Source organism: Electrona antarctica (genome assembly GCF_951216825.1).
Source record: "Electrona antarctica genome assembly, chromosome: 19".
Taxonomy (NCBI): Eukaryota; Metazoa; Chordata; class Actinopteri; order Myctophiformes; family Myctophidae; genus Electrona; species Electrona antarctica.
In genome coordinates, this window is record NC_136800.1 from 30,284,607 (window position 1) to 30,572,964 (window position 288,358).

The following is a 288,358-nucleotide window of genomic DNA, read 5'->3' on the forward strand; positions in this document are numbered from 1 at the left end:
ACTAGCCTACTTCAATCATGTGGTAATACAAATAAAATGAGAAATGCCATGTGGCATCGGCTTTTTTATCTGAGAATTATTTATGAATTATGATAGGTTGGGTTTTTAATAATGTTTTTTTTAATGTTATATAACATGCATTTGGTTGTCTTTTAACAGTAGTCTGCATTATTCAACCATTGCCAGTCAGAATTATTAAACAAAAAAATATATAACCATACACTTGTAATATAATGTAATGAATGTAATAACGAACTTTCTTACAGTTGGTGATGTTTGGAAATAATAAATACAGTAGTGTTACAAGTTACATGCAGGCAATGAAGGCAGCTCATTTCCGCAGTGCGGGTCACTCAGTGCTGTGTGGATGGAACGTCCGTTGCTGTAGCTTCTCCGCCGCCTGTTCTGCTCTAGCTCTGCTTGCTCTGTGTGTGTTCAACATACAACAAGCCTTTTAATTATGAGCGTTCATTTGATCAACCCTGCGATCGATACGTATAGATAGCATGGTCTGATCGAACACCGTCACAACAACCGCAGAACAGAGACACCGTCAGGTTTTCGATCACAGGGGGGCTAAAATAAGACAAGCAGGTACGGGATTACTTCTTCTTGTCTTTAGCTTAGCCTCGGCTAACGAGCTAGCGCGCTGTGCTAACCGCTAGCTCGTTCGCTAAAGGCTTTGAAACCGTAGCTCGCTGGTGATCGGCGGCACTTAGGATGTGTTATTGCTTGTTTTTAAACTATCCCGATGGTCCTCTTCAACTTTGTGAGGTTTAAATGGTCCATCTTTGTCTAATAACGGTGTTATAAGCGTTATTTGACAGTGGTGTGAGGCTAGCTAACACCCACTGACCCTGCAGCAAGTGGGACACTTTTAAACCGCCTTGCTTTGCCGGCGTTCAGCATGTGATCTGACGGTGAAGCTAACAGCTAGCACACGGGAGCTACCAGTAGTTCGTTTTCACCCTGGATTCACTCTGTGATTTATCCTTATTATATTCTTTCCTTTGGGTGCCGTTGATACATATTTTTTGTTACACACATAACTATTCGTGATATATATACGGTAGATATATTTTTGTAATGGTGATCTTTGCTTTTATTTTGAAACCCCAAAAAGTCAATTTCCGGTGGAACTGTATCTCATTTCAGTTAGTAGAAGCTGTGGACGTAGTTTTAACCCCGTTTGCGTCGTACGATGACGGCGTTGCTTGCACAAAATAATCACACATACCAGCGCTACAGGTTAGATTGTAGTACAGATGTTCTTATATTTGTGGATTGCGTTGATTGGAGTAAAAGCTTCAGGATGCTGCCTAGATGAAAAGGATTCGTCAGTGACGTCACTAGCTGCGTCGTACGACGGTGTTGTGCGCCGAAATACAAGCTCACAACGTTGTTGTGAGGTTGACAGCCAGGTTGACGTTGTGGATAATACATTTTCATAAATGAATATCACTAAGCAAGTTTATGTACAGTACTTGGCTCTGGTACATAGCCTTAAGGAGTCCTTAAGTTAAGGCTAAGGAGTCCTTAAGGCGACTGTGGCTCAAGAGGTAGAGCAGGTCGTCCAATGATCCATGGGTCGGCGGTTCGAATCCCGGCTCCTCCTGTCTACATGTCGAAGTGTCCTTGGGCAAGACACTGAACCCCAAATTGCTCCCGATGTGCTGGTTGGTACCTTGCATGGCTTCCGCTGCAATCGGTGTATGAATGTGTGTGAATGGGTGAATGTAATGCACAATCTATGTAAAGCGCCTTGGATAAAGGCGCTATATAAATGCACCATTTACCATTTACCATTTAAGGCTATAGACCGAAGTCCTGACGTCACTGTCAGTAGAGGGCGTCAGTCCCCAGGTTCGTGTACTTTTTATTTGCATTGTAATCTCCATACAATTTAATTACGTTTATTTTAATTTTATTGATACTTAATGTTTCGTGGTTAGTACGAGTCGAGTCACCACCAGCTGAGCTTACGTCAACGAGGAATCTCAGGAACGCAATGTGTTGACAGCTGGACGTGACGTATATTAGCGATATTGCCTTCATATGTAGTTTCAAGGCTTTTGCGGCCACATTAATTCCATTTTCTCCAGAAACTGGCTGTATCAAATATGAATGGACATCATTAACACAGCCACTCCCCTGACAGAAAGGCCGGGGTGCTCGGTTTATTTTTCAAACACAGTTCTTATATGAAGCGACCTAAAATCCCCCTATGGAGATTACAATGCAAATAAAAAAATACATGAACCTGTGTATTGACGCCCTCTACTGAAAGTGACGTCAGACTTCGGTGCTCTATGGACGTGACTCGAAGGCCAAATTAAGGTACTAGTGTTTCCCAAACACTGGGTCAGGACCCATGTTTGAGTCACGGACTCATTTTTATATGGGTCCTAAGTAAAATATCCTTTTTTGTTTAGGCTTATACCGTGATGCAATAAGCCAAATAGCCGTTTCAGACGTGAGTGACTAATTCTCGTACCAGTTGCCGTGCAATCCCCCCCTTGCCCACCCGCCTCCCCGTTCTCGACAGGATGACAGCGCGAGCAGAGAGAGAAGAAAATGAATCTGCAGCATGATAGGCAACGCTGAAGAGGCACAACAAGCGCTAAATAATTTAGATGATGATGATAATAATAATATAGATATAGGTCCAGTGCTGGTTGATGTGTTTGTAAATCGTTATACTATTACTAGTATAGTGCCAAAGTCCTGATGCAATCGCTGATCCCCTGGTTCACGGAAGTTTTTCTCTAGACTATGGAGAATAACATGGGGATGGGGTCATCTTAAATCATCTAATATAAGAATTGTGGTCTGTCAGTCAGTCATATTTGATACAGTCTGTCGCGTGGTCACGGCCAGAGGAGCGGGGAGGCGGGGGGAGCCCACGGCAACTGGCACGGGAATAGTCACTCGAGTTTCAGATAGGCATCGATTAACACTCCGAACGCCCAGGACGAAGTTCTTTGTCCTTTCTATTAGTAACGCCCGTCGCCCAGGACGAAGTATTGTCCAAAAGACGAAGTTTATTGATACGAGAACAGATCGCATGGCTGTATAGCCCAGGCGCGCCTCCTGGGCTCTCCTCGGTGACGCGCAAGAGTGAGACGTCATCGAAAAACTCCCTCCTCTGTTTAGCTGATGAAAACGAAAATCTTAAAACGTTCATAACTCGCGATCTAAATCATCCCGTCTTTTTCTGAAAAAAGATCCTGTGTTAGACGGCGCTCCGCGGTCCAGTCGCTAGTCTCGATAGATTTATTCTTGTCTCCCGTTGTCGATCGATTCTAGAGTGGTGTGGCTATTGTTAGCTGCTACACAACATCATGAACTTCCGGCCGGTCCGTCCGGAAAAGGCGTCCGTGTTTATAAATCGACTGGGCGCATGAATGTAATGGATTAAATACTTCCGGGCAATTAAAGTGTTAACACAGACGACGTCGCCTGGATCGACAGGTCTGCTCCAGCTCTGCTCATGAGGGGCGCGACGACGCAAGCGTAGAAAAAAAGCTAAACAGAATCCAGGTCTGGTCAGTCGCGGGTGTGTGCACGAAACGAGCACGACAATTTCACGGGGCCGTGCTCACGTAAATGCGCTTGCGACTTGCGTTGTCGCCCCTCAACTTCTCCGCGCGTACAGAAAAAAAAGGTCTCATTGAAAATGAATTACTAGGCGCGTTAAGGACGTTTAAGGACCTTTACAGTTTTCTCACTCGACAGTAAACGAACAAACCAACATACAGTACATTACGCAAATATGTACAAGAGGCAAATATTGAGAACCACTACTCTTCTGTACAGTGTTCTGTACGCACTTCCGATAGTGAAGTCATTGTCTTATTTGTGGCGGTTTGCTGAGCCCATTAATGGTGTAGAAGGGGTGGGAGGGCACGTAGTGGCAACTTAAGCCTTGCTGGTTGTTTATTATAGACACCATGGTGACATAACAGACATGTACTACAATCTGCCTGCAGCAAATCTATAGCTGTGAGTCACACATGCGTCTGGCCTACACAACAACCAGAAACCAGAACAAAGAACAAAATTACACTGTACCGCCTTCATCATCACAATTATTAGAAATGATAATGTATGTGTATGTAAACTTAATTAACCACTGTAGTCCTTGACCTCAATTGTTGATCCAGCCGCAGCAACAAGTTAGGTAACTGAAATGAAACTAGGTAACTGAAAATGCTTTTATTTGCAAACCGCTTTGGTACCGTTAATTGATTTTTTTAAAGGCATAGCATACTGCCCTGTGTCTTAGCATACTGCCCTGTGTCTTAGCATACTGCCCTGTGTTTATCTCCTTTCCGTCTATACCAGCAGTTATGAGCCACTGGAGTGGTGTGGTTGTATTTGTATGTTTTGGAAGACGGAGATGTTTTTGGGCAACCAAAACAAACAGCGAAAACACCAAAAATACAGCGAGAGTGCAGTGTGTTACTGCAGGTGAACAGTAAACACCAGCACTAGAGTTGTTCCGATACCGATACTGGTATTGGTTACTCGGGCCGATACCACCCTCAAGTACTCGTACTCGGTACTTGGAACCGGCCCCGATACTTTGACCCGAGTACCAAACATCCAATTGACACTAGGCTGAACGAATGCAACGGGAGCAAGTCTAACCCAATACTACAGCAAAAGGCCAAAAACAGCCGATCTACAAGCATAAATGACAACTGACAAGTGTAGATCGGAGATAATCTGCATCTAAGGCGGTAAAATAAGTGGTTACTCAACAAAAGTGGTTACTCGTATCGGTACTCCGTATTGGCGAGTATTAAAAATTAAGTACTTGTATTCATACTCTGTCTGAAAAAAATGATATCGGGACAACTCTAACCAGCACACTAGCTAAGTTCTGGGGAAATTATGGGTATAACAATTAACAAAGTGTATATATCGTTTTGTTATATAAATAGAATGGCAAAGTTACATACTAGGCCTTTAAAAACCATGTCATCTTCCTCTTTGGTTTGTCAGCCACGTAGCATCAAGCTGACTGACCTGTTGGTACACAAGTGGCCACTGTTTTGGCTTCTCCACCCCTGACCCAGTTTCTTAGACAGCAGTGACAGACAGACAGACACACCCCTTTGTTCATTCATTGTTCTCTTCTGCTTTCTGACCGTGACAACAGTTCTTTTTTAGACCTTCCGTGCAAACAAACACTACTTAACTAATACTACAGTAATACGATGCACAGTAGCCTTACTAGCCTATGTAAACAGGACAATTTATACATTTATATTATGGGGTGCAACAGTCACCAACTAGAACTAATCGATTTAGTCAATGATAATAAATCACAATATAAGATACAATATTTGCTTTATAATCAATACCTATCTTTGACATAGGCTCAATGTTTCCAAAGCATTCTTAAAAAGTTCAAATGGTAAATAGTTGTGCAAAAAGAAGTATAGAATAATTGTCCATTATCCTCTTCTGAGACACAGACGGATTAGACAAAAATGGTACCATATTATGAGTACTAGTGAGGACCAATTTATATGATAAGGTTGAAAATGGGTGAAGCTTAACACATTCCCTCCTGTTATAGTCAGAGGATATTAATAAATCTGGGAATACATTTCTTACCAAGAATGTTCTTCACCAATTTGTTGGTAAGGGTGTCTACTAACATATCCCACATTGGTTTCTATTCAACCACCCTAGGGGAATTTGACAGCTGCTGAAAGTAACCAATATATGGAATTTTTTTCTAAATTTCATTATACTTTAAGTAGCATGTGAGGTGTCAAACTAGGGGTTTTCCATGATTCTGAACCCATTCCAAGCATTAGTTTTGCACGAAAAACTCCTTGGGCTAAATTCAGCCATAGCCATGTGTCCAATTGTGCTGACCTCATCACATTTGTGATGACGGCTATGGCCGTTTTTAACCCAAGGAGTGTTTTTCATGCAAAACTATTGCTTGGAATGGATTCAGAATCATGAAAACCCTCTAGTTTGTCACGTCACATGCTACTTAAAGCATAATGAAATTTAGAACATTTTGCCTTATATTGGTTGTTATATTGGTCGGTACCCCGACTTTCAGCAGCTGTCAAAAATTCCCCTAGGGTGGTTGAATAGAAACCAATGTGGGATATGTTAGTAGACACCTTTACAAACACATTGGTGAAGAAATATCTTGTTAAGAAATGTATTCCCAGATTTGACATTATTCTGATAACATTCCCTTCCCTGACTATTACCATGGGCGGGATCGTGAGGCCAGTGCCAGTGAAATGCGCGAAAAAGCAAAGAAGAGCCCTCATCCGTCCGACCCGGAAGTGTAGTCTAGCTTCACTCCAGGCTGTGGATGATTGGAGTCGCTGGAGTGTGGTCAGCACTGGTTTGCTGCACCTGGCCGGTCAGGTGCAGCCCTTCCCTGTTGGCCAGGTGTGGCCCTCTCCGCGGTGCTGGTTTGATGTATTTACAAACTGAAAAGGAGTATGTGGCCCATGAGGGATGGGCCACAAGGTGGCATGACTCTTGACTAAATCAAATCATTCATTCATTCATTCACATTCATACACGATGGCGGAGGAAACCATGCATGGCACCAACCTGCTCATCGGGGGCAATTAGGGGTTCAGCGTCTTGTTCAAGGACACTTCGACACCAACTCTGGGGGAGCCCGGGACCGAACTTGGAACCTCACGGTTTTCCCATCTGGCCATTCTACGGGACACTCTACCCCTGAGCCACTGCCGCCCCACTTTTACTTTGGAGTTACTTACAGTTGTAATTTTGACTGAAATTATTATATATTCTTTTCTTTTTCTTTTAGAGGCACCAAGTTTATCTGCTCAAGACAACAGAGCAATGATGAGCATTTGAAGACACCTTGATCACATGGTCAGTATCTGATGTATATCACTTCACATGATGCCCATTTAGAGACACTGCAACCATTTTAGATTTGTTTTGAAAAAATATCGAAACTGTTTGGAAGATTTTGAAATGGTTTTGAATATTTTGAACATGAATATTCTCTTCTGGGTGTCCCTGGCACAAAACATTTTCAAACGAGGGTGGTCCGTGACCAAATATCAATCTGACTTGAATAGAACCACTGATTTAGGGGACACCTTTCAGAAGCTGACTCATTTAAGACTTAAATTTATTCATACTCAGTGGTATGAGTTTTGTCTCTCGGATGTTAGTTACACTTGTAACGCCATCGTTTGAGTTTCATATCTAATGCAATGGAGACTGGCCTGAACGGCATGCAGCTTCCAACTTCCACCCCGGCTGTCCATATGTTATGTCCTTTTTCTGGTTTTGAGTAGGGATGGGACCATATGAAGATTAACGATATATTTGTAATAATCAAAATATGCTTAAAACTTAAAATGCCACTTGAACCCCCAGCATCCCTACTCTAGGGGCAACTTTTGCCAAAAATAGCAGATCTACAAGCTCACGCGTTGCAACGCACTGCTTTGTGAGCTTGTAGATCTGCAATTTCTGGCATCAAATGGGGAGAGTGCAATAAGAACGTACCAAATGTGCTATTTACAGATCCCAGGGACGCTGACGATTTGGTGGCCCTACTCGCATATTATTTGCATATTATTGCCGTTAATTACGGACAAAACCACACAAATACGTTAGAATTTGGAGACGAGAGGTTTGTGCCAGACATCAACGGAATTCAAAACCACTAGTTAGTATGCCTAGTGGTCGGGGCTGGGTGAAGTTTTTGTGCTAGATCCCAGGGTCCATGATTTGATTATAGTTGTGGATCTAAGCTCTTGGTAAGGCGGGGGGGGGGGGGGGTGGTCATGTTGACTCTGCAGTGGGCTGGCAGGGCAGACCTCCTTCCCTCTCGTTTATTTCCACAGGCCCACGGTTCAAAACACTGCGGCTTCTGCTCGAAGAAATACGACACAGTGGATGCAAACTATGCAGCGAGTTTCTGTTATTGCAGGAGTTTCAAAAAGCCCCGTCTTCCTTCAGAGGATTTTTTTTCTCTCGGTCCACGAGAGCCGAGCCGATCCGCCTGGCGAGGAAGGGTCTGCTAATCATTACCAGTTTTGGGTTAATGTAGGGGTTCTCAAAGTGGGGCCCGGGACCCCCACCAGGAGTCATTGAGGTGGTTCCAGGAGGTCCCTCCAGTTAAATGATTGATGGTGGCCCCAAAATGTCCTTATTTTAGGCATGTCATTAAATTGTAAAAAAAATAGCCTCATGTTCAAAACGTTTACTTTTCAGGATTCAAATTCAAAAATGTCAAAAGTAGATCTACAAGCTCAAAATGTGTCGCTTCGTGCTTGCAGATCTGCTACTTTTGATGATTTTGTGTGATGCCATAGTAATGTAGTATGGCGAAAAAAGAAACACACAATTTTAATATGGAGATGAGATGTTTCCGCCCGACAGCCACGATATAGTGGTAGATCTGTAATTTTTGCTTTTGTCCTAGAAGTATATAGTGCGTGCTTGGCGTGTGACTGTGTGTGTGTGTGTGTGTGTGTGTGTGTGTGTGCCACTGGGGGGTGGGGGGAGGGGGCACAGGGCACTTTTATTAGTAAGAAAAGAAGGGGGTCCTCCGAGGACAAAAGGATTGGGAAACACGGGTTGTTAGAATCTAACACCCGTTGTGAAAGTGCCAGATCTAGGTCAAGCAAGGTGACGTCCCTCTCTCTCTGGCAGTGTGGTTATATCATCGTGCTCGTGGTGTGTGCGACAGCTCTGCTTACATCTAGCCACGTACCATGGTCTATTGACCGCTAGTCAATGTAATGCATTTTGTATCTGCGCAACAAATTAATGTGCGATATATTATCTCTCTCTGTCTGTCTCCTAGGCTCGTATCCTGCGCTGACCAGATGGTTTAACCACCAGGAGTGAAAATGAGCATAAGCAGCGATGAGGTCAATTTCCTGGTGTACAGATACCTGCAAGAGTCAGGTAGGGTGACTCTGGTGTAAGGCCTGTTTTTGTGCGTGCTGTGCTTGGCCAACAGCAGAGATGAGTGTACCCACACACTTTTCTAGTGCATGCTCATCATTCTTCACGTTGTTCAAGCAGGATAGTGACGCTTAAACCCTGGTAAACCATCCCGGCCGTGTGTATTCACATTATCGGCAGACTGGTCTGGCTCCCAACCCTGGTTTGCAGAAACCAAAAAGTGGAAGAGCCAATCAGCGTCTGTCAATCACAGGGCACTGAGATGATCTTGTACTAAAATGTGTTAGCCAATACGGCTGCTGTGTTAAGTGGTCAAATGGGTGGGCCACGGTTGGCCCTGATCAAAAAGAGGTTGAGAAGAACCACTGGCCAAAATAAAAAATCAGACCCGTCTGAAGTGAGGGGCGCTCTTATCATCTTACAACATCGAGGAGGGAATTCAGTATAGCTTGGTGATGTAATGATGTGTCAAAACAAACATTAAATTCTCTTTATTGTTAATGGGATTTAATGTTTGTGTTAGTGACTAAACAAACATTAATTTCTCTTCATTGTCAATGGCATTTTTAAAACAAACATTGACCTAAAAACAAACATTAAACCTGTATATAAGAGGGGGCTAGCGCCCCTCAAAAATCAGACCTGTCTGAAGTTAGTGGTACTGTACTGTACTGTACTGTACTGTACTGTACTGTACTGTACTGTACTGTACTGTACTGTACTGTACTGTACTGTACTGTACTGTACAAGCTCTCATCCCTGGCCTCTGTGTGTTAGGCTGCACAACAGTTACACTTGGTGGTGTGTTAGGCTGCACAACAGTGACACTTGGTGGTGACAATATGCTATTTCCGTGCTCGGACCCAGGGACACAGCCAGGGACCCTATTCAGTATTTTAGCTGTGACGTGAGCGCCCCCTCCTGAGATACTTCCGGGTCCTACTTTTGTGTCGCTTTTGTGTCCCCCTAGAGTTGTACTGTCTGTGACGCTCCATCGGACTAAATCTGAGACGAAAACAACCACGAAAGTCTAATTTTACCGCTTTCCTCGCAACAACAAAGCTGCGCTGCTCTCCCAAATCTGGCTGTGACAGGCCGTCTGCCCCACACGGAATACTATCGCCATTTTATTTCATTGTGTCAACTAAATCCTCATTAATGCAAACTAGATTCAACATACTCAAGCCTGCAAACATTCTAAATATGCCCCCGAAATATTTTACTGAGCAAATGGACTGTTACCACCTTATAATAATGATAATAATAGTCTTTATTGTCTCCACATCATATTATTTTTTTGTCATGGACACTTGTACAAAACATTAATAATTCTACTCGAGTTGGAAGCATTAAAAAGATTCACGTGTTTAGATATTCTATTTACAATGAGATGCGGACGGGAGCTTGTGCCACTTGGACTCGGACTTAAATACTGAATAGGAGTGGTTGTACCACTCAGAAAATATGATACAAACAAAAAACCCTGTATTTTGGTTACTTAGTCCTTACACTGCCCTTGATCTCTCCCTCCAGGCTTCTCCCACTCAGCGTTCACCTTTGGCATAGAGAGCCACATCAGCCAGTCCAACATCAACGGAGCGCTGGTCCCCCCCGCTGCCCTCATCTCCATCATCCAGAAGGGTCTGCAGTATGTGGAGGCTGAAGTCAGCATCAACGAGGTCAGTCCCCCCCCCCCCCCCGAACAACCATACGCAGCATATTGGCATTGAGTTTACTGAATGATACTTTCTTTTTAACCCATTTTAAAAATAATCACACTCGTGTGAAGTGAGGAGAGCGCCTTTGGGGTGCACCCACGACGTCATAGTAAAAGGCCATAGACTTGGCTGCCACATGACGTCACGGGGGGCACACACAAAGCCAGGCGTTTGAGGGCCTATTTTCATTATGGGTACCAGTCATTGGCAGTCGTTTTCTGTGTATATTTAAGTTATTTGTCATTTCTGCACTGTGCAATCTGTGTTTACAAGGCCTAAAAGAACATAAATGTAATTTCCATTTATATCGTTCAAAGCCAAATAAACAATTAAATCGTTAATCGGAATTATTTCCGTGACAATTAATCTGCAAGTAACATATAATGATCGTGACATCCCTACCCGTGTCATATTGTACAGCAATGTTAATCTTTTTAGAGATATTTTTGGGGTTTTTTCAGGCCTAATGGCAGATTACTTGAATGCTGAAAATAGCCGATCTACAAGCTCACAACGCGTCAAAGCGACACGTTGTGAGATTGTAGATCTGCTATTTTCACCCAAGCGCAAACAAAGCAAACAAAAATTGACTTGTCTTTTAGTTGTACTGGATCTCTTCTCAACTAGTCCCTCCCTAACATTTTAGTCAATTTTTGGGGTTTAGCTTTTATTTAGTTTTTAATTTAAGGCCAGTCGAGGGACATTTTTGGTCCTAGTTTTTCGAGGACAAAATGAACAGTGTAATAATAATATGCAGGACGGGACGCTGTTTGACGGGCGGCCCATCGAGTCGCTGTCCCTGATCGACGCGGTGATGCCAGACGTGGTCCAGACCCGGCAGCAGGCCTACAGAGACAAGCTGGCACAGCAGCAGCAGAGGCAGTTGGACGCGGCGGGCTGCAGCGCCAGCGGTAATGTAGCCCCGCCCCAGGGAGCAGGAGGAGGAGCCAAGAATGGCGAGGGAGGGGCCGCCAACGGCGAGGAGAACGGAGCCCACGCCTTAGCCAGTAAGGACGGCAGCCCATTCTCTAAACCTTTTCATGTCAATAATGATAAACTTAATTTTAAGTTTTTAAGTTTACGCTTTTTAAGTTTATGTTGATGCTGTCGGGCATAAAACTTAAATAAATGAATTCCCTGGCCTACTTGATCATACTACAGCATCACACAAAAGTAGGAGATGTACACGCTCAAAGGTTCAAACGTTTTGAGTTTGAATCCTGAAAAGTAACAGTTTTGGACATACTGTATGAGGTTTCCGCCCGACAGAGATGACCAAACCCAAATACAAGATTTATTAGAAGGTTTCAAATCCGAAACGATTTTGCCAGGGACCAAAACTTCAAAACAATTAATGAAATAATAAAATGGCAGGTCGAAAAGCTGCCACGTGACATGTTGTGAGCTTGTAGATTCATTGGCTAGTTTTGAAATGCCGACGTATAAAATGAGGGTAAAGTGGTAAACTGATTTCGATGCTCCAATTTTGCTGGAACCTCCCCAAGGACCCCTGGCGGTCGCTGGACCCCACTTTGAGAACCAGTGCAGTAAGGACTCCTTGAGTCAGCACTTAAGCAAAAACAGGACTTTTTTTCTTTTTTCTTTTTTTTTGAGGAGGAAGAAAAGTTGACCTCATTGTGGAAAATGTTCTGTCCAAGGCCTCCCCACCCCACACCCCGCACTTGCATAAGGTTGATTTATACTTAGTTGGCGCACAGTGCAGCGTATAGTCGCCCATCTACAGCTTGTAGATACGTGGTTCCCAAACATTATAGCTTATTTGCCCGGGACCCAAACTAGTGAAAATATCTACAAGCTCACGACACGTTGTGAGCTTGTAGATATTTTCACTACTTCTTGAACGTTGTTTTAATTTATTTATGGAAATTAGCAGATTCATTTTATTCATGAAATTCTTTTGAAAAATATTGGAATTGTTTTTCAATAATGAAAAGTTGTGATTTCTGTGCCATGCTAGGCGGCTATTTTTGGTGATCCTCATTTCCAGTTTGCGGGTACAAATATGTACGTAGATGGCAAAGAAAGAAGAATAGGCCTAAGAAGAGAATATATATATATATATAATATATATATATATATATATATATAGGAATAGATTTTTGGCAGACGTCACTGGTCGTACTTTAAGGAGCCGTAAATCAGGCTTAACCTACGCAGTAGGAAAAGCAGAAGAAGACATAATTATTACCACCCTGCTGTCTGTGCAGGCAAAATGAAAACATTTCCAGAAAGGCTTGTGCTGTGTCATAGAAAATGATTTCTGGGAATGTGACATTATCTTTTTTTTTCATCTCTGCCGGGTGGAAACCTCATCAGCTATATCTTGCGCCACCCCTTACCCCTATCGCTAAACTTATTTGTCATTATTTACTATTGTAAAACATTTTAAAATAGTTCAAATAGCTGATCTACAAACTCACAACGTGTCAAACAGCACACATCTCAGCCTCGGTGCAACTCGAGCTACAGCAGGCTGATTTTTAAACCCGCCTTGCATGTCCAAAACTGCTACTTTTCAAAAACGTCAAAAGTAGCAGATCTAAAACATGTTGCTTTGCTACTTTTGATGCTTTTGCGTGACACTGTACTGTAGTATGGTCAAGTTGGGCATTCATTTAATTTAACATATGGAGATAAGAGGTTTCTTCCCTACAGCAACAATATATTGAACCTATAAGAGTGTGCAACTAAATAATGACCACGTCCACCATTGGAACACAGGTTAATTTTCTTCCATTTCCTGAACGAAAACCGTTTTGGACATAACAAGGTTTCCACCTGACAGCAACGATATTTGAATAGCTTGTCTAACGACAGAATGACGGACTAAAGCATTGCCACCTTACACAATGCTTACTCAGTCAAATTTCCTGTCAACATGCAGCTTGGCTAGGAGAATTGCCTGGGGGGCTGTTCCCCGGAGAAACCTGTGTTTAGACGTCAAATTAGTTTCAGCTGTTTACCATTCTCAACGTGGCGTGCTGACCTCAATTGTAGTTTCCCTTACCCTTTCCTCTAAATTGGTTTCTGTTAACCCATTAACCCATTTGACCTGAGATCAGATTCTAAAAATGTCTTCTACATCCTGACAGTCAGTCGTTCTTCGATTTTTCAAAAATAGCAGACCTACAAGCTCGTAGCGCGCCACTCGGTGGCCCACTATGAGCTTGTAGATCTGCTATTTTTCAATAGCTAAAGCATAACATAATGCTAACACCAAAAGGGGTTCCCGCCCAAAATGGGTTAAGACCTGTATTATACAAATGTCTTCTAAATCCTAACAGTTTTCTGAAAAACACATGTTACTACTCTATATCAGTGGTTCATAAAGCTCTTCATGTCAAGGACCAAGTTTAAAATGTTCACTTTAAAAATGTATATATTCAAAGAATTGTCACAAATGTTTGCGATTTAAAAAAAATAGCAGATCTAAAAGCTTACGTATAAAATAATAGTTAAAGTTCATAAATTCTAAAATGACAGACGGATGCTTTCCTGTTGTAACCTATATGTCTTCTCTTCATACATTTCAACCCGGGAAAGCATCTCTGTCATAAAGCATCCGTGTCATTTCAACATTGCCATCCTCTACAGAGGCTGAGAAATAATAAGTGAACAATGGCAATTTTAGTCAGTAAGTTTTTTTCTGGAAAACTGTATTTAGAAAGCGTTCGGCCTCTGGTGTAAATGCTTTGTGCCTAATTGAATCTCTTTGTGGTAAATGCGCCAACAGTGCTGTGTGACCACGGATGCTATTGAATCTCCTCTGGCTCTTTGACACCGTTGGTAATGACAACGCGGGTTACACGGGTGCCATCGTTATGACCCTGTTAACCAAGTCACAACCTCTTGAGGTGACGGTGACATTTGCAGAGGGAGGCCTCCCTCCTCACGGTTTCATTTCCTGAGAAGAACACAGTCTCCACGCACACACCCTCTGCAGAGCTCTGCACTTGTTACACACACACACACCGTCGTCTTATATCGTTGCTGTCGGGCAGAAACCTCTTATCTGCATATTTTAACGTTTTGAGTTTGTTCATAAATGAAAGCCCTACTTGATCATACTACAGCGTTTTTTGGACATATGAGGTTTCCACCCAACAGGTGATATCTTATTACTACTTTTCAGGAAATAGATAAAAGAAAAACATTTTTTTAACACAGGCACACTTAACCACTTTAGCCTGTCAACATCAATTAGAAAAAATATTATCATGCAAATGCAGATACAAATTAGCCGCACTCATTTTTTAGTCCTGTCTCCGCTTCCTCCCATGGTTTCAAAGGCCTATCTTAATCAACCTAGAGAGAGAGAGACAGACAAACAGACAGACAGCTAGATAGACATAGTATAAAAGCAGAGTCGTATCCAGCAATGTCTTTTCCTCATGAACAGACTTTGTGTGATTCTTTCAAGTGAAGTTTCTTTCAAGTGAAGCAACGGTTTGCTACGCCACATAGAGTTGTACCACTGCCAGGTTTAAGTACGGCATACACACGCACCCTGTTGCACATGAATGAGCACCAGAGCGCACAGGAGATTAAGTTATGACTAGAAACCCAGAATAAGTGGACAGGTGCGTAGGAGAGGAAGTTGGCAGATGATGATGGTCAGTTGACCGAAACGTGCTTTAATTGTACGACCGTTGTTATAACTCTTTGCGTTGTCCATCACGACTGTCAACTCATGTTACTCCACAGTCCCTAGCCTGGAAACTAGACTAATCTGCCACTCTGCCACAGGAACAAAATCTACGCAGTGATATTAGTCTTGCCATGCCAGGCGAGGATATCCAGTCCCCACTATGTGGACTACAAAACATTTGGCCACTAGATGGCACTATTTTGCCTTACAAGAAATATTTAGGGTGAAAGGTAACAGCTTACAGAGGTAAACAAATAATTCTAGGGTTTTGATGTCCCAACAAAATTATTAAAATGCGGGAAAAGCAATACATTTATAATTACACACGTTTTAAAAAGCTCTGTGGTTGTATTTTAATAATAATAATAAAAACAAAATCTTCCATTAATTTAATTCCAACCTTTATTTGATTCTCGGAAAACACACTGAGGGCTCAAACCCATCTTTTCCAGTTGTGCCGAGATTACTAAGATTATTAAGTTTGCTTCCTGCCCTCTCTAGACCACCATGCAGAGATGATGGATGTGGACAACGACGTGGAAATCCCCCAGAACAAAGCCATGGTGCTCCGGGGACACGAGTCCGAAGTCTTTATCTGCGCCTGGAACCCAGTGAATGACCTGCTCGCATCCGGGTCAGTGTCTCTGCCTGTCCTGCTCTTCTGTCTGACTCTGTCTCTCCCCCTGTACACATGGCTGCGTTGATTTAAAGGCATATTTCAATTTCAAACATTTTTGGGGTCAGTTTAACGTCTGTACATGTTTTTCTGTTTTACCCCAGACATTTTAAGTTGTTTGATTCAGTATTTATTTAAATATTTGATATAATTTTTTTATCAGACCCTTCTTATACAAACCCCTTGTAAGACCCAAACCGCACCAATGATTCGCTATGCAACTCCTTGCAACCAAACGGTTGCGAGTAGTTTAATGTAGTTGCATGAAACCATATCCCCAATGGCAGTTTCAACTTGCAAGGAGTTGCATTGGTGTGACATGTCCTTAAAACTGTTTGGGCATAACTCCAAACTCCCATTTTAGCCATGTTAGATTCATTGAAAACACCTGGTCTTGGTTCTGGTGACTGGTGACTTGTCCTTCTAAATGCATGAGGGGGCCGTGGTTCTTTTTATTTATTTTTCTTCATTTTCCCCCAAATTATAAAACCTGCCCTCACAAGTATAGTAATAGAAGTTTGTGTGTGTGTGTGTGTGTGTGTGTGTGTGTGTGTGCAGATCCGGGGATTCGACGGCACGCATATGGAACCTGAGTGAGAACACCAGCACGGGAGGCTCCACCCAGCTAGTGCTGAGACACTGCATACGAGAAGGGGGGCAGGACGTCCCCAGCAACAAAGACGTCACCTCCTTGGACTGGAATGTGAGTGTGTGAGTGTGTGTGTGTGTGTGTGTGTGTGTGTGTGTGTGTGTGTGTAACTGTGAGGACCAAATGTCCCCACGAGTATAGTAGAATATGAGAAATACATGCTTTGAGGAGGACCATTTTCCTGGCCCTTGTGAGAAAAATGCTTGTTTCATGGTTGGAAAAAAGATTTTTATAGGTACGTTTGCAATTAAAAAAAGATTCAGGTTCGGATTTAAGGGTTAGAAGTTTTCCATATTTTATATTACCGGTAGTTATTTTCAGGCTGTTTTCAACATTGTTCTATACCATCATACATGTTGATGAGGCTTGATGATGTCCTCTCAAGTATAGGAATACAAACGTACGTGTGTGTGTGTATGGAGGAAATGGAATGCGTTTGTGTCAGTGTTGCAGTGACTGCAATTTCTCGTGTGTGTGTGTGTGTGTGTGTGTGTGTGTGTGTGTGTGTGTGTGTGTGTGTGTGTGTGTGTGTGTGTGTGTGTGTGTGTGTGTGTGTGTGTGTGTGTGTGTGTGTGTGTGTGTGTGTGTGTGTGTGTGTGTGTGTGTGTGTGTGTGTGTGTGTGTGTGTGTGTGTGTGTGTGTGTGTGTGTGTGTGTGTGTGTGTGTGTGCTTGTATTGCCGGTACTATACGTGTGAGGGTTCAAATGTCCCCACAAGTATAGTAGAATTTGAGAGGAGTGAGGACTTTTTTTCTGGTTGTGTTTTCTGGTTTAGGATCATAGGCATTTGGAGGTTTTGTTTTAGAGTTTGGGAGTTGAAGAGAGTTATACCTACAAAAAAATAACTGATCTACAAGCTGCACGACGTGAGCTTGTAAGTGGGGTTGTTTTCGGCTTCAGTGTTATGGGTTTAAAAATGGCACCAAAAAGCATTTAGGCATTCCTAAAATCACCGCCCTAACATGTTGATGTCCTCACAAGTGTGTGTGTGTGTGGGTGTGTTGATGCATGTGACTACCGCGGCTGCCAAAGGCATTCCTTGGCTGTCCTTGTGAACCGGATACGTGTGGTGGAGTCACTCCCATCTTAGAGAAAATACAAACCCCAGATCCTTCTGTCGTGTTCTGGTCTCTTCCCTTCATGCTGGAAATCCACATTAACCTTCTAAACTGTGCCATTCAGGCTTTTATGTTCATAAATAGTAAGCATCTAAAATTTCATTAGAAATTTCTTTCCAATACAAAATGTAAATTGCGGGCAGAAACCTCATCTCCATATTTTAACTGTTAATGCCCTACTTGATCATTTTACAGTGTCACACTTTCGTGTGCCATAGAAAGTAGCAGATCTATAAGCTTGAACAATATATGCTACTTTTGTTATTTTTTAAATGTAATTCCTGAAAAGTAACTGTTTTGGACAAATGAGGTTTCCACCCGACAGAGACGATACAGCATATGGTTATCATGTTTCAGGCATTGTTATCACAAAAATCATGCAATTAATTATGTGAACCAATCATAAAACAAGATGGGAACAGCGTGATATGTCCAGATCTTTTTTTTTTACACACACACACACACTTCTAGACGGCCACGCTGTAAATATCCATGTGTTGTCCCACCCAAACAGGTGCATTAATACCTCTCGGCTTTCACTCAGTCTGCCTCTCCTTGGCTGTCTCTCTGTCAGTATAGCTGAATTAGGATTTTCTTTTCTGAACACAGTTCCATAGTTAGAAGAGAAAGTTAACATATATGGTTGGTTAAACTTTATGGTTGTCTGTGCTACAGTTAGAATATATAGACCACAGGTGTTGAGTACTACAACCTACCTACAATAACAGCCTGTTTCTCTTTCAGAGTGAAGGCACTCTGCTGGCAACAGGCTCCTATGACGGCTTCGCCAGAATATGGACGAAAGACGGTAAAATCTGTGTTTCTGTCACAGTGCATTCGATTGATTCCCAACATGTGGGCTGTGACGGTATGGCATGATCCCAGCTGGAACACAATCAATCAAATGTCCTTGTTGTAGGGCCTCTTATTTCCATATTCTTCGGTTTGTGTTCTTTGGAAAATTAACGGCCAACTTTACCATACTGCAGCGTCACACAAAAGCATAAAAGTATCACATCTGCAAGCTTGAGCTTGTAGATCTGATACATTTGCTATTTCAAAAAATATATGAATCCTGAAAAGTAACAGTTTTGGACATACAGTATGAGGTTTCCACCCGACAGAGACGATAAACAAGTGGGCTCTCTCATCCAATTAAAGGTTGCAAACCACTGCCACAACCCAAATAAAACATTTAGCTAACTCCTATGAGCTGTCTTACTAAATAAATCCCTCTGTAATGCTTGTGACCTTTCCAGGTAATTTGGCCAGTACCTTGGGGCAGCATAAGGGTCCTATATTTGCGCTCAAGTGGAACAAGAAAGGAAACTTCATCCTCAGTGCCGGCGTAGACAAGGTTGGACAAATGAGATCACTGCAGTTTCATTACATGCATTGTGGTTGCTGATGTTTGGCTCGATTTATTTCCAATGACACAAAAAAAATGTTTCTCCCTCTCCCCAGACAACTATCATTTGGGATGCACATACAGGCGAGGCCAAGCAACAGTTTCCCTTCCACTCAGGTGAGCACGGATTCGTCAGTCGCCACCATGACATTCATTCATTTGGATTCAATAGTCTAGCATGACTTATCTAAAAATACTGCTGACCTGAACCACTATGTGGCTGGTAAAGTCAGAAGCATCTTCCATAAAACCCTGCTGCTGCTGCTGCTGCTTTCCACAATAAAAAAAGGTTCAGTTTGATATATGATACATGGATTAAAGTTCTCAGTCGCCATGACTGATTTCAGTCATTTGGATTCCATAGAAGGCAGCATAGGAGCCATGTTGTGTATCGGAAACACGACGTGTTGTGAGCTTGTAGATCGAATATTTTCTGTCATTAGTTATTTTAAGATTAAAGGGTATTTGAAGTGGTCAAACTAGCAATATAGAACAGATGTTTAGAAGCGTGTTATTCTTCCATAAACAAAAGGTTAAAGGCTCGAAACTGATTTCTTCAACCGGTTGGCTCTATGTAGAACAGCAGCAACATAGGTTTAGATGATAATTCCTAAACATCATTAAACTTTCAGTCATGAGATTTTATTTAGCCTTAATCCACTGTACATGCATTAGGCCACTTTCACACAACAAAGACGGCATGATATAAAAGCTATAGTGTTAGCAGCCGGTCCAGACATCCAGGCTTACCTCACGCCTCGGTCCTCTGTCTGTCCCACACACAGCACCAGCACTGGACGTGGACTGGCAGAGCAACAACACATTTGCGTCCTGCAGCACAGACATGTGTATCCACGTGTGTAAACTAGGCCAGGACCGGCCCGTCAAGACCTTCCAGGGACACACGGTAAAGGCTTCAGTTTAACCCCATTAAAGCCCTAACTACACCAAAGGGTCACCACCATGCAACTCCTTGGGTCCAAACGGTTGCAAGGAGTTAAAGCTAAAACCGTCTTGACCCTTTGGCTATATCAGTGGTTTTCAAACTTTTCCATGTCAAGAACCACCCACAGAAGCAAAGATTTGAGTTAAAAATGTTCGCCTTAAAAATGTACAGTATAATCACTAGTTGGTTCTCATAGTGGGGATTTAATTGCAGACGTGAGGCTGATACATTTCCATGCTGTGTCTGTCACTGTTGCTACCTATAATGTTGGTCTCTTGTGTTTGTGTGCGTTCAGAATGAGGTAAATGCCATCAAGTGGGATCCAACCGGGAGCCTATTGGCCTCCTGCTCCGACGACATGACACTGAAGGTCAGTAGCCTTTATTCTAGTTTTTATTTACTGATCAAATTGCCAGTATAGTTAGTCACAGTTTTAGTCGACGACATTAAGACTAATAGAGTAATGTGATGAAGTGTAAAACAATGTTAAGTGTTTTAACATTGCTGTGTGCTCTCTCATCATGGGACAGATCTGGAGTATGAAGCAAGACCAGTGTGTCCATGACCTGCAGGCCCACAGCAAGGAGATCTACACCATCAAGTGGAGTCCCACAGGGCCCGGAACCAACAACCCCAGCGCTAACCTCATGCTGGCCAGGTACAGACAACACTAGCACTTAATGCTCGAAAGGAATAGGTGGTGCTGCTGGACTGCTGGTGGTTATACAATATTTCACTCGTTCTGGAGTGTCGGTCAGAAAGGATGAGGCAAGATGGTAGTAGACAACTCACCACTGTTCAAGGACACACAGGGAAAATGTAAACAGAATGTCCGTTGTGGTGAGAGAAGACAAACTGTCGCTCAAACACACACTCCTCACAGTCACGTTGATAATTGTGTGCGGCCACGCTACCGCTACGTGCCTGCGAGGTGTGCTCATGCACGTGCGTTGGGAGCACACGGCACGCTCCGTGGCTATCACAGTCATGCTGTTTGGGGATTTTTTGTTGAAGGACAGGCCAGCACAGCAACACAACAATCCGGTAGGCTGCGCAAATTTCTTCCCGGGACTTGTGGCAAAAACAATCATTTGTAAAAATCAGTATACATTATTTAACCCGACAAGTTCGACAACACACATTTGTAACATCTTCAAAATAAGGGTAAAAATCCTGGCGCGAATTACAGCGAATGTATTAATTAATCCTGGAGGGTTATGGGTTAAGTAGAATATGACCTTTTGACACCTTTAGTGTCGTCCCGAGCGCGGCACGGCTGCGGCTCACCGCTCCAAGAGATGGGTCAAATGCGGAGAACAAATTTCGTATACAGCAATGTATGTTGACAAATAGTAGGACTTTAACCCATGAATATGTAAACTGTCAGTAACAGGTGTCTCCAGCATACAGTACATACAATAATTAGGTTTCCTTTTCTCCGTGGTAAGGTACAAATCGCTTACTTTTCACTTCCTCTTGTAATATTTTGCATCCTTGGCGGGGAGTGTTCACCATTGTGACTCGCTTTACATAATGTCCCTCTTCCTCTTCCTGCCCCCGACGTGCTACGCAGCGCGTCGTTTGACTCGACGGTGCGTCTCTGGGACGTGGAGCGAGGCGTGTGCATCCACACACTCACCCGACACCAGGAGCCCGTCTACAGCGTGGCCTTCAGCCCCGACGGGCGACACCTGGCCAGCGGATCCTTCGACAAGTGTGTCCACATCTGGAACACTCAGGTATACAATCCATGGCACCACACACTCCAGCTGTAAGATATTGTGATCATGATTACCAATTACACTGCTCCCCCCCCCAGTGATTATCTCGCTTATTACATGGCTAGTTAATAAAGAAATTAATACATTTACCCAAAAGTAACAACCAAACGAAGGATTTCATTGCTTACAGTACTGAAAGTAGTCCATAATTGTATGCCAGGTGCGTCCAATGCAACGGTCGCCTCGGAAAGCAACTGGAAGTGTTTACTGCATTGCATTTCTCGCTTAAACATTCTTGAGAGCAATGTTTAGCAGCTGTAAATGACATTGTGTGTTTGTTTACATGGCTGCCATGTTGGACACGGCACAAAATCAAGCAGTGCAGATTGATATGAGCCAGGTGCTCTGAGCCTTTGATTTGACAGCGGTCTGTTATTGACTTGAGCGGTCATTGTTCAAAAATAGCAGACCGATGAATTTAGTGAGTGTGTGTGTGTGTGTGTGTGTGTGTGTGTGTGTGTGTGTGTGTGTGTGTGTGTGTGTGTGTGTGTGTGTGTGTGTGTGTGTGTGTGTGTGTGTGTGTGTGTGTGTGTGTGTGTGTGTGTGTGTGTGTGTGTGTGTGTGTGTGTGTGTGTGTGTGTGTGTGTGTGTGTGTGTGTGTGTGTGTGTGTGTGTGTGTGTGTGTGTGTGTGTGTCTGTCTTCAGACGGGAGCTTTAGTCCACAGCTACCGGGGGACAGGGGGAATCTTCGAGGTATGCTGGAACGCTACGGGAGACAAAGTGGGAGCCAGTGCATCAGATGGATCGGTGAGTTCTGCCACCCCTACCTGTGTGTTCATTCCAAGGGTGCAAAAGTTAAAGATGGAGTGCCGTGACGAGAAATTTCGTCTTGACACATGTTTTCTTCTTAGCACCACCCACCTGAACTCCCCCACAGCTGTGTGTTGTATGATAATGGGGTGGGGTGGGTGTGGTTAGGGTTATGATGTCACAAAAATGGTGTATTTTCGATTGGGTCTTTTGACTCAAAGGCTTTCAGTTTTCAGGAACAAACCAAAAATACACAGGGAAGACATATTTGAATATTCTACTAGTGTAATGTTAACTCCATAGACACACACAAAACAGAAAGTGCAAAAAAAAAGTGCACAGCATTCCATTTCTTTAATAGAACTAATTGATTAGTATTATAGACATAGTATTATAAAGATAAAAAATAATACGATCTAATTGATTTTTAGGACCCCAGTTTGATATCGTCTCCGTCGAGTGGAAACCTCATATGTCCAAAATGGTTACTTTTCAGGGATAAATTCATATAATAGCTATATGGTAGCAGATATACAAACTCTCAAAACATGTCGCTTATTTGTCTCCCGAGGAACAAATTTGTCTTAGACAAAGGGCCCGCATGCAAGCGTAGCCCTTATGCCCATGTCGCCGCAGAGCAGCGCCAATAGTATGATCAAGTAGGGCGTTCATTTAATACAAAACGCTAAAAGTAAAAAATATGTAGATCAGAGGTTTCTGCCCGACAGCAACGATGTCTTACATACTGTAGATAGTAACTGTGATGGTGATAAAACAAAAAAGTTTCCATCTCAATTGTATTAGAATTGGGCATAATTTCTTGCAGTGGAGTTTTGGCAAGCTGCCCTATATAATATAATATGGTGGCCGTGTTGACATGCGGTCCATTGGCCAATGAGGCCTCATACGTATTTACAGGTATGTCTTATGTTATCAGCTTCCTGTTTTGTGTAACATTAAGTAATCACACGACTGTAATTGGAACATGATAACAACTCTATACGCAGACCATAATGCCTTGATTCACTTTACCTAGGACTGAAAATTGCATTTCTGTTCTATTTGGCCTGAGGATGTCTCGTCTTGTCTTCCTGCAGGTTTGTGTATTAGACCTGAGGAAATGACACTCGCCTGCTGGGGAACACGTGGACCGACTACGAATGTGTACATAGCAGCCAAAACGACTGACTGACTGTCCCCTGTCCCTCTGCCTGTCTGTCCCCCACACTGCTGTTGTCTCGTCACCACGCCATGGCCTGTCAATACAGCCAAAACCCAGCGCTCTGCCCCCAAACACACACGCACACACACACACACACACACCTTTGTATTACTATACTTCTGAGGACATCATCATTTTAGGATGGTGAGTTTATGAACGCCAATTCTTTTCTTTCTTTTTTTGACAATTGACATTTTTTTATCCTAACGACAGCTCACAGTGAGCGGTGAACCAATATTCTCTAGGGCTTGTTCCATGTGCACCCACCCCTCTAGACCAGAAAGCACGCTGGCTGGGCCAGGTTAATAATTGCCTAATCCAAACTCCAACTTGAATGTTTTCCTAATTGCAAGCTTATGTTTTTTTTTGTGTGTAACCATACAAAAAACAATATTTATCATGAGGACCAGGAAAATGGTCGACAAGCTTTTCGAGCTTGCGGATCTGATACTGCTGGTTGCATTTTGTGTGACGCTGTAGTATGATCAAGTAGGGCCTTAATTTACGAGACAAAAAACTCACCCAAAGTTAGTATATGGAGATGAGAGGTTTCTACCGCAACCTACTGTAATTCTAGTAGTAGAGTATAGTAATACAAGTACGCACTTACGCACGCACACACACTCACACACACACACACACACACACACGTCTCGTGGGCACTTGTCAGACCCATGGGAACAGCGTGGCTCCATTGTGGATCTGGGACTTTATGTTGGCCAGGCTGTGACGTCAGGCATCTATGACTCTGGGCTTGTGTTTCAGCCCCTACCAGAGCCCCCATTGACTTCCATTATAAAATTTACAGTTTTAATATTTCAAAACATCTAAAACATTATGTTGGGGAAAGACATGCATGGCGGTACAAGAAATCTGGCGCTGATCGGTCCAGTGGTTTGTGAGATTGGCTCTGGACACACACAGACCAACCCTCTTCTAGACCATTGGTTCTCATTGCGGGTACATTTTGGACCCCTGGTGGTCCCTGAGCCGCATGTTGAGAACCAGTGTTGCAGATGGTTCGCCTTCCTACAGACCCACGCCCCCAAAAGCTCTTCAAGACGTAAAAAAAAAAGGACCCATGACACGCGTACCAAAATGTCAGCTTTTGTTTTTTTGACTTTTTGCTCTTTTTAACCCTTTGTACCAGAACTGTAAAGGATTTCTTTTGGTCTTTGTCGGTGTGCGTGCATATTGCACGCTTCAGCATATTTTGTCCTGTGGCCATTGTTATGTTGACTTAGCATTTTACTGATTTCCATAGGTTTTTTATATATTATTATTACTACACGGTGGGAGGCAGAGACAACTGGCTTCAAAGCTGTCACTGGGAGAGAGAGAAAAAAATCCCTTCATTTCTTTTTGGCACTGTACAATATTTTTTTGTAGGTTAAAGAAAATGAATTATATTTCAAATGTTTGAAATGTTTTTTTTATATATATAATTTGTTTCAGTTCTCATTTTGTCCCCGCATCCGTTTTCTTTTCATTTTGACCATAGTTTCTTTCTTTTTAGCAGTTTATAAAGCAGTTTGTGTGGGTGGGTTAGCTGTGGCACAGCTAACAATCTTTTTGCAAGCAACAATCTTTTTTCTTTTTTCTCAATAATGCTTTTTTCAGGTGTTATAGCTTTCAGGTTAACGCATAGAATCTCAAATGTTTTCCTCAGCCTTTTGGCAGACAGAGAAGCTGTATACTTGCCATGCACCCCATCATTGTTGTGCTCAGGTCGAAAGGAATGTTCCTCTGGCTTACTGTGAAGGTCGGCTAGGGTTGGGCGATTTTGACTTCAAATCAATATCCTGAATATTTCTAACTTTAACCCCCGATTGCAATTTAAAAATATTTGTAATTTATTGTGAAAATAGCCAGTCTACAAGCTCACAACACGTCAACACATTGTACTTGTAGATCGGCTATTTTCACATGCCACCTTTGTACAACGAAAGATTATGCAAGCTTTAAGTGGTTAATCAGGCTAATTGATTTAGTTGATTATTAAAAAAAATATATTTTTTTTGTCAATCCGTTGATATAGGATTTCTTTTTAAATTAACCCTTCTCTTATATTCAATTAACCTACATAGCACGTCTGTCGGGTGGAATTCTCACATGTCCAAAATTGTTACTTTTCAGGATTCAAATTCAAAAATAGTAACAGACCTACAAGCTCAAAACTGTTAAGAGCTTGTGGATCTGCTACTTTTGATGATTTTGTGTGACGCTGTAGTAGACAAAAAAAATTAAATAAAAGATCTGTAGATAAGAGGTTCTGCCTGACAGCAACCATAAGCAACATTAACACAATCCATGCTAACCTCGAGATATCCCGTGGAAAGCTATTAAACCCATCTTGGCTGAACACGAGTTTTGATAAAAGGGCATTAATCCCGAATTAATATTTTTAGCTTCTGTCGCTAGCCACCGCTTGCTTCCATGGTAGAAACGGCCTAAATCCCAAATCCTCCGAGCGTGTGGTCTTTAGTGGTTTTAGGGCTCAGAATGGGATAAAGTACGATGTTGGGTGCTTAATAAAACATTAATTCGAGGTCCCGCTCACCATATCAATGGTTCTATCGCTAGAAAACAGCCGCGACCATGGCACGAAAATGTACGATTATTACTTGCGGCTTATGTGGCCAGTAAACGGCTCTTCTCTGGATTGTTTGTGTATTTTGCTGGTACTGGCCACTGGTCGCCGCCTATGGTAACGGGACGCAACGTGTTAAGTGGGCTATTGGTTCTAAATGTCTGTCTGGATATATTTTCAGTTAACTGCTCAGCCCTACAGTGTAGATGGTGCTTGATGGTAGTGTTGTATGTATTTATGTTCTAGGTGTACCAGCTGTACTTGGTCTGTTGGAATAGTTTGCTCTCCGTTGGTAGCTCTACTGCAGGCCCACAATAACTACTAACTACTAGCTGTATGACCTGAATCTTTTTTCATAGTACAGTACGTTTTTAATTTTATTAGTCCATGCCGGAACCCCATAACTCTTGAGGAATGCACAGTGGTTACTTTCGTATATCATTATGCTGCTGTCGGACAAAAACCTTCTCTCCATATTCTGACTTTGTGTTTTTTCATACTACAGTGTCAGTAAAAGTAACAGATTTGGACATTTCCCCCCAACAGTTGGATTTGTTACAGACCTGTAAAGGTCTATTTGGTTCCTATACTAGATTTAGCCCTGTCGAATCCCCTTCAAGGACCCCTGGGGATCCCCGGACCCCACTTTGAGAACCACATAGTACATCACTAGAGTGCTTGTTCCCTTGATTCGTGGCTTGTTTGCTAACATGCAAAATGATAATCAAAACGATAATTTGAATGAAGACCTGTCCTCTTTAAACGGTTTTTCTTTCGCCGTCCTCACTGGCTTAGGTCATTAACAACATTAACCTCGGCTTCCCTTATTTAGTGCATGTCATGATGGGTGAAAACGTTCAAGGTCCCATCATGCACAGTGGGACTCCACTTGATGGTGTCGATCTCACTACCCTTGCTGGCGGGCCTGCAGATCATGGACACGGTCTTGCTTAATACTCCTAATTTTGAGAGACCTAAAATGAGAGACCGCATTCCGCATATTTAGCTAAAATAGCGTATGTGCAAGCCTCGTGACACCGTCGTACAAAAAATATAACGTCTGTCGGGTAAAAACCAGAATATGTCCAGACTCAAACGGTTACTTTTCAAATTCAAAAATGGCAAAAGTAGCAGATTAACAAGCTCTGTGTTTTTCGAGCCCGTAAATGTGCTGCTTTATAGTTTTGTGACGCTGTAGTATGATCAAGCATTAAGTTATGAAAAAACTCAAAGTTTAAATGTAGATATAAGAGGTTTCTACCTAACAGCAACGGTAAGATGGGGCCTGAGTGGTTACATCAAATCAGGACATTGTCAGGAGTATCATTTTGTATTTGTGCCTGTGTGTATGTGTAAGGGCCTCCACCTTGACAGACGATACTGTACTGTACTTCATTTCACAGTCCTGTTGTGTCGAGCAGCTCGTCTGTGGCGTTCGCAGAGCTTGCCTTCGATGTCTGTTAAATCTGAGAAACCTCTGTTGGTGTGTGTGCAGCTCTCATGTCCAGTTGTTTAGTTCGGTAACACCATATAGCTTTGGCTGTCCATTGTGTGGTGGTTGCCCGGGTGCTACACAGCATCGGTGGCATTACGATTCTTTGACTCTGTTTTCGATAACAAGCAGCCACTGGGGATGTCAACCACCACACAGTTGCATCATCCCTGGTTTAATTCGGGCTGGAGACATGTGTTGCATGTCCTTCTCGATGCTTTTTGTTTCTATATTTAAATACAAACAAATCAAAACTGGCACTATACCCATCAAGATATCGTCGCTGTCGGGCAGAAACCTCATCTCTATATTTTATGTTTTGCATTTTTTCTTAAATTAAATCCCTACTTGATCATACTACACTTTACTACAGTGTCACACAAGAGCATAGTTTCGCATTTTGAGCATGTAGATCTGCTACTTTTGCAATTTTTGGATTTCAATCCTGAAGAGTAACAGTTTAGGAGATGTAAGGTTTCCACCCGACAGAGACGATATGTGACAATAACTTCAAATGTCAAACCTTTCAGGTCAACCTGCCTGCCATTCCCTCTCCTTTGTGCAACAGTAAAAATCATGGATTTGCCTAAATGTACAAAACTGGGACCACAGAAGTTGTCACAGAATTCCATATATCACCCATTTTAGTGTAGCACCTGTATTAAACTCTTTGAGAGACGGGCTACATTGAAGCCTATGCAGGGGGGTTAGTCTGCGCTTCTATTTGTAGTGTGCTTAGAGGTGACGTTATGACGCAGCTCTGTGGTTTTGAGTTTTCGTTACCTTTCAATTTTCTTTTTGTGAGGGTGGTGAGGATAAAGCAGAAATATGACTTGATGTAACATTGTAACTACATATAATATATATCTGTGTTATCACAGGGGATTCTTTTTATATTCCACTCGTGCTAAAGGGTGGATTTTAAAACCTTTTCAAGGACAACTTGGAAATGTGATTTATTCTTATGCATCCGGTGGGGTGTTGGATCAATGAGGAATGGCTTTCTTTTTTCGTCGCTGTCAGGTGGAAACCGCAATATGTCCATAAACGTTACTTTTCAGGATATGGCTAAAGTAGCAGATCCACAAGCTCAAAAGGCGCAGCGCTTTGTGCTACGCTTTGAGCTTCTGCATCAGCTACTTTTGGGGGTTTTTACTTAACACTCTTGTATGACGAAGTAGGGCATTAAAGTGATGGAAAGAAATCATAAAAAGTTTCAATATGGTTTCTGCCTGACAGGGATGCTTTATAAAATACCATTAAACAGTCATAGCAGAATGAAGAGAGCAGCTCATAAAGATTTTCTTTCTGCACTTTAGATTTAAAAAGTGTTAAAGGTTTTAAGCACTTAAACCCGTGTGGTTGAGCGGAGTCCCTCAGGGCTCTATATTGGTGTATTTTCTGTTATCGTAGGGAAAGCTTTTGCTGAAAATAGCTGAACGACAAGCTTCTCGATCTGCTGTTTTGTGCGAAAGCTTTCTCCACCATAAGGATGCTGGGGTTTAAGGGGTTAAGTATATTGGAATCAAGCTAACTTTGGCATTCCAAATCTCATCCGATAGCCATGACACAAAAAAACGAAACAAAACAATGTTCATACATTTCTTCTCGGAACCATTTTTGTAATTTCTTTTTTATTTAGATTACCTTTTTTTTTTTTTAAGAGAAACATAATAAATAATGTTGTACTGTTGGATCAACAGTTAATACTTCAAATATTGCCTATGACGGTGAAATGGTATTTTATAATGTTGAAGGGTTTTAGACGACGACGCTTTTTACACTGCTTTCAAGTGTGTTTGCTACTTTTCTTTTTGTTCTATACCTAAAGTAACTAATTCTATCTTTGCTATGGTCTGAAAGCCCTCGAAAGGTTTTTGTACTCTTTGAAAAAAAGAAAAAGGAAAAAAAAAACTTTTTGTAATTCTGATTATTTGTGTAGCTATGAACTCAAAATGTAAAAAAAGAAGAAAAAAAAGAAAACATCATTATTGATGTATCATAACACCCAGACCATGTAAATACCAATTTACAGATTTCTTTTCTGTTTGTTGATGTTGTGTTGTCTTCACCTATGTTGTATTCTCTTTCTCTCTCACTCACATGGCTGCTCAGTCTGCAGCCCTGCGGTGCGGTCTGACTGTTGGCATATCACTCAGATCTCAAAAGTCTAGAATAAAATCTATTTTGATAATATTAAGGTGTGCTTTTTTTATTCACTGATCATCTCACATTAACTCGTTCTCTCTTTTTTTGTGTCTTATATGTGAATGAATGAGTGCTTATGATTCAGTGGCTCTCAAACTTGTGAATATCAACGACCCTCATAACACAGAGTTAGAGACGCTCTCTAACTCTAATGGTCTCTGATCCTTATTACAGGTCTCAAGAGATTTGTAATAAGGATCCATTTAGAACCCCCTCAAGGAACCTTAAGGGTCCCTGGACGGTCCGCACTGGTTATAATGCACAGCACAACCAGACACGATAAAGCGTAATTTTAACTTCCCAGTTTTCTCAAATGAAACGGTCTGTGCTGGGTTGGTGGTACCTACATCAGTATACAAATTGATTGATTGAACATTTTATTTCACAGTATGTAGAATGTATACATTTCAAACGAAAGCACAAGTCAATACAAAAACTGTTACTTTGTGGACGAACCATGATAAAGCACTAACACTTCTTTACAACAGGGTCCACCATTTTCAATTCATAACATTTAGAGACGTACAAATATACACTAATATAAAATAAAATCACACCCATGTGAAGTGAGGGGCGCTAATATATTAAAGTCTAACTCATGTTGATTAGGTGATGTAAAACAAACTGTGCCAACAAAACATTAAATGCCATTAACAATAAAGAGACAATATGACGTACATTTTCCCTTCATTGTCAATGGTGTTTTTTAAACAAACATTGAACTAAAAACAAACATTAAACCTGTATATAGGAGGGGCTAGCGCCCCTCAAAAAAACAGGAGATCATCTTAAAGGGTAAATCACACCCGTGTGACGTAAGGGGGCGCTCTTATTATCGTACATCACCATGACATAAAATGGAAGAGACACTATATGCCTATTTGCTCAGACACTGACGTAAAATTCTCCATTCATTGTCAATGAGAATTTAACCTTTGTAGGACAAAAATGGACACTAAGCCGATTTGCTCAGACGTAAGTATGACGTAAATTCATTCATTGCGACCAAAGGTCGCAGTTACTATGGAATCGTGCATTGTGTGTGTTGGTCGGGGTGAGAGAGCACGTGACATCATCAGGGATGGAGCAGTAGCATGTGACATCATCAGGGATGGAGCACGTGACAACATCAGGGATGGAGATCCCATATTAAGCCCATATATATGGAGATCCCTGATATCATCAATATTGGCCAGCAACTACAGATGTAAATTAGCTTATGGCTAACTCTGGCACATTTACATGGAAGTGAAAACTGAAATGTTGATTAATGAGCATTGTCCCTGTCAAAAAAATAAAAAAATAACTCCATCTGACCTCAAATCTCAAACCCTTAGATCTCCATATATGGAGCTGACCTGTTCTGACATTCCATATGTTGATACTTCCCCATACATCCTTCCTCTTCGATGTCTCCCTTTTGACCACCTGTCCATTTATTTTAAACTCTAGACGGGCCTGCCCCAAAGTTATTAGTGCAGTCGCATCCGGTAGCCGTCAAAAACTAGAGTTCTTAACAGGCCCGAAAATTAAGATCTTACTCCCCATGCCAAAGCGCCAGCGCTCGCCAAGCAGTCTGCTGTCACCCAGGCAGATATGTTGATCTGACCCCCCATTCCAAAGCGCCAGCGCTCACCCAGCAGTCTGCTGTCACCCAGGCGGATGCGGCACGTGACCTCGCGTCGATTCTTGCCCTCAGGCGTCTTACTGGTTGTCAATGGGAATTTAATCTTTAACTTAATCTTTGTGTAGGACAAAAAATCACACCTGTGTGAAGTGAGGGGCGCTAATATATTAAAGTCTAACTGTTGCTATGATTAGGTGATGTAATGATGATATAAAACAAACGGTGTCAAAACAAACATTAAATTCTCTTTATTGTTAATGGGATTTTATGTTTGTGTTAGGGACAAGATGACGTAAATTTTCCGTTCATTGTCAATGGCGTTTTTAAAACAAACATTGAACTAAAAACAAACATTAATTTATCTTCATTGTCAATGGCGTTTTTAAAACAAACATTGAACCAAAAACAAACATTAAACCTGTATATAGGAGGGGCTAGGACTGTTATTCAAAGGTTAGATTTAGGGATCGCCTGAGTGGTGTCCGATTAGAACTTAAACCGGGATGTTTAACAGGTGTAATTGGAATGGTGGTCTTGGTGAAGCTATGCAAGGTATCTGGGTTGTAAAGCCAGATACCTCGGAGCGTAGGAGTTGTTTACGGTACGAAGGGGTCTGGGTTGTCTAGCACCCCTCAAAAATACAGATTTGCTCAGACACATATGACTCTTTGGGCCCTATTATGCGTGTCTTAAGTACCAGGTCTTATGACTTAACTTAAGACCTGGAGGCGTGGTCAATGCTGTTTGGCCACTCAGAATAGCCAAATGGCATTGATCACGCCTCCAGGTCTTAAGTTAAGTAATAAGACCTGGTACTTAAGACATGCATAATAGAGCCCTTTATGTAGGACAAAAATACCGATTTGATCAGACACATAGGCTATGACCTAAATTCTCCATTCATTGTCAATGGGAATTTAATGTTTGTGTAAGACGAAAATCTACACTAATAGCTGAATATATGGGGGCTAGCACCCCTCAAAAAAGGGAAAAACATGTACAGTATGGGGAAAAAGGGGTGGGGGGACTCTAGACTTTATCTACGGGGACTTGTTTCGAATTGCAGCAAGTCAAGAGTTTCACATGTCTTAATGGCTGTTGGTAGGGCATTCCACATTTTAGTGGCATATAGCCTATAGGAGCAAAATTAATTTAATCCCTTGTTTGAATCTGGGTTGCACGTGGTTTGTTGAACTCCCTCTGGTGTTCTGAGTGTGGACGTCGTTGACATTAAGGAAGTATTTAGACAGGTAAATGGGTATCTTGGTGGTGTATCGAATCTTGATGACCATGCAGACCCATTGCAAGGTCCTGTACTCTGCCGTCAACTCTAAGCCATTCCAATCAGAACGGGCCCAGCATTAACCCCCGGTGTGTTCCAAAGCACCGTCTCGTACCTGGCAGCGCGTCACAGCACCACCTAGCCCCCTGGCATGCACACTACAGTGGGGTCCGGGTGGGGTCCAAAGTGTGGAGGTGGGGTCCAAAGTGGGTCCTTGAGGGACTTCCAGGGGGTCCCCAGCTAAATGATAGTTTGTAACCAAATGGACCCTAATGGGACTCTCTTTGTTACACTCTCAGAGTTAAATTAACATTGATTTTACAATATAAATTGGGGGTCCCTCCCAGAGACAGAAATGCCATTAAATGGGGGTCCGTAGACTAATGCATGTCAAACCGGGGGTCCTTGAAATTAAACAGGTTGAGAATCACTGCTAGAGCCGTACAAATCTTCTCTTATCCCTGGCATATATTTTCTAACGGGGGTCCGTGGAATTAGTGTTTGTTTTGAGAAGTCTGACTCTGGAGGCTTGTTTAAAGGGCCTTTGAGGTGCTGTGAAACTGGTTTTGTATGTGAGGCTATAGATAGAAAGTGTTATTCATTAAATAATATAAGTTGGCACAATACAACACTTTGAAAAAAAGAGAGACAATTATTAAAGGTATCAATGAGATATTTGTTATCTCATTGATATATTGATATTTGCTATATGTTCCGTTATATTTGCAGAAATGGATGAAAACACTACTATGGCCCCTTTTCCACCGGTTGTTCCCCAATGGGAACCGGTTAAGTTCTTTTTGGTTCTTAGTCCATGAGCCAGAGCTCCAAAATTGTAACGTTCATTTTGAATTGAGTGGGCAAAACCATACCTATATTAGATTGTTATCACCATGAAACGTCCCCAATTGAGTACTTACACGAAGACAGTGATTTATTGTATTACACATTTACATTTTTAAATATGTAAATGAGCATTATGTAGGAAAATGTGCAAAAATAATCGAAAATATGGAAAAGCTACTACTGTGGAAGGGTTATCATGTATTCATTTACTTGTATTGATCCTATAAACGATTTAATATAGGTATAGTTTTCCCCACCAATTTTGGAGCTCTGGCTCATGGTCTAAGAACCAAAAAGAACTGAACATTGGGAACCAACCGGTGGAAAGGGGGTCTATGAGCAATCACAGTCTTTTTAAACAGACTCGCTTCAACGTTATGAAAGCTAGGGAATGAGTGCCATCTAGTGGTTACGTCAATAAATGTGCCACAGCCCATTTGAATTTGTAGCCTCGGTCCCAGCCTTATCTGCGAAGAGAAAATCATGATGGGGCTGGAATCTGGGAACCCAACCCATCGCCAGCGCCCTTATGAATTCAAATAGATGGATTTTAAGTGTTTAACAATCATACAGTCGTGCTAGCTCAATAGCTATGGACCAGAGCTACAGTCGTGTAATTCATTGATTCCCAATAATAATAAAGACAACACTGATGACAAAAGAGCTAAACAACCTATTTCATGGACTTTGTGCCCAATTAATTAATTAAAATGTGTGCCCCAACAGGCCCCCGCAAGGCCCCCAATTAATTTATTAAAGTAAACTTTTTTTTTTCCTTTCTCTCTTTTTCTTTACTTAATTGTGTTTATTTATTTTTCGACGTCATGTGGCACATGGCATGACACGCCTCTACAATTTCATTAATTCATTCATTTATTTATCGACACGCCTTGTTTTTATTTGGGGGTGTAGAGTGGGTGTGGGTGTGTGTGAGCAGCAGTTGGAACTTGGAAGTCTGCCAGCTCGCTCTCATCAATCCTGTGACTCCTGTCAGCTCCAACAGTTTTCTCTTCTGACTTCTGGTAAATCAGATTGAGTGTGACAGTGAAGGCATCGACCCATTACGAAACCCACCACACAAAAATTAATAATATAATAATACCATACCGCTTGTTAAAATCACCATGAAGAGGAACCACCCCACCTGCAGCCTCTTGTTTCCTTGAACTTGTGCCTGAATATGGAGGACGTGTATTGAGGGTATAGTAGACTATTTAATATTATGATTCGTGGTACTGGTTATGCAAGTCTTTTGGTTTGAAGAATGTGTTGCTGGATTATGCTTGCAAGGTGGACGCCTGCACCGCCGCCACCAACAATCATTCGTTCATTCTGTTGTGCACGCACCAAAGTCCAAACTTTAAGAATACTGTTTTCTGTTGTTATTATTACAGATGCATACTCAAGATAAATTATAGACAGTGTCGGCATAGAATATAGGTATAGTCTACGATCCAGACCAGATTTGAGCACAAGAGTAGCCTACGGCTAACTAAGTTGAATCTATTCATCAAGATAATTATTGCTTTAACAAAGTGGATTAGCCTATCTATATTGTGTAAGAAATAAGATGATAGCTCTACTGAAGGAAAGCCCCTGAGTACTGTGTGTGTGTGTGTGTGTGTGTGTGTATGTGTGTGTGTGTGTGTGTGTGTGTGTGTGTGTGCGCGTGCGTGTGCGTGCACGCGCGCGTGCGCGAGAGAGAGATAGAAACCAAATTAGAACAGGCTGATTGCTGCCATTGAGGTACAAATTAGATTGTAAACGTTTTTGTCCCTTGAGTGGCCTCTCTCTGTCTCTGCCTCTCTCTCTCTCTCTTTCTCTCTCTCTCACACACACACACACACACACACACACACACACACACACACACACACAGCAAGTGGTTTCTTTAGAGAAAGATTCTGTAGCAGGGTGTGTGTGTCGGACAAAATGAAAATATGGTACCCATTTGTGCACAGCCAACCATACCCATACTGTATAATCGGCACTGAATCTGAACTGTACTTTGTTTGAATGGACTCATGGGAATTCATTGTCATAAGATCTTGCACAGAAATGCCATTCAATGCTTTCCATATAGACTAATGCATGTCAAACTGGGGGTCCTTGAAATTAAATGGGTTGAGAATCACCGTTAGAGCTGTAAAAATCTTCTCTTATTGGGGGTCCCTGGCATATATTTTCAAATGGGGGTCCGCAGGCTAATTAGTGTCAATTTGGGGTTGAAAAGGTTTGGGAACCACTGCATTATAGGCACATGAGGAGGTGCATGACAGTGATCCCACAGGGGTCAGTTTGTTATGCATTAGGCCATTTGTAGTTGTACCCCTCTTTGAGAACCACTGTTATACTAGGTCCACTTCTGTTTTCCCTCTACACCAGTGGTACCCAAACGGGGACGGCCCATAAGTCTGCCATCCCGTTAGTCCGACCTACCTGGCCGGTTAAGACTGAGGTTAGGGTTAGCGACCTACCTGGCCGGTTAAGACTGAGGTTAGGGTTAGCGACCTACGTGGCCGGTTAAGACTGAAGCATGGCCGGTTAAGACTAAGGTTAGGGTTAGCGACCTACGTGGCCGGTTAAGACTGAGGTTAGGGTTTGGGATATATTGTTAGTAATCAGGGTGGCTACAGATGATTAAGCTGTATGAAATACTTGCCATTAATATAGTGGTTGCAACTGTATTAATTGATTGCCCGAGTCGCGTGGTGGGAGTTCTGCTCTGGTTTTGGTCAATATTAAGTAGTTCCGGTCATTTTGTGGGGGGCACCATGCAGTAAAAGTAAATTAATTCACAAAACTAACATCATTTGTATTGTTGACCTATTTCTAAAATATATGCGCAACTTTCGTTCAACTTTGACCCAAGAGGGCAACCACCAATGCCATGCCTCTAAATGCCCAGACTACCTTCCCACGGAAAACAACCTTCATCCGGGAAGGGGAGAAACGGCGGACCAAGCCATTGCCTCCAGACTCAGGCCCACTGAGCGAAGCCCGGGATTGGGAAATGCGGACAGACCTCAGCCAGAGGCTCACCTTCCCACCCGAAATTGCAGCAACCAACCTGCGTACAGACCTGGTCCTCTGGTCCAAATCCTGTCGGCGTGTCTTCATCGTTGAGCTAACAGTCCCATTGGAGGATGCCATCGATGAGGCATTCGAGCCGAAAAAGCCAACTTAGCAGCTGAAGCAGAGGGGCGGAGCTGGAACGTGAAGGTGTGGCCCGTGGAGGTGGGCTGCAGAGGCTTTGTAGCCAGTTCCACCACAAGGCTCCTGCAGGAAGTGGGGATCAGAGGTCAGGCCCAACGGAAGGCAATCAAATAACTTTCCAGTGCGTCAGAACGGAGCAGTCACTGGCTGTGGCTGAAACGTAGGGACGCAACATGGGCTTCTAGATGACCACGTGGTGCCACCATGCGACACACACCCATGTCTGATCAGCCTGTGGTGGGCCAACCTCGGCAGAGGGTGTCTTGTGATAAGTGGCCGAAACATCCAATGAGGTCGGGGCACACAACTGAAGATGTGTCGTACTGGTGGCACCACGGGATCATTGACAATTCCACCCCACCCAAGAGGTCATCTTCAATCCATTAAATTGTTGTGCTGAATATTTAGGGATATTTAACAACCAATCCTATTAAGAATCCTCTATCACATGGAACTATTTTTTGGGTGTAGTGATGGACACAAAAAACATAGTTCCGTGTGATAGAGGGGTCAAAAATGAACGAAAGTTACACTAATATTTTTTAAATAGGTCAACAATACAAATGACGTTAGTTTTTTGGATTAATTTACTTTTAATGCGTGGCCCCCTGTGCCCCCCACAAAATGACCGGAACTACTTAATATTGACCAAAATCAGAGCAGAACTCCCACCATGGGACTTGGGCAATCAATTAATACAGTTGCAACCATTATATTAATGGCAAGTATTTCAACAGTAAACAAACCAACATACAGTATAAGTGTATATGGGTATCTGCACATTTCTAAAGTGACAATTTAATGACTTTTCACAAATTGGCCACATTGTCAAATATTACTTAAAGTGGCAAACATTGTTTATTTTTATTTTTATTTAACCTTTATTTAACCAGTAAAAACCACATTGAGACTGAAGTCTCTTTTACAAGTGTGAACTGGCCAAGAGAAGAGGCAAAATAAGTGACACAGCTCTGCCAGTAACAATAAATACACGACAAAAAAAACAGGACAAACATACAATGCTCATAAATACAGTACTGATGCGTCATGGTTGTTCGGGAGTTATCAGAGAGTCCAATAAACAGGCTGTATTAAAGTCATGGAATCATATATTTAATGATTTCCCGGGATACTTATCCCAAAATGAATGGTCATGTGATTTGCATATGAACAGCAAAGGCATAGATTATAGCAAATACGACCTGTTACATCACAAATCAGATTTGCTCATATCAGTCCGTTGATAGGGGGCGCCCCTGGAAGCAGGACAGAAGGCTCGTCTATCCTGGAGAATTCTGACGTGTCTCTACTTTTTCAGACACTATATAGAAATCTTTCTGTCGCTCTGTGACCTTGCTTGAGCACAGCTAGGGTGCACACTCTCATAATTAATGGTTACTGCTTAAAGGTCTACTTTATCCCAACAGCCCTCCTTGGTCATAATTTACTTAATGACCAGACAAAAACTAAGTAGACATTTAACCTAGTAATATCATACGTTCGAGGGGCGCACCACTTAGGGACTATAAATCACTGAATTAAATTGTAAGCATGATAATACAGCTGAAACATAATTTGAGGTGTTAGTCAAACATTGAATTCCAAAAGATAAAAATGAAAATTATGACAAACATCAATTAGGTCAATCATATGAATACAAGTACATCGAGTCACTTATGAAAATCAAATCAATCATAAATCAATGCACTCACGTCAAGGTATCCTGTGGATAATTTATTATGGTTATATTTTGCTTAATTCTTCGTCACACCCTCCTTGGTGTTCTATTATTGTATCAATGTTGTATTCTCTCTCCCTCCTTCATGGCAGTGACAGCTGGCATGACACATTACAAACATATTATTGACACTTAAATCTTTCAGGTCTCCCTCCTTGTCCGTGGACACCTCCCGTGGGGCTAAAATTGTTACTTTTGATTATACATTTATACGTTATCACACTTGCAGCTTGTCACACTTGACTGTAAATGAAATAAAATGAATCAATCTGTTAGGGAAAAATGGTCACTTGATTCAACGAGACAAACACTGCGGAGCAATTATTCAAAGACGTGAGCTTCCCTCATGATCTCAGTCCCTTCTTGACACCGTACAGGCCAGCGTGGCCCTCCTAGGGAACTCACTCAAGTTCAACCCCAAACTTTCGTGGGGAGATAATATTAAAAGAAATGACTATTTTCAGTATTTGATTTTGTTCACTATTTTATTGTGTTATTTTGTTGTTTCAGTTGGTATTTGTGGTTTGTATTGATATACCCTCTTATTGGTCATTTTGTAACTGTATTAGTTTATATGACAGCTTTATATTGATCCCGTGTTTTGTGCTTTGTTTTTATTTTAGTTTCACCTTGATTTTATAATGAACCTTCACATATCAATCGGCTTGAACCTCATTACCCAGCACTTTTGTAAGGCCACTTAAAATGAAACATATTTAGATTTTACATATGTATGTAGCTCCATAGAGGGAACATTTTCCGAAAATAGCAGCTCTACAAGCTGCCGCGTTAACATGGCATTATAAGTGATCAACAGTTCACTTAAATCCTCAATTGGTTATTAAGGTTTTGACTCAAGCACTCACGCAGACACTCGTATGACAGTCCATGGTGTTCTTTCCATGTTCTTTCCGTGTTCTTTTCACGTAGATAACGTTTGGTTACGATGCAACCTTTGTTCTCTGAGTGAAGAGACTATCTCTCCACCCGACACACCCCACATGCATGGGGAACAACCCCACCCCACTCGCGACGTGGACACCTCCCCAAGACACACCAGCTGCACTGGCACGCACGGGCACACAAGGCCCAGGTGTGCGCGACCACACTGGTTTACTTGATCGACACCGCTTCTGAGCGACATCAAGGTGGAGAGATAGTCTCTTCACTCAGAGAACAAAGGTTACATCGTAACCAAACGTTCTCTATCGTATCGAGACTATCTCTCCACCCAACATATTTCATATGTATGGGGAACTCTGTAAGACACCTCGTGAGGAAGCGAAGCAGTCCCAGAACCCCGAAGACAACACCAGTGGGCTCCGACCCAGCACATACTGAATTTTGAATTATTTATCATGTATGTTAAATGTAATGTATTTACAACCCCTGGAACGGCCGGACAGCCAGACGCCATCCGCCGCCAAATGCTCAGGCGCTAGACGCCACCCAGAGCCCGGCCCCGCAAGACACTAAGGCCAGAGACCACTGGGGTGAAGGGCCGCCCAAGCCAGCCCACCAGACGCAAGGCTGGCTTGACTGGTGAAGGTGACAATGACACCCACCGCTGAGTAGCATGCGAGGAGACCACGTCTTGGACTGCTCGGTGGAGATCAAAAAATCTGTGCAATCACGCACACCTGGGCCCCACACACCCGTGTGTGCCAGCACAACTGGCGTGTCCCAAAGAGACATCCACGCCACGAGCGAGGCGGGGTCACTCCCCACACACACGAAACATGTTGGGTGGAGAGACAGTCTCGATACGATAGAGAGGCCAAGAGAAGAGGCAAAATAAGTGACACAGCTCTGCCAGTAACAATAAATACACGACAAAAAAAACAGGACAAACATACAATGCTCATAAATACAGTACCCACTACCGAAGAAGCTCAAAGGGAGAACAGGAACGTCTAGTAGCGCAACCAATAAAGACTAATAAATAAAAACTAAGCAACACAATTTGCTAGTAAACTAAAAAGCAAGAGAACATTTGCTATAGGTCAAAGCAGATGCAGTGTTAGGGAAGTGTGCCCATGGCAATCCTTTTAAAGCTCACTAGGTAGGGGAATCACAGCAGCCAGTTTGAGCCTGGTCTGTAGGTCATTCCAAGATCAGGGTCCGAAATAAGCAAGGCTTTTTTTTCCAGCCACAGATTGTTGGGGGCACGACGTAGCGCAGCCAAGCATTTGATCTGAGGTTGAGAGAGTTTTGGACAAGATCAAATTTAGAACAAATGTCAAGTGGGAGATTACCAAGAATGGCTTTATAAGTAAGAATATAATGTAGCAACCTGCGAGACGTTAAGGAGTACCAACCCACTAGGGCGTACAGAGTACAGTGATGAGTCCTAATAGGGGGAGTTGGTTATGAACCTCAATGCAGCATGAAACAAGGGGTCGAGTTGAGGAACTAGCAAAGCGGTAGACAGTATCGCCATAATCGAGCTGAGACAGGAAGAGGCCTGTAACCAGCTTTTTGGGAGAAGCATTAGAAAAGCAGGACTGCATTCTGTAGAAAAAAACTCAGCGTGAACTTAAGCTTTTTTGCCAAGGCGTCTTATTGTGCAAATAGCCGATCTACAAGCTCACAATGCCTCGCAGTGTGAGACATTGTGAGCTTGTAGATCAGCTATTTTCACAACATTTATCTGTGGAACTGAGTTGAACAAAATGTACTACAATTCCAAGTGCTTGTCAGGGCGTGGCGGTCTGTAATTCTTCATGACGGCGTACCAAATTTGAAAACCCTTGATCTACACACCAAATCTCTTTGTTGAAAATAGCAGATCCAGCTTGTAGAATATTTTTGCAGAAAAGGGACGCTAGGGTTCGTGTGGTTAATAGTGACTGACCGCAATAAAGCTTATCATTAGACTGTGATGAACTAAGCATTGTCTAAAAAAAAAGGAGCAAATTACAGTGTTTTGTTTTTAATTTACATGGAATTGAAACTGCAGTGTTTTGTTTTTTAAAGTTTTCTTCAGTCTAGCTATTGATTAACATGGAGGAACTGGGAACAACACTTAAAATTCTTCAACTCCTGGCTGACCTTTTTGGGAAGCCTATAGGTAGTAGTATGTACACACACAGGCTTCACACTATAGAATAGATCCCACAGTTGGCAGTTAGCACTGCGCATGTACAGTATACAAACACACATCATGTAACACTCTCTCTCACACACACACACACACACACACACACACACACACACACACACACACACACACACACACACACACACACACACGTTTGTATTACTATACTTGTGAGGACATCAGCATTTTAAGCCACAATTTTAGGCAACTCTCCTACCGGATCAAGTCCGTCAGGAGAAGGCACGATCAACTCAAGTGGAGGCTTGGTGTCTCTTACAATTAATTAATTAAACTGGCTGCAGATTCTTGAATTTATACAATGAAACGATTATCTGCACTCCCTTGAGTAGTTTATGTAAGGTGCACAGCAGCAGCAGTCTACCAAGAGAAACGGACACGTTTTGACACGTCGGCCTTCCTCAGCATTTCAAACAGACACAAAATCCAACTGGTTATATCAGAGTGGTGATTGAGGCTCAAACCATTAGAAATAAATGGTTTGAGCAAATAAAATGCATGTTATTTCTGCTTTAAACTGTCAATATCTACCTAACAGTAACCCCTGGGCCCCAAAATAACAGATCTGCAAATATACGTGTCCTGCTGCATTGCCTTGTGCTTGGAAGGCTCGCCAGTACCGGGCCGCCCCCCTGGGTGCGTTCATGGGGGGCCGGATGTTCGAGGGACCCCCCGGGGACCCCCACATGATAACTCTGTCATTTCTCGAAGATTCATCCAAAAATAATCAAAGTACACTACAGAGAACAATACAGTACAATGCAGTTCAGAGCACAGTACAGTACAGTAACTATAACAATGTATAGTTGCATCGCTCAGTTCACACAGGTGTGATTTTTCAGGCCGGGGCGGTGACCCCTTGTGTAAAATTGTGTTGCAGATTCAACTTTTTCATATATTTCATTGATAGTTTCATAGACTTGTTTCACAGCATAAGTGTTGTCATGTTGATGTGTATATTCAGACATTTAACTACTTAAACCCTGGATTCTCTTTAAACTTGACCTTTGGCTCTGTACTTGGTCTGCTCTGGGGGGTATCTTACCACACAGGAGCGGCAGTGGCTCAGGAGGTAGAGCGGCCACCTTGGAATCCAGAGGTTCCATGTTCGATTCCCGGCTCCTGGCAAAGTGTCAAAGTGTCCTTGAGCAAAACACTGAACCCCTAACTGCTCCCGATGAACAGGTTGGTGCCTTGCATGGTTTCCTCTGCCATCAATGTGAAGTACATCAAACCCTGTGAACCCTGTGTCTTCTTGAGGGATGGTTACAGTGGAGATAAGGGGCTGGCCTAAGGTCGTCTTTAGTGGAACAACATGCGTTCTGTAGTCATGCTGTCTGTCACCACCGCCAGCATCATCATACCCACAACAACACCACTTCAACTTGAGCTTCCTGTATGTTGACCTGTTTAGGGAGAGAACTCCACCCCGCACACCACTGCTGTCTCAACACTGTGATCCACTCGTATCACTCAGCAAAGGCGGGAGTTTACAGCCAGTGTGAGGTGTGTATAATATTTCTGTTCCCTACTTTGTTTTCTGTGAATCATTTGTGTGTGTGCGGAGTCAACATGCTTCCTTTGTTTAAAGTGGGAAATTTGTATATAATCTTTTTTTTATTGGCCTAAAATATTGTCTATATATACATTCATGAATATATTTGCTGACCGGCTGTCGGCATTGAGCACTTTTTTATAGGGGTTTATATGTGACCATACCATTCACATCCTATATATGGCAAAAATGTCTGAATTTAATTATGCTAGCATGTGACAAACTATGGGGTTTTCATGATTCTGAATCCATTCCAAGCATTACTTTTGCACAAAAAATGTGTGTGTGTGTGTGTGTGTGTGTGTGTGTGTGTGTGTGTGTGTGTGTGTGTGTGTGTGTGTGTGTGTGTGTGTGTGTGTGTGTGTGTGTGTGTGTGTGTGTGTGTGTGTGTGTGTGTGTGTGTGTGTGTGTGTGTGTGTGTGTGTGTGTGTGTGTGTGTGTGTGTGTGTGTGTGTGTGTGTGCTATTTCCGTGCTCAGACGGATACATATACACGTATCACATAATTTTTGTTTTTCAGAAAACGTAGGTCAGGATTTATAAGGCGTTTTAAAGCTAATGGTTGCAAGTAGTTGGACATAGTGACATGTTGCAAGGACTTGCATGGCAACTTATTGGTGTGGTTTGGGTTTAGAATCAGCCTTGGGTCTAAATGGGTTAAGAGTAAGACCTATATTATACTTTGGCTATTCCAAAATAGCCGATCTACAAGCTCACAATGCATCATGATGCAATATGTTGTGGGAATATTTGTATTTTTCTTTGGTGGTCCTTCATGTTTTGATACTAATGCTTTTGTACTTTTACTCAACTGTGTTAAAATAAACTGTGTTAAAATAACTTCTTCCACCACTGACTAGTAGTGGTGTGGATGTCTTTCCTAGTATACAGCTATCGGCTATTGTCAAAAAATCGTGAAAACATTTTTGACACCTTTTCAGATGGGGGGTCCACAGGCATATATTCATTTGGGGGTCCTTGACATGAAAACTTTTGAGAACCACTGCTCTAATAGATATCCGGGGGAATAACCCAAAATCCTCATCCAGCTGTATAAGTCATCATTACAACATCACAAGCAGGAAGCCATCTTAATTGTACCTGCGGAAATCCGCAGGTACAAAAAAATCCCCCCTCTCTCTTTCTCTCTTCCTGAGCGAGCTCAGCTAACCTGATATCCTTCCTCCTATCGTCGTTGTCGGGCAGAAACCTCTGATCTCCATATTATAACTTTTTGTTGGTTTTCATGATTTAAGGCCCTACTTGATCATATGACAGCATCACACAAAAGTAGCAGATCCATCATCGACAAGTTCAAAATGCGGCGCGAAGCCATGTGTTTTGAGCTTGTAGATCTGCTACTTTTGAATTTTAATCCTGAAAAGTAACAGTTTTGGACATATGGGTTTTCCACCCGACAGATACGTTATAATAATTGGTATTAAAGTCCCAGCGAGGTTGAGTGAAAACCTTAGTGTTATTTTGGCCCGTGATGACCATTGTTGCCCGCCACTCCACCTTTTGTTAGTCACTGCCTGAGGGAATTGCTGAGACAAAGGCAAGAAGGCCAGATATCTCCCAGACTCCCAGTCATAGCTCATCTGTCCTTTGCTTCCTTCTCCCAGTGCGGGAACGAAGTACTCAAAGTTATATTATTGGGGTACAAATAGTGATACCGGAGGTAGAAATACTCTGTTACAAGGGAAAAGCCCTGTATTCAAAATTTGACGAGTAACCAAACTTGTCAAATAATTGCAGTGGAGTAGAAAGTAAAACATTTGAGTAGAATAATTAAAATATCGTCTCCGTCGGGTGTCCAAAACTGTTAACCTTTCAGCTACTCAACTTCAAAAGTATCAAAAGTACCAGATCGATACCAGCTCGAAATGTATCGCGCTGTGTTTTGAACTTGCAGATCTGCTACCTTTGTTGCATTTGTGTCACACTCATATATGATCAAGCAGGACATTCATAAAAAACCCCACAAAAAGTTAGAATATGGAGATAAGAGTTTATTCCTGACAGCAACGATCTAAACATTTTTAAGTACTCAAGTAAAGTAAACGTCCCTCAAAATTGTACTTGAGTACAGTAATTGAATGAATCTACTTGGTTACGTTCCGTCACTGGCTAACTCCCCTCCCCTTCCACCTACACGCCGAGCGACCGCTTGCCCACCCCCACACTGATAGTAAAGGGAGGGGAGAGGGAGAGCCAGTAGGACCTAGGCAACCAGAATGCATTATAATAAGCAGAGGACTTTTAACACTCCACCCTCGCAGGGACGCTCAGCTCAGTGCGAAAGGTTTGCAATGGAAAACCACAAATGCACACTGTGACACACACACACACATGCACCCATGCCTGCGCGCGCTGCATGCACAGAACAAACGCTCACACCCTCTCTCCACACACACAGACGTCTCAACTGCCAATTTGACGCCTGGCTTCTTTGATAAAGAGAGTGATCGTCACTCCCAGAGATCTGTCATCCTCAGAGGAAAAGTCAACGTGAAAGTTCCGGGCTAAAGGAGAGAGAGAGAGAGGGAGAGATACAGGGAGTGGATCTGTACAGGAGAGAACAGGAGTCTGGATGGGAGAAGCGCTGGTTGTGGATACACATCAAACAACAGGCTGATATCATCTCGTTACCGGTGAGTGAGTGAGTGAGTGGTGGCACCCTTGTATTTTATTATGTCTTTTGTCTGTTTCTTGACCGTTTGAACCCCAGCATCCATATACAGTACCAATAGCAGAAGATCTACAAGCTAGTAGAACGACTATTTATTTAATTACTAAAGTCTAGTAATCCCTCCCTCCCCCGTTACAAATCTATTTATACAAGCTGTGACTTGGGAGCTATGCTTGGCGGGATGGCTCACTTTCACAGGGCTTGTTATTAGATCCGGGCGGGCGGGGTGGATGGGGGACAAGGCTATCACAGCATGGGTGGGTGGGTGTGGGGGTGCAGGGGGCGGGGTGCGGTGGTGGGGTGCGGGGGGGTTGGGGGGCATTTACTTTCACATTGCCTCAGGTTTAAGCGTGAATGACGAGTAGAGCGTAAAACCTCATGGAAGTGTCGGTTCTCAGGATATGTTAACATAACCATTAGACAACACCCTCAAATAGACAACACCCTTCTAGGTTAAACAACGAGCCCCCAGGGCAACAGTAGACAAACACTGTGACTTGTGACAATGATCAGTGCCCTGACACCATCCATTATATCACTGGTTTCTTTCAAAATTACACTTCTTTTGACATTCACTGCCACCGTTGTTTCCCTTTCTCCTTTGTAATGTTTTGTATTGATGACAACTATTATTGTGTTAATAATGTTGTTAGCCTTAATGTCTTACTGTACCATGTGCTGTTAACATTTCTATTCACTAATAGTAAGTATTCAATCAATCAATCCGACCATAAAAGCATGAGGAATATGATGTATCCTTCGTTATTTTAGCATGATTATGTGTACTTTATAGAGAGATAGGGGGGGTGGAGATCGCAGCAAAGGTTGTCGAGATCGGGACTCGAACCTGTGACACGCTGTATTACCAGCCTAGGTGCCTGGAACGGTAGGCCGGCCCGGGCCATATCTGTACATTTTTAACCATAAAAGCATAAACAAACTTTACATGTATGCTAGAATAAATATGGATACATTGTTTCTTTCTGAAACAAGACTGCAAGGACGTTTTTCGGTGATATCTCTTTAGACTACCGGTAAGTGTTTGACTGTACTCTGTACTGTTTACACTTCTGCCTAATAAAGTATTAAATCAATAAAAGCCAATCAATCATGCATAGAAATGTCAATATGTAACGGCAAGCCTGATGGCCCGTATGAAGAGACATGAATATGAAGAAATTGAAGATCCGTAATTAGTATTACATGTACATCTAGATATATAACTTCTCAATATACAGTAGTTTAGATGTATTCCTCTATGTGACAACTACTATTGCAAAATTGTTTGCACTATAGCAACCAATTATACCTATACCTAGCTATTGTCTAAGACCGGGGTCCACCAAGGGCCTGTACTTCTCCTACTTTTCTTTTCTTTTTTGCAAGGTGGTTGAAAAGCGCCTGGATTACATTTGCTACTTCTCTATTAGTGCTGCAAAGATGATCTTTGTAGACACTTTTTCATGATTAGAGGCAGCCGCCTCTAAGCCAATGGGAAAATTACCCATAAAACCCATAGTCCTTCCCATTCCAGATGGACCATTCACCATGGATGAGTACCAGAAGGCCAAGGCTACGATCAAGTTGTTATTTTCTTAGTTTACTGTCTGACAGTTTTGTCAGCTTTATTATCATTATTATTATTATTTCTTTTTTATTTGGTTCTGTAAACCAATAGGGTAGGCAATTATAAGCTTTTAGCTTCAGCCTACACCTTTTCGGGCCACTCAAGTGTATAATGTATTATGTATTGTTATACATGTGAAAGGTTCGAACTAAACTAAACTAAAACTAAGTGCGGCAAGAGCTGTGGGGAGGATGGATTGACACCAGAGGTTCTGAAATACGTGCCCATAGACGAGGTGGTGCTAGATTTCATCAACAAAGCACACATGTCTGGAGAGCAGCCGGAGCTATGGCGCACAATGAACATCGTTCCAGTACCAAGACGGACAACTACCGTGGCATCAGCCTGAGCTCACAAGTTGCCAAGACCGCTAACGGGATGATCCTCAATCGTCTTAGACCAATCTTACACCCTCTACTGAGAAACTCACAGAACGGCTTCCGCCCGGAACAACAGTCGGGCAGATACTGGCACTGAGGAGGATATTGGAAGGGGTAAGGGAGCGCAACCTGTCAGCGGTGATCACATTCATTGACTTCCAAAAGGCTTTCGACACCATCCACCGGGGGAAACTCATGAGTATTCTACGTGCCTACACCCCATCATGGTCACTGACCTGACCATGCAGACGACATCGCCCTAATCTCGGATACAGTCGAGAAAGGAAGGGAGCTACTACTGGCAGTAGAAAAGGAGTGCAGGAACATCGGCCTCAAGCTCAATGCCAAGAAAACAAAGGTAATGACAGTCAACACCGAGGACAAAACCATTGCCACTGCAGACGGGACGGTGCTTGAGCAAGTCGAGGACTTCAAGTACCTAAGGGCCTGGACTGCCTCAACTGAACAGGATCTGATGGTTCGGCGAGCACTTGCCTGGAAAGCCTTGCACGGGATGAGGAGAGTGTGGAAATCAGACATGGGAGAAGACCTTCTGTTCATAGCTACTGTGGAGTCAGTACTGCTGTATGGGGCCGAGACATGGACCCTCACAGTACAACAGGAAAAAGCCCTGGATGGAGTCTACACAAGAATGCTACGAATGGCACTAGGTGTCACATGGACGGACCGCATCAGAAATGTGGACCTCTATGGGGACCTACCACGCGTCACGGACAAAGTCAGAGAGAGAAGGATAAGGCTGGCAGGGCACTGCGTCAGGCACCCAGAACTTGAGGCAAGTAAATTGACCCTATCGGAGCCAACCCAGGGCAAAGCCAGGAGGGGAAAGAAGCGTACCACCTGTAGACGTGCTGTGGCGCGACACCTTGGCTAACAACACTGCAGAGCTCAAGAACCTGATGTTGGATAGGAATTTGTGGAGGGCAGCTATTCAGGAATTCCGAGTTGGTTTTGGCTAGACTTCACTCTCGCAGCAACTAACTAACATAGTCTGAACGGCTGCTGTTGTGTAAGGGGTTTGTATGAGAATCCAAGTGAGAAGTGGAACATGAGTGGCAACAGAAGCTAATGTTATGAGCTGCACCTTTTTCACTTCTACACAAAATTGCGTTGCCTAAAATAACAGATCTGCAAGCTCATAACAAGTCATATTGAGATTTGAGACATATTGTGAGCTTGTAGATCTGTGAGCTTGTAGATCTGTCCAGAATGTGCCTATTTTTACCAATTATTCATCTATTAAGACATGCCCAGAATATGGATGCTATGTTTAATATCTATTATGGCATTCCCAGAAAATGGATGCTATGTTTATCTATTATGGCATTCCCAGAAAATGGATGCTAGCGTTCATGGGTTAAGGCAGTAATTCCCAACCTGTGGGTCGGGACCCAACGGTGGGCCATGAGGATATTGCAAGTGGGCCACCAAATAATTGTAAAATAAAATAAATAAATAAATAACAATAATATAACATTAATATAAAAAGTGTCAATTATTTATTTACTTTTTAAACCTTAAAAAAAAAATCTTTTTTCAGTGTGATACCGATAAATAAGAACTTAAAGCATACTATGTTACCTCCATTGATCCAAGCCAGAACACAGTCGTTTGATAGGTCATTAAAATAAACAATGCAAGCAGCCCACCCATCTGACCACTTGTCAGATGGGTGACATCTTGACAAGAGGTCAAGTTTTATCAAGTGGGCCCTGGTCCAGAAAGGAGTTAACCACTGGATCCCCCCCCATTCTGGGGGGAACATGCACAACATAGACTATCTACAAGACTGTATTCAAATTGCTTGTTTCGACTTTCGAGCTTGTGGATCTGCTGCTTTTGTGTGACGCTGTTGTATGATCAAGTAGAGCATTAATTTATTAAAAAGAAAGTTCTATGGTGATAAGAGGGTTCTGCCCGACAGCAATGATATTTATTGTGTTTACTTGTATATTTGTTTTACACACACACACACACACACACACACACACACACACACACACACACACACACACACACACACACACACACACACACACACAGAGCTCCAGCCTCCAGGTGTGTTTTTGTTCTGTGGTTATACAAGGCAGTGTAAGATGAGGAAGCTCACATTGTTGGCAGTTCACACTGAGCACCTGTCAGACTGTGTGATGAGGTCTAGTGTCCGCTGGGCCACAGTGACACAGTTCACTGTACCATATAACACTCTCTCTCTCTCTTCTCTCTCTCTTCTCTCTCTCTCTCTTGACTTGAACAGATTAATGGCCCAATGCCGCAGGGCGGGCCTGCGCAGCGCCAATCCAGTTCAGACTAGATGAGCTTGAAATGATCCATAAGAATAAAACAACTTGAACCATTTTAGTGTCGAGGAACGCCCAATTCATATATTCTGCAGACCCCCCATCTACAAATATTTTATGCCAGAGACCCCCATATGATTTGTGGTGTTCACATTTTTCAAGATTGTTCAAAATGTTTTGAAGATTCTTCTCAATTATTTTAAAAAGAACTGCTCGCCAAGTTCACAACGCGCCGTGATGTAGATTGATTATTTACGAATAGCCAACATAAAATATGGTTGAACTGATTTTGATGCTATATTAACCTATTTTGCTAGAGACCCCATGGAATCCCCTCAAGGGCCCCTCGGTCTCGCTCTGAGAACCAATGCCCCAGTGCCCCTATTCTGGGCTTGTTATAACAGGCGAAAATTGCTTAACATTTAGCTACAAGCTTGCAATGCGGTACCTTTCGTTTTTAGATCGGCTACCTTTTGGCGCAGATGAGAGGGGGGGGGAAAGGAGGGGTACTAGTATAGAACCTTGGGGGACTCCTGTCAACTAAGTAAAATGCTTAAAAATAACAACAACCTATAGCATATCGTTAGACTAAAAACACAGTTCACAGTATTTTACTTTTGAATAGCTATGGCATTTAGAGGCAAATCTGATTGAATCTAATTGTCTACAGCCTAGTTATTGATTAACAAGGTGGTCACAGGGAAAACCCTAGGATCCATGTTCTGGGGGCAAACGTTTGTAATAATTAGTAACACATCTTTAGTCACTTGCTGTAGGTCATTTTACAGCTTTTGCATGCACACATATGTTTACCTCAGGTGTTTATAACGTCAGAGTAAGAACCTTGTGCACATAACCTTGAAAACCACTCAAACTACACTGTTGACCGGCATCCCCCAGGGCTCTATACTAGATCCGCTCAGTTTTTACCATCGAAACCCAAATCTTTACACTGTAAATACAGCACAACACCACGACACGTCGCACAACACGACACGTTGCACATGCAACGCTTTGTGAGCTTGTAGATCAGCCATTTGTGCAGAATGTTTGTGCCAGAACAACAACACAACAATGGTCAAACTCTTCTCTTTCTGCATTATAGCTTTTTTCCCCGCTCCTTGTTGTTAATTATTAATGCTGCTACAAGGTGTGAGGAGCCAGAACAGAGGCACTTAACTGTAGTGTAGTGTATCTGTACACATGACGTAACAGTGAAGAACACCTTGACACTTTGACCTTTGGATGACTCATTGGTCAATTCCAGTCTTCCTGGAGGCACCACTATGCAGGGGTGGCCAATGGGCATGAGTCTCTCTCGCTCTCTCTCTCTCTCTCTCTCTCTGTCTCAAAACACTGATCACCAGTAAGACGCCTGAGTGTGAGAAGCGACCTCGACCTAAAGGGCGAGTTTGCGTGCACTGGCCATATATGGAGCGTGTCTTGAGTGTACAGGGTTTGAGCTCAGATCAACACAGATCAGGAGGAGGAATTGGACATGGATAGGACACGCATTGCGAAGACACAATAGATCAACCACAAAACATGCATTACCATGGAACCCGCAAGGCAAGAGGAAGGCCTAGAGCCACCTGGAGAAGAACCACAGAGCAGGAGATGAAGGCACAAGGGCTGTCATTGCAACAACTGACCAAAGGGGATGGAGGAGCCTCATCAATGGCCTATGTTCCTCAGGGAATTTAAAGGCCTGAGTAAGTAAGATAGATCAACATATGGAATGTCAGAACGGGTCAGCTCCATATGGAGATCTAAGGTTGGCAGCGCTGGCAGTGTCTTGAGTGTACAGGGTTAGATGAGGGCCCAGGTAGGGTCGGCCCTTAATTTTCGGGCCTGTTGAGAACTCTCAAAAGGGAGACATCAAAGAGGAAGGATGGATGTGGAAGGATCAACATATGGAATGTCAGAACAGGTTCTGACATATATCCATATACTAATATATGGACATCAGGGATCTCCATATGGGCTTATTTGCGGTCGCATTTACTATGATATGATCCCTGATTTACTACCTTCGGTCGCAACAACAGATATATCGTCTCTGTCGGGTGTAAACCTACATGTCCAAAACCGTTAACTCACAACGCCAGTAGTATCCAGTTTCATGCAGAGTATATACTGTGTATGGTTAAAGTCTCGTCAGTCTAGTTTGTCAGGTTCCCCTGCCAGAAGCGCATTTTCCATGTGATACTCTGTTCCCAGTCAGTCTCATTATAGTCCTCATTATAACCACTCCTATAACTGGCTTTGTTATTGAGTGGTGTAAACCACTCCTACAACTGGCTTTGTTAGTGCAGAAAAAATGAGCATGGTTGCTATGTTCACCCTGTTCACCCGGGTGTGATTTCCTACAACTGGCTTTGTTAGTGCAGAAAAAATGAGCATGGTTGCTATGTTCACCCTGTTCACCCGGGTGTGATTTCATTACGTCAGACATGATTTCATTACGTCAGACAGGCTATATTACACCACTCGGTTCACACGGGTGTGATTTTTTTTTGTTCAAAGTGGTTTGGTATAATGTCTATATTCATGAATCCTATTTTCGAAATGCTAACCTGTTTCTTATATTGACGATTTGGCCAATGTTTGTATAGTGTAGTTTGTTGATTACTTTTGATGCAGTTTTTTAAATTTATTTATTTTCTTTATTCTTTATTTACCCAGGGAAGTAGCTGAGCACAGGTGCTCATTTTCAGAAACGCCCTGCACATAGAACACACACACACACACACACACACACACACACACACACACACACACACACATTAATACCTGGGAGCTGACCAGTACAACCACAGTCTTATACTGTTGGCCACTAAGCAGCTCCAGGGGGAGCAGTAATGGTATGTATTTTCCGAGGTATTAAAAATGTCTTAAATGTCCTTGAATTGTCACTTCACTGTCATCTGGGGCCGCCCCCCAAATCATGTGAGGGCCACGATCCATAGGTTGAGAAAACACTGCTTTCTAGAATCATTAAAATAAGGTCTGAAAAGCTATGGTTCTAATTTGGCATCACTCTGTTCCATTTGGCTCCGTATTGTCTGTGTGAATGCTTTCCTCTAATGATGATGTTTAAAAAGCAGTAATAACTTTCATATCGTTTCCGTCGGGTGGAAATCTCATATGTCCAAAACTGTTACTTTTCAGGATTCAAATACAAAAATGGCAGATCTACAAGCTAATGTGTCGTTTCTCTCCGTGTATCGAGCTTCGAGTGGGTCTGCTAGTGCTACTTTTGATGCTTTTGTGTGACGCTGCTGTAGTATGATCAAGTAGGCCATTCTTTAAGATTTGGCACCTTTATTTTCTCTGTGTGCATGCATGAGGACCTGGGCTGATGGTGAACCTTGAGGTTAGGTGATGTTTCCACTCTCATTATCCGGCAGACAGAAAAGAGAGAGCCACTCTAAGCCAATGACCCCATTAGGCAGCGGGGCCCTCTAATGATGTTTAAAAAGGCTCTCGGCCCCCGCGATGGGAGTCACAGGGCCCAGGGGCCATGGTGATCCCACCCTGGATAGCCCAGGGCCCGGGCGGAAGGGCTATTCTCATCCCAGCATTGTGCCTCCGGAGCTATTCTGATGCTCTCCATTGTGTCGGAGTGCTTTCCACGGCTCTCAGCGATTTCACTGGGTCCACACCTTAAACCCTTCCATTATAGCGCGGCCTGCAGCATCACATTTGCTGTGTTGGCTTTTGCATTCAGTCAGACTCGGTGTACCAAACCCCCCCCCCCCCCCCCCCCCACTGACTTCATTTTTGACTCCTCAGCTACTGTTGCTGCTCTACTAGCAGAACTGGTTGTTGTCATCGTGAAATGTTTAGTTTACGATTAATTGTTGTGCCCATAATTGCAATCGACAATCTAATTGAGTTTTTTCATTGGACATACTATACTGCAATGATAACTTGCATATCGTCTCTGTTTCAGGATTCAGGTTCAAATGTGGCAAAAATAGTAGATTGAAGAGCTCAAAACGCGTCGCTTCACACCGTGTGTCGAGCTTGTGGATGTGCTACTTTTGATGCATTTCTGCAATGATATGCAAAGAAATCAGCACCAGTGCATACTGCATACACGTCTGTGTGGTCTGACCAAGACTAAATTCAGATGCATGCGATGCATTGAGACCTTGGAGATGGCCTATTTTGGGTTTTGTTAACTGCTAGTTTGATTCTGACTAAGATGAGGGCGTATCAGATCCATCTTTGTCATTACTTCCGTCGCGTTTTGACAAATTCTTACTTTCCACTACTGAATTTAGCATTGCCTAATGCTGTAATCAGTAGATGTTAAGTGACTTGGAAGTTTGATAATTGATGCACTCTTGTTGCATGCTGTAACCGGTAGAAGTTAAGTGATTGGAAGTTTGATAATTGATGCACTCTTGTTTCCTTTTTGAGTAGAGTGTTTCATTGCACGTCATCTGGTTTCATCCGAACAGTAAACATAATCGTCTCTGTCGGGTGGAAACCTTGTTTGTCCAAAACTGTTACTTTCAGGGTTCAAATTTAAAAACAGCAGATTTGACAAGATCAAACTGTCGCTTCTCGCCGCGTTTCAAGCTTGTGGATCTGCTGCTTTTGAAGCTTATAGTGTGACACCGTAATATGATCAAGTAGGCTGTTGATTTACGAAAACGAAAACGAAAACAAAAAGTTAAAATATGGAGATTAGAGGTTTTCTGGCCCCGACAGCAACGATATCATCCTGTGTTCCATTTCAGAAGCATGGCGCCACGGCTCCGACAGGACAAGATGAGTCCCCTGCCGCTATGATGCTGGTGACGACGATGATGAAGAAAGAGTGATAACTGCCACCACGATGAACACGGTTTCCCGTCGGACCCCGTGAGCCTCCCCCTTACACCTACCGTTCCCCTCCCCATCGCCTCTTCCTAGCTGCATGTGCAAAAAGAACCTATAGGATGGAACGCCCAGCGAGCCCGAAGTCTCACAGTCACCCGAACACCGTTGTCCACCTCCGCCACCACCCCCTCCCCCTCCTCGTCCCCACACGTGCACACAGGTAGGCCTGGCGCAATAATCGTATTAATCATTTCCATGTTTAAAGATGTTCATAACTGGTTGGAATAACGTGTTCCTTCCACACGCTACGTCCAACCAGGGAAACTCCCCCCTGCCAGGTGTAAAGGAGCAACTTGGACACTCAGGCATGAAGGCAGCATGAGTTCAAGTCCGTTGCTCTCCCCATGTCCCCCATATATGGGGACTAGGTTGGCGGAGGGTGTGTAGAGCCCAGGATCACATTAGATGACACAGGGGTGAAAAATGGGTTACAAAATCGTGGGATAAAAATTATTAAAAAAAAATAAAGAAAGATGTTCATATATTATTTAAAAGAATAAATAGTGGAAACTGCAGATCTACAAGCTCAAAACGCGTCACCATGTGACTCATTTGTAGATTGTCTATTTCCACTATTCGTGTTTATTTATTTTTTGCAGTTATTCAATTATGTAAGTTATTTGTCATATCTGCCCTGCGCACCCTTTGTGAATCCAATGCCTGAAAGCAACCAGAAATGGTTTTTTGTCTCCACCAGGCCGAAGGCATGGGGAGAGAGTATGTTTTGCACTCCGTCCGTGTGTGTGTGTGTGTGTGTGTGTGTCCGTCCTTCCTTCCGTCCTTCCGTCCGTCCGTTATCAGCTAATCTCCGGCACCGCTGGCCCGATCCATGCCAAACTTTGCACACACACTCCCTGGATGCCAACAACGAACCTCTGCCCCAAATATTCTTCAATGGCCTGTTATAGCGCCACCATGAGGCCGATTTAGGCAAAACACATTTCTGTAGATTACTCGTACACATTTTATCCATACATCGCACAATTCGGTATACACTATCTTCATAGTCATGTGATCAACACGGATCTGCACCATTTCCCATCTTCCATCCTGATTGGCTAAGATTGGCTTCCAAAGCTCACATGATTGGTCCGTTTCGAACAAAATGTCACAAATCACAAACAGTGTGCAGTTTCCGTGAAATTATACACGCACATTTCCACTAGGCCGAGGACGACTCATTCTTTTCCAAATCAGCCTCATGGTGGCGCTATAACAGGCCAATTCCTGTTTTTAGCTATAACTGCATCGATCTGTATACAACATATGTATGCGCACTCCCTAGAGGCCATGGAAAAACATTGTCTCTGCATCCCTCCACATCTACCGGTTATAGCGCCACCATGAGGCCGATTTCTGCAAAACACATTGCTTATGTTAGTCCCACAGATTTCATCCAAATCTCACGCAAATCGGTACACATGATCTCTGTAGTCATGTGAACAAGACAGTCTGTTGGATTTCTCAGATTCTACACTGATTGGCTAACATTGCCTTCCAAAGTTTTCAGAAGTGGCCCGTTTTGTTCAAAATGCTGCACATGTCCTGCTCATCCAGAATTCTATCCTCAGAGATGCTATGAGTGATCTGGCTCTGCATTTCCTCAACAAAAGAACATTGTTGCAAAAAACAAACAAACAAACATGTTTATATTACTCCTAAACATTTTGCCAAACATCTCACACAGTCCTATCCTCCTGGTGGAGACTTGTGCCCAGAAGGGCACTTTTTCTAGTTTCCATTATTATTGTTATTATTCATAACGACAGAAACACAATTGAATCGTTTCATCGCTCGTTACTTGAGCGCCGATTAATCGTCAAGTAAAATGTTCATAATCGTGACGACGGCCCTACTACACACAGCAGGACCTGACGGAACCGCTTCCAGGATGTTTGTGAACTTCCGGCGCATACGCAAGTGCCAGTGCGTGCAGCTGATGACCACGTGTCTGGTGCTGTCAGTGCTGATGGTGTGCTGGGAGCAGCTGGACAGCAGTGTGGTGAGTGGTTACTTCAATAGGGGGTCCTCAGAGTAACTACAGGGGGGTGCACCAAGGCGCCAACTGTTTGTGTAATGGGGAACATTGGCTTAAAATAGCAGATCTACGAGCTCACAACCCCCTATTTTCCTATAATTAGTGTAGAGGGGAGGCAGACAGAAGTACAGAGCCCATGATCAAGTAAATATTGAGGGTTTAAAACTGTCTCAAAATACAAATCTATGAAAAGGTTTAATCTGCAACACTTTTATACAATGTAGTGATGGGTGGGTCCCTGCTCTCTCTCTCAGCTAAGGGGTCCTCGGCCTGAAAAATGTTGAAGACCCCCCTGTTTTAGATCATCGCAATCGTTTGCTTTAGTCGGTGTTTGTACCAGCTCTGTGCCAAGAGACACCAAGCTAAAGTGGCACAAAGCCTCAAACGAGCAGAGTGCATCTCATTAATAATCACATGATCCATAACCTCTCTATTCCGAGCATGTCATTTTTAATATCACGATAAATATGGACTTGTTGTTGTTGTCTCCACCAGGCCGAAGGCATGGGGAGAGAGTATGTTTTGCACTCCGTCCGTGTGTCCGTGTGTGTGTCCGTCCGTCCGTCCGTCCGTCTGTGTACAGCTAATCTCCTGCACCATTAACCCGGTCGATGCCAAATTTTGTACACACACTCCCTGGATGCCAATGATGAACCTCTGCCCCACATTTTCCAGAACAGCCTGTTATAGCGCCACCAGGAGGCCGACTTTTGTAAAACACATTTGTTGATATTACACTGACTTTCTTACGGCTGAGGAATATATCCCACCCTTTTCACATTGGCCTGTTATAGCGCCACCAACAGTTGAATTTTTGCAAAACACATTTTTGGAACAAAATGCCTCAAATCATCCAATTTCCATCCAAGACAAGAAGAAATGGCACCCTTTTTACATTGGCCTATTATAGCGCCATCAGGAGGCCACAACCTGACCTGCCCTGGTGGAGACCTGTGCCCCGAGGGGCACTTTATCTAGTTATATTATCGTATTGAGTTTTTCACTACATCCCTAATAATGTTTGTATTTTTGCCATGTGCAAAAAGCTTAAAAGGCGATTCTGAATCATATGTATTTACGTATATATTGTCTCTGTCGTGTCGGTGGAAACCTCATATATCCAAAACAGTTACTTGCCAGGATTCAAATTCTCAATTAAAAGGAGCCTCCGCACACTCAAAGTTTTTACATTTTGTGCACGCTTTTGGTCATACTGTAGTCGCTTCTCGCTGCCTTTGGAGCTTACAGTAGATCTGCTACTTTTCATGTTTTTGTGTGACACTGTAATATGATCAAGTAGGGCATTTATTTAGAAACAAATAGATGTTTATGCCCAAAACACAACTAAATCATTCGTTGCAAATATTCGTATATCAATGAATTGTTTACTAACATTTCATTACGGCGACACCCCTATAGGTGAGTCACGTGAAGTCCTACTCCTACCGCTACCTGGTGAACCGATTCACCTTCATCAACAAGAGCTTCACCATCGCCCGCCAGGAGGCGCAGAGCTTCAGCAACTTCCGCTTCCTGCTGGACCACCCCGACAAGTGCTCGGGACAGGATGTCCTCCTCCTGCTCTTCGTCAAGACGTCCCCGGAGAACACGGCCCGCCGGAGAGCCATCCGGTCCACCTGGGGCAACGAGACCTACATTCAGCGGTCCCTGGGTGTCACGGTCAAGGTGGTGTTCGTCCTGGGGGTGCCACACGTCGAGCCCCAGGAGCCCCCGTGGAGCAAGAGGAGCGGCGTCGGCCTCCAGGAGGCGCTCAACCGCGAGGACCGCCTGCACGGCGACCTGATCCAGCAGGTAGAAGACCTTATGTCTAACCTCATGTACTAGCCCCGTTTGGAATCTCAGAGAAGAGGTTCCGTGTCAGGATATACCTGCATAAGTCGAAATGGGTCGAGCCCTCCAAAAGCATTTGTGAGAACCCTTTGCGCAGTATCGTATCCAAAAAGTAAAGGTATTTCTGGTATTTCTACAGAGCTAGAGATGATAAAATGTATAAAAAGAAATTAGAGCAGGGTGAAACAAACCCCTTACAAAGCTTATGACGTCACTCAGACAGTACCATGTTTTCCCCAATGCAATCTTACGGAAGCAGTACTGCGCATGTGAACGGGGGTTGACTGCGTGGCCACAGGCTGACGAAATAAGCAATTTAAGCCTGGGATTTCCACTCCTAATTTTATCATCTGTAGCTCTGTAGAAATACCTTTACTTTTAGCATAAAATACTGCGAAAAGAGTTTTCGCCACTGCTTTTGGAGGTCTCGACCCATTTCGACTTATGATCCTGACACGGAACCTCTTCTCAGAGCCAACAGAGGAGGGTGAGGTTCCAAACGGGGCTACTCATTTACATGCCTGCTACTCTTTCTACCTTATGTCTAACCTCAAATATATACCTGCTACTTTCTTCACCTTATGCCTAACCTCCTAACCTGAGTAACCGTATGCTTACTTTTTTGCTATCCTGTATTAAAATTGCCTAATGTGTGAATGGCAGACATCACTTGTGCAACATGCAGACTTGCAAGGCACACCGTTGATCAAATCCGCACTACACTTGGCACAACGCTGATCAGAGGTCTGCCATCAGAATAGAGGGTATGCGCGTATCATCATCATCCTACCCGGAAGTTATGCAGGAAGTGGCAGCCCATACATCCAAACAGATATGCATGTGCATGCGCATACACTCTATAGTCACACCATATGCAAAAACATTGCATATGGGGCACCACATAGCAGTGATACAGCAGTGTCTAACACTTCAAACTACATAGCGGCCTGAAAATCTAGTAAATGTACATATTTCAGCTTTTTCTTTTGACCTGTTTCTTTCCTATGGTTCTCCTTGCTCTGCCTCTCTCTGCACAGCCACACTCCCCTTTCCTGAAAACTAAGAATTATGGAGCTTCCCCAAAATAAAAAAATCACCCACATCCTTAACGGATGTAAACCTGCGATAACGTTGATTTTTGTTAATTCTTGTTTATTCTGGAGGACTTCATGGATTCCTTCCACAACCTGACCCTGAAGCTGATCATGCAGTTCCGCTGGGCGCACGACCGTTGTGCGCACGCACGCTTTCTCATGACGGCCGACGACGACATCTTCGTCCACATGCCCAACCTTGTGGGCTACCTGCAGGTAGGCCTGGATACAATCATTTGAGATAATGTTCATCTGTTGAAGAAAAAAGCGTAAATAGCCGATCTACAAGCTCACAAGAACGCCTTGTTGTGAGTGTACGATTATAAAATGCATTGCCTTTTATGGTTGTAGTACATTTTTCATTTTGATTATTTGGAACCGGTCATTTCTTTGTGTATTTCGGCTATTTGTCATATCTGTCCTGTGCAATTGTGTGTTCCAAAAAGGTAAACAGAAATGTAATTTTCATTCATATGTTCCAACGTTCCATACCAAAAACAATAAAATCGTTATTATACAATAATCAATCGTCAACTAAAACCTAAACGCCTCCTACCCTGTGGCAGGACGAGGCCGCCAAGGGCGCCTCTGACTTCTGGATCGGCCGCGTGCACCGCGGCGCGCCGCCCATCCGCCGGCGCGACAGCAAGTACTTCGTGCCCTTCGAGATGTACCAGTGGTCGGCGTACCCGGACTACACGGCGGGCGCTGGCTACGTGGTGTCCCGCGATGTGGCGGAGAAGATCCGTCGCGCCACGCTCACGCTCAACGCCTCCATCTACATCGACGACGTCTTCATGGGCATCTGCGCCAACGCCATGGGCGTGTCGCCGCGCGACCATGTCTACTTCTCGGGCGAGGGCAAGGCGCCGTACCACCCGTGCATCTACGAGCGCATGATGACGTCGCACGGCCACGTGGAGGACATCCACGACCTGTGGCGGGCGGCGACGGACCCGCGCGTCAAGCAGAGGACCTCGGGCTTCTTCGGGAGGCTGTACTGCACGGCGGTCAAAGTGACGCTCCTGTGTAAACCCTATTACTTTAACACCTACCCCTGTAAGGCAGCCTTTGTATAGGATTCAAGTGACGCTCCTGTGTAAACCCTATTACTTTAACACCTACCCCTGTAAGGCAGCCTTTGTATAGGATTCTAGTTTGGGCTTTTTTTTCCCAATGTTGTGGGATCAGTTGGTTCTCAGTGGACGTCGGGGACCACCAGTAACAGGGTCCAAATGGACCCTTAATGGGGGTCTGTAACTCTTTGAGCATTTTATAAGCTTATTGTAAGATGGGGGGGTCCCCAGAGGTTAAAACTAATTGTCTCAAATGGAGGGTCTGTGGTCTAATGCATATCAAACGGGGCGGGGGGGTTCCTTAAAATTAAAAAAGTTGAGAATCGATGCTGTACTAGGTGTGTGCGTGTGTGCTCTCGCAAGAGGGAGAGAGAGAATGGACGACGTCTGTCGGTGGGGCGGGGGGGGGGGGGAAGTCATTACAGAATCTATTACCTCACTGCTTTTCACTCAGACTGAATCAATTGAAAGGGGAGGGGTGGGGCGGGGAGGGGGTGATCAGTGTTTACAAGTGGGAAAGAGGGACTCGGGATGATGAGAAATGGCGGAAATGGCGTTGTTACAGTAAATGTGAAATTACCCTGTGTGCCAGCACAGCACCGTGCCCACAACCCACACCACACAGCCAGAGGTGGTCCAGCCTTGATGATAGCTCTGGAAAAGACCAGAAGGATTGCAACAAGAGACTAAAATGTGAAGGATATAAAACGGATGCTTCCTAAAGAGATGATGTTGATGCTCTCCAGATGTCGTCTTCGTTGTTATTATTATTTATGAATGGGGATCATAATCGGATTTTCCATGCTTCCAACCCACCTCTATCTCGCTCTCGCCTTCAATTAAAGCGATTGGAGGGGGAGGGGGGTGGGGTAGGTCTGTTCCTTCTCCTCCTGGCTTGAATTTCTTTGCTCTCCTCTCTAATTGCTGCCGATAAGCAGAAAGCCTTGTCCGTCTGTCTAGCTTGTAGTGCACTCCTTTTGACAAGATGCAAGGTTCTTTTCTAATCACAAAGTGTGGTACTGTTCTCTTGAGAGTGTACAAATGGAACCAACCACTATTAGAGGAACCTACTGAACCCTGGCATTCCTATTTTTGGGGGTGTGAGTCATTTTAGTTACAAATGTTCAAAGACTTCATGGCGGATCTACAACCTCACAGTGCGTGTGTATATCGCCCATTTTCGGAAACGTGTCAGAAACGACTGACGATAAGGACGTGCAGTTGTGTCAGGAGTTGCAGTACATGTGTATGTGCCTTAATGTGTGAAGCATTATCTGTGATGTCGTCGCTCACGAAACCCTGTATGTGCAAAACTGATACTTTTGAAGAAATGTGTTCAATGGATCCAAAATGTAGTTATTATTTAGTCACAGGCTCTTAGTACTTTTCATTGGTTCAGTATTGATAAAAACACATATTGACATACAAGGTTTTTCCTCGACAGCGAAGATATGTGGACTGGTTCACTGTCAGTACCGACGCTGTCTGCATGTCACGAAGCCTCACAGTACTTTCTTATTGTCTACAAAGAAATGTGTTTTCTGAAAACTGAAGCGGAACAGTTTATATGTGTGGATTTATTAATTAAATTAATTTTTATTATAATGTGCGGTTAAACTTTTTTTCTTTCTTTTTGTAACTCTTAATTCCAAAGAAGGAAGAAGGGAAACAAAGTTTTATGAAACAACTTTTTCTGCTGTATAAAAAAATGTATCTAAAACAGTGTTGTGCTACGGCACAGAAGAACCACTTTATGTAACTTGTGTTCGCTGTTGACCAAAAGCTTGATGTTTGCATTAGTGACAGGAACTATCTTTAAACGTGGAGAAACTTTAACCACCTAAACCCTGTAGGGTGTAGAGATTGTAGAGAAACACATTTGATTCTGTGTCAAAAAATATTTCAAAACGGCAAAAAAGGTTAATTTATTAAATAGTAGATGGGCTATAATAAAATATTCAAATATTGTTTTGACACAGAATCAAATGTTTTATGGTCCTTGATTCACCAGGAGCCTGCATGGCGTCTGTGGCACCACAAATCTTCCACCACTGCTATTCCCTATATGCATACAAATGCCCTTTCTGTTATTGTGGGGTTATTCTGCTATTTTACTGATGCTGGGGTTTAAAGTGGTCAACCTGGCCCAGTGTTGGGAACTGCTCCAGCTGGTGACCAATATCGGCTAAAAGGAACGTCAGAGGTTTGGAAATGTGTGTTTGCTAGATTATATGTCTGTTGTTGTAATGATGCTTCTTGGCAATACCTTGGCTTTTTATACGGTTGGAAAGCATTTGTGGGATGAGCAGCACAGCTGAATAGTGTTGCTGTCGAGCAGAAATCTCTTAAATTAACTCCATGATTAACGCCCGACTTGATCATGCTACAGTGTCACACAAAAGCATAAAAATGAGCAGCTATACAATGCAAGCTTGTAGATCTGAACATATGGGGTTTCCACCCAACAGAGACGATAAGATGTTTGCCATTGGCAGAAAAGATTTGGTAGGCTAAATGTGTCATGGGTGCAACCGACAAACTGAGTAGTGCTACTCATCCCACAGATGTACAGTATATTATTTTCTACCGGTACCATTTAAAAGGGAAAACCAGTTAAAGGTTACTGCTGAGAAGCAGTACAGGGAAATGATCTTACCAAACCCAAATGTCTGGACATTTGGTTTGATGTTGTTTTAGTGGTAGGAACTATCTTTATTACATGAAGAAATATTAAGCAAATGATGACCATTCAGTATTGTACTTTCCAAGAGTTTAATGCCTCCACTCTCAAACATACCGTTCTAAGTGAAGCCTAGTGTTGGTTGTATATTGTCTCTGTCGGGTGGAATTTTGTGGAAACCTCATATGTCCAAAACTGTTATTTTTCAGGATTCAAAAGAAGCAGATTTACAAACTTGTGATGCGACATGCTTTGAGCTTGTAGATCTGCTACTTTTGATGCTTTTGTGTGACGCCGTTCATTTATGCAACAATATGTTGTAGGATGATGAGCGAACCATTCGTACAACGGAAGTATAATGTAGGCTTGTAGACTTTGTTCAGAGGGCAGGCAAATCACACTTGTGCATCAGATCTGATCTTTACAACCGACTGTCCACCCTGTTATTCAGCAAGTGATCAGATCGCATGTTGTGCATTGATTCTTCGTCAACTTACCAGTATCTGCACTGGTTGCTGTGGTAACGACATAGGAGTGAGTAATGCTCTGTTATTGTCGCTCACTGAAAAATGGCAGATCTACAAGCTCAAAAGGTGTGAGCTTGTAGATCAGCTATTTTCAGTGACTTGTCAGTGTCCAGAATGAGACTTTATCTTTAGAAATCAGATTTTATCACATTTCAAACCACCTAGGAGTGTGTTTCAAATCTGATCTAACAAAAATCCCATGTTTATTTTTTATTATTTTTTTGTAGGCATACAGGATACATGGATAGTGCAAAAAACTTTTTTTGCTGCCAGTCTGAACAGAACTCTTAAAGGACCACTTATCAACCTATCTTCATATAATTGGTCCTCACTATTCATGTTCAAGATAAAATACCACGTTTTTTTCCTCATAGAAGGGCTGTGGGCAGGTCAGAAACCTGTCCCTATCGATGGGGAATCCAAGCTAATAGATTAATAGTGAGGATCAATTATATGAAGGTAGGTCGAAAAGTGGTGAAGTGGTCCTTTAACCTTAATCAGTACATCTCAAAACATGTGGGAATCCAGTGTTGTGAAACCCACAACGACAAAACAACAAAATGTGCGGTGTCAACTTAATGCCCTGTGGTTGGAACTATTGTCCTGTGAATTAAAGAAGAGTGACCCTTATTAGTGTTGGCAGCATTGTCTGTGAAGTTATTTTCAAAACATGCCATGCAAGATTTTTTTCCTAAATTGTAGTGCTAGTGTTAAACCTTGTTAAGTTAAAAATGACTTAAGGTTTTGACCTTGTGTTTTCAACTGTATCCGACACGATACATGCAATATAATGATGTCGGGTGGAAACCTCATATGTCCAAAACTGTTCCGTTTCAGGATTCTAAAGTAGCAAGCTCAAAACACGTGTGATGCTGTAGTGTGATCATGTAGTAGGGCATTCATTTACAAAAAATCAGACCAGTCTGAAGTGAGTGGTGCAACAGTGCCCCCTGTTGGTACTCATACATACATAGGGACATTGCTGTTCCCTGGAGTAGTTGCACCACTCAAAAACACAAATAATATGGAGATAAGAGGTTTCTGCCCGACAGCAACAATGTATAAATGTAGTAGTACTGTGCTCAGTTTGTATATAGCATACAAAGCAGACTGCATGCCATACATAGCAACAACAAGGCTTGGGTCCTTTCATCTGTTTTCACTCCCTCTCCATAGCAACCGCTTATTAAGCAGTGTCCGAGTGGGTGAGAGTGATACGCAAGCCTCATTAGTGCTGCTTTGGACGGACAGATGGACGGACGGACGGGTCTCTGGATTTACCACAAGCATCACAGGTCTTTGTCATGATATGATCCATATGATTAAATTCAGAAATATTATAAATCAGTATCACGCTTTTGTTTGCCTCGATTACGATTAATACCGGTAAATGCAGGGGAAAAAAGTATGAAATAAAATGGTGAAAATAGCAGATCTACGAGCATACGAAAATGCGTATTTTCTATCAATTACACAACCCATGAAGCCTTGAATTCACATTCCATTCGTGGTTGCACCACAGTCGATTCTAACCTACAACTTTGGTTGGGACTTTACCACTGCACCACTCAAGCGCAGAGTCCGCCGACCACGTTTTGTTTTGGGTCAAGACCTTGTTTGTATGGGTGGCAAGTTAATTTGAACGTATTTCAAATGTAAAAAAGGCTATATAGTCCATGAGCCAGACCCCCCCTAATTTGCGCGTTAATTACGAAATGGGTGGGCAAATTCTTGTTTGAATTTTTGACTAGCTGTACATCTCTACTTCACATTTTTGTATGATAACAATCACAGACTAGCAGCTTAGTGGTAGTTATCATGCATTGAGTACATGCACCCCTATATTGCCACATGCAAATTGTGACAACACATATATGATCAACTTTTGAACCTTACTTTGTGCAGAGACCAATCAAACCACTTTTCTGCATAATTCAAATATGGGGAATTGATTGGAATGGTTATTTTACTTCCACAAAACTTCCATATATGCTTAAATGGGCTTTTAATGCAGTATTTTGCACACACATTACACACAAATTTAAAATATCCCCATTTTGGAAGTGTGTGCTAAGAACCAACATGTTCCTAATGGCTATAGAAAACTGCTCACCATTCTAAGCTTTAATATGAGTGGTAACATGTGTTTGTACGTTTTGTAACTCTAGAGATACAATCAGAAACACTATTATAGTGTGATAACACGAGCCAGGGCCATAGCTATAGAATCAAATCGGTGGGCAAAGCTGGTGTGATTTTTTTGACTTGTTGTGCATCTCTACTTCACAGTTTGGCATGATAACCATTGCATACACATAGCTTAGTGGTCGTTATCATGCATTGAATATGTGGCCCCCTATATTACCTGCACACACATTCTTACAAAAATATATGATAAACGTTTGAGCCATTATTGTGTAGAGACCTATAATCACACCTTTCTGCATAATTCAAGTATGGGTAATTGATTGGAATAGTCATTTTACTTATTCAATACTTTCATATATGCTTAATCGTTTACCCGCCAGGAACATAGGAATTTTAAAACGTAGAATCTTGTAGCCTGCCACAAACGGAAAAGCCGTTTTAACAGCGATGTATTCATTAATGCATGTTTTAATACGATCGTATCGAAATCTACCGTCAGTTAGCTTTGTTATGCTTCTGACACAATGGGCGCGGCCATTTTGAAAATGCGCGCGCATCCACTAACATTGCTGGCTCTGTTTTCAGACGGCTTTATCTCACAGAAGCGACATTGCAGAGGACGCTTTGTCCCAGACAAGCGTTTTCAACGGCCTGTAGCAGGCGCTGTGATACTCGCGGTCCACTTTTTCCACCACCGACCGAGAGAACGAGCACCAGCTTCGTCAACACACACGGAATGGTTTCATAGTAAAATGCGATTACGGATATTTGGCTCTTCAAAGTAAGTGTCACGCGTGATTAAACCATGGCAATACGCAATCGAGGGATTAATTAATGGCGGCAGGCTAAGTTAAATTAAATGGCTTTTTAATGCAAAATTCTGCACACAAATGATCCATGCAATAACCAACCCCAAGAAGAGGACCTGATTATCACAGAGGCAGCCTTGACTGACTCGGAAATAAAGGACTGAATTTACCAGTGCTCCCACGGGCCAGTGCCCGTGGGATCACTGGGCAGGGGCCCTGCCTAGAGCCCGGGCAGAGGACTTTTGTGGCGGTTCTGGACAACCGTGGGTCTGACCGACTCGACACCGGGCTGGCTGAAGAAGTTCCTCATGCAGAAGACCCCAACTCGGTGTAGTGTCTGGCCCTGAGACTTATTGACAGTCATGCCGAAGCAGGGTCTCACTGGAAACTGTTGGACCAGCGGATTCGACCGTTATCTCTCTGTGCACATTGTTGTGCGTCACGCACATCCGGCATGTAAAAAAGGTGATCTGTAACTGCCATCTATTAGCCAATTCATCGGCTGGCTGAAGAAGTTCCTCATGCAGAAGACCCCAACACGGTGTAGTGTCTGGCCCTGAGACTTATTGACAGTCATGCCGAAGCAGGGTCTCACTGGAAACTGTTGGTGGGGCAGAGTGAATGGATAGATGATGTTGGTTGGACACAGGGTGATGCGTGGCCGTGGAATGAGAGTGCATCCTGCAGTGACACCAACCACAGATCTTGCAGCTTTAGGCGTGCATCTCGTGCTTTGTCTGACCAGCGGATTCGACCGTTATCTCTCTGTGCACGTTGTTGTGCGTCACGCACATCCGGCATGTAAAAAAGGTGATCTGTAACTGCCATCTATTAGCCAATTCATCGTTCTGTTGAGCTGGTCAAGTCATGGTGATGTCAGAAGTGATGTCAGCAGTATCACCTTTTATGCCCATCTTTGTCAGGCATGGCCAAATATGGGGTCTATGCAGATGTCAGAAGTCGGTGGGACGAACCCGTATTTAGGCATGCCCAAATATGGAGTTGCAGAGGCAGAGGCCTTGTGATGTCAGCTGTGGCCCGGGCAGAGGCCTTTTGTGGCGGTTCTGGACAACCATGGGTCCGACCAACTCGACACCGGGCACTGCACTCCCTGTGGGGGTGTAGAACGCGTGTGTCGAATTTGAAGTAGGTGGGGCGAACGGTTTTCGTGTGACATGTATTACAGACGTACAGCTGTACAGACACAGAGACTTTGCATTTATAGTTAGATGATACATTGGCTACTATATGGACATTGAATATTCCCTCATTTAAAACCTTTGACTTTGACATGTTAACAAAATGAAATAAGAATGTTGACTCTGTCAATACAATATTCAATTGACAGAGTCAGGCAAAATCAGGCATATTTTCCTATATAATGCCTAATTTGCATATTTAAATATACAATTTCAGAAAACTTGTAATACAATAAATCATTGTTTTCATGTAATTAATCAACTAGGGAAGTTTCATGGTGATCACTAGTTCTTAATCTTTTTCATCCTATTCACCCATCATGTATATAGGTGAAAATAACAATGTGTGATAAATATGAAAAAGCTGCTCCTGTGGAAGTGTTATCATATATTAATTTACTTATATTGACCTTCTAAACAATTTAATATAGGTATGGTTTTGCCCACTCATTTCGTAATGAAAACTTGTCTGGCTCATGGACTAATAGTCCTAGAAACAATCTCCATATGTGTTCTCCTTTTTTTTATTCACCCCCTCTCAGAACTATTCAAAGCTAAAATAGCTGGCCATGCAGGCCGGCGGTATGCACAGCAACAGTTTCTCTAGCCACAGTTGACACTGGGCAGGCTGGGCCGCCATGTGTGTCATCAGAACGTGTGAGAGGATCATAGTAGAGAGAAAGGCATGTGGCACATTGCTATGACATGACGACACGCATGCCTCACACACTGACACACAGTCACATGCTGAGACCCCATGACAACAACTGTGCCCTGTTCACCAACAGCTGGCCATGTAGTTCACTTTTCATTATACCAGTACTTATCAGTACAGAAATACTATGGTCAGTACACCTATTACTAGTAGTTTTGGCACTGTGGGCAGGTGCCAAGGAAAATCAGCATCTCCATAAAGCTTGTCAATGTACTGAAGCACAGTGTTTTAAAGTGCTGTAAAATATCACAATACTTGGTTGTGTTGTACTGGACTTGATAAAACACAGTGATGATTTGGGGCCATGTTATCTGCATGATGTTGGTCCACTGACAGTGAAAGCTTCACACTGGAATCAACACAGCCATCTACCAGGAGATTTTAGTGCTTTTCAAGTTACTTGATTCTTTTCAGAGGGTTGACTCTTACAGCCAGGTCTGTAACACTGAGCGTTATGGGGGTCTTTGAATTATAAAGGTTTGAGAACCACCTCTTTAGTCATTTGATCTGTTGTGAGTATTGTGTTGTATATATCAGTGGTCCTCAAACTGTGGGTCGGGACCCCCAGGGCGGTCCCCACATTATTATTAATTTGTTTTGGGGGGGTCCCCAGATGATTATTAGTTTGTTTACTGTTTCTCACTCAACAGTAAACAAACCAACATACTGTAGGCCTATACGTCAGTGTGTAAAGAGTATGTGCACATTTTTAAGTGACAAAGGAATTTTAAAACCTCTTTAATACCTCCTTAAATGAAAAATAAATACATATAAATAAGTAGCCTAGTATAGTCCAACACACATCAAACTGATATCTGACCACAGGGCTACTGTTAAGGATTAGCTGTTCTCTAAATAGCTGCTGTTTCTAAGGCAAACTGAATAATTCACAGGACATTATTTACAATGTTGGCAAATGGGGACACGGTGCCACTGCCCACGTCTGGAGTACATATATAGCCTAGTTTGAAACTCTGATGTGTAAGATGCAAAAATCTATCTGCTTAGATGTGGTAGGCCTGTTGCTGTTGTTCAGTACAGTAGTATGTGTCACATGTTGAACTACGTGTAGACAGTCGTGTACAACTTAGTGAAATACTTGGCAATTACTCCAGTTACAATATACCCAAAGAGATACAGAATGCTTTGTGTACTATACAGCATTGGTTCTCAGGGTGGGGTCCAAAGATCCCTGGGGGACCTTGGAGGGTGTTCCAGGTGGTCCTCAGCAAAGTTAGCATAGTTAACATAGCATCACAGTAATTATAACCACTATCCATTTATATGGGGCGACTGTGGCTCAAGAGGTAGAGCAGGTCTTCCAATGATCCATGGGTCGGCGGTTCGAATCCCGGCTCCTCCTGTCTACATGTCGAAGTGTCCTTGGGCAAGACACTGAACCCCAAATTGCTCCCGATGTGCTGGTTGGTACCTCGCATGGCTTCCGCCGCAATCGGTGTATGAATGTGTGTGTGTGAATGGGTGAATGTAATGCACAATCTATGTAAAGCGCTTTGGATAAAGGCGCTATATAAATGCACCATTTACCATTTACCATTTATATGTTGCCTATTCAAAAACAGCAGATGCTACAGGCTAATGCTATTTTTGAAATAATTTGAAAGATATTTGGAGATTTTTTTGTAACAATTTCGATTTTTTTTTAACACAAATCGTATCTTCTGGCAAAAAAAAATTCAGATGGGGGCCCACGACTAAAATACATTATGCCACTCTACCCCTGAGCCACTGCCGCCCCTGAGAACCACTACCCTAAATAACCCCTGGGCTTCCCCAGACCCCACTTTGAGAACTAGTTCTCTATATATTTGGAATTGGGCCTATGTGAAGGAGAGCACACAGAAACACATCTGATTTCACAGTTTCAGAGTGAAGTGTAGTTATTAATAGATTATGTACAGATATAGAGATGTGGGTCAAGCATCATGCACATCGTTGCCTACTTATTATTACTTACTATTTTGTACTTTCAAATACTTAAGTATTTTTTTAAACTATAGTACTATACTGGAATACAAATTTGATGGAGCAATTTCACTTACACACACACACACACACACACACACACACACACACACACACACACACACACACACACACACACACACACACACATACATACATACATACATACATACATACATACATACATACATACATATTGTAGATATATTCTATGTATGCAAATTGTTTTTCATAAGTGGATGAGGCTACTGTCGGGTGGTCCAAATTCCACAACTGTTCTGCAAAGTAGCAGATCTACAAGCTTAAGAGGCGTGTAGATCTGCTATTTGATGCTAACCCTAACCCTGTAACAATATACAAAAACATAATCTAAAAATACTGTAGTGTGTTAAACTTGTCCCTTTTCCTGCTGCACATGGAGACTATGTTTTCTTAAATGTAGCTTTTGGATGATGAGTCTTTGTGAGGGAGAGTTCCAGGGAGAATCATCAAATCATCCCAACTATCCAATGAGTTAATTGATTTTTGCTCCTCTGTTAGCTCCCCAGACGTGGCCTGCTGGGATAATTGCATTGACTTCTATGAACGTGGGAGTCGGGGAACAGATCTGGTCTGCTAAATATAATTCCACATTCTATACCATGGTCCAATGACACATCAACCTAGCACTTGTGCCCACGAGGCAGGCTATTATTGTAACTTAACTCAAAGGCGAGGCACGTTTATTTGTATAGCACATTTCACACAAACAGGCAAAGTAGTACTTTACACAAAGCGTTAAGAGCGTTAAAGGACCACTTCACCACTTTTCAACCTATCTTCATATAATAGGTCCTCACTAATAATCATGAAAAAATGGTGCAATTTTGTTCTACTCGGTCTGTGTCTCATAGGAGGGATGTGGGCAGTTCAGAAACCGTCTTCCAGTGACATCATCGATGGGGAATACAAGCTAATAGAAACGGCAGGCTTTCTAGTCCTGAAAAGTTGCAATGCGAAAATGGAAGCCATTGTTCTCACGATAATGAAAATCTAAATATTTAAAAAAAAAAATCTTGTTTAAAAAAAGATCTGCCTAATGATGATGTCACTGGAAGACGGTTTCTAAACTGCCCTCAACCCTCCTATGAGACACAGACTGAGTAGAAAAAAATCGTTTCATTTTTTCATGATTATTAGTGAGGACCTATTATATGAAGATAGGTTGAAAAGTGGTGAAGTGGTCCTTTAAGAACAAGTGCGAGAGAAACACACTATAAAAGGGCATTTGAATCTATGGAGTCAAGCCGATAAGGTCATAAATCATGACAGCTGGAAGAATGCACTCTTACACAAGTACATCAAAGTCAAGGTAAATGCAACTTTCTGCACCGAGTCCTAAACACCCCTTGCAGCCATACAAGTCTGAACAAACTTTAACCTGAAGTAGCCAAGCGGCTTGAGTTTCTGTATAAGGACCACGATTCATTTTTGAAATATATACTTCAGATACTAGGTCTACACCAGGATTAGAGCCACATGCTAATACATCTGAGATTCCCCACGGGAATCATGTCTGTCAGTCTTTATATCTATTAATATTAGGGCTGGGAATTGAGGCTTTGTAATTAATTCATTAAAATCTATATTTATATATATTTTTTTATTAATCAGTTAAAAGTCCCAGCCCTAATACTTGCATGATATTAGCATGATATACTGACAAGATACTGAAATGATACTGACCATGATACTGACATAATAGTGACCATGACACTGACCATGGTACTGACATGACACTGACATGATACTGACTATAATCTTGGTATTATTAAGGACTAAAACAAAAGTGTTCTGAATCAATGTCATGCTGTCTGGTCAATATTCTAGGTGTTTAAGTAGTGGTTCTCAAAGTGGGGTCCGGGAACCATATATCATTGCTGTCGGGCAGAAAACTCTTATCTACATTTTGTAACTGTGTTTTTTTCTATACTTGATCATGATACTACGAGTCTGGCAGTGTGCTGTTCCGACGGCCTTTACTGCATATCACTCCCCCATCTCTCTCCCCCATTTCCTGTCAGCCTACTGTCTGACATGAATGCATGTAGCCTATATACATTACATACAGTACAGTACTGGTTCAACCTGCTTTCCAACCGACTCTAGTCTACAGTACACTATGCAGGCACAAACCGACACCACACACGCTTCTGAAGAAACTAAAGCCTAGAGTCAAGGTGGAAAAATACACTGGAACTTTAGTTTCAACCATTCCAGTCACGTAAATCAGTGGTTCTCAAACCTTTTCAAGGACCCCTTCATTAAAGATTTGCAACACTTTGAGAGCTTTTCCGATCTGCTATTTTCAGCGAAAGCTTTACCCATAAAAACAGAGAATACACTAGTATAATAAAGGCCTGAGGGACTCCACTCAACCATAAGCTGGGTTTAAGTCGTTAATGATAATTGTTCATATAACAATAACACCATGTTTGAATTTAGAATAATACAAACACTGCCATTGGCAAACTCATGAGGTACAGTACACTAGCCTCATCCACTTATGAAAAACAATTTGCATACATATACCAAATATATCGTGTGTGTGTGTGTGTGTGTGTAGTGTGTGTGTGTGTAGTGTGTAGTACCAATAAGACACCCTAAAGGGCGAGGTCGCATGCACGCATCTGCCTGGGTGGCGGCAGACGGCCGACTGCTGGGCGAGTGCTGGCGCTTTGGCATGGGGGTTCAGATCAACATATGGCATGAATTCTGTACTGGGATACTGGCCATATATGTGTCGACTTGATGAGGTCAGATCAACAAGAGTTGCCGGTCGGCTCCATATAGATCTAGGATTATCCAGTCTTCTCCATGTATGGTTATCCAGGGTTAGAGATCAGTGTTGTGATCTTCATATATGGTGGCGTGATGTCATGAGGCGTGACCATATATGGAGGTGTTAAGGATCTCCATGATGTCATGTGATGTCACAAGGTCAGATCCATATATGGAGATCTAAGGGTCACCATGACATGTGATGTCACAAGGCGTGATGGATTGGCAACCATATATGGTGGTGTGACGGACGCGAGACGCATGATTTCATAGTAAATGCAAACTTTGGCCCTGGCACCAAATTATTTTGAGATGGGAATCTGCAGCCAAAAGATGAAAAAGCTAATGTGCCTGCTTGTGAGAAGAACCAATCCTGAGTCACGACTCCTTTTTTTAATATAGGCTAGTAACCAAACCGCTGACCTATAAAAACAAATTAAAAAAGGGAAACTCCCCAGGTACACTGAAACAATGTTTGTTTGCAACTGACTTAGTGAACAAACTGACTGTTTGGAGAACTGTCACCTTCCACCACATCCTGCAAATAACACAAGAACATGTGCATCACTAGTAATATGTATACTAACTACGCCGGCACCCTTCAGGCACCGGATTACTGGGGTCATAACAATGCAACATGCCTTCTCAGGTCGGGATACCAATTTTATCTAATCAGGAGAGTGAACTTAAGGATAAACAAGTGAAGTTTGAAGTGATGACAAGAAAGGAGCAGACACAATTGGAAATGAAACAAAACATGAATTGGAAGCAGTGTGCAAATCTGTTTTGGGCATGCAACTCTGTGAATGGAGCAAACATTAAGCAGTCTCTCTAGGAGCCACTAGGGGGTGATGTGTACCCAGGTAAAGCCTTTCCACCAAAATGATACAGAAGGGTTTACCAAACCATAACCCCATTATAAAATTAAGCAATACGCCAGAGGTCTCAGGTTATCGGGTATTTTACAATGGTTGGGAGGTGTAGGCAGACCCGACGTCGGGTCTGCGTCTCAGTTTTAGAAATGTATTTAATATAACCAACTTTGCTTTCCATGGAATTAAGGTATGAGCTTACAAGGCCTAACATTAACCAAAGACAAGATATGCGAGAACAGCAGTTCACCACTGCAATTAGAATGAAACAAGATAGCAGACTTCAAACAGCAATTTTGGTTTTTATTAAGACATTCATACAATTCTGGGAGGAGTAAATCTGAAAAGGGGAGATAATATACTCCGATAGGGGGTGGGGTGGTAAAACCACATCAGCAAAACAAGGGTCAAACAGCAAGTGGGTAAAAACCAAAAGTACATTTAAATTAACACATTAATATAACAAAAAGCAAAGTGAATCTACAGTTATTACAAGTGAAGTGCCTCTAGCAGAATCACAACACAATCGCACATATGTTAGCATAACATAATTTGCAGACTTTAGACAGCATTTATACTTTCTAGTCCACAAGTAAATGACCAAACGGTGAAGAACATCGAATACACGCATCACAACAGAACACTGAAAGAAATGCCTGAGGACCATATGAATGTCTACAGACCCCATGGCTTTGTAGCTCCAACCAAGACGATTTGTCACAAGGTTAGAATCTACAACTGTCCCCGAGGGACCAGCATTTGAGTGACCTCAATTTTTTTTAACACATACCGGACTATTCTGATCCAACGTTTTACTATTTGAGAAGAGACTTTTTTCCTCCTCTCCCTCATAATAAGCACAATGCAAAGTGGACGATCGCTATCAAAAAAATATACATCTCGAAATATCTCTCAAATCAGGTCAGCCACATTCATGGGCATCTCCTCCACGGTCGTATTGTAAAATGTCTCGATGTCCCGAAGGATCCTCTTGTCCTCCTCGGTGACGAAGTTGATAGCAACTCCTTTTCTGCCAAAACGGCCACCACGGCCGATTCTGGAAAATAAATTAAAGAAAATGACTTACTCCAACAGCAGCTGGTGAAATAAGGTTATCATGAGGTGCCAGCCAACAGGATAAAAACTAATAACTAGTAGATCTACATGCTCACAACATGTCACGATGCGTTGAGAGCTTGTAGATTCACTAGATTATAAATTAGGCTCTCTGGAACCCTGGGGGTCCCTGGACCTGTGGTCCTCCCCAACTAAATACAAGAACACATCCCTATCACGTGAGTAAACATGTGATCAGCAAAAAGTTTATCAGCACTGCAAAATCAGTCCCGAAAGATGAAAGACATCATTTCACATGTTCCTCAAACATAGCCGATGGCTATAGAAAACCACAGCATCCGGTGCTTCAAATTTGAAAAATAGCAGATCCACTACTTTTGAGTGCTGTAGTATGATCAAGTGGAGCATCAATTGTTCCATAGAAATAGAGATAAAGTTTGTCTCCCCATTATTCTATTGAGACATTTTGATACTATGGTCAGGTAGCACCACTACTGGTTGACAAGTTGTATTGCATGAAGGTCAAATGATTCAAATTATCCACTGCTGAAATGGCCTCCATTATAGCTCAACAGTAGAAATGAAGATTGTACATAAATATCGTTGCTGTCGGACAGAAACTGTGTCCATACTACGTTTTCATAAAGTAGGGACTTGATCATACTACAACATAAAAGAAGCAGATCCACAAGCTCGAAACGCAATGCATTTTGAGCTCATAGATCTGCTACTTCTGCCATTTTTTCCTTTGAGGTGTTCAAATGTAAAGTGCATTATAAATAAAATCCATATGCATATGCATGCATATCCAATAGTCACAGCTAACTCACCTATGAATATAATTCTCTCGGTTTGTAGGCAAGTCATAGTTTATGACCAGAGAAACCTGCTGCACATCAATCCCACGAGCCTGGATGAGGGCGGGGGGGGGGGGGGGGGGGGGGGGGAGAAAGACAAGTTTAATACAGAGCACTGACTGAAAGTGTCCTTTTTATGTCACCCGAGAATACAAAACCAGATTTCTAGAACCCCAAAAATGTGCTGTGCTTCTCCATCAACACAGCTTTAACTTAACCTACACGCTCACAATGAGATCGGCCATTTTCGACCTGCGAGTCATGCAAAGGTGGAAACCTCATGTCCAAAACTTACTTTAAGATTCAAATTGAAAAATAGCAAAAGTTGTAAACTCAAAACGAGTCACATTTCAAGCTTGAGGATCTGCTACTTTTGAGTTACACTGTCGTAGGATCAAGTTGTATTAAACTAAATAGAATATATTATGATATGGGCAGCTTTATAGAGCGTCGCAGTCCCGCCTCCTACCCTGGACCAGGAAATGAAACCCAATGCATTTTTCCCATAGACATTTCCTGGTCCAGGGTAGGAGGCGGGACTGCGACGCTCTATACAGCCATTTGATAGGGGAACATCCCACCAAATACTAACCAGAAGGTCGGTGGTGATCAACACTCTGCTAGAACCAGATCGGAACTCTCTCATAATCACATCACGTTCTTTCTGCTCCATATCACCGTGCTGGGGGGGGGGGGGGGGGGAGAGAACAAAACAACTTCAGTGTAGGAATAATGTGTGGCATTTGCCAAAAATGATCTACAAACTGGCGACAGAACGAGCTGCAAGCTTTAAGAATAGCCGTTTCAGGAGAAGCGATACAGTGTAGAAATTATACATTCATGATGAATAATGGACAGCCAGTCAAGTGATTCCACGCGTCAAGAGCAGAAGATGTGATCAGTCATAATTAAGCTGTCAGCATTGCTATAGCTCAGCCGAAAGATGGTATATGAAACATCACGTCACACGCTTCCTTGACAAGTTATGTGTAACTCTCTATTCCCACAATCCATATAGGCTTAATCTATTAGGTTGTAGGTCAAGTGGTACCAGAGCAGAGACTGTGAAGTCCCTGGCGTGCATCTTCTCAGTCAACCAGTCTACTTTTCTCCTGGTGTTGAGGAAGATCACAGCCTGGGTGATGGTCAGGGTCTCATACAGGTCACACAGTGTGTCCAGTTTCCACTCCTGGAGTAAAAAAAAACAAACAAAAACACAATTTAAGGACATTCTGTTATGTCTCTGGGGTGAACTTAAAGCATGATATACATATATATATATAGAAGCAATTCTCTTGTATATCGTTTGACATGTTGCCCTATGATGTTCTGGTCATTAAACAGTCATCAGTACAAATCAGGTTTTTTGGCCATTATTTAGAGTAGGCAATTATGTTTTCTCTCACAATTTACTCTTCCCCACCTTTCAACTTGGCTACAGAGAAACAGTAAAATAAAATTTAACACAGGATCTTGAGACGAAGGCCACAGGACATTAAGAAAGAGGTCCCTCCCGGTCTCGTTTCCGACACCGTCTCTTCTGATCTCCCTTCTTATGGTGGACCCATGCTTACATGGCCGCACGAGCTGAGCCCTTAAGGCTCGGCTCATGCCGTTTCAACAGGCTTCTTTAGAAAGGGGACATCTGAGTTTTGCAGTCTAATAGAAAGAGCAGTTTGTTGTGCTGCACCCACCTCACGCTCCACGTTAATGTAAAACTGCTTGATACCCTCCAGGGTAAGCTCCTCCTTCTTCACTAGGATGCGAATGGGTTCTCGCATGAACTTTTTGGTCACCTCCAGCACGTCTGCCGGCATGGTGGCAGAGAGCAGAACCACCTGAGGGGTGGAAGAGAGGAAACCATGAGACCGTTGAGAAGTGGTTATGACATATCATTGCTGTCGGGCATAAATGTCTCCATATTTTAACTTATTTTTTGTAAATGAATGCCCCACATCATACTAGAGTGCCACACACAATAGATATAAAAGCTTGAAAGGCAAACGGCAAATTTCCAGCTTTTATATCTGCTACTTTTGCCTTTTTTGGAGAAATAAAAATCTGAATCCTGAAAAGGAACTGACAGTCCACACACACGGTATAATAAGAACTTTTCAACTGTAGCAATGGGCCTCGAGACGGAGGCCACCGAACATTAAGAAAGAGGTTCGACCACATCTCATTTGCGGCACATTGCCCGATAATCTCCTTCTTCTTACATACTCTGCTAGCATTATTGTATGAAACAAGAAAACCTGGATCAAACAATTTTAGCATCGTTCTTTTAAAGCAGAAGTGGATTTAGGAACCATCCCATCGTGGAAAGGTAGGGGAAGAAAAAGCTTACTTGAATGTTTGTGCTCAACTTCTGGAAGATTTCATAGATCTGATCTTTGAATCCTCGGCTCAACATCTCGTCCGCTTCATCCAGAACAAACATCTTGATAAACTTCGGGGCTAAAATTAAAGTCAAATTATATGCCATTAGTGTAACAGACCACCACACACACACACACACACACAAGATAACAAAAACCCACAAAAGTCTTGCTCACAAGGGCTATAAGTAACTATCAATTATTTTCTTGGTAGATGATGTGATCAGCAATAATAAAGCTGTCAGCATTGCTAGCTCAGCCGAAAGATGGTATATAGGACATCATGTCACATCACGTGCTTCCTTGACAAGTTCGTGTCACTTTCCGTTATGCAATCCATTTAGGCTCAATCTGATGAATCTTGGCAGCTTTTTATAAATCAATCACTTGAACTTATTTTACACAATGATCCATCCATCGATAATTTCATTAATTAAATAGATCAGTTCAATTAAGTGTCGTAGCCCTACTACATCCAGTACTTACACAGGTATCTCCTGTTGAGCATGTCAAACACACGTCCTGGGGTGCCCACCACTATGTGAGGCGCCTCCGCTTGGAGCTTCTGCATCTCGTTGCGGACGTTGGTCCCCCCGATACAGGCATGGCAGGCCGCCCCCATGTAGTCACCCAGAGCCAGGATCACTTTCTGGATCTAAGAGGAGGAAACGACAAAAACCACAACGTGTCATGAAGACATGGCAGAGGTCAAGACTAACAAAAACAACCCCAACATTCAGGCATAGCAGATAAATCAGTGGTTCTCAAACTTTCATGTCAAGGACCACCCCCATTTGAAAATGTTTCTGCCCAGAGACCAGATGTGTTTTTAAAAAAAATATCAGACCCGTCTGAAGTGAGTGGTGCTGTACTGTACTGTACAAGCCCTCCTCCCTGGCCTGTGTGTGAGGCTGTGCAACAGTGACACTTAGTGGTGAACAAACGCTATAACGCTATTTTCGTGCTCGGACACAGCCAGGGACAGACCCAGGGACACAGCCTCATTTCGGTATATGATCCGGGGCGGGAGCGAATGATATCGTTACGTCATGTTGCAGTATTGTTTTGTAGTCGACAGGCAGGAACAACAAACTCGAACGTCCTTTTTCCTCAAACCGATTTCTCAATAAAAGCTGCAGGCTACGAGAGCTTTTATTGTTATTCTTCCGGTTTGAGGGAAAAGGAAGTTCGTGTTTTGTTGTTCCTGCCTGTCGACTACAAAATGACGTAACGATATCATCCATTCCCGAGCGGATCATATACCGATATGAAACAGAGACCAGGCTTTCCTCCGAGGTGGTGGAAAGCCTGGTGGGCGATGTTACAGCCACACACACATGCTGTCTATAGGAGTGGTTGCACCACTCAAAGCAGTGTGCAGTAAGTGAAGTTACGTACTGCGGGCTTGGATGTCTGCCATTTTTTATAGCCAACATAAAATATGGAAAAAGGGTTTGAAATTGTGATGCTGCATTAACACATTTTGCTGGGGGACCCCATTTTAAGAACCACTGAGATAAATAACAGGTTTGATAGTGAATTCAAAGCATTAAAAAAAAACAGAATAAAGCCAGTTCACCTTTCAGACCAATGCAGTCATGGACAGGGACTACACCAATCCTACGAGGGTCAATCACTGTTCTTTAGACTTACAGATAGAAGTAGAAATAGTACCTTTTCGTATTTGAGCCACTGTCCCAATATGCCGCCTTGGTCTGAGACACAGTTAAGTTTAAGGTTGACCACAGGAACAGCATACCTGCTGAGCCAGTTCTCTGGTGGGGGCCAGAACCAGAGCTTGCGTCTCCTTCTGCTCTATATCCAGCTGCTGCAGGATAGAGACGGCAAAAGTGGCCGTCTTACCAGTGCCAGACTGGGCCTGGGCAATGACATCATAACCTGGTGGAGAGTAGAGACTGGGATCAATACAAGACTGAAGAGCTCTTCCAACTTTGAAGACCCCTGACATGTTACCACACTACAGATCTCATCACACCAGAACAATTAGATTTCAGTTGACATTTGGTTACATTTCCCTTTAACACAGTTACCGTTCGTGTGCCGAAGGTGATACCCATCATGTGAGCAAACATGTGATCAGCAAAAAGAAAAGTTTATCAGCACTGTAAAATCAGTCCCGAAAGATGGTATGCCATCATTTCACATGTGCTCCGTCTAAACCCCAAGCACGCGCAGGCTATGCCTGAGAATGAAACCACCCCACATAGTTAATATCAATCGATATTTTCCATCCCTACCCTGCATGCATACTTTCCTCACCTTTGATGCAAGGAACGATTGCCCTCTGCTGAATGGCGGATGGCTTTTCAAAACCATATGCGTAGATTCCCCTCAGAAGGGTTTCTTTTAGGGCCATATCATCAAAGTTATCTGTAATCTCAGTCCAGTTGCTCTGCAAGAGAGACAGACACTAGTGTGAGTAACCAGGTGTGTACCTCAGTGGTTCTCAAACATTTTCAACTCAAGGACACCTACATTTATACACATTCCACCACAGACCCAACATTTGAAAATAATGTGGCAGGGACCCCCATAACCAACCAATATATTGGTTGTCCATTAGCTTTAGTATCATCCCAATCCAGCTGGTGAATTAAACATTTTCAACTTGGCGTCCCTATTTTTTATTTTACACATCCTAAGCAAATGTTTAAAAATATATAGTTGAACTACAAGCTCAACACAACACATTACAAGCTTAAAGATTAACTATATTAGAAATTAGAATTGGGCTCAACCATTTCCCATTTCTCTGAAACTCCCCCTCAAGGACCCCTGGATCTGTGGTTGCCCCCAACTAAATACAAGAACACATCCTTATTGATTAGCGAACATGTGATCAGCAAAAAGAAAGTTTATCAGCACTGCAAAATCAGTCCCGAAAGATGGTAGAACATCATTTCACATGTCTAAAGTGCACAACTGCAGAAAACCAGTGGTGTGCACACTACAGCATTTGTATTCCTGTGATCATAATAATGGGCAAAACAATTCAAATGTACTACTAATCTTAACATGATTATCACCTCGATGACACCATCAGGTTCCATTCCCTCTGGCCCCCCATGGTCTCTATCTCTTGAGCTAGGAAAGAAAGAAAGCTTGTCAACAGGAAAACTATGCCTTTCAACATAAATACATATACAAATGCATTGCCTTTTAACAAAAAAGAAAAAAATCCATGTGTCAAGAAGGCAGACGATGTGATCAGTAACAGTAAAGCTATCAGCATTGCTATAGCTCAGCCGAAAGATGGTATGTTAAACATCACGTCACATCACGTGCTTCCTTGACGATTTTAAAACCTAGACTCCTCCGCTGCTCCGCAATGGCCGCATTAATTTATAGTTTGCGGCCGATCCGTTCTTGTTAGCAAGGGACACCTAGTACGGGAGTAAAGTAAATACTTTTTTTGCTACGCCCCAGACATGATTTTAATGGGGCGCCACACGTGTCAAATTCCACACAGCCACGCTTTAGCGAATCATGTTATGTAACCAAGACATGGACCTTAATTAAACCCTACTTTTTTATTCGACCATTCAGATAATTAGCCGTAATTAAAACGGCATCATCTTTCCGGGACTAGAGTGATCTCATCAACATGGAGCTCTGCATTCTGCAGCAGCAAGGCAGCCAACATGTCCGACAAGAAACCAGGCCGCAAGATGCTGGACCTGGAGGGCCTTGGACGTGTAGTATGTATAATGTTTCCCTTTTAACTGACATAGAAACACCCATCAGCGGATAAAATGGTGTTTAAAGGGTAATACGAAAGTGCCATATGATAAAATTGTCTGTTAAAGCGATAACGGTTCCTTTGGATCAGTTTTAATCACATCCACCGTTCCCGGGGTATGCTAGCTAGCGCTGGTAATGGCGAAGAGCAGATCTACAAGATCACCACGCGACTCGGACGTTACGCGTGGTGATGTTGTAGGTCTGCTCTTCTCACTAGCCTACCCCAGCGGCCAGCCGGCCACGATTTGGGATTATTTAAACACACCCAAACCGATCAAATAACGTGACACGAGTCCATAAATACACACCGGAACGTTTTTAAATGTCATAACGTTTTAATTATATTGATTGAGCTGACTGTATAATAGTGTATATCCATGTTTACCTGTTGTAATCAGCAGAATCGCTAGACATGATCCGTTCCCACCTTCGGCATGCGACTGGAAAGATCGTTGATGACGAGCAGAGTGCCTTTATGATGACTACTGGGACTACTTTCACACACGGGATCAATACGCTCTGATTGATGTATCGATTATATAGATAATAGATTGACGGTGTCGGCCGGGGGAAAAAAGCTGCCGGCTGTTAGTTCGTCGTTATTTAAAAACGTATATTTAACAACGGTGAAAATGAGATAATAATCGATGACGGTGTGGCCAATGCATGTGGACTACTTTCTTCAGCGGAAGGATATTGCAGCATGCCCAGTGGGTGATTAGGTCCCTACGGAGACTCGGACGGGTCAGACCCATGACCACTGACCAGAAGAACTACATTTACCACATTTACCTATACAAACTTAACTGAGCCTGCACTGGAGGTAGATGTAGTTAAACTCCTCAAATTCCAGCAAGGGGCAACCGAATTAGAAGTAAAATTATTATTGTAATTATTGTAATGTCAATAGATGCAATTAATTCACAACGAATGCAGTACCATTATCTGTTTATTGAACAGATCATTTAGTATCTCCCTCCCTCGGCTGCTGAAATCTGAAATTATCTTGTACAGATTTATTTGATTGTATAGTAGTCGATCTCTGTACTCTTTTGATTGATTGATTGAAATATTTATTAACAGTTTGCAGAATTACAGTACATTTCAAGCACAAACTCAATACAAAGGCTGTTAAAGGAGCATTCAGTGATTTGGGTGATTTGGAAAACCACCCAGTCCGCCCCGGTAACAAAATGTGCACATGCACGCTCTACAGTGGGGGGAAGTGCAACAGGCCAACAGCACGTGCACCCACTCGATCATGATTGGAGGAAGGCCCCACTCATCCTGATTGGATGAAGGTTTTGCCACCCGCCACCAACACTGAAACTAGGGTTTTTTGACCCCAGGGGCTCACTGGGGACAGGGAGGAACTCCTTATATGGTCAGCACACTCTATAGTAGGGAGGATTATCCAGAAAAAATGAAAAAATAAGTGATATTTGAATTAAGTCAAATCACTGAATATACCTTTAACTGTGAGTGGACGACCCAATTAAGCATTACACTTGTTTACAAGAGGGTCCACCATGTTCAATTCATCAAAACATTTAGAGACGTACAAATAGACACTTCTATATAGACAAAGAACAGAACAGGAATTCATCATAATGGAGGTAAAAAGGGAAAAGAAAAGCAAGACAGAATAACATGAGACAGAGAAGGTGACTGCTGTGTAAACAATCCACTTAGTTTTATTAAACACATTTCCTCCATGTAAGTTCCAAACATTGGAACTATAGCCAAACATTGGAACTATCCCATTGAGACAAAGCGGGGTGCTATGGGCTATAGTTCCAAACATTGCTCCTATGGCTGGAACTATCCCATTGAGATAGAATGAGCACTTCCGCATTCCATTGTTACAACTCAACTCAACTCTCTTTCTAGTGGTCACAGCTCCTTTACAGTATAAGGTGAGGCAGTCAGCAGGTCAGTACTGTAGGGCTTCGAACCCTATATCAAGGCAGAAGCTTGGATAGTACTCTACCAGCGCTTTCTTTTGCTTTGCAACACCATGTCTGTACTTGCATGCTCAGTATGGCACAACTCTCACATCCTAATAATTAACCCTATAACTTTAATTTGGAAAATAGCAGATCTACAAGCTCCCAACATGAATAGGTATATAGGGTTTAAAGTGGCTAGCAATTTTTTATGCTATATTACAAAAAACAAAACAAACATCTGTTGCTATTGGACCCAATCTGAGAATAACTGTGCTATTGTACATTGTCATTACAGATCAATCAGTAAACAATGAAGGAAAACTGTGTTGGTGCTTAATCAAGGCAGGCTATTCTTATCATATTTTATACCTTTTCACCCACAGCGCATGGAGCGTCCACTTGGACACAAGCCGAATTTACGGGGGCCAGTTTCGAATTGCACCCGTCCGTATGGTGCCCTTTGAAAGCGGTTTTGAAGGAGTCAAGGGATTCACATGTCTTAATGACTGTTGGTAGGGCGTTCCACATTTTGGTGGCATAGGAGCGAAAATAATTTAGTCCATTGTTTGTGCCGAATCTGGGTTGTACATGGTTTGTTGCACTCTCTGGTGTTGTGGGTGTGGACGACAAAAACAAGGCTCCAGACCTCCCAAAACAAACTGGTCAGGCTCCTACTTGGCCTCACCCCCCGAACCCACCTCACCCCTTCCCACTTTGACAGGCTGGAATGGCTTAGGGTCGACGACAGAGTACATCATCTTGCAATGGGTCTGGTCCCCAAGATTCGATACACCACCAAGATACCCATGTACCTGTCTAAATACTTCCTTAATGTTAACAAAGTCCACACCCACAACACCAGAGGAAGTGCAACAAACCATGTACAACCCAGATTCGGCACAAACAAGGGACTAAATTATTGTCTCCACCAGGCCGAAGGCATGGGGAGAGAGTATGTTTTGCACTCCGTCCGTCCGTCCGTGTGTCCGTGTGTCCGTCCGTCCGTGTGTCCGTCCGTGTGTCCGTCCGTCCGTCTGTGAACAGCTAATCTCTGGCACCGTTGGCTTGATCGCAGCCATACTCTGCACACACACTCCCTGGATGCCAGAGCTGAACCTCTGCTCCAAAGTTTTCACATTGGCCTGTTATAGCGCCATCAGGAGGCCGCTTTGTGCAAAACAAATGTTTTGACGGTACACCCACAGATTTTGTCCAAACATTACGCAAATTGGTACACAGTCTCTCTAGAGCCATTCAACGAAACGGGTCTTTCAGATTTCTCAGACTCCCTCCTGATTGGCTACGATTGGCTTCCAAAGTTCGCAGGAGTGCTCCGTTTCAAACAAAATGCTGCAAATCATGAACACATCGTGTGATTTCCGTGAAGTTTTGCACGCACATTCCCACTAGGCCGAGGAAGAAATGCCACTTGAATATTTTCAACTCAGCCTCATGGTGGCGCTATAACTGGCCGATTTGTGTTTTTACCTATAACTGCACCGATCTGTGTAAAACCATGTATGCACACTCCCTAGAGGCCAAGGAAAAACCTTTGCCTGGAATTTTTCACATCTGCTCTTTATAGCGCCACCAGGAGGCCGACATATGTAAAACACATTTTCTAATATTACTCCTTCAGATTTTATCCAAATTGCATGCAAATCGGTACGCATGCTCTCCATAGTCATGTGATCATGTGATTTGTTTGATTTCTCATAATTATCCATCCTGATTGGCTACGATTGGCTTCGAAAGTTTTCAGGAGTAGCCCGTTTTGTACAAATCGCCATAACTCCTCAACGCAGCGTCCGATTGCGGTGAAACTGTGCATGCCTATTCCCACTACTAGGCTGAGGAAGAAATGCCACTTGACAGTTTTCAAATCAGCCTCATGGTGGCGCTACAACAGGACAAGTCGTGTCACACACACACACACACACACACACACACACACACACACACACACACACACACACACACACACACACACACACACACACACACACACACACACACACACAAAACCCAAATAAACATGTTTATATTACTCCTAAACAATTTTTTCCAAACATCACACACACTGTTATCCTCCTGGTGGAGACCTGTGCCCAGAAGGGCACTTTTTCTAGTTTTCTCTCCTATGCCACCACAATGTGGAACGCCCTACCAACAGTCATTAAGACATGTGAATCCCTTGACTCCTTCAAAACCGCTCTCAAAGGGCACCTACGGACGGCTGCAATTCGAAACTGGCCCCCGTAAAATCTGAATCCCCCCCCCCCCCCCTTTTTTCCCCATATGTTTATTTTCCCTTTTTACCTCCTTTTATGATGAATTCCTGTTCTGTTCTATGACTATATAGAAGTGTCTATTTGTACGTCTCTAAATGCTAAATGTTTTGATGAATTGAACATGGTGGACCCTCTTGTAAACAAGTGTAATGCTTAATTGGGTCGTCTACTCACAGTTAACAGTCTTTGTATTGAGTTTGTGCTTGAAATGTACTGTAATTCTGCAAACTGTTAATAAATATTTCAATCAATCAATCAATCAAACGTTAACATTAAGGAAGTATTTAGACAGGTACAACATGGGTATCTTGGTGGTGTATCGAATATTGTGGACCAGACCCATTGCAAGATGCTAACTTTGGCTTCACCAAAATTGGCAAAATATCAGTATATATCACACAAACTAGCCAACGTTTATTTTGAAGGTCCTCCGCCACGTCCGGAATGTGAATGAAATGAAACTGTCACACTTGACTTTCAGTGCAGATGGAAAATGGAACTACAGACCACAGGTTCAGTGTTCTGTTTCCTTGATTCAGATGGATAATGGAACAACGGAACACAGCTTCAATGTTAGGATATTAAAATTGTAGGATGGCACTCTACAGGATTTGTGAGCTCAGCTGAGCTGTATCGGCTGACATCGTTGCACAAGTATAAAAATAGCGAAATAGACTCCAATCCATCCACTCGACTAAAGTATTTTAAAAAAAAGGTCCCAGGCATGCCTTCATTGAATTTTATTTTGAAGGGAAAAACACTGATACCGGAAATGTTCGTGTTCCTCAATCTGACACTTGACACACAGGTTAACCAGCTGGATGGGAAAAAGGGAGTCGAGCATTTACAAACATGGTGAGAAACATCTCAATGTAGTGTTATACAGGCTCCACGAATACACACGGTGTACAATTTACTGATCAAACACTCACACATACTCACTATAGCCAAAAACTGGCGTTGATGGCCTTTTAAACCCGCTAAAGAATACAAAAACAAATGTAGCTGTCCTACCAACATTAGCCAACAAGCTAACCGTAAAAAATAGCCAGCTAGCCTTGCCAGTCAGACGTTGGAAATCAGTTGAAATCAGTTTACTAGTTACATTTTTACCTGTAACATTCTATTTAAAGTGCCGATCAACACAAAGTCGAGTGCTTAATGTGGGATGTTTAATGTAAGCTTCTCTCACAACACCCATGTGTTCTCCTAGAAGGAGAGTAGGAGACAAGACATAAGCACATTATTTTTGAACTATTTGTTAGGCTAATAGTTCACTGATGCCAACTGTTAATGGATGCAGTCTAAATGGTTTTAGACTGCTAGACAGTGCTTTTGGTTGAGAGAGAAACAGGGAGAGAAAGACATGGGTGACAGTCGATGATGATAATTGATTTATAATAATTTAAATGTTCAAAAATAGCGAAAATAGATAAATAATATTGTGTGCGACTATTGTCCAATAGTTGTATGACAAGGTATAATTTAATTTTGTGTGGATTTCTATAAAACATAAAAACACTTCTCGATGATTAGGTTAATTGAAAAAGTTCTCTGCTCATCGGCCTTGTGGAGATGCCAAAGAAATCTAACCTTGTTCAAATGTCAATATAAGCGATAGTTGCAGTCCTAGATAGATCTTTACATGTTTCAATAAAAGAGATGTAAAGCATACAGTACAGAAAGCAGATCAACCCACCATCCTCTTCAGGACCACTACATCTTAGCAACTGATTTACAGTATGGCACTTCTCGGCTCCTGTATTCACTGTAGACCTGGACCCACTTTGATTTGATTAACGCATAACAATGAATGCCATACTATATATGGTTGCTGTCAGGCAGAAACCTCCCATCTCCATGTTTTAACTGTGTGTGCGTGTGTGTGTGTTTTCTGTAAATGAATGCCCTACTTGATCACACTACTGGCGTCACACAAAAATCAGAAAGGTAGATGTACTGTACAAGCTCGAAATGCAGCACGAAGTTCGATCTGCTATTTTTGCTATTTAATCCTGGAAAGTAACAGTTTTGGACAAATAAACTTCGACCACGACAACAAATATGATCATTAATACATACTTAAATCATGTATAAAAAGGAGTAGGAAGATGTAAAGACTTTGCATACCACACATATTATAACCTGAAAGTAAACACGGTAATAAAATTGTGCCACACTTGTTGCCTTTTGTTGCAGAACAAGCTGAAATCCTCACAGAAGGATAAGGTTCGTCAGTTCATGATCTTCACACAATCCAACGAGAAGACCGCGTTAGCCTGCTTATCACAGAATGACTGGAAGCTAGACGTGGCCACAGACAACTTCTTCCAAAACCCAGAGCTCTACGTGTCCAACCTAAAGGGGTCGTTTGACAAGAAGAAGCTCGAGCAGCTCTACAACAGATACAGAGGTAGCTTTCAGCCTCCTTCACGTGCACAAGGGAACATCAGAAAATACACTAGAGATGCTCTGATCGGGCTTTTTGGGACGATCCCGATTGTTTTTCTCACGATCGGCCGATACCGATCTTGTGCGCAAGGAGAAAATTTGAATATTTCCAAAATGATATGTCAAAACCCACGTCAAAACTGTTCCTGTGTGTGTGTGTCGAGGAAGGGGAGAATGTTTAGGCCTGTCACAAAGATGCAAAATGATGATATACTATATATCTGATTTACTTTATAGTACTTAAATGGTATATATTAGAGAACAGCGGATGAGCTTTTTTGTCACCCGAATCCGCATGTGCATAATTATAATCCGCCCGTTATCCGACCGCAATTTATTAATTAATCCAATTTATTAATCCGCACCACCCGCAATCCGCTGCGCAGGGAAGCGCCCAGTGTATACAGTATAGCCAATCTACAAGCTCACAATGCGACGCTGCGACGCGTTGTGAGCTTGTAGATCGGCTATTTATACTACTTGTACAAACAATGTCACTCGCCACTCTCTCGACAGTTCACCAATGTTACGTAGTGGTTGTATATATCCATTTCCATGGTAACACGCCGTCCACGTTTTCGCGACGTATTTTCATACAGCATATCCAGCGGTCATCGGCGGCAGGGTAAAGAACTTAATCACTCCCAGTCCCACGCCGAACGTATATTCCTCCCTTCTGTTTTACTTAGTTTTAAGTTTCTCTCAGACTCACTAGCTGCCTGTTAGCAACTTTAGCGTAGCTGCCTGTAGGAGACCACTGTGTTGTTGTGCAACAGGACCCAACTTCATAGGCGGCTAATTTGTGCCAGATCATGGAAAATGATTAAATTAAAATACTACTACCAACGCACGCACGCCGAGATTGTTTGCGTTTTAAAAGCTATAATAAGCATATTTATATACTTTATTATGCCATTACTTTATTTCCCGCATTATTTCACCCGCGGTTTATCCTATATTAATTTATAATAATATGAATTGACCCTAATCCACCCTAAACTGCGGTTCACCCGCGGCAACCGCGGCTAAATCCGCCACCCGCTGGTCTCTAGTATATATAGTCTGTGTCCTCCGTGAGGAGGAAGCCCAACAAACCTCGGTGAGGCCTTTAGGAGGGCCATTATAATCCACCACTCCTGAATTAAGTCCCTGGTGCTGGGAGTCTGGTGCAACGCACAGGTCCTGGGCCTGGTGAGAGCGCGTGAATTCTGTTTGTGTCCGAGCAAAGGCATGGTAACGCCCCGCCTGCCTGTGATTGGCCTACCGACACTGCCCGTCTTGACTGTCCTCCGAGCTCTGTCCGAGGTGGATATGCTGGATGCCTGGAATCCTGCATAGTCTGATGCGAGGTTACTCCGTGGTGGGAAATAATGATACAAGAGAACACTAACTTGTACGTTTTACTTTTGTAGAAGAGGCAAACTAATATTGTTTATGCCCTTTGCTTTGAAGGAATAATTGATTGAACATGCACGCCATAATATGATTTGGGTGTGTTCTAAAATAAAGTGTTTGTGTTGAAACATTATTGTACTATAAAAAAAGGTGTATTTTCCCATATTTATCCTTTTTAGTGTAATAGTATTAGTTTACTATCATTAGATTAATACACGATAATCAACACTAACACTTTATTTACCCAAATCAAATCATAGTACAACATACGTATTCAATCAAAGCAAAAGGCATTTAAACAATAAGTTTGCCTCTTCTACAAAAATTAAACTTACAAGTTAGTTACAAGGCTGCATTCTGTCGCGCGTGCCAAGCTGTCATTCTCTTGTCGTATTATTTATTTCTCAATCTCACCACGGAGTAACCTCGCATCTCGGAGGACAGTCAAGACGGGCAGTGTCAGTAGACCAATCACAGGCAGGCACGGCATTACCATGCCTATGCTCGGACACAAACGGAATTCACGTGGTGAGAGCAGGAGGGACCTGGTGAGACGTAGGAGCGGGAGGGGCCCGGACACTCGGACAGTAGTCAACCCACAGAGCCTAGTCCTTCCACACGCCAGAATCTTGTTCTCCCAGTCCCGGCAGAGTAGTTCCGGAGCAACGGATTGTGTGGCCTTTCTCATTCCCTGATGGACTGATTGAGGGTAGCTACTGGGACGTAAGTCTGGATTTGATCAACCCCGGCTGGGTCGCCTGAGTGAGGGGTATGATGTTGGTAGACCCGAAACCCCGTTGACCTCAGGATACATCACTGAGGATACGTCCCAGGTGCATCCATTTTTTGTTATAATTATTCTATTTATAGTGACTCATAGGAATAGACTATGTGACAACCGGGTATAGTCTGGTGACCACCGGAGAGACGGGTGACAGCCGGAATGTAGACGGCACCCCGGGAGCAGTATGGGTTGGCGCCCCAGTCTGTGTCCTCCGTGAGGAGGAAGCCCAACAAACCTCGGTGAGGCCTTTAGGAGGGCCATTATAATCCACCACTCCTGAATGAAATGCCTGGTGCTGGGAGTCTGGTGCAACGCACAGGTCCTGGGCCTGGTGAGAGCAGGAGTGGACCTGGTGAGACATAGGAGGGGCCCGGACAGGAGTCAACCCACAGAGCCTAGTCCTTCCACGTGCCAGAATCTGGTTCTCCCAGTCCCGGCAGAGTAGTTCCGGAGCAACGGATTATGTGGCCTTGCTCATTCCCTGATGGACTGATCGAGGGTAGCTAGCTACTGGGACGTAAATCGGGATTTGATCAACCCCGGCTGGGTCGCCTGAGTGAGGGGTATGATGTTGGTAGACCCGAAACCCTGTTGACCTCAGGATACATCACTGAGGATCCGTCCCAGGTGCATCCATGTGATGTATTTTTTGTTATAGTGAGTTTAAAATTGGGTCAAAGTGGTTTAACTTATTTTTATTCTATATTAACTACTTTAGCTGGGGGGTCCCTGAAACCCCCCCAAGGACCCCTGGGGGTACCCTGACCTCACTTTGAGAACTACTGATCTAATTGGACAAAAACAGGCATAAACTTTAATAAAGAAGATAGTGTGACACTGAAACAATTTGCCTTGTGAACAAAAGTGTTCTCTTCTGTTATTAACCAATACACCTGTGTCAATGTGGTACTCAGATCCCCAGGATGACAATAAGATCGGTATTGACGGGATCCAGCAGTTCTGTGATGACCTAGGTCTGGATCCGGCCAGTATAAGTGTTCTCCTCATCGCCTGGAAATTCCGGGCGGCAACGCAGTGCGAGTTCTCTAAGCAGGAGTTCATGGACGGCATGACAGAACAAGGGTGAGAATGGGAGCCGTGATTGATTGATTGGTTTATTGAATACTTTATTAGTCAGAAATGTAAACACGTGGTGCAGTGCCAGTAATACATTAAGGCTAAAAGGATAACACATTGCAGTGATCCGTATCCGAGTACACTTCAATCGATCCCGATGTGTTCCCGGGAACGGTTGGGTGATCCGCTCCCGGGAACGGTACGCATCATTCACACTACCACAACATCTGTGTGGTCCCGAATGCACATCCGGGACCATAGTGTGAATCCCCCCTTCAGAGATTAAAATAGGGTGCATTTTGCATCCCAAAACACAGTTTATAGTTAATAAAACAACGACCTCTGCATCCACGGGATGTACTACTGTACTGTTTTTTTATTCTAGTTTATTTTGCTAGCTTTAGTTATAATAATCATTTCCTCTTCTGTTTTCTACATGAATATAACTACATTATAACCATATAAAATGAAATGGGAGTTAAATGCTGCAATTTGTAAAAATGGCAAAATATGACTCCTAACGTCATTGAAGTGGGACTCATAAAATGTCCCTGGGACTCATCTAAAAGACCATCCCTGCATCCCGGGACTCATTACATTGAAAACCTATTTACATCACTGAGAGGCGACTCTCCATGGGTGCGTAGTGTTAGTCCGACGTCCCAATAATGCGACATTACTAACCCTAACCGCACACGGAAGCCAAGGGTGAGTCTTAACCGGCCACCCACCCTCCGTTGACAGCCCCATTCATGAAACATGAAACCTGATTGTCTTAACCCATTTTGGGCGGGAACCCCTTTTGGTGTTAGCATTATGTTATGCTTTAGCTATTGAAAAATAGCAGATCTACAAGCTCATAGCGCGCCACCGAGTGGCGCGCTACGAGCTTGTAGGTCTGCTATTTTTTTTTTTTTTTATGATTTGTACTTTATTAAATTCCTTTTGTATATGAAACTGACAGACATAGACAAAACACAACAAAATAAATGCATAACAAAACAAACACATAACAAAACAAAACAAAACAATATAACAGAGATGCACAGAAATATCCCGCAGTCCACCCCAGCCCCAATTCCAGACATATTTCTTCAGTGTATTTTCTAAAGTTGCAGCCCGTTCAGAGCTCACTCAGAGCCAGAAACTAATCAGAGTCCTGATACGTGCATATGGTAAAAGCCCCATTTTAAGTCATAGTCGTCCATCCTATTGAGCAGCCTGTATGACAGTCGCTCGTAAGCGGCCAATAGTCCCATCGATGCATCCCAGAGGGATGGAGCAGGTGCAGATGGAGCCTTCCAGTCCTTGACCAACAGCCTCCTACCTGACATAATGGCCGTTTGTATCCATTCAGCTAAAGGAGGAGCAACATGCCTCAATGTGGCAGGATCCCCCAGAATGAACAGACTGGGTGAAAAAGGAATGTGTATGCCCGTTATTCTCTCCAGTCTTTCATGTATAGCAGTCCAATATTCCTGAATTTTGGGGCAGCCCCAAAGCATGTGTAAAAGTGTACCGTCTCTATCCTGACACCTCCAGCATTCAGGACCATCAGTCAAGCCGACCCTAAACAATCTTGATGGTGTCCAATATATTCTATTTATAATTTTGAATTGAATCAACCTTGTACGTAGTTCTCTTGACATTTTCCTTCCATTCCTAAGAATTCTAACCCAATCACCATCTGATGTAGGTCTGCTATTTTTGAAAAATCGAAGAACGACTGACATAGAAACAGCTTTTTCAGAAAACTGTCAGGATGTAGAAGACATTTTTAGAATCTGATCTCAGGTCAACCCATTTTGCCCTGAGATCAGATTCTAAGGGTGCGTTCGGAAATGCGCCCTGAACGCACTGGTGTGCTCTCTTGTCGTTCGTTTATTCAGTGCACTCGGTGCGTTGTCGTTCGAAAATCCAGTGTGCTGCGCCAGGGGCGCCTAACTTTGTTTCCAGGTGGGGGAGCACAGATTTGGACTCATACGCGCGCGTAGCACGCGTGCATGTGCCTCGTGCACACGCGTTTTCGCGCATTTTCACACGGAAAAGTGGCTTTTACTTTCCCTCTCCACACGCAAGTTATATGAACAAACTGACAAAATGCATCATAAAAAGGCATAGGCCTATTTAGGCTACACATGACATTGGCAAGGCGCCGATATCAAAACAAAACATATAAATTATAGCCCTATTATACAACAGACGAGCTGACAGCGCAGTTGGGCTCGGCGACCCCGGTGTTGTATCGTCATCATTCATCATAGATCCCTCCCCGTCAGAATCTAATATCTAACATTAAATTGCAGCAGCATTCAGCAGTTCAGTTGGCACGGCGGCCATAGTAATTAGTAAATACTATATTATTTCTCACTGCAATAGTGACTATTAGAGAAATAATATAGTTAAATTGTAAATGCTTTACCTTAAACCCCAAATGTGCTCTTGCGCTCCGGGGTGGTTAATTCCCTCATGGCATTTACTGTATATCCAACGTGAGTTACGTGTCCAGAATGTCATTATGTAGGCTACGTGAGATGGACACTGCTGCTTGTGCTGCTGCTGCTGCTGCTGCTGTTGTTGTTTTTATTCTTGTCCTCCTTCTCCGACGACAACGGACTCAACGTTAGCACATGAAGGCCAAGGGTTCATGAACTAGACTTGATTTGGGCTTGGACCCACCAAATAAATCACTCGTTCTCTTCTGAGCCATGTTGACAACAACAACACACACATTCATGCTGACCGGAGAAATTCAAATCCGTGCGCCCCGTGCGTAAAGGTAACCGGAAATAGCGTCAGCAGCAGAGCAGTAGCCTCGGAAACCCAGACGTTTTTATTTCCAGGGAGAAAAAGCAGAGCAGAGACGATGATAAAAAAAAACCCCCCAAAAAAGTCACACAAATGTAGTTTAAGAATACTATTTATTTTATCCTCCAACCAGTCCACTTTTTATTTATATAAATAATAACGTGACATTATATATATTTTTAAATTTCCCTTTTTTTTGGTAGGCTACTGCACATTCATGTCATGAATAATAATTTAAGAAATCATAGCAGATTATATGAGTTTAAAAAAAAAGGATCTCAATTCCACAGCTGTGGAAAAAACTTCCAGCTGTAGTACAGTCATGGCCGGCCTGTAGATGGCCACCAAAAAAAAGAAAAAGCTTATTCTGGTATTTCACACAGGTGTTGCCAAATAACTAATTATCAGATGCGGATGCGCATATGACATATCTAGGTCATATCAATTTAATCAGCAGAGCAGTGCTGCTTCTCTCTCTGAGTCTGCACACACTGACTGACCAGCTAAAATGTATGCCTACTTTAAAACATAATATGACAAACCTTGGATTAATTCTTCTGAAAACTAGCAGCAAGCACAAAGTAAGTGATTCACACAGGTGGGCAAGCCAGGCATTATTGGATGCAATGCGCGAATTAGTAGCCTATTTATTTTTTAACACGCAGCATCCCTCGCTCTCTCCGCGCGTGCCGCGCTCACACACACATAGACAAACACCCTCTCCTCTCTCTCTCTCTCTCGCTGTCGCACACCGTGCGCTTAGAGCGTGGCGGCGGCGGCGCGGGGGGGGTGGGTGGGCAGGGAAAGTGGGGTCGCAATGCGAACCCACTTTTTAATCTGGTGTCGCAGCTGCTCCGTTTGCTCCATGGCTCAGGCGCGCCTGTGCTGCGCACCGGGTGTGCCCGCACTGAGCGACCCTACCCTGAAGCTGGGGTTGTCCGGTGTCGGCGGTGTGAATGCGTCACAGCTGTGGTCGTTCGTAAATAAGGCACACTGTGACGTCACCGCCCACCACACTCAACAAACTGACCACATTCCCTGTGCGCATTTCCGAACGCACCCTAAAAATGACAGTTTTCTGAAAAAGCTATGTTTCTATGTCAGTGGTTCTTTGATTTTTCAAAAATAGCAGACCTACAAGCTATGAGCTTGTAGATCTGCTATTTTTCAATAGCTAAAGCATAACATAATGCTAACACCAAAAGGGGGTCCCGCCCCAAAATGGGTTAAACAACGATATTGTACCAGCTTGGGCTATCCTGTTTGAAAAAAAAATCCACCGTTGTCATGTTATGAGCAACTCTGTCAATAATCTTAACCTGTTTTTCAATTGTTGCATGTATCTATTGCGACTACTATGAAAACCTGCGAAACCTGTCCATCAGTCAGGTCACGCCTCCATATATGGTTGTCAGTCCATTACGCCTTGTGACATCATGCGCCTCCATATATGGTTGTCAGTCCATTACGCCTCGTGACACGCTCCATATATGGCCGTCTCAATATGAAGATCACAACACTGACCTCATCAAACCCTGAATAGCCATACATGGAGAAGACTGGATCATCACCTAGATCAGGGGTTCTCAACCTTTTTGGCCGGGGACCCCCGAAAATGCTTTGGCAACGTCTCTGGACCCCCGCCCCGCCCCGCCCCCTCCCGACCCCCAATATAAATTGACTGCTACAATAACCTTAATAATAGAGACAATACACCATAAATAAATACTGAAACCATAATCATTAGGGAAGGTGTATGCATGTACTATGTGTACTATATGTAAACTCTTCATTTCCACTTTACAGCCATTCAGTTGCAAAAAAATAAAATAATAATAATATTTATTTAATAATAATAATTTGGGGACCCCCCCAAAATAATTTGGCGACCCCTCGAGGGGTCGCGACCCACGGGTTGAGAACCCCTGACCTAGATCTGCATATATGCAACCGGCTAGCAACTCTACATCCGACCTCAAACCCTTAGATCTCGATATATAGGGTTTGTGTGTGTGTGTATATATATATATATATATATATATATATATATATATATATATATATATGTGTGTGTGTTTATATATATATACTGTATGTGTGTATGTGTGTGTATATATATATATATATATATATATATATATATATACACACACACACAAACCCTGTACACTCAAGACACTGCCCCGCTGCCACCCTTAGATCTCCATATATGGAGCTGACCTGTTCTGACATTCCATATGTTGATCTGACATCAAACACTGTAGACTCAAGACACGCTCCATATATGGCCAGACCTCATCAAACCCTGTACACTCAAGACACTTGCCCCACTGCCACCCTTAGATCTCCATATATGGAGCTGACCTGTTCTGACATTCCATATGTTGATCTGACCTAATCAAACCCTGTACACTCAAGACACGCTCCATATATGGCCAGTACAGAATTCATTCCATAATTATGTTGATCTGACCCCCCATGCCAATTGGCAACCAAAGTGCACTTTGGTTGGCCTTCGCCTCAGTCATTTAAAATGTGCTCTATAAATAAAATGTGAGTTTAGTTTGAGAATAAATGGTAAATGGTGCATTTATATTGCGCCTTTATCCAAGGCGCTTTACAGAGATTGTGCATTACATTCACCCATTCACACACACATTCATACACCGATGGCAGCGGAAACCATGCAAGGCACCAACTAGCACATCGGGAGCAATTAGGGGTTCAGTGTCTTGCTCAAGGACACTTCGACAGTAACTCTGGGGGAGCCCGGGTTTGAACTGGCAACCTTGCGGTTACCATCCAGGCACTCTACCCCTGAACCACCGCCGCCAAAACAAGGCATGATTCTTGTGTTTGAGTTGGCAGGTGCTCCGTTTAATCTATCAATGTCCTGCATATGTGCACTTTCAAAACGGTTGATATGCACAATGTTGAGTGATTTAAAAATGAGCACTCCCCAACTCAAACGCTTGGAAAGAATCATGCCTGCACAGGGTTTAGAGTTTATAACATAACCTAACACAGCTAGTTGTGTTTGTTTGATAATTAAGTTGTAGACATTGAAATAAGTCTTGGAGTTCAACTCTAATAATGAATGTCGTCATGAGCCACAGCTGTACATAAGCCTAGTTTTGCAGTTTAGAAATGTGTTGCTGTCAGGCTGCCAGAAACCTGTGTTTTTTCATAAATGAATGCCCTACTTGATCATACTACAGGCAGTATCACACAAAAGTAGCAGATGTACAGGCTAGAAACTATTGCTACTTTTGCTATTTTTTAAATTTTGAATCCTGAAAGGTAACAGTTCAAGGTTTCCACCCGACAGAGACAAAATGTATCTCTACTCCTGTTTGTTTCTGCAGGTGTGACAGTATAGACAAACTAAAAGCTCAGCTACCAAAAATGGAGCAAGAGCTGAAAGACCAAGGAAGGTTTAAGGACTTTTACCAGTTTACATTTAACTTTGCCAAAAATCCTGGCCAAAAAGGTTTGGGTATGTATAATTTATTTATTATTTATTATTCTTCTTTGTTGTCTTTGGTTGAATACATATGGAGTTATTTTTGTTGTTTTTTGACAGTATTTTTGCATTCTCTTTTTCTTCTAGATCTAGAAATGGCAATTGCATATTGGAATTTAGTACTGGCTGGAAGATTCAAGTTCTTGGACCTTTGGAACAAATTTTTAGTTGTAAGCCGATCATTATTACAGTCCAATTATTAATTGTTATATTACCATCATGCAGTTTGTTTTTGTTTGTTGTTTATGGTGCTGTGTTCTTTTCCTGTCACTTTGTCATGTAGGAGCATCATAAAAGATCAATCCCCAAGGACACATGGAACCTCTTGTTAGACTTCAGCACAATGATCACAGACGACATGTCCAATTATGATGAGGAAGGTGGGTGTTTTGCTTTGGTTGCCAAACATGTACAAGCAACAGGTCACGATTCTCTGTGACCTCTGTGACCTGTTGCACACTAGGCTTGCGTAGCCAGACAACTATTCCACAATCTCTTACCCCTTATTCCTAAACTTTTTTGCCATTTTTTACTATTTTGAAAATCATTTTAAAATAGTTCAACTGTGGTACATCCTGAAATCCAAGAATGGAAGCTGTCTTATTTTCATGATCAAGTTTTTACTAAAAAAAATAACACAAAAAGTTTTTTTTTCAACAGGTTTTTGTCTGACAGCAACGATATGAAGGATATTTGATCTAACCGCAACTTCTTTGTCTCACTCTAAGGGGCGTGGCCAGTCCTCATCGACGACTTTGTTGAGTTTGCGCGGCCGCACATTGGGACCAAAAGCACGGCCGTTTAATGAACAGACGTCCACAACGTTGTTGATAACGGAGAAGAATACCACACAAACAAGGTGGCGAACCGATAGCGGGGGGCTGCACTGACATGAGATCTACGTTGCCTTTACAACCCTCAGGACTGAGATGTTTTACACAACAGAGACTATATATATGTATATATATACATATACATATATATGTATATATATAGAAAGGCGTATCTCCTCTTCGGTCGACTTGTGGTGGTTTGGGGCTTTTATCTTAACAATGGGGGCTTTTTTGTGGTTACTCGATCCAACTGGAGATGAGTCACATTTTGGACCTCGTCAATAATTCCTACGGCCAGTGTTTAGGTGATATGGTGGTTTAGGTCATTCAGTGGTTCTCAAACCTTTTAATTTCAAGAACCCCCCTGTAACTCTGAGAGTGTACAAATGGAACACACACTCTAAAGAGTTGCAGACCCCCCCCCCCCCCCCCCCCCCCCCTCAAGGAACCTTGAGGTGGGTGTCCCGCCTGGACCCCATTTGAGAACCACTGAGTTTTTAGGGTTTCCTCGCGGGAGCAAATGGCGCCCACATAGACATACTGCTAAACCCTAATCTAAACACAATGGCACCATGAGGGAATGTCATCCTTTTCAAATATTGAATCAACTTTTAGTACTTTGTGTGCATTCCTGCTATGGATTTTGTTTTGTTTTATGAAACATTTGTGTGACAGATGAGTACAAAACATTGATTGTAATATTTTTTGTTTTAAGCATAATGCTATTCCACACACAAATGTCTAAGATAATAAATGTTTCAATTTGATATCTTTAATGTTTCCATGCCTCTTCATGTTTTTTTTCTTTCTTTTTTTCTTTTTTTTTGGGTGGGGTGTGGGGGGCTGTTTAGTTTTAATTTATATACTTGTATCTGTCTAATTACTATGAGGTACTTACTTGAGGATTTTCATTATGATTGCTTTATGGATAATGCAGCCAGTTTAATTCATTATTATAAAATACCTGCTGGATTTGTCCATTGCATCCTGAAGACTGTTGGAAGAGCCCAGTGATCAATCAATTCTTACAGATTACCTTTCCAACCACAGAGTTAATTTACCGTAATTCCCCACTTCTCATCCCTATCCGAGTGGGTCAGATTTGTATTTTGTATATTTTAATCAAACGTATTATATTTCTTGTTGACAATGTTTACTGAGATTCTATGATCACAAATCAGATATAAAAATGATACCAATCCTTTTTATTTTACCATACACAATCTGAATCTAATCCACTTGGATGCTTTTGAACTCTTGCTGGGATTCTTGTCATTCACAATCAGAATTCTTGTCATTCACAATCAGAATTCTTGTCATTCACAATTGTTGTTGCCATTATGTTTACATAAGTGATTTATTAAGGTTGATTGATTGATTGAAATATGTATTAACAGTTTGCAGAATTACAGTACATTTCAAGCACAAACTCAATACAAAGACTTAACTGTGAGTGGACGACCCAATTAAGCATTACACTTGTTTACAAGAGGGTCCACCTTGTTCAATTCATCAAAACATTTAGAGACGTACAAATAGACACTTCTATATAGTCAAAGAACAGAACAGGAATTCATCATAAAGGAGGTAAAAATGGAAAAGAAACATACAGTGAGGGGAAAAAGGGGTGGGAGGGATTCAGATTTTATGGGGGCCAGTTTCGAATTGCAGCCGTCCGTAGGTGCCCTTTGAGAGCGGTTTTGAAGGAGGCAAGGGATTCGCATGTCTTAATGACTGTTGGTAGGGCGTTCTACTTTTTGATGGCATAGGAGCGAAAATAATGTAGTCCCTTGTTTGTGCCGAATCTGGGTTGTACATAGTTCGTTGCACTCCCTCTGGTGTTGTGGGTGTGGACTTCGTTAACATTAAGGAAGTATCTAGACAGGTACATGGGTATCTTGCTGGTGTATCGAATCTTGTGGATCAGACCCATTGCAAGATGCTGTACTCTGTCGTCGACCCTAAGCCATTCCAGCCTGTCAAAGTGGGCAGGGGGGTGAGGCCAAGTAGGAGCCTGACCAGTTTGTTTTGGGAAGTCTGGAGCCTAGTTTTAAGGGCCTTTGAGGTGCTGTGGTACCAGGAGGTGCATGCATAGTCAAAGAAACCTTGTACGAGGGCTCCTGTTAAGGTCTTCAAGGTGTTTTTGTTGACCAGTGAGGAGATCCTGTAAAGGAAGCAATGGTAACAGGAACAACAGAAAACAGAAACATGAAAAAAGTTAGAAATGATATCATACACAATATAGCCTGCAGTGTACACAATTGACTAGAGGCTGAGGAACCAGAATACAATTATGTTACCCATACACAAGATGTAACAATAAAGATACTATAGCAGTTGTCTATGAATAGAAATGACATAGCATGTTACATCCTGCAATTTGCAATATACTTGTATGAATAAATAAATGAATGATTGCAGTTGTATTGAATACTTGTGTAGTGTAGAGCTGAAGCAGATTTACTGTAGGCTACAGTTAGTACAGTACGTACAACCAACCAGCCAATCAAAAACGTGAGCGCTGTACTGCGCTGCCCTCTAGCGTGCCGTTCAGCTGACTTGGTTCTTGGTTGCTAGCAGCAACACACAAACAAATGTACCGTATGCTTTTCTGGAACAAGACCCCACGACCACGTTAAAAGCACTAGCAGGTAGGTGACATTGCTATTTTAAAGTGTATTATTACAAATGACAAATGAAAGCGTTTTATAACCGTCTACTCTAACGTTATAGCTTTTAGCAGCGCAGCAGGAGAAATGTCCAACATGCTTTTGGCTGAGGTAGGCTGGGGTGAGGGCTTCGCCCTCCCCATGGCAAACGCTGAAAACAAAGTTTTGCAAGATGAGGTGAGTGGATCATCATACACAAACAAATTGCAATACAAGATAAACTGTAGCCTACAATTCAATCAAGCTTTGGTCACAATTACAAAAACAAGTTTATGTTCTTAAACTCCAACAGATTGAGAGGAAGGAAAAGGAGAGGACACTGTTGGAGTATAAAGTTGGAGAATGTAAGGACAGAATACAAGCCATGTCTGAACACCTGAAAAACGTCAACCAAGAGCTAGCACACACTCAGGTAGGTGGCACCTGGCTGGATTGTCTGTCTACTCTGCACCGTCTGCACTCACTGTCTGTCTGCATACAGCCGGCTACCATGATGTGGGCCTATAATTAAAATGTCTAAATGTAATAGGTATTGGTGAAAGTAACTAAGAAAAAAAGAAAATAATATATATATATAAAAAAATCAGAAATAGCCTCCAGGCTCCTTCAGTCAACACTTTTAAGAATAGACTTGACTATAGGGTTGACTTGTAAGGTCATAAACTGGTAAATATGGGACTTTGAAACTGTATTATGTATAGAATAATAAATAAAATCAAAAAGTGTGGGTCCACATGAACTTTGTTCATTTTAAAGTGTATTTATGTCTGTTATGAGTCTGGCGTAGAGGATTTCATCCTGTGCTGGAAATCTTTTCAATAAATTTCAATACAAAAATAAATAAATGAGCTGAATCACATCTTGATGACATCATGAAGATGTGATTAACCACGTTAATGATTTTTGTCAGGCCTCCAGTTCTAGGAAACACAGAATGGGGGGACTTTTTTATTATTTCCACACAACAGCTCTAAGGTTCTTCCACCACGGAATATGCGATGTGTTCCCTATCTACAGGCTCTGCACATGGCCCGGGAGAGAGAGACAGACTCAGAGAAGCACCTCAAGGCGGTCGCAGAGCGAGAGGCAGGTCGACTAGGACAGGAGAACAGACGCCTACAAGCCGAGCTGGAAGCTTTGAGGGAGAAGAAAAACACCCAAGAGGTCATATTGTTATTCCTTAACTCTGAGAGTGTACAAAATGTAACCAAATACCATTTGTCCTCAAATAACACACGTGTATGTCCTTATCCCAATGACCAGACTCGCATATAGCCTATACACAGAAAATGATGGTTCTTTAAAAGGCTACTATAGAGCGGTGCCCGTTGGGCACTGACTTACTTGGAACGATGCAAGTTGGAAATGCATGCCCCACCCAGATATTATGTCTGTGTCCCTTTTCTCCATATATGGACCCTGGGCAGGGGCCCTGTCCAGATGTCAGAACAGGCCAGCTTATGGAGTTATGTGTCAGGCATGCCCAAATATGGAGTGCTGTGATGTCAGAACAGGCCAGCTCCATATATGGACATGGGCAGGGCCCTGTCCAGAGCCCGGGCAGAGGCCTTATGTGTCAGGCATGCCCAAATATGGAGTGCTGTGATGTCAGAACAGGCCAGCTCCATATATGGACCCTGGGCAGGGGCCCTGTCCAGAGCCCGGGCAGAGGTCTTTTTGTGGCGGTTCTGGACAACCGTAGGTCAGACCGACTCGATACCGGGCACGTGCACCCCTGTGGTGGTGTGGACCGCGTGTGTCGAATTTGAAGTCGGTGGGGGGAACGGTTCCCAAGTTACGTGGATTACACACAAACAGAGACTTGGTGCATTTATAGTTGGATGGTTCCATGAAGAACCATAACATATACTGTATTAAAGCAATGTTTTATTTTGTGAATGATGAAATGTTCATTCCTGACGAAGACCCGCAAGGAGTCGAAACATTGTTTCTCTTATCATTGAATGAAAGTTTGGGAGCTCAAGACCAGTGTGCGGACCTACCTTCTCAATGATGAAATGTTCCTCATATACAGTAGTTCTAGAGGCCCTTTGAGGAACCAACTGGTTCAACCCCAAAATCGACTATTTCTTATTCAAATCGATTTCAGATCGTCTTTTATAATCAATAAATCGTTTAGTTTTATTAACTGTTCCACCCCTCGTTGGATATATTGTTCAAACCTTATGTCTTTGCTATGTAGAAGAAAGAGAGAAGGGGGCACATCAGTTGGGCAAAGTAAAAATACCCATCAAGGTGATCTTTGTACAAATCAGTGACAAAATAGGACAAAAAAGGGAAGAGACCAAGGCACACAATTAAAAAAGCCTAATGCATGTTCACAAATACAAACACTATTAACCCATTAAAACCGGGAAATCATCTGTGTCATTTTAGATTTGAGCTATATAGCAACATAATATTTTCATAAAACTGGTTTAAAACAGTGGTTCACAAAAATAACAGATATACAAGCTCATAGTGTGGCACGAAGTGACACGCTGCGAGCTTGTTCATCTGCTATTTTTTAACACTTTTGTGTGTTTGAAAAGATTTTCAATGACTTAGATTCTTTTCTTAGATCTTTTTTGAACACCATCTTTTCTTCTGGGGGTCCCTACTAACCTAGGTCCCTACTCCCTAGCACAAAACATTTTCAGATGGGGGTCTTTGCGCCTTGACACGAATATGTTTCAGAAAGAACCACTGATTTAGATGGCATTTGCAGAATCGGCCTCAGGTCTTAATTGGTTAAAGGCTTTTAACGTTTTACACAAGAGTGCCTTGGTCTTTTACCTTTTTTGCCTTTATATGTGTTGCAGTGCTGAAGTAGTGTTTTCTGTCTCCAGAATGACATCTTCAAGGCCAACCAGAAGCTGGAGGAGCTCAGGAACCGCCTGAACTGGGACCAGCAGACCCTGGACGCCTGGCTGGAGGAGTCGGCACGCAGAGACGACGACACCATGGCCATCGTCAAGTACGCCCAGCAGGACGAGAGCAAGATCAAGGTGAGACGAAAGCCTCATTTATGCCCTGTCGCGCGGCGAAGTATGAATCGGGCTAAACTGTCCTCTTTTGACCAAGTCACTATAGCAGATCAGTGGCCCGGCACTGAATGATGTGTAAATCAGTGTATAGTGGCCATTTAATATTCTCCACAAGATGCTTCTAATATGTATACTGTTTCTATCTGTACCTTCACAACACAGAAATAGCTCACTGATTCTTTTTCTCTTTTCTTTTCAAATTCCAAATATCATCTGATGTATTGGACATTATTCATGAGTCAAATATGTCCATGGTTCATTGTTTAGATCAATATCGATGCCCATAGTCTACAAAGCTAAATAACATAGTATAACAGTACAAACCAAGCAAGTTCTGTTCTTCCAACATAATTCCCTTCTTGTCTGTGAGTTAGTGTGTTATTGCACTCATAACCTCATCATTACCCCTGATTTTGATGTCCATTTGAAGATCTGACATTAATCTACTTTTATTTCAGTTATAGGCTTTCTTTGGTCCTAAATCTGATGTCAATGTTCACTTCCAATGGGGTCAGTATCTTGTGAATGTAACATCCATAATTGTGTCCTGTTTCAGTCCCTCACAGTAGCTATAGAGAAGAAGACCATCGAGGCTAATAAAATGCACAAAACACTGGACAATGCAGTGACCGAGACCATGCTGGCACAGGTAATACCATTACACCTCTCCTCAGTGTTAACTTTGTTTAAGGAATAAAATGTTTGTCAAATCTCTATGGTAGAGTATTATAATACAATATAATAACTTATACAATTGGGATGGTTTGTCTCCCTGCTCTTGTATTGAGACACTTAGATCATGTCAAAGGTCACCTAGACACAGGACCTGACTAAATTAAAAGTTAAAATCAAGATTCAATTTATCCCTTCAGCAAGTAGGCTGGCTCTATGAGCTCAATGGTAAAAAACATGCACTTGCGCAGGAAACCGGGTTCAAATCCGGCATAGAAGATGTAAGACACTCTCAGACTTAAACCATACCATTGAGGACCGGTGTGTGATTCTCCTCTACTCTCTTAACAGATCAGTTTGGACAAGACAGCAGAGAACTTCCGGCAGGCCCACGTGGAGAGACAGGAGCTGATCCGTCAGTGGGAAAAGACCATCGCACAGATGAGGACACGAGATGCTGAGATGCAGCAGTGTTCACTGGTAACCACTAGGCCATAATCAACTTGAGATACTGCCACAAAGCATTGACCATGTACTAATATTTCGTTTCTGTCGGTGGAAACTTCATATGTCCAAAACCGTTGCTGTTCAGGATTCGAATAAAAAAACATCAAAACAAGTGCAGTGTTTCTAGCATGTGAATCTGCTACTTTTGATGCTTTTGTGTGACACTGTAGTATGATCAAGTAGGGTGTTAATTTACAGGGGGGAAAAGTTAGAATATGGAGATAGGAGGTATGATTTTCAATTACCCTGTATCACAGCTTTTCAATTTTGACCAGTGGTTCTCAAAGTGTGACCCTTGAGTAGGATCCTGGGGGTCCCCAGCAAAATTTGTTAATATAGCAACAAAATCAGTTTAACCACTTTGAAAGTAGCTGATAAATTGACACAAAATATTTCACACAAAATACTTTCAGATGGGGTCCGTGGCGACACAGGCCTGCCCTACAATTTGGGGGGTCTTGACATTATGATCGCTTTGAGTGCAAATGTAAATGTGTGTTTGTTTGTACCGTGTCATCCTCCACCCAGCAACTAGCAGAGGTGAACCAGCAGATCAGGGAGAGGAGCACCACAGTCAAAGAGAAGAAGGGGTTTCTGGAGAACGAGATAGAGAACAACAGGGAACATGAGAGGAAGATCACCACAGCCAACAAGCAGGAAGCCAAACTCCGACAAGAATACCAGGAGCACGAGAAGAACCGTGCTAGGCTCAAAGACGAGGTCCAGTACCATAATAGGATTTCTCTTATATTTGAGGGGCGCTAGCCACTCCAATGCATGGCTTTTGAGGATTACGTCATATGGCAGCCAAGTCTATGTGATTTGTAATGTTTGTTTAGAGCACTTATGATGTAAATCGTTGGACTTTGATGACATTTCAATGTTTGTTTAGAGTACTAATGACATGAATGTAAATAGTTTGCCAGGCAAGTCTACACGCTTTAATGTTTGTTTAGGGCACTAAATGCCAACGTAAGACGTCATGTGGCCGATAGATACAGTGGGCGCCCCTCACTTCACACAAGTGTGACGTTTTTAAAGGCAGTGCAACATGAACATTTAGGATACATAATTATCATCGATTGATTTATCGAGCACTTTTTTACTAATTAATTCAAAAGGTTAACAATAATTATAATCTAAATGATCAGTAATTGGTTTAAAATAAAGTCATACTATTGGACAACCATCTTTTTAATTTTGCAGTTGGAGAATGTGAAGCGCACGGTGGACAGAACGGCCACGGACGTGGAGTCTGTGAGGTCGCAGATCTCCAGCCAGAAGAGAAGCATCCAGGACAAAACCAACAAGTTAGTACAGAGTACTGTACAACGGCATCAGACATTCCAAAATATGAGAGCTTGTAGTTCGGCTATATTTTCGCTATAAAGCGTAAACATTAATATGTGTGTTCTTGTGTGTGTGTGTGTGTGTGTGTGTGTGTGTGTGTGTGCGCGTGTGTGTGTGTGTGTGTGTGTGTGTGTGTGTGTGTGTGTGTGTGTGTGTGTGTGTGTGTGTGTTGCAGACTGACGGCGGCCCAGCTCCACACAGCTGCGTTGGAGCAGAAGCTGCAGACGGTGCAGCAGACGGCTCTCAGCACGGAGGAGAGAGCCGCTCAGATGGAGCAGATGCTGCAGGATGAAGAGGAGGCCATGAAGGTGTGTGTGGAGCATGGGAACCTGTTACTGTTACTACAATTACTATCTAGTAGGGATGCATTCATCAGTCATCATCTCTATAGATCTGTATCTGCCGTAAGAATTCAGTATCGTATGGAACTGAGCTAAAAATAATCGCTAATATTAATAATATTTCTGTCGGCCAGAAACCTCTTATCTACATGTTTTAACTTGTTGTGTTTTTTCGTAAATTAATGCCCTAGTTGATCATACTACCGCGTCACACAAAAGCATCAAAAGCTCGAAACGCAACCGAGTTTGTAGATCTGCTACTTTTTCTATTGTTTTAATTTTAATCCTGAAAAGTAACAGTTTGGGACATATGAGGCTGAAAAAGCCTTTTGTGGGGAAAGCTTTCAAAAGGGTCAACGAGTTAGAAAATACTAGTAGTAAAAATGCTACATTGAAGTTGTTTGAACTGAATGTGCATCATTTGGCCCAATAAATCAGTTAATAAGAATGTACCTTTTTCAAGTGAATCCAAGCATGCAGTCTGCATCGCATCTCTTAGAGATGCGATGCAGACTGCATGCTTGGTATATAATAAAGGTTATAGAGATGATCTCTATAACCTTTATTTAACAAGGCAAAACAAGTAACGAACAGATTCTTATTTTACAATCCTGGTGTGCCATATCAGAAGAACACAGGGTCACTCACAGCATGTGCAAAACAGGAACAAGTGTTTGAAACAGATCCTTCCACTCTCATGTTGCAGGAGTTGGATGTGCAGCTCCAGCGCCAGCGGGAGGCACTGTTTGGTGAGAAACAGGCGCTGCAGGCTCTTCGGACCAAAGAGAAGGACTCTGTGGCCAAGTTGACGGGAAGCAGGGCCACACTGGCCGGTCTGGACAGTCACCTGAACAAACTGGACCACAACCTGCTCCAGCAGCAGGAGATCATGTACAACCAGGTATAGTATAACCAGGCACGACCACTTAGTTGACCAGTGGTTGACCAGTGTTCCACATGACCAGTGTTCCACATGTCTCCACATGTCTCCAACAGAAAAGACACAAGTCTTAAACATTTTTTTTATTCAGGAAGGTCAATTTGAGAGCAGTCTCTCTTTTCCAATGATCTTTTCATGAAAGTAAACGTAGCATAAGAATTAAAACAAAACAAATGACAAGACGATAGACGTTTCAGGATTTTAAAGAATGCAAATACAGACAGATGTCACAGTATTCTTCACAAGCTGTTTAAAGCGAGCAAGTGAAATTAAGTTCTCCAATTTTAAAACAGTTTTCTGTTGTTGTGCGGAAAGCTTTGGAATGTTTAACTGTTATAACATATAATAGGGACAATGGGGTTCAAGCGGTTAAAGCAGTATTGTGCAATATTTGCACTTAAGCAAATGAGGCCATAACTACTTAAACCCAATATAGTTCATTGATGAGGGTCCCCCAGGGGTCCGTACTTGGTTCCCTGCTATTATTTATTATTTTATTTATTTATTTATGTATGTATGTATTTATACACTTAATTAGTCCGAAATAAAACACGTGGTAAGACATTAAGGCTAAAAGCATAACACAAAGTCCTGGGGACTTTTCCATTGTGGTCAGTAGCATCTGTGTAAACAACACAGACACTATCTGACTACCGGTATATGGCATTCTTCACATTTGTGGTTTAGAAAACAAATCCATGACACAAAAAAACAGGTGTAATTATGGAATTGTTATGAAGTCCCCTCCGAAGACTCTGGGTTCGCCTCCGAGTCCCAGACCTGCTCTCAGATCTGGTCCGATCGCTGTCCCCTCTTCGTTCCCCTGTCCCTCACGCAGGACTTTCAGATCCAGCAGTTGGAGAGGAAGCTGGCTCGGCTTCAAGGCGAGGTGAGCACGGAGGAGAAGGAGACGTTGGAGAAGAAGGTCAGCGAGCTGTCCGACGCCGTCGACCAGAAGAAGAAGACGCACAAAGTGCTGAAGGCTGAGCTCAAGCAGCTGGAGGTAGAGCCTCACCCCAACGCTTTCACCAGCGCTCTGAAAACCACTCTTCATTTAGGATGTCAGGTCAACAAATGAACCTGGCATCTCTCTACATAACATGCTATCTAAATTACATTTTAACCTTTGCATAAGACTGGATGGTCGTTAATGCAATAACAGTGTGGACACAGCTAAACAAATCTGATTTGCCTGCAGTCTTCCTGCTGTTAGAAAGATTTAGATGTTAATGATCGACTTTGTTCACCGCTCCGACAGGACGACATCCTCTGCATGAGGAAAGCAGCGGAGAAGACTGGAGCGGAGAAGAGTGATCTGACCATGAAGATCGAGGAGCTGCAGCTGTTCAACGACACCACGGACAAGGAGCTGAAGAGGCTCAAACTCAAGAAACAGGTATCTGCAAATGCCTCCTGCTGCTACTAGGGATCTGGATGAAAAGTGTTATTTCTATTCCTACTGGCAATTTATGACATGAAAAGGTTTGAGAACCACTGACATAGAAAATAAGACATTTGTAGAATCGGCCTCAGGTCTTAATGGGTTAAGAACCAGTGGTATATGCTTCTTGACCCCTCTCTCTCTCTCCTGATGGGGGGCATCAGGACACCATGGTGGACGAGAAGATCCTGAGGCTGCAGGTGAAGCGCCAGAGAGACCAGCTGTACGAGCATGCCGACGGCGTCCTGTCCCAGGAGAAGAGGAGGCTGCAGATGCAGGAGGCGATGAAGGAGAGACAGGAGGAGATCAGGGAGCACAGGGAGGTGCTCACCATGCACATCAAGATCCACAACCAGGAGAGACAGGGCATCAGGTACAGGAACACCTACTGTACCTGCTCTTCACACAGACGTGCTAGGGCTTGGATCTATAGCCTTGAACAAGACTGACCGATTTTGACAGTGAACTGTACTTAGTAAACAAATGTTTAGTCGACCAGGTATTACAAAAATATGATATATTATATTAACATCCGCCCAAACACATGTTATACACACGTTTTCAGTGCGGAGGTGCACGAGAGACTGTCTAAGATCGACATCATGAGGAAACGCTACGAGATTCTGACCTTTTCAATGGCCGCTCCTGAAGGTGAAGAGGAGATGTCACAGGCTTATTATGTCATAAAGGTAAAAATGAGCTTTCTTCTGCAGGCCACGTATCATTTGTCCCTTTCCAACCAGTGTCCCTATCATGGGCATGTAATTTTGGGTGAGCATTTAAAAAAATGTTCTGATCTACAAGTTCACGTGTTTTTTCAGGTCGGGATACCAATTTTAGCCATCAGGAGAGAGAAGTCCTGATTGTTTATTATAAGGATAAACAAGTGAAATCAGAAGTGATGACACAAAGAAATGAGCAGACTGTTAAAACTGGAACACTATACATTTTAATCTGATAAATGGGTACTCTCTCCTGATTGGATGAAATTTGCAAACCCAACTGAAAGAAACCTTTAACCAAAAGAATATCACTAACTTTAAGTAGTATTTTTTAACATGTGACTGGCTGGTCTCCAGGCTGCCCAAGAGAGGGAGGAGTTGAAGCAGAAGGGAGACAACCTGGATGGAGAAATCCGCAAGATGGAGAAGGAGATTACAGCGTTCGAGAACACACTGGAGCTCATAAACAGCTGTAACGCATCCTACCGCAAAGCCTTCACCAAAGTACCTGAGTCTAGTACGTACTATATATATACTACTCCTACTGCAAAGGCTTCAGCAAAGTACCCAAGTCTAGTATGTACTGGATGAAGGAAGTAGATTTAGACTCTCGTAGATGTATTTATCGATTCTGACATTTTCAATCTACGAGAGTCTAAGCGAACTCGCCCCATGGTCAGGAGCCCGAAATCCCCTGCCTAATGCCTAATGGCTCTGAACATGTACAAATAAAAAATGAAGGTGCTTACCATGCTGCCCCACATGTCCGGTTTATCTGCGCCTATCGTTCATCCATCCAGCCAGTTACAGACGAGGAAAGATCCAAGATGGCGGAAAGATTCCGAGACAGAGTGGATTAAAACACCTTTTTTATTGAAAACTACGGGTTTCTTCATTCAGACTAAAAAGTGTTAAAGCTGCAATTCATAACTTGTTTTAGGGGCTGTGTCCAGAAAGAGTTTTGTCTGTATGTTCAGACTGTATGTTTGAATTGTTTTCAATGAAAAAGTGCCACGTCATTTGTGCTATGTTAGAAACACCATGACGTGACGAGGTACTACTCGTCTATTCTGCGTTCAAACAACGTTATTGTCTGGTCTCAGAGAGCTGGAATATGGTGCTTGGCTGAGCATTTTGAACACCTTGAAGTTGATGCACACAGTCTAAAGCCCTAACCACACCAGTGAATAAAATGTTATGTTAATGTTATGTTACTACAGTATAACAACAACTAATACAACTGTGGGGGTTGGTGGTAGTTAATCTCGTTGCTATTATATTGACATCCTCATGTCGGTTTCCTTTGCTTTCTGTGTAAAGCACATCGAATTGCCTTGTTGTTGAAATGTGCTATACAACTCAAACTGCCTTACCTTGCCTAGGTGAAGAATACCAGAAGAAGCTGAAGTTGGAGGAGCAAGAGAGAGCAGCCGAGGAGAAACTCAAATACAAGAAACGACAGATCAGAGAACTGCAGGAAGACATACAGGTCATTGTGACAGGGTTTACCAAACATTGGTTCCGGACCAGAACCAATGCAAAATAGCAGATCTATAAGTTCACAACGTGTCACATCACGCTGTGTTGTAAGCTTGTAGATTGGCTATCTAAATGTTCTGAAAACTTAGGTCAGGTTTTTAGAGGTGTTTCTAAAAAAAACAGTATTTGATCAAAGCCCATTCAACTTCATGAAAAATGTTTTAAAGTGAAATACTCAGTCACGGCGCAGTCACACCGAAGTTTAATTCTACCTATGAGGGTGGATTCTGCCTATGCTTTTCAATGTTTTGTTTTTTTTACGAAATCTGTAAATGGCAACAAACTGCTCTGTTCCCATTGAAAAGCATTGCCATACTCCACCCTTAAACTTTGGTGTGACCGTGCCCTATAAGTGGATAATTCAAAATGTTCTTCTCTGCCTTTCACATGCAGTAGTGCACTAGAATGTCCTCTGCCCTCATTTTAGCTTTTGTCTTTACTCTGACGTCTTCTTGTGAGGATTACAATACGCTGCTGTGCTAGATCATTTACACTCTCCTGTGACTGAAATAAGAGGGCAGCCTGACAATAGACTGGCTCAACAACTCCCTGTACTTACTGTACGTGTGTGTGTGTGTGTGTGTGTGTGTGTGTGTGTGTGTGTGTGTGTGTGTGTGTGTGTGTGTGTGTGTGTGTGTGTGTGTGTGTGTGTGTGTGTGTGTGTGTGTGTGTGTGTGTGTGTGTGTGTGTGTGTGTGTGTGTGTGTGTGTGTGTGTGTGTGTGTGTGACTCGTATTAGTATACTCGCGAGAGCCAAATTTCCTCCACAGGTAATTTGAGAAATACATTGTGAGGAAATGTTTAGAGTTAAGGCTTACAATTAGAAAACGTTTCAGGTCGGGGGTTATAGGATTACACATTCAGAGGTTAGGTTTTAGGTGGTTGGGGTTAAGAGTTAAGCCTGAGTCATACTTAATTACCGTAAATGCTTCCGTGTTGCGAAGCTCAGAGCTTGTACTAGACATTTTGTATTAATTGCTGTCCCAATGTGTGTGTGTGTGTGTGTGTGTGTGTTTGTGTGTGTGTGTGTGTGTGTGTGTGTGTGTGCGTGTGCGCGTGCGTGCTCGCTGGTGCGACTTCCTCCACATCCAGGAGATGAACAGCACACTGGACCGCGTGGCGCAGGAGGAAGTAAACGTGCAGAGTGAGCAGATAGAGCAGACGCAGTCCCACATTGTCCAGCTCAACAAAGAGCTGGCCTCTCAGAGGGACAAACTCAACCGGGTCACTAAACAGGTTTGAATGCTCAGTCAGCGGCATGGTGCACGTCGCTCAGCGTCTCCGCCGCATCAAGTGTCACACACTGCAGTCTATACAGTACGTGACACTGTACTTAACTTGTGGGGCGGCCCAGTGTAGCTCATTGGTTCTCGAACCTTTTCAAGTTGTGATCCCCACCCAAAATAATCATATTTGGAATTTTAGGAGTTGAGGAATTACATTTAGCTTGACTTTGTTTCACAGATAAATATTGTGAAAATACAAAATAGCAGATCTACAAGCTCACAACGCCTAATGCGAGGCGTTGCGCCCTGCCGTGCGCTTATCAAAGCAGCCCTAAGCTAGGTCAAGCTGTAAAAGCCAAATTTCCTCTCCCCTGGGGACCAGAAGATACCTTTTGGTTAAAATTGACTGGAAGTTCCACAGTAGATTTTCCATGATTACTTCCTGGTGACTCAGAGCCTCTGCCTGAAGACCAAAAGCCTAATATCTGCCCTGGCCTTGAGGGAATTCCCCTTTAGGCTGGTAGTGGATAAGATGTTTAGCTTTAGTGTCCCTTCCTGCGCGGGAGGCCTGGGTTCGAATGCCCAGTATTACACCCAGGGCCGGATTTACGACTGGGCTAGGGTGGGCTGCAGCCATCGACGGAAAATAATAATAAAAATTAGATTTCCACTCCTGCCTGTAGGTCAGTGTCTTTATAATACCCCATGGTGTGATGCAGGCAGGCTATTCAGCTCTCCCTCTACTGTCCTACGTCAGATGTTCTGGCCTGGTCCCTTTTAGGTTTACCGTCTGGTGTTCAAGTGAAAGGCAGTGACCAACATGGCTCAGTAAAGAGTGTCGATTCAGATGCCAGTAGTCGTAGAGCGTCATTTTCAGTTAACAAATGATATCTGAGGACCGTGTACACACAAACACTCAACATGCTTCATCATGGCCAGTGTTTCATGTGTCAACACAGAACAACAATATTGGTTATCACAGCGCTAACGTCTTGAACCCTAGTGTACCTATTCTGGGGGTGAAGTTCAGCAAAAAACTCACAATAACTTACAACGCACACCCCAGTTATTTACAATATTCAATAGACTTTTTAAAACATTTGTAAAATATGAACAAAGCAATTCCTTCGTTGAGCCAATGCAAAAGTGGATTTATTGTGTCTCTGTCTCCGCTTATGTCCACAACTGCTACTTTTGATACTTTTGTGTGACACTGTAGTATGATCAAGTAGTAGGGCATTTAAGAAAAAGTTAGAAGTTAGAATATGGATATAAGAGGTTTCTGCCGGCTGACAGTGACGTTTATGTTTCTTTGCAGTGCTCCAGGCTGACCAAGGATGTGCGCTCAGCCAGTAAGAGCAGAGAGGAGACGTTTGTAGAGCGAGACATTAGACTGAGAGAGATGAGAGACTTCAACAAGACGCTCAACAGAATGCTGCTGGACGCCATGGAGGAAAACCCTGATCTGAAGACGCAGCTAGAGAAGTACTTTCTCCAGGTAGCGTAGATAAACATCCACAATCAACTATTTTTCAAATAGTATTTCTTTGATTTCAAACCTTTTTTAAAACAATTATTAATTCAAGAACAATGGATTCCATGTCAGCATGCTAACTTTCCAGGAAGAGAACAGATGTACTTTGTATTAGCTTGGTATCCTCATCGATTATGTTTGACTTTGTTATGTTTGACTGGTAGTCGGGTTTCTGAACTGTCCCATTAGCCCACCAATGAGATTTAAAAGCCAGGTTTGTTTGTGTGATTTTGATTTGTCTCATTTTTGAAACCTAAGCCTGACACATGTTATTCTATGGACTGGGTTTTCACATACTGCTTTCAGAGTCAAGTGAAAGACATGGTTGTAAGCATTAGATTTAATTTGCCGTTCCGGTTTGTCTGCCAGGCCAACCTGACTCTTCCATCACCTCCATCATCCACCCCTAGCAGCAGACTGAGCTCCAAGACGAGCTCCCCTCGCAGCTCTGCCTCGCCCAGGTTAGTGTCTCACAGCCCAAACCAACAGGTTTACAATACATCCCTTACACTTACAAGGATCCAAATACAACCATGGATGGATAAGCTGTCCAAAATAGAACTCAATATCAGATCACTTCCATTTAACATTCCTCTGAGATTTCCTCCAAGAGCCTCCAGGTTTCTACACAAGTGCATATTTTGGTTGAAAGTCCAAATATGTCCTGTATAATCAGAAAATCTAAACATCTTTTAGCACAATACTTAGGAGTATCAGAGTCTCAGCGGTTGAAGTGTAAGTAAACATCATTGAAAGGGATACATAAGATAGTCACCAAAGGCAGCATTGCAGTTAAGATACAGTAGATACAGCATACCCTGCTGACATCAGACGCAAAAGTAACATCATCAATAATAATGAACAAAGTTTACACAATGTTTGCATTATGCAGGACAAAAGAGTGTCTTGCTTAAAGGGACACTTTAACCTGACTTTGAACCTGAATCTCTGAATCTTACCTATTTATGCTGCACACACAGTACATAAGGTATTATCATAATCTCTGTTTATACATTTATATTATTATTCTTATGTGTGTGTGTGTGTGTGAATGCGTGCTGCAGGTCTTCCAGGTCTTCAGCCAGCAGCAGCCCCACAGCATCTACCGTGCGGACCCCCACATCCGGAGCATCTACCGTGCGGACCCCCACATCCGGAGCATCTACCGTGCGGACCCCCACATCCAGAGCAGTGGATCTGGGTCTGGGTCTCTCTGTGACCTCCGCTCCACTGAGCACCCTGCCTCATCCATCCAGAGCGTCCAGTAGTAGCAGCAGCAGCAGCAGCAGGCGCACGCAGCGCTAGGCTGAGGCCATATGGACAAAATCAAATAGCACAAACTATATTTTGGACCAAATACCGCTATCGATATTGTGACAATATATTGTATGGATGACTACTGGTGCTTTCACAAAATATTTACAGTGTATATTTTGTGCAAGCATGCGGTGTAAGACAAATAGAATAACTTGAAATATCACCCAACCCTACTCGGGGTTAGCCACATGAACCCTAGCATTCCTATTCTGGGTATGTCGCAATAGGCTTACATCCTGCGAGAATAGTCGATCTTTCCTATTTTCAACCTAAGAGGTTTGGTATAGAGGGGAAAAGGTGTAGACCAAGTCATACCAATACCCCTAGTCAAGCCCGGTCAACTGAATTATATAGGGTGGTAAGATGTTCTGATCTGGCCACTACTTTAACTATCACTTTTGCAGTTGACACTAGTTTTGTCCATTAAAATGTTTGCTGCGATTCACTGGACTGATGGACCATGTTTCTGAGGTTTTAAGTTATTAAGCAAAGATGTTCTGACATTTGAAAAGTATATTGATCAAATAAATGACTTGTATGTTCATTTGATTGTAGGCCTATATATTGTTTCGAATGCTCAAATGTTTAGCTCTTTTTTTCAAATTATTAACTTCATAATCATATGTATCCCAAATTAATGACTGCTTAATGTATCTGTGGCCCGTCATGGTCGTACCAATACAAATATTGTATTTTTTTTTAAATGTTCTTTTTTGTGGCTTTCGCCTTTATTTTATATTTTTTATAGAGGGACAGACAGTAGGCTGACAGGAGATGGGGGAGTGACATGCAGTAAAGGCCGTCGGGATCGGGAGTCGAACCCGCAGCACACTGCCAGGCTTGGGCTACCGGCCAAGGTGCCTGGACCGCTGAGCCACGGCCCAGGCCATAAAAATACTGTATAACTACAAAAAGTGCCCTTCTGGGCACAGGTCTCCACCAGGAGGATAGGACTGTGTGAGATGTTTGGCAAAATGTTTAGGAGTAATATAAACATGTTTGCCTTTGATGGCAATTGGATGATTTGAGGCATTTTGTTCCAAAAATGTGATTTGCAAAAATCAACCTGTTGGTGGCGCTATAACAGGCCAATGTGAAAAGGGTGGGATATATTCCTCAGCCCAGTAAGAAAATGTGTGAAAGATTTCAGGTAAATTGCATGCTGCGTTCATGATTTGAGGCTTTTGTTCAAAACGGGGCAATCTTGCAAACTGTGAAAGCCAATTATAGCCAATTAGGATGGAATATGAAATATCGGACAGATCCGACTTGAGCACATGACCATAGAGATACTGTGTAACGATTTGTGAGATTTGTGGACAGAATCTGGAGGAGTAATATAAAAAAATGTGTTTTACAAAAGTCGGCCTCCTGGTGGCGCTATAAAAGGCAGATGCGGAAAATGCAGGTCAAAGGTTTGTCCTTGGCCTCTAGGGAGTGTGCATGCAACGTTTCACGCAGATCGGTGCAGTTTTAGGTAAAACATGTGAAAAGCTGCCTCATGGTGGCGCTATAACAGGCCGTTCTGGAAAATGCGGGGCAGAGGTTCATCGTTGGCATCCAGGGAGTGTGTGTGCAAAGTTTGGCATCGACCGGGTTAACGGTGCCGGAGATTAGCTGTACACAGACGGACGGAAGGAAGGACGGACGGACACACACACACACACACACACGGACGGAGTGCAAAACATACTCTCTCCCCATGCCTTGGCCTGGTGGAGACAATTAGTTATTAGTTTCTAAGTGAAAGTGTTTTTTTGAGGTGCCAAAATCTGCTAATGACCTCCATTATAACTTTTAAATTACTTCTTTCTAAAACTATGAAACATTTCAAAGATTCCTTTTCAGGCAAACATGTCCACCGTAAGATGAACCTAAATAGGTTATGGGATTAAAAAGAAGACGAAAATCACCCCGAGACCATGGACTATAGCCCATGGTCTCGGAGTAATTTTCATCTTTTTTTCAAATCCTCGTTTTTCATCCTTTTTGACCATGGGCTATAGCCCATGGTCTCGGACGGCATACTATAGCATGCCGTTTCCGTTTTTCATCATTTTTGAGGATTTGAAAAAAAGACGAAAATCACCCCGAGACCATGGACCATAGCCCATGGTCTCGGAGTGATTTTCATATTTTTTTCAAATCCTTGTTTTTCATCCTTTTTGACCATGGGCTATAGCCCATGGTCTCGGACGGCATACTATAGCATGCCGTTTTCGTTTTTCATCATTTTTGAGGATTTGAAAAAAAGACGAAAATCACCCCGAGACCATGGACTATGGCTTTTCTATTTCTAAAATATGAAACATTTCAAAGATTCCTTTTCAGGCAAACATGTCCACCGTAAGATGAACCTAAATAGGTTAAACAGTAAATGGTGCATTTATATAGCGCCTTTATCCAAGGCACTTTACATAGATTGATTATTACATTCACCCATTCAAACACACATTCATACACCGATTGCGGCGGAAGCCATGCAAGGTACCAACAAGCACATCGGGAGCAATTTGGGGTTCAGTGTCTTGCCCAAGGACACTTCGTCATGTAGACAGGAGGAGCCGGAATTCGAACCGCTGACCCATAGATCATTGGACGACCTGCTCTACCTCTTGAGCCACAGTCGCCACAGTAGGTTATAGGCCCACAGTAGGTTATAGGCCCATAGCCCATGGCCGTGGATGGCATACTATAGCATCCCTTTTTTCATCATTTTTGAGGATTAAAAAGAAGACGAGAATCACCCCGAGACCATGGACCATGGTCTCGGAGTGATTTTCATCTTTTTTTCAAATCCTCGTTTTTCATCCTTTTTGACCATGGGCTATAGTCCATTGTCTCGGACGGCATACTATAGCATTCCGTTTCCGTTTTTCATCATTTTTGAGGATTTGAAAAAAAGACGAAAATCACCCCGACACCATGGACTATAGCCCATGGTCTCGGACGGCATACTATAGCATGCCGTTTCCGTTTTTCATCATTTTTGAGGATTTGAAAAAAATACGAAAATCACCCCGAGACCATGGACTATATTGAGTGGTGTAAACCACTCCCACAACTGGCTTTTTTGTGCAGAAAAAATGAGCATGGTTGCTATGTTCAAAATAATTTCTGACGTAATTAAATCACACCCGGGTGAACTGGATGACCGTAGCAACCATGCTCATTTTTTCGGAGTGATTTTCATCTTTTTTTCAAATCCTCGTTTTTCATCCTTTTTGACCATGGGCTATAGCCCATGGTCTCGGACAGCATACTATAGCATTCCGTTTCCGTTTTTCATCATTTTTGAGGATTTGAAAAAAAGACGAAAATCACCCCGACACCATGGACTATAGCCCATGGTCTCGGAGTGATTTTCATCTTTTTTTCAAATCCTCGTTTTTCATCCTTTTTGACCGGCATACTATAGCATGCAGTTTCCGTTTTTCATAATTTTTGAGGATTTGAAAAAAAGACGAAAATCACCCCGAGACCATGGACTATAGCCCATGGTCTCGGGGTGATTTTCGTCTTTTTTTCAAATCCTCGTTTTTCATCCTTTTTGACCATGGGCTATAGCCCATGGTCTCGGACGGCATACTATAGCATGCCGTTTCCGTTTTTCATCATTTTTGAGGATTTGAAAAAAAGCGTGACGAAAAAGCGTGACGAAAAAGCGTGACGAAAAAGCGTGACGGAATGGAGTTTCTAGGTGAAAGTGACTTTTTGACGTGCCATAGAGCTGCCATTGAGCCCCCTTATAAATGTCTCAAATTTGAAAGCACTATATTTCTAAAACTATGAAACATTTCAAAGATTCCTTTTCAGGCAAACATGTCCACCGTAAGATGAACCTAAATAGGTTTGAATGGGGTTTCTAGGTGTAAGTATGTAGGACTAGTAGCATGCCAAATTTTGTGCTATTGCCATTGAGAATGCATTGGGCGTTTAAGTTAAATAACTCAGAAACTACAAAACATTTCAAAGTAAAAAGTTCCAGCATGTGTGCCCACAGTAAGCTGAATTATAAAAAGTGTGAATGGAGTTTCTAGGTGAATGTGACTTTTTGACATGCCATAGAGCTGCCATTGAGCCCCATTATAAATGTCTCAAATTTGAAAGCACTATATTTCTAAAACTATGAAACATTTCAAAGATTCCTTTTCAGACAAACATGTCCACCGTAAGATTAACCTAAATAGGTTTGAATAGGGTTTCTAGGTGTAAGTATGTAGGACTAGTAGCATGCCAAAGTTTGTGCTATTGCCATTGAGAATGCATTGGGCGTTTAAGTTAAATAACTCAGAAACTACAAAACATTTCAAAGTAAAAAGTTCCAGCATGTGTGCCCACAGTAAGCTGAATTATAAAAAGTGTGAATGGAGTTTCTAGGTGAATGTGACTTTTTGACGTGCCATAGAGCTGCCATTGAGCCCCATTATAAATGTCTCAAATTTGAAAGCACTATATTTCTAAAACTATGAAACATTTCAAAGATTCCTTTTCAGACAAACATGTCCACCGTAAGATGAACCTAAATAGGTTTGAATGGGGTTTCTAGGTGTAAGTATGTAGGACTAGTAGCATGCCAAAGTTTGTGCTATTGCCATTGAGAATGCATTGGGCGTTTAAGTTAAATAACTCAGAAACTACAAAACATTTCAAAGTAAAAAGTTCCAGCATGTGTGCCCACAGTAAGCTGAATTATAAAAAGTGTGAATGGAGTTTCTAGGTGAATGTCACTTTTTGACGTGCCATAGAGCTGCCATTGAGCCCCATTATAAATGTCTCAAATTTGAAAGCACTATATTTCTAAAACTATGAAACATTTCAAAGATTCCTTTTCAGGCAAACATGTCCACCGTAAGATGAACCTAAATAGGTTTGAATGGGGTTTCTAGGTGTAAGTATGTAGGACTAGTAGCATGCCAAAGTTTGTGCTATTGCCATTGAGAATGCATTGGGCGTTTAAGTTAAATAACTCAGAAACTACAAAACATTTCAAAGTAAAAAGTTCCAGCATGTGTCTCCACAGTAAGCTGAATTATAAAAAGTGTGAAAAGTGCACATCGGGAGCAATTTGGGGTTCAGTGTAGACAGGAGGAGCCGGGATTCGAACCGCCGACCCATGGATCATTGGACGACCTGCTCTACCTCTTGAGCCACAGTCGCCACAGTAGGTTATAGGCCCACAGTAGGTTATAGGCCCATAGCCCATGGCCTTGGATGGCATACTATAGCATGCCTTTTTTCATCATTTTTGAGGATTAAAAAGAAGACGAAAATCACTCATGAAAAACGGAAACGGCATGCTATAGTATGCCGGTCAAAAAAGATGAAAAACGAGGATTTGAAAAAAATATGAAAATCACTCCGAGACCATGGGCTATAGTCCATGGTCTCGGACGGCATACTATAGCATGCCGTTTCCGTTTTTCTTCATTTTTGAGGATTTGAAAAAAAGACGAAAATCACCCCGAGACCATGGACTATAGCCCATGGTCTCGGAGTGATTTTCATCTTTTTTTCAAATCATCGTTTTTCATCTTTTTTGACCGGCATACTATAGCATGCCGTTTCCGTTTTTCATCATTTTTGAGGATTTGAAAAAAAGACGAAAATCACCCCGAGACCATGGACTATAGCCCATGGTCTCGGAGTGATTTTCATCTTTTTTTCAAATCCTCGTTTTTCATCCTTTTTGACCATGGGCTATAGCCCATGGTCTCGGACGGCATACTATAGCATGCCGTTTCCGTTTTTCATCATTTTTGAGGATTTGAAAAAAAGACGAAAATCACCCCGACACCATGGACTATAGCCCATGGTCTCGGACGGCATACTATAGCATGCCGTTTCCGTTTTTCATCATTTTTGAGGATTTGAAAAAAATACGAAAATCACCCCGAGACCATGGACTATAGCCCATGGTCTCGGAGTGATTTTCATCTTTTTTTAAAATCCTCGTTTTTCATCCTTTTTGACCATGGGCTATAGCCCATGGTCTCGGACAGCATACTATAGCATTCCGTTTCCGTTTTTCATCATTTTTGAGGATTTGAAAAAAAGACGAAAATCACCCCGACACCATGGACTATAGCCCATGGTCTCGGAGTGATTTTCATCTTTTTTTCAAATCCTCGTTTTTCATCCTTTTTGACCGGCATACTATAGCATGCAGTTTCCGTTTTTCATAATTTTTGAGGATTTGAAAAAAAGACGAAAATCACCCCGAGACCATGGACTATAGCCCATGGTCTCGGGGTGATTTTCGTCTTTTTTTCAAATCCTCGTTTTTCATCCTTTTTGACCATGGGCTATAGCCCATGATCTCGGACGGCATACTATAGCATGCCGTTTCCGTTTTTCATCATTTTTGAGGATTTGAAAAAAAGCGTGACGAAAAAGCGTGACGAAAAAGCGTGACGGATTGGAGTTTCTAGGTGAAAGTGACTTTTTGACGTGCCATAGAGCTGCCATCGAGCCCCCTTATAAATGTCTCAAACTTGAAAGCACTATATTTCTAAAACTATGAAACATTTCAAAGATTCCTTTTCAGGCAAACATGTCCACCGTAAGATGAACCTAAATAGGTTTGAATGGGGTTTCTAGGTGTAAGTATGTAGGACTAGTAGCATGCCAAAGTTTGTGCTATTGCCATTGAGAATGCATTGGGCGTTTAAGTTAAATAACTCAGAAACTACAAAACATTTCAAAGTAAAAAGTTCCAGCATGTGTGCCCACAGTAAGCTGAATTATAAAAAGTGTGAATGGAGTTTCTAGGTGAATGTGACTTTTTGGCGTGCCATAGAGCTGCCATTGAGCCCCATTATAAATGTCTCAAATTTGAAAGCACTATATTTCTAAAACTATGAAACATTTCAAAGTTTCCTTTTCAGGCAAACATGTCCACCGTAAGATGAACCTAAATAGGTTTGAATAGGGTTTCTAGGTGTAAGTATGTAGGACTAGTAGCATGCCAAAGTTTGTGCTATTGCCATTGAGAATGCATTGGGCGTTTAAGTTAAATAACTCAGAAACTACAAAACATTTCAAAGTAAAAAGTTCCAGCATGTGTGCCCACAGTAAGCTGAATTATAAAAAGTGTGAATGGAGTTTCTAGGTGAATGTGACTTTTTGGCGTGCCATAGAGCTGCCATTGAGCCCCATTATAAATGTCTCAAATTTGAAAGCACTATATTTCTAAAACTATGAAACATTTCAAAGTTTCCTTTTCAGGCAAACATGTCCACCGTAAGATGAACCTAAATAGGTTTGAATGGGGTTTCTAGGTGTAAGTATGTAGGACTAGTAGCATGCCAAAGTTTGTGCTATTGCCATTGAAAATGCATTGGGCGTTTAAGTTAAATAACTCAGAAACTACAAAACATTTCAAAGTAAAAAGTTCCAGCATGTGTGCCCACAGTAAGCTGAATTATAAAAAGTGTGAATGGAGTTTCTAGGTGAATGTGACTTTTTGACGTGCCATAGAGCTGCCATTGAGCCCCATTATAAATGTCTCAAATTTGAAAGCACTATATTTCTAAAACTATGAAACATTTCAAAGATTCCTTTTCAGACAAACATGTCCACCGTAAGATGAACCTAAATAGGTTTGAATGGGGTTTCTAGGTGTAAGTATGTAGGACTAGTAGCATGCCAAAGTTTGTGCTATTGCCATTGAAAATGCATTGGGCGTTTAAGTTAAATAACTCAGAAACTACAAAACATTTCAAAGTAAAAAGTTCCAGCATGTGTCTCCACAGTAAGCTGAATTATAAAAAGTGTGAAAAGTGCACATCGGGAGCAATTTGGGGTTCAGTGTAGACAGGAGGAGCCGGGATTCGAACCGCCGACCCATGGATCATTGGACGACCTGCTCTACCTCTTGAGCCACAGTTGCCACAGTAGGTTATAGGCCCACAGTAGGTTATAGGCCCATAGCCCATGGCCTTGGATGGCATATTATAGCATGCCTTTTTTCATCATTTTTGAGGATTAAAAAGAAGACGAAAATCACTCATGAAAAACGGAAACGGCATGCTATAGTATGCCGGTCAAAAAAGATGAAAAACGAGGATTTGAAAAAAAGATGAAAATCACTCCGAGACCATGGGCTATAGTCCATGGTCTCGGGGTGATTTTCGTCTTTTTTTCAAATCCTCAAAAATGATGAAAAACGGAAACGGCATGCTATAGTATGCCGTCCGAGACCATGGGCTACAGCCCATGGTCAAAAAGGATGAAAAACGAGGATTTGAAAAAAAGATGAAAATCACTCCGAGACCATGGGCTATAGTCCATGGTCTCGGACGGCATACTATAGCATGCCGTTTCCGTTTTTCTTCATTTTTGAGGATTTGAAAAAAAGACGAAAATCCCCCCGAGACCATGGACTATAGCCCATGGTCTCGGAGTGATTTTCATCTTTTTTTCAAATCCTCGTTTTTCATCTTTTTTGACCGGCATACTATAGCATGCCGTTTCCGTTTTTCATCATTTTTGAGGATTTGAAAAAAAGACGAAAATCACCCCGAGACCATGGACTATAGCCCATGGTCTCGGAGTGATTTTCATCTTTTTTTCAAATCCTCGTTTTTCATCTTTTTTGACCGGCATACTATAGCATGCCGTTTCCGTTTTTCATCATTTTTGAGGATTTGAAAAAAAGACGAAAATCACCCCGAGACCATGGACTATAGCCCATGGTCTCGGAGTGATTTTCATCTTTTTTTCAAATCCTCGTTTTTCATCCTTTTTGACCATGGGCTATAGCCCATGGTCTCGGACGGCATACTATAGCATGCCGTTTCCGTTTTTCATCATTTTTGAGGATTTGAAAAAAAGACGAAAATCACCCCGACACCATGGACTATAGCCCATGGTCTCGGACGGCATACTATAGCATGCCGTTTCCGTTTTTCATCATTTTTGAGGATTTGAAAAAAAGACGAAAATCACCCCGACACCATGGACTATAGCCCATGGTCTCGGAGTGATTTTCATCTTTTTTTCAAATCCTCGTTTTTCATCCTTTTTGACCATGGGCTATAGCCCATGGTCTCGGACGGCATACTATAGCATGCCGTTTCCGTTTTTCATCATTTTTGAGGATTTGAAAAAAAGACGAAAATCACCCCGAGACCATGGACTATAGCCCATGGTCTCGGAGTGATTTTCATCTTTTTTTCAAATCCTCGTTTTTCATCCTTTTTGACCATGGGCTATAGCCCATGGTCTCGGACGGCATACTATAGCATGCCGTTTCCGTTTTTCATCATTTTTGAGGATTTGAAAAAAAGACGAAAATCACCCCGACACCATGGACTTTAGCCCATGGTCTCGGACGGCATACTATAGCATGCCGTTTCCGTTTTTCATCATTTTTGAGGATTTGAAAAAAAGACGAAAATCACCCCGAGACCATGGACTATAGCCCATGGTCTCGGAGTGATTTTCATCTTTTTTTTAAATCCTCGTTTTTCATCCTTTTTGACCATGGGCTATATAGCCCATGGTCTCGGACGGCATACTATAGCATGCCGTTTCCGTTTTTCATCATTTTTGAGGATTTGAAAAAAAGACGAAAATCACCCCGAGACCATGGACTATAGCCCATTGTCTCGGAGTGATTTTTATCTTTTTTTCAAATCCTCGTTTTTCATCCTTTTTGACCATGGGCTATAGCCCATGGTCTCGGACAGCATACTATAGCATTCCGTTTCCGTTTTTCATCATTTTTGAGGATTTGAAAAAAAGCGTGACGAAAAAGCGTGGCGGAATGGAGTTTCTAGGTGAAAGTGACTTTTTGACGTGCCATAGAGCTGCCATTGAGCCCCCTTATAAATGTCTCAAATTTGAAAGCACTATATTTCTAAAACTATGAAACATTTCAAAGATTCCTTTTCAGGCAAACATGTCCACCGTAAGATGAACCTAAATAGCTTTGAATGGGGTTTCTAGGTGTAAGTATGTAGGACTAGTAGCATGCCAAAGTTTGTGCTATTGCCATTGAGAATGCATTGGGCGTTTAAGTTAAATAACTCAGAAACTACAAAACATTTCAAAGTAAAAAGTTCCAGCATGTGTGCCCACAGTAAGCTGAATTATAAAAAGTGTGAATGGAGTTTCTAGGTGAATGTGACTTTTTGACGTGCCATAGAGCTGCCATTGAGCCCCATTATAAATGTCTCAAATTTGAAAGCACTATATTTCTAAAACTATGAAATATTTCAAAGATTCCTTTTCAGTCAAACATGTCCACCGTAAGATGAACCTAAATAGGTTTGAATGGGGTTTCTAGGTCTAAGTATGTAGGACTAGTAGCATGCCAAAGTTTGTGCTATTGCCATTGAGAATGCATTGGGCGTTTAAGTTAAATAACTCAGAAACTACAAAACATTTCAAAGTAAAAAGTTCCAGCATGTGTGCCCACAGTAAGCTGAATTATAAAAAGTGTGAATGGAGTTTCTAGGTGAATGTGACTTTTTGACGTGCCATAGAGCTGCCATTGAGCCCCATTATAAATGTCTCAAATTTGAAAGCACTATATTTCTAAAACTATGAAACATTTCAAAGATTCCTTTTCAGACAAACATGTCCACCGTAAGATGAACCTAAATAGGTTTGAATTGGGTTTCTAGGTGTAAGTATGTAGGACTAGTAGCATGCCAAAGTTTGTGCTATTGCCATTGAGAATGCATTGGGCGTTTAAGTTAAATAACTCAGAAACTACAAAACATTTCAAAGTAAAAAGTTCCAGCATGTGTCTCCACAGTAAGCTGAATTATAAAAAGTGTGAAAAGTGCACATCGGGAGCAATTTGGGGTTCAGTGTAGACAGGAGGAGCCGGGATTCGAACCGCCGACCCATGGATCATTGGACGACCTGCTCTACCTCTTGAGCCACAGTCGCCACAGTAGGTTATAGGCCCACAGTAGGTTATAGGCCCATAGCCCATGGCCTTGGATGGCATACTATAGCATACCTTTTTTCATCATTTTTGAGGATTAAAAAGAAGACGAAAATCACTCATGAAAAACGGAAACGGCATGCTATAGTATGCCGGTCAAAAAAGATGAAAAACGAGGATTTGAAAAAAAGATGAAAATCACTCCGAGACCATGGGCTATAGTCCATGGTCTCGGGGTGATTTTCGTCTTTTTTTCAAATCCTCAAAAATGAAGAAAAACGGAAACGGCATGCTATAGTATGCCGTCGCCCATGGTCAAAAAGGATGAAAAACGAGGATTTGAAAAAAAGATGAAAATCACTCCGAGACCATGGGCTATAGTCCATGGTCTCGGGGTGATTTTCGTCTTTTTTTCAAATCCTCAAAAATGATGAAAAACGGAAACGGCATGCTATAGTATGCCGTCCGAGACCATGGGCTACAGCCCATGGTCAAAAAGGATGAAAAACGAGGATTTGAAAAAAAGATGAAAATCACTCCGAGACCATGGGCTATAGTCCATGGTCTCGGACGGCATACTATAGCATGCCGTTTCCGTTTTTCTTCATTTTTGAGGATTTGAAAAAAAGACGAAAATCCCCCCGAGACCATGGACTATAGCCCATGGTCTCGGAGTGATTTTCATCTTTTTTTCAAATCCTCGTTTTTCATCTTTTTTGACCGGCATACTATAGCATGCCGTTTCCGTTTTTCTTCATTTTTGAGGATTTGAAAAAAAGACGAAAATCACCCCGAGACCATGGACTATAGCCCATGGTCTCGGAGTGATTTTCATCTTTTTTTCAAATCCTCGTTTTTCATCCTTTTTGACCATGGGCTATAGCCCATGGTCTCGGACGGCATACTATAGCATGCCGTTTCCGTTTTTCATCATTTTTGAGGATTTGAAAAAAAGACGAAAATCACCCCGAGAAAAAAATAAAGACGAAAATCACCCCGGACGGTATACTATAGCATGCCGCTTTCGTTATTCATCATTTTTGAGGATTTGAAAAAAAGACGAAAATCACCCCGAGACCATGGACTATAGCCCATGGTCTCGGAGTGATTTTCATCTTTTTTTCAAATCCTCGTTTTTCATCCTTTTTGACCATGGGCTATAGCCCATGGTCTCGGACGGCATACTATAGCATGCCGTTTCCGTTTTTCATCATTTTTGAGGATTTGAACAAAAGACGAAAATCACCCCGAGACCATGGACTATAGCCCATGGTCTCAGTGATTTTCATCTTTTTTTCAAATCCTCATTTTTCATCCTTTTTGACCATGGGCTATAGTATAGCCCATGGTCTCGGACGGCATACTATAGCATGCCGTTTCCGTTTTTCATCATTTTTGAGGATTTGAAAAAAAGACGAAAATCACCCCGAGACCATGGACTATAGCCCATGGTCTCGGAGTGATTTTCATCTTTTTTTCAAATCCTCGTTTTTCATCCTTTTTGACATGGCCCATGGTCTCGAACGGCATACTATAGCATTCCGTTTCCGTTTTTCATCATTTTTGAGGATTTGAAAAAAAGACGAAAATCACCCCGAGACCATGGACTATAGCCCATGGTCTCGGAGTGATTTTCATCTTTTTTTCAAATCCTCGTTTTTCATCCTTTTTGACCATGGGCTATAGTATAGCCCATGGTCTCGGACGGCATACTATAGCATGCCGTTTCCGTTTTTCATCATTTTTGAGGATTTGAAAAAAAGACGAAAATCACCCCGAGACCATGGACTATAGCCCATGGTCTCGGAGTGATTTTCATCTTTTTTTCAAATCCTCGTTTTTCATCCTTTTTGACATGGCCCATGGTCTCGAACGGCATACTATAGCATTCCGTTTCCGTTTTTCATCATTTTTGAGGATTTGAAAAAAAGACGAAAATCACCCCGAGACCATGGACTATAGCCCATGGTCTCGGAGTGATTTTCATCTTTTTTTCAAATCCTCGTTTTTCATCCTTTTTGACCATGGTCTCGGACGGCATACTATAGCATTCCGTTTCCGTTTCCGTTTTTCATCATTTTTGAGGATTTGAAAAAAAGACGAAAATCACCCAGAGAAAAAAAAAAAGACGAAAATCACCCCGGACGGCATACTATAGCATGCCGCTTTCGTTTTTCATCATTTTTGAGGATTTGAAAAAAAGACGAAAATCACCCCGAGACCGTGGACTAAAGCCCATGGTCTCGGAGTGATTTTCATCTTTTTTTCAAATCCTCGTTTTTCATCCTTTTTGACCATGGGCTATAGCCCATGGTCTCGGACGGCATACTATAGCATGCCGTTTCCGTTTTTCATCATTTTTGAGGATTTGAAAAAAATACGAAAATCACCCCGAGACCATGGACTATAGCCCATGGTCTCGGAGTGATTTTCATCTTTTTTTCAAATCCTTGTTTTTCATCCTTTTTGACCATGGGCTATAGCCCATGGTCTCGGACGGCATATTATAGCATGCCGTTTCCGTTTTTCATCATTTTTGAGGATTTGAAAAAAAGACGAAAATCACCCCGAGACCATGGACTATAGCCCATGGTTTCGGAGTGATTTTCATCTTTTTTTCAAATCCTCGTTTTTCATCCTTTTTGACCATGGGCTATAGGACGACATACTATAGCATGCCGTTTCCGTTTTTCATCATTTTTGAGGATTTGAAAAAAAGACGAAAATCACCCCGAGACCATGGACTATAGCCCATGGTCTCGGAGTGATTTTCATCTTTTTTTCAAATCCTCGTTTTTCATCCTTTTTGACCATGGGCTATAGCCCATGGTCTCGGACGACATACTATAGCATGCCGTTTCCGTTTTTCATCATTTTTGAGGATTTGAAAAAAAGACGAAAATCACCCAGAGAAAAAAAAAAAGACGAAAATCACCCCGGACGGCATACTATAGCATGCCGCTTTCGTTTTTCATCATTTTTGAGGATTTGAAAAAAGACGAAAATCACCCCGAGACCATGGACTATAGCCCATGGTCTCGGAGTGATTTTCATCTTTTTTTCAAATCCTCGTTTTTCATCCTTTTTGACCATGGGCTATATAGCCCATGGTCTCGGACGGCATACTATAGCATGCCGTTTCCGTTTTTCATCATTTTTGAGGATTTGAAAAAAAGACGAAAATCACCACGAGACCATGGACTATAGCCCATTGTCTCGGAGTGATTTTCATCTTTTTTTCAAATCCTCGTTTTTCATCCTTTTTGACCATGGGCTATAGCCCATGGTCTCGGACGGCATACTATAGCATGCCGTTTCCGTTTTTCATCATTTTTGAGGATTTGAAAAAAAGCGTGACGAAAAAGCGTGACGAAAAAGCGTGACGGAATGGAGTTTCTAGGTGAAAGTGACTTTTTGACGTGCCATAGAGCTGCCATTGAGCCCCCTTATGAATGTCTCAAATTTGAAAGCACTATATTTCTAAAACTATGAAACATTTCAAAGATTCCTTTTCAGGCAAACATGTCCACCGTAAGATGAACCTAAATAGGTTTGAATGGGGTTTCTAGGTGTAAGTATGTAGGACTAGTAGCATGCCAAAGTTTGTGCTATTGCCATTGAGAATGCATTGGGCGTTTAAGTTAAATAACTCAGAAACTACAAAACATTTCAAAGTAAAAAGTTACAGCATGTGTCTCCACAGTAAGCTGAATTATAAAAAGTGTGAAAAGTGCACATCGGGAGCAATTTGGGGTTCAGTGTAGACAGGAGGAGCCGGGATTGGAACCGCCGACCCATGGATCATTGGACGACCTGCTCTACCTCTTGAGCCACAGTCGCCACAGTAGGTTATAGGCCCACAGTAGGTTATAGGCCCATAGCCCATGGCCTTTGATGGCATACTATAGCATGCCTTTTTTCATCATTTTTGAGGATTAAAAAGAAGACGAAAATCACTCATGAAAAACGGAAACGGCATGCTATAGTATGCCGGTCAAAAAAGATGAAAAACGAGGATTTGAAAAAAAGATGAAAATCACTCCGAGACCATGGGCTATAGTCCATGGTCTCGGGGTGATTTTCATCTTTTTTTCAAATCCTCAAAAATGAAGAAAAACGGAAACGGCATGCTATAGTATGCCGTCCGAGACCATGGGCTATAGTCCATGGTGTCGGGGTGATTTTCGTCTTTTTTCAAATCCTCAAAAATGATGAAAAACGAAAGCGGCATGCTATAGTATGCCGTCCGGGGTGATTTTCGTCTTTTTTTTTTCTCTGGGTGATTTTCGTCTTTTTTTCAAATCCTCGTTTTTCATCCTTTTTGACCATGGGCTATAACCCATGGTCTCGGACGGCATACTATAGCATGCCGTTTCCGTTTTTCATCATTTTTGAGGATTTGAAAAAAAGACGAAAATCACCCCGAGAAAAAAATAAAGACGAAAATCACCCCGGATGGTATACTATAGCATGCCGCTTTCGTTATTCATCATTTTTGAGGATTTGAAAAAAAGACGAAAATCACCCCGAGACCATGGACTATAGCCCATGGTCTCGGAGTGATTTCATCTTTTTTTCAAATCCTCGTTTTTCATCCTTTTTGACCATGGGCTATAGCCCATGTTCTCGGACGGCATACTATAGCATGCCGTTTCCGTTTTTCATCATTTTTGAGGATTTGAACAAAAGACGAAAATCACCCCGAGACCATGGACTATAGCCCATGGTCTCAGAGTGATTTTCATCTTTTTTTCAAATCCTAATTTTTCATCCTTTTTGACCATGGGCTATAGTATAGCCCATGGTCTCGGACGGCATACTATAGCATGCCGTTTCCGTTTTTCATCATTTTTGAGGATTTGAAAAAAAGACGAAAATCACCCCGAGACCATGGACTATAGCCCATGGTCTCGGAGTGATTTTCATCTTTTTTTCAAATCCTCGTTTTTCATCCTTTTTGACATGGCCCATGGTCTCGAACGGCATACTATAGCATTCCGTTTCCGTTTTTCATCATTTTTGAGGATTTGAAAAAAAGACGAAAATCACCCCGAGACCATGGACTATAGCCCATGGTCTCGGAGTGATTTTCATCTTTTTTTCAAATCCTCGTTTTTCATCCTTTTTGACCATGGTCTCGGACGGCATACTATAGCATTCCGTTTCCGTTTTTCATCATTTTTGAGGATTTGAAAAAAAGACGAAAATCACCCCGACACCATGGACTATAGCCCATGGTCTCAGACGGCATACTATAGCATGCCGTTTCCGTTTTTCATAATTTTTGAGGATTTGAAAAAAAAGACGAAAATCACCCCGAGACCATGGGCTATAGTCCATGGTCTCGGGGTGATTTTCGTCTTTTTTTCAAATCCTCAAAAATGATGAAAAACGGAAACGGCATGCTATAGTATGCCGTCCGAGACCATGGGCTACAGCCCATGGTCAAAAAGGATGAAAAACGAGGATTTGAAAAAAATATGAAAATCACTCCGAGACCATGGGCTATAGTCCATGGTGTCGGACGGCATACTATAGCATGCCGTTTCCGTTTTTCATCATTTTTGAGGATTTGAAAAAAAGACGAAAATCACCCCGAGACCATGGACTATAGCCCATGGTCTCGGAGTGATTTTCATCTTTTTTTCAAATGCTAGTTTTTCATCCTTTTTGACCATGGGCTATAGCCCATGGTCTCGGACGGCATACTATAGCATGCCGTTTCCGTTTTTCATCATTTTTGAGGATTTGAAAAAAATACGAAAATCACCCCGACACCATGGACTATAGCCCATGGTCTCGGACGGCATACTATAGCATGCCGTTTCCGTTTTTCATCATTTTTGAGGATTTGAAAAAAATACGAAAATCACCCCGAGACCATGGACTATAGCCCATGGTCTCGGAGTGATTTTCATATTTTTTTTAAATCCTCGTTTTTCATCCTTTTTGACCATGGGCTATAGCCCATGGTCTCGGACAGCATACTATAGCATTCCGTTTCCGTTTTTCATCATTTTTGAGGATTTGAAAAAAAGACGAAAATCACCCCGACACCATGGACTATAGCCCATGGTCTCGGAGTGATTTTCATATTTTTTTCAAATCCACGTTTTTCATCCTTTTTGACCATGGGCTATAGCCCATGGTCTTGAACGGCATACTATAGCATGCCGTTTCCGTTTTTCATAATTTTTGAGGATTTGAAAAAAAGACGAAAATCACCCCGAGACCATGGACTATAGCCCATGGTCTCGGAGTGATTTTCATCTTTTTTTCAAATCCTCGTTTTTCATATTTTTTGACCGGCATACTATAGCATGCAGTTTCCGTTTTTCATACTTTTTGAGGATTTGAAAAAAGACGAAAATCACCCCGAGACCATGGACTATAGCCCATGGTCTCGGGGTGATTTTCGTCTTTTTTTCAAATCCTCGTTTTTCATCCTTTTTGACCATGGGCTATAGCCCATGGTCTCGGACGGCATACTATAGCATGCCGTTTCCGTTTTTCATCATTTTTGAGGATTTGAAAAAAAGCGTGACGAAAAAGCGTGACGAAAAAGCGTGACGGAATGGAGTTTCTAGGTGAAAGTGACTTTTTGACGTGCCATAGAGCTGCCATTGAGCCCCCTTATAAATGTCTCAAATTTGAAAGCACTATATTTCTAAAACTATGAAACATTTCAAAGATTCCTTTTCAGGCAAACATGTCCACCGTAAGATGAACCTAAATAGGTTTGAATGGGGTTTCTAGGTGTAAGTATGTAGGACTAGTAGCATGCCAAAGTTTGTGCTATTGCCATTGAGAATGCATTGGGCGTTTAAGTTAAATAACTCAGAAACTACAAAACATTTCAAAGTAAAAAGTTCCAGCATGTGTGCCCACAGTAAGCTGAATTATAAAAAGTGTGAATGGAGTTTCTAGGTGAATGTGACTTTTTGACGTGCCATAGAGCTGCCATTGAGCCCCATTATAAATGTCTCAAATTTGAAAGCACTATATTTCTAAAACTATGAAACATTTCAAAGATTCCTTTTCAGACAAACATGTCCACCGTAAGATGAACCTAAATAGGTTTGAATGGGGTTTCTAGGTGTAAGTATGTAGGACTAGTAGCATGCCAAAGTTTGTGCTATTGCCATTGAGAATGCATTGGGCGTTTAAGTTAAATAACTCAGAAACTACAAAACATTTCAAAGTAAAAAGTTCCAGCATGTGTCTCCACAGTAAGCTGAATTATAAAAAGTGTGAAAAGTGCACATCGGGAGCAATTTGGGGTTCAGTGTAGACAGGAGGAGCCGGGATTCGAACCGCCGACCCATGGATCATTGGACGACCTGCTCTACCTCTTGAGCCACAGTCGCCACAGTAGGTTATAGGCCCACAGTAGGTTATAGGCCCATAGCCCATGGCCTTGGATGGCATACTATAGCATGCCTTTTTTCATCATTTTTGAGGATTAAAAAGAAGACGAAAATCACCCCGAGACCATGGACTATAGCCCATGGTCTCGGAGTGATTTTCATCTTTTTTTCAAATCCTCGTTTTTCATCTTTTTTGACCGGCATACTATAGCATGCCGTTTCCGTTTTTCATCATTTTTGAGGATTTGAAAAAAAGACGAAAATCACCCCGAGACCATGGACTATAGCCCATGGTCTCGGAGTGATTTTCATCTTTTTTTCAAATCCTCGTTTTTCATCCTTTTTGACCATGGGCTATAGCCCATGGTCTCGGACGGCATACTATAGCATGCCGTTTCCGTTTTTCATAATTTTTTGAGGATTTGAAAAAAAGACGAAAATCACCCCGAGAAAAAAATAAAGACGAAAATCACCCCGGACGGTATACTATAGCATGCCACTTTCGTTATTCATCATTTTTGAGGATTTGAAAAAAAGACGAAAATCACCCCGAGACCATGGACTATAGCCCATGGTCTCAGAGTGATTTTCATCTTTTTTTCAAATCCTCATTTTTCATCCTTTTTGACCATGGGCTATAGTATAGCCCATGGTCTCGGACGGCATACTATAGCATGCCGTTTCCGTTTTTCATCATTTTTGAGGATTTGAAAAAAAGACGAAAATCACCCCGAGACCATGGACTATAGCCCATGGTCTCGGAGTGATTTTCATCTTTTTTTCAAATCCTCGTTTTTCATCCTTTTTGACATGGCCCATGGTCTCGAACGGCATACTATAGCATTCCGTTTCCGTTTTTCATCATTTTTGAGGATTTGAAAAAAAGACGAAAATCACCCCGAGACCATGGACTATAGCCCATGGTCTCGGAGTGATTTTCATCTTTTTTTCAAATCCTCGTTTTTCATCCTTTTTGACCATGTGCTATAGCCCATGGTCTCGGACGGCATACTATAGCATGCCGTTTCCGTTTTTCATCATTTTTGAGGATTTGAAAAAAAGACGAAAATCACCCCGAGACCATGGACTATAGCCCATGGTTTCGGAGTGATTTTCATCTTTTTTTCAAATCCTCGTTTTTCATCCTTTTTGACCATGGGCTATAGGACGACATACTATAGCATGCCGTTTCCGTTTTTCATCATTTTTGAGGATTTGAAAAAAAGACGAAAATCACCCCGAGACCATGGACTATAGCCCATGGTCTCGGAGTGATTTTCATCTTTTTTTCAAATCCTCGTTTTTCATCCTTTTTGACCATGGGCTATAGCCCATGGTCTCGGACGGCATACTATAGCATGCCGTTTCCGTTTTTCATAATTTTTGAGGATTTGAAAAAAAGACGAAAATCACCCCGAGACCATGGACTATAGCCCATGGTCTCGGAGTGATTTTCATCTTTTTTTCAAATCCTCGTTTTTCATATTTTTTGACCGGCATACTATAGCATGCAGTTTCCGTTTTTCATACTTTTTGAGGATTTGCAAAAAAGACGAAAATCACCCCGAGACCATGGACTATAGCCCATGGTCTCGGGGTGATTTTCGTCTTTTTTTCAAATCCTCGTTTTTCATCCTTTTTGACCATGGGCTATAGCCCATGGTCTCGGACGGCATACTATAGCATGCCGTTTCCGTTTTTCATCATTTTTGAGGATTTGAAAAAAAGCGTGACGAAAAATTGGGCGTTTAAGTTAAATAACTCAGAAACTACAAAACATTTCAAAGTAAAAAGTTCCAGCATGTGTGCCCACAGTAAGCTGAATTATAAAAAGTGTGAATGGAGTTTCTAGGTGAATGTGACTTTTTGACATGCCATAGAGCTGCCATTGAGCCCCATTATAAATGTCTCAAATTTGAAAGCACTATATTTATAAAACTATGAAACATTTCAAAGATTCCTTTTCAGACAAACATGTCCACCGTAAGATGAACCTAAATAGGTTTGAATGGGGTTTCTAGGTGTAAGTATGTAGGACTAGTAGCATGCCAAAGTTTGTGCTATTGCCATTGAGAATGCATTGGGCGTTTAAGTTAAATAACTCAGAAACTACAAAACATTTCAAAGTAAAAAGTTCCAGCATGTGTCTCCACAGTAAGCTGAATTATAAAAAGTGTGAAAAGTGCACATCGGGAGCAATTTGGGGTTCAGTGTAGACAGGAGGAGCCGGGATTCGAACCGCCGACCCATGGATCATTGGACGACCTGCTCTACCTCTTGAGCCACAGTCGCCACAGTAGGTTATAGGCCCACAGTAGGTTATAGGCCCATAGCCCATGGCCTTGGATGGCATACTATAGCATGCCTTTTTTCATCATTTTTGAGGATTAAAAAGAAGACGAAAATCACTCATGAAAAACGGAAACGGCATGCTATAGTATGCCGGTCAAAAAAGATGAAAAACGAGGATTTGAAAAAAAGATGAAAATCACTCCGAGACCATGGGCTATAGTCCATGGTCTCGGGGTGATTTTCGTATTTTTTTCAAATCCTCAAAAATGAAGAAAAACGGAAACGGCATGCTATAGTATGCCGTCGCCCATGGTCAAAAAGGATGAAAAACGAGGATTTGAAAAAAAGATGAAAATCACTCCGAGACCATGGGCTATAGTCCATGGTCTCGGGTGATTTTCGTCTTTTTTTCAAATCCTCAAAAATGATGAAAAACGGAAACGGCATGCTATAGTATGCCGTCCGAGACGGATGAAAAACGAGGATTTGAAAAAAAGATGAAAATCACTCCGAGACCATGGGCTATAGTCCATGGTCTCGGACGGCATACTATAGCATGCCGTTTCCGTTTTTCTTCATTTTTGAGGATTTGAAAAAAAGACGAAAATCCCCCCGAGACCATGGACTATAGCCCATGGTCTCGGAGTGATTTTCATCTTTTTTTCAAATCCTCGTTTTTCATCTTTTTTGACCTGCATACTATAGCATGCCGTTTCCGTTTTTCATCATTTTTGAGGATTTGAAAAAAAGACGAAAATCACCCCGAGACCATGGACTATAGCCCATGGTCTCGGAGTGATTTTCATCTTTTTTTCAAATCCTCGTTTTTCATCCTTTTTGACCATGGGCTATAGCCCATGGTCTCCGACGGCATACTATAGCATGCCGTTTCCGTTTTTCTTCATTTTTGAGGATTTGAAAAAAAGACGAAAATCCCCCCGAGACCATGGACTATAGCCCATGGTCTCGGAGTGATTTTCATCTTTTTTTCAAATCCTCGTTTTTCATCTTTTTTGACCGGCATACTATAGCATGCCGTTTCCGTTTTTCATCATTTTTGAGGATTTGAAAAAAAGACGAAAATCACCCCGAGACCATGGACTATAGCCCATGGTCTCGGAGTGATTTTCATCTTTTTTTCAAATCCTCGTTTTTCATCCTTTTTGACCATGGGCTATAGCCCATGGTCTCGGACGGCATACTATAGCATGCCGTTTCCGTTTTTCATCATTTTTTGAGGATTTGAAAAAAAGACGAAAATCACCCCGAGAAAAAAATAAAGACGAAAATCACCCCGGACGGTATACTATAGCATGCCACTTTCGTTATTCATCATTTTTGAGGATTTGAAAAAAAGACGAAAATCACCCCGAGACCATGGGCTATAGTCCATGGTCTCGGGTGATTTTCGTCTTTTTTTCAAATCCTCAAAAATGATGAAAAACGGAAACGGCATGCTATAGTATGCCGTCCGAGACGGATGAAAAACGAGGATTTGAAAAAAAGATGAAAATCACTCCGAGACCATGGGCTATAGTCCATGGTCTCGGACGGCATACTATAGCATGCCGTTTCCGTTTTTCTTCATTTTTGAGGATTTGAAAAAAAGACGAAAATCCCCCCGAGACCATGGACTATAGCCCATGGTCTCGGAGTGATTTTCATCTTTTTTTCAAATCCTCGTTTTTCATCTTTTTTGACCGGCATACTATAGCATGCCGTTTCCGTTTTTCATCATTTTTGAGGATTTGAAAAAAAGACGAAAATCACCCCGAGACCATGGACTATAGCCCATGGTCTCGGAGTGATTTTCATCTTTTTTTCAAATCCTCGTTTTTCATCCTTTTTGACCATGGGCTATAGCCCATGGTCTCGGACGGCATACTATAGCATGCCGTTTCCGTTTTTCTTCATTTTTGAGGATTTGAAAAAAAGACGAAAATCCCCCCGAGACCATGGACTATAGCCCATGGTCTCGGAGTGATTTTCATCTTTTTTTCAAATCCTCGTTTTTCATCTTTTTTGACCGGCATACTATAGCATGCCGTTTCCGTTTTTCATCATTTTTGAGGATTTGAAAAAAAGACGAAAATCACCCCGAGACCATGGACTATAGCCCATGGTCTCGGAGTGATTTTCATCTTTTTTTCAAATCCTCGTTTTTCATCCTTTTTGACCATGGGCTATAGCCCATGGTCTCGGACGGCATACTATAGCATGCCGTTTCCGTTTTTCATCATTTTTTGAGGATTTGAAAAAAAGACGAAAATCACCCCGAGAAAAAAATAAAGACGAAAATCACCCCCGACGGTATACTATAGCATGCCACTTTCGTTATTCATCATTTTTGAGGATTTGAAAAAAAGACGAAAATCACCCCGAGACCATGGACTATAGCCCATGGTCTCAGAGTGATTTTCATCTTTTTTTCAAATCCTCATTTTTCATCCTTTTTGACCATGGGCTATAGTATAGCCCATGGTCTCGGACGGCATACTATAGCATGCCGTTTCCGTTTTTCATCATTTTTGAGGATTTGAAAAAAAGACGAAAATCACCCCGAGACCATGGACTATAGCCCATGGTCTCGGAGTGATTTTCATCTTTTTTTCAAATCCTCGTTTTTCATCCTTTTTGACATGGCCCATGGTCTCGAACGGCATACTATAGCATTCCGTTTCCGTTTTTCATCATTTTTGAGGATTTGAAAAAAAGACGAAAATCACCCCGAGACCATGGACTATAGCCCATGGTCTCGGAGTGATTTTCATCTTTTTTTCAAATCCTCGTTTTTCATCCTTTTTGACCATGGTCTCGGACGGCATACTATAGCATTCCGTTTCCGTTTTTCATCATTTTTGAGGATTTGAAAAAAAAGACGAAAATCACCCAGAGAAAAAAAAAAGACGAAAATCACCCCGGACGGCATACTATAGCATGCCGCTTTCGTTTTTCATCATTTTTGAGGATTTGAAAAAAAGACGAAAATCACCCCGAGACCATGGACTAAAGCCCATGGTCTCGGAGTGATTTTCATCTTTTTTTCAAATCCTCGTTTTTCATCCTTTTTGACCATGGGCTATAGCCCATGGTCTCGGACGGCATACTATAGCATGCCGTTTCCGTTTTTCATCATTTTTGAGGATTTGAAAAAAAGACGAAAATCACCCCGAGACCATGGACTATAGCCCATGGTCTTGGAGTGATTTTCATCTTTTTTTCAAATCCTCGTTTTTCATCCTTTTTGACCATGGGCTATAGGACGACATACTATAGCATGCCGTTTCCGTTTTTCATCATTTTTGAGGATTTGAAAAAAAGACGAAAATCACCCCGAGACCATGGACTATAGCCCATGGTCTGAGTGATTTTCATCTTTTTTTCAAATCCTCGTTTTTCATCCTTTTTGACCATGTGCTATAGCCCATGGTCTCGGACGGCATACTATAGCATGCCGTTTCCGTTTTTCATCATTTTTGAGGATTTGAAAAAAAGACGAAAATCACCCCGAGACCATGGACTATAGCCCATGGTTTCGGAGTGATTTTCATCTTTTTTTCAAATCCTCGTTTTTCATCCTTTTTGACCATGGGCTATAGGACGACATACTATAGCATGCCGTTTCCGTTTTTCATCATTTTTGAGGATTTGAAAAAAAGACGAAAATCACCCCGAGACCATGGACTATAGCCCATGGTCTCGGAGTGATTTTCATCTTTTTTTCAAATCCTCGTTTTTCATCCTTTTTGACCATGGGCTATAGCCCATGGTCTCGGACGGCATACTATAGCATGCCGTTTCCGTTTTTCATAATTTTTGAGGATTTGAAAAAAAGACGAAAATCACCCCGAGACCATGGACTATAGCCCATGGTCTCGGAGTGATTTTCATCTTTTTTTCAAATCCTCGTTTTTCATATTTTTTGACCGGCATACTATAGCATGCAGTTTCCGTTTTTCATACTTTTTGAGGATTTGAAAAAAAGACGAAAATCACCCCGAGACCATGGACTATAGCCCATGGTCTCGGGGTGATTTTCGTCTTTTTTTCAAATCCTCGTTTTTCATCCTTTTTGACCATGGGCTATAGCCCATGGTCTCGGACGGCATACTATAGCATGCCGTTTCCGTTTTTCATCATTTTTGAGGATTTGAAAAAAAGCGTGACGAAAAAGCGTGACGAAAAAGCGTGACGGAATGGAGTTTCTAGGTGAAAGTGACTTTTTGACGTGCCATAGAGCTGCCATTGAGCCCCCTTATAAATGTCTCAAATTTGAAAGCACTATATTTCTAAAACTATGAAACATTTCAAAGATTCCTTTTCAGGCAAACATGTCCACCGTAAGATGAACCTAAATAGGTTTGAATGGGGTTTCTAGGTGTAAGTATGTAGGACTAGTAGCATGCCAAAGTTTGTGCTATTGCCATTGAGAATGCATTGGGCGTTTAAGTTAAATAACTCAGAAACTACAAAACATTTCAAAGTAAAAAGTTCCAGCATGTGTGCCCACAGTAAGCTGAATTATAAAAAGTGTGAATGGAGTTTCTAGGTGAATGTGACTTTTTGACGTGCCATAGAGCTGCCATTGAGCCCCATTATAAATGTCTCAAATTTGAAAGCACTATATTTATAAAACTATGAAACATTTCAAAGATTCCTTTTCAGACAAACATGTCCACCGTAAGATGAACCTAAATAGGTTTGAATAGGGTTTCTAGGTGTAAGTATGTAGGACTAGTAGCATGCCAAAGTTTGTGCTATTGCCATTGAGAATGCATTGGGCGTTTAAGTTAAATAACTCAGAAACTACAAAACATTTCAAAGTAAAAAGTTCCAGCATGTGTGCCCACAGTAAGCTGAATTATAAAAAGTGTGAATGGAGTTTCTAGGTGAATGTGACTTTTTGACGTGCCATAGAGCTGCCATTGAGCCCCATTATAAATGTCTCAAATTTGAAAGCACTATATTTCTAAAACTTTGAAACATTTCAAAGATTCCTTTTCAGACAAACATGTCCACCGTAAGATGAACCTAAATAGGTTTGAATGGGGTTTCTAGGTGTAAGTATGTAGGACTAGTAGCATGCCAAAGTTTGTGCTATTGCCATTGAGAATGAATTGGGCGTTTAGGTTAAATAACTCAGAAACTACAAAACATTTCAAAGTAAAAAGTTCCAGCATGTGTCTCCACAGTAAGCTGAATTATAAAAAGTGTGAAAAGTGCACATCGGGAGCAATTTGGGGTTCAGTGTAGACAGGAGGAACCGGGATTCGAACCGCCGACCCATGGATCATTGGACGACCTGCTCTACCTCTTGAGCCACAGTCGCCACAGTAGGTTATAGGCCCACAGTAGGTTATAGGCCCATAGCCCATGGCCTTGGATGGCATACTATAGCATACCTTTTTTCATCATTTTTGAGGATTAAAAAGAAGACGAAAATCACTCATGAAAAACGGAAACGGCATGCTATAGTATGCCGGTCAAAAAAGATGAAAAACGAGGATTTGAAAAAAAGATGAAAATCACTCCGAGACCATGGGCTATAGTCCATGGTCTCGGGGTGATTTTCGTATTTTTTTCAAATCCTCAAAAATGAAGAAAAACGGAAACGGCATGCTATAGTATGCCGTCGCCCATGGTCAAAAAGGATGAAAAACGAGGATTTGAAAAAAAGATGAAAATCACTCCGAGACCATGGGCTATAGTCCATGGTCTCGGGGTGATTTTCGTATTTTTTTCAAATCCTCAAAAATGATGAAAAACGGAAACGGCATGCTATAGTATGCCGTCCGAGACCATGGGCTACAGCCCATGGTCAAAAAGGATGAAAAACGAGGATTTGAAAAAAAGATGAAAATCACTCCGAGACCATGGGCTATAGTCCATGGTCTCGGACGGCATACTATAGCATGCCGTTTCCGTTTTTCTTCATTTTTGAGGATTTGAAAAAAAGACGAAAATCCCCCCGAGACCATGGACTATAGCCCATGGTCTCGGAGTGATTTTCATCTTTTTTTCAAATCCTCGTTTTTCATCTTTTTTGACCGGCATACTATAGCATGCCGTTTCCGTTTTTCATTATTTTTGAGGATTTGAAAAAAAGACGAAAATCACCCCGAGACCATGGACTATAGCCCATGGTCTCGGAGTGATTTTCATCTTTTTTTCAAATCCTCGTTTTTCATCCTTTTTGACCATGGGCTATAGCCCATGGTCTCGGACGGCATACTATAGCATGCCGTTTCCGTTTTTCATCATTTTTTGAGGATTTGAAAAAAAGACGAAAATCACCCCGAGAAAAAAATGAAGACGAAAATCACCCCGGACGGTATACTATAGCATGCCGCTTTCGTTATTCATCATTTTTGAGGATTTGAAAAAAAGACGAAAATCACCCCGAGACCATGGACTATAGCCCATGGTCTCGGAGTGATTTTTCATCTTTTTTTCAAATCCTCGTTTTTCATCCTTTTTGACCATGGGCTATAGCCCATGGTCTCGGACGGCATACTATAGCATGCCGTTTCCGTTTTTCATCATTTTTGAGGATTTGAACAAAAGACGAAAATCACCCCGAGACCATGGACTATAGCCCATGGTCTCAGAGTGATTTTCATCTTTTTTTCAAATCCTCATTTTTCATCCTTTTTGACCATGGGCTATAGTATAGCCCATGGTCTCGGACGGCATACTATAGCATGCCGTTTCCGTTTTTCATCATTTTTGAGGATTTGAAAAAAAGACGAAAATCACCCCGAGACCATGGACTATAGCCCATGGTCTCGGAGTGATTTTCATCTTTTTTTCAAATCCTCGTTTTTCATCTTTTTTGACCGGCATACTATAGCATGCCGTTTCCGTTTTTCATTATTTTTGAGGATTTGAAAAAAAGACGAAAATCACCCCGAGACCATGGACTATAGCCCATGGTCTCGGAGTGATTTTCATCTTTTTTTCAAATCCTCGTTTTTCATCCTTTTTGACCATGGGCTATAGCCCATGGTCTCGGACGGCATACTATAGCATGCCGTTTCCGTTTTTCATCATTTTTTGAGGATTTGAAAAAAAGACGAAAATCACCCCGAGAAAAAAATGAAGACGAAAATCACCCCGGACGGTATACTATAGCATGCCGCTTTCGTTATTCATCATTTTTGAGGATTTGAAAAAAAGACGAAAATCACCCCGAGACCATGGACTATAGCCCATGGTCTCGGAGTGATTTTCATCTTTTTTTCAAATCCTCGTTTTTCATCCTTTTTGACCATGGGCTATAGCCCATGGTCTCGGACGGCATACTATAGCATGCCGTTTCCGTTTTTCATCATTTTTGAGGATTTGAACAAAAGACGAAAATCACCCCGAGACCATGGACTATAGCCCATGGTCTCAGAGTGATTTTCATCTTTTTTTCAAATCCTCATTTTTCATCCTTTTTGACCATGGGCTATAGTATAGCCCATGGTCTCGGACGGCATACTATAGCATGCCGTTTCCGTTTTTCATCATTTTTGAGGATTTGAAAAAAAGACGAAAATCACCCCGAGACCATGGACTATAGCCCATGGTCTCGGAGTGATTTTCATCTTTTTTTTCAAATCCTCGTTTTTCATCCTTTTTGACATGGCCCATGGTCTCGAACGGCATACTATAGCATTCCGTTTCCGTTTTTCATCATTTTTGAGGATTTGAAAAAAAGACGAAAATCACCCCGAGACCATGGACTATAGCCCATGGTCTCGGAGTGATTTTCATCTTTTTTTCAAATCCTCGTTTTTCATCCTTTTTGACCATGGTCTCGGACGGCATACTATAGCATTCCGTTTCCGTTTTTCATCATTTTTGAGGATTTGAAAAAAAGACGAAAATCACCCAGAGAAAAAAAAAAGACGAAAATCACCCCGGACGGCATACTATAGCATGCCGCTTTCGTTTTTCAAAAAAAGACGAAAATCACCCCGAGACCATGGACTAAAGCCCATGGTCTCGGAGTGATTTTCATCTTTTTTTCAAATCCTCGTTTTTCATCCTTTTTGACCATGGGCTATAGCCCATGGTCTCGGACGGCATACTATAGCATGCCGTTTCCGTTTTTCATCATTTTTGAGGATTTGAAAAAAAGACGAAAATCACCCCGAGACCATGGACTATAGCCCATGGTCTCGGAGTGATTTTCATCTTTTTTTCAAATCCTCGTTTTTCATCCTTTTTGACCATGGGCTAAAGGACGACATACTATAGCATGCCGTTTCCGTTTTTCATCATTTTTGAGGATTTGAAAAAAAGACGAAAATCACCCCGAGACCATGGACTATAGCCCATGGTCTCGGAGTGATTTTCATCTTTTTTTCAAATCCTCGTTTTTCATCCTTTTTGACCATGTGCTATAGCCCATGGTCTCGGACGGCATACTATAGCATGCCGTTTCCGTTTTTCATCATTTTTGAGGATTTGAAAAAAAGACGAAAATCACCCCGAGACCATGGACTATAGCCCATGGTTTCGGAGTGATTTTCATCTTTTTTTCAAATCCTCGTTTTTCATCCTTTTTGACCATGGGCTATAGGACGACATACTATAGCATGCCGTTTCCGTTTTTCATCATTTTTGAGGATTTGAAAAAAAGACGAAAATCACCCCGAGACCATGGACTATAGCCCATGGTCTCGGAGTGATTTTCATCTTTTTTTCAAATCCTCGTTTTTCATCCTTTTTGACCATGGGCTATAGCCCATGGTCTCGGACGGCATACTATAGCATGCCGTTTCCGTTTTTTCATCATTTTTGAGGATTTGAAAAAAAGACGAAAATCACCCCGAGACCATGGACTATAGCCCATGGTCTCGGAGTGATTTTCATCTTTTTTTCAAATCCTCGTTTTTCATCCTTTTTGACCATGGGCTATAGGACGACATACTATAGCATGCCGTTTCCGTTTTTCTTCATTTTTGAGGATTTGAAAAAAAGACGAAAATCCCCCCGAGACCATGGACTATAGCCCATGGTCTCGGAGTGATTTTCATCTTTTTTTCAAATCCTCGTTTTTCATCTTTTTTGACCGGCATACTATAGCATGCCGTTTCCGTTTTTCATCATTTTTGAGGATTTGAAAAAAAGACGAAAATCACCCCGAGACCATGGACTATAGCCCATGGTCTCGGAGTGATTTTCATCTTTTTTTCAAATCCTCGTTTTTCATCCTTTTTGACCATGGGCTATAGCCCATGGTCTCGGACGGCATACTATAGCATGCCGTTTCCGTTTTTCATCATTTTTTGAGGATTTGAAAAAAAGACGAAAATCACCCCGAGAAAAAAATAAAGACGAAAATCACCCCGGACGGTATACTATAGCATGCCACTTTCGTTATTCATCATTTTTGAGGATTTGAAAAAAAGACGAAAATCACCCCGAGACCATGGGCTATAGTCCATGGTCTCGGGTGATTTTCGTCTTTTTTTCAAATCCTCAAAAATGATGAAAAACGGAAACGGCATGCTATAGTATGCCGTCCGAGACGGATGAAAAACGAGGATTTGAAAAAAAGATGAAAATCACTCCGAGACCATGGGCTATAGTCCATGGTCTCGGACGGCATACTATAGCATGCCGTTTCCGTTTTTCTTCATTTTTGAGGATTTGAAAAAAAGACGAAAATCCCCCCGAGACCATGGACTATAGCCCATGGTCTCGGAGTGATTTTCATCTTTTTTTCAAATCCTCGTTTTTCATCTTTTTTGACCGGCATACTATAGCATGCCGTTTCCGTTTTTCATCATTTTTGAGGATTTGAAAAAAAGACGAAAATCACCCCGAGACCATGGACTATAGCCCATGGTCTCGGAGTGATTTTCATCTTTTTTTCAAATCCTCGTTTTTCATCCTTTTTGACCATGGGCTATAGCCCATGGTCTCGGACGGCATACTATAGCATGCCGTTTCCGTTTTTCTTCATTTTTGAGGATTTGAAAAAAAGACGAAAATCCCCCCGAGACCATGGACTATAGCCCATGGTCTCGGAGTGATTTTCATCTTTTTTTCAAATCCTCGTTTTTCATCTTTTTTGACCGGCATACTATAGCATGCCGTTTCCGTTTTTCATCATTTTTGAGGATTTGAAAAAAAGACGAAAATCACCCCGAGACCATGGACTATAGCCCATGGTCTCGGAGTGATTTTCATCTTTTTTTCAAATCCTCGTTTTTCATCCTTTTTGACCATGGGCTATAGCCCATGGTCTCGGACGGCATACTATAGCATGCCGTTTCCGTTTTTCATCATTTTTTGAGGATTTGAAAAAAAGACGAAAATCACCCCGAGAAAAAAATAAAGACGAAAATCACCCCGGACGGTATACTATAGCATGCCACTTTCGTTATTCATCATTTTTGAGGATTTGAAAAAAAGACGAAAATCACCCCGAGACCATGGACTATAGCCCATGGTCTCAGAGTGATTTTCATCTTTTTTTCAAATCCTCATTTTTCATCCTTTTTGACCATGGGCTATAGTATAGCCCATGGTCTCGGACGGCATACTATAGCATGCCGTTTCCGTTTTTCATCATTTTTGAGGATTTGAAAAAAAGACGAAAATCACCCCGAGACCATGGACTATAGCCCATGGTCTCGGAGTGATTTTCATCTTTTTTTCAAATCCTCGTTTTTCATCCTTTTTGACATGGCCCATGGTCTCGAACGGCATACTATAGCATTCCGTTTCCGTTTTTCATCATTTTTGAGGATTTGAAAAAAAGACGAAAATCACCCCGAGACCATGGACTATAGCCCATGGTCTCGGAGTGATTTTCATCTTTTTTTCAAATCCTCGTTTTTCATCCTTTTTGACCATGGTCTCGGACGGCATACTATAGCATTCCGTTTCCGTTTTTCATCATTTTTGAGGATTTGAAAAAAAAGACGAAAATCACCCAGAGAAAAAAAAAAGACGAAAATCACCCCGGACGGCATACTATAGCATGCCGCTTTCGTTTTTCATCATTTTTGAGGATTTGAAAAAAAGACGAAAATCACCCCGAGACCATGGACTAAAGCCCATGGTCTCGGAGTGATTTTCATCTTTTTTTCAAATCCTCGTTTTTCATCCTTTTTGACCATGGGCTATAGCCCATGGTCTCGGACGGCATACTATAGCATGCCGTTTCCGTTTTTCATCATTTTTGAGGATTTGAAAAAAAGACGAAAATCACCCCGAGACCATGGACTATAGCCCATGGTCTTGGAGTGATTTTCATCTTTTTTTCAAATCCTCGTTTTTCATCCTTTTTGACCATGGGCTATAGGACGACATACTATAGCATGCCGTTTCCGTTTTTCATCATTTTTGAGGATTTGAAAAAAAGACGAAAATCACCCCGAGACCATGGACTATAGCCCATGGTCTGAGTGATTTTCATCTTTTTTTCAAATCCTCGTTTTTCATCCTTTTTGACCATGGGCTATAGCCCATGGTCTCGGACGGCATACTATAGCATGCCGTTTCCGTTTTTCTTCATTTTTGAGGATTTGAAAAAAAGACGAAAATCCCCCCGAGACCATGGACTATAGCCCATGGTCTCGGAGTGATTTTCATCTTTTTTTCAAATCCTCGTTTTTCATCTTTTTTGACCGGCATACTATAGCATGCCGTTTCCGTTTTTCATCATTTTTGAGGATTTGAAAAAAAGACGAAAATCACCCCGAGACCATGGACTATAGCCCATGGTCTCGGAGTGATTTTCATCTTTTTTTCAAATCCTCGTTTTTCATCCTTTTTGACCATGGGCTATAGCCCATGGTCTCGGACGGCATACTATAGCATGCCGTTTCCGTTTTTCATCATTTTTTGAGGATTTGAAAAAAAGACGAAAATCACCCCGAGAAAAAAATAAAGACGAAAATCACCCCGGACGGTATACTATAGCATGCCACTTTCGTTATTCATCATTTTTGAGGATTTGAAAAAAAGACGAAAATCACCCCGAGACCATGGACTATAGCCCATGGTCTCAGAGTGATTTTCATCTTTTTTTCAAATCCTCATTTTTCATCCTTTTTGACCATGGGCTATAGTATAGCCCATGGTCTCGGACGGCATACTATAGCATGCCGTTTCCGTTTTTCATCATTTTTGAGGATTTGAAAAAAAGACGAAAATCACCCCGAGACCATGGACTATAGCCCATGGTCTCGGAGTGATTTTCATCTTTTTTTCAAATCCTCGTTTTTCATCCTTTTTGACATGGCCCATGGTCTCGAACGGCATACTATAGCATTCCGTTTCCGTTTTTCATCATTTTTGAGGATTTGAAAAAAAGACGAAAATCACCCCGAGACCATGGACTATAGCCCATGGTCTCGGAGTGATTTTCATCTTTTTTTCAAATCCTCGTTTTTCATCCTTTTTGACCATGGTCTCGGACGGCATACTATAGCATTCCGTTTCCGTTTTTCATCATTTTTGAGGATTTGAAAAAAAAGACGAAAATCACCCAGAGAAAAAAAAAAGACGAAAATCACCCCGGACGGCATACTATAGCATGCCGCTTTCGTTTTTCATCATTTTTGAGGATTTGAAAAAAAGACGAAAATCACCCCGAGACCATGGACTAAAGCCCATGGTCTCGGAGTGATTTTCATCTTTTTTTCAAATCCTCGTTTTTCATCCTTTTTGACCATGGGCTATAGCCCATGGTCTCGGACGGCATACTATAGCATGCCGTTTCCGTTTTTCATCATTTTTGAGGATTTGAAAAAAAGACGAAAATCACCCCGAGACCATGGACTATAGCCCATGGTCTTGGAGTGATTTTCATCTTTTTTTCAAATCCTCGTTTTTCATCCTTTTTGACCATGGGCTATAGGACGACATACTATAGCATGCCGTTTCCGTTTTTCATCATTTTTGAGGATTTGAAAAAAAGACGAAAATCACCCCGAGACCATGGACTATAGCCCATGGTCTGAGTGATTTTCATCTTTTTTTCAAATCCTCGTTTTTCATCCTTTTTGACCATGTGCTATAGCCCATGGTCTCGGACGGCATACTATAGCATGCCGTTTCCGTTTTTCATCATTTTTGAGGATTTGAAAAAAAGACGAAAATCACCCCGAGACCATGGACTATAGCCCATGGTTTCGGAGTGATTTTCATCTTTTTTTCAAATCCTCGTTTTTCATCCTTTTTGACCATGGGCTATAGGACGACATACTATAGCATGCCGTTTCCGTTTTTCATCATTTTTGAGGATTTGAAAAAAAGACGAAAATCACCCCGAGACCATGGACTATAGCCCATGGTCTCGGAGTGATTTTCATCTTTTTTTCAAATCCTCGTTTTTCATCCTTTTTGACCATGGGCTATAGCCCATGGTCTCGGACGGCATACTATAGCATGCCGTTTCCGTTTTTCATAATTTTTGAGGATTTGAAAAAAAGACGAAAATCACCCCGAGACCATGGACTATAGCCCATGGTCTCGGAGTGATTTTCATCTTTTTTTCAAATCCTCGTTTTTCATATTTTTTGACCGGCATACTATAGCATGCAGTTTCCGTTTTTCATACTTTTTGAGGATTTGAAAAAAAGACGAAAATCACCCCGAGACCATGGACTATAGCCCATGGTCTCGGGGTGATTTTCGTCTTTTTTTCAAATCCTCGTTTTTCATCCTTTTTGACCATGGGCTATAGCCCATGGTCTCGGACGGCATACTATAGCATGCCGTTTCTGTTTTTCATCATTTTTGAGGATTTGAAAAAAAGCGTGACGAAAAAGCGTGACGAAAAAGCGTGACGGAATGGAGTTTCTAGGTGAAAGTGACTTTTTGACGTGCCATAGAGCTGCCATTGAGCCCCCTTATAAATGTCTCAAATTTGAAAGCACTATATTTCTAAAACTATGAAACATTTCAAAGATTCCTTTTCAGGCAAACATGTCCACCGTAAGATGAACCTAAATAGGTTTGAATGGGGTTTCTAGGTGTAAATATGTAGGACTAGTAGCATGCCAAAGTTTGTGCTATTGCCATTGAGAATGCATTGGGCGTTTAAGTTAAATAACTCAGAAACTACAAAACATTTCAAAGTAAAAAGTTCCAGCATGTGTGCCCACAGTAAGCTGAATTATAAAAAGTGTGAATGGAGTTTCTAGGTGAATGTGACTTTTTGACGTGCCATAGAGCTGCCATTGAGCCCCATTATAAATGTCTCAAATTTGAAAGCACTATATTTATAAAACTATGAAACATTTCAAAGATTCCTTTTCAGACAAACATGTCCACCGTAAGATGAACCTAAATAGGTTTGAATAGGGTTTCTAGGTGTAAGTATGTAGGACTAGTAGCATGCCAAAGTTTGTGCTATTGCCATTGAGAATGCATTGGGCGTTTAAGTTAAATAACTCAGAAACTACAAAACATTTCAAAGTAAAAAGTTCCAGCATGTGTGCCCACAGTAAGCTGAATTATAAAAAGTGTGAATGGAGTTTCTAGGTGAATGTGACTTTTTGACGTGCCATAGAGCTGCCATTGAGCCCCATTATAAATGTCTCAAATTTGAAAGCACTATATTTATAAAACTATGAAACATTTCAAAGATTCCTTTTCAGACAAACATGTCCACCGTAAGATGAACCTAAATAGGTTTGAATAGGGTTTCTAGGTGTAAGTATGTAGGACTAGTAGCATGCCAAAGTTTGTGCTATTGCCATTGAGAATGAATTGGGCGTTTAGGTTAAATAACTCAGAAACTACAAAACATTTCAAAGTAAAAAGTTCCAGCATGTGTCTCCACAGTAAGCTGAATTATAAAAAGTGTGAAAAGTGCACATCGGGAGCAATTTGGGGTTCAGTGTAGACAGGAGGAACCGGGATTCGAACCGCCGACCCATGGATCATTGGACGACCTGCTCTACCTCTTGAGCCACAGTCGCCACAGTAGGTTATAGGCCCACAGTAGGTTATAGGCCCATAGCCCATGGCCTTGGATGGCATACTATAGCATACCTTTTTTCATAATTTTTGAGGATTAAAAAGAAGACGAAAATCACTCATGAAAAACGGAAACGGCATGCTATAGTATGCCGGTCAAAAAAGATGAAAAACGAGGATTTGAAAAAAAGATGAAAATCACTCCGAGACCATGGGCTATAGTCCATGGTCTCGGGGTGATTTTCGTATTTTTTTCAAATCCTCAAAAATGAAGAAAAACGGAAACGGCATGCTATAGTATGCCGTCGCCCATGGTCAAAAAGGATGAAAAACGAGGATTTGAAAAAAAGATGAAAATCACTCCGAGACCATGGGCTATAGTCCATGGTCTCGGGGTGATTTTCGTATTTTTTTCAAATCCTCAAAAATGATGAAAAACGGAAACGGCATGCTATAGTATGCCGTCCGAGACCATGGGCTACAGCCCATGGTCAAAAAGGATGAAAAACGAGGATTTGAAAAAAAGATGAAAATCACTCCGAGACCATGGGCTATAGTCCATGGTCTCGGACGGCATACTATAGCATGCCGTTTCCGTTTTTCTTCATTTTTGAGGATTTGAAAAAAAGACGAAAATCCCCCCGAGACCATGGACTATAGCCCATGGTCTCGGAGTGATTTTCATCTTTTTTTCAAATCCTCGTTTTTCATCTTTTTTGACCGGCATACTATAGCATGCCGTTTCCGTTTTTCATTATTTTTGAGGATTTGAAAAAAAGACGAAAATCACCCCGAGACCATGGACTATAGCCCATGGTCTCGGAGTGATTTTCATCTTTTTTTCAAATCCTCGTTTTTCATCCTTTTTGACCATGGGCTATAGCCCATGGTCTCGGACGGCATACTATAGCATGCCGTTTCCGTTTTTCATCATTTTTTGAGGATTTGAAAAAAAGACGAAAATCACCCCGAGAAAAAAATGAAGACGAAAATCACCCCGGACGGTATACTATAGCATGCCGCTTTCGTTATTCATCATTTTTGAGGATTTGAAAAAAAGACGAAAATCACCCCGAGACCATGGACTATAGCCCATGGTCTCGGAGTGATTTTCATCTTTTTTTCAAATCCTCGTTTTTCATCCTTTTTGACCATGGGCTATAGCCCATGGTCTCGGACGGCATACTATAGCATGCCGTTTCCGTTTTTCATCATTTTTGAGGATTTGAACAAAAGACGAAAATCACCCCGAGACCATGGACTATAGCCCATGGTCTCAGAGTGATTTTCATCTTTTTTTCAAATCCTCATTTTTCATCCTTTTTGACCATGGGCTATAGTATAGCCCATGGTCTCGGACGGCATACTATAGCATGCCGTTTCCGTTTTTCATCATTTTTGAGGATTTGAAAAAAAGACGAAAATCACCCCGAGACCATGGACTATAGCCCATGGTCTCGGAGTGATTTTCATCTTTTTTTTCAAATCCTCGTTTTTCATCCTTTTTGACATGGCCCATGGTCTCGAACGGCATACTATAGCATTCCGTTTCCGTTTTTCATCATTTTTGAGGATTTGAAAAAAAGACGAAAATCACCCCGAGACCATGGACTATAGCCCATGGTCTCGGAGTGATTTTCATCTTTTTTTCAAATCCTCGTTTTTCATCCTTTTTGACCATGGTCTCGGACGGCATACTATAGCATTCCGTTTCCGTTTTTCATCATTTTTGAGGATTTGAAAAAAAGACGAAAATCACCCAGAGAAAAAAAAAAGACGAAAATCACCCCGGACGGCATACTATAGCATGCCGCTTTCGTTTTTCAAAAAAAGACGAAAATCACCCCGAGACCATGGACTAAAGCCCATGGTCTCGGAGTGATTTTCATCTTTTTTTCAAATCCTCGTTTTTCATCCTTTTTGACCATGGGCTATAGCCCATGGTCTCGGACGGCATACTATAGCATGCCGTTTCCGTTTTTCATCATTTTTGAGGATTTGAAAAAAAGACGAAAATCACCCCGAGACCATGGACTATAGCCCATGGTCTCGGAGTGATTTTCATCTTTTTTTCAAATCCTCGTTTTTCATCCTTTTTGACCATGGGCTAAAGGACGACATACTATAGCATGCCGTTTCCGTTTTTCATCATTTTTGAGGATTTGAAAAAAAGACGAAAATCACCCCGAGACCATGGACTATAGCCCATGGTCTCGGAGTGATTTTCATCTTTTTTTCAAATCCTCGTTTTTCATCCTTTTTGACCATGTGCTATAGCCCATGGTCTCGGACGGCATACTATAGCATGCCGTTTCCGTTTTTCATCATTTTTGAGGATTTGAAAAAAAGACGAAAATCACCCCGAGACCATGGACTATAGCCCATGGTTTCGGAGTGATTTTCATCTTTTTTTCAAATCCTCGTTTTTCATCCTTTTTGACCATGGGCTATAGGACGACATACTATAGCATGCCGTTTCCGTTTTTCATCATTTTTGAGGATTTGAAAAAAAGACGAAAATCACCCCGAGACCATGGACTATAGCCCATGGTCTCGGAGTGATTTTCATCTTTTTTTCAAATCCTCGTTTTTCATCCTTTTTGACCATGGGCTATAGCCCATGGTCTCGGACGGCATACTATAGCATGCCGTTTCCGTTTTTTCATCATTTTTGAGGATTTGAAAAAAAGACGAAAATCACCCCGAGACCATGGACTATAGCCCATGGTCTCGGAGTGATTTTCATCTTTTTTTCAAATCCTCGTTTTTCATCCTTTTTGACCATGGGCTATAGGACGACATACTATAGCATGCCGTTTCCGTTTTTCATCATTTTTGAGGATTTGAAAAAAAGACGAAAATCACCCCGAGACCATGGACTATAGCCCATGGTCTCGGAGTGATTTTCATCTTTTTTTCAAATCCTCGTTTTTCATCCTTTTTGACCATGGGCTATAGCCCATGGTCTCGGACGGCATACTATAGCATGCCGTTTCCGTTTTTCATCATTTTTGAGGATTTGAAAAAAAGACGAAAATCACCCAGAGAAAAAAAAAAAGACGAAAATCACCCCGGACGACATACTATAGCATGCCGCTTTCGTTTTTCATCATTTTTGAGGATTTGAAAAAAGACGAAAATCACCCCGAGACCATGGACTATAGCCCATGGTCTCGGAGTGATTTTCATCTTTTTTTCAAATCCTCGTTTTTCATCCTTTTTGACCATGGTCGGACAGCATACTATAGCATGCCGTTTCCGTTTTTCATCATTTTTGAGGATTTGAAAAAAAGACGAAAATCACCCCGAGACCATGGACTATAGCCCATGGTCTCGGAGTGATTTTCATCTTTTTTTCAAATCCTCGTTTTTCATCCTTTTTGACCATGGGCTATAGCACATGGTCTCGGACGGCATACTATAGCATGCCTTTTCCGTTTTTCATCATTTTTGAGGATTTGGAAAAAAGACGAAAATCACCCCGAGACCATGGACTATAGCCCATGGTCTCGGAGTGATTTTCATCTTTTTTTCAAATCCTCGTTTTTCATCCTTTTTGACCATGGGCTATAGCCCATGGTCTCGGACGGCATACTATAGCATGCCGTTTCCGTTTTTCATCATTTTTGAGGATTTGAAAAAAAGCGTGATGAAAAAGCGTGACGAAAAAGCGCGACGAAAAAGCGTGACGGAATGGAGTTTCTAGGTGAAAGTGACTTTTTGACGTGCCATAGAGCTGCCATTGAGCCCCCTTATAAATGTCTCAAATTTGAAAGCACTATATTTCTAAAACTATGAAACATTTCAAAGATTCCTTTTCAGGCAAACATGTCCACCGTAAGATGAACCTAAATAGGTTTGAATGGGGTTTATAGGTGTAAGTATGTAGGACTAGTAGCATGCCAAAGTTTGTGCTATTGCCATTGAGAATGCATTGGGCGTTTAAGTTAAATAACTCAGAAACTACAAAACATTTCAAAGTAAAAAGTTCCAGCATGTGTGCCCACAGTAAGCTGAATTATAAAAAGTGTGAATGGAGTTTCTAGTTGAATGTGACTTTTTGACGTGCCATAGAGCTGCCATTGAGCCCCATTATAAATGTCTCAAATTTGAAAGCACTATATTTCTAAAACTATGAAATATTTCAAAGATTCCTTTTCAGTCAAACATGTCCACCGTAAGATGAACCTAAATAGGTTTGAATGGGGTTTCTAGGTCTAAGTATGTAGGACTAGTAGCATGCCAAAGTTTGTGCTATTGCCATTGAGAATGCATTGGGCGTTTAAGTTAAATAACTCAGAAACTACAAAACATTTCAAAGTAAAAAGTTCCAGCATGTGTGCCCACAGTAAGCTGAATTATAAAAAGTGTGAATGGAGTTTCTAGGTGAATGTGACTTTTTGACGTGCCATAGAGCTGCCATTGAGCCCCATTATAAATGTCTCAAATTTGAAAGCACTATATTTCTAAAACTATGAAACATTTCAAAGATTCCTTTTCAGGCAAACATGTCCACCGTAAGATGAACCTAAATAGGTTTGAATGGGGTTTCTAGGTGTAAGTATGTAGGACTAGTAGCATGCCAAAGTTTGTGCTATTGCCATTGAGAATGCATTGGGCGTTTAAGTTATATAACTCAGAAACTACAAAACATTTCAAAGTAAAAAGTTCCAGCATGTGTCTCCACAGTAAGCTGAATTATAAAAAGTGTGAATCGAGTTTCTAGGTGAAAGTGCTTTTTTGACGTGCCAATATCTGCCATTGAGCCCCATTGTAAAGTTCTCAAATTTGAAACCACTATATTTCTAAATCTATGAAACATTTCAAAGATTCCTTCTCAGGCAAACATGTTCACCGTAAGATGAACCTAAATAGGTTTGAATGGGGGTTCTAGGTGTAAGTATGTAGGACTAGTAGCATGCCAAAGTTTGTGCTATTGCCATTGAGAATGCAATAACTCAGAAACTACAAAACATTACAAAGTAAAATGTTCCAGCATGTGTCTCCACAGTAAGCTGAATTATAAAAAGTGTGAAAAGTGCAAGGTACCAACAAGCACATCGGGAGCAATTTGGGGTTCAGTGTAGACAGGAGGAGCCGGGATTCGAACCGCCGATTCATGATCATTGGACGACCTGCTCTACCTCTTGAGCCACAGTCGCCACAGTAGGTTATAGGCCCACAGTAGGTTATAGGCCCATAGCCCATGGCCTTGGATAGCATACTATAGCATGCCTTTTTTCATCATTTTTGAGGATTAAAAAGAAGACGAAAATCACCCCGAGACCATGGACTATAGCCCATGGTCTCGGAGTGATTTTCATCTTTTTTTCAAATCCTTGTTTTTCATCCTTTTTGACCATGGGCTATAGCCCATGGTCTCGGACGGCATACTATAGCATGCCGTTTCCGTTTTTCATCATTTTTGAGGATTTGAAAAAAAGACGAAAATCACACCGAGACCATGGACTATAGCCCATGGTCTCGGAGTGATTTTCATCTTTTTTTCAAATCCTCGTTTTTCATCCTTTTTGACCATGGGCTATAGCCTATGGTCTTGGACGGCATACTAGTGTGAATGGAGTTTCTACGTGAAGAAAGCGTGACGAAAAAGCATGACGAAAAAGCGTGACGAAAAAGCGTGACGGAATGGAGTTTCTAGGTGAAAGTGACTTTTTGACGTGCCATAGAGCTGCCATTGAGCCCCCTTATAAATGTCTCAAATTTGAAAGCACTATATTTCTAAAACTATGAAACATTTCAAAGATTCCTTTTCAGGCAAACATGTCCACCGTAAGATGAACCTAAATAGGTTTGAATGGGGGTTCTAGGTGTAAGTATGTAGGACTAGTAGCATGCCAAAGTTTGTGCTATTGCCATTGAGAATGCAATAACTCAGAAACTACAAAACATTACAAAGTAAAATGTTCCAGCATGTGTCTCCACACTAAGCTGAATTATAAAAAGTGTGAAAAGTGCAAGGTACCAACAAGCACATCGGGAGCAATTTGGGGTTCAGTGTAGACAGGAGGAGCCGGGATTCGAACCGCCGATTCATGATCATTGGACGACCTGCTCTACCTCTTGAGCCACAGTCGCCACAGTAGGTTATAGGCCCACAGTAGGTTATAGGCCCATAGCCCATGGCCTTGGATAGCATACTATAGCATGCCTTTTTTCATCATTTTTGAGGATTAAAAAGAAGACGAAAATCACCCCGAGACCATGGACTATAGCCCATGGTCTCGGAGTGATTTTCATATTTTTTTCAAATCCTTGTTTTTCATCCTTTTTGACCATGGGCTATAGCCCATGGTCTCGGACGGCATACTATAGCATGCCGTTTCCGTTTTTCATCATTTTTGAGGATTTGAAAAAAAGACGAAATCACACCGAGACCATGGACTATAGCCCATGGTCTCGGAGTGATTTTCATCTTTTTTTCAAATCCTCGTTTTTCATCCTTTTTGACCATGGGCTATAGCCTATGGTCTTGGACGGCATACTAGTGTGAATGGAGTTTCTACGTGAAGAAAGCGTGACGAAAAAGCATGACGAAAAAGCGTGACGAAAAAGCGTGACGGAATGGAGTTTCTAGGTGAAAGTGACTTTTTGACGTGCCATAGAGCTGCCATTGAGCCCCCTTATAAATGTCTCAAATTTGAAAGCACTATATTTCTAAAACTATGAAACATTTCAAAGATTCCTTTTCAGGCAAACATGTCCACCGTAAGATGAACCTAAATAGGTTTGAATGGGGGTTCTAGGTGTAAGTATGTAGGACTAGTAGCATGCCAAAGTTTGTGCTATTGCCATTGAGAATGCATTGGGCGTTTAAGTTAAATAACTCAGAAACTACAAAACATTTCAAAGTAAAAAGTTCCAGCATGTGTCTCCACAGTAAGCTGAATTATAAAAAGTGTGAATGGAGTTTCTAGGTGAAAGTGATTTTTTGACGTGCCAATATCTGCCATTGAGCCCATACATTTCTCAAATTTAAAAGCACTATATTTCTAAAACTATGAAACATTTCAAAGATTCCATTTCAGGCAAACATGGGGTTTCTAGGTGTAAGTATGTAGGACTAGTAGCGTGCCAAAGTTTGTGCTATTGGCAATGACAATGCATTGTGTGTTTAAGTTAAATAACTCAAAAACTACAAAAATGTCAAAGTAAGAAGATGTTCCGCAGCTTGTTCCATTGTATCCACAGTAAGCTGAATTATAAAAAGTGTGAATGGAGTTTCTAGGTGAAAGTGATTTTTTTGTACAAACGTTACAAAGTTCAATACAAAATACATTTGTAAACGTTTCAAAAGAATACTGTCATGTTTTGCTTGCGGTCCTTGGACATTTGGAATTTTGCTGAGTGGCCCCCTCAAGGGCCCTGAGCCATCTTAAGTTGAGTAGCCCTGGCCTACTATATCACAAACCATGTAGGAATTGTAGACGTATTGCCTTATTTATTTATTTATTTATTTATTTGTTTGTTTGTTTGTTTGTTTGTTTGTTTGTTTGTTTGTTTATTTATCGGCCGTTTGTGTAACAACCACAAACAGAACAGGCTCAGGGAAACTTCCCCATATTGCTTTGTATGAGTCTGCTGACTCATATACCGGTATATCTGTTAGTCTGAGCGTCAAAAATGTTGGAAAGTGCAGCCTATTGTTCTCCAGCAGCCAACAGTCAACACCCCTTTATACAAGACAAGACAGTTGAAGACACAACAGTCGCACTAGCCTGTGGGGAAACAACATCAACATGCTGTTCCTGGTCATGTCTATGGTCATAACTGCTGCTTTTCTGGCTCTGTCTGGACAAACTACTGGACAAACAACAAGTTCAACAACAAGTAAGGACATCTTGTCCACTTTATATAATTTATACTATGACGGTGTCGCTTGCCCTGCCAAACATATAGTAACCTAGGTAACTGCCTGTTTTTTGGCAAACAACACCCGAGACGGAGGAGCTAATTAAGCTTTTCATTGGTTAGTTACTCAATGAGCAAATTAATAGAGAGATCTCTAAAGGACTAAAAAGTGGAATAACTTTTTCAACATTGTGCTGCTTGTAGGCTATACCTATGAGTGAGTGACAAATAAAACGAACTTGATTGTTGATGACTTATGGGCAATTAGGCCTATTCTATTTTATCCCACAAAGAAACAGTTGTTATAGCCTATAGTTATTTAAACAATTAATTCAAATGTTTTTAAAAATGTTAAATTCCAGCTTTTATTTTATTTTTGTGTACAATGATTTACAGTGATGCGTGTGAGTGTCTGTAAAATAACAATAGGCTATTATTCTACCCACAAACAGACCCAGTATTGTTGCCTCCAGCGCCAGCCAACGTTCCTTCAATCACAATGATTTCACCTGATTTAAGTGGTAAATTAAGTATAATTATCCTTGAACTTTCACAAAGATTAGAATCTGTATTCAACAATCATATTTAAATGTGAATAATGAACATGACCTGTTATTTGACTTTTTCCCAGCACTGGCAACACTCCAGGCAGTTGTTAAGTCTAGTCATGAACTAAATTCGACCTCAATGATTCCAGTCCTGAACAAGGTAACCCCCCAGTTCCAAATGAATTTATTTGTAAACAACACTAAAATAAAGATTTTTCCATAGTGGATTAAGCTGGTGAATTAATCATGATGCCAATATTGTTGTGTTTCAGATCAGAGAGATTATTGAGGCTCAAACAGGTGCTAACTTCACTTTACGTCTGAAGAAAATCACTAGAGTCACTAGCCAGACTCCAGAAACCCCCCCAGAGACACTCCACTGAGTAGACTGATTCTCTGCTGCTCTGGTAATCAGACTAGAACAGTTTATTTAGTCAAGGACCCCCAAATTTGATATATATTTGGCCACAGACCTCCATATCTGAAAATGCTTGTGCCAACGACCCCCAGAAGAGAAGATCTGTGTGCAAAATGATTTAATGTATTTTCTTTCCCCCCCCCCCAAAATAGCAGATGTATAAGCTCGATGGGAGGTTGTATCTGCTATTTTTTTAATAGCCAACGTATAACATATGGATAAAGGGGTTAAAATGTATTAACACATTTAGCTGGGAACACCCTGGAATCCCCTCATGGACCCCTGGGGGTCCCTGCTCCCCAGACCCCACTTTGAGAACCACTGGGCTAGAACATCACAAGAGGAAGAGTTAGAGCTGGAAAACTTTTACCTTCTAATATCAGGTGGTGAAGATATAGATGTTTGGATGCTATTTAAAGTAGTTGTGTTTTGTCTTTTATCAGTTCAACCATGTCTATAAATCCAATGTAGGCCTGAGAATAAGAATTAGTAGGGAAGTAGGCTACATTAACCTATGTGTTGTAAATTGTTTGCAAAGTCTGTTCATTTTACATTGGATTCTGTGTTTACTTGTAAATTGCTTTTTTTGGGGGGGGGGGGGGGGTTTGTAATGTGAGTTTTTAATCATGGACTCTTGGGAGATTAGACCCTGGTGGTCTAAATTAGCATAGGCTACCTCCAAATAAACAAACAAATTTTAAGGCATTCGGCCATGCATTCATTGTGTTTCATTCTGCTTCATTTTAAAATGAAGCTGGGTTTGACACAAACGTTACCAAATATATCACATTAGCATCACCGTAGAAGAAAATTAAATGAAAACCAGTCTGGCTGTAAAAGTGTAAATAACTCATGCATTATCATTGTCATCACCCACCACATTTTCTTTATAATTTAGCACCCTCTCCTGGACAACTGTAGAAAGACCAGCTTGAAATATATAGATACCATGAAGTGAGTAAGCAATCACATCTTTAAAATGTTAGTGAAGCCTGCATTCATAGTTCAGGCAGACAACGTGTGGTACATTCTTCTCACAAATTAATAACTGCAACATATTCAACAACAATAGCATTCAAATTATATAACAGATGTCAAAAGTCAGACTTTAAGTTATTATTGTAAGTGATGCAGATAGACTTTAAAATGTCTTTTTACTATAAAGAATGCTTGGGATAAGCGAACATAGAGAACATGTATGTAGACCACGAAAAAGACTTTGCACTGGAAAAAGTTAAGAGCGAGTTAAGCTTATCAGTGCTTGTGACGTTTAATGAAACAGCCCACACAACAAAAGTTATCATACTTTAATGCAGTTGTTAAAACTTGTAAAAGGGAATGAATAAAGCATATACAGCATCATTAATTAACCTGTGGGTCCCCGCCTACAGGTTGGGAATCTCTGGTGTATTGTTCTAGCCTCCAGTGTTGATGTCGTCGACTAAAACTATGACGAAAAATGTTCGTCGGTTAAATGTTTTCACTGACTAAAACAATAAAAACGAAATAAAAACTAAGGCACGAGCCGCACAAAGCTATGATGACTAAATATATTAATGTGTAGAACTAAAACACAAGTCATTTTAGATTTGATTGCACTCGGGTGTTGCACTCTGAAAATAGCAGATCTACAAGCTCACAACGCATTGCACTGCGACGTGTTGTGAGTTTATAGATCGGCTATTTTCAGAGCGCAACCAAGTGTAAAATCAGGCATTACGACGCCATCAAGGCCCGCCAAAATCAACTGTATATTTATTAGACTAAAATTACATGATATTTAGTAGCCTAAACTCAAACTAAAACATTTTAGATGACTAAAATATGACTAAAACTAAATGGAATTTTATTCAAAAGACTGACTAAAACTACAAAATTGCTGTTAAAATCAACAGTGCTAGCCTCACTCCAGACAGAGGTTGTTCTCTCAGCCGATGGTGCAGTTAGGAGCGTGGGATTCCACACAGATGTATTCGTTGGTGAAATGTTTGTATCCGTCTACCTTTGACAGTCCACTTCCTGTATGAAAAACACAATTCACAGACTTCATTCAAATTGTGAACAGATCCCCCAAATTCTATTTTTGTACCTTTTCTTTTGCATCTTTAACCCTAACTCTAAACGCAACCCCTGCCCTAAATCTAACCTCCAAATGCCTAATCCTAACCCTGATAGTATGATCCGAACAGGTCTGAAAAATATCCTTGGCCAAAAATAGTCATGAAAATGACAATTGCCATCAAGGTCCAGAACAAAGTGCCTATATTAAGTAACATTTGACTGGTTTTATGATCTTTCACTGGACATTTGGTTCGCACGCACGCACGCACGCACGCACGCACGCACGCACGCACGCACGCACGCACGCACGCACGCACGCACACCTCATTATGTCAAAATGGAGTTACTCACCATCGATCAAGTTCTGGAGGCTACAGTAGTTGATGTCACTGTCCACCGGGTCAACAAAGAAGTCTGATATTGAATCCCCCTGGACAAAGAAATAAAACGAAACCATCAATGAATACATTAGACTCATTTTCCCATTTCCTTGTTTATTCTTTTATTCCTTTAAATGTATTTTTTGTTGTCGTGTTTTTACAACTTTTTATTTTTACAGTGGAAATATATCACCTTCAGAATCCTAATCAGCTTTATTGTCACAGGTTTACAGGTGTAAAAACAGCGGGTAAATCTTGTTTTTGTGCGTGCTCCATCATTTTCTTTACTACCTGTATGTATGGGTCATCCTCCTCCGTGGTAACAGATTTGTGTGGTTCCCTGATTGGGAATCAGGTTCGACTGTTTTAGCTTTACAGTGTATTTAGCTTTCTGTACAACACTTTGTAAACCCTGAGTTGTGAAATGTGCTATATAAATAAAGTGGATTGGATTGTCTGTCTGCTATAGAGGGTATATGCGCGTGACATCATCATCATACCTGGAAGTTATGTGGGACTGCCTACTGAGTTGCAAAAAAAACTACTTTCTGGCCTTGATAGCCCATACATCCAAACAGAAAAGTCCTATTTGATTGCATTAAATGACTTTAAACAACACTAAATTCACTTTGTCGCTCACTTTGCCACTCGATCTGCCACTCACTTTATGCATGCGCATACCCTCTACACCAGTGGTATAGAGGGTCCCAACCCACAGGTTGAGAACCACTGCTCTATACTAGCCGGGGAGCCACAGGCCCAAAAGCTCAACGGTTAAGGGATTAACCTGTGATGTCATGCCGTACTTTTTATTTGTGTTTTCTCTATTCACTTGGTCATTAAGGTTGACAGAATGAGAGGCCTGCTCTGCCGGAAACATTGAAAACAAAGTTGTGGCCATTTTTGTATACCACACCATAGACAACCAATATAAGGGGAAATTTCCCAAATTTCATCATGCTTTAAGTAGCATGTGACAATTGTGACATGTCAAACTAGGGGGTTTTCATGATTCTGAATCCATTCCATTAGTTTTGCACGAAAAACACTCCTTGGCCTAAAACGGCCATAGCCGTCATCACAAAAGTGATGAGGTCAGCACAAAAGTGATGAGGTCAGCACATTTGGGCCCCGGTTATACTGACTGAGCGACCGAGATTGTATTTTCTACATTAAATAGTTGCTGTAAGTGAAGACAGTGTACAAGATTATTTTTTTGTCTTCTCGTGCGTTGGCTGTCTACTCCTATTAATCTGTCCTGGTTGTGCAAACATTTTTTTTTTGCTAAGTTGATACAATTAGTAAGTTGGAAAACGTGTCACTTTAGGTAGCCTAAATGTACAGAAAGGTGGCCATTTGCCAGTTAGACAAATGATGTACTTACGGTGACTCTACACATGGTGGCCTCCTCTGCTGGATTGAAGATGATCAGAAATGTGTTGCTGAACTTGGTTCTTGGAGAGGTGTGCTTTGCTTTGATCACGTATGGAGTGGTGGACACCAACTGGGACAGAATTGAACGCTTTGATTAGATATAGATGATTAACCCATTCTGGCAATGTCAAAACAGATGGACATTTTGGCAAAAATGTCATATTATAATAATATATTTGGTCCTCGCTAATGCTCATTAAAATATGGCACCATTTACTACTTAAACTCTCTCTCTCTCTCTCTCTCTCTCTCTCTCTCTCTCTCTCTCTCTCTCTCTCTCTCTCTCTCCCCCCCCAAGACCGGGGTCTTACAGGGGTCTAAATAGGCTTGCTTCATCCCCTCCCTTATTTCCCTCTACAACAAATGTTGTAAGTGTGGAATCTTGGGTGTGAAAATACACCACATAAGAAAAGGGGGGTAAAAAAGGTTGTACCTCATACAGACAGCTTTGACTTCCAGTTATGCAGCTGCCGACGTTCCTCCAATTCTTGATCTGAGTCACCAGAGTGACATACACGTCACGACACGGGATGCCAAAGATCCTAATGTATACACCACATGACAGTATAATCATAATCATAATCATCATCATCATCATACTATATCATCATACTATATCATATCATCATACTATAATCATACTATAATTCTGAAATGCGAAAACGCGCAGTACCCCCTGCGGCCACAAGGGGGGGGGGGCAATATCTCACAACGGGTAAGGGCTAGTGAATAATAATTCTAAACTAGAAAAAGTGCCCCTCGGGGCACAGGTCTCCACCAGGGCAGAGCAGGTTGTGGCCTCCTGGTGGCGCTATAATAGGCCAATGTGAAAAGGGTGCCATTTCTTCGCCTTTGATGGCAATTGGATGATTTGAGGCATTTTGTTCCAAAAATGTGTTTTGCAAAAATCAACCTGTTGGTGGTGCTATAACAGGCCAATGTGAAAAGGGTGGGATATATTCCTCAGCCTAGTAAGAAAATGTTTGAAAGATGTCACATAAATTGCATGCTGCGTTCATGATTTGAGGCTTTTGTTAAAAACGGGGCAATCTTGCAAACTGTGAAAGCCAATTATAGCCAATTAGGATGGAATATGAAATATCGGACAGATCCGACTTGAGCACATGGCCATAGAGATACTGTGTAACGATTTGTGGAGGAGTAATATCAAAAAACGTGTTTTACAAAAGTCGGCCTCCTGGTGGCGCTATAAAAGGCAGATCAAAGGTTTGTCCTTGGCCTCTAGGGAGTGTGCATGCAACGTTTCACGCAAATCGATGTAGTTTTAGGTAAAAAATGTGAAAAGCTGCCTCATGGTGGCGCTATAACAGGCCGTTCTGGAAAATGTGGGGCAGAGGTTCATCGTTGGCATCCAGGGAGTGTGTGTGCAAAGTTTGGCATCGACTGGGTTAACGGTGCCGGAGATTAGCTGGTAACAGACGGACGGAAGGACACACACACACATGGACGGACACACACACACACACACGGACAGAGTGCAAAACATACTCTCTCCCCATGCCTTTGGCCTGGTGGAGACAATAAGTCCTACATATCGTTGCTGTCGGGCAGAAACCTCTTATCCCTATAATCTAACTTTTTGTGTCTTTTCGTAAATTAACGCCCTACTTGATCATACTACGTGTTTTGAGCTTGGAGATCTGATACTTTTGCTACTATTGTAATTACTTATAGAGATGGTGAATATTTAAGAAGGGGGTAGGAGTAAATAAGTCTTTACTTCTTCCTACTCCTTTTTGAACTTCAGGTGGAAGATCAATGATCACATTGTTGTCATAATTTTCTTATTTCATTCAAAAAAGAAATATACATGCATTGTGGTTTTTTATTATTATTTTATTTTACTGTTTTACCTGAAGGTTCAAAATAAAGATAATCAAATCAAATCAAAATCAAAACTTTGGTATTTGAATCCTGAAAAGCAACCACCCAACAGAGATGATTTTCTTCTTTTTCTTTTCTCGAAATAATTAAAAAACTATTTTGTCTATACATCACGTGGCACAAGTTACTGTCCACCACTGAGCGTGTCCAACACGACACGTATGAGAAAAGGTTAGAGTCACAAGCACCTTGTCTAACATGCATGTGACCCCATTCACACAGTGATAACACAGGATATCAAGTCATCTAAATGTGAAAAGCACAGGCCAGCATCTGTGCTCAAACTGCTCATTAAAGCTTTTAGAGTTAAATACTTCAGTATTAATTCAGTGAACAAAAAAAATAATGGAGTCAGCTGAAACAGTCATGTTAAAACCCCCAACTGATTTTAACGAATAAAACATTACAATTTTGAATATTAATACCGTACATATAACTAGTAGATTTGAAGTGTTTGGACTCTTCTATTGAGACATTTAGGGTTGGTGTCGGGTAGGACGTAGGCCTACTGGGTGACAAGTAGTACTGCCTGAAGCTCATAAAAGTACTGTATATGTCCCTTGACCAAGCAAGTATTCCGCCTCCTTGTTAGGATATGAAACTTACAGATTCCAGCTTTAAAATCTAAATACTCTCAGTATATGAGACTTATGTCCAGGTGTGGGACTGAACACCTAAAAAGAATAATAATAATACTGTATAGACACACACACACTCACTCACTCACTCACTCACTCACTCACAACAGTTGAAAATGTCTTACGTACCAGATCATTTTGCACTCTGAAGTGATGGCCACGGTTGCTCCCAGAACCAGGAACGTTGCTACCAGCAAGGACTTGGTGTACATGGTAGAGGCTGTGTGGTAGCGGTGTGGTAGCTGGAACGTTGTTTAGTCTGCGGTCTCCTTCCAATGTCTGTTAGCTTCTTGGCGCGCCAAGGCCCGTTATACATGCAGGGGCAGGGGGATACAGGTCATGTGAGCAGGTGCATCATTGATTTACATGCTCCAGAAAATGTGAGAGATCAGATCTTCGTGAAAAGGAAGAATGCAACACGTTCAAATACTTGAACCCCCTTTCAGTGAAAGTAGAAAATCCACAAGCTCGAACTTATTATACTGTTAGATCTGTAGATTTTCAGAAAATATATTTAGTTGGAGGCCTAGAATATAGCGCTGGGGGACTCCAGTCAACTACGTATGTTGTATGGGGCTAGCTTTAGATAGTTTTGATTGGTCAAGTGTCAGAGTTGGGGAATACCTTCACCTTTTCTCCACTGTGGGATTGATTATATATCCCTATGACAATTTTCTGCTATTATTATTTGGGGACCCACTGGCAATATCCTCACTGCCCATCAGTGATATATGTGTATATATCAGTATATACATTACATTACATTACATTACAGTCATTTAGCAGACGCTTTTATCCAAAGCGACTTACAATAAGTGTATTCAACATAGGTAGGGAACAAAAACTACTAATCACCAGAAGTCATATATATATATATATATATATATATATATATATATATATATATGATATATAACAAACGGTGTATAAGCAAGGTTGTGCTATTTTGTACACTGCAGCCAGTGTTTCAGCATACAGCATGACTAAGAATTGCAAAGCCTTCTATTTGGACAACAAGTGACCACACTGCAATTAAAACAGGTTTCTTTGCCATGCACTTTAGTCTGGTGTTGCCAGACGATCATAAATCCACTGACTTGTGAGTCTAATGGAGTTGTGCAACATTGTTGTTGTACTAACATTTGTTTACTGAGTGTACAACACTTTGGTTTTAAATGTCAAGTCAAGTCAAGTCACCTTTATTTATATCGCACATTTTAAAAACAACAGAAGTTGACCCAAAGTGCTTTCCATATAAAAAATTACATCATAAAATACAAAATTAAAATAAACGTAATTGAAGCAATACTTCATATAAGAAAAAAAAACAATATAACAACATCTTAAGGAACATGAAACAACAAATGGCCTACTAACTACTAATAACAATTACAAAGAGGTTTAAAACGATCACAGAACTAGGAGCTGAAGGCAATGGAGAAAAGGTGAGTTTTTAGGGATGATTTGAAGCTTTCGATGGTTGGGCTGGATTTGATATGCAATGGGAGGCTATTCCAGAGTTTGGGGGCAATTACCGAAAAGGCCCGGTCGCCTTTGGTTTTTTGGCTCGCTGAGGGGACAGCAAGGGGCATTTGGGAGGTTGACCTAAGTACCCTGGAGGCTAGAGGTGCAGAAGAGACCAGGTCACAAATATATTCTGGTGCAAGGCCATTTTGGGCTTTAAAAACGAACAGTAAAATTTTAAAATTGATTCTGTATTTCACTGGTAAAATGTGCTTCTAAATAAAGTATACAGTTGGAGGCCATCGATATTGTCCTTTTCTTTTTACTGAGGTTTGCGTGATCTGCGCAAAAGGACAGTTAACCCATTTTGGGCGGTAACCCCTTTTGGTGTTTTAAACATTATGTTATAATTTAGCTATTGAAAAATAGCAGATCTACAAGCTCATAGCGCGCCACCGAGTGGCGCGCTACGAGCTTGTAGGTCTGCTATTTTTTAAAAATCATGAAAATATTTATTTCAGAAAACTGGAGGATTTAGAAGGATTTTTTAAAATTTTGAGGTCAGGCCTAAATGGGTCAAATGATAAGGGACAATATCAGTGGCACCCAACTGTACCTGAGCTCTCACATTGTTCTGCTCTCACAATGCTCTGTCACATTGTTCTGAGCCGTCACATTCTCTGTCGCATGATTGTCCATGATTAAGTCAAGCTTCAACTACTGTATGTTTACTGTTTAACAGTATAACCAATATAAATACATTGATATCTAAAGGACCATGCCAATGTTATTGTTGCATGTTTAGCCCACTGAATAGTTTGTATGCGCAGTATACTGACATGAATGGAGACCAATGGCTGCTTGAAATATCAAGAAAACTGGATATTGTCAGCAGTACATTTACAGTATTATGACTTCTAGACAGTGATCTACATAGGTAAAAAAAAACATGCATTATGTTCCTTTCCACATCTTCTGACAATGACGACATATTGCACATGGCCAACATTCTATATCAAGGGTTCCCAAACTGTCACCCTTTTTGAGACTCAAAAGAAAGATTTGGTGTCTATTAAAGGACCACTTCACCACTTTTCAACCTATCTTCATATAATAGGTCCTCACTAATAATCATGATAAAATGGCACACTCTTTTTCTACTCAGTCTGTGTCTCATAAGAGGGCTGTGGGCAGTTCAGCAACCCGTCCACCAGTGACATCATCGTCAGGCAGATTTTTTTACAAAAATGTTTAGATTTTTATTATCGTGAGAACAATACGACTTCCATTTTCGCATTGCAACTTTTCAGGGCTAGAAAGCCTGCAGTTTCTATTAGCTTGGATTCCCCATCGATGATGTCACTGGTGGACGGGTTTCTGAACTGCCCACAGCCCTCCTATGAGACACAGACCGAGTAGAAAAAAAACATTTTATCATGATTATTAGTGAGGACCTATTATATGAAGATAGGTTGAAAAATGGTGAAGTGGTCCTTTAAGCCCTACTGGCTATATATTTAAGAGTGAAAAATAAAAGTAATGTTTGTTTGTGAAGGCAGTACAAGCAACAGGCATTTTAATGTCCGGTGTTCTAAAATGTACAGGCATGTGGAAATAGGTGTCTGGAAGCCTAATGGTCCTGACCTTCAGGCTGTGGAACCGTGTGCCAGATGGTAGAGGTTAAATATATACCTACAATCTGTTCTTGTGTTTTGCTTTTTTCCAGTCAAACCGGTTCCCCCAATAGGAAACTACATACCTGAGGTGCGTGTACTGTAGGAGCAATTAAGGCAAACTGGAAGCAGTCGTTGTCCAAAGGGTCAGCTGTCAGGTTCTGTCAGTACGTTCACAAAGGTTCTACGGAAAATAAATAATTATGATTGCTTACGTTTGCGTCACTTCAATCAAAACCCACAAAGAAAATCTTGTGATGCTCAATTATGCCACACATCTGTGGAATGTACTACGTCAAGAAATTAGTACAGTCCAGGAATGGGCTTGACAGCCTTTAATTAGTATCTCAAGTGATTCCATTGTATTGTAACAAATATATTTGTTCTCATTTTAATGTATTGCTCGTCCACTGACTGAGCAGCACTTTGCTGCTGTTGTTGCTTTTTTATTGTAATTTAATTCCTTCTTTTGCTGTACTTTACACATGACTTTGAGCTGCATTGTTACAGTAGGTAAGGTGCTATATAAAGTGCATTATCATTATCATGACACTTCCAATTATAATGCTATTATAAAATAATCAAAATCAAACTGAATTCACCCAAATGTACATAATCTGAAGTTTGCACCTTAAATTAATTGATTTGTGTTTGAGGTTCTTCTCCTGTTCCTCACCAACCTTCTCCATCATGGTTATGATGACTTCTCTTTTTTGTGTATCAGACAGGCCAATTGCCAATATCATCATTCATCAACCCACTGGCCACAGCTGACCCTATTCAAACTTTTGTTGAGGATGCTTCCAGGTTCTGGGGGTCCTCGGTCCTCAGTTAAATCATTGATAGACAGGAACCAAATGGGTCTGTAACTCAAATAGTATATTCACTGTCAGACTTAAATGAACACTGAGGATAACAGTATAGATTGGTTCCAGAGATTTAAAAAGAATCATGTCAAATTATGACAGAAACACTGTCCTATAGTGCATATAAATCAGGGAAGGGAAGGAACTTTCACCAGCAGCAAACATCAGTCGGTACACAGGTTTTATTTTTGGAAAGGAACACGCCCTGATGGGTTAACAAAAGTCACGCATCTGGTTTGCAGAGACTCTACATTTGCCTCCTGGGTCCCACCCCTATGACGGGTGCACCGACAGGCTTCCTGGGTCCCACGCCTATGACAGACAGGCTTCCTGGGTCCCACGCCTATGACAGGCAGGCAGTGGTGTCAATGGTTTTAGGGTTGGGTTATTTATAATATCTGCTAGGTGTCAGACTGGGATGTTTTTGCTATTGCTGGTGATTTGACAAACATGATTTGGAAGATTGTTGTGCTGGCGGTGGGTTTTTCCATAGGAATCTCAGCTTGGGAAAGTACTTGGATTGACACAAATATCAAGGAAAAAGGGGCCCAGGTACGTACTTTTACTGTACTTAAGTACAATGTTTAGGATTTTGTTTATATTTCTACTGCTCGTTTGAGAGTGTCTGTTTTTAAGAACCACCTAAAAACGTGTTGCATTATTCAACAAGCATTTGGGGAATATCATTGAGTTCCTCCAGGTGTGAAACGTGTCTGTTTTCCTGAGATGTATTGTAGTTTGATTCTTTGCTGTTTCTTATCATTTGAATGTTCCTTGCTGTTTTTATTTCTGTTATGTAAAGCAGTTCTTTCTGTGAAAAGTGCTATTCAAATAAATGTATCCTTTACTAAATTTTAGAGGCAAATATTGTTTGTTATTTTGTACTTCTCTACAAACTTACAATGTGTGCAATGCGTGGTGCGCTTTTTAATTTAGCTATATAGCTTTTACTTTGTTATTGTTTGATGCCAATACTTTTGTACTTTTACTCAAGTAAAATATTATGAATTCAGGCCCTTTACTTATTTACAGTATTTTTATATTGTGTTATTGCTACTTTTACATAACGTCTTTGTCGGGTGGAAACCTCACATGTCCAAAACTGTTCTAGATTTAAATTCAAAAATACAAAACGTATCAGCAAAGCAAAGCTCGTCACATGGCACCGCGTTCCAAGCTTGTGGATCTGACACTTTTGTGTGACACTGTAGTATGATCAAGTAGGGCGTTAATTCATGAAAAAAGAACACAAAATGTTTTAATATGGCCGAGATAAGAGGTTTCTGCCCGACAGCAACAATAAGTAAAGATCTGAGTACTTCTTCTTCCACTGCCCAGGAGGCCTTGCGGTTTGCCGTGGACAAGTACAACCATAGATTCAACCACACCTTCCTCCGCCAAGTCTACAGAGTGCTCGGGGCTGAGGTTCAAACAAAGGTTTGGATCTTTTGGAATTATGCATTTATTCATATTCTCCTGTATTCTGACTTAACAGCAAGTTTAATATTTAAAACATGATATTCTGTTAAAATAATAAGAAATATATTTTCAACTGGGCTAAGTTTCTTGTGAAGTTGTGATAATGGGTGTATAATAAATTCTGGAAACATTTTTTAGACCATATATATATATATATATATATATTATTTAATCTTTATCTTGAATTGTTTGTTAATATTTATCTTGCACTATTGGAAGTCCAAACATTGCCAGCAATGATTGCTAGTATTTGCTGCTGGCTCATCCATCAACAGTTTGAAGCCATAGCTATAGCTTACCCTTCTCCCTTTCAGGACGTGTTTGGCTGGAACTACATATTTGCTGTGGAAATGGGAAAGAACACGTGTATCGATGGCACTACAGCGCTCCGCCTTAACAGCACAGACTGTGTGGTACCTGATGACCTGCAACTGGTTCAGGTAATAGCCCAATCTATCGTCTGTCGGGTGGAAACCTCATTGTCAGGATCCAAATTAAAAAATATCAAAAGTAGCAGACCGACAAGCTGAAACAAGCTTGTAGATCTGTTACTTTTGAAGCTTTTGTGTGATGCCGTATGATTAAGTATAGGGCATTAGTTTACAAAAATAAATAAATCATAATAATATGGAGATTTTTGCCCGACAGCAACGGACATAGATTATGTTTGTCTGATGTTGGCAATAACTTTTATACCACTGGAAAGCCTGCTTATTCCCCTTTGTAAGGATCATGCATTTGGGGCGATTGAGCAGAAGAGCTGAATAAGCAGAATTGGCAGAAACTTTTTCATGCACTCAACCCACAACTTTGGCATAAATTGTATTGCTGAGAAGCATTATTAAAAATATCTTATAAACTTTTACTTGCTATTGAATACCCCACATCTGTGTGTGTTTTAAAATATTTAACTAATGAAAAGTATTACAAAGTGCTTCTGACTAAACCTCCATTCAATCCTCAAACCAGTCAAAAGTTTTTTTTTTCCAGACAGAACAAAATCCACATAATGGTTAAAAACATCCTAACTCAACTTGCGCTGTATTCGAGCAAAGTAATAATAATAATAAAAGGATACATTCAAGTATCTGACAATCTATAAAGTCACTATACCAACTTTGATGAGGCAGTATTTCCCCACTGAAAAGATAATACTTTGGTTTCTGCCCAACAGCAGAGATATAAATCTATCTATGGTAAATAGAGTAATTAGTGAAACATTGAGATATAAAGTTACATTCAATATAAAGTGAGGCTCATACAGTTAAATCATCCAAACACGTGGCACATCTTCAAGATAATGCATAATACATTATTTAAATTATTATGTTGAGGCCATTATTTAAATTATTATGTGCGGCATGTTGGTATTATTTTGTATGTCAATATTACATTTACATCACAAAGCAGCTTGTTTTACATTTAGCCAAATTTGGCCTGTGAGCTTGTTTTGTCCCTCTCCATACAGTACTTCTTGGATATAGATTTATTATTAAAATGCGACATTATTTGAATACATAAATGCCCATTGTGAGTTTGTATTTATTGTTTTGTACCCCCAGATTTACAAGTGCCGATTTGGAGTGTGGAGCCAACCAACGGCAAATCTTACTGAGCTGCCAAGTCATTGGCTGACAAGCCTATCCTGCGATAATGGCGAGCAAGTGAACCTATAAGGTTCTCAAACATTTTCACGTGAAGGACGGCCAAATTATGGATTTGGCTGCGGAACCCCATCAGAAAATATGTTGAGCCTGCATGGGATCCCTATACCCCCATTTGTGTTGTTAAAATGTTTCAGAAATATTTAAAATATTTCAACAAAAAAGTAAACAAATAGCAGATCTGCAAGCTCACAACACATTGTATCGCAGTGTGTTATGAGCTTGCACTGGCCATCTTCAAATAACCAATGTATATAGACGAATCCAGAAACGGGTCTCATGGTCGCAGCTTACGTATTTCCTGTAGGCGGAGCTGCGGGGTAAACCTGCACGTCTTCTACTACATTGAATGGTAGAGTGACTGATGTTAGTCTGCTCAAACATTACTCCTTTAACTGCTTTTTACGAACACTAACATTACAAAGATGCCCAGAACATCGGGATGAACCTGTGTAGTTTATGGCTGCTCCAACAGTAGTGGCAACATTCCAAAAAAACAACAAACGGAATGTCAAAATATCCACCGCGGTGGCTGAGACCAGAGCCATAGAGTAATGGTTGAGAGTCAGACAAAGCAGTGAAAGGTCCTGAAAGATACATAACTTTAAAACTTTAATAACATAACACATACTTTAAATGCTTAGTATGAGGTATAAAATACAGCAGCCTTGTGTTCATAAAACAGAAAGATGGGGTATTGGGTAAGACTGACATTATGTATCTTTCAGGACCTTTCACTGCTTCGTCTCAACCATTACTCAATGGCTCTGGTCTCAGCCACCGATATTTTGACATTCCGTTTTTTTTATTTTTTATGTTGCCACTACTGTTGGAGCAGTCAAACTACACAGGTTCATCTCGATGTTCTGGGCCTCTTTGTAATGTTAGTGTTAGTAAAAAGCAGGTAAAAGAGTAACGTTTGAGGCAGACTAACATCAGTCACTCTGCCGTTCACTATAGTAGAAGAGGTGCGCCTGGTGAGGGTTTAAACCCTGCAGCTACGTCGAGTCCGCCTACAGGAAATACGTAAGCTGCGACCATGAGACCCGTTTCTGGATTAGTCTATTGGTTGACGTGGATTTTGATGCTATATTAACACATTTTGCTGGGGACCCCTGAACACCTTCACCTTGTCGGACGACTCGGACCCACGGTTGTCCAAAATCGCCACAAAAGGCCTCTGCCCGGGCTCTGGACAGGGACCTTGCCTAGTAGCTGGCCTGTTCCGACATCACAACACTCCATATTTGGGCATGCCTGACACGGAACTCCATATATAGGAAAAAAGGGACACAGAGAGACAGATACAGAAATCTCCATATATGGGAATATAAAGGGGACACAGACAGAGTGGAACGAGTACTCTGACATGGGTACAACAGGTATTGCATAGCCGGGTGGGGCATGGATCTCCAACTTCCATCGTTACCGACTCGGTGCTCTACAGCCGGGCACCGGTCTAGTCTTCATAAAATTGGTCCACACTATTGTTCATTATAAAATGTTTTTCTACTCAGTCTGTGTCTCATAGGAGGGCTGTGGGCAGTTCAGAAACCTGTCCACCAGTGACATCATTGTTAGGCAAATCATTTTTTAAACAAGATTTTCTTTTCTTTTTTACACAAATATTTAGATTTTTATGATTAACGATGGCTTCCATTTTCGCATTGCAACTTTTCAGGAATAGAAAGCCTGCAGTTTCTATTTGCTTGGATTCCGATCGATGATGTCACTGGTGGAGGAGTTTCTGAACTGCCCAAAGCCCTCCTATGAGACATTGAGTAGAAAATAATTGTGGTTTTTTATCATGAGGACCAATTATATGAAGATAAGTTGAAAAGTGGTGAAGTGAACTGCTTGTTCCTTGTCTCATTCTCAAGATGTGAAAGAATGTAAAATTACATTTTCATTTTATTTCCTTTTTATTATTATCATTTTACACCTGGTTAGATTTGGCTACACTGCCATTTGAACAAAGGACAACATATTGGACTGTAGATATAATAGCAATGAAGTGCAAGCATGTGACAAAAGACTGAAAAAAGACTGAATTGTTTTGGTTGATGTGGCTACACTGCCAACAAAAGACTTATTATTGCATCCAGTTAAATTAAATTGTTTTAATGTGATGCATTTGTATTTGACTTTGACGTTATGGTCCAAAGGTACAGTATCACAGGACATGCAGTCAGCCCAAAGGATTTTTTTATATTTTCAAATACGGTTTGGACATCACTGCACTAAAGACAACACAAAATGTTCACATAATATGTTAACATTATTGATGTTGACTGTAATGAATCAAGTTACTAACACTGAACTTCATTCATTATACCTCCCCCTAAAACAGTAATAATTTAAGGCACAGTGACAGAACTGCTCTATACTGTAAGTATATCATGCAGTCTAAGTTCTCTCTGATTTGAGCCATTCAGCACCATGGACAGTGTCAGGGTCAGAGAGCAGAACTGTATTCACTGTGGGGATTTCACAGAAAACTGTTTTTCTTTTTCAATTCATCGTTGTCGTGAGTTCCAGTTGCAATGCTCATTTCAGTGGAAATTAATTAAACATTGCAACGTTCCATGTATGCTACAATAAAAATAAGACAGACCGCAGTAATAATATTGTATAATAATTCTCCAAAAATCTGTGATTGTAATTTTCCTATAATCAAGGAGAAGTGTCAATTCCTTGTGCCCATTTACAGTAATTGTGTTAATTGTCTAGTCAAAGAAGTTATTTGATTTGTGCCATGGCGCATTGTGTGCGATTTGCTCGTTAAGTTTCATCACCCCATTGCGCAGCAAATATATAATGGATTACAATAATCTAAAATTCCCCATAATCAGTAACACGTCGTAGATGATACTTGTGTCAACCAAATGTGGTTTTATTAAGGCAATTAAAGGCTAGATGGTAAGGAAGCAACAGGTGTCATTTCCAATGTTATTTCGCCTCAGTTCAGTGCAAGTCTGTTTAATTAATCTGATTTCCCGAACTTTCCTTTTCGCTTGATACCGTTTCGTAGAGGCAATACACTCACGATCTACTGTATATATATGTTCTTGGTGCATATCTGTGCGCGGTGGAAAAAAATAAAAATGGCACAGAGGGGCAGCAAAAGTGAGACTGTGTTGGACGTGGAGTGGATGACAGTCAAATACTGGACACACAAAACAACCCACTGTATCAAATATAAATGTATTCCAAGGCAGCACACGTTGCTCTTCCATGGGCCATAGTGTAAGGCAAGATATCACTGGGCATAATGCGTAATGGATATGGATCTCTTAAAGGCAATGGCATGTGGCACGGTGATTGGAATAATTATTGTAACGCCCAAACCACAACTCTACGTAATGTAACGGGTAGTAGAGGTGTTTTAAGGATTTAGGCTGTGGCACAAGATAGCCAATTGTTACGGGGGCACGCCTCTTACGCAATGCTAAATTCCCAAATTACGGATAAAGTGCCCCTGACGCAAGACAGGGCCCACTGTGTATTTTCAGGTAATCTGACCTACTGACACTCTTGTCAGTGGGTCAGAAAGGTTTTCTCTGTGGACACGCTGGTGTTTCTTTAGCCTGCCTGAGATAATAAAACTCTTGTCACAATGTTTACACTGGAAAGGTCTTTCTCCAGTGTGGAGGTGCTGGTGCCTCTTAAAGTCACCTGACTGACTGAAACTCTTGTCACAATGTTTACAGTGAAAAGGTTTCTCTCCAGTGTGGACACGCTGGTGTGTCTTTAGGTGATGTGACAGACTGAAACTCTTGTCACAATGTTTACACTGGAAAGGTTTTTCTCCAGTGTGGACACGCTGGTGTCTCTTCAGCCTGCCTGACGTAATAAAACTCTTGTCACAATGTTTACATGGGAAAGGTCTTTCTCCAGTGTGGATACGCTGGTGTGTCTCCAGCTTACCTGATTCATTGAAACTCTTGCCACAGTGTTCACAGTGGAAAGGTCTTTCTCCAGTGTTGATACACTGGTGTTTCTTTAACTGACCTGATGTAATAAAACTCTTGCCACAGTGTTCACAGTGGAAAGGTCTTTCTCCAGTGTGGACATGCTGGTGATACTTCAGGTGAGATGACCAAATGAAACTCTTGTCACAATGTTTACACTGGAAAGGTCTGTCTCCAGTGTGGACACGCTGGTGTACTTTCAGGTAAGCTGACCGAGTGAAACTCTTGTCACAATGTTTACAGTGGAAAGGCTTTTCTCCAGGGTGGACACCTCCACTTGTCTCCCCCAGATCATTATTGTCTTCAGTGACTTCAGTGTCAGATTCAAGTTCAACTTCAACTTCAGAGCAGTGTGAAGAGATGTCTTCATCAACTTCACTTTCCACTGATAGTAATTTCAACGCTGACCCACCAGGCTCCTCTGGTCTTTCAAGTAGCTCCTCCTGTTCCTTTTTAATGGCTCCTCCTGGTTCCTCCTGGAGGGGACTGAGGCTCCTCTCCTGTCCAGGAGAAACCTCCTCTTTACTCACAACCATGTACAGGATGGCTAGGAGCAGAAAAACAACATGTTAGACAACACTGGATTCCTAAAACGTAAATCTACATTTCTATCTTCCATGTTCCATGTACAAAGCTTTTACTTACTAAGACTAACAAAACATTTACTAAACCAGTAAGACGCCTAAGGGCCGATTCATACTCCTATTTTACCGCTGTTTCGGCGCTGTAGTGCCGAAATGATTTCGGCTCGTCAGAAATTTTCAGTAGCACCGAAGAGCCGACTTTAGGACGGTACCCGCCCCCCCGAACCTCAAATGACGTCACATTGTAGGCTCTACAGAGCCGAACCAACTTTTATTCGGCTCTAAAATAGGAGTATGAATCGGCCCTAAGAGTGAGAAGGGCGAGTGCACGCATCCGCTTCGTTGAGGGCATAGGTAGGGCCGGGCCTACATTTTCGGGCATGAAGTCTAGTTTTCGCCGGCTGCCAGGAGCGGCTGCACTAATAACTTTGAGGCAGGCCCGTCTAGAGTTTGAATGGACAGGTATCAGTCAAAAGGGAGACATCGAAGAGGATGGATGGATGGATGGGATCAACATATGGAATGTCAGAACAGGTTCTGTCATATATCCATATATGGAGATCTAAGGCTTTGAGGTCAGATGTAGAGTTGCTGGCCAATATTGATGACATCAGGGATCTCCATATATGGGATTAATTGCGACAGCAGGTCGCATTTATTATGACATCAGGGATCTCCATCCCTGATGATGTCATGTGATATCACGAGACCATCTATGGGGATAATAAGTGACTGCCTGACTGACGGGAAATTGGCAGTTTTTTTTTTTGTGGCTTTCGCCTTTATTTTATATATTTTATGGAGGGACAGACAGTAGGCTGACAGGAAATGGGAGAGAGATGGGGGAAAGACATGCAGTAAAGGCCGTCGGGATCAGGAGTCGAACCCGCGGCACACTGCCAGACTGGATTACCAGCCAAGGTGCCTGGACCACTGAGCCATGGCCCAGGCCGAAATTGGCATTTTCATAGTAAATGGCAATAAGTACAGGTTGTTACAGGTGGTTCTGGAAACTAAAAATCACACCCGTGTGAAGTGAGGGGCGCTAATATATTAAAGTCTAACTCATGTTGATTAGGTGATGTAATGGTGATGTAAAACAAACAGTGCCAACACAAACATTATACGCCATTAATAATAAAGAGACAATATGACGTAAACGACACATTATGACGTACATTTCCCCAATGCGTTTACTAAACAAACTTAAGAAAAACCTTTACATTTTTGACTGATAAAGTATTCCATCAATCAATTATTATGTGAGCTGGGAGTAAGTTAGGTTGTAGTCCAAGCCATTACAACTAGATTTGTCTGTATACAGTATGTATGTCACCTCCAAAATAATTCATAGCTCATGCCTGACGTGTGCCTCCGTGGTCCGTGGTCATAGGAGCCATGAATCGGTTTATTGCAATCGTGAATGGGTTGATTGTTATTATGATTTAAAGGTTGTGGCAGTGGTGGCCGAACGGATTGCGGAGCGGTCTTGATACCGGAAGGTCGCCAGTTCGAATCAGCGGTCCGACACGTTAAAATTACCACCGCGGAAGTGCCCTTGAACAAGGCATTGAACCACTACGATGAAATGTTCTATGAGCAGGGCCTGGCTGGAAACAAGTTCTTGAGCTTAGCCCAGATACCCTGGGCAAATATAGTAATCATTTCATTTCATTTCATTTCATAGTATATTATCTAAACTCACTGTGTTGCACTCTGCAACAAGACAGTGCCGAATCAAGTGTATGTTACTGCATTGGATATTTCTCACCTGAAATGTTTTAGGAAACATTATGTTGATAACATAATTATTAATTAATAACGTACCATTCTGCCATCCTCTTTGTTTGTTCAGATTCAACTGAGTAACTAGCAATCGCCCTGAGATTGGGAGATCCGGGTTCAATCTTGTGGCCGGGTCATACCAAAGACTATAACAATGGGACGCGTCTCCCCGCTCTCAGCATCAAGGGTTGGAATGGAGTAAATCCACCCAGGATAAGGATGCTATAGGGTTCAAGTCGTTAAACCTTAAATCAAGAAGCTTTAAAAGCCTGTCGAATATCTGCGTTCTCACACAGATCAGACTCACAGACACATTTCTAGACTTATCACCTCCTAAAAAAATGCCATTAACAAAATCTATCCAGGTATTTCTGGCTTTAATGGCTGGAGGTGGTTCCGTTTCATTACGTAGAAAAAAACACTCGTGAAGTGATGAGATGGGGAGCACGGGGCGCAGTCGGTAAAAAACAAAACATCATCAAATTCAGATGGGGAACACAAGAAATACTGATTTATTATGGTGGTGTGTGTGTGTGCCACAAGACATTATGATCAAATTGTTAAATCATCTGAAATACAAAAATACAAGGGGTCTATGACCAAACAATGAAGCAGTAAAAAAAAAAAAAGGAAAAAAATAGTTTACAGCATAGTTTTATTTCAATGCATGATGTTTCCTATCAATGAGTAATCGTGTTAAATAACTGTACTGGCCAAAATAAATGACTATTTCAGCCATAATCGAGCAGCCTCAACCTTGTGTAAAAAGTAAATTTTGGCCTGATGGTGGAAGATCAGGGACACTCGGTTAGCGTACATCCTCCAGGGAGCATGCATACGTAGAGCAAGCTTCATGGCAATCTTTGTGCATGGCCTAAAGGTGGCGCTAGCTAGAGGTAAAGCTCAATGGGTACCAAAATCAGTAAGATTCATCCTTGCTGGATGCAAGGACTATTTACTGTAACTGTTGGAAGAAGCAGCATTCAGTCAAAGTTGGCACTAAATATGTAGTGGAAAAGCTCCTATGACCAGACATAATCATCCAGACTATGATGTGACCAAATCCTAAATACTGTTCTGGCAGATTTTCTTGAATGTGTTTCTATTATTTATTTTATATTACTACTATTAACGTTATATCACATTTGCACTCTGTTGAAGCACAATTATATAATAATTATTATTATACAATAATTGCACTGCCAATAGTGCAGCTTGCACAACTGTTGTATTTGATAATGTACACCTGAAGCTGAAAAAGAGACTTACAGAGGTCTGGCTGGTCTTCAGGTTCCTTCTGTTTCACTGAAACGGGTCTGGAGAATGTATCTGTACCTGCTGTCTGGACTCCACACACAGAGTCTGGAATGAAACAATAAATATCCCAGACGAGTATTGGATTAATTCAAAACAAACTCCTCTCATGCTCAACTTCAACAACCTTTTGTTAATCACTTGTCAACTGGTCAAGTTACTTTTTCACATGAGAACTTCAATTATGAATAATAAACCTTTTCACTTCAAGTAGGACACCATCAAAATATTGTTTTGCATTCTTGAATAGTATGTGGATAATGGATGTATTGGATATAACGTTCAGGTTCAGGTTTATTTGTCATATGTATAGATACAGAGTATAAATACAATGAAAATTATTTTGCTCAGAGCACTCAGTCTTATAGACAAAGGACAAAAACAAACATCTATAATGCAAAGTGAAGTGACTCAGTGCAATACAGTTAAAGGTCAACTGATCAGCAGCCTGACTGCCTGTGGGGAAGAAACTGTTACTGAGACGCGTGGTACGATATTTGATGCTCTGGTAGCGTTTTTTGGAAGGGAGTGGTCACTGGTTGGAACAGGGTATTTGCAGGATGGCTGGTATTTGCAGGACATAAATCTCTGTCTGATAGAAATGAATTCCCACAGCTCAGCTCAGTTTCAAATTAGTCGTTTTAGGAAACAAATTCTAATCATTTGTGCTGGAGGAAAACATATATCCTATAAATGTTTTCTTTTCAGGTAAACACTCACTCCAAGTCTCTCTCTCTCTCAAGACTCCCCCCATTTCTGGTTCTTTATAAAGAAAATATTTTTATTTTAAAAATGATTATAGAAAAGGGCATACAGAAATAACATTATTTTTAACATCCTGTTAAACATTTTAATGTTCCTATCAAAATGAAAATAAACTGGAGTTTTCTAGATTACAGTTTAGCTTGGTATTTCTTACCAGTAACAATCAAGCTATCAGTGAGTTAAACATTCAACTGTCTGTAATCCTGCTCTTCTCGTTACCAGTAGACTTCACTAAAGATTGATTGATCGATTGATTGAATCACCTTTCTTGTGTACCGTGACAGGTACTGGCATCAGTGGCATGTCGAAATAAACCTGATCCAGGATGTATGAGTGTTTCTTCCTTAACTCAAGCACATATTGCTGATAAGCCAGTAGCTTCTCTCTGAAGTCAGGGGACAAGCGTGGCTGGGCAGGGCCTGTCCTCCTGGGTCGTATTAATAATCCATTCCTCCGTATCATTCTTTCACACCAGTCGGGGCTCGCTTTGAACACTGTGGGGGGGATGTTCAGTTCTTGTTGGGCTATTTCCAGTGCCTTTAACTGGATCACAGCTTTGGTGATGGGCATTCCCTCATTCCGTTTTTCAGTAACGAATTCACACACCCTCCTATCAATCTCTTGGAAGGTGTAGCCGCTCTGAGGGCCGCGGAAAGCCTTTCTCTGACTGTTTGCATGTTTGAGACGTTCTTTTTGTGCTCGCCATTTTCGAACGTGACATTCTGTGACATCGTACTTTCTGGCCGCTTGGCAGTTGTTTGATGACTCTGCCGCGTTGATAACCATCATCTTAAAATTGGCATCATAACTTCTCCTCTGTTGTCTACACTTACACATCAAGTCGTTGTGTCCGTGTGTTGCTTCCATCGCTCGATTCATGTGTATCAACCCGGACGAGAGAGGAACGGACACAGTCGTGGGCCGTGCCTCTCTCTCGCCCGGGTTGAAACACGTCACACACACACACACACACACTATTTTGAGTTCCTACAGAAGCCCCTTTAATCCTAGACCTAGAATGCCTGTGATCATTTAATTAACTTAGTAAATGTTCATGTATCATAGGCATAGAACGGTCGCTACTGTCCCTGGTTGAATTCAATTGTGTGCGGCCTGAATGTGATACATGCTCCGTTTGTACTCACCCATTAAATAATTCCAAAAACGTGGAATGAAATATGGTCCTCTAGTTTTATATCCATGTGAAAGTTCTGGCACAAAACGTGTATTTAGTAAATTATCTCCACTTTTTCAAGAGATGCACACGGACGTCTTTCTCTCCGGGCGAGGGGGGACTGGAATGATCGATGAACTGATTTTAGACGTCATCACCAATTGACAAGGGAAACACAAAAGTTTGGGTCACACAATTGGCAGGTGCCTTGCGATAGGTGCTGGGTAATTAATCACACCACCACTAACTAGGCACAGGTGAAACAAAACTCAAAATCAAGATAGGGATTGGCTGGGGGACTAAGAGGATACAGGTGGAAAACAAAGACTAATCACAATACAGGTTAGACAAGGCAGGTACAGAACTACAGGGGCAGACAGGAAGGCACAAAACAATACTAGAAAATAAAAGTTAAAGGTTAAACTCAAACTGGAACTAAGACAGGGAAAACACAATACTACAAAATCACAGGAACACAACATTAGGGTAAAACAATAACAAAAACCAAGAACAGGATACACAAGAAAACATGGTGGCCGTGAACAATAATTTGATTGTGGCAAAACATTTGTGCAACTCCCAAGCCACACCTTATATCTGAATGAACGCGCGTGCGCGCGCACGCACGCACGCGCGCACGCGCACACACGCACACACACACACACGCACACACACACACACACACACACACACACACACACACCAAACAGCTTGGCATGTTTGTTCCCAGCCCTACCAGATATTCCTGTTGTATCAGTTTCTCAAAGGACACACTTCTTCTAATAGAGTAAAATAAACATGATGATGTATCATGTTTGTGTATGACTGTATATAGTGTTTATATTATTATTTTATGACTTTACCTGAACCTTCTGTCTTACTATCTTTACAGCTGTCACTGTAAAGTGGACTGGGACACTCATGTAAAATAGACCTGTAAAATAAACGAATACGAGACATCTCACCCCGGTGAGTTGTCTTCACTTTTTGACATGTCGGGGTGAGTTGTCCGGACAGCTCACCCCGGACAGCTCACCCCGGAAAGTGAAGACAGCTCACCCCGGAAAGTGAAGACATCTCACCCCGGTCACCCGGTGAGATGTCTTTACTTTCCGGGGTGAGCTGTCTTCACTTTCTGACATTGCGGGGTGAGTTGTCTGTACTTTCCGTGGCACCCATTACAGTAGGCATAATTCAATTTCGGATCTAACTATCGGTTCCTACAGACGTGCGCAGTCACGGCTAATTATTTATTTATTTAACAGTAAAATCCGGTGAAACACTTGTAAGGAGTAGAGCGTCTCTCTCTCTCTCTCTCTCTCTCTCTCTCTCTATGCAGCATTGAGGGGGGGGGGGGGTCGTTTGTGGATAATGTTTGCGCTTCAAAGGCAGAGTCTGACGGCTGTACAAAGTTGCTAATTAGGTCACATTCTCACCTAATACTTCTGTAGACTCAAATGCGTATGGGCGGAGAATTTGGATTCTTGCATATTTAATTTGATGCGGTTTGCCTTCACACTGGCTGTGTCAGGCGCAGCAAGGAAACGTAGCAGGGAATTTTATCAATGTGTTCAGAAGCCGATGTTAAAAAATAGACTTTTCACGTAAAGTGAGAGTAACGGATGCAGTGTGTCGTCGGAGACTTACTGTGTGTGTGTGTGTGTGTGTGTGTGTGCGCGCCACTGTTCTTTTTTTTTGGGCACATGAACGAGGCACAGCGGAGACGGGAGCGCAAAATGATCCGAAGTTTACAATAGTATAGATAGCCTACTCCCAGAGTCCCATTGATGATCCGATCACAATTATTATGCATATTCCATGTTAGCTATACAGTTTATAGATCATGCTGAGCTAAACATGTGTTTTAATTTTGAAGTATTTATATTTAAACAAGATGAAGAATAAGAAAGTCTCCACTCGGATCCCCACACAGTGACAGACAGACACGCACGACAGACAGACAGAATATTCTGTACACTGCAGTGTTTTTTATGTGTTTCCTTAAGCAATAGATTAATGTGCTCGTCCTCATATTTCGATGAGGGCTTAATTCGGTCTCCTTATTTGACCACGTCACATGATAACGGGACATCTTTGCACTGCGTAAAATGAATATCCCTTGTCCGTCTCCAACTGTGTTTAGCTCCTTATCCGCCACATGCTTACAATTTACAATTTAGGCATTTAGCAGACGCTCTTAATCCAGAGTTTATTTGCTACGGATTGCATTCCCACCTGCACCGAATCGAAATCAAGTGCGCTTGGAAGCGAAGTGAAACCCCCGTTTTTGGGAGGAGTAGAATGCGGTTCTTTGCTGCGCATTAGGATTCGAATGAGCCTTCACACCTGCCAAACGAAGCGAACTTTCGGACAATGATCTTGCTACTGCTAGTTACATTAGCATGTGAGAAAAGTGACAGCCATCTGGACTCTTCTGGAGTAACCAAATTGAGAGGGGTTCAGTTCACATTTCTTCAGAAGTTTGCACACACACACACACACACACACACACACACACACACACACACACACACACACACACACACACACACACACACACACACACACACACACACACACACACACACACACACACACACACACACACACACAAGCCTTGAATTCATGGTGATCTTTTGTTTAAAGACATTTTCAACAATTTAAGATCTCCATTTTGGCAGGAATATGCTTGGAAGATGGAAACAATGTTGCACATTCATCTAATCATATTCTTTCTTTTTGTAGATATGACAACTTTTTAGTGCACAACTTTTGACCAAAATGGGACAGCACACTGCACTGCACACAGCACAACTTTTTTCTTTCTTTTTGTAGATATGACAACTTTTTAGTGTTTTTGTAGCAAACTGATGTTTTTTTTTTACTATATTTTTTAGTTTACATTTTTTCTATACTTAACTTTTTTCTATATTTTTTTGTACAAACTGATGTTTTTCTAAACTTTTGATGTTTACCTTTTTTTTATATTTTTTGTACAAACTGCTGTTTGAACTTTGTTTACAATGTTTCTATATTTAAATAAACTACATTACATTTGACCGTACATTTGACTCTTGTGTTATATTCTTGTGAAATATTCAGTAAAGTATAGCTCAAAGGCTACATATTCAGTCAGACTTTTGGTGAGTTGTCCTGACAACTCACCCCTAAACGTGAAGACATCTCACCCCGAAAGTGGCCAAAAGTGAAGACATCTCACCCCGGAAAGTGAGGACATCTCACCCCTAAAAAAGCAGGGGTGAGATGTCTTCACGTTTAGGGGTGAGTTGTCTGGACAACTCACCAAAAGTGGCTTTAGGGGTGAGTTGTCTTGTTACCAAATAAACAAGAGAAAGAGAGGGATTCAAAATGTGTCGATCATTTAAGTTCATATGTGTAATGTACTGTAATTCTCCAATCTGTTAATAAATCTTTCAATCAATCAATCAATCAATCAATCAATCATTTATGGTGATCTAAGGCAGAATAGTAGACTTATGATTAAACTTAAATGTAAATAGGCCTATTCCTCTGAAACAGTCACAGTTAAAATAGTAGCAAAAAAAATACATTTGAATCACCTACACGGAGTGAGGGGTCAGAGAGAGAGAACGAGAGAGACAGCTAGGAGAAGTATATATTAGAAGTGTATATTAATCAGGGTTTTAATTGAAATTTATTTCATGAATTCAGCAAGTGGAAAAGTACTGACTGTCTCATATTTCTCATCCTAAACGCACGCACGCACGCACGCACGCACGCACGCACGCACGCACGTGAACCCCCCCCCCCCCCCCCCCCACACACACACACACACACACACACACACACACAGAGCCAGGAAGAACCTCCCATGCCACGTGGTTTCTGAGTAAATGAAACTACAGTGCATTTGTTTTAGTTCTCAGTCAGTCAAATGGCACAGCAAGGAGTTCAACTGGACCAGAACTCTTATTGCCACCTAGTGGCTCTAATGATCAATAACACCAAACAGCAATTTAACTTTTCTGATTTCAATTAAAGGAGTCTTTGGGTGTCTCTGTCTCTTTGTAGGAAAGTGTTGATAGACATGTGTGATCTTTCTTATTGCTTGGCCCTGGTCTTATCGCTGCTTGCAGCTATATTTTGTATTATTCTTTTATAACTGAACTTTAACGTGCTGTCTTCGGTTCTTTATTGTTGTCACTGTAAAGTGGACTGAGACACAGTATAAAATAGAGTGAGTATGATGATGATTGATGATGATGTAAAGGCAGAGAAGTTGACTTAATAACTAAAATAAATGCAAAAATTCATCTGAAGCTGTCACAATTAAAATAGTAGCAATTAAATCAATAACTAAATACATTTGAATCACTTTTTGCATGTACGGATGGGGCAGAGAGAGAAGAAACAGGAAAACAAGATACTTCCAAAGTATCTTGTCATTAAATATTGATCAGGGTTTTTATTGAGGTATATTTGATCATTTCAATGCAATAACAGAATTATAGACTAATATATTTTAACACTGAATATATTTCCAACCAAAAAGTCACGGTGAATTAGACTGTACAGTCTCTGTAAATACACGCCTTCTATACACACACACACACACTCTTTCCTTCTACAGTGTCACTGACACCATGACTCTCATGGTCTCAGTCTACACCTCATGCATCCAGAGTGACCAGCTCTATGCTGGACTTTGGACTGCTGCTGAAAGCACTGCAGAGTTGTGTGACCTCGAGTAGATCTGACTTTGTTTATCTCTCAAATCATGTTTATTTTGTATATAGAAAATATACATTAATAAAATAGGCCTATGATCTCATGGAGGAATGTTTGGGCTTTTTCATACCATGTTCCTGTGTAATTGTTTTGTGCGATATTCCATATCAGAGCATACCTATTCACCCGCACATAGACAGTGGGTGCTGGGCCAATAGAGCAATATGGAAGGAGGTTAGAGCCTGCACACTTAGATATAACATTATGTTGTTGATTAGTTTGTGATTAAAAATTGCAAATTAATTCACAATCATGTTAATTCAATTATTAAATTTAATTCAATGTAATTGGGGACCAACATAATAAATACTAGTTGAAAGTGTGAAGTGACTGTAGTGTAAAATTCTGTATAATAATTAAAAAGAGAGATTAGCCTTTTGTTCCTGAGTGTGAAACATATTGAATTTCATATTGCATTTTGGAGAAGATTCTTACAATACACTTTATCTGATGTTTTTGTATTATCCTCGGGGCCTATATGGCCCTTTTGGTGTCCGTGAACAATAATTTGATTGTGGCAAAACATTTGTGCAACTCCCAAGCCACACCTTATATCTGAACGCACGCACACACACACACACACACACGGTCAACAACAAACAGCTTGGCATGTTTGTTCCCAGCCCTACCAGATGTTCAGTTTCTCAAAGGACACACTTATATACTTATACTTCTAATACAGTGAAATAAACAGAGATGTATCTGATGTATCATGTTTGTGTATGACTGTACAGTGTGTTTATATTATTATTTTATGACTTTACCTGAACCTTCTGTCTTACTATCTTTACAGCTGTCACTGTAAAGTGGACTGGGACACTCATGTAAAATAGACCTGTAAAATAAACAAGAGAAAGAGAGGGATTCAAAATGTGTCGATCATTTGTATTTGGACAAAATCCTTCTGACTCAGAGTTATAGCTATGTCTTTATATTTCATTGTTTCATATTTTATTTTTACTTTTATTTACTCCTCCTATCCACACACACCACCAGGAAGAACCTTGTGACTTCTGAGTAAATTAAACCAGATGGTGAATAGAGTGTGATCTTGTTTTTTGTCAACACCACCAGAACCCAATTAAGGCCAGAGCTGAGTTCTTGCATTGCCCAATCACACACCTGTCTGTCTAAATAGAACACACAATAATCAATTAAATTAAATTCAAAGGGCTTTATTGGCATGAGAAAACATACGTTTACATTGCCAAAGCAGAAAGCACAATACAACAATACAACAATACTGTCACGGGGCAGCCCGTGCCCTATACACACACACACGCTGATTAAGGACATTGCACGCACACACCACACAGGTGCTTCCATTTATTAACCGGCCGGGTTGGAGGCAACTGAAGTGTCTGTGGGTAGTGGGGCAGACAATATAATATAATATACAATTGTCAATACTGTGATATCAATGTTTCACGATGATGCACAAATGAAATGATACACACAGACTGGCAGGGTAAAACATGCAGGTGTTTGCTCATTGTTTGTCACCTGTATGGCCTCTGCAGTACTGGCACACTTCTCTCTAAATCTGAACTGCCGAAACAGAGCTGGACTCAACCATTCGGCTTAAGAGAGGGAGGGAAGGTGCCAAGTACTGTTGAGGAGTAGGGGTTTTTCACAAGGTTGATGAGCAAAGTATGTCTATTATCTTTTGAATGTTTAGTCTAAAATAGAACATCTATTTAATTGGTTAATTATTCATGTTCGTATGTTACTTGTGAGCGGGTAGATCAGCTGTTTAATGTTAATTGGTTCTCTGTTTGTGGTAGGATCCTCTCCTATAAAAAGGAGACTGCAGGCAGAGTAAGTGAGTTAGAGATAAAGTAGGCCTAGTGCATGCTTTCTGGTCAGCGGTGCCAGTGTGGCTACTCCCAGAGCCCACTGTAGATCTAACTCTGTTAGACTGGAAGCAGGAGGGAGACATCACAAGCTCCCAGGTAGAAGGATACCTGAAGGTGGCATGGGGGACACACATGCAGGTCTTCACAGAGCTGGACTCAACCATTCGGCTTAAGAGAGGGAGGGAAGGTGCCAAGTACTGTTGAGGAGTAGGGGTTTTTCACAAGGTTGATGAGCAAAGTATGTCTATTATCTTTTGAATGTTTAGTCTAAAATAGAACATCTATTTAATTGGTTAATTATTCATGTCCGTATGTTACTTGTGAGCGGGTAGATCAGCTGTTTAATGTTAATTGGTTCTCTGTTTGTGGTAGGATCCTCTCCTATAAAAAGGAAACTGCAGGCAGAGTAAGTGAGTTAGAGATAAAGTAGGCCTAGTGCATGCGTTCTGGTCAGCGGTGCCAGTGTGGCTACTCCCAGAGCCCACTGTAGATCTAACTCTGTTAGACTGGAAGCAGGAGGGAGACATCACAAGCTCCCAGGTAGAAGGATACCTGAAGGTGGCATGGGGGACACACATGCAGGTCTTCACAGATGGGTCTAAGGACCCAGATAGCCAAAGGGCAGGGTGTGGAATCTACCTGGTGGGGCCTCAAGTCCAGCAAGGCTTGCGAGTCACAGACGGAGCATCTGTTTTTGCCACAGAGCTAATGGCAATCATTTGGGCACTCTGGTGGATTGAACAAGTTAAGCCAAGCAAAGTTATAATCTGCTCTGACTCAGCTGCCGCCCTGATGGCCTTGAGGAGTGGGACATCTAGAGCCAGAGCCGACCTGGTGAATGAGGCCATGATAAGCATGTATAGGATACAGAAAGTGGGGGTTGATATAGGTTTCCTTTGGGTCCCAGGGCATGCAGGGGTAGAGGGGAACGAAATAGCTGATAAATTGGCCAGAATGTCACTCAAGAGGCAGCACATGGATGTGGGCATCCTGCGGGGCAAACCTGAGTTTTACTGTGCCATAAAGGAGGGGCTTGAGAATCAGTGGCAAGAGGAGTGGAATAATGAAGAGAGAGGGAGGCTGTATTTCTCAGCGCAGGCATCTGTCAAAAGGAGGAGCGTGTGTACGGGAGGTGACAGAAGAGACTCAGTCAAACTGACTCGGCTAAGACTTGGGCACTGTGGGCTAGCCAGTTGCCTGAGAATAGTGGGAAAACACCCGGACGGCCTGTGTGAATGTGGAAGAGCAGAGACTGTTGTCCACACCCTATTTGAGTGTGAGAGATACATGGCAGAAAGAGCTCAGCTATGTGAGGAACTAGCCAATATCGGGATACCCTCTGTGGAGTACAAGACCCTGTTCAGCCAGGGAAAGGAGCATCATGCTGTGGAGAGGAGCGTCCTGGCCTTCCTCCACAATACAGACCTCTATAAGAGGATATAGAGCACTGAGCGGAGTATCATCATGAACGGTGGAGGACAGTAATATGCGAAAGCGTCTACACTGCCGGAAATCCCAACAGAAGAAGAAGAAGGAGCAAGTGAGTTATGTTCGGGACTTTGGGCAGGCAACATGCCGACAGCCCAGTGAGAGAGCTGCTAGGGCCCATTTCAGGGGCATAGCCTAGTGCAGTTCTGTTCCTTGTTCCTTTGTCCTATGTTTTGCTTTAAGTATTGTGAGTTCTTTATTTTGCATTTTTGGCCAGTATTGTTTTTGCTGTTGGATATCGTGTCACTGTGAATATCTGCATTGGAGTTTGGAGAAATAAAACCCACACAAAAGCATCGCTGACTGTTTTTGGAGCCTTGACCCTCAGGCAACTTTACAAATACAATCAAAACAAAAAATATGTACATTTGAAAGTCAGAATCTTCAATAGATCAATTTCTATGTACCAAGATCACTGGATGCAGGTATAGTGCAGGAATATACACAATGATTAGTCTTTAGGGTGGTTGTGTTCCGTTTGATATCCTTCTCCTATCACAGCAACTCACGAATCTTGCTGCTGTGTTTGCACATTGTTGTACTTCGCCCAGCAGATATGGGAGTTTTTTGTCATTGGTCATGTTTTCAAAATCTCTGTGTGTGGTTGTAATCTGTGGGAAGTATGTGTCTCTGATATCTTGGTACAATGGACAGATGGTTAGGAAGTGTAGTCGGAGGTAGGCCTCACTCACACCTTCGCAACATTGTTGGATGCTAGATGTAAACAAAGGGTAAGTGTCATGGCCGCCCCAATGCATTTCCAATGGAAGTCACATGGTTTGACACAACATTTTTGTTGTACGGCTTTCGGCTGTGTTTCGACTGCCCCCCTCCCCCTCATACAACAAAAATGTTGTGTCAAACCATGACTCCCATTGGAAATGAATTGCGAGCTTGCATCAGTAAACAAGTCTCATGCATCAGCTATACAACAATCTGTTGTGACCGTGTGAGTGAAGCCGTAGAGTGGAGTGGAACCAGTGTTTATAGAATAAAGATATCAGCAGGACAGGGAAAGTATAGAGTAGATTTGGTCGACATCTTGGTGTTTACAGTGTTGGACAGGAGGTTATATATTTTCAGACACAGTAACATTGAAACTAAAATCCCAGGTGTCCTCCAGAGAAGGAGTGTATTATTATTATTAAGGGACCAAGAAGTCACAAAGTGACTTTGGTCACTTCTTCTTCTCCTTCCGCCAAAAATAGTTGTTCTGGCTGGAACCGGTTTTCGCGAAACGCGGTAATCTGGTAGAGGGCCATGCCAAACGGTGACCATGCGAAGTAGAGACTGACATTTTGTCGGGACTCCCGCGGGACACGGGATTGGATTAATATTTTGAATTATCCCGTGTTCGGGACGGGACGGGAATGAAAGTTAACGGGAGCGTGCAGGAGCGTGAATGACGTTGGTCGCGCTGACAAGTTCCAACCAAAAGAACAGAAGCACCCATTTTTGTTGTAGTCATCTTTCTGTGAGCCAACACTCTTTTGACTTGCTGACACAGGTCAAAAGAACTACATACTACATAGTTACCCATAATCCAGCAGTGCTAGTGCTGCCTTCCACAACACAAAAAACTCCTCCATGCAATCCAGTCGGGCTGGACGTCTTTTACAGTTTTATATGAAGACATCGCAATGCGGCCGTGTATGATTCTGCATCGCGCCGGTGCCGTGATTTAATCGATTATTTATAGCCAGATCATCCTGATGCATTTGTTTCCCCTGGCAGTGGCAACGTTGCAACTTTCAATTGTGATGCTACGTTAGCTACATGCTAACGCTGTTACTGTTAGCTAGCTCCCTGAACAGCTGTCTGAGCGAATGTTCTACAATACATCGTCTCCCTTCTTTCTCCCAAACGAGTCCCATACACCAGTGGTTCCCAAACATGTTCGTGTCAAGGACCCCTAAATCGACATTTATTAGCCCGCGGACCCCCATTTGAAAAGATGCCAGGGGCGGGGACCCCCATAAGAGAAGATTTTTATTACGGTTCTAGCTGTGATTCTCAACCATTTTAATTTCAAGGACCCCCAGTTTGACATGCATTAGTCTACGGACCCCCATTTAATGGCATTTTTATCGCTGGGACCCCCAAATTACATTGTAAAATCAATCAAGTTAATTTAACTCTGAGTGTACAAATGGAACAACATTTGGTTCCATTTGGAACCAAATGCACGGACATTTTCTGTGGGAGTGGGACAGGACAGGAGTGAAAATCCACTCCCGTGTCAGTCTCTAATGCGAAGCCCATGACCATTGGCACTCAATTGAAAATGCAAACTTTGAACATGCATATCTCATGAACCGCTTGACCGTTGGCAATGCAACGTTGATACACATATGTGTCTCCTCATGCCGAACAACTTTCGTGTTCTGACTTTTGACCTCTGACCTTTAGATCACCCGCCATTTTGAATTATATGAAAAACAGTTCAAATGTATCTCCTCCCAGGATCTTTGATCAAAATGCACCGATATTCCGGCTCTCTCTCTCTCTCGGTCCTCCTGTCACCCGTAACACACTCAACAGAGCAGCACACACACACACCCTTATCCTCTGTGTGCCTCTTTATACTGCCAAAAGTCATGTTCATAATAGAGAACTCCACCTCTTCCACTCCTACGCCAGACACTATTGACACCTGTCAGTTAATGACGCTGACGTCACACTTAGTCCGGCGGAAACACATGCGGATCATATATCCAATCGACAGCGTTAAGTATTTATATATATAATAAGAATAGTCACTGAACGGATATATAATACAGGGTATTAATGCAAAAACAAATAAGAAAAAACAAAAAGAGAAACCTGTTTTTGACACCGGTCACATGTGCACCACAGCACATTTTGACTAAAATTCCATATAATTTTAGTAATTTAGTAATCTTTTTTAGCTAAAGTTTTAGCTTTAGTCGACAAAATCTACAGTTGTTAGTTAAATGTTAACTTTTGTTTTTTGGCAGGTTGTCTTGATTGCAGGACCTTTGTTACTTCATCAATATTAAACAAGATGGTGTAATTTACTGTCACTATTGACACAACAGTACAGCATCACTGTCGGGAAAAAGATGCTTGCATTGACATCTGTAAACAATGTCAGTGTCAATAAGGACAGTGAACCATTGAGTGTAAGCTGTGATTATATAACGCGACCTACCAACTACATAAACTAGAAAAGGGCGCTTCTTGATGCACATATCCCTGCTAGGCCGGATTGCCTACCCAGGGCATTCCAAAATTTGGAAGGCAGCCATGGAATGGAATCTGCAAAATCTGACCATTTTGGTCACATGACTCCAGATATATCATCATATCATCATACTATAATTAACTCAATGTCTGTCTGAATGTGTGTCAGAAACACTGTCGTAGCTCCTCACTGCCTGCACCAATCACTCCCACTTTTCACATGTAGGCATTGACCATAATAATATGGAGGTCTTAACGAAGCCCTTTTTCCCATTTACCACATTCAAAATGAATAATTACTTTATTAGTGAATTAAAATTTCCCCATTTCCCCATGGGAAAACGCGCAACCTCACACTTCCGCCCCCAAGCGACACCTGCATCACAGGCTACCGCCGCAACACAACAAACAGTGGCCTATAGCCCTATACAATTTTGCGCCGCCATCTTCCTCCGCCCCCTAGCGACACCTGCATCACAGGCCACCGTTCTCACTGTTACCCCACTGGTATGCTTCCTCTAGCTACTGCCGCAACACAACAAACAGTGGCCTATACAATTTTGCACCGCCATCTACAGCCCAGGTAAACAATTCCAGCTACTTTCGCAAAGCACGTGTGTGTGTGTACAGTGGCCGTCTGGCCGATACAACCACTGTGCGACCACGGCAGACACACACACACACACACACACACACAGTCACACACACACACACACACACACACACACACACACACACACACACACACACACACACACACAGTGGGTGACAATGTTATCACACGTAAAGATGAAATTACCTACCTAGGTTCCATCCTGGAGGCTAATCTTTCCGGTGATAAAATGGCCACCAACGTAATCAAAAAAGTCAACCAAAGAACAAGATTCCTTTACAGGATCTCCTCACTGGTCAACAAAAACACCTTGAAGACCTTAACAGGAGCCCTCGTACAAGGTTTCTTTGACTATGCATGCACCTCCTAGTACCACAGCACCTCAAAGGCCCTTAAAACTAGGCTCCAGACTTCCCAAAACAAACTGGTCAGGCTCCTACTTGGCCTCACCCCCCAAACCCACCTCACCCCTGCCCACTTTGACAGACTGGGATGGCTTAGGGTCAACGACAGAGTACAGCATCTTTAATGGGTCTGGTCCACAAGATTCGATACTCCACCAAGATACCCATGTACCTGTCTAGATACTTCCTTAATGTTAACGAAGTCTACACCCACAACACCAGAGGAAGTGCAACGAACCATGCATGTACAACCCAGATTCGGCACAAACAAGGGACTAAATTATTTTCGTTCCTATGCCACCAAAGTGTGGAACGCCCTACCAACAGCCATTAAGACATGCGAATCCCTTGACTGTTTGTGGTCTATTTCTCAAAAAGTAATTGTAATTGTAATTGTTAGCCACTCACATGCAGACACCACTCAGTCACTATTAACAACAGCTGGTACTCTGTCAATCATCACTACTCATACACCAATGCAGGGACGAAGAACACATATGACCCTATAGGGTCATAACACATATGACCCTATAGTGCCATAACAGATCATTCAGAAAGGACTCTCCAAGTTTGAAGATATTTTCTATGGGGTTCAAGTCAGGAGACTCTACAGTACCATTGCAGTGTTCAAGGTTCAAGGTGTTTATTGACACAAATACAGCTGGTAGCAGCATTTATTGTGTTTATTCATTTAAAACTCCCTCAACAGTGTGGATAATATAAAGTTAAAATAGTTATCGGAACACAGGTCTCCACCATGTCAGGTAGGTTATTGTGGGCCAGCAATGTTCGGAATTCAATCACTATAGACTCAGAGGTTAGTGGATTAATGTTAATGAAGTTATTTCACACATGATGTTTATTTATGGGAGTGTAGAATATAGTTTAGTGTTTGAGTTACTGATAATTGCATTGTTATTAATGTGAAGTAGCTTGTTTGCCAATCAGTATGGACTATAAAAATAATCTTACTAACTAACTACTATAAAAATAATCAGACAGATCAGTCTTGATCACATGACTATAGACAAAATGTGTACCGATTCGCATGATGTTTGGACAAAATGTAAAGCAAGAAATGCATTTTTAGTGGGAATGTCCGTGCATATGTAGTTGCACCGCAATCACACGCTGCATTCATGATTTAAGGCATTTTGTTCAAAATACTCCTGCAAACTTTGGAAGCCGATCTTAGCTGGATATACTATGAAAAATCTAACTGATCCGTGTTGATCACATGACTATAGTGATACAGTGTACCGCTTTACATGATGTTTGGACAAAATCTGTAGGAGTAATATCAATAAATGTTTTTCTGCTGTGGCATCCAGGGAGTGTGTGTGCACAGTTTCACAAGACAGAGAGAGAGAGAGAGAGAGAGAGAGAGAGAGAGAGAGAGAGAGAGAGAGAGAGAGAGAGAGAGAGAGAGAGAGAGAGAGAGAGAGAGAGAGAGAGAGAGAGAGAGAGAGAGAGAGAGAGAGAGAGAGAGAGAGAGAGAGAGAGAGAGAGAGAGAGAGAGAGAGAGAGAGAGAGAGAGAGAGAGAGAGAGTGTGTGTGTGTGTGTGTGTGTGTGTGTGTGTGTGTGTGTGTGTGTGTGTGTGTGTGTGTGTGTGTGTGTGTGTGTGTGTGTGTGTGTGTGTGTGTGTGTGTGTGTGTGTGTGTGTGTGTGTGTGTGTGTGTGTGTGTGTGTGTGTGTGTGTGTGTGTGTGGGGGGGGGTTCTAAAAGTTGAACTTTGATTGGGGCCAAATCTGTGTACTTTACTGTACTGTTTCAAATGGGTACATTAGCTCCTGATTCAGGTCATTGTTAGCCGTGTAGGTGCATGCTGGTAACTTTGTTTTATTACTGAGGCTAAAGAGGGAAAAGGCACAGAGTGACTTTTAACTGGTCCATCATGAGGACTAGGAGCCTGTGTGTGCCTGTAAGTCTGCTGCTGTTTGTAGGGTCCTGCCTCTGCCAGATCCCCCGGCCGTGTGCCAACTCAGAGGGGCTACGGACCAAAGAGTGCTGCCCAGTGTGGGACGGTGACGGCTCGGCCTGTGGCATTGAATCAGGACGTGGCAACTGCACCAAAGTGAGGGTGAAATTTGCTCCTCATGGGGAGCAGTATCCCTACCATGGCAAAGATGACAGAGAGAAATGGCCGTTAGAATTCTTCAACAGAACTTGCCACTGTTTCGGGAACTACAGCGGCTTTGACTGTGGCGATTGCATGTTCGGCCACTGGGGCGATGACTGCTCCCAGTACCGTGGAACAGTGCGACATAATGTCCTGACGCTCTCGGACGCAGATAAAAAGAAGTTAGTCGACTACTTTGACCAGGCGCAGCACACAGTCAACCCTGACTATGTCATCGCCACAGCCACAAGAGATGACATGGGTCCGAATGGTGAGAGCCCCAAGTTTGCCAACGTCACCACACTTGAATTGTTTGCCTGGATGCACTACTTTGTTTGTCACCCCACCTTCCTCCCTAATGGGACAGTATTCTACGACATTAACTTTGCCCACGAGGCTTCAGCCTTCACAGTCTGGCACCGTATCTATTTGCTGCACTTCGAGAATGAGATAAGGAAGATGACCCAAGATTTTAACTTCACCCTCCCCTACTGGGACTGGACAGACAAGACTGAATGTGACGTGTGTACTGATGATCTGATGGGCGCACAGGACCCCAACAACCCCAACCTTATCAGTCCTGGTTCTCCCTTCTCCAAATGGAAGGTAATAAGAAAACTAGCAATAGAATACCGAAGTCTGACGTAATTTACACATCCTACCTAGTTCTATCTGGTTTGTGTTGTTTTATCCCCATTCTGAATTCCCATAGACTTTTCTTATATTGCGTCAAATAAGAACTGTGTTCCAAAAATAAACAGAAGCAGGGCAGGAATTTCAGGGAGGCCACGAAGGCCTCCCTGAATTCCAGTTTAATTCCAGGCCTAAACAGAAGACAGACTTGAATGTTAACGTAGACAAGCTAAGGTGCTTTATACAATACAAAGAACGCAATACTTAGGAGTAAGAACATAAGAAGAAAGAAGAGCCATTACAGTGCCACTATGCCGCCGCCAGGGGTGGAGCTCGTTAAGGTTTTATTGATAACGATCACCTTATCGAGCAGGCTTATTGAGCCGGGTCCTTATCGAGCCCACTATCGAGCATTTGCTATTATTTTGTGGAAAGAACCTTATTTTTATTGGCCAGTTGTGAGAGTTTGTATGCCAATAAACAGTTCTAAGGTGTACACACACACACACACACACACGCACGCACGCACACGCACGCACACACACACACACACACACACACACACACACACACACACACACACACACACACACACACACACACACACACACACACACACAAAATATGCATATTATATATATATATATATATGCTTATTATATTTTAATAATCTTCTCTTTATTTTAACCAACCAAGACATCCCTTTCTAACAGACAGAGGGAACTGTTCATTGTGTACCGTCACTTTAAAAGTGAAATGTATACATCATCGTACGGCGGTGTCGCGCACCAAAAATAGCCAATCTACAAGCTCACAACGCGTCTGGTTGCACCGCGGAGAAGTTGCACATTGAATACGTCACGTATTATGTGAGACTATTCAATCGATTCGCGGGAGATACAGTATTATAACTCTATGGCAGGGAGATTCGAGTTTCCCAAACGTATTATTATGAATTGGATTAATAATTTATGGCAACGTCTTACCGTGCTTGCCTTGGGCGGCAAGCACGGTAAGCACAACACGCGTTGGGTGGAAGAGCAGGATGGTTGTTCCGCTGCAGCAGCTGATGCTCCCGTGTTGTTTCGACTCGGTGCAGACATGCAAAGGTATCGCATTTGGGTTTAATACAATGCATTATGGACAGATGTCTATGCATTGTTGAAATGCTCCCTTTCGTGCATGCAACAACTGTGGTAGGCTACATTATTGTATTTAGCTCCCCTCTTTTTTTTTTAATGTTACCAAACTTTTCACCCCTTCCATTTTCGCGCAATTTCACGCAGAAAAGTGTCTTTTACTTTCCCTCTCCACACGCATGAGAAAAAGGTGCTGATACTGTGATACAGCATATTTATTAGGCCTAGTAACAGAAATCTGTTTTGATTAAAAGTATTATTATTTCCCCCCCTACTGTCCGAGGGGGGGCTGTGCCTGGGGGGAGGGGGTGCTCCAGCCCCCCCAGCACCCCTACTTCCCTCAGCCATGTTGATCATACTAGCTTACTTAAAACATAAGCTTTCATTTTTTTTCTTTGTGTGTGTGTGTGTGTGTGTGTGTGTGTGTGCTGTAGATAATCTGCAGCCTCCCAGATGAGTATGCCGAACATAAGGAGTTGTGCAACGGCACAAAGGAGGGGCCGTTGACACGTAATCCAGGCAACAATGACAGATATTCAACGCTGCCAACGACGGCTCAAGTGGAGCTGATGGGTCAAGGGTCAAGGGTCGGTCCTCGTAAGTCAGGAACCCCATGTTCCTGACTTACGAGGACCGACCCTACGACCGAACAGCTGAGCAGAGCTTCAGGAACATTCTGGAGGGTACAATATCCCCTACCAGCGCGCACGCACACACACACACACACACACACACAATGGAATCCTTCCAACCCATCTGCTGGCTGCCCCTTTCTCAGTCGGAATAAAAAATAAAAGATTGAATAAACCTGAAAGCACTGGCAATTTAGCCTACCGAATCAGCACTTAAAGCTGTGGATATCTGTCAGATTTGAAAATAATTCACAGACCTACTACTATAAACCAGGGCAGGTTCTAGCCTGCCCCACTAGGGTGGGCAGGCCTAAAATATGGGAGTATCCCTTCATGCGGGAAAGTTTTTGGAGGGTCATGCTTGTAAACCCCCGAAATGCATAAAAAACATATCTAGCCTCTCTATCTTCTTCTTTGACCAACAATAACCCAATTTCCATCAGCACCCTGTCGGTGTTCAGGTGGGTCTAAATATCTCTAGAAATGCTTCACACCCAATAATAAATAATAAATGATACAGATATTTTGTGGTACTTTTTATATTGGCTAAAAAATATTCCCCACGACTTTTGATTGGGTCCTTCTTGTATCCGCCTGGGTGATGGCAGACTGCTGGACGGGTTTGATGAGGTCAGATCAACATATGGAATGTCAGAACAGGTCAGCTCCATATATGGAGATCTAAGGGTGGCAGCAGGGGCAGTGTCTTGAGTGTACATGGTTTGATTAGGTCTGGCCATATATGGAGCGTGTCTGATTGAGTGTACGATTGAATTAATGAATTAATCCTGGTGGGTAAAATCTGTCAACACTGCCCTGGTCGCAAACATAATTGTATACTTTTCTCATAATGTTTTACTATCCTACTGTATCTTCTTATATATCTCTCTCTCTCTCTCTCCTCTAGCTTTCACTTTGTCTCCATTCAATCTAGTGTTGATTTTGATTCAGAGCATCGCGTGCAAGCCTCGAATCAGACAGGAGAACATCGTGGTGTACGAGGTGTCGGCATCCATTGACCAGCGTCCGACCATCATCGAGGAGAACTCGCCCATCGTCCTGCGTTACAAGACGCCTTACTTCAGGGCCTCGGCGGGCATCGTGATGCCACCGGTTCCGCGGCATGAGACCTGGGTGGTGGGGTGGATCCAAGCTTGTACCCAGAAGGAGTTCTACAACACCTATGGGGACATCGGCATGTAAGTTCTGATCTGGGCTGTTGTTTGTGACAGGACAGGAGCATGCAGTGCAGTGTCCACGATGAGAGATATACTCTTATTATAGCACACTAGAGGCGGGATATTTCAGGGATACAACAGAATCACGTGTAGAGTTGTGGTTTTACAGGTAGGAAGTGTCACGTGTGTGTGTGTGTGTGTGTGTGTGTGTGTGTGTGTGTGTGTGTGTGTGTGTGTGTGTGTGTGAGAGAGTGTGTTCGCGCACGGGCGTATGTGCACATGCAGAATGTTTGCATATTACATACACACACACACACACACACACACACATTCTTGTTGACACCACCTGTGACAATTAAAACTGATTCTGATTCTGGAACCACCACACATGTGGGAGCTTGTTATTGTCAGTGACTCTCTCAGTCCTCTCTCTCTGCCCGCTACCGCAGGTCCAGCTGGGAATTACCGGAGCTGCGCGAGGGCCGGGTCAAGGCCATCAGCGACTCGGACGGTGTCAGCTACCCCTGGTACGGCAACACCACCGAGACGGACACTCTGACGGGGCCCACGTCCAAGCCGTCGCGTCTGACCGTCAGCATGAACGACAACTTCTACCCCAGCGTGACCTGGGCCGTGCCCATCAACAACAGCAAAACGCCCATGTTGACGCACATCACCCGAGACCAGAGCTTCATCACCTGGCTGGTGGCCATGAACTCCGTCACCAAGGTAGGACGAGAGCCCGACCCATGCTGCGTTCTTGGGTCTGATGACCACATCCCCATTTTGCAGAGTCAGACTACTGGTTAGTGATGTTTTGAACGGCATTCTGTCAAAAAGGACAAATTCCATTCTAATCAGAATTAATAATCTATAAGCTCACAGAGCGACACATTGTGAGACATGGCCAAAATATTGATTGATGTAAAAAAAAAAAAAAAGGAGAAAAACCATGACACTACGGCATTGCCGGTACTGATGTCATCAAAAAAAGTCAAATATTGGCTGATATAAAGTATATCTAAAGTGATATTACCATTGTAATGCAGCAGTAAGACTGACAAGGCGACAGGGCTCAGCGCCTATTCAGCATCCTGATAGCCAGGCTGTGGACACTATCGCTTAGTCTGTTTGTTCAGCATTTGATACAACAGTATAGCCTGCCTGATGTGAACAGATTGTGCCTGCAGGGGTGGTGAGTCTCTCTGACTGACATTCAATGGTTCCAGGGGCTCCCCACCCCAGATAACATTGCATCAACCCAGTTTTATACTTCGGCTATTCGGCCATCTACAAGCTCATAATCCATTGTGAGCCTGTAGATCGAAGAATAATCTTTAAAATGACACACATTTTCTCTCGTGGGTGTTGCAGGCACAAAATGGCTTCAGATGAGGGCCTACAGCCAAAAATGTATCAATTTGGGTCCTTGGCATGAAATTGTTTTAGAACCTATACTGTATAACTGCAACACTGCAGCCCGCTTTCTTTGAAAACTAAGTAATACTCAGGCATTTACTGCAATTACTGGTGGAGTAATGCAGTTAGCAGATCAAATGACACATGTAAGACATGTGTCATCTGTTTCTAAACCCCCAGGACCCCCAGACCCAGTTTGTTACTGTATGCATTACGCCACGCACTCGGATTGGATACCATTTTTATCTGTGATACTCCCCAGTCTACACTGTAATATCATCAGTGATGTTACAGACGCGTAGTAAGTGTCCATATGGACCCTGGGTGGTCCCCAGACCTCACATTGACAACCAGGGGAATAGAGAGGACACAGGATGCAGAGCGGGAGGTGTTGTGTGAAACACAGGGCCTAGTTCTAGTCATGAAGTTAAAATAGACCGTGCCTCTAATGCCCAAAGCTGTACACCGACTGCCACGTATCATATATTGTTTCTGAATGTCGGGTGGATTCGTGGAAACCTCCAAAACTATTACTTTTCAGGATGAAACCGGCAAAAGTAGCACATTGAGGGCCTGTACTCACGAGGACGATTTCGGTGTTTCTCGGGCAAGTAATTAGCCGATCTGCCCTTTTTGTCACACGGAGACGGCGTTTTGGGGGACTTTAACGGCTAATTTTGAAACTACCTTCCAGAGTGGGAAAGTTTGGAGACGCGACTTTCACGTCTCCGTGTGTACAGCGAATGCCGCCTAATTTGCTGAAACGGTGATGTCATAGTCCCCTCGCCCCCTCCAAACTAACTAGTGTTAATGGTTTATTTCACCATAACCACTTACATATAAGTATCACAGCTATTTTATATTTGCACATAATGTCTATAAATCTCTTCTCCAAAAATAGCCGATCTGCAGCCCGCATGCACAAGCTTGTAGAGGAGCTATTTTTGGAGAACAGATATAAATTATGGTGATTACCAATCCGGAAAGACAAGAAAAAAAACGGATCTTCTACATTATTGTTACTATTAAATGGTGTAGTGTAGAATAGATTAGTATATAGGCTATACAAGATAGGCAGCACAGCCACCGCACGTTCCTCTCAGGCAGGTCTGACTGCGCAGTGCACAGTGCAAAGCATGCATGGACCTCATCAAAGTGCTTCTCTTCTTGGGTGGAAATTAAACATTCTTTGTGTAACTTCAAAACGGCTTTGCATTGAGAGACCACAGGTAGGATAAACACATTGTTTACTGTCCATATTCCTCTATAAACGGCCTGTTTTCACTGTTTCCAATTGCTCTTTTTTTATACTTTTGTAGGCTATAGCCTATGTGCAATGATTAGCTGTGCTGCCACTGCCAGCAGGTGTAATCAATCTATAAACGAGCAATTATCTGACATTCAGAGGTGTTGCGCACCAGCGAATATATATTCAATCTCCAAAGTCAAACTCATAAATTCACAATGCTTAAAATGACATGCTTAAAATGCATTGCTTCTAGCTTCCAGATCTGCAATTTGTCATTTTCAATGTTTTTTGTATTGAGGTTCTCACATTTCACATGTGTTCAGTTGCAGTATACAGTATGTATAGAACCACCCATTTTTTTAACATAAAAAATAGCAAGTACCACAACAAACAGACATTACGTTAAACAAACAAAAAAAGTAAGTAGTGTGAAAGTAAGACATACAAGTACACCACCGTTTTAATATGATTGTAAATTCCTGATTACCAGAGTCCTTTTTTGTTTTTCACTGTTCAATATGGGGTCCACGGCATCAAAGAAAGACTGGCTGCCATACCCTTGAGGATATATAAGTCATTTTAGACCTGCTATTCTTTTTTTTTTTAATGTTTTTTTTGCGACTTTCGCCTTTATTTTATTCATTTTTTTTAATTTTTATAGAGGGACAGACAGTAGGCAGACCTGCTATTTTTGATACTTTTGTGTGATGCTGTACTATGATCAAGTTAATTTACGAACTAGATAAAGTGCCCCTCGGGGCACAGGTCTCCACCAGGGCAGGTCAGGTTGTGGCCTCCTGGTGGCCCTAAAATAGACCAATGTGAAAAGGGTGCCATTTCTTCTGATTTGAGGCATTTTATTCCAAAACATTTTTTGCAAAAATCCACCTGTTGGTGGCGCTATAACAGGCCAATGTGAAAAGGGTGGGATATATTCCTCAGCCTAGTAGGAAAGTCTGTGTAAGACGTAAATTGCACGCTGCGTTCATTATTTGAGGGTTTTTGTTCAAAACGGGCCAATCCTGCAAGTCATGTGTGGGATTTTTGGACAGAATCTGGAGGAGTAATATAAAAGAAATGTGTTTTTCAAAAGTCGGCCTCCTGGTGGTGCTATAACAGGCCATTCTGGAAAATCCAGGGAGTGTGTGTGCAAGATTTGGCATCAACCGGGTTAACGGTGCCGGAGATTAGCTGGTAACAGACGGACGGACGGACAGACGCACACACACACACACACAGCACACACGGACGGAGTGCAAAACATACTACAAACACAAAAAGTTAGAATATACGGAGATAGGAGGTTTCCGCGGGACAGCGACGATATATCAAATATACTAACATTACAGAAAAAAGAGAGGAAGGAGCGCATCTGTTTGGCCAGAGTAGAATCTTGCAATACATTAGACACTTTAAATAATTTTTCTACAAGAGTGCATTTGTCTGCCCTAGGCGGGGTTTGGTGAAAGGGCCTTTCTGTGTGGAGTTTGCATGTTACCCTCACAAAAACATGCAGTAATCCTGGTCTCTAAACTGCCTCCCCCTGGCCAGCCGGGGCGCCTGATGGAGGGGAAAGGAACTGGTTGGAATAACGTGTTCATTCCACGCGCTACATCCAACCAGGGAAACTCAAAGGAGCGACTTGGACACTCATGCATGAGTTCAAGTCCGTTGGGGTTGGCGGAGGGTGTGTAGAGCCCAGGATCACATTAGATAATTGACACAGGGGTGAAAAATGGGTTACAAAATTGTGGGATTAGAAGAAAAAAAAGAGTGCCTTGGTCTTATCTTTTTTGTGGGGCGCTAGCCGCTCCTATGTCCAGCTTTGAGGGTGTGTGTAAACACAAACATTATCCTAAGCCATTGACAAACATTGAAGACGAAGATGAGGACGCAAATTCTGATTGGCCGGAATGAGTTGATGTATGATGATGTACGATGATAAGAGCGCCCCTCACTTCACACGGGTGTTTTTTGAGGGGCGCTAGCCCCTCCTATACACAGGTTTAATGTTTGTCTTTAGCTCAATGTTTGTTTTGTAAACGCATTGACAATGAAGGGTTCCCTTCATTGTATATGATTTTGAAATCATATTGTTAATGGCGTTTAATGTTTGTGTTTGCACCGTTTGTTTTACATCACCATTACATCACCTAATCAACATGAGTTAAACTTTAATATATTAGTGCCCCTCACTTCACACGGGTGTGATTTTATTTATACTAACGTTATACTTTCCTCTCTCTCGTCCCCCAGGAGCGCATCGTGCTGCAGACGGTGAGGTGGCGGATGCGTGTAGACATTGCCGTGGACCCAGATATGCCGCTGGGCTCACGGGCCTCGCTGGTGGGCCGGCCGCATCAGGAGCAGCCCCACATCCTCAACTACCAGGAACCCATCCCGCCCAATGCACTAGGGAGACCCAGGGCCAATGACGCCCAGGTGCTAATGTGGAGGCCTCGGAGAGGGGCACCGCTAGTGGTCAAAAAAGGAAGAAAAAAAAAAAAAAAGATACCGCAATAGTGTTCTCTGGAATTTACTGGAATGAATGTCTGAGCAGAAATTCAATTTTCTGTGGATCTATTGCACCGTGTTTTTGGCTGATAAACTAATTTGTTTGAATTCATGGACCACATATCTTCATCGCTAGCTTGTAATGCCCCAGACCTCATAATACAGCAGATATTCTATTATTTTGACTGACAGGCTATGAGAGATGAGAGGTTGAAACGTTGAATAAATGCAGCTGACAGAAAAAGTTATTTTTCAATCAATCACATTAAGTGCCAAATAGTTGAATTGGAACATTGCCATACCACTGCAGTGACAGAAAGGCATAAGAGGCTCATAAGATATGAATTAGGGTCACACAAATCATAACAGAGGGCTGAAATCTAATTCGAACATAGCCATACTACAGGTATGGTTTTACATTATTGATTTGGAATGGAGCCAAAGGCTATATTTTACATGGCAGTGGTCACACTTGTGTGTTTTAGAATAGACATAGCCATAGTTTATGGAGGAAGTGCAACTTTTGATGTGCTATATTCAAAGTAGGACAAATATATTTTCTTAATAGCACTTGAATTTGGTTCAGTCTGGGATGAGGTCAGGACATCCTTTATTTATAAAAGATTACTTTATATTGTTTGCTTTATTCAAACCCTTGAGTGATATAAAATGAACCCTCATTACAATAGAAGGGTACAGTTTTGCACTTTGAGCGTTGAAGTAAAATCCGACGCAAATCCGACAGCTACAAATACACTGTGTAGGCTAGCTTTGCATCTTTGAATCTTTTGCCTCTGCCCATGTGAATGCACCATTAGTTCATTGAGGTTAGGATTAACATTTGCAACTCTCAGGGTGTTATATGTTTTCTTTTTAAAGGAAAACATACATATGTATTTGTTTGTTAAAATAATATCACTTACACCCACTTCAACTTAACATATTTAAATTTGTATAATATTGTATTGTGGCGTGAGCGCAGAGAAGATGGGTGACATTCCACAATCAAACTCATAACATTATGCTGCTCATTACACCATCCGTTTGAACCACTAGGGAACCTCCGTTATGATCCATTCTTAATCAATTGCCTGGGGTAGGTGCTGTTTGCTCCACGGGTTGCTGAAACGCTGATGAAATATTATAATCAAAAATGATTGAGCAGCCTGCAGTTATGCTCTTGTGGTACAGTCAGGAGATTATATTGACGTTTGCGTTTAATCGCGTTTTCCCTTATAAGGCAGTGCTCGAGAAACATTTCTTTGGTAGGTTTCATGTCCTACCCAGGATTTGAACCCTAGTCTGACCTAGGCTGTGTTGGAGAGCAACATTTTACCACTCTTTCAAGACAGAATCCCCACTTGGCCACTGCCAGGACAGATACTGCTCATATAAGCTACTTGTCAGTAGTATAGTAGGTGTCCTACTACCCAACACACTGGTCATCAATGGAAGAGCAGACCACCTCCAAACACTGCAGATGTTCTAGTTATAGAACATACTCTACCATACAGATTGGCTCAAATAAAAATGTATTAATTAATATGTTTAAAGAAAAGGTGGTCAACACTTTCTGGAACATTGATTGATTGAGTGGTTGAAATTTGTATTCACAGTATGTAGAATGGGTACATGTCAAACGAAAGTCAATACAAAAGCTGCTACGAGAATGAGACTTGTTTACATCAGGGTCCCCCATTTTCAATTCATCAGAACATAGACAAATATACACTTCTATGAAAAACAGGAAATCATCATTAAAGAAAAGTAAAATCATACTTGTGAAGTGAGGGGCGCTCTTATAATCATACATCACATTCCGTGCTCAGCCAATTAGCTGAGCACACAGAAAGCATGCTCATACACACAAACACACAAAGCTGTGCATAGGAGGGGCAAGCGGCCCTCAAAAAAGGGAAAAACATTTACAGTATGGGGAAAACTTTTTTTTTTTTTACAGGTGCCAGCTGTCCGTAGGTGCTCTTAGAGAGCGGTTTTGAAGGAGTCTATGGATTCACATTTCTTAATGGCTGTTCTGGTGGTTTGTTGAACTCACTCAGTCCCTCTGCTGTTGTGATTGTGGATTCTGTTGACATTAAGGAAGTATTTTGACAGGTACATGGGTATATTGGTGGTGTAGCGAATCTTGTAGAGTAGACTATGCAGGCCCATTGCAAGTTGCTGTACTCTGTCGTCAACCCTAAGCCATTCCAGCCGAGCCTATCAAAATGGGAAGGGGTGAGGTGGGCTGACCAGTTTGAGTTGGGAAGTCTGGAGCCTAGTTTTAAGGGCCTTTGAGGTGAGGCTCCTGGCTCCTGTTGAGGTCTTCAAGGTGTTTTTGTTGACCAGTGAGGAGATCCTGTACAGGAATCTACAGATATTTCATTGGTGGCCACTGGCCATTTTATCACAGGAAAGATTTGCCTCCAGGATGGAACCTAGGTAGTAATTATAATATTGTCACCCACTTTAACTGAGAAGCCGTCGGCCTTGCTGAGATTACTATTTGATCCAAAGAGAATGGATTCAGTTTTTCCCAGGTGTAATGATAGTTTGTTATCAGCGAGCCAGGTGCAGATTCTACCGAGTTCAGAGCTGAGGGCCTTTTCAAAATGCAGTTTGTTCCTGTCTGAGACCAGCAGTGCCGAGTCATCTGCGAACAATTTGCAGTCACAGGCTGCAAATTCTGAACACCATCTGTTCTCTCCCCTCCAGGTAGGATTGCATTGTCACTGATGTGCTATCAAAACCAATGGCTTTAAGCTTATTAATCAGTATTAATTATATGTTAGTTTGGAGTATGGAGTGGTTTACATCACTGGATTGGAGAGCAATCGATCTGTTGGGACGTATTGATAGTGAAATGGTTACCATCAGGATGCCACATTGGTCCTTACCATATGTAACTTAAGTTAATTGTTACTAAGAGTAGTCTTTAAAAGAGACCTTACTTTTAAATTAAAATATCACACCTGTGTGAAGTAAGGGGCGCTCTTATCATCGTACATCATCATACATCATCTCATTCCGGCAGAATTCAGAGTTTCCATCCTCACCTTCGTCTTCAATGTTTGTGTTTACACAAACACTCAAAACTGGCAATGGCATTCAATGTGTGTGTTGGGACAAATGCTCAAAGCTGGCCATTCATTATCAATGGCATTTAATGTTTGTGTTGGGACAAACTCTCAAAACTGGTCATTCAGAATCATTATCAATGGCATTCAATGTTTGTGTTAGGACAATGTTTGTGTTTACACACACCCTCAAAGCTGGACATAGTCGGGGCTAGTGCCCCTCAAAAAGTAAAAGGAGCAGATCTATCTACAAGCTCAAAACGCAAGCTTGTCGATCTGCTATTTTTATGTGATGCTGTAGTATGGTCAAGCATAGGGAATTCATTTTACAAAAAGTTAACATATGGAGATAGGAGGTTCCCGCCCGACAGCAACGCGAAGGTATCTCTGTATTGTGGTCATGATGGGTCCAGGGATCATCCTGGTCCCTGTCCAAGTTCCCGTCTGCCAGTCCACACATAATTCATGTCACGTGACTGATGTACCATCTGTGTCACTCTCCAGGTCCATATCTCACCTTCCTTCCTGCCTGTCTTTTCTGTTGCTCCATGTCCTCAGATATACCTCCACTCCAGTCCCCATACTATCACATCTTGTTAGCAGTGCCATAAAGGAGGTGTAGCCTACTCCAAGTGATATTTCTTGGTTAAAACAAAGTTTTTAGTTAAAGCTCTATCTGATAGTAACCATTGCTATAGACTGAGGGTATGCGCATGCATAAAGTGAGTGGCAAATCGAATGGAAAAGTGAGTGGCAAAGCGAGTTTAACGTTGTTTAATGCAATCAGATAGGTCTTTTCTGGTGTTGATGTATGGGCTGTCGAGGCCAGAACGTCGTTTCTTGCCACTCAGTAGGCGTTCCCGCATAACTTCCAGGTATGATGATGATGTCACGCATACCCTCTATAGATAGTGTTTGTTCCCCGAAAAGAACGAAAAAGACGAAAATCACCCCGAGACCATGGACTATAGCCCATTGTCTCGGAGTGATTTTCATCTTTTTTTCAAATCCTCGTTTTTCATCCTTTTTGACCACGGGCTTTAGCCCATGGTCTCGGACGGCATACTATAGCATGCCGTTTCCGTTTTTCATCATTTTTGAGGATTTGAAAAAAGACGAAAATCACCCCGAGACCATGGACTATAGCCCATTGTCTCGGAGTGATTTTCATCTTTTTTTCAAATCCTCGTTTTTCATCCTTTTTGACCACATGGACTATGGCCCATGGTCTCGGACGGCATACTATAGCATGCCGTTTCCGTTTTTCATCATTTTTGAGGATTTGAAAAAAAGACGAAAATCACCCCGAGACCATGGACTATAGCCCATTGTCTCGGAGTGATTTTCATCTTTTTTTCAAATCCTCGCTTTTTATTAAATCATTCTTTTTAGTTAAGACGAAACAATGAAGCAGTCAAAAAAAAAGAAAAAAATAGTTTACAGCATAGTTTTATTTCAATGCATGATGTTTCCTATCAATGAGTAATCGTGTTAAATAACTGTACTGGCCAAAATAAATGACTATTTCAGCCATAATCGAGCAGCCTCAACCTTGTGTAAAAAGTAACACATTTTGGCCTGATGGTGGTTAGCGTACATCTTCCAGGGAGCATGCATACGTAGAGCAAGCTTCATGGCAATCTTTGTGCATGGCCTAAAGGTGGCGCTAGCTAGAGGTAAAGCTCAATGGGTACCAAAATCAGTAAGATTCATCCTTGCTGGATGCAAGGACTATTTACTGTAACTGTTGGAAGAAGCAGCATCACATTTGCACTCTGTTGAAGCACAATTATATAATAATTATTATTATACAATAATTTCACTGCCAATAGTGCAGCTTGCACAACTGTTGTATTTGATAATGTACACCTGAAGCTGAAAAAGAGAGACTTACAGAGGTCTGGCTGGTCTTCAGGTTCCTTCTGTTTCACTGAAACGGGTCTGGAGAATGTATCTGCACCTGCTGTCTGGACTCCACACACAGAGTCTGGAATGAAACAATAAATATCAGAGGTTTTTAATTATTGGATTAATTCAAAACAAACTCCTCTCATGCTCAACTTCAACAACCTTTTGTTAATCACTTGTCAACTGGTCAAGTTACTTTTTCACATGAGCACTTCAATTATGAATAATAAACCTTTTCACTTCAAGTAGGACACCATCAAAATATTGTTTTGCATTCTTGAATAATATGTGGATAATGGATGTATTGGATATAACGTTCAGGTTTATTTGTCATATGTATAGATACAGAGTATAAATACAATGAAAATGATTTTGCTCAGAGCACTCTGTCTTATAGACACAGGACAAAAACAAACATCTATAATGGAAAGAAGAACACAAACACAAAGTGCAAAGTGAAGTGACTCAGTGCAATACAGTTCAAGGTCAACTGATCAGCAGCCTGACTGCCTGTGGGGAAGAAACTGTTACTGAGACGCGTGGTACGATATTTGATGCTCTGGTTTTTTGGAAGGGAGTGGTTGGAACAGGGTATTTGCAGGATGGCTGGTATTTGCAGGACGTAAATCTCTGTCTGATAGAAATTAATTCCCACAGCTCAGCTCAGTTTCAAATCAGTCATTTTAGGAAACAAATTCTAATCATTTGTGCTGGAGGAAAACATAGCCTATAAATGTTTTCTTTTTTCAGGTAAACACTCACTCCAAGTCTCTCTCTCTCTCTCAAGACTCCCCCCATTTCTGGTTCCTTATAAAGAAAATATTTTTATTTTATAGAAAAGGGCATACATCCTGTTAAACATTTTAATGTTCCTATCAAAATTAAAATAAACTGGAGTTTTCTAAATTACAGTTTAGCTTGGTATTTCTTACCAGTAACAATCAAGCTATCAGTGAGTTAAACATTCAACAGTCTGTAATCCTGCTCTTCTCGTTACCAGTAGACTTCACTAAAGATTGATTGATCGATTGAATCACCTTTCTTGTGTACTGTGACAGGTACTGGCATCAGTGGCATGTCGAAATAAACCTGATCCAGGATGTATGAGTGTTTCTTCCTTAACTCAAGCACATATTGCTGATAAGCCAGTAGCTTCTCTCTGAAGTCAGGGGACAAGCTAGCTCCTTTCGGAACCCTACGTTAAAGTTTCTGACATTTTGATGACTTTATGTAGGGTTCCTTCTCACCGGATTCAAGCGACGTGGGACGCAATCTGACTTACCCTGACTTAGCCCTGTGCTGCGGTGTGGGTGTCACGCTGACATATTCCAAACGAAGCATATGGACGCTATAGGATACAACGAACCCTCTCACCCCCCCCCGAACGGCACAGAAGCCGTTAAGTATTTTTAATGTTTGTACGACCGTTTTGCCAGCTCTGAAATTCTCTCTTCGGTCCCTCCTTGTTGACATCTCGGTTGGCTAGCTGCGCCTACGAGGCGCGTAGGGAGGCGCTGCTAGCCAACCGAGAGGCCGAGAGGCGGTACAATGGGATGTCAACAAGAGAGAATTTCAGAGCTGGCAAAACGGTCGTACAAACATTAAAAATACTTAACGGCTTCTGTGCCGTTCGGGGGGGGGTGAGAGGGTTCGTTGTATCCTATAGCGTCCATATGCTTCGTTTGGAATATGTCAGCGTGACACCCACACCGCAGCACAGGGCTAAGTCAGGGTAAGTCAGATTGCGTCCCACGTCGCTTGAATCCGGTGAGACCGGACCCTACGTGGTAGGTCCAAAGGAGCTCAACCCGGGGGGTCCGGAGACGGGCTAGGGACAAGCGTGGCTGGGCAGGGCCTGTCCTCCTGGGTCGTATTAACAATCCATTCCTCCGTATCATTCTTTCACACCAGTCGGGGCTCGCTTTGAACACTGTGGGGGGGATGTTCAGTTCTTGTTGGGCTATTTCCAGTGCCTTTAACTGGATCACAGCTTTGGTGATGGGCATTCCCTCATTCCGTTTTTCAGTAACGAATTCACACACCCTCCTATCAATCTCTTGGAAGGTGTAGCCGCTCTGAGGGCCGCGGAAAGCCTTTCTCTGACTGTTTGCATGTTTGAGACGTTCTTTTTGTGCTCGCCATTTTCGAACGTGACATTCTGTGACATCGTACTTTCTGGCCGCTTGGCAGTTGTTTGATGACTGCCGCGTTGATAACCATCATCTTAAAATTGGCATCATAACTTCTCCTCTGTTGTCTACACTTACACATCAAGTCGTTGTGTCCGTGTGTTGCTTCCATCGCTCGATTCATGTGTATCAACCCGGACGAGAGAGGAACGGACACAGTCGTGGGCCGTGCCTCTCTCTCGCCCGGGTTGAAACACGTCACACACACACACACACACACACACACACTATTTTAAGTTCCTACAGAAGCCCCTTTAATCCATGCTTTTAATGCTCGTTTAGTAGAACATAAACAGGAGTCGGACACAAAAGAAAGGGAAAATAACTCCCACTGGTAAGGTCATCTCGCCCCTTTGCCAACTCGCCCCCGCGAAAAGTGAAGACGGCTCGCCCCGGAATTTCGAAAAGTGAAGACGGCTCACCCCAAGCCGTGGATAGCTCGCCCCCAAAGCGTGGATATCTCGCCCCAAAGCGTGGATATCTCGCCCCAAAGTACGGATGAATTCCAAAGCAATTTCTTAAACAAAATAAAATACCTAAAGGTTTACAAATATATAATACAAATCAGTTAATATTCTGCTGCCAAGACAGGTGGGCACTACGGACAGTTGGGCACAATATTTTCTGGATGACTGGGCACCACTTGGACATGTGGGCAATAGGACAACTGGCACCTTGGACAAGTGGGCACTTGGACAGCCTGGGCACTAGAGATATGTGGGCACTATAGAGATATGTGGGCACTTGGACAACATGGGCACTATAGAGATTTGTGGGCACTTGGACAACTGGGCACCTTGGACGAGTGGGCATTTGGACAACTGGACACTAGAGACATGTAAGCACTTGGACAACTGGGCACGTGGACAACTGGGCACCAAAACCATCTGGGCACTAGGAACAACTGGGCACGTGGATAACTGGGCACCTTGGACAAGTGCCCAGTTGTCTCACACAGCGCTAGGGATGTGTGAGAACTTGGACAACTGGGCACCACCTGACTTAGGGTGTTTTTTTGTTTTGTTTTGTTTTGACCTTTATATGCTTTGTTTTTGGTAAGTGATATATTTAACCCATTGAACAACACAACACAACAACGAGGTCATAGGTACACTATAAGAGTTAATTTTCCAAAATAGTACTGAGGCCAAAAGTAGCCTACATTATAGCAGAGTTTCAAAGTACAATATAAGAGTGTATTTGCCAAAATAGGAGTACTGTTAAAAATAGAACAAACTGGGGAAATTGTAAAATACTAAAAAAGAATGAAAGAGTACTGTTAAAAAAACGTTAAGATTGAGAAAAACATAGCTACACATACACTAGACCAAACACCAAATACTGAGTAGTATAAATTAACATATTTTCAGATGGTCGACATTTCTATATGTGGCCTTATATTCTAATATTTTGAGATAATAGATTTCTGATTTTATGAGCTGTACTATGCCGTAATCATCAAGATTAAAACAAAAAAGGTTTGAACTATATCATAGTTCAAATCCATGAATCTATGAAATATGAATCTATGAAAGTTTAAAATGTCAAATTATGTTAAAAAACAAAAAATAACTTCCATGATATTCGATTTTCGTTTTATACCCGGTATAAAACGATATATTTTTAGATATAGACGTGTGTGTGTTTGTGTGTGTGTGCGTGCGTGCGTGCGTGCGTGCGTGCGTGCGTGCGTTATTTATTACTGCACTATTTATTTCACTTCTCGCGTGCACATCATCAGAGAATCATCTGTTCACTGAAACTGTGTGATACAGATAAGAATCAACTCTTAGCCACACATCCTATTTATGTGAAGTTACAAACTACAGAGCCATCGGAAATAAAAAGACATGCAATATGATTCATATAAAAATATTAATAACGTTTATTAATGATAAAATAATGAAGGAAAACCACACGACCACAAAAGTGTGTACTTAAACAGATGTAAAAATGGAGACATTGACATGGTGAGTGTGTTCTCAGTGCATAACCTCAACAAAAACGTAAGACTGGTGATTAGATGGTTCTATTGCAGAAAATATAGAGCGAACAGGAGAACAAACAGATAAGAGATACTTTTCAATCCTCTAATCCTTATCCTTTAGAGTCTAAAGCCTGATTTGTACTTTATCGGTATGATGGTGGCGATGCCACATGATGTGACCTATACTACTGTACTGTATGCATGGGGATCAGGCTTCAACACACCATTGTCTGTTTGGGAGGATTTTCAATTTGTTGTGCTATTCTACTCTAATGAAAACAAATGTAAATGATATAAAGTATTATTGTAATTTAAACCCTATAATGATATATAACTGAACTGAAGGCCAGACCTACTTTAATTACTTTGTGCAAACATGTCAGCACTCAAATGTGTGTAAGTGTGCTCTTGAGTGTCCATTGATTCTGTTAAGAACAAATTGCAGCTAAGAAAACAATGGTGAATGTCAGAATCTTCGTGAAAACTGCGTAAGGGCAGGTCACACCGCACTTTTATTCTACCTATGAGGGCAGATTCTACCAATGCATTTCAATGGGAATGTAGCTCTTTTTTGCAGACATCCGCAAATGGCAGCAAACCACTAGCCTGGTTAACCACTCCCCCTTGAAATGCATTAATTTCTCGCAGAAAGAAATGCAATGTGATTTCAAGGGGGGGTGGTTAACCAAGTTAGAAAACTGCTTCCACTCCCATTGAAATGTATTGGCAGAATCCGCCCTCATAAATAGAATAAAAGTGTGGTGTGACCGTGCCCTAAGTGGGACTTAAGAAGACATGACCTGGTTTGTTAATGAGGCCCATTTGGTGATTCACACACAACTTATATAGAGAAGAATATGGTAGAGTGTATGTATGGTTTCCCTTGAGCAAGGCAAGGCAATTTTGCTCCGAAATGTTCCAGCAGAGCTGAGGTCTACAACAGTGGAAAACTAGGGCACAATAGCTGTCCCTATAGTGAAAGTGTAAAGACTGCTGAAAATGTGCTGAGCAAATAATCCCCAAATACAAATTAAAACATTAGTACAGGACAGGTGCGACTGTGGCTCAAGAGGTAGAGCAGGTCGTCCAATGATCCATGGGTCGGCGGTTCGAATCCCGGCTCCTCCTGTCTACATGTCGAAGTGTCCTTGGGCAAGACACTGAACCCCAAATTGCTCCCGATGTGCTGGTTGGTACCTTGCATGGCTTCCGCCGCAATCGGTGTATGAATGTGTGTGTGAATGGGTGAATGTAATGCACAATCTATGTAAAGCGCCTTGGATAAAGGCGCTATATAAATGCACCATTTACCATTTTACAGGTGCAAAAGCAAGAGTATTATCAGGGGATCGATAATAACTATGCATAATTTGCAAAATGTAAAAACATAAGTACAAAGACAGAAACCCAAATGTGTTTTATATCAAATGATGTCAGTTACAAAATAATCATCATATTTCCTCACATAAATATAAAACGTTTTATTGTTCCTTTTTTGTTCCTTTGTCCTAGAGATCTTCTACGATATGTGCCACGATAAAAACAAAAGTTTTCTCTAGTAAGAGCTCTATCTCAAGGCGGTGGAGGTGGTAGGCCTTTTTGTTTATTTCTAACTGACCGTCGCAGGAGAAATCTTTACCGATCGTCCAGTGGAAGAAGCGCTTCACTGTTCCATCCATCCACTGTCCCATGAGTTGCATCATGTACGCTCACTCAGTGTTTGTCAGTGGTTCACAAAGTGGGGTCCAGCCAGGACCATTTGCTTCGATTTATACGCTCTCAGAGTTATGGGGCTCCTTGGTTTATATCCATCCATGGGTCCCTTGGATAAAGACGCTATATAAATGCACCATTTACCATTTACGTGGATGTGATTCAAGCTGGGGGGTTGTGGGGTTGTTGACCAGCAGCAGCTCATTGGGTTTTGCCTTCTGCTTGTTTTTCTGGCTCCACGTCCAGTTCAGTCAGACAACTGTAGCAGATTATCTGGGTGTATTTGGTGGCGATGGCTAGAACACGACAGAGAGAGAGAGGGAGAGGGAGAGAGGCAGAGAGAGGGAGGAGGGGTAGGATGTTCGAGAGAAGGAGAGAGACGATTACATTAAATGACATGATAGGACAGACTCAGGGCCCTATCTTAACCAGGCGGTTAACCAGGCTTACTCCTTATCCCTAAACTTATTTGAAATGCTGCCGCTGTTGGTAATGTTCAACCCGACTCAAACCTTACCGTTCAACCTGCCTATGAACCTGGGCCTTCTGTCCTCAGGCAGGTAGATGGTGACGAAATAGACGGGCACCCCAGACAGGGCGATGCCAATACCGATGAGGGAGTTGATGGTGTCCCCGTACAGAGGGACAATGACCAGGAACAGACTGCACACGCAGTACACGAACGGGAAGAACAGGGAGAGCTGTGGACAGGAGGAGATCAAACTGCTTTAGTCCGTGGCGGGAAGTACCACCCACACACCCCCAGTCAGTGCCTTTACCGGTTCTGTCTGTGGCAGACAGTGTGGATGACGGATTGGACTACACAGCCACATGAGGTGGACTCATAAGAAATAGAGATGGATTGTCATCATCGGACACGATGGACAACCAACCGTAACATGTGTGTTATTTATAGGACAACATTATTTCCATTCAAGGTGAAGCCGTAAGAACACAGTTTATTGTGAAATGCAAAGGCCAGAAAAGCTAAAAGCATTAATTTCCTTATCTGTCCTGTCACCCAAGCCCCAGAGGGCATGGACCCTGTTCTTCTCTGTCCAAAACTCCTCTTTAAAGCAGCATTTCACCTTTTAAAACCACACAAGTCAACTCCATGTTACAGTATGATGAACCCCCTCTAGCATGGGGACAGACCGGGCCTGTTTCCACAGATGGTTTGGGACCCTTTATCTCCCTAAGAAAAGGAACTAAACCTTCCTTAACCTTACCCTCACTAAGGCTAATCAGATCAAAGACAGGCTTTCAGGGCAATGAGCTACAATAGTATGGGCTTGGAGTTAATACTAAAACATATAATCGTGAAATGATGAATCAGCATTTGACGAATTGACGGTCCAATATTTTCTCTAGCATGTGCATGTGTGTGAGACGAGTGTGTGTGTGTGCTACCTTGACAGGTCTGTGTCTGTCAGGCTGTGTGTAGCGGAGGTAGATGAGGCCGGCCACAGACAGACCCACATACAACCAGTAGCTGAAGCTGAAGTAGTTGATGAGCTGAAACACGTCCTCCACACACAGGAAGATCAGCCCCATCAGACCCTGAAACGGCACAGAAATGCACAATCAATCAACAATCAATCAACAATCAATCAACAATCAATCAATCTATCTATCTATCTATCTATCTATCGTATACAGTATATCATGCTGTGATGAGGTTGATATGTACTCATCTACAGTACCTGGTGTAACACAAATAATACACTACGGTATGATATGTTGACAGTGGTTGGTCCAAGTGAGAATGCAGGTGTTAACCCTCTACGTTTGAAAAGCCCTTTAGGTTTAACCGTCTATATTAATGTAAAATATATGTTATGCTTCCGCTTTTAAGTGGTGATAGTGTGATGTTTTTAATTGGTGATGGAGATTTCTGCCCGACAGCAAAGATATGTGTGATGGTTCTTACATTGAACAGGAGAGCAGGAATGGGCGTGTAACGCTCCAGGTGGATTAAACTCAGGCTGTTTGGGAGATGGCCTTCTCTGGCTCCAACGAAAAATAGTCTGCGTGGTTCAAACAATCAAGGATTAGGAAGAATCAATAATCACCAGTTCATTGTCACATCAAAAGTTTACACGAGGTATCAAGGAGCGTGTGAAAGGAGATTTTGAAAACATGACCAATGACAAAAAACTCCCATATCTGCTGGGCGAAGTACAACAATGTGCAAACACAGCAGCAAGATTCGTGAGTTGCTGTGATAGGAAAAGGATATCAAACGGAACACAACCACCCTAAAGACTAATCATTGTGTATATTCCTGCACTATACCTGCATCCAGTGATCTTGGTACATAGAAATTGATCTATTGAAGATTCTGACTTTCAAATGTACATAATTTTTGTTTTGATTGTATTGCTGTATTGTTGTATTGTGCTTTGGCAATGTAAACGTATGTTTTCTCATGCCAATAAAGCCCTTTTAATTGAAGTGTGTGTGTGTGTGTGTGTGTGTGTGTGTGTGTGTGTGTGTGTGTGTGTGTGTGTGTGTGTGTGTGTGTGTGTGTGTGTGTGTGTGTGTGTGTGTGTGTGTGTGTGTGTGCGTGCGTGCGTGCGTGCGTGCGTGCGTGCGTGTGTGTGTGTGTGTGCGCGTGTGTGTGTGTGTGTGTGTGTGTACCTTGAGGCAGCGATGATGGAAGCATTGAGTCCACCATAGCAGGACATAGCTACTGATACAGGAATGATCCACTTGAATGGACCCAGCACGGCATTCCCAAACGTCTGAGGAGACAGGCAGGAGCACACCAGTCTATGAATAACTCATTGATCTGTGCTAGGGCTGCAACAGCTACTTGAACCAGCTGTCGATTTAATATACTACAAGAACATAATCAATTTTGGGGAGCATATCTACAAGCTCGTATAGCACTTCACAATGCAAGGTGCTGTGAGCTCGTAGATCAGCAACTGTAACTGTGCCGTTTGTTCTATGAGGAATCATAGTAATACGTTTAGTTGATTATTAAAAATCACACCCGTGTGAACTGAGTGGTGTAAGGTCTTATATAGACTGATCAGCTGTGGTCTGACGTAATGTCTGACACGTAAACTAACAAAGCCAGTTGTAGGAGTGGTTTACACCACTCAAAAATCATCAGTTAGAATTACTCTGCGTATATTCATTAATGATGCCAACATGGCTGTCTTGAGAGACTTGTGCAAATAAAAGACATATCAAATAGCAGCAGATATCAATCCTATTCTAATTATTCTGGGGATTTCAGATTCCATTTCTATGTTGAAAAGAGCAAAGCAGTAACTGTTCTCATAATAGGTCTGATCACAGCTAAAATATACACGATATAATATGTTTTGAGTTTGACACATTGGAAGACAGAGCAGTTTTCCCACATTTAAATAGACATATGGCTGTGAGTCACCCTCATAGGTCACCCTGGGCAAGACCTACGCTGAAAAGACTATCAGCGGAAGTGGCGGAAGTGTTGCGTGTAAGATAACTACGTCACGCGGTGCGGCTCTGTTTACTAGTCCCCACCCAATGATCATTTCAGCGGGAATACATTTTCGGGAACACAACGCTGTGATTGGTCAAAAAACGTTAACTTCCGTGGGGGGGTTACACGGCGGAAGTGCCACCTTTCGATAGCTTCTCTGCCTTAGGTTGTGACCAGGCTCTTCTTTTTCGCAGTTAAGTGAGCCTGGGACCGAGGCTAGCTGTGAGTCCATATACCAAGCTGACATGGCCATCTAGTGGCCACAGTCGGTATGGGTGTGGAAGCAGCCTGATGGCCTGGCTGTGAAAACTGTTCTTTATAGTCTGCTTGTTCAGTAATTGTCTCCACCAGGCCGAAGGCATGGGGAGAGAGTATGTTTTGCACTCCGTCCGTGTGTGTGTGCGTGTGTGCGTCCTTCCTTCCGTCCGTCTGTTACCAGCTAATCTCCGGCACCGTTAACCCGGTCGATGCCAAACTTTGCACACACACTCCCTGGATGCCAACGATGAACCTCTGCCCCACATTTTCCAGAACGGCCTGTTATAGCGCCACCATGAGGCAGCTTTTCACATTTTTTTACCTAAAACTGCACCGATCTGTGTGAAACGTTGCATGCACACTCCCTAGAGGCCAAGGACAAACCGTTGACCTGCATTTTCCGCATCTGCCTTTAATAGCGCCACCAGGAGGCCGACTTTTGTAAAACACATTTTTTGATATTACTCCTCCAGATTCTGTCCAAAAATCTCACAAATCGTTACACACCATCTCTATGGTCATGTGCTCAAGTCGGATCTGTCCGATATTTCATATTCCATCCTAATTGGCTATAATTAGCTTTCACAGTTTGCAAGATTGCCCCGTTTTGAACAAAAGCCTCAAATCATTAACGCAGCATGCAATTTACGTGAAATCTTTCACACATTTTCTTACTAGGCTGAGGAATATATCCCAACCTTTTCACATTGGCCTGTTATAGCGCCACCAACAGGTTGATTTTTGCAAAACACATTTTTGGAACAAAATGCCTCAAAAACATGTTTATATTAATCCTAAACATTTTGCCAAACATCTCACACAGTCCTATCCTCCTGGTGGAGACTTGTGCCCAGAAGGGCACTTTTTCTAGTTGACACTATCGTCTGCCTGATGGTCAGTGGAGGTTAAAGTACTCAACCCCAGTACTTGAGTCAAAGTACAGATACCCATGGTCAAATATTACCTCAACTACAAGTGCAAATTGCTCAGTCAAACTTGTACTGTGGAGTTCTTGCTTTTAAAATAACTATTCATTGATTGGAGTATTCATGGAGCTTTACAGTACTGTGTACTGCTTTTAGCAGTGTGAACAGATTGCGTGTGTGGTTGTGAGTGTCTCTTACGATCCACTTAGCCTTTTATGTTCATGCCGTCTCATTTGTGTGTGTGGATGAGCTCATCAAATGGGACAGAACTTGTGAGGGGTGACCGGGCCTTGAGAAGAGAAGAGCGCTCCTATATTTGGCCAAGCATGTAGGTCAAGAATAACTACAGTGAGAGAGTAGCCTACGGGTGCTTGAGTAGCCTACAAGTAGAACTATGTGACCTTACCACAGCATGTAGGTCATTCAAGAACTACAGGGATCTTACCACAGCCACAGCGTCACTGGCCAGCAGAGACGGCATGTCCAGGACTACATAGTACGCCACGTTGGTCAACAGGTAGATGATGGTCACTATAGGCATGGAGATGGCAATAGCCAGTGGAAGATTCCTATAAGGTTGAAAAAAGATGTCATCAGACATTTACATAGCTGGGGAGCGCTGGAAGAAAGGAAACAATAACTGAAGAAACATGTTTTTGTTCTGGTATTAAAACAGTCAAACATCACATTACAGCTACGGTATGTGAGAAAAGGTTGGCTATAGAGTTTGGATGATTGAGAAACTTAGATTTTCAAACCTCTCGCTGACTCCAGTCAGTCAACTCAACAAACAAGTGAAATTGGAAGTGATGATTCAAAGAAATGAGAAATGACAAAATTGTAACTAGACAACTATTTTGAAGCTGATTAATGGGTACTCTCTCCTGACCGAATGAAATCACATTAACTTTAATATTGAACTTTGGACTTTTTACTAATTAATCCCAGAGTCATGATTTTAAGGTCATCAGTCATTTTGTATCAAACTTTTAAATCAAGATTGTATTGATTTATTTTTCAGTAGTGACTATAAAGCTGTATAGCAGAACAGTCTGATGAATATGGAACCAGGAACACAACAGATGACCTTGAAATGGGAAGTACTAGTTTGACGTTGAGGAAATTTGGACAAAGGACAAGGACAAATCATACAATTACCTTCAACAACTTCAACCGGCCTGAATTAATTGGTTTAAGCTGTGGATGCTATTATACATGAACAGCATTGTTTAAACAGAGAACAGATAATGTCAGAGAGTCTCTGTCAGGAAGTAGGCCTACCATCAAAGAGGATGTGCAGTAAAGTGAAGCAGAATTACTTTTAACGGGCCCACATTGTGAGAAGGGAAGACAATGACACGCTAATACTAATGACACGTTTGGTTTGCTTTTATCACGTGCGACATTGTGCGTACATGTATTCGTGTGTGTCTGTGTGACTTTATGCATGCGCGCGTGTGTGTGTGTGTGTGTGTGTGTGTGTGTGTGTGTGTGTGTGTGTACTGTGTACTCATTTAACTACCCACATAGGGACAAGAATAACTCGCAACAGGCATAGTAAAACCAGCACAACCTGACCTTATGGAAACATTTTTAGGTCATAAGAATTAAGGTGACGGAATATTCACATCACTTTGTCGAGATGCTTAATTGGTTAAGATACGTAGGTTTATGAAAATGTATAGAACGGGCATACTCTGTGAGTGTTTTGTCTTTTTTCGTAACATTTTGAAGTAACCACGATTAAATGGGTAATTTCCATGAATACGATGGATTATTAGAGCTAAGTAGGGCTCCAACTATTGATTATTATTATTTTATCATTTTCTAAGCGAGTATTCTACTGATAACTTGTTAACTCAAGTGTGTGTGTGTGTGTGTGTCAGTGTGTGTGTGTGTGTGTGTGTGTGTGTGTGTGTGTGTGTGTGTGTGTGTGTGTGTGTCACACGTGTGTACCTCTCAGGATTCTGAATCTCTTCTGTGACGAAGTTGAGTGTGTCCCATCCGGAGTAGGAGAACAGGGCTGAGTAGAGGGCCAGTGCGATGGCCCCGGGGTTTGTGGTAGAGCCCTCAAATGGACGCTCCAGGTTGTTGATCTCTCCTGCACAGAAAACAGACAAAAATGTTCTAAAAACTGTGTGCTACAGTACGTTATTCCTTCCAACAGACTCATATTGCTCTTCCACTGTATTCATTCACATACTCTTCAAACAACAGTTTGGAATAGGTACTGAAAGAAATGACACCAGTGTAACAAATGTCTTTGTCGCAAATATTGTACTTCACTACTTTGAGAATAGCCTACTACTTGAATAATTAACTTGACTACATTCATTCCAGCACTGTTTTCACCTTACCGCTTGACAATTTAAGGAGTCCCACAACGATGATGAGGATGAGGGACATGAGCTTGACGTAAGTGAAGACGTCCTGGACCAACGTTCCCCATTTCACATAGGCACAGTTCACAAAGATCAGCGTGCCTGCGTAACATAAAGCAAGAGAACACTATTAACCCTGTTGTCTCTATTTTAGGATAAGATTAAGTAAACACATTTATCAAAAATAGCTACAATATAGCAGCTATTTTTCATTCAATGAAGTATATGTCTTGAGAAGTGGTTAAATTGAGTTCTTGAGTAGAACAAACAAATAATAATAATCCTCCAGTCTAAGATTTCATGACATGCAAAAACAAGAAAAACAAAACACAAAAAAAAGAAAAAAAAGAAAGAAAGCCACTTTACAGTATGGTTTGGTTATGGATATATCAATTTGAACACAACAATTTGTGCAGTTTCACAATAAAAGTTGCCATTGAAACAGGAGGGGAAAGAGAGAGAGAGAGAATGAAAACATGCTGCTTCATACAGTAGCAACCACAGCGTTCATGTAACATGATGATGTTTGTTCATGCTAGTCTCATTTGCTGTTGCATGTGTTGCATGCCTGTTGCATCATGCCTGTGTGAGTGCACGCTGTGTTGCATGTGTAGGCGCATTAACAAGATCTGCATTAACCTCTGTGGCAGCTGCTACTAAATGGGGATTTAAACATTCAATGTGCGTCTGCATGCGCGTGTGTAGACATGTAGTTGCAACAATAGATCGCAGTTTACTATGAAAATCTGCATTTCATGTCAGTCAGTCACGCCTCGTGTCAGTCAGTCCGTCACACCTCGTGATATGGCCGTCTCCATATGAAGATCACGACACTGACCTCATCAAACCCTGGATAGCCATACATGAAGAAGACTGGATCATCACCTATAGATCTGCATATACAGTATGGAGCTGGCCAGCAACTCTACATCTGACCTCAAGGACACCATGTTGATCTGACCTCATCAAACCCTTAGATCTCCATATATGGAGCTGGCCTGTTCTCACATTCCATATGTTGATCCTCCCCACCCATCCTTTCTCTTCGATTTCTCCCTTTTGACTGAATTGTCCATTCAAACTCCAGACGGGAAAGCCCCAAAGCCATTAGCGCAGCCGGCAAAAACAAGAGTTCTCAACAGGCCCGAAAAATTAGGTCTTACTAATTAGCAGACAGACTCTTAGCCATGTACCCTGAGGTTTCACTTAAGGCATAGAATATATTAACCCCTTAAAGAGAGGTGGGGAGAGAGACCGGTTATTGTTGCAACGTGAAGCATTTTGGATCCATTTCTTAAATACTGTATTTCCTAAAGGTCTAAATGAAGAATTGGTGTTAAACTGTTTTCTATGATTATCCTTTTTGTAATGTGGATGGATAATGTGGAAGTTGAAATGAGACAATAATGATTTCTTATATGTTCACTATTATGTATGCCTTTTTAATAATGAGACACGGCTGTATAGTCCTTTTTAATTGAACAGAATTTCTATATAACCATGTCATTTCCATTGCTATGCAAATTCTGACACTGACGAAGGCCTGCGCGCCGAAACGCGTTTGTCTGGTTTGACTGCTGCTGCGGATCCTCACCATTATTAAGACTTACTACGACTGAGAGTGTGGATTTTATTCTCTTTCTTACTAATTAGCATAATACCTTTTATGCCCCACCTGGCCCCGAAAACACCAATTAAAGAATATACAGTATGGACATTACCAGACCTGTTGTTTCAGCATGACCTCTTCTCGCCCTCAGGGCGTCTTACTAGTTATACAGTAGCCTTGGGAACAAACGGTTTCCACATCCTGAGCAATGGGTCCTGTTTCTGTAGCATGAGGCAGTTTGATGTACAAGTACACCCTCTGGACATGACTCCAACCACACTTCAACCACAAGGCCACTTGAGCTGGTATCAAGTAGCTACAGCTGGGGACAATACTGCACCATGCCTTCCATTTTATCCATCGATCCAGGGACAGACGATCCCATCATTTTCTATGCCTATCAATTTGTACTGTACAGAAGCTCTGGAAAAGAGTATAATAAAACGGATGTTACATCCCACTTCCATTTCACTTTTGCAGTCACGTAAATAACTCCTAACTGGGAACCAAATCAAATGAGTCAAGGCATAAAAGTAGCCACAGTAGCTGCTGAGCAGAAATGGAAATGAATTTGAACACTGTGTTGTGATTGGTCGAATGCCCTTCCGGCTTGAAAAGCATATGACAGCTTCCTGCTCTCAATTTATATGGGGCGGAATTAGGCTACTATCTGTAGCATTCAAAGATTGTGCAAGAGGCCCCACTTTCAATCTGGCCTCCCTATTTTGGTCTACCCGTCTACTTCAGGCTTTTGTGAACACCCCACAAAAGCCTGGCTTGAAAACTGTCAAAGGCCTGAATAGTCGATAAAATGACATCAAACATGTTTCCAAGTGAAATATCACTTTAACTCTGCCTGTAGATGAGCTATTTCGGCTACTTTTGGCGTGACACTGGTCATACTGTACGTCTAAGTATAAAACTGGGTTTCAGGTCATTGTGTACTGTAGGCCACTGCTCAGCTGTGGCCTGGTCTACATACAGTATGTGGCACATTCTATGTCTGGGTACAGAAACTGATGACGCTGCCTCTCTCTCACTTAAATACCAAATCACAAAGGCAGGCTATAAAATACTGATGGCATTTAGTCTAATTATAGCATGCCAGACAGGGTGACTGGAGTTCCTGCACGATTGTGTTTGCACTGCAGAGTGCAAGTGCAAGATCTGCTACTGGTGGAAAGTACATTTACTCAAGTGCATTTTGAGGTACTTTTACTTTACTGGAGTATTTACAATTTACAATACTTTTACTTCTACTCCATTACATCTCGGATCCAAATACTGTACCTTTACTAGATTTGTATTGTTATTGCAATACATATTAGGCTAAGCATTTCATTTACAAGCTCACAAAGCGTCATGATGTTGTGCATTGTGAACCTTATAGATCTGCTATTTTCAAAAGATTTTTATACTAATATATATTTTTTGGGGGGGTTTGCCTTTATTGATAGTTACAGTAGGTTGACAGGAAACAGGGAGAGAGACGGGGGGAAAGACATCAGGTCATCAGGATCGGGACTCGAACCCGTGAGTGACACACTAAGGCTGGATTACCAGCCTAGGTATTGTAAGTGGGCCCCCAAATAATTGGCCATTGGGCTGGCGTGTTCAGAGGACAGATGGGTCGGCTGCGAACGCTTTCGAGTGGGCCTCGACAATCCAGAAAATGTTGGGAACCGCTGGTTTAACCATCAGATTTAGGATCGCTACAATCATCGCCGGGTGACGGTTGCCAGTCTCCCATTGTTCCCTGTGTAGCAGAGTGGCTTCGAGCCTCAGACTGAAGACCATGACAGCCTAATATCTAACCAGCCCAAGGGGGAAGTCCCCTTGTATGAGATGTTAGTGTCCCTTCTCCTTTTAATTTTGTTGTACATGTTACAATGACAATAAAGATCGATCTATTCCCGCGTGGGAGACCAGGGTTACATTGGTGCCGTGACCCAGAAAGAGTTTCCAAGTGGGGGAGGTCAAACTGGGGGTGAATGTAACAGAGTGACTCAGAGCCTCTGCCTGAGGACCAAAAGCATAACATCTCCCAGGGGCCGGGCCAAGAGGGAATTCCCCTTCAAGCTAGTGGTTAAGATGTTTGTTCCTGCTCAGGAGACCCAGGTTCGAATCCCGTGGCCATTACACTTACACAGGCAGGCGGCAGCGATGAGGCGCACGGCGTCGTACGGCGGCTGGCAGGTGGGGTAGAAGGACTCCACCAGGTAGTTGGCGAAGGTGAGCGAGATGATGGCCTGGCTGGCCGGCTCGACCAGCAGAATGGACGTCCACAGGCGGATGAAGGCCAGGAAGCCGCCAAACGACTCCAGTATGTAGGCGTAGCTCGCGCCCGACTTGGTGATGGTGGTGCCCAGCTCGGCATAGCACAGCGCCCCGAACACGGAGAAGACACCGCCCAGCGCCCAGACGACCAGCGACAGCCCGTAGGAATTGCTGTGCATCAGCACGCCCTGTCGGAGAGATCCAGCACTATTATAGTTAACTGCCCTGTCGGAGAGATCCAGCACTGTTATAGTTAACTGCCCTGTCGGAGAGATCCAGCACTGTTATAGTTAACTGCCCTGTTGGAGAGATCCAGCACTGTTATAGTTAACTGCCCTGTCGGAGAGATCCAGCACTGTTATAGTTAACTGCCCTGTCGGAGAGATCCAGCACTGTTATAGTTAACTGCCCTGTCGGAGAGATCCAGCACTATTATAGTTAACTGCCCTGTCGGAGAGATCCAGTGCTGTTAATCTGTTATAGTTAACTGCCCTGTCGGAGAGATCCAGCACTATTATAGTTAACTGCCCTGTCGGAGAGATCCAGTGCTGTTATAGTTAACTGAAAGTAACCAAATAACCAAAACTAGAATAAAAAAAAAGAAAGAAAAGGAAAACAAATAGTTAACTGAAATAAAAAAGGCGCCCTTTCCACAAAATAAAAATCAAACTAAACTATCAAACAACCAAACTAAAACTGAAATTGAAAACAACAAATTATATATACACAAATGAAAAATGCAAAACTCTGATAACCTTGGGCGAGACGAAGATGCCAGAGCCGATCATGTTGCCTACGATGAGACAGACGCCGTTCATGAGGGAGATCTCTCTCTTCAGCTGCATCTTCCCACTGCTGGGAGCCTTCAGGTCATCCTCAGACGGAACCCGTGGTGAATCGGGGCATATGGACTGGGTCATGGACAGCACCTTGTGTCTGATGCTACCCATCCTGACAACATGTTTACACAACATTACGAGTCAAACAGTGGTGTCAACATGTTTTACTTGTGTAAAAGTATTAGAAATAATCTGTTACGTGTCCGTAATTCAAAAGTGACTTAAAGGAAAAGTACAAAAGTATTGGTGTCAAAATGTACTTAAAGTACCAAAAGTAGAAAGTACTGAGTCATTATGCATCCCATCCCAAGTTTTCAAACGTTTAAAAATCTTTTGAAAATAGCAGATGCAACGCATTGTTAGGTTGTAGATATAGCTATTTTCAAATGGTAGAAATGTATACAGGGTGGAATATGGATATATTGTATGTTTTGTAATAATAATCAAAATCTAGTCACAAGTAGCCTAACTACTGTATAGTAGGCCTAACTAAAGTTTTCAAATAATTGTGTAGTAAAAGTATTAAAGTAATTGGAAATATTCCAGTTAAGTAAATATACCTCAAAATTGTACTTATTACATTCCTTTAGTTTATACCACTGGAGTCAAAGCCATTTAGGCGAAATAATCTTATCTGATTTTGATTATTATTATTATTTTATCTATTTGGGAGGTTGGGGGGTGAATTTCTATTTCGTCTTCTTCAGCTAAATTAATTGATTATTCGATTAAAAGAAATGGGTAGAACAATCTCAGAAAATAATCAATATGCAGCCCTAAAGCCAATACGCTGATAGTGTTCAAGGTTTTGTTAAACACAGACTACTATACAAGCCACAAGCTCAACACTCAAAACATATTTCAGCATGGGTCACTACTATTTAATGTCAGTTCTGTAACGTGTTCTGTTCAAGTTTATCAAACAAAGCAACAAAGAAGGCTCCCCTGAGGCCGGATGGTGGCAGACAAACACCAGATTGTATAATTGTTCTTCTCCCATAAGGTGACTCAGATGCTCATTATTTCTGTCCGTTCCAAAGGACCTCCTCCTTCAACATGGAAATAAGCTAATGAAACATAAAAAAACGTACCTTTTGATTTATTTATTCAACAACAGCTGAAAAGAACTGCAGACTCCGTTGTGGGCATTGGGGTTTGTCCCACTCAGGGTGGACAGTGTGAGCTGTATTATTATTCCTCAGTGTGGGGCTAGTGAAGGAGACCCACAGTGGAGATGGTTGATGTTGCAATCCCGCAACAGTGTCTGGGTGTTTTTCCAGGACCACACTCACTGCACTCTCGTATTCCCCTCCTACTATTTTGAGAGAGCAGCCACCCCCACACCGGGAGTGTGGATAACATGGGATAAACATCGTCTGGCCCTGCAGTGCCAAAGTGCCAGCCTAAACTCTGACCCGCAGACCCAATGTCATGTTCTAGAATGCTTTCTAAGAAAATCCAAACTCCACCAAAACACCATGTCAGCCAGAGAGGTCCTTAATTTGACTTGCTCATTTCAGGGTTCCCCCAGTCTGATATGCATTAGAACAGTGGTTCTCAAAGTGGAGTCCGGAGTTTGGGTGGGTTCCAGGGGGTCCCCACCCCCCAGATAAAGGATTGATAGTATAGGAACCAAATGGGACACTTACAGTTCTGTAACCCGGGTCCATTTGTTTTGTACACTCTCAGTTACCAGACCCGTAAGGGTCCATTTGGAACCCATGGTAGTCCTCGGACCAGGCGTTGAGAAACAGTGTCCTATAGAATCAATATAACGTGTCTTTGTGTGTTTCAGCTACAGTGTTAGGTACATTGCGCCGGTATATGTGCGACATAACATGCATAACATGGTTAACTTGAGTGTCACCTTTTGGGCTCACAGCAAAACACACACAAGGCTGTGTAGTGGGCAGTGTGTGACAGGCAAAGCTTTGCTAATAATATGTAATATGCATCGTGAGCATATAGATCTGCTATTTTTGCCAAATGTTTGCCTAAGAATAGGGACGCTATAGGGTTCTCTTTAACCCTACTTAGGGTATTTGTACTATTTGAAAATAGCCGATCGACAAGATCACAATTGCGATGTGACGCTTTGTGAGCTTATAGATCAGCTTGAATCATTTTGAAAAATCGTAAAGAATTGAGAAAATGTTTGAATAATTTAGACATTTCTTAACTCAAGTCTTCTCGCTTGGCGGGCCTTTACACAAAATCTTCTCAGATGGGGGTCCGTGGCCAACACCCAACATACAAGACAAAACTGTCTGTCCCTCCATAGAAAATATAAAATAAAGGTGAAAGCCACACAAAAAAATCATTAAAAAAAAAAAATCAGAAATCATATACAGTAGAAAATGTTACCATGCACATATTTAAGGCCAACTGACAACCCTCAGGTTTGTCTCTTTTTCAGGTTTTTTGCTCTCTCAGTGACGCTTGATGTGTAAAATGTCTTGATGTAACATTATTATACATTTAAAAACTAAAAGCATAAAAACATGGCATTATGAGGCCAGAGGAGATTTGGAAGCACATCTATCCTAACGGCTTGCCTTCATTACTGTACTTACTGTACAATTTGGCAGGCAGAAACCTTGTATCTCTATATATATATATATATATATATATATATATAGGCCTATATAGTTTTTTTAAAAGAAAGCTCACTTCATTGTAAAGAAGGGAAACACGCCGTTCCACAAGTTCCCAACACGTCATATCTGCTATTTTCATTTTTATATATTTCTATAGAAAGTGAAAGTGTGTGTCGGTTTTATAAATATTTAACCAATGCAAAGTATTGACAAGAGCTTGTGAATAAATAATAACTACATTGGTGCATTGGAACACGTTGTTTTTGGACATACAAGGTTTCTATACCCGACAGCTCGATCAAGCTACATTCTGCCCCTGGAGAAATGTAGCTTGAAAAGCTAGAGCTAGAAAATGTATCTCAGCTACTTTGAGCTACTTTTTTATTGATAATGTACGTGGTTGGTTGGTTGGTCTCTTATCATAAATTTGCTCATGTTTGGCCATGGTTGGCTGGTACTTCAGGGGTGGCAGGAGGGTTGTCCTGCCACCCCTTGCTTCACAATGTGCCTTCTGCACCTTGTGAAGCATTCTGATACCAGGGCCAATCAGAGGCAGCTGGTGGCCCTCAAAGCAATCAGAATGTGGGTCAATGGGGTTCCGATACAAGAACACAGTAATCATATCAAAATGAATATATTAATTTCCTGTTTTTGCCCCAAAATTGGAGTTTGTAGCTTGAGTAGCTAAGCTACAAAACAATGACCCAAAATGTAACTACTTGACAAACTACTAGCTCAGCTACCGCAAGTTACAGCAAAATGTAACTTAGTTACGTTGCTCAGCTACATTAATGCTCCCCAATAGAGCGTCGCAGTCCCGCCCCCTTTCATGACGACGCCAGGCCCAGGAAATAGTTCCCAATGTATTTTTCCCATAGACATTTCAAAACGTATTTATTTAAAGACCTTATAAGCGTCGTACAAAGCCAACTCTTGTCATGACAAATCATGACAACAAACACAATATTTTGGACCAAACAAATAATTACAAAGAAGAAAAACAACAACAAAAGTGTTGTAACCTGCCGTTTTCTTCTTCCTTCTAATTATTTGTTCAGCCGGAAAAATTGTGTTGGTTGTCATGATTTGTCACGACAAGAGTTGGCTTTGTACGAGGCTTAAAAAGGTCTTTAAATAAATACCTTTTGAAATGTCTATGAGGAAAATGAACAGGAAAAAAAAAAAAAAAAAACGGCGACGCTCTATACTGGCTGACAGCAACGATTTACAGTATGATCAAAACAACTCCCTGCAGTAGACTTGTTGTCAGTGTCTCATGTGACCGTGGTGACCTTACTTCCTGTGGGTCTATGGGAGCAGGTCCCAGTGTGGGAAATGTTGGGAGGAGACATTATCTTGTTATTGAGGAAATGAAAACATACTGTAGTACTAGCGCTGGGCAATTCACTGAAAATGTATCAAAACCTCTAACCGATTTAATCTTGTTTTTATGTTTTAAATTTCATAAAGATCAATGAATCTACATGAAAATATTCTAAAACGTTTCATTATTTTATGTATATATAATTTTTTAACAAAATGAATTGGTCAGATTAGTCACTTAAGTCCTGATTTTCTTTATTTGTACAATGGTGTCATGCTAAAATAGCCAATCTAAATGCTCATGTGTCACAATGCGAGGCATTGTTGTGAGCTTGTAGATCTGCTATTTTCAATATAAAAACATCTTTCATTAAACATAATCTAGGCTAAAATACAAAATAAATCATATCACCCAGGCCTGTATGTTTTCATAAATAGTATACAGAACATGTGTACTTCATGATGAGGGAAACCATAAAGTAGCAATTACATTTAACTGTAAGACATCTGCAAGATTAATTCTACCAAAGAATTGTAGATAAGTGTGACAATAAAAACCTTGAATCATGAATTTTGTAATAAAACCATGGGCTGAAGATGACAACCTCTTCCACGTCAATAATACTACAACTACTGTGAAGTCACCACCTGTTTTAAGGAAGTGGAAGTCAGCAAAGAGGCTGTAAATATGTCAGCTCTCTCACTTCCCTTTTCAGAGAAACAAATTTACTGTAAGACATGTGCAAGTGGCCATAGATTTACGCTTTAGGAACACAAGCCATTTCTTCTGATGAGGAAATAGCAGTTATCACTTGAGTGAAATTTGGCACGAACACACCTGATAGTGAATAACTACGGTCATTTAGGCAGACAAAACTACAGTAACAGTCTTATTAATGTGAACGTTGTAGTAAGTCAACAGTTGATATGTGCAGACAGACAGACATATCAGAGATCTCTCCCTGTATGTCTGGTGGTGACATAAGAATTCAATGTAGGGGCCAAAACTGAGTGAAAAACAATTTGGAGATTTGAAAAAACTGTTCAAATAAATAAAAATATATAGCAAAAGTAGCAGATCTACAAGCTCAAAACAGGGTGTGCACGCTTATCCGACACACCAAAAGTCATGCTTGTGGTTAGGGTTAGGTTAGGGTTTGGGGTAGGGTGTCAGTTTAATGCAGTGCCGTCTCCAGGCCGTCTCCAGGCACAAATTTTCCAAAGGGGGCACTTCATTTTTCAACGCCCCCTATGTATAACAAATAGTCGCCTATTAACAAAGTGATGCTTGAAAAAGGCTACAATTATGCAGCAGCACCAACAACAAACAAAGAAATACAAATATGTTGAGCATTATAATGTCTTCTGCATGCATATATTACCTTGTATTTCTATTAACTATTCAATTAATTTGAACATGTATATATTTACAATAATCATGAAGAACATTTGTTAAACATTAAAATATTGGTAGGATAGGGTACTACTGGTCAATCTGGACTGGAGGGGCACAACATCCAATCTGGGGGGGCAATGCCCCCCAGTAGAGACGGCACTGGTTTAATGACTGTCGGACTGTTAGTATGTCGGAACTTGCTTGTAGCCCTCAAAGCACGTCTCTTTGTGCGTTTTGAGCTTGTAGATGCTGCTACTTTTGATGCTTTAGTGGCCGTTTTCTCTGATGTTCTTTCTAGTCCCTATGCTGAATATAGAGGTCTATGTCTTGCGAATGTGAGAAAGACCAGGTTCCACAGTAGACCTGGCCCATGAGTTGAAATTAATCTATGTACATAAGTGGCACACAGCACTGCGGTTGACTTTTAACTAGATGAAAGCTAAGCATAATAGTCTTTAACCACTTTAACCCAATATGGTTGACCTGAGTCCCTCAGGGCTCTGTACTAGTGTATTTTCTGTTATCGTGGGGAACGCTGTAGCTGAAAATAGCCGATCGACAAGCTCACCACACTTCGCAACGTGCCGCGTAGTTAGCTTGTCGCTCGGCTATTTTCAGCTAAAGCTTTCCCCACAATACGGATGCTGTGGTTTAAGTGGTTAAATGACATTTAGTACAGGGAAGATAGAGCGACTGCTGCCTTCAACTGACTGCCATTGATGTACAATGCTTTACAACCTTTTCTGGATCAGGGCCCATACTAACGAATGTAGTATAAAAACTCATTTGTTAAGGTTTTAGAGAAATAAAAACCTATTTTTTTATTAACAATCTTAGTGTTTTGCCATTTATTTGGGGTCCCACTTGCAATATCCTCACGGCCCACCAGCGGGCTCAGACCCACAGGTTGGGTAATCGCTGCTGTACATCAATGCAATAAGCATACATGTTTATAAAAAAGCGAGGCAGGTTTGATGTGGTCTTATCCGTATGCATTATGTCTACAGAGCTAAAAGATATAACGCTCTGTGTGTTGCAAGACTTCTGCAGTGAAGAGACCAAGGAAGATCATTATTATATAAGATCAGGTATAAATAGAAACTGTTAACCAGTCTTTCCCTGTCTGGAACATAGGGCAGGATATTTGGGAGCAGGAAGATAAAGTGACGCTTGCTTGCCCCAATCACTCGCTTTGCACGCACGCACGCGTGTGCAACTTTTGACCGATATGTTACAATTACATCCTCTTATCTCGGTTTCCCAGCAGATCTCTTTCACGTGGCGATAAAACTTGCAATAAAACTATGCAAGGAAGCAGCCCCCGGAGGAGGCTCATTTAAAGGAAGCAGCCCCCGGAGGAGGCTCATTTCAGAAGCAGCCCCCGGAGGAGGCTCATTTCATGGCACATTTCATTCATCATTTGACACAGTCAAGTTGTAACACTTTCCAAACGCAGATCAAGTTGTGCAAGGTTGTCTATATTGTACTGAAGTCAGCCAAGCATCATCTGGGTGAAGTCCTGTGAAAATACCTCATAGTTGCTATTATTAGCACTGCAGAGTTCCTTTCACAACGCATCGATGTCCATGATTTAATGCTTGTGTGCTTTAATACAAACACACAGATTCTAGTGTGTGTGTGTGTGTGTGTGTGTGTGTGTGTGTGTGTGTGTGTGTGTGTGTGTGTGTGGGTGTGTGTGTGTGTGTGTGTGTACGCATTGCGACCTCACACCCACCCTGGGTGTTAACATGTATGAATGTGGTGATCCTTGGCAGAAATCACCTAACATTGCTACGATATGACTCAAACAATGTTTTAGCTGTAGGCCAGTCCTTGTGCCACTGTATCCAGATCCACTGGGTACCATGGGCCTTTAGCAGATTCTGCTAACTTTGCATGCAATGGAAAGGTTGGTGGTTAAAATAAAATACATCAAATGTGAGTTAAACCCCAAACAAATGCGTAGGGTCAGGGTGCTGAGTCAGATTAATTAGGCTCTGTCGGACCCAGCTCAGAGCCTAATTAATCTGGCTAATTAATTCATTAATCTGGGTCAAACGGTCACACTATTGTACTTCAGAAGTGTAAAGCCTACTTTATGCTCCATCGCACGCCGGTGTGGTATGACGAAAATAGCAGACGATGCGTCTAGCACGAATTTGGCTTCAGAGTCCCGTTCACTTTCTTTCTATGGGAGAAAGGGGGTGGATTGTCTGGTTGCGGTGTTCTGATGCGACGCCTTCAACGCAGAAATAAAAGTGAACTCTGACAGAACTTGGCTGTTCCCTCCTACCGAGCTCTGTCTAACAGTTCACTTGGAATGAATGGAAAGCAAATAATGTATTTTGCTATAACTTAAATGCATAGCATGATCATAACATGAGCCCACGGTTTATAGCTCTTGGGCGACGGCCATCATATGGGATATAACTTTGATTAATGCTCTCTGAGCAAGGTTTTGAACACAGTAGCTTTGCTTTGCGTCTTTAACAATGACTCCTTTTTTAGTGCAACATCAATGTGACAACATGTCATTTTGGACTAATAATTATTTGCTGTGAGAACCTGACCAGGTGAAGGAACCATCATTCATCATGGGTCCGAGTCCGGTTAACAATCCAAAGATCACCTCGAGAGAGCTCTGTGACAGTAATCCACAGCCTGCCACGGTCAGCTCCACAAGGCCTTTATAATTATTCTGTACAGTGTCCCCACCATTGTACTCCAACACGGTGGTGCTCAAAGTGAGGCTACAAGGCGGGGGCGCTGGGCACCAGCCCACCCGTCGGGGAGCACAGGCCGGACGGGAAGGGCTGCAGCCCCAGCTGCCGGTTGTCCTGCAGCTTGCGGACGACAATGCGGCAGAAGTCCTCGCTGTGGCGGTCGCACGTGTCCAGCAGCCGGCGGACCTTGGCGGTGCGCGTGGGCCGGCCCTGCACCAGCTCGTAGTCCTCCACCATCAGGAGCTGGCGCGCCAGCAGGGCGTCCAGGCTCTGGTTCAGGCACGCCTCAGTCATCTGGGAGACGATCTCCTCGCGCCGCTCGCCGATCCAGCGGGCGATGGGACCCTGTGAGGGCGGGGAGTGGCTCGGCGGCGGGAAGACGTCCGCTGTTTTAATTTTAAGAAAGAAAGGGACGAAGAGAAGAGGTTCCGGTTTGAGTTCTACATGGAACAGATGTGATGTGACACTAAATGATAGAATTTGTTGAACTGTAGCTTCGGGCAGGTAAACATAGGGTGGGCCGGTATACAGCGTAGGTCACAACATCCGTCTGATATTGGCACATTCACATACAGTATATGGCATATATTATGACATCTCCCCTTTTCAACTTTAGTTTTTTCTTTTCTTGTAAACAAAATTATACATTTCAACTTTCTCATCGGGCCGCTGTACTCTGGTGGAAACAGGCGTGCTCGTGGATTACATTCCGTTTGATGTAGAACGTCTTTTGATCCGCCTCTGGAAACACAAATGACTTGAAAATGTTGCCAGCCTCCAGGCCCATAGCATATACTGTATCAGGGCACTGACCTGAACTTCCTCATCCTCTTTGTTCAGTTTTGTCGCCAGACGATATAGCTGGAAACGCTGTTTCCAGTCTCCACATTAATTTGGGCGATCGCATGCAAAACTGTCCGGGGTTTTACTGAGGCGATGTGTCCGTCAAGTGCTTCTGACACCATGTAAGGATTTCAATGTCCAATCCAATCCAATAGAATTTTACTGTAGCTTCAGGCAGGTAAACTTTGCTCAGCGCAATTAAGTAACTTACAACTCATAACTTATATGAATCTTATAAGAATTTAAATGGAATATACTTTATTGCGATTGTAGGTTGCAGATTACTATGAGAACCTGCAAAACCTGTCAGTCCGTCCGTCACACCTCCATATATGGTTGTCAGTCCGTCACGCCTCGTGACACGTCACGCCACCATCGTCTCTATATACTGTATGAAGATCATGACACTGACCTCATCAAAGCCTGGTTGTGTTAAAATACGGAGCATGTCAAACAAAGCACTGCGCATACACACAGTGGCCTCTCCAATATGGCACAGTGTATGTGTATCATCTATATGGCAAAGCGCTGATTATCAAAACATAAAACTATAATAGTAGTATAGACATAGGTCTATATATTATCATCACAGCAGCCAGCAGCAGTTTGGCACATCATCAGAATACAATCTGCATTACCTTCCACGTGAACCTTCTCCTCCTCCAACTTGATAACGTTACGTTCTCATGTTAGTTTGTTACTTATTTTCTGAGCCATGCAAATAAACAACAACCCGCACTGACCAGAGACGGAGAGTTTCATATGATGTGCCCCGCGCATAAAGCTAAACCAGAAACAGGACAGTCATTGCGTCAGCACGGATGTAGCCTCGGAAAGCCAGACGTTTTATTTCCAGCATGGTGAGGGGGATTGGAGCAGGGTAAATATATATGAAGTTTTGCCCAAGGTCTTGTGTTTATATTCCTTTTGGCTTACATATGCTTACAGATGTTATTGTCGCAACAACAACACGTTGGTCTGAGAGAGGGGGCCTTCCTGAGCGAGGGGGCTTCCGACGGCGTCGCTTACTCGCTTCCCCTCCGTCAGTGACGGAGGAGGAAGCGACGCTCAGCCGTCGGGAACCCCCCCAAGCCGACTGACCCCCCCCCCCCCCCCCCCCAACCGACCGAGGGAAAATCAACTGCTACAGAAACTGTCGGACGACCAAAAACACTAGCGGGGATTCCTGTGTTGCGTTATATTTTTCGACAGAAGCAACAGCTGTAGCCTACCTATAGTCTGTCTCGTACCGGGCCCTGCAAGCTTCGGGCCCTGGTGCTTAAGCTCCGCCTAGTTCCATTGTTAATCGCACAGCAAAAAATATGATATGGGGAAAACTTTTTTTCTTTTTCAACTTTCGACTCACCTAATCTGAATCGACTTGTGTTAATGAAATCGATAAATCGATTGTGTGTGTGTGTGTGTGTGTGTGTGTGTGTGTGTGTGTGTGTGTGTGTTAGGCTGCGCAACAGTGACACTTGGTGGTGAAAACCAACAAAACGCTGTTTTCGTGCTCGGACAGACCCAGCCAGCCAGGGACCCATGGGACACACATAGCCGTCTATAGGACCTTCTCAGGGTGTCTTACTGGTATTATTTTCTGATGAGACTTGGCCTGAGACTTGGCTAATTTCTGAGTGTTCCCATAATTAGTCGCTGCGCACATCCCTGGTCGTGATCATGCGACCCACTGTGAGCTTGTAGATCAAATTTGAACATTGACAATGACATGCCCAAAATAATGATAGATTATTAATCGATTATTTGATTAAGTTATCGATATTCTTCTTACAATAGATTCAATCAATACGTTTTAAATAACTGTTTGCACCCCTAGTTACCTGGTTTTGGTGGCTGTGGTGGTAGTGGTTGTGGTTTCAGATAGGGCTCAGACTGAGGTTTGAGGGTCATCTCTGCCAGAGCGGTCTGACACTCAGGAACAGGCAGGCATGGGTTTGTAGGGATGTTTAAGTCTTTATAATTAGAAGCAGCAGCAGCAGCCGGGGATAAGTCGTTCAGATTGTTGTTGGTTGGGCTCTGGGCCCGCAGCGGCTGAGGAGGCTCCAGCGAGTGAGGCATGAATGATGACACTCCTGGATGAGACAGGAGAATGGTAAGGATGGGGAGAGATTGTGTATTCGGAATTAAAATATCGTTGCTGTCGGGCAGAAACCTATTCTAAACTTTCTACTTGATCATACCACAGCGTCACACAAGTAGCAGATTCACAAGCTCGAAATGCAGCACAAAGCGATGCGTTTTGATGTTGCAGATCTGTTACTTCACTTGGTACTTTTGAATTTGAATCCAGAAAAGTAACAGTTTTGAACAGTATTTGTAAGACCCCGTCTTACACAAAGTATTTTCAACGTACCGTTTTAATTTCACAGACCACCCAGGTTGATATGTATGATTAGGCCACAGACCCTCATTAGATAGGATTTTGTTATTTTCTGGGACCCCAATCTCCACTGTAAAATCCTCAGTGTTGATTTATCTCAGAGAGCGTACGTTAAAAGGTGTGATGTCATTACCTGAACCCGGAGGGGTGTTGGAGTTGGTGAGGAAGCCAGGCTGGGATATCTCCGTCTCCTGGGAGGAACAAGACTCCGAGCCAGAGGTAGAGCTCTGCTGAGGGAGAGACACACACAGTAATGAAACAGTTAAAGACACACTATGAAAAAAGAGTGACATTCTAACCTGTCACACATCTGTCACACAGCATAAATCTAGAAATTGTATGCGTTTTGTTTACTCGTGGCCACTCAACAGATCCAACCTCTTTTTTTATATATACACTTCTGCTTTAAAAATATGTGCTCCATTTCACCACTTAAACCGTTTCCAAAACAGCTAAAATAGCCAATCTACAAGCTCACAAGGGATTGCTTTGTGACGTATTGTGAGCTTGGACATTGGCTATTTTCGCCTATGACATTGCCAAAATCAGTCAGTTTGAAAGTGGTTAAGAAATAAAATAAAACTTCTAAAGTATTTAGCAGTTGCCAAATATAGCTGATCTACAAGCTCAGGCAACACATTGTGAGCTTGTAGATCGGCTATTTTATAGCCGATCTACCAGCTCAGGCAACACATTGTGAGCTTGTAGATCAGCTATTTTTGGTGAAGATGTTTGGTGTGAAAATTGCGCACCAAGTACAGTGCAACTCAGCCTAGAGGGTTTAAGTGGTTAAGGTGGCGAGTGAAAGCATGTCAAGTCAAACAGTGTTCTGCCTACGGGAGTCCTGTAGAAAGGTGAAGGGGGTTCAGTGTTGACGGGTTTGCCCTCTCTCTTCTTCCCACACGTGGCCGTGCAACAGCCTGCACCCCTCATCAGCTGTGGACACACATGCACACGCACACACACAGTGAAAAATGATTCAAAGCAAACCTACAGGTAGACAGTGAAATAGCACTAATACCACCATCAGAATCACTTCATTGGCTGAGTATGTTCACACATGCACGCATGTACGCACACACACCTGAATCTCTGCACTGCAATGTACTGTGTATGATTTGCTGAGATAAGAGATAAACAAAGGGTCCGCAATAATTTCACACTGAGACACAGAGACAGACACACAGAAAACTAGGAAGGATGTGTCCAACTGAGTCAATAGTGTTGAAATTTCAAATATGTCCAGTCATTAATTTGTCAGAAGTTGAACTGCTTACCCTGCTGAATAAATCAGCTCACACCAGCATGAGCAATAACTACTGTATGTAAGTAAGTGTTGTAACAGGATGGCCTATTTTTTTTTATGCACCCGAATAATCGCATAGCCAGCCTTCATCTGCCTTTGCAATGCATCCACGCAGTGATATTACTATTAGTATCGATACGCGAGGCTATTATAACGCAGCAATCGAACTGGGTTACTTAAAATAACACACCATTACAGCCACTCATCATACGGCAATTTTGGAGTAGGTGTGCAAGAGGCCATAGAGAAGTGTGTGTTAATTTCATTGTTGCTGTTCTAGCTGTTATATTATTTGTTTACCCACTTAGTTATTATGCATTACCGATAAGTATTTAATGAAAGCTCAATGTAGTCATTCCCACATTTGATAATGAGGTACAACACTTGGCCAAAGGTATTCTGATATTATCTTTTGTCGGTGGCCGAACGGTTTGCGGAGCGGTCTTGATACCGGAAGGTCGCCAGTTCGAATCCCCGGACCGGCACGTTAAAATTACCACCGCTGAAGTGCCCTTGAGCAAGGCATTGAACCCCAACCATGAAATGTTCTATGAGCAGGGTGTGGCTGTAAACAAGCATCTCGAGCTTAGTCCACTTACCCTGGGTAAACAAAGAACTTTGCTTTGCTTTGCTTTGTCCATGTCACCTAGCCCTTTTCTGACCCCTGACTGACCTTTGACTTCTTGACCTCCAGCACCGCCTCCAGGAAGTCAATCTCATCGAATCGTCTCAGCATGGGTTCCAGTTCAATCAGACACTCTGGATAAGAGACAGACAAATACAGCATGAGCTACAGTTCAGATACTCTGTATAAGAGACAGACAAATACAGCATGAGCTCCAGTTCAGATACTCTGGATAAGAGACAGACCATTACAGCATGGGCTCCAGTTCAGACACTCTGGATAAGAGACAGACAAATACAGCATGAGCTCCAGTTCAGACACTCTGTATAAGAGACAGACAAATACAGCATGAGCTCCAGTTCAGACACTCTGTATAAGAGACAGACAAATACAGCATGAGCTCCAGTTCAGACACTCTGGATAAGAGACAGACCATTACAGCATGGGCTCCAGTTCAGACACTCTGGATAAGAGAGGTCCGGAGGACCATCACCTTCGCGCGACGGAGCATAAAGTAGGCTTGAGGGGCCTGGAGCTGCCTGGAGCTGATTGAAATCATGCCGAGGAGACATGGTTCTTCTGCCACAATCATGAGGAGCGCTCCCTCCATTCTAATGACAGCAAATGGAGGTGAGGTTTGGAGTAGAGTAGAGTTGGAATAATTTGGAAACGTTTTAACGACACAAATCTTCTCTTATGGAGGTCCCGGGCACAAAGTCCTTCCAGATGGGAGTCTGCGGCCAAAGACATATCAGTTTAGGGATCCTTAACCCATTTAGACCGTACGACATGTGGGAACGCCATTACAGAGTAAAAGCAGCCATATCTTCCCGGCACCCTGAGCTTCTATTTTGAAAGAAATCCCGGTGCTGATTGTGTTAATATGAACAGGTTTGGTTTGAGAACCACTCAAGGTGTAGCTTACTGAGGAAGGAGGGCCGTTCGTCTGGGTTGGCGGTCCAGCCAGAGGCCATGAGGCTGATGAGGGTCTCTCTGTCGGGGATGTCGGGGGGCAGGCTCTCTGTGCCTGTGTCTGGACGCAGCCCATTCAGCACGCTGAACATGATCTGAATGGGGTTGGTCGCCCCTGCGGACACACACACACACACACACACACACACACACACACACACACACACACACACACACACACACACACACACACACACACACACACACACACACACACACACACACACACACACACACACACACACACACACACACACACACACACACACACACACACACACACACACACACACACACACACACACACACACACACACACACACACACACACACACACACACACACACACACACACACTTTTAGAACCTCTGGGTTAGCCTACAAATTTCTATTAAATACTTTCAACCTGGTTAAATTCTCATTATTGTCAATGGCGTTTTTAAAACAAACATTGAACTAAAAACAAACATTAAACCTGTATATAGGGGGAAAAAACTGGATATATACGATGGGGGGAAAAAATAAATACCTTCATATGGAATCTGCCTGGAAAGCACTTCCCACATTATGATGGCATAGCTGCAGGAGATATGTCAGTTAGAGAAGGAAGTCATGTCTCATTCATTCCTGTTAAATGGAACCCCACTCGACTGAAAGGAATTCATGAGAAGCACTCCAGGTACAGTCGTTGACATGATAAGATTCGTCAGGCATTCCTTCAAACCAGCTTGCCGAGAAAGTCTAGGGAAGAACTCTGCTTATTGCAACTCCATTTAGTTACAAACTTACAACCAGTCTTTTTACCCCCAAAATACTAATAATAATCATCTGAATTCATAACTGGTATAAACAAGACAACAAGTCTAGGGGAAGAACTCTGCTTATTGCAACTGCATTTAGTTACAAACTTACAACCAGTCTTTTTACTCCCAAAATACTAATAATAATCATCTGAATTCATAACTGGTATAAACAAGACAACAAGTCTAGGGGAAGAACTCTGCTTATTGCAACTCCATTTAGTTACAAACTTACAACCAGTCTTTTTACCCCCAAAATACTAATAATAATCATCTGAATTCATAACTGGTATAAACAAGACAACAAGTCAGTACTTTTTATAGAGTTCACACTGAAGAGATCATCTGCAACTTTGACTTCTGTGCTGTTGACGTCTCTGTTTAAATGTTCCTTTATAAAAACATATAAAATGTCTTTCTTGACATGCACAAAACAAAGGGAACTTGCAGCAACGCCCAACAGTGAATATGATGGTGGTATGATAGGTATGTCAGGCTCTACTTTTCAGCTCATGTGGTTTTGAATAACTGACATGCATCATCAAATGGAATGCTTGAGTAAGCAAAAGATTATTCCACATTATTAGGGAGAATGTATAGAAGGGATGGGCGATAATATATGAAAAAAATAAAATAATATTTTAAAGAAAAAGCTCAATTTCGATATTGACGATAATATTGTATTGTGAATTTGTGATGATAATATCCATTTTCTTTTTCATTTTTCAAACATTTTCAAAAAAGCTAAAATTGCTGATCCACAAGATCACAATGTGACGCGTTGTGAGCTTATGGATCTGCCGTTTAACCCCTTCAATTCAGGACAGCAACTGTCATTTTAGTAAATGTAGATGTTGCTACAGTATAATATACTGTAGCAACATGCTTTGTTCAGAAAACTGTTAGGATTTAGAAGGCGTTTTTAGAATCGTATTGTCCTCAGGTCTGAATGGGTTAATAGCTGAGCTTGTAGATCGGCTACTTTAGCTGTTTAAATTTGAACATTTAAACAGCTGTTTAACATTTGGTGCCAAGTCATTATCCGACGGCGCATTTAGTCCGCCGGCGTGTTGGTCTGACTCGCCGCATTACTAACCCTGTCCCTAATCCTAACCCCACGCGAAGCCACGTAGTCGGAGTATTGGGATGTCGGATTTATGGGCAGTCCAAATCGTCAATTTTCTAAGTATAAATAATAATAGGTGTTATCTAGTATATCATGATATCGATATATTCTTCTTTGTCAGCGACAACTGTGACCTGAATGTCTTCTCTCGCCGCATCCATAAACCTCCTCTTTGGCCTTCCTCTTCTCCTCTTACCTGGCAGTTCTACCTTCAGCATCCTTCTCCCAATGTACCCCTCATCGATACTGTGCACTCACAGTTCTCTAGTTTGGTGGAGGTTATAGCTGGGCTGCAGGGTCTCACCTGTACATGTCGTGTTTGACGTCGGCCTGCCGGCTCTTGGAGGGGTGGTACTGCTCAGGGGGCATGTAGATCACTGTGCCCCCCATCTCCGGGGGTTTGGATCCAGAGCCTTTACTGATGGACAGCTGCCGCCACTTTGAGAGGCCAAAGTCTGCGATCTGTGCACAACATTTTAGCCTAATGTTAGAGCAATGGTTCCTAAATCAGGTCCCACTTGAAAATGTCCAAAGTGTTTGTGGGCTGCCGTGTTAAAATTCATATTTGGACTTTGTAACGGACCCACAGTTCATACTTTTATTTCGTATGTGTATATTGTATATACACATACGAATATGTATATTCATGATGTTTAATGTGGTGACAGGAAATCGATGTTAAACTCACTTTGCCACTCGATTTATGCATGCGCATACCCTCTATTCACAGAAACACACAAAAACGCACACACCTTGACGTGATATTCCCCATCCAGTAGAATGTTTTGCGTCTTGAGGTCGTGATGCAGTAGGGGCGGGGTCATGTTGTGGAGGAAGTTGACCCCCAGGGCGATCTCATAGAGAAACCTCAACCTCAAAGGCCAGGCCAACACAGGGTACAAACTCGTCTATAAACAGAAGAAGATACCAGGTAAAACGCCATATCGTACTTGTGTTCAGGGAGTGAAGGAAATGGTTCTCAGATACATTCATGTCAAGGACCCTCAAACAAAAATATTTGACTGCTGAGTCCTTTTGAAAATAGTTGGTGCCAGGGAAAACCACAAAATACTTGTCGTTAACATATTTAAAAAATATTTCAATTCTTTTAAATGTTTTCAAGTTTTATTTTTGAAGTTCACATTCACAACTGACTGATTTTGAGGCTAACAAATCTGGTAAGACTGTATTGATGAACAATAAAGATGTTAATTACTGGTACCTCACTTTTTAATACGGTAATAAGAATGTATTGCTTATTTTACTGCACTAAATATTTGCTGGGTCATGGGTCAAATGTACCTCCACATGTGGATCACATGACATGAAAATGTTTGGGACTGTAGGTCTTACTAAACAGTACTCTAAGGCTAAGTGAAAGTGAAAACAAACGAAGAGAAATGGAGAGAGAGGGGGGGAAGCGACACATGACAAGAGGTAATTTCCCAGGTCAGTCAGTGTGTCTATCTTGTTGCTTAGTTTCAACAGACACTGAATATCCTCTTCCACTTGAGCTTCTGTTTGCCAACTCACAGGAGGGAATTTGGAGAACGCATCTTTGCAAGCATAGATCAATATCTGTTAACCACAATGTAAACAAGCATTAACCAGTGAAACCACCTATAAACCAATGAGATTCTCAACTCTCTGCTTAGCAACTTTGTCAGACGTGTAGTGAAATACCGTAATTCATCTATCTCTGTCTTTTGTCTGTGTTTGTACTACTGACATAAATTTAGATGACTAATATCATCATGACTGCATTGACTGGAAGTCTGCACTGGTGATTAGGCAAAAACATTAGGAGCTCTAAGATCAGCTATTTTCGCCAAATATTAGCCCCAGGAAGGGAAGCTAGCTTCAAATTGATTAACGCCAGAGCTGTAAGTTACTTTTTAAATACTTCAATTCGTGAAATAAAGTAACAAATGAGCAGTTTGAGACTCCAGTTCAGCACCCAAGTCAAGAAGAGCAGAATGTTGTAGCGGGCAGCCAGGTACAGTACAGCAGCCAGGTACCAACCTCATGAAGGAGCAGATCCAGGGAGCCGTTGCTCATGAACTCTGTGACGATGCAGAAGAACTCTGGCTCATTGCACACGCCGAAGATCTGGATGATGTAGTTGAACCTGGCCTTGTGGAGAACCTCTGCCTCCTTCAGCAGACAATTCCTCTCCCTGAAACACCATCACATCATGCCTTGAGCAAGCACTGCTGGAAGATGTACCTGTACTCACTAGTTAGCCACAAACACTAGATTGTTTTTTGGGATGAATGGGATGAATCTAGACTTCCAATACCCTCCATTGACATCTAAATCGAATTTCTGATCTGCTTGTATTAAACAACGTTAAAGTCACCAACATTGCAGCTGTAGGGCAAGCTTGAATTATCCTCTTTCAATCTGCAAAGTGTTTGTTTCATAAAAAATCCACTGTAGACAAGATTCATCCCATTATTTAAAATAATCTAGTGATGCAAATTGCGGCTACTCACTAGTCTATAATCGTTTTATTTATATTAGATATACCACAGTAGAATACATTGGCCATTAAGTTACAACTTCATGCATTAAAAATTGGGAAGTAAAATACATATTGTATTGTATAGGATCCATTTTTTTTACAGTAAATGTAATGAGTACAAGTACTCGTTGTGCGGAATGACCGACTTATCAATACTGTACTCTCGAGTCTCTACTGTATCATAATTATTGATACATGTGATAATTATTCATGTGTAGCTGATATTGCAGCTGGTAAAGGAGGGAGGGGCGGCCCAAATGGAACCTTACAAGTCTGTAACTCTGAGAGTGTAAGGGTCCCTAGCTCTGGTCCATAGCCAATGCAGGGCAGAATCATAGGCTATGGACCAGAGCTAAAGGGTCCCTAAGGTTCCATTATGTTGTGCACACATTGGGGGGGGGGGGTCTTTGAATGTGGTCTAGTCAGAGACGCAACACAGGATATTAAAGTGAAAGGAGTGTCGTCGCCAGGCAGTCATAAATTAATAATCATGTCATCTCCAATTTGAAGCAGTTACGTTACAATTACATACACGGCCATCAAGCTTCATGTCAGGATCAGGCTGCATGCCATGGTCTGTCACATTAATAGGTTAATAAAGAAGAGTTATCACAAACGCATTAGATACCTTTCACCGACGGGAGAGTCTAGCTTGAGGCATTTGATGGCCACGGTGGTCCTCCAGTCGGAATGCTGAGCCTTGAACACGGTGCCGAAGCCACCTTTGCTCAGGTAGTGCAGGTCCGTCAGCTTCTGGTAGGGGATGACAGGCAGGGTGCTGATCAGACTGCCGATGTTCACACAACCCGTGCCCGTGCTGGGAGGCTCCATACCCGGGTTGCTGTGAGCCTGTATGCCCCAGTCCGGCGATTAACTCTGGAAGCTTGAAGGATTATTATTTATTATGAATCGTCCACTCACTAGACTCTAGTGGACTAGAACTGCATAGTATAGTCACTCACGGAGGAGAACGGAGTACAGATCCACTATCGCCCCATTCACAAAATTAATGTTCCTTTCACCCAGCTCCTCGCTGGATAGGAAGCTGCAATGCGTCTGGCTGTCGAAGCTGGTTTTAAATGAAAATGTAATAATATTACGAATGAATCAGCTGAGTAGATGAATAAAGGCGTCATATGGCCGCTATAACGGATCATGTGTATGGATATGGAAGTAGTACTGCGTGTCTGCGGCGTCTGTTGTCATTTATGGCAGGCACTGAGGCAGGTGTGCGTTGTGTTGGCGTCCAGTGACGTCACGCCTTCTTTTTCCGGGTGGGCGTGGCGCACACGATAAACATCCACAACATCCCATGGCCTGGAGAGATGGTCACGCTGTGATTGGCTATGACGCTCTCTGACGGACCTATTCAATCTGTGGTGTTCATCCTTTTTTTTGAGTGGTGTAAACCACTCCTACAACTGGCTTTTGTGTGCATAAAAAAATGACCATGGTTGCTATGTTCAAAATAATTTCTGACGTAATTAAATCACACCCGGGTGAACTGGATGACCGTAGCAACCGTGGTCATTTTCTCTGCACAAAAAAAGCCAGTTGTGAAATCACATCCAGGTGTGATTTCATTACGTCAGATCAGAGCTGATCAGGCTACATAATACCTTACCTTATTTCATTACGTCAGACATTACGTCAGACCACAGCTGATCATGCTATATAAAACCTTACACCACTCAGTTCACACGGGTGTGATTTTTTATTAACACATCTTTATAACAGTCATGATGGCAAACAATAGCCTACATTACAATACAAGACAAACAAACACAAACAACAAAGTTATTAATACAACAATACTTCAGAGCCAGGGGGATTACCTCTGACTCTCAGGGGCTCTTGCCTCTTGGGGAACATATGGGGTCCTGCTAGCCTCGGTCCCAGGCTCACTTAACTGCGAAAAAGAAGAGCCTGGTCACAACTGGGGTCCTGCAGGTAAAATAATCAAATGTGGCCATATGGTCAAACTGGGAGTCCTTTAATAGGTTAATAAAATGCCTGGTCAGCTGCATAATAAAAGTTGTAACCTAAATAAAAGGCAAGCATTGATTGAAGTATTTATTAACAATTCAATCAATGAGAATTACAGTACATTTCAAGCACAACTCAAAAACTGTTAACTGTGGCATAAAGCATTAGGCCTACCTACACTTGTTTACAATAGGGTCCACCCTTTTCAATTCATCAGAACATGTATAGACGTACAAATATGCACTTCTAACCAAAAACAGGAAATCATCATAAAAGCGGTAAAAAGTGGGAAAAAAACATATAAGGCTACTGTACAGTGAGGGGAAAAGGGGTGGGGGGATTCAGATTTTACGGGGGCCATGCAGTTTCGAATTGCACCCGTCCGTAGGTGCCCTTTGAGAGCGGTTTTGAAGGAGTCAAGGGATTCACATGTCTTAATGACTGGTGGTTCCACATTTTGGTGGCATAGGATCGGAATGAATTTAGTCCCTTGTTTGTGCCGAATCTGGGTTGTACATGGTTTGTCGAACTCAGATGAACTCAGGATGCGTAGTGGAATTTCCCCGTGGCCAGTGCAGGGGATTCCCCTATTTAATAGGGGAATCCCAGCAGGGAGGATATATTAATGGACGGTGGTGAATGGTGATGCAATTTATTAGCTAAGCAAGAAGCGGATCAATATTTGGGGAACCGAAATAGAATTGTTGTAGGCCATATGATGACATAATATGATGACAGCCGTGTGTAGGCTATTGTATAGCCTTGGAAATTGGAATCAGGGGTCTATTTAATGTTCCTTTTCCTGTTATCGACATGTGAGGCTGTGTAATTCGTTCTCTTTCAATTCTCTCTTCCCTATTCTAACTCTTTCTTGAGAGCTTGCACAAAAACGAAAATCACTCACTCGATTATTTTATAGGCAACATGTGACGAAACTGACAATGAATTGATTCTGATCATGACTCATAAGCCATACAGTCAATTAAATTAAATTCAATCCACTGTTACACTATTGAATAGGTGTTTAGAATTAAAACAATGTTAAAATATCCAAATATTATAAACTTGTATTTTATAAGATTATAATAATAAACACTTAGTTACATATAAAGAGGATCTTGTACACACAAAACTCGAGTAGCATTTAGCCTAATTTCTAGTAATTTGTCACGATTTATAAATAGGCCTATTGTCAATATTTCAAATTCTTAAACAAAGGCTACAAACTAAAGCAGTGTTGTAGTGCTATTTTTTAGAAGTGTGGGGACCATGGTGGGGACGCCCCATAAGACACTTGCGCGAACACATAAAAATAAAACCGTGATATTTAACATGATATCTAACATGAATTAACCAACTGAATGTGTTGTCTTTATTTTTTATCTTTATGTGTGTGTTTGTTGTGTATAACTACTTGTTGAGAAATAAAGTTGATAATAAAAAAATAAAAAAGATGCTCCTGAGTCCTGAGCAAGCACGTGATCGTGTTTACGCTCCTGTGTGTGCGACTGCATGTGCGCATCGTTGCCTTTGCCAACCATTGAGAAAAGTTGTAACCCGAATCCAGGGCAGGGGGTGTCACCGTTGTTACCCCCCAGGCCAGAACTACGGTGTCTGTCTACGTGGAATGGATTCAGTGCTACTTTTGGAGTAGCCTATAGAGTTTACACAGAAAGACCGACAGATGAGATGAGACGACAGATATCAAGGTCTACAAAACAACCCCGACCACTTCAGCTCAACCTGAAATAGGCTGTTAAAAGCCAGGGATAAAAAAAACTTCTAGCCGTGCGTGAACGTTAAACGTCACTGAACGCGTGAGTATAGCTATTTTTTCTGTTTCGTTTCTTTATTTACATGATGAATGATATGCAGGCAGGCAGCCGCATAGTATACGCTCCAGACAGAGTGACTACTGTGACTTAGAAAGTGCAGGGGCACTTAGGGCAGGGTATATGTTCACGTCAATAGAGTGCAAACAAAACAATGAGTGATATTAATACTAGTAGGTATAATCATCAAACCACAAACCAGCATCTGTCCAAAAATGCGACTGGCTATCTAAATTGCATTCTTAACAGGCTATATGTTTATAAATAACTCAGCATAACCAACACATTGAACTTGCAACTACTGTATCAAACACAATTGGCAACAAGTGAAGGACTGTGCTAGGGGTTGAGGTAGAGAGTCAGAAGAGTTTTCAGACTGTGCAGAAACATGGGGAGTGAGTCACTGATTTACTGTGCTCCAATTTTAATTCACAGTATTACCAAACTTGGTGATGGCCACCCCGTTTGTCCCTGTCCCCTTCCCTGTGCCACGGTCAGGAGGCTGTCGGTCTTGGTCCAAGAGGACTTCTTCTCCCAGAGGCAGTCATTCCCCCAGTTCCGGGTCCTCCCCTGCCGAAGGGGGCATCCCCTGGGTGAGAGGAGGAGGCGCTGGGTGCTCGGTAGTCCCGGAGCCTGGTCCCAGCATGCTCCAGCCATGCACCAACCCAGAGGAATGCAAGAGAGCTGCAGTGGACGGGTCATCAGTTCTGAAGGACGGGAACCCCAGGAATAGCTGCATGGACAGACCCACCACCCCAACCCTGCTAGGTTATGAGATCATGGAGGAGAGGGCAAAGTTCACAGTAAGGGACGGGTTAACACAGTGGTTCTGAAACCTTTTTAATTTCAAGGACCCCCACCCCCATAACTCTGAGAGCGTACAAATGGAAGCAAATGGACCCATTTGGTTCCATTTGTACGCTCACAGAGTTACAAAACTGTAAGGTTCTAACTGACCACCCCCAAGAAACCCTGGGGTCTCGGGACCCCACTTTTGAGAACCAGTGGGTTAAGAGACAGATTTTTTTATGGTATAAACAGGACTTCCTGATAATGAAGGAAGAACAACTTCAGGCCAGCGGCTTGGAGTAATAAGGGCCGTTCACTAGCACTATAACGATATAACTACATTTATATTGTTGTTGACCATATATAGTATATTTATACTTCGTAAAAACGCCTACTGAGTGGCAAAAAACTACATTCTGGCCTTGACTGCCCATACATGACATAGTTAAACTCACTTTACCACTCAATATGCCACTCACTTTATGCATGCTCATACCCTCTATACACCACATGATAAGTATAACATAATACTGTTCCATGTAGCTCAGTGGATATTTTCAGACCCCGACAACTAGGTAGTCTGCACTAGCGTCACATTCACATTATATGGTTTCCTTTAGTAAAAGACGTGTGTGTGTGTGTGTGTGTGTGTGTGTGTGTGTGTGTGTGTGTGTGTGTGTGTGTGTGTGTGTGTGTGTGTGTGTGTGTGTGTGTGTGTGTGTGTGTGTGTGTGTGTGTGTGTGTGTGTGTATGTGTGTGTGTGTGTGTGTGCGTGCACACGCTTGTGCGCGCATGTGTGTGTGCCTGATGTGTGTGCCATGTGTCATGTGTGTCTGAGTCAAGCCAGTCAGTCACAAGGTGGTGAGTGTGAAGATCTTAACTCAGTTTGAAACAGCATCTGTATTCTCTCTATCTGCCTGGAAGGAGATCAGCTGTTTGCCTCAAAGAGGTCTGTGTGTAATAGAACGTTGTCATCAATACAAATTAATTATTGAGCTACATCTATTTTGAAATAACGTTTTTGCTAAATACTACAGTATCTCCTATTCACTCAAATGTCTACCAGTTTTTATTATTATAAAATAATAATTATGTTTCTGTGATCAAACTTACTTGTTTTTGCTTGCCTTTATTGATAATAGTAGATTGACAGGAAATAGGGAGAGAGAGACAGGGAGTGACACGCAGCAAAGGCTGTCAGGATCTGGATTCGAACCTGCGACACACTGTCGGGCAGCCCAGGTGCCCAGACCGCAAGGCCAATATACACAAACAAAGACACAATTAACTTACTTTCCTGTTGAACCCATGTCTCCTGAGCAAATCCTGAACCTTTAATTTGAAATTGTAACCACTGAGCTGATAGGGGCTGCCTGCTTGTTCAGGGGAGAAATAGCATTCACCTTCAGGTCAGAATTTGTGTTAAACCAGAAAAAGGATTGTGTCAAAGGTCATGTCAAACCAGCCATAGGACCACAGGACCAAATACAACCAAACCAGTTGCATACGTTTTATTGTTTTAACAACATAGCTTAGCTTATAAGTTATAACACAGCTATCAGCAACGGATTTAACAATTATCAATCCTCTATCCATCTCTGACAAAGTTCTCTCCATAACCAAATGAAACATTGTAAAATATATACTATTACTCATTCCTCAACGTCATGCGTGATTTGTGGCTTTTGAATGGATGCTTATTTCCCCTGTGTGACAGTGTGTGTGTGTGTGTCCTGATGTTAAGTTTAAGTAAGGATGTATTTGGCAATATTTGTGATGGATGGTTATACGTGGAGGTAACACAGATCCAAGGGGAAACGGAATTCAGTTCCACATTCTGCTATTTTACACAGTAAGTAAGTAACAAACAGGTTTGCTCCACAGGGGATTCGTGCCATCACACCACGTCTGTGTTTGTTTCTGTGTCTGTTCAGGTTTATAAGATCTTGGTGACCGGGAGTCAGGGAGACAGCTGGGTGATCTTCAGAAGGTACGCTGACTTCTCCAGGCTCAATGACAGGGTGAGAAGCTGCAAACAATGTCACCCATCACCACATTCTGTTTACTCTGTATGCACCATTGTTTCATTTGTCAACAATCAAAGGCCTTAAGGAGGTAGCCTTGAATTGGCCATAGGGGTTAAAATATGTAGGAATAAATATGTAAATCTGTGTGATATAGGTATTTTCAGGAAGACCTGTGTAACTTTGCTTTCATTGTACGATAAGTCTGAGTGGGTATACTGTATATTGTCTTAGCTCTTTTTTAGTGCATTTACTTAAAAAAAAAAAAAAAAAAAAACTTTATTGGACGTGTGCTGTGTCTCTGCAGATGAAAGAAGTTTTCCCCAGGTTCCGTCTGGCTCTGCCCCCCAAGCGCTGGTTTAAAGACAACTACGACATGGACTTTTTAGAGGAGAGGCAGATCGGACTTCAGACCTTCCTACAGAATTTGATAGCTCATAAAGACATCATCAACAGGTACACAATATTCTCTCTCTCTCTCACACACACACACACACACACACACACACACACACACACACACACACACACACACACACACACACACACACACACACACACACACACACACACACACACACACACACACACACACTTCTGTTTTAAAAGGTAGGGTAAGTGATTTTCTTTGGCTATATTGTGATAGTACTCATTGCTAGAGTGTTTGTTCAGTAACAGGAGTCTCCATGTCTCTCCTGCTTTTTATTAAACAGAAAATGCTTTTTCAGGTTGGGATACGGGCCCAATTTTATCCAATCAGGTTGTTAGAGAACGCAGTCAGGATACAGTTTAAACTAGAAAGGTCGCAATTTAAAAAAATTGCAAAGTGTGGTTGCCGCAGTGGCTTACATATGCCCCTCCCACTGATATTGCCAGCCAATTACAATGTCACGTCACCCCTGCGATCATGCGTAAGTAATTCGGAGGGGATTTATCTTGTTTTTGCACCATACGGTTACATTTTTGGCATTTGCGGCGCCCCCTATGGATGAAAATAGAATTGCTTTTGGAACTTGGTTGATTGAACCACCCGCGACATGTGATTACAATTTGGGATGGATCGGACATTCTGTTCGTGATTTATGGAATTTTTTGTAAAATAAGCCCCTCCTACTAACTCCGGACGACGATTACGGCCGAACGATACGCACTACCAAAATTCTGCAGTTGGTGTTTTAATCGGATAGGTCCGGAGATCATATGTGCCGACTTTTGTGAGATTTGGACAAAATATGTAGGAGGAGGAGCATAAAGTGTGTTTAGGAGAAAATTCAAAATGGCGGAAAATCTATCATGACGCAAATGGGCGTGGCCTTTATGGGGAGATGCGTCATGACCCAAGGAAGTCAGGGAAAAATAAGTTTGATTTTACGACGTACAGTTCAAGAGTTATAAGCCAAAACGTAAAGTGGGCTGTTATAGCGCCACCATGAGGCCGACCGATAACATTATAAGTTGATTAATTTTAGTAATTATTATGAACCTACCCTCCAAGTTTTGTAACTATAGTGCTTACAGTCTCTGAGGAAAAAATACTTGAATGTGAGAAAATGCGAAAAATCGCATTTCCCATTCATGTCAATGGGGAAATTTAATTCACCAATAAATTAATATCAATTAAACTATACAACATTTCTCTTAAAAGAAATACAAGCACATCCTTCCCGATGAAGCCGGTCAATTTGAGATATGGCTCAAGTGTGTACAGTCAAAACTGTGGGAGGAGTAGTGCGTCAAAAAAAAGGTTACTCTAGTGGAATAATAAAGTGTTACAATTGCAATAGTCTGGTTGCCCTGTTAGGGCAACCACACTAACAAGTGGGATTGTAAGTGATGACAAAGAATTGAGCAGACAAAATTGGAACTGGAACACTATAAAAAAAATAAGCTGATAAATGGCTATTCTCTCCTGATTGGATGACATTTTGGCACCTACCTGAAAATGTATTTTCTGTTTATTAAAGAGCTGGAGAGACATGGAGACCTCTGTTACTGAATAAACACTATAGCAATGATTACTATCAGAATATAGTGATTTTTGGGAGGGGGGGGGGGGGGGGGGGGGCACGGTGGCACAGTCGGCAGTGCTGTCGCCTCACAGCTAGAAGGTCCTGGGTTCGATTCCCGCTGGGGGCGTGCTCTCTCCTCCGCGTCATACCCGAGGTGGGGTTGACGAAAGGGCCCTTCTGTGTGGAGTTTGCATGTTCTCCCCGTGTCCCCTAGGGTAGGTACCCTCACAAAAACATGCAGTCCTGGTCTCTAAACTACCTCCCCCTGGCCAGCCTGACGGAGGGGAAAGGAACTGGTTGGAATAACGTGCGTGCTCTCTCCTCCGCGTCATACCCGAGGTGGGGTTGACGAAAGGGCCCTTCTGTGTGGAGTTTGCATGTTCTCCCCGTGTCCCCTAGGGTAGGTACCCTCACAAAAACATGCAGTCCTGGTCTCTAAACTACCTCCCCCTGGCCAGCCTGACGGAGGGGAAAGGAACTGGTTGGAATAACGTGTTCCTTCCATGCGCTACATCCGGCCGGGGAAACTCTCCCCTGTCAGGTGAAAAGAAGCAGCTTTGACTCCTCATGCATAGAAAGAAGCATGAGGTCAGTCCGCTGCCCCCCCAGGTTGGCAGAGGAAGTGTAGCGCCCAGGATAACATTAGATAATTGACACTGGGTGAAAAAAAGGGGTTGCAAAAATCGTGGGAAAAAAAAATATATGTTTTTGTTTTGTTTTAACTTTTAACCAAAAAATATCACTTTACCCTACTTGTAGGATTCAGGATTCAGGTTAGAATTAGAGTTACAGTATGTCACTGTTAGGGTAAAGTAAAAAGTTTATGTTTTGCCATGTAGAGGTGATGATCTACTGAAATGCACTTAACTGTTCTCTTCCTCCTCCAGTGAAGCGGTTAGACAATTCCTGTGTCTAGACGAGCCGCCAGGCCCATTCGACAGTCTGGAAGAGAGCAGGGTGAGATCTTCCTGAGTATTTTGTTTAACTTTTCAATGGGAGCACCATGTTTTTTGGAAGCCCCTGCAGTGTGATAAGGCGTTGAGTGTTTATTTTGTGCTTGTGTGTTGAGTAGATCTGCTATTTTCACGGAAAATAAATAAATAATCGTTTATTAATTGTAATCAGGCAAAAGTTGTATATGAACCATACAGTGTGTTGTTTGGTGAGCTCAGGTTTCTTTTGCACCCAGGCTTTCTGTGAAACACTAGAAGAGACCAACCATCGCCTCCAGGGGGAGCTGCTGGACAAACAGAGAGAAATTGACCGTTTGAAACTTGCTCTGGAGGAAAAGGAAGAGCACATTGGAGTCCTGGAGAAAACAGTCAAGTAAAGATCTTCTTTGCTAGATCAAGTATCATTGTCTGTCCCTGTCCCTGCATGCTGAAAGTGTGAGGATATTAACATGTGTACATTACACCGGTGGTTCTCAAACATTTTCATGTCATGGACAGCCAGATTCTTATGTATTTATGGCCCCTGACCCTGATTTGAAAATAGTTTATGACAGGGACCCCCAAGCCGATCTACAACCTCACAATACGTCACAATCCGCCAGGTTATGAGATTGTAAATCGGTTCTTTTGAATAGCCAAAATATAAAATAGGGGTTACGTGTTTAAACTGTTCCTTGTTTTGTTGGGGACCACCTAGAATCCCTTCAAGGACCTCTCGGCCCCCAGACCGCACTTTGAGAACCATTGGCCTAGGCATTATATATATGTTAATTGGTGTGTAATGCACAGGCCTTTCTTTCTGTGCTGACATTAATTTATTTGTGGTTCCTTCTCAGTGGCCTGTCTCTATGTCCAGACAGTTCTAGCAGCTGTGGGCTATCAGCTGTGGGCGTTAACACAGAATCTGCCCAAGACGGTAAGGACGCAGAGGCCAGCAAAGATAGACTGCAAGACACAGATATGAATGCAGAGGTAGACGACACAGGCAGGAGATCCTCAGGAACCGAGACTGACCCAGAGTCCAGTCCAGGAGAAAGGTATGGGTAATACATTATTTTGGGAGCATTTAAGACGGTATGTGTGCAGACCTTCTCCTTTTGTTATCTCCACTGATGCTATTCAGAGGCGTGCCCAGGGGGTGGCCTCGGGTGGCACAGGCCACGCCCAGGGGGTGGCCTCGGGTGGCACAGGCCACGCCCAGGGGGTGGCCTCGGGTGGCACAGGCCACGCCCAGGGGGTGGCCTCGGGTGGCACAGGCCACGCCCAGGGGGTGGCCTCGGGTGGCACAGGCCACACCTGAATCAGAGGTGACACCCCATTACACACATTCATTCAATAAATGATGTGCACTATGTCGTCAACACCAGAGCTCTCTGAAATGGGAGCAGATTCTCACAACATAATTTACGATTGCACCCAAATGTTACATTTGTATGGTGCCACACACTTGTGTTTCCATTTGTATGTGTAATTATATTCTAAATCTAACTTATCTATTGTATGACTGTTGATTTAATTTGTCTAAAAAGGTGAAATGTAGAACATTAATACACTGTAATGTTATAAAAGTAGTAGATATTATGGGTAGTAGTGGAGACAAACATGGTTATTAGCCTAATGGTATTACGACGCACGTGCGTGGAGGCGTAAGTGCACGTATGTGTGCATGCCCCAATACGGCCACCACAGTCAAAGAAGACTGGACACCCCACTGTTGCTATTGTCCCCCTAGCATACAGTAGCAGATGTCATGCATAACTCAAAAACACAGTACAGTACATGACTGGAGAAGATGTGTGTTTCTCAAGAGAATTGACTTTTAGGAGGTTCAAGAGAAATTATAGTCTTGTGACCTTTAAGATGTGTGTGTGTGTGTGTGTGTGTGTGTGTGTGTGTGTGTGTGTGTGTGTGTGTGTGTGTGTGTGTGTGTGTGTGTGTGTGTGTGTGTGTGTGTGTGTGTGTGTGTGTGTGTGTGTGTGTGTGTGTGTGTGTGTGTGTGTGTGTGTGTGTGTGTGTGTGTGTGTGTGTGTGTGATCCTCTGCAGGTATGAGGTTCCTGGGTTAATGAAAGGTCATGGAGCGTACTGGAGTACTCACCCATCACACCTTGAATCGAAAGAACAAAATGAAAGGCAGTGAGACTAGAATATCAGAATGTAACACATTCTATTGACAGAACTGGTCTTATTTTAATCTTGTTTCGTTTGATATTATATGAATGTATTTAGATTCCCTGACGACAGCAAAGTGTGTGTGTGTGTGTGTGTGTGTGTGTGTAAAGCAAAGCAAAGTTCTTTGTTTACCCAGGGTGAATGGACTAAGCTCGAGACTTGTTTACAGCCAGACATGAACTGTCAACCCCGTTATATTTGTCTCCTTAATTGTAATTGTGTGTGTGTGTGTGTGTGTGTGTGCGCGTGCGTGCATTGTGTTATCTATTTATAGTGCATCAAGACAGCCATGTGTTATTTATAGTGCATGTGCATCAGACATACGTATGTACACATGCTATATCAAAGAAGTTTATTGTCATGAAGTAAGTGCCTTTGTATTGTTAATCTCATAGTAAGCAAACAACTGTGGTCTACCAAGTAATCTCAGCAATAAAATCAGGTTGTTGTAAAACTCTGATTCGTGGCTGCTGGATTATGTGTTGATTTGTTGCATCTTTGCTGTAAATATGCGAGAATAGACATTTTGTCAGAATATGGCGCTATGGTAACTGTTTCCATAGGTTTATGGAACAAAACTTCAATGAATGGGAATTAGAAAGTTGTGTAAATCAAAAGAAGCTTTTTTTTATGTTCCCACCATCATCAAGGGAATTCCTCCACAAGAACACAAAGCTCACGTCTCATGTAATTATCCATCATTGTGGATCATTTTCATTTTATGTGCCCATAAAAAAGGAAACCTATTTGCTAGTTATTTTAAATGAACAAAAGGTGGAGAATAATTTGTTCCAAAGCTTATCCAGTCGCCTTTCATAAAGAAATAACGAACTCCAGAAACTTGAATGCTAGTGGGCAGTAAACAATCTCTCCTGGCAGGTGCTGTAGTGCAAAACAGATGCAAATGAGCAATAGTCGTAACATTTCTCACATGAGGAAGCTTATTTCGGATCATTTCACTACTGAAATTTATATTGCGTGAAAATCTGTCAGGAAATCTGGCAAAAACAAAGAACAACAGTATTGTTAGAGGTCCTCTAGTCGAGTTACAGTGGTTCCCAAACCTTTTTCAGGGGACCCATTTTTTAAAGATGGAAAAACCAGGCGACCCAATTCCCAATAATGTGTGTGTGTGTGTGTGTGTGTGTGTGTGTGTGCAAAAACATATTTGGGTGACCCAATTGAAATCTCCTTCATACTGTTGTGTTCCTTGTTTTTGCCAGGTTTCCATGAGTTGAAAATTTGTGTTGTCCTAATAGAAATAATTCAAGTCATACAACTTTTGAAGTTCTAGTTCCAGCTCTACAGTGGTGGTTCTCAAAGTTGGGTCTGGGGACCCCCAGGGGTCCTTGATGGGTGCCATGGGGTCCTTAGCACAATTTGGTAATATGCAGTAGCATCATCACTTTTATACAGTACAATGACATATTTGAAAATTACAAGATCACAACGTTTTGGGAGACGACGTGTTGTTAGATTGTAGATCTGCTTTTGGAAAAATATGTACAGTATCTTAGAGACACCTAAGTCTGTCTGTGGGTTTTGTAGGTATTTAACCAATGAAACATATTAACCAACTGGAATGAGTCATAGCCTATTCACCCACCATGGTTGGAATGTGCCTCTAGTTATTGAAAAAGGTCCAACCTGTTTATAATTACACTGATTCGAATTAACATATTATGCCTACGCCATCTGCTGCTAATTTAACTGCTTTATCCCATGTTAATTTGACTCGCCTTACTGTATATATGTACAGTCAGTATCTATCATATCATGCACCTTATACTCCCCTCCCCATATTGATATCTGACCTGTTTTTCTCGTTCCACTTTTCTTGGAACTGCAAATAATTGTATGACAACAAAAAATGTGATGTTAAAGTTGACGATAAAGTTGAGTTGAAATGAGATATATATAAACGCATATTGCAATTGCAATTTAAGGTGATGAATGGTAATAGCAAGCAGCAACAATGTAACCACAATGTTGTTTGAAATAACGTGATTAAATAATTCCTAATTTTGCCCCTTAAACCTGAAACCCCCTCATGGAACCCTGGCCTGGGGGGGTCCAGGGCAATAACTCACTCAGCACAGTACCTGCAGTGCAGACGAGATCTGCTCCAGTGAATGGTCCCACTATATTGATGCATATTTTAGATCAATCTCTCACCACTTTTCTCCTTTCATAAAATACACAGCAGCTCATTTAACTCCTCATGATGAATGAAACACATGCAGATAACATTTCAATCACACAAAACCTTTATTTAACCAGTATAAAATCACAGCGAGACTAAAGTCTAATTTACGAGTGTTAACTCAAGAGGCATACATGAAAGCCTGGGTATCGAGGCTAGCATACATATTACACAGCTTTATAACAAATACAGGACAATAACAATAACAGATCATCGGTACAGCACACCGAGTAAAGCTCAAGGAAATGTAATTAAAGTGTAAAATAACAGATCGACAGAGAGTCCAATATAAAACTAAAATCAATTTTTAAAATTGGCTACACATCGAAGCAGGAGCAGTCACTGCTAAGCATGTCCATGGTAATCCTTTTAAAATTCATTAGAGGAATCACAGAAGCAAATTTGAGTCGAGAATACAGGTCCTTCCACAAGGGCCCAAAGTACGAAATACCTTTTACAGCCTAAAATTACATACTATTTGAGCTGAGATTGAGAGAGTTTTGAACTTAATTTGGAACAAATGTAAGCTGGGAGATTACCAAGACTAGCTTTGTAATATGGAAATTGCAGCCTGCAAGATGTTAAAGAGAAAAAACCCACTGAGGAGTACCTCATTGTACAGTACAATGATGAGTCCTGAAATTCATATATCCCTGGCTGGGTCATACCAAAGACCCTGCAGTGTCTCCCTGCAGGGGAGGTACTTTACAGTACTCCCAAGTAAAACATTTTGTGATAGACCTAGGTTAGGGTCTCACAGCATGCATTATGGAGTGTCAAAAACAGGAACAAGTGAGCTATAAGAACGGAAAACAGAACAGAAATTGTAGGAAGAATAAAGAGAAAGTCTAAACTCATGACCCTTTCGCCTACTTCATTTGAGATATTAAAGCCCGTAAAGTATCTGAGGGCACTTGTGTTTCAGCAACACAAGTGAGTGGATACAGTTTAGTCTAATGAGTGACACAGTCTGAGAGATTATACGGGTCAAGCTGCATCACTAACCCTTTAGGTATAGTCCTTCTGTTGTACACTGAATTTGGTACGCTGTAAAGCGCCTTTATGGCTATATTGGCTAGGTGTTGGCTGTGTTGTTGTGTTTTATTGACTCAGTCTACAACACAATATTTTTGGCATTCCACTCCAGTGATGGTGGTGTGGATTGGCGCTAGGTAGTTTGTTTTTGTGTGTTTTATGGATTTCTGTCAGAGACCGACCCAGTCAAATCCTCTTTAGGGATGAATAAAGCGGATCTTATCTTATCTTCATTTAAGAATTATTGTTGCGCCAGTCAAGAATGAATTTGATTATGAAGAAATATGATACACAATTGATTTCAGATGCTTTGCTTGAGAGCAAAGCAGGGTCAGAAGAAAATACTGGAAATTCAAATAATGTGGAGAGGAAATTACACATATTTTATAGTTATAATTTGGCATTTCTCATAAACAATAAATTAGTTATACACATCTTGGTGATTGAACTAGCTATATGCCACCAACATTCAAAAAACATTGTTTGATTCATGAGTGAGTCAGGATCGAGGAGTGACATTTTTTTCCCACCCTTATAACCTCACCCATGCTCCCTTAAAGCATCATATACCAGACGACCTGAGGGCGAGAAGCAACCTCGCCCTAAAGGACGAGGTCGCACTAAAACAAAAGGTCTGGGAATGCCCGTATATGGTCTACATTTCTTCTTTTTACTTGACGTTTTCGGGCCAGGTAGGGTGTAAAATGTGTGCTAATTAGTAAGGCCAGCCAGGGCCACTGGCCAGCCCAGTTAGGGCCTAGGTAGGGCCAGGCCTTAAAGGACCACAACAGCTCTGAGAATGACCACAGCCATCGCTCAGCCTTCACACCTATACAGTAGATATACCCTAGATATAGCTCTGGTCCATAGCTCTAATGCGTTAAAGCTATGGACCAGAGCTACCCTAGATATAAACTAGTGCGTAAGAAGTTGCACCTTATCGGTTGTCGTACCTTTATGCCCTATATATCGTCATATGACAAATAGACCAAATAACCAATCTATTTACAAGCTCACACCGTGTCAGTTTGCGAAAAGTTTAACAACATGGTGAAAGTTGTTAAAATGTCTCAAATATTTTGGCACTGGGATCAGACGCTGCCTTGTATTAGTGCTCTGTTGGTTGCTGTGAAGGCAATTCCCAGCATGTTTTATGTTTTATCATTATGCTTCATTCTTTTTTGCCACAGATTGCATCACAGACCACCTCGGCTCTTGCTAAAGCTAAACTGGAGGTGAATGTGAATTACAGACAGATAAACAACCCATGAAGACTCTTATCCGCTACCTTGCATCGGTGATGCCCCATGGCCATGTATCAGGCTCCAGCAAGTTCAGTTCACTGGACCTGCACCCTGTGCACAGTGAGTATTGGCAGGTCGAGCTATCCCCCCAGGATCGGCCCAAGACCAAGCGTTATGTCAATTCCTAGTCATCTGGACTCTGCCACCATGTTCCAGCTCCTAATGGAGAAGGTCCTGGACTGGGGTCCCTTGGAACTTTGACTTTGATGGGAGTATGTTTAGCACTCCGTCCGTCCATCCGTCCATCTGTCCGTCCGTCCGGTTGTTGCCAAACTTTGCACACTCCCTGCCTGGATGCCAACAATGAACCTCTGCCCCAAATTTTCCAGAACGGCCTGTTATAGCGCCACCATGAGGCAGCTTTTCACCTTTTGAGTGGTGTAAACCACTCCTACAACTGGCTTTGTTGAGTGGTGTAAACCACTCCTACAACTGGCTTTGTTAGTTTACGTGTCTGTCTGTCTGTCTGTCTGTCTGTGCTCAAAAAATGAGCACGGTTGCTATGGTCACCCAGTTCACACGGGTGTGATTTCATTACGTCAGACATTACGTCAGACCACAGCTGATCAGTCTATATAAGACCTTACACCACTCAGTTCACACGGGTGTGATTTTTAGTTTACGTGTCTGTCCGTACCAAAAAAAATAGCATGGTTGCTATGGTCACCCAGTTCACACTGGTGTGATTTCAGCTTTGTTAGTTTACGTGTCTGTTCGTACCAAAAAATGAGCATGGTTGCTATGGTCACCCAGTTCACACGGGTGTGATTTCATTACGTCAGACATTACGTCAGACCACAGCTGATCAGTCTATATAAGACCTTACACCACTCAGTTCACACGGGTGTGATTTTTTACCTATAACTGCACCGATTTGCGTGAAACGTTGCATGCACCCTCCCTAGAGGCCAAGACAAACCTTTCACCTGCATTTTTCACATAGCGCCACCAGGAGGCCGACTTTTGTAAAACATATTTTTTGATATTACTCCTCCAGATTCTGTCCAAAAATCCCGCAAATCGATATACAGTATCTCTATAGTCATGTGCTCAAGACAGATCTGTCCGATATTTCATATTCCATCCTAATTGGCTAACATTGGCTTTCAAAGTTTGCAGGATTGGCCCGTTTTAAACAAAAAGCCTCAAATCATGAATGCAGCATGCAATTTGAATAATTGAATATATCCCATTCCCACCCTTCACATTGGCCTGTTATAGTGCCACCAACAGGTGGATTTTTGCAAAACACATTTTTGGAACAAAATACCTCAAATCATCCAATTGCCATCAAAACCACAAGAAGAAATTGCACCCTTTTCACATTGGCCTATTATAGCGCCACCAGGAGGCCACAACCTGACCTGGTCTGGTGGAGAGTAGACCTGTGCCCCGAGGGGCACTTTTTCTAGTTTGGACAGTGAAAACCCATAGGCCTGATTTATACTTAGGTGCACACAAGTATCGTGTATGGAAAATAGCTGACAACGCATCACAGCCATAAGTCTGAAGACCCACCTTTTCAGACTCCATCATGGCCCATAGCACTTATCCTACCCCCTTATATAGCACTTTTAGACTTAGATATAGCATTTGAAACAGACTTATAGCATGTCATGTAGACAGCACAATAATTGCATTGTAGGTAGTCATAGCACATCATAGTACATATGTATAGCAGAGTATAGTATATATGTATAGCTTATATGTATAGTGTCATTATATAGATATGTTCTAGTTACGTTCTTAGCCTACGCATGTTTCATGATAAATGCATTTTATATATGTGATGTATTCCCATGCTTTTGTCCTTGCCTAATGTAAGTCGCTCTGGATTAAGAGCGTCTGCTAAATGCCTAAATTGTAAATTGTATAAGGTGTTGTGAGTTTGTAGATTTGGTACACGACAACCGTACGCACCTAAGTATTACTCAAGCTACGTCACGTGGAGGCTGTGTAGCCTCCAAGACTGTTAGTTGGCTGCAGAGGTACTTCCCAACATGCCTCGGCATGTCTGAGTCTTTTATGTTCGTGTTCATTGGTTAATGTGCAAGGGAATGTGTTTATTTGGGTTTTATATGTTACGTATCGTATTATGTTAGCGTTTTATAACTTTTATTCTTCAATTATTTTTATCATGAGTGTTTGTTCACTAACATGGGTGGTCTCCCCATCTCTCTAGCTCTTTAGTAAACAGAAAATAGATTTTCAGGTCGGATGCCAATTTCATCCAATAAGGCTAATGTTCAGAGTCAGACAGTAATTGCATGCAATAAAGCAAAGATTTCATCAATACAATACCTTTGTCTATCTTTGAAATGTAAAACACACATTATTTACAGGCACACATTCAACATGAAAATATAAAAGGCATTCATATGCAGCATATACCAGCTCAGTGGCCTTGTGGTTAGAGTGTCCGCCCTGAGACTGGGAGGTCAAGGTTCAATCCCTGGCTGGGTCATACCAAAGACTCTAAAAACAGGACCCAATGCCTCCCTGCTTGGCACTCAGCATCAAGGGTTAGATTGGGGGTAAGTCCCTGTGACATACAACTAGCGTCATGTCCAGGGGGTGTACTTGTACATCAAGCTGCCTCACGCTAGAGAAACAGGAGATAGGCTCCTGCCCTATGGGCCTCATGGCTCGGCAAGGCTACTATATGCAGTATGCCTGTCATTAAATGATGACCAATTTCCACAAATCATATATTAAGCCAGAAACTATGAATGTACCCAATTAAATAGAGATACTGTATGTATTTAATCATTTCAAATACACCCTTTCCATTTGATGTTTTCTTTGAATAACACTGACAATGTGTTATTGAGTTAGGCTGCTTGCAGCATGACACAAACATTTTCCAAATGGTTTAACTGACACATTGAAACCGTTTGTTTAACTGTTTTTTTTTCTTGTTTATCGCATTAAAATACCTTTTTTATTTGTATTAATCTGGAACATTTACATAATTTATCTGTCTTATCTGTCAAAATTGTATACTGCTTATTTGTCGATTATATTCTAAAGTAATTTTCACAATACAAAATGCCTAATGAAAACAGTATTAAAAACTGACAAATAATAATCAATTATACATGTAGTATAGATATACAATGTGACCCAACATTTTAAGTTCCAGGGCGCAACTAATGCTGTCATCCAAAATTCTCTTATAGGGCACTCTATAGAAAGTCACAGGCACATAATTGACTGCATGCAAGCCAGCTGCGAGACAAGGACATTTCCTCTGTTGACTGTTTGTCCTCAGCTCTCTAACACGTCTTCGTGCTGCTGCCTTGTACATCATAATCATTAGTTCCAACATGACTCCTTCTGTCAACCGCAGCCTCTCTCCACAGGACTCCCCAAAGCACAGATTTTGTGATGGCTATATAGCACGAAACAGCAGTTTGGTAAATCCTGTCTAAATGAATCTTCATCTGCAGTCATGAATGCATGTCTGAGGTGGTTGCCAGTACATACCTCAACTCATCCAGAGTGGTACGCTGTGGTTCTTCTTGTGGCCGTAACAAAATGGAGTGTGTAAACCCTGACTGAGGCAATGACTCCGCAAGATTGGCTGTCAAACCAAAAGTGACTTTAAGGAACTTTCCTCAAACTTCCTCCAGATTGTATTGATTGGCACACAGCTCTCTTTGCCTTTACACCGTGCACAGTATGGCCTTTGTGCCTTTGAGCAGAAGCTGAGCCACGCTGCTACTTGCACAAGACAAGAGCAACACGAGGACGTCAGGGACACCTCACTTGATGGCAGTTGTGTCTCTCTCTTTTTTTTTTAATACATTTTATTCAAAGAGTATGACATCATATACAAGTTTCACAGAAAGAAAATACAACTCTTTGTTCTTAAGTTTTCTCCCACAACTCCTTTCCCAATCCTCCCCAACCACCCACCATCTTTCCCCACGAGGCCAGACATACAAACAACATAAATTATATACAGGTATAAAACCAATAAGTTGAGTACATAACTAAGATACAGGTATAAAACCAATAGGTTGAGTACATAACTAAAATACAAAGAAAGGGATCACATGGTTATGTTCACAGGCAGTTGTGTCTCTTGGCGAGAAGGTTGGCATGTAGCACATGACACCCACCTCTTGTTGAGTACTCATCAAATCGGCTAGGCCTTTCACATGATCCTTTTCGGTGGTTTTGGTCTCTGATTGATGTGTTTCCTTTTCCTGTTACTGGATGTCACGCAGTCATTACCTACATCCTCCTCGCTCTACTCACGGAATACTACAAAATGATGGAGTGTGCACGATAAACAAAAAAGAATCTCACCCACTGCTTTACACCTGTAAGACTGATGTGAGAAATAAAACGGATTCTGCTTCCGATCCTGATTCTGCTTCGGACACCATACACCAGGGGAAACTAATGAAAAACTCATTCTCCGGGCCTTCAGAATTCCTGAGGAGATGGTTCTGATGGTTCTAATTATCCATAATGTATAAATTATGTATAAGGGGTCAGGACAGCTAAGCCTTTTCGGGGAGGGGTCAGTATAAATGATGGACTTAGAAGACTGTTATTCGTCTCAACTGCTCGATTACTGACCTTGATTATGCTGATGCAGGGGTGTCACAGAGTATCTGAAGGTGGGGGGATGAGTGTGGGGAGGAGACGATACCCGCATGCCGAATTTGGCGTTTTCTCTCTCTCTTTTTTTTTTTTTTAGCCTATTCCTGGCCAAAATTCCCAGGTAGGCATGCTTTGGCTAGGCAAAAATGGCACAGTCGCCGTTCAATCAATCTTAAATGGACCAATATAATATAATAGGCTTTTAGGACAAAGTTGTTACTGTTACTGAAACAAACACACCCGTGTGAACTGAGTGGTGCAACTACACATGTATTGTTATAGTTACTGTACATTAGAACCAGGAAAGCATCTGTGTCATAAGTACTCTCCGCATGAATTCAGTCTCAACAGTGAATTCATGCGGGATCACTGTCGGTGATGTCAGTGACGTCACATACTAACCATAGCAACCTTGCTCACCCGTACAGGCACAAACACACACGGGTACTAACAAAGCCAGTTGTTGGAGTGGTTTGCACCACTCAAAAAACAACAACAAAAAACAGTCAGTCGGGTGGTCAAAAGTGGGGGGGATGAAATCACCTATCGGTGACAGTGGGGGTGCCACGATGTACTCACAGTGAATGGTGGTGACGCGCCTGTGCTGATGATATCGCCCTAGTCTGTACTCACAGTGAACGGTGGTGACGCGCCTGTGCTGATGATATCGCCCTAGTCTGTACTCACAGTGAATGGTGGTGACGCGCCTGTGCTGATGATATCGCCCTAGTCTTGGATACTGCAGAGAAAGGAAGAGAACTACTAATGGCAGTAGAAATTGAGTGCTTAAAGATTGGCCACAGAATAGGATGTGAAAGTCATGACCAGGCACTTGCCTGGAATGCCCTACATGGGATGAGAAGAGAGTGGACATCTGACATGGGAGAAGTCCAAAAAAGGTGCAATGTGTTCGGTTCTTATATTCTTTATTTTGTTTTACTGATAATAAGGTTAGAAATAAGTTTATAGGGCATAGTTTTACTGGGGTTAAGTTTATGTATAGGATTAGGTTTAGGCATCGTTTTACTGAGGTTAAGGTTAGAAATAAGGTTAGGTTTAACCGTTTAATTTACTCGTCGTTTGGTATTCAGTCAAAAATGGAAAAACTTAGGCCTATATAGATTAAATCTTGTCTGACATTCTGATGATTTAAGGCAGATGTCATCACTGAATTGTTTTCGGTTTTGAGGATCCAAACATAAACCATAGAAAATTGCCATCCATTTAAAATACTAGACAATAGACATAGCCTATTAGGCTAAAGTTATAATAAGGAGCATGGTTCTGCTTTGGGGCCAGCGAGGGGGTGGAGGGTATGAACTTCTAGGGGCCAGGGCCATTGATAGTCTCGGCTCTATGCTCTACTAGCACGCTGCACACACGCACGCAAGCACGCGCGCACACACACGGTACGCACACACGCACACACACACACACACACACACACACACACACACACCGCCCCTATTTTCCCTCCCAACATCAGGACAGAAGCAGCCAGCAGCCTGTTGGATTTAAAGGGACCCGAGAGAGAGAGACTGATAGAACATAAAGGAGTTTTTTCTCATGAAAGGAGCACATGGACATATCATTTTGAGTTGATTTGTTCAACATTTAATTCCAACATTTGAACAGATTTCTTCAGAATGTGGAAGGTATATCTGCTGTGTATTTTCCTGCTCTCAGTGGCTCTCCCGTTGTTGGCAGAGAGAGATGTGAGCAGAAAGAAGCACGAACATGATTCAGGTGAGGCTGCTCAACACCACAGGCTTCAGATTAACAGTTCATTTTCACAAATTGAATTGAAGTGACTGGCACAGCGCGTTGGAAACATTCGATTAAGAATACGAGACTGCTCGCCCCTTTACCAACTACACTAATCGTGCGTCAATTAAATATCATGTCACGCTCTCCCGACTCCCGTCGTGATTAGATGAACGTAGGTATACGTGCAAAATGGTAGGCTATTGACATAATTTAGGCATGTTTCTTTTATGTTTAGTGTCATAAAATGATAACTCAAGCAAGCTTCCTCACGCTGTCACGCATGTCTCATTCCAAGCAATCAACAGGTGGAATGAGTTTGTCATAATATTCTCTAGGCTAAGCTACATGTTGAGTTTAAAAGGTCCCTTTTCTGTTGCTTATTAGTTGCGTTAATATATTTTTTCTAAATAGACCTGGCTATACCTGCAAAGGCATATCACTCGATATGAAAGATAGCCTACATTTGTTATGGTGATGGGCAAGAGGGCAATTGGATCTCGCTGTCTCTCCTGCATGATATGGATGGGAGTTAGCACAAGATTTAGACTCTCGTCAGAATCGAAAAAAACTCTACGAGAGTCTAAATCTTGGGCTAGATGGGAGTAGCCTACAGAATCAATATGAAAACTAAATAAATACTTCAATCAATCAAGACCAATAGAACTATAGTGACAGTATACAAATATATTTTGCACCATAAATTGAGCTGTAGCATCTATAAATTAAAGATATTAATTCTCGCTATAGTCCCACAGGTCCTTTTCCAATATTGTTATGTGTTATTATTTTATTTTTATTTTTTCTGTTGTATTATAAACATTAATCTCTTGGCATTATTCTTGAAATAACAAAGGGAAATGGGAAAAGGATAGATAGCCTATCACATATCACATTTTGCTTTCCACTAGAGTGTAGAACTGAATAGGCTAATACCCTTTTCATCACATTTCAGTTATGATGTGACATATGTTCCTGTTTTCTGTTCTTAAACCATCACCTGAACCACTGTCACCAAGTTAAATTCCTGTGTGTTTGTTGTCCATGATTCTAATGACCTATATAGCATCCCTATTCCAGGTTAACATTTCTACAAGTTCACAACACCTTGCAAAGAGACATGTTGTGAGCTTGTAGATTACAGTAGCTATATCCTGCAATTATATTTTAGTGAAACTATAGGAGAGGGCCTAGTATAGCGCCCAGGGTATTCAACTATAGGCCTATAGGGTTTCAGTGTTAATTTCTAGCTAACTTAACATAAAAATTACAGAAGCTGTCTATACCCTAGATGGGCGCTATATGGTTAACATAATGTGTCATCTATAACAGATATGCCAGGCTGTTTTGTTTTTTCGTCCCTGGCCCTACGCTGGGACTCTGGGAGTTCCTCAAAATTGAAATAGATATCCGTGTGCACATGAGTGAGGGCATGTGCACAGGGCAGGCCAAAGGATTCCATGCCACTATAGTGGGAGGGCATCCATGATGGGCAGCAAAAAAATAAAAAATAAAAGAAAACATGAAAACAAAAAGAGTAATAATGTATACAATTCTCAAACAAGCAAAAAACACAATAGGACAGCAGCAGAAGAAAGCAAACAGATCCAAGGACAAAGGATTGGGTTTTTAAAGCAGTGGTCATAGGTTTGTTACCATGTCCATAAAAGCCCATACAGTTCATTCCATTTAGATTTCCCAGACGTATCAGTAAGCTGAGAGAGATGTGTGTGGTACAGTGTGTGTGTGTGTGTGTGTGTGTGTGTGTGTGTGTGTGTGTGTGTGTGTGCGCGCGCGCGCGCGCGCGCGCACGTGTGCATGCAGCAAAATGCTCACAAACTGTAGTAAAATCTCCCAACGTTATATATATTTTTGTGTACAGCACTATAGCAGCAGGCCACATATCCCCAATTCTTGAATATTTTTCGAAATTGGTCGGATTTACAACTATGTCATTCAATGTAATTGAATAATTATCCCTCTAGGCTCCTGCCAGGCTACAGGACAGATTCTAGCCAATCACAGACATGGGTGGTGCTGCGGCAGGAAAACAAACCCAATACCCATACTGACCCCAAGTCCTGTATACCAGTGGTTCTCAAAGTGGGGTCCGGGAGGGGTCCTTGAGGGAGTTCCAGGGGGTCCCCAGCTAAATGATAGTCTAATGGGTCCATTTGGTTCCATTTACACACTCAAGAGTTAAATTTACATTGATTTTACTATATAAATTGGGGTCCCAGAGATAGAAATGCCATTAAATGGGGTTAGCCTAATTCATGCCAAACTGGGGGTCCTTGAAATTAGATTGTTATAGAGCCGTAACAATCTTCTCTTATGGGTGTCTCTGGCATATCTCTTCAAATGGGGGTCCGCGGGCTAATTAGTGTCAATTTGGGGGTCCTTGACATGAAAAAGTTTGGGAACCACTGCTGTATACTGTACTTTGTTGTATGACAAAAATCTAAATAACTGATTTACAAGCGTGTGTGTGTGTGTGTGTGTGTGTGCATGCGTGCTTGCGTGCACACAAATGTTTGTGCTTTAGTGTGTGCGTTTGTGTGTGTGTGCGTGAGGGTTAGGGTTAGATGGAGTACAACTGGTGTAAGGGGTAGCCGTAATTTGCAACAATAGATTTTTTATAAAGTTGCAATACCCTCCATTGACAGCTCATTGATCCAAATAGATTGATTTCCGATCTGCTTGTATTAAACAACGTTAAACTCACCATATTGCAGTTGTAGGGCAAGCTTGAATTATCCTCTTTCAATCTGCAAAGCGTTTGTTTCATAAAAATCCACTGTAGGCATGTTTCTGTCAAGAAATTCCTTGCAGGTTATTATTTTTCTATGTGTTGGAGTTTGGAAGCACTCGTTTTCATTAACGCATCGCGCTGAAATGGAATCCCCGGCCGCCTCACTTCTTGTACTTTTATAGCTGTTCCTGTTACCTCACTTCCTGGAACTATTGCTAGCATGCTTTTTCCCCACAGCTCCCCCCTATGTCATGATCCAACCTTGTCAACAGAAAATTAATGACATAATTACACAAAACAAAACATTTTTTCAACATATTTTGGGGCGATACCCTCGTGGCCCACCTGTTGGGAATCACTGAAATAGATGCCTTCATTGTTGTCCTATGCACTGTACCAGTCCAGCTTACATACTCCATACATACACACAGAGATAGACAGTAAGTAACGCCCACAAATATCGCATCCAGTTTTAGGCTGGGGGAAATGTTTTACAATGCCAAACAGCCAGGGCCGGATTAACACCTCTGAGGGCCCCTGGGCACTGAAGCTCGAAGGGCCCCCCTTCACGCGCGCACAACATCTTTGCTGTTTTGGAGCCGTTTTGGGGCAGTTTTATGCCGTTGTATTGGCCTATTTCCGGTCGCCTACCCCCCCCAGAGTGACAGCCAATCTAGCGCATTGTTGCTGCTTTACACACAATTGCACTTTTCAGCTGCCCTTCTCACCAACAATAAAACACTAATCTTTTTAGGCACCATTTATTTCATTCGGATTAGCAGGGAAAGTTTCTGTGGAGCTTTTTTTTTTCTTTTTTTGAGGGGCCCTTGGGCACCAGGGGCCCCTCAAAAAAAGAAAAAAAAGAGCACGTGCCCAAAGTGCCCATATGGTAGATCCGGCCCTGCAAACAGCTGCTGTGTTACGTTCTGCACAACGAATATGGTTAAAAATCTGGAATTAAAGATTATACATTTGCCATTGCAAGAAACAGAACCCATTAGAAGGACAAAGTGGCTACAAGCCATCCGCTGAGAGGATAATTTTGGCCGCCTGTGGAACAGTGTACAACAAAGTGTACAACGAAATTTACTGGCACATCCACGGACGGTAGGTAGGCCCAACAGTGGATAAGGGATCAGCATTATAAAAGTATATATAAAAATAGAAATCTACAGTCTGCACACTGTAACTTTGTAAAGCTCCCATATGTCTCGAAACGTTAATCTTACAGTTAGTGTGCAGACTTCAATTTTCTTATATTGCCTTCTGAATAAACCCCTGCACATTCATTGCTTTTATTTAACCAGTAAAACTAATTGAGACATGAGTCTCTTTTACAAGAAATAACTGGCCAATAGGTTACACGAGTGACCACAAGAAAGACAAGCATAAAAGGACATTACAACAAGCACAGCCATATGGCTGACAGACACAGAATATTACTCACTTCGGTTAATTAAAATAAATACAATAGAAAAAATATAAAAGCAGCAAATAAAAACTAAACTTCAATCGTCAACACAGCAGTGACATCAGCCATCTGCAAACATCTGTACCTGGAATTCACTCAAATGAGCTCCATAATAAACTTGAACTTGAATGAAGTCATATACTGGCTTTTGGTGTTAGCGGTAGCGTGCTTTGTCCACAGGCAACAATGACTCAATGTATGACATTGCAATTGCTTTAAAAATGGCTATTCTGTTAAATAATCATATTTGAAAATAGCCCCATTTGCATTGAAGAAATGGATAGCAAATCACATTTTTCCCCAGGTGACTCCGCCCCCCAGCTATTGACGTGCTGATGACACTACGCCGTGTGTGTTGCTGTGCGCCAAAGTATAAAATGGCATTTACACCCATTATAAGCCAAATGCGCTAAAATGTTTTTTTCACATTGAGGCCTGTAGATAACTAAGTTCAATTTCCTCACAATCGTGAAATGAATACATCTATCTATTTGATTTGATTTAATCTAATATGAGTATGTAATTGCATGTAATCTAATTAACCAACACTCGCCCACCCACTGTGACAGAGAAACTGGAAGGCCACATTAAATGATCAAATCAACCGCTCAGGCATTGAAAATGATATCTGAATCAGAATTATAAATCAGAAGTTGACTATAAACTTCTAAAAGGGGCTAAGGTCAGGCACTGGATTGTTTTTCACGGACATAAAAACCAGGCCTCTTAACAAAAATCTGTGTTTCCAACTGTAGCCTGGGGCCAAGGAAACCACCGCCGCTTGTTTGCCAGGAGAAGACTCTCTCCACTCCAGGGAGATCATCTTCCTGTAAGTTGTTTGGTACACATCAACCTCATGTTTGGGAACTCCTTTCAGTTGACATGTGTTCTTTGTTCTCCCCTTTAATACTGAAGAAATATTGACTTTCCCTAGTACAGTATGGAAGGGAAAGCCACCGTGTCTTAATCTCTCTCTACAGTATATATCTTGCTCCCATCTTGACCTGTTTGTATCTCACTTTTTCACCCTTCCTCTCCACCCAGCTCTCTCTCTGACAGTCACAGATACACTTGGTTGAATTTAAGATATTTTATTCCTCCCTTCATGTTCCTCTCTGCCGTCTTTACATTCCCTGTGGCCCTGCTATGTGGATTTAGTTTTTTCTGTAAAGTTGCTGTGTATTTCTTTTGTGTTCACCTTATGTCTAATCATACACATCACATACCTACCGCTATGTGGACTTACACTATGCTGGTCTTATGCAATGCATAGTGTGTGTGTGTTTCGGACGTGGGAAGGCTCGCCCCCTGGGAATGGACAGTGACTTTTTAATGGATAAACAGGCTAATTCAGTTTTAAAATCAGCTTTTTTCCAGCTCAGGATTTTATCGAAGGTGAAGCCGTCTTTTGTAGATTTTGAAAAAGTTATACATGCTTTTATCACCCGCCTGGATTACTGTAATGCACTTTATATTGGGGCTAGCCAGGGCTGGATTCACAGACTGCTATTAGTGCAAAAGCTGCAGCACGCCTTCTGACAAGCACAAGAAGGCGTGACCACATTTCTCCCGTTTTAGCTTCGCTGCACCCCATTCGATCGGCTGCACCCGATTCGACTGGTATCATACCATTGAATGGGGCCAGTATGGCCGTTATCATACCATCTTATGGGCCCAGTATGGCCATACTGGCATACTCACTGTTTCAGTATGTCATTATCAGTGATTGTCATTATCACTGATGTCCTGACGGAGGCGCGCCGTGTCTGGTGGCCTTGAGCTACGTGAGGCACCGCCGAGTGAGGCGCTAGCCGAGCGAGTCGCCGTGCCGAGCGTTGCGAAGGCCACCAGACCCGACTCAGCGCCGTCCGAGTTACGTCCCGATAGGCAGAGAATAGTATATATTAATAGCCCCTAGTTTCCATGCGCCGACAATAGTTGGAAATGACACGTCCACCAGGGGGAAACCTTGACCAGGCTATGGTGAGTATGCCAGTATGGCCATACTGGCCCCATAAGATGGTATGATAACGGGACATACTGGGCCCATAAGATGGTATGATAACGGTCAAATCGGCTGACTGCACTGGCTCCCTGTATGTTTCAGGATTAAGTTTAAGATTATATTGTTTGTTTTTAAATCTCTTCATGGGCTAGCGCCTCCATATATTTCGGACCTTTTAAAATTGTACGTCCCAGAAAGGGCATTGAGATCGGCAGACAAGCTGCTGCTGGAGGTCCCGAAGTCCGAGCTGATACTTAGGAGGGATCGAGCCTTTTCTGTGGCTGCCACTAAACTCTGGAATGAACTCCCCCTCTCTGTAAAAGTGTCCCCCTCTATCTCGATTTTTAAAACACTTTTTTTATTCCAAAGCTTTTAACCCAGGTCCCAGAGTGAGTTATTTTTTGTTTTACTGTTTTTCCCCACCTTGACCTTGTTGTATATTTGTATCTCTATACTATGTTTTTTATCTTGGACTTATGCAATTTTGTGCACTTTTATTTGTGTTTGTTATGTTACTGTATGTAAAGCACTTTGGTCAACTCTGTTGTTTTTAAATGTGCTCTATAAATAAAGTTGGATTGGATTGAAACAATGATGGAGCTCAGTTTATGCAAAGAAATGTATTTTACACCCACTTCTATACATCTGTAAGCCAATGATGTAACAATAAAGTTGATTGGTGTGTGTGTGTGTGTGTGTGTGTGTGTGTGTGTGTGCGTGTGTGTGTGCGTGTGCGTGCGTGTGGGTGTGTGTGTGTGTGTGGTGCAATTGCAGAAGCGGGTGAAGGCCCCGGCGCGCCGCTGCAGTCGGCTGATGGAGAACTGCTCCTTCCACGAGCCCTGCTGCGACCCGTGTGCCTCCTGCCGCTGTCGCCTCTTCAACACCATCTGCCACTGCTGGAGGATGGGATCACAGTGCTCCAAGAAGACTTAAGACGTAGTGCAGTGGTTCTCAAAAAAACCTTTTTAATTTCAAGACAAACCCCCCCAGTTTGATATTGCATTAGGGCCACAAACTACCCCCATAACACAGAGAGTGTACGAATGAAACCGAATGGGTCCATTTGGTTCCATTTGTACACTCTCCGAGTTACAGATATGTAAGGTTCTGTTTGGTATCTAGCTGTCCTGGGGGTCCCCGTACCCTAGAACCACTGATGTTGTGTATACTCTGTAGTACTGCGGTGTCGCTAGCCACAAAGAACTGTAGATTGCGCCGACTGTGTGCGAATTCAAACATATAACTCATCATTTCTAATTTAGGTTGTAGTTTATGCGCTACTGAGTTCAAATGTTGCAACAGCTGAAATAGTTACAAAACAGGCATAAGTTACAGCTTACCATAAATATCACGCCCTAGTCGTTAGTAAGCGTAAAGTCCTCTGTAAAATAGTGAAAGTTATGGTGCATCCGATCCTGCATAGTTTTGGATAACTTGGAGGGGCGATTTATACTGGCCGTTTGGCGTGGCCAGTGAATTCTCTGTGACAGATTACATACCCAGTAGTAATTTACGATGACAGATTTATGCCTGGGCTTTGGTTTTTCCACGAGTGGAGAAGCTGAGGATTACTGAGCTGCTGACAGACACAATTACACACAAAACTTTGTTTCTCCACCCTCCGGCAAGACCACATCCCGGGGCGATATTGAGTATGACAGGTTGTTGCCTCCGAAATTACGTTACATAAAAACAAAACAATGAACTCACCACCACAGTGTTGTGGTATGTAAACAGTCTATGATGGAATAGTATTATCATTTGATTAATGTTAATAAAATAGTACAGTAGGCAACAACCTCATCCTCGATCAAAATGACTGTTTGCATTTAGGTTATGTAATTTAACAACACGGCAATAAACTATAACAAGAATTACACTGTTCGCTGAAAATATTCTGTGACAATATAGGGTGGACTATGCAGCAGCATGTATACCTAAGATGAATCTTACATCTTTCTCCTTAACTCGGCACAGCTTTACCCTAAATGAAGAGAGAACTTGCGTACAGCTGGTGCAACTGACTGCTATAGGCCTACTGTATCTATAACATGTCCCGGCGTGATGCAATGTTAGCTTGTAGATCTGTTCTTTCTGGCAAGCAAACATCCTTGTGCGATGGATTATGCATTAAGCTCAAAGCCTAATTTATACTATGTCACTCAATACCTGGTGCCGCTTGTTGAAAATAACTGATTTTGGTTTGATACTGTGGTGTATAGGCACACACGCACGCACACGCACGCGCGCTGCATAGAAAATATGTAGATGCACAAACACACACTATGGACTGAACTTGTATGCCCACCACTGGTGACAGAGGGAACTTCAACACAGTTGCAGTACACAGAATGATCTCATATTACAATGAATGTACATGGTAAGTGAACGATATAAGGGACACATGATGTCATGTTATAAACTGACCAGGTTTAACCCAATCTAACATCCGACCCCCGTCTAATTCCACTTGGTTTAGTTAAAGCTACAATGTTTATCCAATTGTACACACTGATGATGGAGGCAACCATGCAAGACACCGGCTCATTGGGAGCAGTTATGGGGTTCAGTGTCTTCACTGTCTTGCTTAACTTTATTACTGCCGCTAAGTGGTAGCATAAGCACATGCCACGCGTCCGCTCTCACTCTACGCTCCTCGTTTAATTTCCGGGTTATTCAGTGATGTGGGGACTATTGTGAGCACAGTCATCGTTAGCCGTAGCAGCTCATACCCCTTAGCTATCATTACAAAGTTACTCAGCGATGCGATACAAACTCACAAATGATTTACGATCGTTGGGATGCTCACTCATGGGACGGCTCACCATGGACAGCGCTCGAAGCTTTAGAGAAAATCCTGTTATAATGGAGGCTCTCCATAGTAACCGGAGCAATGCTAAAAGGTAAATACGAACATGTACGTAGTTAGCACATTTAGTACCGCTAGCTTTAGCTACGATTATAAACGTAGAAGGCAGAGAAAAAGTTAAGGACACTTCGACACAAGAGCCAGGAGAAGCAAGAAGAAATCGGGAACCTTCTAGCTCCCATGATGGCCACTCTACCGCCTGAGCTATTGTTGCCTGTATTAACATACTATTAGTTAAAATCACCTTTTTATAGACATGTCATGTCATAATGTATGAAACAATGTCACATCAGTGAAACATGAGGGTACAGCTCAGTATTAGGAAGGTGTCCCTTACTTCTTACAGTATATCTTATGCATACAGTCATAAACACAAACGAGTGTATACAATGTATACACAATCTTCATGAATATATTTTGTGTATGTGCCTTCACCTCTGGTATTGTCCCCAGTTAACCCCATTAACCCTGGTGTCCTTATTTTGGGCAAATCATTAAAAATCGCCTATAACACCGTCCTACGACAAAGTATAAAATCAAGCTAAGTGGTTAACTGTATTGCGGCTGCTTCTGGTTATCTGAACCATTTCCGCTTTAAATTCACATTTATCTTGTCAGGAATGAGTACGTGGATCTATATGGGAACAGAAATAATATTTCTAACCTCATCTTAAAGCTCCTTTCGTTGTAGGCTTTGAAAGAAAACAGAATCTGAGTTCTTTTCAAGAAAAAAAAGGAAATAAAAGAATTTCTGTTCCTGTATGTATGTGATTCAAGCCTTTGAGAAAAGATTGTCTATATATATTTTTTTCTATTGAATAAATAACTTGTTATATTGGCCATATGTTCCCTCTTTTATCGTCTTTCTAATCTAATCACTTCTGGAAAACTGGTTTATAACCAGAATTCTACCAGCAGACCCAAACATTTAATACAGCCAAATACAGCCCAAAATGCTGTCTGGAAGCTCTACTCTTCCTTGTATCCACTATCCAGCCATCTTCTCATGTCATTCGGGGGTGCATACATTGGTTAGTCAGACAATCCCGTGCTGCAGGTTAAAAATCACCCGTGGCTCCCGACATGCGTGGCAGGTTAAAACGAATCTGTGCTGCGGGTTAAAAATTCACCCATGGCTGAGTGGTTGGTGCGGGCGAGTGCAGCGTCATTCGGTTCAGCCAGGTCACCTACAGTACATTGTGGAGCGTAGCTTTATCTCATGATGTGTTCTGGCCCCATCTGTGAGCTCACCCTCCACAGTTCTTCCGGTACTTGGTCAGTGGTCACATACAGTAGCAGAATCAGAATCGGTTTTATTGTCACATCCTCACATCACAGGTCTACAGATGAAAAACAGTGGGTGAAATTAGTTTTTGCTCCATCGTTGGGAAGGGAAATGGAAGAAGAAGTAGTACGGGGGCAATGGGTGGCTAGTATATGGCTGGTCCATTTAACGACTTGTCTTAAACCCTCAACACTTTGTAAACTTCACCTTTGACTTGGTCTGCTCTTTTTCCCTGTACATCAAATCTCTTTGCTGAAAATAGTCAATCTACAAGTTATTTAGGGCCAATGTTATAGGGATGCAAGGGTAAAAATAACAATAATTCCCTATCACACAAAGATTTGGCAGCCCCCCTGCAGTATCTCTGAGAACCCCCCAGGAGTATCAGTCCCCCTGTTGAAGACCCCTATTTTTTTATATCCCATAGCCCATGGAGGGACAATTGCGCTGCTAAAGACCAAATCTTCATGACATCACCACAACCAAATGTGTATTTCTGGGTAGATAAGCTCCGGCAGCATCGCACTGTGGCAGTTTTATTCATTAACCTAATTTTTGACTTATGATATTGTTACTGAATAGCCTATTAGAAATATTAGGCTATTAAATATGTTGGCTGACCAACGTGTGAAACTTCACTCTGTGGTCATTGCACGGAGCCACTTGGTTTATGGCCCCTGCGGTTTAGCCAAACACAAAAAATAGGAAGTGAGGTTTTGTATGATGGGCCGCAGGACAGTCAATTCCTCTATAAACCTTCTGTGTGAAGGCTGGGGTTTCATTTCATACTGGCCAGGCGTGTCCCTCCAGCACTGCTGAGAAATTAACCACATTTTTCTCTGACTTTGTCAGGGGAGAAGCTTACTTATACTCACTTGCCGACCTGATCTTCAAGCTGACAATCAATAATCGGATTATTTAAAAAATAAAGAAAATAGCTGATCTACAAGCAGGTCCGGCACCAAACGCTTGACCAAACAGGAGTAAAAGAGTGGAGCATTTGATTGATTGATTGAAATTCTGCTGAAATAGCGCCTTTTTTATACTGCGCCTTGCACACAAGTAAAGTAGGCCATGTATGGCTTACTTGTGCACAAGCAGAGCGCCCCATGAGGTGCGCTCACAACTAATGTAGACTAATGTCTATTACAACTGCTGTTCTAAATCCTTTAGACCCATTATTGACCTTATAGCAACCTTGAAATGTACCTTAGTTACGTCACCAAGAATGGTGGTCCCTTTGATGTTGATGGTGACGTCATCTTAAACAAGAGAGGACACACACACACACACACACACACACACACACACACACACACACACACACACACACAACTGGGCAAAAATGTAAGATATCTACGGTACATATACTATATGCGCAAAGCAGCAGGTATGTACATGAGGCTAGACTGCAAAAAAGTGCCAAAGAGGATTAAACAGGGTTATGATATGATACCTTAAATTCTAGCTACCTTGCCTAAAATGGCATATGAAACAAATCTTATTTAAATTATATATTTCTTAATTTCATATTTCTAATCAAGGCTGCATCTGTAGCCTACATTGATCCGTATCTTTTCCTGGGATGCTGTCAGCTTTCCTGGAAGGTGATGAAAGGGATGGAAGCGCATCACAAACTGTAATGCTGCCCAGTGGAATCAGTGGAATACAGGAATATAACCAACATGGAATTGAATGTATTACAAATAAAAATGTAGCGCATCTGTAACAAATCTTACATGTCTGAAAGCCAAAAGTTGTACAGTCCATTCATAGACTTTGAGGAAATTATTACGGTTGCCAGTGCCTTCTGGTATCAAGTACACAACAAAAAATGTCAAATCTTTAATAGGCCCTACCCCAAATATCTTTAACCACCTAAGCCATACTACTCTATAGATCCTCCAGAAAGCCATACATCGTACCTCTTGCTCGAATGTCTTATCTAATATACCAAACTAAAAATCCAAGACGGGCTTGTTTCTCTACTGAATGTAATCACACGTGCTTCACAAATTAACGAGATACTCAACAGACACTGGCTTCAAGCTGAACCATCTTTGAAGGACTTCTGCAAATCCCCACTCAAAATCCTCTCATTCAGGAGAGCATCCACAATCAAACACACTGTAATGTACAAAAACATGGTCCAAAAAAAGAACCAGATGTCTGACAACAACTGGAATGTAAGTATAGCTGTGGTAATAACAGACCGCTCAAACGCCACACTGGAAGGAAGATTCCGATTCATGAATTCATTAACTGTAAATCAACACATGATGTACATGTTATTATTTCCCAAATAAAACGAACTGGCTCCCCTTAGACGTCCTTCCCCCTCATCTGGCTAAAGAGACCAGTGGGGCTACAGGGCCGGATCTCCTATGGATCTTAAACCGGTGCCTAGCAGGTGATGTACCAGCCGTTTTTAAACATGCTGTGGTACAGCCGTTGCTTAAAAAGCCCAACCTTGATCCCTCTGTCCTATCCAACTTCAGGCCTATTTCCAAGCTCCCGTTTAATTCCAAAGTTATGGAAAAATGCGCCCTGGCCCAACTGATGCCCCATCTGAACACCCATGGCATCTTAGAAGTGTTCCAGTCTGGGTACAAAACCCTCCATAGTACTGAGACTGCACTCTTGGACCTTACTGCCGCTTTCGACACTGTAGATTACAGCATTTTGCTCTCTCGCTTGGAGTACTGGGTTGGCATTAGAGGGTCAGCACTGGAGTTTTTCAGATCCTACCTGTCAGGGAGAAGTCTCTGTGTTACCCTAGGAGACGCTACATCTTCCACAGCATCCCTCCACTGCGGAGTGCCACAGGGCTCTATCCTTGGGAAAATCTTGGTTATGTTGTACCTGCTCCCCCTAGGATCTATTTTTAGAAAACACTGTGTTTCCTTCCACTGTTACGCTGCCAAATCTACCTGCCTCTGAAACGTAACCCTGACTCCTTAAAACCCTTGCTCGCTTGCCTGGAGGAACTTTTTAAACTTTAACGACAGCAAGACTGAAGTTATGGTGTTTGGGCCCAGCAACAATGTGTTTCCTCCCGGTGATTTATAACCTGACTCCGCCAGATGGGGCAGCAGAGAGTACTGCTGCCCCATCTGGCGGAGTCAGCTTAGGTGATTTAGGCCCCCTTGAGCCTTTCTTAAAGCCAACTGCCACCAGTCTAGGGGTTAAAATCGACTCTGATCCAAAGATGGACAAACAGGTTAATGAAACAGTCAGAAAGAGCTTCTTCCAGCTTAGGAGGCTGGCAAAGATTAAATCTTGTCTTTCCCACTCTGTGTTCGAAACTGTTATCCATGCTTTTATGACATCCCTCCTCGACTACTGTAATGCCCTGTATATTGGAGTCAACCAGGTCTCCATCTCTCGCTTACAGTTAGTCCAAAATGCCACCGCACGGTTGCTTACAGGTACACGTAAGCGAGACCATATTAGTCCTGTACTAGCCTCCCTCCACTGGCTTCCTGTGCGATACAGGTTTGGCACCCATTTATCTCTCTGAATTGCTGACACCTTATGTTCCCACAAGGACCCTTAGGTACTCTGACCAGCTCCTCCGGTGGTGCCTAAAACCAGGCTGAAGCTCAGAGGGAACCGGGCTTTTGCATGTGGCAGCTCCCAAGCTTTGGAATGAGCTGCCTCTGCACATAAGACATGCCCCCACCCTTCAGGTGTTTAAATCACGCCTCAAGAATCTTTATTCTTTGGCATTTCCAAGCATAGTATGAGCTGTTTTTGATGTTGAAAGTGACACTGTGTATGTTGTTTGTTTTTAAGTCATGTACTGTAGGACAAATCAAACAACCCCTTAAACAAAGACTATCAGAACACAAAACAATCCGTACAGACAAACAATATAGATTATTATGCAAAGCTAAATGTTATGCTGAAGCAAATCATGGTTCTTCACCCTCATCATTATGACACACAATGGACTGAATGATGATTATACAGGTAACCTAAAATGCTTTTTGGGTTTTGGTTGCCCCTTTATTGTCATTTGGATGTGTAGCTTTAAAGGACACCTTCACCACTTTTCAACTTATCTTCATATAATTGAAATTGGTCCTCACTAATGTTCATGATAAAATAGCACTATTTTTGAGTGGTGCAAACCACTCCAACAACTGGCTTTGTACCCGTGTTTGTTCGTACCAAAAGAACGAGCATGGTTGCTATGGTTAGCAACCAAAAAAACGAGCATGGTTGCTATGGTTAGTATGTGACGTCACTAACATCACAGTGACTATAACAATAAATGTGTAGTTGCACCACTCAGTTCACACAGGTGTGATTTGTTTTTCCTACTGTGTCTGTGTCTCATAGGAGGGCTGTGGGCAGTTCAGAAACCCGTCCACCAATGACATCGTTAGGCAGATTTCTTTTAAACAAGATTTTGTTTTAGATTTTTATTATGGTGAGAATGGCTTCCATTATCGCATTGCAACTTTTCAGGACTAGAAAGACTGCAGTTTCTATTAGCTTGGATTCCCCATCGATGATGTCACTGATGGACAGGTTTCTGAACTGCCCACAGCCCTCCGAGACACACAGACCTAAAAAATTGTGGCATTTTATCATGAACATTAGTGAGGACCAATTATATGAAGATAGGTTGAAAAGTGGTGAAGTGGTCCTTTAACAGCCTGTCATTCATTATATCAAATCAGTGAGTGTCCTTGTATTCTATTCATGTTCACTGCAGGAATAGTTTGTTATGGTGCGTGCACAACTGTGACTTTCACTTTAGTGCTCGAATTCCTTATCATTGCTTGCTCTACTGTTCTGTTGAAATCACAGTATTACATTATTGTGGGTAAAGTACCTTAACTGGCATTTCTACTGTGGTCTGTACCAGGTGGTCTCTCTTGAGCAGTACGTGGCTGTCAAAGTGGGGTCTGGGGACCCCCCGCAGAGGGAAAGTGTTAATGTACAACATCACAATCTTTAACCAAGTTAACCCCATTTTATACTTTGTATATTTGATATAAGCCCAGCTCACATGTAGCGTTTTGAAATGCCATAAAAACGTTTAACACAAATCTTCCTTGGCACCAAATCTTTTCAGATGGTGTTCAGTGGCCAAATACATATACATTTACTACAAAAGAGGAAGGGAAAATAAAGAGAGCCTGGGTGTTAGTCATAGAATGAAAATGCAGAAGTCCATGCAGAGACAGAGCTGGACATTGTGAAGGACAAACAGTACAGTAAAGTGCAGCCTGTCGGGTTAATATCTTTGGGTAAATTTCATACATTTGGGATGATGGCAGTGTGTGCAGAGCTGGCATTCAACGTGGACCATGGATACCTGGAGGGTCTGGTTCGAGGAATGAAAGCCCAGATTCTGACGTGTGCCGACTATCACAACCTGGCACAGTGCGAAACACTGGAGGGTAAGATACCACATGAAGACTTGGATTGTCATAATATCATTAGGTGACACGGTATTTGTGGGCTCATATCATTTGTTTATTATTTGAATGTTAAGGGTTTACAGCTCTGAGTCTGAACACGTAC

General features: G+C 42.0%; 15 protein-coding genes and 1 long non-coding RNA gene across 29 annotated transcripts in view; 11 read left to right on the forward strand and 5 right to left on the reverse strand.

Annotated features, from left to right (window-relative positions):
- Positions 1-316: 316 nt before the first annotated feature.
- Positions 317-30,163, forward strand: LOC306912542 (F-box-like/WD repeat-containing protein TBL1XR1). The gene is made up of 16 exons (XM_079488840.1): positions 317-594; positions 6,824-6,891; positions 8,846-8,949; positions 10,483-10,628; positions 11,425-11,674; positions 15,838-15,970; positions 16,571-16,715; positions 18,523-18,586; positions 19,038-19,135; positions 19,243-19,303; positions 19,972-20,093; positions 20,428-20,502; positions 20,663-20,790; positions 21,706-21,871; positions 22,559-22,660; positions 23,761-30,163. The coding sequence occupies exons 3-16, from the start codon at positions 8,892-8,894 to the stop codon at positions 23,785-23,787; spliced, it is 1,575 nt and encodes a 524-aa protein (XP_079344966.1). The 5' UTR covers positions 317-594; positions 6,824-6,891; positions 8,846-8,891; the 3' UTR covers positions 23,788-30,163.
- A 4,690-nt stretch (positions 30,164-34,853) lies between these two features.
- LOC306943362 (lactosylceramide 1,3-N-acetyl-beta-D-glucosaminyltransferase A-like) lies at positions 34,854-61,850 on the forward strand. 9 transcript variants are annotated; one of them, XM_079529642.1, is made up of 9 exons: positions 34,854-35,130; positions 43,055-43,187; positions 43,417-43,508; positions 45,976-46,210; positions 55,328-55,629; positions 57,338-57,471; positions 58,927-59,319; positions 60,522-60,668; positions 61,019-61,850. In XM_079529642.1, exons 6-9 carry the CDS (start codon positions 57,361-57,363, stop codon positions 61,529-61,531), a joined length of 1,164 nt encoding a protein of 387 aa, XP_079385768.1. In that variant the 5' UTR covers positions 34,854-35,130; positions 43,055-43,187; positions 43,417-43,508; positions 45,976-46,210; positions 55,328-55,629; positions 57,338-57,360; the 3' UTR covers positions 61,532-61,850. The 9 variants fall into 9 exon arrangements, with proteins under 9 accessions (XP_079385768.1, XP_079385765.1, XP_079385770.1 ...); XM_079529639.1 differs by having other exon boundaries at positions 57,335-57,471; positions 61,019-61,849; XM_079529644.1 differs by having other exon boundaries at positions 55,331-55,629; positions 57,335-57,471; positions 61,019-61,849.
- Positions 61,851-64,985: 3,135 nt separating this feature from the next.
- Positions 64,986-184,911, reverse strand: LOC306912539 (uncharacterized protein). Of its 2 annotated transcripts, XR_013788397.1 has the most exons (4): positions 184,348-184,911; positions 183,275-183,367; positions 177,520-180,183; positions 64,986-65,227 (listed from the first exon to the last, which is right to left on the reverse strand). XR_013788397.1 is itself a non-coding variant. In XM_079488836.1 (3 exons), exons 1-3 carry the CDS (start codon positions 184,871-184,873, stop codon positions 179,174-179,176), a joined length of 1,629 nt encoding a protein of 542 aa, XP_079344962.1. In that variant the 5' UTR covers positions 184,874-184,911; the 3' UTR covers positions 177,020-179,173. The 2 variants fall into 2 exon arrangements, 1 of the variants encoding a protein (XP_079344962.1); XM_079488836.1 differs by lacking the exon at positions 64,986-65,227 and having other exon boundaries at positions 177,020-180,183.
- eif4a2 (eukaryotic translation initiation factor 4A2) lies at positions 75,567-83,804 on the reverse strand. Its single transcript, XM_079488837.1, has 11 exons — positions 83,744-83,804; positions 82,644-82,701; positions 81,877-82,009; positions 81,356-81,495; positions 80,083-80,251; positions 79,566-79,675; positions 78,913-79,056; positions 78,270-78,407; positions 77,811-77,900; positions 77,192-77,271; positions 75,567-76,341 (listed from the first exon to the last, which is right to left on the reverse strand). The coding sequence occupies exons 1-11, from the start codon at positions 83,770-83,772 to the stop codon at positions 76,197-76,199; spliced, it is 1,236 nt and encodes a 411-aa protein (XP_079344963.1). The 5' UTR covers positions 83,773-83,804; the 3' UTR covers positions 75,567-76,196.
- dcun1d1 (DCN1, defective in cullin neddylation 1, domain containing 1) lies at positions 82,953-101,240 on the forward strand. Of its 2 annotated transcripts, none has more exons than XM_079488838.1 (7): positions 82,953-83,315; positions 89,798-90,011; positions 93,143-93,311; positions 99,479-99,609; positions 99,724-99,806; positions 99,920-100,016; positions 100,365-101,240. In XM_079488838.1, exons 1-7 carry the CDS (start codon positions 83,259-83,261, stop codon positions 100,439-100,441), a joined length of 828 nt encoding a protein of 275 aa, XP_079344964.1. In that variant the 5' UTR covers positions 82,953-83,258; the 3' UTR covers positions 100,442-101,240. The 2 variants fall into 2 exon arrangements, with proteins under 2 accessions (XP_079344964.1, XP_079344965.1); XM_079488839.1 differs by lacking the exon at positions 82,953-83,315 and adding an exon at positions 88,301-88,453.
- Positions 103,226-117,761, forward strand: ccdc39 (coiled-coil domain 39 molecular ruler complex subunit; the record flags this gene model as incomplete). The annotated part of the gene is made up of 20 exons (XM_079529308.1): positions 103,226-103,315; positions 103,431-103,550; positions 104,156-104,302; positions 105,988-106,146; positions 106,742-106,834; positions 107,209-107,337; positions 107,893-108,084; positions 108,571-108,674; positions 108,890-109,022; positions 109,762-109,956; positions 110,834-110,998; positions 111,254-111,391; positions 111,601-111,809; positions 112,002-112,125; positions 112,516-112,675; positions 113,541-113,647; positions 114,789-114,932; positions 116,241-116,420; positions 116,826-116,917; positions 117,521-117,761. 20 exons carry the CDS (start codon positions 103,226-103,228, stop codon positions 117,759-117,761), a joined length of 2,922 nt encoding a protein of 973 aa, XP_079385434.1.
- Positions 160,978-162,806, forward strand: LOC306943500. Its single transcript, XR_013792412.1, has 4 exons — positions 160,978-161,114; positions 161,588-161,656; positions 161,767-161,843; positions 161,956-162,806. It is a non-coding gene; the product is annotated as an uncharacterized lncRNA (long non-coding RNA).
- On the reverse strand, positions 162,699-168,801 carry LOC306943499 (uncharacterized protein). Its single transcript, XM_079529882.1, has 5 exons — positions 168,649-168,801; positions 166,410-166,518; positions 165,927-166,046; positions 164,514-164,592; positions 162,699-164,120 (listed from the first exon to the last, which is right to left on the reverse strand). Exons 1-5 carry the CDS (start codon positions 168,729-168,731, stop codon positions 164,029-164,031), a joined length of 483 nt encoding a protein of 160 aa, XP_079386008.1. The 5' UTR covers positions 168,732-168,801; the 3' UTR covers positions 162,699-164,028.
- LOC306943379 (cystatin-like) lies at positions 172,936-175,802 on the forward strand. The gene is made up of 4 exons (XM_079529664.1): positions 172,936-173,074; positions 173,861-173,959; positions 174,316-174,441; positions 175,564-175,802. Exons 1-4 carry the CDS (start codon positions 172,973-172,975, stop codon positions 175,675-175,677), a joined length of 441 nt encoding a protein of 146 aa, XP_079385790.1. The 5' UTR covers positions 172,936-172,972; the 3' UTR covers positions 175,678-175,802.
- A 14,577-nt stretch (positions 184,912-199,488) lies between the features above and the next one.
- Positions 199,489-200,558, forward strand: LOC306943107 (tyrosinase-like; the record flags this gene model as incomplete). The annotated part of the gene is made up of 2 exons (XM_079529309.1): positions 199,489-200,319; positions 200,475-200,558. 2 exons carry the CDS (start codon positions 199,489-199,491, stop codon positions 200,556-200,558), a joined length of 915 nt encoding a protein of 304 aa, XP_079385435.1.
- A 1,540-nt stretch (positions 200,559-202,098) lies between these two features.
- LOC306943109 (protein FAM78B-like) lies at positions 202,099-208,618 on the forward strand (the record flags this gene model as incomplete). The annotated part of the gene is made up of 4 exons (XM_079529311.1): positions 202,099-202,168; positions 203,025-203,316; positions 203,745-204,024; positions 208,220-208,618. The coding sequence occupies 4 exons, from the start codon at positions 202,099-202,101 to the stop codon at positions 208,484-208,486; spliced, it is 909 nt and encodes a 302-aa protein (XP_079385437.1). The 3' UTR covers positions 208,487-208,618.
- A 10,342-nt stretch (positions 208,619-218,960) lies between these two features.
- On the reverse strand, positions 218,961-232,503 carry LOC306943597 (Y+L amino acid transporter 2). The gene is made up of 11 exons (XM_079530024.1): positions 232,211-232,503; positions 231,036-231,231; positions 230,150-230,468; positions 226,371-226,496; positions 225,970-226,114; positions 224,459-224,582; positions 221,992-222,095; positions 221,282-221,378; positions 220,762-220,911; positions 219,869-220,052; positions 218,961-219,647 (listed from the first exon to the last, which is right to left on the reverse strand). The coding sequence occupies exons 2-11, from the start codon at positions 231,228-231,230 to the stop codon at positions 219,553-219,555; spliced, it is 1,539 nt and encodes a 512-aa protein (XP_079386150.1). The 5' UTR covers position 231,231; positions 232,211-232,503; the 3' UTR covers positions 218,961-219,552.
- Positions 232,504-235,277: 2,774 nt separating this feature from the next.
- Positions 235,278-250,948, reverse strand: ripk2 (receptor-interacting serine-threonine kinase 2). 3 transcript variants are annotated; one of them, XM_079488663.1, is made up of 12 exons: positions 250,718-250,948; positions 250,384-250,508; positions 249,254-249,407; positions 247,984-248,139; positions 247,536-247,693; positions 245,835-245,884; positions 245,259-245,420; positions 244,382-244,467; positions 243,240-243,338; positions 242,536-242,632; positions 241,843-242,094; positions 235,278-239,544 (listed from the first exon to the last, which is right to left on the reverse strand). In XM_079488663.1, exons 3-12 carry the CDS (start codon positions 249,287-249,289, stop codon positions 239,186-239,188), a joined length of 1,455 nt encoding a protein of 484 aa, XP_079344789.1. In that variant the 5' UTR covers positions 249,290-249,407; positions 250,384-250,508; positions 250,718-250,948; the 3' UTR covers positions 235,278-239,185. The 3 variants fall into 3 exon arrangements, with proteins under 3 accessions (XP_079344789.1, XP_079344788.1, XP_079344787.1); XM_079488662.1 differs by having other exon boundaries at positions 242,536-242,629; positions 250,384-250,948; XM_079488661.1 differs by having other exon boundaries at positions 250,384-250,948.
- A 2,290-nt stretch (positions 250,949-253,238) lies between these two features.
- On the forward strand, positions 253,239-261,954 carry LOC306943585 (sorting nexin-16-like). Of its 2 annotated transcripts, none has more exons than XM_079530006.1 (8): positions 253,239-253,558; positions 254,009-254,376; positions 256,297-256,383; positions 256,694-256,842; positions 259,283-259,352; positions 259,585-259,721; positions 260,185-260,385; positions 261,393-261,954. In XM_079530006.1, the coding sequence occupies exons 2-8, from the start codon at positions 254,026-254,028 to the stop codon at positions 261,484-261,486; spliced, it is 1,089 nt and encodes a 362-aa protein (XP_079386132.1). In that variant the 5' UTR covers positions 253,239-253,558; positions 254,009-254,025; the 3' UTR covers positions 261,487-261,954. The 2 variants fall into 2 exon arrangements, with proteins under 2 accessions (XP_079386132.1, XP_079386133.1); XM_079530007.1 differs by having other exon boundaries at positions 254,072-254,376.
- Positions 261,955-272,264: 10,310 nt separating this feature from the next.
- On the forward strand, positions 272,265-279,667 carry asip2b (agouti signaling protein, nonagouti homolog (mouse) 2b). The gene is made up of 3 exons (XM_079530497.1): positions 272,265-272,420; positions 277,417-277,490; positions 279,441-279,667. The coding sequence occupies exons 1-3, from the start codon at positions 272,321-272,323 to the stop codon at positions 279,597-279,599; spliced, it is 333 nt and encodes a 110-aa protein (XP_079386623.1). The 5' UTR covers positions 272,265-272,320; the 3' UTR covers positions 279,600-279,667.
- An 8,370-nt stretch (positions 279,668-288,037) lies between these two features.
- The window catches only part of LOC306943385 (V-type proton ATPase subunit d 1-like), an 11,951-nt gene continuing 11,630 nt past the window's right edge, over positions 288,038-288,358 (forward strand). The window contains exon 1 of the mRNA XM_079529673.1: positions 288,038-288,234. Coding sequence (XP_079385799.1) covers positions 288,102-288,234 — 133 coding nt within the window. The 5' untranslated portion in view covers positions 288,038-288,101. The remainder of the gene's footprint in view (positions 288,235-288,358) is intronic.

Excerpts from the sequence above, each read along its gene's own strand:
- LOC306912542 (XM_079488840.1), top strand. The coding sequence starts at position 8,892 with ATGAGCATAAGCAGCGATGAGGTCAATTTCCTGGTGTACAGATACCTG. Across the intron at positions 15,971-16,570 it reads AATGACCTGCTCGCATCCGG|ATCCGGGGATTCGACGGCAC; the intron begins GTCAGTGTCTCT and ends GTGTGTGTGCAG. Across the intron at positions 19,136-19,242 it reads TCAGTGCCGGCGTAGACAAG|ACAACTATCATTTGGGATGC; the intron begins GTTGGACAAATG and ends CCCTCTCCCCAG.
- LOC306943362 (XM_079529642.1), top strand. The coding sequence starts at position 57,361 with ATGTTTGTGAACTTCCGGCGCATACGCAAGTGCCAGTGCGTGCAGCTG. Across the intron at positions 59,320-60,521 it reads ACGGCGACCTGATCCAGCAG|GACTTCATGGATTCCTTCCA; the intron begins GTAGAAGACCTT and ends TTTATTCTGGAG. Across the intron at positions 60,669-61,018 it reads ACCTTGTGGGCTACCTGCAG|GACGAGGCCGCCAAGGGCGC; the intron begins GTAGGCCTGGAT and ends ACCCTGTGGCAG.
- dcun1d1 (XM_079488838.1), top strand. The coding sequence starts at position 83,259 with ATGTCCGACAAGAAACCAGGCCGCAAGATGCTGGACCTGGAGGGCCTT. Across the intron at positions 83,316-89,797 it reads TGGAGGGCCTTGGACGTGTA|AACAAGCTGAAATCCTCACA; the intron begins GTATGTATAATG and ends CTTTTGTTGCAG. Across the intron at positions 100,017-100,364 it reads GTCCAATTATGATGAGGAAG|GGGCGTGGCCAGTCCTCATC; the intron begins GTGGGTGTTTTG and ends TCTCACTCTAAG.
- eif4a2 (XM_079488837.1), bottom strand. The coding sequence starts at position 83,772 with ATGTCTAGCGATTCTGCTGATTACAACAG. Across the intron at positions 77,901-78,269 it reads ACTTCACAGTCTCTGCTCTG|CACGGTGATATGGAGCAGAA; the intron begins GTACCACTTGAC and ends CCCCCCCCCCAG. Across the intron at positions 77,272-77,810 it reads TGATCACCACCGACCTTCTG|GCTCGTGGGATTGATGTGCA; the intron begins GTTAGTATTTGG and ends GCCCTCATCCAG.
- LOC306943499 (XM_079529882.1), bottom strand. The coding sequence starts at position 168,731 with ATGTACACCAAGTCCTTGCTGGTAGCAACGTTCCTGGTTCTGGGAGCA. Across the intron at positions 166,519-168,648 it reads TCAGAGTGCAAAATGATCTG|GATCTTTGGCATCCCGTGTC; the intron begins GTACGTAAGACA and ends TGTATACATTAG. Across the intron at positions 164,121-164,513 it reads CCTCCAGAACTTGATCGATG|GAAGTGGACTGTCAAAGGTA; the intron begins GTGAGTAACTCC and ends TTTTTCATACAG.
- LOC306943379 (XM_079529664.1), top strand. The coding sequence starts at position 172,973 with ATGATTTGGAAGATTGTTGTGCTGGCGGTGGGTTTTTCCATAGGAATC. Across the intron at positions 173,075-173,860 it reads TCAAGGAAAAAGGGGCCCAG|GAGGCCTTGCGGTTTGCCGT; the intron begins GTACGTACTTTT and ends TCCACTGCCCAG. Across the intron at positions 174,442-175,563 it reads ATGACCTGCAACTGGTTCAG|ATTTACAAGTGCCGATTTGG; the intron begins GTAATAGCCCAA and ends TTGTACCCCCAG.
- LOC306912539 (XM_079488836.1), bottom strand. The coding sequence starts at position 184,873 with ATGATGGTTATCAACGCGGCAGAGTCATCAAACAACTGCCAAGCGGCC. Across the intron at positions 183,368-184,347 it reads TGTCACGGTACACAAGAAAG|ACTCTGTGTGTGGAGTCCAG; the intron begins GTGATTCAATCA and ends GTTTCATTCCAG. Across the intron at positions 180,184-183,274 it reads TGAAGACCAGCCAGACCTCT|CCATCCTGTACATGGTTGTG; the intron begins GTAAGTCTCTTT and ends TTCTGCTCCTAG.
- LOC306943597 (XM_079530024.1), bottom strand. The coding sequence starts at position 231,230 with ATGGGTAGCATCAGACACAAGGTGCTGTCCATGACCCAGTCCATATGC. Across the intron at positions 226,115-226,370 it reads ACTCCTTAAATTGTCAAGCG|GAGAGATCAACAACCTGGAG; the intron begins GTAAGGTGAAAA and ends TTTTCTGTGCAG. Across the intron at positions 224,583-225,969 it reads GAGATTCAGAATCCTGAGAG|GAATCTTCCACTGGCTATTG; the intron begins GTACACACGTGT and ends TCAACCTTATAG.
- ripk2 (XM_079488661.1), bottom strand. The coding sequence starts at position 250,586 with ATGGAGCCTCCCAGCACGGGCACGGGTTGTGTGAACATCGGCAGTCTG. Across the intron at positions 249,408-250,383 it reads GACTCTCCCGTCGGTGAAAG|GGAGAGGAATTGTCTGCTGA; the intron begins GTATCTAATGCG and ends ATGGTGTTTCAG. Across the intron at positions 239,545-241,842 it reads ACCACAGCCACCAAAACCAG|CGGACGTCTTCCCGCCGCCG; the intron begins GTAACTAGGGGT and ends AAATTAAAACAG.
- LOC306943585 (XM_079530006.1), top strand. The coding sequence starts at position 254,026 with ATGGCCACCCCGTTTGTCCCTGTCCCCTTCCCTGTGCCACGGTCAGGA. Across the intron at positions 256,384-256,693 it reads TCTCCAGGCTCAATGACAGG|ATGAAAGAAGTTTTCCCCAG; the intron begins GTGAGAAGCTGC and ends GTGTCTCTGCAG. Across the intron at positions 259,722-260,184 it reads GTCCTGGAGAAAACAGTCAA|TGGCCTGTCTCTATGTCCAG; the intron begins GTAAAGATCTTC and ends GTTCCTTCTCAG.
- asip2b (XM_079530497.1), top strand. The coding sequence starts at position 272,321 with ATGTGGAAGGTATATCTGCTGTGTATTTTCCTGCTCTCAGTGGCTCTC. Across the intron at positions 272,421-277,416 it reads GAAGCACGAACATGATTCAG|CCTGGGGCCAAGGAAACCAC; the intron begins GTGAGGCTGCTC and ends TTCCAACTGTAG. Across the intron at positions 277,491-279,440 it reads TCCAGGGAGATCATCTTCCT|AAGCGGGTGAAGGCCCCGGC; the intron begins GTAAGTTGTTTG and ends GTGCAATTGCAG.